The 288,358-nt window shown below is 45.2% G+C and overlaps 2 long non-coding RNA genes and 2 pseudogenes across 2 annotated transcripts; 3 read left to right on the top strand and 1 right to left on the bottom strand.

Moving 5' to 3' along the window:
* The first annotated feature begins 21,934 nt into the window (after positions 1–21,934).
* LOC144140867 (uncharacterized) lies at positions 21,935–48,972 on the top strand. The gene is made up of 5 exons (XR_013316372.1): positions 21,935–22,194; positions 41,484–41,626; positions 41,710–41,795; positions 44,161–44,271; positions 48,693–48,972. It is a non-coding gene; the product is annotated as an uncharacterized LOC144140867 (long non-coding RNA).
* A 24,608-nt stretch (positions 48,973–73,580) lies between these two features.
* On the bottom strand, positions 73,581–217,923 carry LOC144140876 (uncharacterized). The gene is made up of 5 exons (XR_013316378.1): positions 217,795–217,923; positions 202,558–202,697; positions 202,390–202,478; positions 121,958–122,074; positions 73,581–73,794 (listed from the first exon to the last, which is right to left on the bottom strand). It is a non-coding gene; the product is annotated as an uncharacterized LOC144140876 (long non-coding RNA).
* On the top strand, positions 114,838–116,498 carry LOC144140879 (uncharacterized; annotated as a pseudogene).
* Positions 217,924–284,051: 66,128 nt separating the features above from the next.
* On the top strand, positions 284,052–285,023 carry LOC144140869 (uncharacterized; annotated as a pseudogene).
* The last annotated feature ends 3,335 nt before the right edge of the window (positions 285,024–288,358 follow it).

The following is a 288,358-nucleotide window of genomic DNA, read 5'->3' as shown; positions in this document are numbered from 1 at the left end:
ACTCCCTCACCAGAGCAGGATTGGTCACCCTGGTGTAGTAACGGCCACAAACTCCCATGAATATGCCAATTAACTCTCGGCCCTCAGTCCCCAGCGGCTGCGAAGCAACTGACCATGGCGGCGGTCAGACCTGTGACGCAGCAGAGGGTGCTAAGAATCCCTGGATCCGGACAGGCCGCCAATGGAATCTGAACCTGGCAACGTTTAAAGTGCGAACCTTATCTAGCGAAGCGAGTGTAGAGGTGCTGTTCGAGTAATTAGAGGGCATTAAATGGGATGTAATAGGGCTTAGCGAGGTTAGAAGGGCAGGCGAAGCCTTTACGGTGCTGAAAAATGGATAGGTCCTATGTCACCGGGGCCTAGAGGACAGAAGAGAACTGGGAGTGGGATTTCTAGTCAATAAAAGCATAGCTGGCAACATTGAAGAATACTATAGCAATAACGAAAGGGCAGCAGGTCTTGTATTTAAGCTCAATAAGAGGTACAAGCTCAAGGTGGTGCAGGGCTACGCGCCCACATCCAGCCACGACGACCAAGTACTGGAACGCTATGAAGATGTGGAATCGGCAATGGGTAAAGTAAAAACACAGTATACCGTAGTTATGGGGGACTTCAATGCTAAAGTAGACAAAAATCAGGCTGGAGACACGGCAGTTGGGAACTATGGTCTGGACTGTAGAAATAGCAGGGGGGACCTACTAGTTGAGTTTGCAGAACGGAATAACCTACGCATAATGAATACTTTCTTCTGTAAACGGGAGAGTCGGAAGTGGACCTGGAGGAGCCCGAATAGGGAGCATAAAAATGAAATAGACCTCATATTATGTGATAACCCTGGCGTCGTGCAAGATGTGGAAGTGCTCGGAAGGGTAAGGTGTAGTGACCACCGTATGATAAGATCTCGAATTAGGCTAGATTTGAGGAGGGACCGCAACAAGCTAGTACAAAAGAAGCCGACAAATGAGCTAACAGTAAGACGTAAAGCAGAAGAATTCAGGATCGCGCTGCAGAACCGATATTCAGCTCTTAACGATGAGGCCGTGCTTACGACACAGGAAGCCAGCGACAACCTTACACTCATTATCACGGAGTGTGCAGTAGAAGTCGGGGGAACTATGGCTAGACAGGATACTGGTAAACCTTCACAGGAGACGAAAGATCTAATTAGGAAACGGCAAACGATGACAACCTCTACCGCAGCTGACAGAATAGAACTAGTGGAGCTTTCGAAGTTAATCAATAAGCGTAAGACAGCTGACATACGAAGTATAACATGGAGAGGGTCAAATACGCTGTAAACAACGGAGGTAGCCTGAGAGCAGTAAAGAGGCGTCTTGGCGCGGGGAAAAATCAGACCTATGCACTTAAAGATAAGCAAGTCAATGTCATCACAAAAAGGAATAAAATACTCACAGTGGCCGAGGAGTTCTATAGGGACCTGTACAGTAGCCGTGACACCCGGGATAATGCCGAACGTGACAGTATTTCAGACGAGATGGACATCCCACCAGTAACGACCGAAGAAGTGAGGAAGGCTTTGAAAGAAAGGAAAGGGGGCAAAGCACCTGGTGAGGAACAGATAACAGTAGACCTCTTGAAGGATGGCGGTGAAATTGTAATTGAAAAACTGGCAAACCTGTATACGCAATGCCTAATGACCGCAAGTGTACCGGAATCTTGGAAGAACGCGAACATCATCCTAATCCATAAGAAAGGCGACCTGAAGCACTTGAAAAACTACAGGCCGATCAGCTTACTGTCAGTCGTCTACAAGATACTTACCAAGGTAATCGCTAACAGAATTTCTGCAACCTTAGATTTCAGTCAACCTAAAGAACAAGCAGGGTTCCATAAAGGTTATTCAACAATGGACCATATTCTCACTATCAATCAGGTGATAGAGACGTGCGCTGAGTATGCTGAACCCCTATATATAGCCTTCATAGATTATAAGAAAGCGTTTCACTCGGTCGAAACCCTAGCAGTCATTCAGGCATTACGGAACCAGGGGGCAGATGAGCATTATGTAAGAACACTTGAGGATATCTACAATGGGTCCACAGCTACCATCATCCTCCATAAGGAGAGCAGTAAAATACCTATAAGGAAGGGTGTCAGACAAGGAGACACAATCTCTCTAATGTAATTCACAGCATGTTTACAAGAAGTATTCAGAACATTGGATTGGGAACAGGTGGGAGTAAGGGTTAATGGAGAATACCTCCGTAACCTCGGATTTGCTGATGACGTTCCCTTGCTAAGTAACTCGGGGGACGAATTGCAAAGCATGCTTTCCGCACTGGACGAACAGAGTAGAACCGTGGGCCTGAAACTTAATATGCAGAAAACTATAGTAATGATCAATAACTTCGGGACAGCACAGCTGTTTGAGATAGGTGGCGAGGCAGTGGAAGTGGTAAGCGAATATATCTACTTAGGCCAAGTTGTGACCCCAGATCCCAACCATGAGGCAGAGATAATTAGAAGGATCAGAATGGGGTGGGGTGAATTAGGCAGACATTCTCAGATAATGAATAGCAACCTACCCTTGTCGCTGAAGAAAAAAGTGTATGACAGCTGCACCTTACCGGTACTCAAAAACGGGGCAGAAACCTGGAGGCTCACTAAGAGGGTGCAACTTAAATTGAGAACGACTCAGCGTGCAATGGAGTGGAAACTAATAGGTGTAACATTAAGCGACAAGAAGAGAGCGGAGTGGGTCAGGGAACAAACACGTGTTAAGGACATATTAGTAGAGATTAAGAAAACGAAATGGACGTGGGCAGGGTATGAAACGCGAAGGCAAGATAACCGCTGGTCATTAAGGGTAACAGAGTGGATCCCTAGAAAAGGCAAGCGTTGCAGGGGGCGGCAGAAAGTTAGATTGGCAGATGAGATCAAGAAGTTTGCGGGGATAAATTGGTCACAGTTGGCACAGGACCGAGGTATTTGTAGAATAATGGGATAGGCCTTTGCCCTGCAGTGGGCGTAGATAGGCTGCTGCTGCTGATGATGATGATGAGTCTTGGATGCAAAGAGAACTTCAAACATCCAAGCACAGCCTGAGTTCAGGATAGATGAGAAGAATAATCGCCGATGGCAGAAGCAGTTGAAATAACTTTTCAACTGCGCTGCCAAGCGAGTTGCTTTCACAAGGCCTTAGAAAGGTTGACACAATGGGGTGGAGAGGATGTCGTTGACTTTATCCGGCAGCAAGAGAAGGTGGAATGCCTGTGACCAGGGAGATAATACAGGTGAAGAGAATGGAGATGGAAAACATTCGATGTGTCGCATGGACTGAGCTCAAGGCCAGCAAGGGCCAGGTCACTTGTTTTTATGACGCAGGTTGGGTCAGCCTGTGATGGCGGACGTCTGCGGGACAAAACCTAGCCCCTAACATTAAGGAAAGGCTAGTCACATTCCAACCCTTCGTTGTCAAGAAGCAGCTGAAAAAAGAGTTGGACAGATCACTAACCCCGATCAGACCCCCGTGTATTTTGGCATGACTCTGGCCTTCACAGCGAATGAGAAGGACGCTAACAAGTGAAATTGATAACTGCGGGCTACGATTAGCCGCGCACCACCATGACGTCATAATTCACAGCTGATAGGTCAAAGCTGCCGTACACATCGTTTTTAAGGGGAAGCCTTCCAACTGGGAACATTCATTCTAAAAACGCTGTCGAACGAGATCGTGAGGATGGGTGGATGAGTGGTGCCCTTATGAAGGACTGGGGAAGACTAGCAATGCTGAGGGCTCTGCTATTCAGAGAGTCACTCCTGCGACTCCTAGAGTTCAATCCTACCGTGGTTACCTGATATATCTTAAGTCCATGCTTTCAGAAGGTGGTACAGGCATTGCGGTAATACCCAGCAGTATGGTGAGCCAACTACAACCACTCGAGGCGGCCATCAATGAGCCAATTATGGACAGGCTGCGGAAGAGTTACAATGGCTGGCTGACGCTGGAAAACCACCAACTCACACCTACCAGGACATCAAGAGTGCTTCACTTAGACAAGTAATAAATTAGGGTCACTGCAGAATGGGGTGAGATTCCGGCCGAAGTAGTTGTGCGGGCTTTCATAACTTGGCGTCTCAAATGCGCTGGATGGAAGTGAGGACAGTGCGCTGTGGGAAGAGCATAGCAACAAAAACAAAAGCGACGTCGACAAAGCTGACGACGAGGGAGCATTTAACATGCTAAGACGAGGGCCGAAAGCGCAATAAAGTGCATGATTTAGTGCCAAGTCCAGTGCTTTTCATTCTCCTTACATTCAAGGCTACCATGCTTTATTGACCTTCCAAATTTCCTGGGTCTGTTTACAGTCGAGGCCGGCCTAAATTAGAGTACATGCGGTAGCTACTTTTCTTTTAATAAATTCACCGCTAAAAGCAGTAAAGAAAATAAAGAGAAACAGTTGAAATGGAATTGCTAGTTGAACAGGAACTGCAAAGTGGTCCAGTTCTGTAAACACTCCAAGTTTACAGGAAGTAAGTTTTCACAATGCCAGTTTCCATAAAACTATTCGGAAACCAATCTGCGGGATTGCTTTCACATCCGGATCATGAGAAAAAGTTTGCAGAAACATTAGAAACATTTTAAGATGCACTCCTCACAAGACCACTCCAACTTGATAAGAGAAGCTTACCTTGAATGTAAGCCGAATGAAAAAAAGGTGTTGGATTGGGACTAGAACATGCTGGTTGTACACCTTCAATGCTCACTCGCCGTCGTTGTTTTCGTCGACATCACTGTCCTCTTCCCTCAGCAATGTCCTCACTTCCGTCTAGCGCATTCGAGACACGACAGTTATGGAAAGCCCGCACCATTAGCTCTGCCAAAATTTCGTCCCACTCTGCGGTGACCTTAGTTTGCTACTAAGTTGAGTGAAGCGCGCTTGATGCGCCCGGAAGTTGTCAGTAGTTGGTCGTGCAGCGTAAACCAATCATTTTAATGCTTCCGCACCGTGTTCCTAAATGGCTTGTTGATGGCCACGTCAAGCGGTTGTTGCTGGCTCACCATACTGCCGGGTATTACTGCAATGTCTGTACCAACTTCTGAAAGCACGGACTTAGCTACGGTAGAAGTGACGAGGAGTTACACCTTAAACTGCAGAGCACACGGCGTTGCTAAGCAGTGTTCCGTGAGGGCACCCAGAATTCCGTGAGGGCACCACTCATCCATGCATTCTCACGCGATGGTACGACGTTTTTAGGGAAAACTTTCTCTGCTGGAAGAGTCTACCGCTTAAAAATAATTTAGGCGGTAACGTTCGGCTATCGGCCCTGCCACCTTGATGTCCCTTCTGCACCTCTCTCAAGCCCGCCAATCTCCAGCGCCTAATTTGGCACTGCCTGAAGTTAACGTGTTACAAAACCTTCAACCCTCCTCCAAAAAGTAATCGTGATATCACCAAGACCGGGGGGCTCCCGATACTGCCGATTTTCTTCTCTTTGAGCCGCACGCAACCGGCGGTGATCTCGGTGGTCCCCCCGTCAAAAACTCCTTGATGCACGCATGTGTTCTGTTGCCCATGTTTCACCGCGACACCTGGGGCAAGGTTGAAGAGTGCCGCGATTTATTAAAAGTTATCTGCCGGCACAAAACTAAAATGACTCGGTTGTCTTTCGTGTTGCTAGTGTCATGTAGGATTTCATTTTTCAGTTGTATCATGGCGTTCTGAGTTTCGAGCTTGTTTCTGAACCAGATGACGGTGTTGCTCGCTTGCGATAATACCTCTCCATTCATTCAAATGCTTGAGTTTCTTATTTGCAGTTTTCTGTAGCGGGCGCATTGGCCCTCCTTACGCCTGATTCGTGGCCATTCCCCCATGTGGGTTCCCGCCATGTTACAAAGAACAGAACAAGACGCACGCTCGCGTTCTCTGGGAATTTACTTGGTATTTTTTCTGCGTATTAACGGCACAACGAAGAGCTTAATCAGATCTGCTTTTAAAATAACTATATTACACTCACGCTGAAAATAATTGTGGTGGAATGGGATGGCATGCAAAAAATGTCAATAATTTTGACAATGGTTTTGATTTTCTTCTTTGCCAACAACTTCTTGCAAAATTTGAAAAATACTCTATTTCTTTCAGGACAATACTACGCCCATGATGCCTGTGAGCTTCGCTATAGAGGAGACATGAATGGAGACCCACGACCCACACAGGAGTGCGAGGATGCATTTAGGAGAATTTGCGGCGACGAAGGCGAACAGCGAGTGCAACCGGGGAGTTGTGTGACGAACAGTAAAAAGGCCAAAACATAATACAACCGTTTTCACATGATGACTTTGTTGGAGCCTTAGGACTGCTTGAATACAAAACATTTGAGCTGGAAAAATCTCTATTTTAAAGATCTTGTAGAAAAACTGCTAAAATGTATTTTTACAATGTTGTGAAAATTGGTAAACAAAGTCATCAGGAGCGCAGTTCGTTGCTTCAAAACAGCTTCGTATCCTCTATGTTCTTTTTGGCGTTTATGAGTGATGGCGTAGGCAGGAAATGCTTGGATCTTGGCACGCTCCCACGCTTGGTAAGATTATCTATAACATACTCATCTGGTCTGATTTTGTTCCGATGCTTCGACAGTGGAAGAAGTTTTTACTTGAGATTTCGCTGCCTGTAGTCTAATTATATGGAGGGTGTTTTAGGGAAGCATCTGAGCAATTTTGAAAAATAGGATTTCGGACGTAAGATTTGTTTTCCCAAGCGAAGTGATCAGGGGGCGTGGCGGACGCAATAAAGCGAGTTCTAATTGCTGGTTACGGTAACAGTAAATAGCGCTTGCTATTTACCTTCCCAAATAACCAAGTTGGGTGTGTGTATCGTGAAAATTGTAGAGGATGATCAGTCAAACAGATATCCAACGTTATATTTGCCAGCACAACCTCCAACTCAGTATTGAGCCCTCTGAATGCGCGCTTCTTGAGATCTTTCGCTGCAAAGCGCCGCAAAGCCAGGCCTCCGTGTTCATGTCACGCGCCCAACATACTGCACAAGTGAACTGAGACGGGCTAGTTGGTGCATGATGCCACTTAGAAAAAACAGCGCAAAAAAACGATACGACAGGGAGTAAAGAGAAACACTGCGCTGAACTGCCAACAGAGGTTTATTTAGCAGAACAATGAGTATATACTAGAATCAAAAACAAGGAGGAGAGAAGGAAATCCATAACACAAATACACAAAAAACGGAAGTTGATTTTGGAAGTGAAGGCAGCCACGTGTAATGCGTTGATCATGATCCTAGGTATCTTATCTCCCTGTCGTACAACTCGATAGAGGGTGTGTTCACGCACCTATCTCCCAATGTGAGGATGACGAAAGCCTCGTGAATATCCCTCGTGAGCTGCTCGCGATACCGCTTCAGGATGACGGTGCGGTCAAATGCTGGTGAGGATATCTTGCAATGCTGGCACTTTGCACAGTGTGCAGCTAGATTGCTGCCAGTGCCTGTCCGCATCGTGTTTGCGTGCTCCCTGAGGCGGTCATTAATGCAGCGGCCAGTTTTCCCGACATAGATTTTGCCACACGAGAGCTCCATCTTGTACATCACACCTTCTATACACTCCCTGAAGCGATTGGCGTCTTTCTTGCTGCATTTTGTGCTGTTCACCGGCCCCGCATTCAGCCGGCCGCACATACCGCTAAGTTTTCTAGGCACCGAAAAAGTTGTATAGTTTTTTGGCGCTGTTTTTTCTAAGTGGCCAAACATACGCCGCGCTTTATCCAGGCCGGGCTAGAGCGGACCTGGCCCAGCGCGCGCCTCCGCTCTGATAAAGCGCGGCGTACGTTTGACGTGTCCAGTAAACATAGGGGCATTTTTTGCGGCCACCGATCTCAAGAAACACGCATTCGGAGGCTGAAGTACTCAGTCGATAGTTGTACAAGCAATTACATTTTTGCAAATTTAACGCTGGATATAGATTCGACTGACAATCCTCGGCCATTGTCACATTACAATCACATGTCTAATTGCATTAATTGGTAAGGGAATTAACAAGTACTAGTAATAATACCGTGAAAAGCAATTTGAACCTGTTTTATTGCGTGCGCAAGGACCTCTGATCATTTAGTGCAATAAAAAAAATTTTACCTCCCAAAGGCCACTTTTAAAATTTTTTAAAAATCTTTCCGGAAACACCCCGTATATACTCAGTGATTGCATTCATCTTTTGCCGCTGGCGCTAAAGCGAAATCACGGGAGGCGCAGCTGGTGCCTCTTCTAGACTGAGCGACCAAGTGCCTGCAACGCAGCCATTGACCCCTCGCCTAGTCACGGGGTACCACCGCGGCTTGGCTCCGAGCAAGCCTGCAGTGATGACTCTGCATAGTGGACCACATGGCATGAGATCACACCAGCAAACTGCTGCTCCGGAGGCTCAAGGTCATTCCGAAGAATGATAGAGCATTCGCTCTAAAAATGTCCGACCTTTTGCGCTCTATGAGCTGGCTTTCAAGATCGGCAGCAGCTTACAGGGGAGAGCTTGGCTTACACTGTTGGCGTCTTTTCGCGCAACGTTAGACCAGTAAGCGTCAAATTGGCCGGATCGGTTGGCTGACACGAAGCGATGACTACGCTAAGCGCTAAAACGGAGAGCCACTAGACAATAAATATTCCAGGCGGCGGCTCGTCTTTCGTCTGAACAGGACTAGAGATAAGTGTACCCTCCAATGTGGCTGCCGCAGCGGTGCACTGATAAGTGCTTGCTTGCCTTTTGTACATCTTTTTCACCTTAGAGGTGTGAGAGATATCGACGAAGTGCCCAAAGGGGTTTTGACGACCAAAGGGGTTTTGACGACCAAGGGGTTTTGACGACCAAAGACGTCGCCTTTGGTAGCTTACTTCGCTCTACTGTAGCCGCAAATGACGTATTTACGGCAAAGCAGTTAAAGCTCTTGGTTGCGCCATCAATACGTCAAAAAACATACAAAAAAACGGCGAGTGCACGGGGCAATGCTTCTTGTGAGGTTCCTTGTAATATAGCACGCACCTGCGTAGGGGACTGGCCAAGAATCGGGCGTTAGGAGGGATGGAAGACGGAATAAAACAAGGCTACAGCAAATGGTAAATTATAAACTTAAGCATCTGGATAAAAAAGAGCATAAATCACAAGCGACCCCTGGTTGCGCTGTCCAAGAACAGAAACGCACGCCAGCTGTCGCCTGCTCCCGACGCCACATGCCCCACTTACAACGGCGAGATCTCGCTAGTTTGTACCGCCGCCAAGCGGATCTCTCTGTTTAAAATGCGACCAGCTCGGCCTGCTTAGCTACGTGGGCTTCTCCTTCCTTCTGGTTCTTCTACGTGCAGCTTAGCTTTTAACCTTCAACAATGAAACGACTCTTTGAACCCCTGTTTTCGCTACCCTAACCCTCAGCGCAGACCCGTCAACAGTGGAGCGGCGACTTATAAGTACCTTCTTTCCCCACGCTTCCACCTCTTCCCCCGCTCCACTTCCAATTATTGATATTCGTCAGCCTGACCCTGACTTGGAGCTACCTTTTACAATGGCCGAGTTACGCATCGCAATCCGCCAGGGACGGCTTCATTCTGCGCCCGCTCATGACGGTGTCACGTGGCAGCACCTCCGAAACCTCCCGCCTGAGGCCTTTTATGTCTGATCAATGACCTCTGGGAGCACGGACAAGTGCCAGAACACCTTAAACTAACACTTATTTTTTCTATCCCCAAACCCAACAAGCATTCCAGTGAAATCAAGAACCTTAGGCCGATATCCCTCACGCCCGTTATTTGCAAATTGATTGAGCGCCTTATCAACAATCGGCTCACACATTATTTGGAATATGTCCAACCGCATTTTCACCCAGCCCAAACAGGTTTCTGGCCCAATGTTGGCACGCATGATAGCCTCTGGCTTCTGCATAGGGTAATTAACCGCCCTCATTACCATCGCGGCACTCCTGACCTGATCAATGCGGTTGATCTGCGAAAGGCGTTCGACAACGTTAGCCACCCGGTCATTCTAGAGGAACTTGCTCGTGCCTACCCCAGTGCCCGCACGCAAAATTGAATTGGAGCATTTCTCCAAAGCCGGCCTGTACGCCTTCACGGTTCGCACCCTGGATGGGAACCTACGACTTACTATCTCGACCGCGGTGTTCCCCAAGGGTCGATTTTAGGCCCTCTACATTTCAACCTGGCCATGACCAGAGTAGCTCGACAACTTGAAATTGACTCACGCGCCCGCTTCACCATATACGCCGATGATATCACGGTCTGGACTGAAGCGGCCGACTTTGGTTCTTTAGAGGGCCAGGTTGTTGAGCTACAGGCCGCGGCTAATAGCTTTGAGCTCACTCTGGCTCAGCTAGGTCTAGAACTCGCGCCTGAAAAAACCGAATTTTTGGCAGTATATGGTTGTAAGCCACCTGACCCGCCCCAAGAAATTGTAGTCAACCTAGTCAACTGCGATGTATCTGCTTCAACTGAGCCCATTACACTCCTAGGCCTTCCAATTGGAACAAAAAACAGTCCTGGCATTTGGCTCAAAAGATTAAAACAGAAATGGAATGCCATACTGCACTCCATTCGTCGATTGTCGAATAAATATGGTGGAGCATCGCAGAAAGCCATCTTGAATATGGCCAGGGCTGTCACTGTGAGCACCCTCACGTACGGTGCAACGGCTTACGACCTCAACAAGACCAACACCAAAACCATTCAGGTGCTACATCGGGCGACCCTAAGGACAGTCACTGGCTTACCAAAGCAAACACCCATTGATAAACTGGAGCAAGCTGTACCTTTTCCTCCTATTGAAGCCATCACTCAGGAGGCCAAAGCCCAGGCGGACTTCAAAAGACCCCTTACACACCAGGGACACGCCTTAGCAGCGTGGGACGCCAGAAGACCACCAGTACTTTCCTATTACCCAGTCCCCATAGCACCTTGGCAGCGACCAGCAATTGATACTTCTACGCATAGCAGACCTATAGAGCGTACTAATAGTCTATTGCGACAGCGACGTATCCGACGCTTCCAAAGGGATCGCCTTCAGAACGAACTGGACATTTTCACGGACGCAAGCGTAAACCAGTACGGTGCGGGCCTTGCTTGGACATGCCCTGAGGCACCGGTTCTCTCAGGGTACACTACCATACTTGGCAAAGAACTTTCCAGCCTCGATGCGGAGCTGTACGCTATTAACAACGCAGTGTCAGCTATCGCCTTTGACTGTGACCCACCTCTACCGCCCTCCATACGCATACTCACAGATTCGTACGAGGCCCTCACAGCTTTGCGATCATATGATTCGACCCACCCTGTCGTCCACGAAATTCTATTTCAAATTCAACTCCTCAAACGGAACAACACCAACATCCGCGTCGACTGGGTACCTGGCCACGAACCATTTTCTTCAGGCAACCAGGCGGCTCATATGGCCGCTCAGGAGAGTTCCCCCTCTTATCCTCCACTGGTGCCTGGGGTAAGGCCGTCGCGGTCCCCCTCTCCCTCCCCAGCGATGCGTATTCACCAGCACAAGAAGGACCGACGCACACGTCTAAAAGCCCTAACTCCAGCTGGCTACCTCAGCCGCCTACCTCCTATTCCCCGCTCAGGCGAAATTTTTATTAACAAATATATTGCAAATTCAGCGTACACACCTGAAACACTTCGCAAGTGGTACACCCCTCACCTGCCCCCTCGATGTCCTTACTGCCGTACCACCACTCCATCAGACCTCACACACCTAGTTTGGTGGTGCCCAGCTTTCGCCACGCACAGTACATTTAAATCTCCCCAAACTTATCCCGATCCACAACAAACTGGTGCACAACTATTATATGAAATAGCGGTTTATTCAATTAAAAGCGGTCTGGCACTGGTTGTTTGAGCGGGTCCTCCCCCGAAAATGTGCACAAACCCTATTGCGATCACCATGAACTGGCGCATGAATTGCAGGTTACAAGAACTGGCCCAGTTATTGAGTCTACTGAGAACGACCAGAATTTATTTGTTTATTTTCTCTTACCCTCCCTCCCCATTCCTTTCCCCCATCGTCACCAGTGGTCATCCTTTTCTATTAAAGGTTGTCTCTCTCTCTCTCTTTCTTGTTACAATCGGCGCCGACAGAAATCTCCGACGCTGTGCCGCGCAGATGAGAGATGGGGGCGACCGATGAAGATCCAGACGCCTGAAGAAGAGGCGAGTTATTAGGAAGAGCGCCAAGCTGAGCCGCGAGAATCTTTTCGACGGCGACGAGCTGAGTACCCAGAACGGGTGCGTGAATGTGTCCGTTTGAGCAAACAGGGTCGTTTAAAAGGCCCCGCCGACAGAGTCATAGAGAGCTTTGAGAGTCAGGTCCGTCGATCTCTGCGAGGAGAGAACGGCTGATTTCAGCGAGAATTAGTGGGCGTCGACTTTGCGCACAGCTACCACGTCTTCGACCAGATTTGGCTTGACGTGTACCTATCATGAGCTGCGTGCGCACGCTTTGTAGAAGGAGGCGTCATTGCAAGTTTCACGCGAAGCCTTCCCGTCCGTTGAGAATGAGGAAGGGAGGAAGGTGTGCAAGATGTGTCGGGATTTAGAAGCTTTGGTTTGCGTTTCCTGTGGTCATCTGCTGACGAGCGCATGCATATGAACCGGGTAAATGGCTATCAGTGACTTTTATGGCGCTCGTCTAGTTTCACGAAGTGTGATGAACCCAGCTCTGTTGTAACATCAAGTTTGCACCGTTGTGCAAGCTTACTTAGATTTATTTAACAGAAATAGCAGGGAATGCCCAAAAAAAACCTCAAACTTATCGCGGTCCACAGTGACGCAATAGTGGTAACTAAAACTGAGCTGTCAGTGTTTTTACTGGAAATTAACCTTCAAATCGTGCAAGCAAACGAAATTAGAGGTTGCGCTACAATCCAGAGTAATGTTCCTTAGCTAACGTTTTGGTTTTGGGCCACCGACAGTAACAACAAAGTCCTTATAAGTCAAAGAGAGCTTACCTTATATTGACTAGGCAGTTGATACTGTTCCCTGTGTTTTCCTTAATGTCCTAATCATTTGTTTGACGTTTGCGAAAGAGTGGTGTCAGTGTTATTAGGAAAGAGTTTTATTAGTGAACTATACCTGGATTTATTGACGGCAGGGCAAAACGCTCCCCCTTTCAAATAAGAGAGCCTATACGGCATTTAAAAAACGTGGTTGATCCCTCTTTCGCAGCAGTCGGTGTAACACGAAAGTTAAAGTTACCTTCACAGGAGCATTTGAATGTTTGAATGAAGCATGTATGAAGTAACTTATGCGAAATAAAATTCAAATCAGCTCTCTTGCCGTTGGTTTCCAGTTAAATAAATGTCACGGTTTGTCGTAACAAAAAGATAATATCCGTGAAATAAATTATCTCCGCACGTGCGCTCCCATTGCGCTTCCCACAAGGGTGTGGTCATCGAGTATTTTTTTCGCTCTGCTTATTTCCCGGAAAAACTGTTGGCATTATAAAAGGAAACTTTAAGTTTATTTTTCTTGCCTCGTGAACTATTTACTCAGAAGTGCGGGCATGAGGCATTTATTCCGTTGTGCGTGTTTATTTTAAGAGAATCTTCCTATGGGGTTTGTTTTATGGAAAATGGCGTCACTCTTGGTCTGCGTGAAAAGTTCGAGGTAACTCCCATGAAGGTAAAAAAAAAAGATCGTGGGTAGCATAAAACAGCATCGAACATTTAAGCAGGGGAGAAATATCAGGGGTGACCATGTATTTGTGAACGCAACAACAAACACATTATATTGTTTTTGTACTAAGATAGCGTCATCACTGACCGTTGAGGATGGTGTGAATGCTGACCGTTTCGTTTCAGCGCTGAGACGGCGCTAGCTCAAAAATAAATGTAAAATATCAGGCAAAAAGAGCATTGAATGGTTATTGAGGTGAAATATGACCATAATGTTTTTCAATGTGAGCATAATAAATCTCCATCAGGAGTAGACTCACAAGGCAGCACAATAATGTCGGTAGCCGGAAATATCAATAGTAAGGATGGATTAGTATAAAAAACATGATATTTACGCTTCCAATTCATTCTTGAAGAAAGAACTCCCGGTTTAGCAGGACACACGTTATGACATTTCGAGGTATCAATGAGCCTTTACTTATGACGAGATGTGTAGCAGAACGCACTTGACAGTGGGAATGTGGCTACTCAATTGTGTTTTTGTGAGTCGATGTGGTGTCCTTGTAACCTTCGGTAGGAATATAACCACAAACACTGGCTCGGTGTTGTGATTGCGAAAAGAGTGCAAAGGTTGCATTGTGGGGATTTTATTTAGAGAAGTGTGAGAGGAGTTGTTGCCACCGTAAGTGAATTAATAAATACGATCTTTTGCTTTTGGGTTGTACGTGCTAGAAACATTTATGTTTAGCTGAACACTTAGGTCGCTTTCATCTGACCCCGCGTTCTCGGAGGGCGTCATCCTGTTGCTTACTTGAACTTCAGTGTAGTGTCGTCAACGGGCACTTTTGGCTACTCCCGTCTTTAACCGCACGCTGTGGAAAAGTTCGCACTCTGGGAGACTTCAAGAAGACGTGGCCGAGGAGAAGTTTTTCTTCCTATACCCCGAAGCCGGCTATTTTACTCAGTAGTCCATTCACGGCTTTCGCCGAAAAAGCGACAAGCACGTAGGCTGCGTTTAGCTAGCCGTGTCAAAACATTCATTCGCTGTATGCGATAACCACTCACTTTAAGCTGTCATGATGAAACGGAAAGCGGCATAAAGGAAATATCATGTCAGAAATAATTGGGGTGTTTCGTTAGGTCAGTGGGTCGTATTGCTTAAAGCAGCTGTATGAAACTTGCATGTGTTTTAATAGAACGAGATGCAGGTTTTGGGTAAAGGTATGTGGAGAAATGAGGGCCAAAATTTCATATCCTGGGAATTGTCATTCAGTGCGGAGCATTCATAACTGAATCGTCTTCCTCTTGTTTTGCTCAGGGGACCGGGCAGACGTAACCGCCTCTCTGCAGCTTAAAATACCCGAGTGCTGCTGGGGCCACGAATTTGGTTTCTTGTTATTTATCACCCCACTCTATTAGCATGGTATATTTTTTTGTTGTTGTTTTAGGTTGTTGACACGAGGGCTTCGAAACTTGCATGAGTGGGCTCCACTCCTACGCTAGGCTTCTGTGAAATATGCTTCACGGCATTTTACGTGTGCATCGAGAAAACATTGCATAGCAGATATCATATCGCCTGAGGGGTATGCACGGCACGTTTCACGCGATGGGAGAATCAATCTAACGGAAACAACAACGGAACCCATAGGCGTCGCATCAACACAGGGGTTCCCCCGAGGGGAGGTGTTTCGTTTTTAAGTGCGAATGCACTTTATAAGCGACCCTGAATTCCGGCGACCGCCGTCCGTCCACATAGCAACAGCTGCGGGTGCGCGCGCTCCTCGTCTTCCTTGGCAACGGGGGGAGATGGGCGCGCGCTGCCTGGCCGCTGACATGGCACATACCCACGTGGGGGATTGGCCAGGAATCTCCTCGTCTTCCTTGGCAACGGGGGGAGATGGGCGCGCGCCGCCTGGCCGCTGACATGGCACATACCCACGTGGGGGATTGGCCAGGAATCGGGCGTGAGAAGGGCTAGAGTACTGATACGAAATTTCAAAGCTGAGATCCGCTCTAGCAATCAAGTACAACGACAACACAAATAGGTGTCTGTGAATAAATGCATCTTGCTTTCTTTGTAGTTGTGTGTGTGTGTGATCTCTCTTTCGCGAACATTACCGAACCGCGCAAATTCAACTTGTGCATTCGCACTTTCACATTCTTCCCCTCGGGGAAATGCGGGGAAATTTTTTCGTTTCCTTACCTCTGCATTCCTTAAAAATTATTTAAGAAACCATATTTGGATTTTTTTTCTTTTTATTACCTCAGATAAGTATATGTATAACCCTCCCAGTTTCATTTCGGTGAAGCCCCTTTACTCGGCGCCGCTCCCGCTTTCTTTTTTGCCACCGCCCGCCTCTTTTCCACCACTGTTATTTGGTGGAGTCTTTCACGTTTAGCCTCGCGCAAATAAGTAGTTGCGGTTTATGCGTGCACATGCAGGGATTGGATGGAGGTAAGGGGGTTGGGGGCGTCCTCGCGAAGCTATAAGTTTCATGCATTCTCTGTTTACGTGTCCGTTGCGCTGGCGGGAGCCTGATACGTGGGCGTCCACAAGCCGAATGGGACCTATCTGGGGTCTTCACTGGTCGAGCGTATTGCGTTGTGTGTTACACAGATCGTGAGATGCCTACGACGCAGGACGGAAACAGACAGCCCCATGTCTGTTCGCTAAAATAAAGCTCGAGTTCTTCCAAGTTTCGTTCAGCTATTTCAACAGGAAGTGCATAAACATGGTGTGTTTCATGAACTCCGTCGGCTTTGTCCACCTACGCAGGTCTTCCATCTTCACAGAGTGAAAGAGCACTAGCTCTAATTTATTTATTTTTTTTTACTCTCCTTCCAGTTTACGACTCTTACCGGAGTGGGAGGAGACAGTTCAGTATAGTTACAGGATAAGAAAAAGTAGATTTATGCGAATGCAAAGGGCAGTTCGAAAATGCAACATACAGGCAATTGTAACCCGCGATACAAACACAGGTGATGATGTTGAGATTTGGCCTAGTCATTGGGCTTGCAGGAATATGCTCTTTATTACTTTAACGAAGTCGTTTCTAGATTTTGTCTTAACTGTAGCGTCCGATATCAAACTTCATAGTTTTATTGCTCACGGAAAGGAGCTGTATATAAAGTAGTCATCGGGAGCAGTCGGATCGGGGATATACAAGCTGTTACGATGACGCGAATTGTCATCAGGTGATCTGCGAAAGTTGTCATCTTTGCCGTGATTAATACAACAAAATGAACTTCATTTGATCACACTCAGGCAGAAATAGACGGAAATAGGTGAAGTTCATAAAGTTTACATAATTAAAAGAGAAGCGGAGGCGTCTGGCAACGACGATATTTGTTAAAAATAAACCTTACAACAAGCAGTTTCACGTTATCCTGTTTATACTGATATCAATGACGTCGTGAAGTGTGCGGGTCCCACACAATTTTAGCGTATTCGATTATTTGTCGTATTAGGTTCATACGGTAAACATTTTTCTTCAGGTGTAGTATTACAAACGTTTTCTCTGAGGAGCCACAACGTTTTCTGGCCTTATATGCATAATCTACATGTTTAATACAATGCAGGTCCAAGGTAATTTTCGAACTTAAGTGTGTACATATTGATACTCCTTTTAACGTGACACCTTTGAAGCTATATATGTAATCAATAATGCAACGTTTCCTAGTCATAGACGTGCACACCATTTCTTCGGACTTCAACACCATTTGCCAGGTGCTGCAAGATTTTTTATTGGCAGATTAAAATTTATTTGATCTGATCGAAACGCGTTTCCATGCGGTTGCTTAACACGCAGCCAACTGCGAACTTCTGGGGGGAGCAGTTATGTATTGCGGCATGTCATTGACAAACAACAGAAATCATGGGGTACCCAATACACTTCCATTGAGCGTACCAGACTCTACATCGGGAAGAAAGATTGGTAGTCTTCCATACTACAAACTACCCTCTAGGATTAAGTTGGGACCAAAACAGTTTGAATGGGGAGGGGGGTAATAAATATAGTAAGTATTAATTTTATAGCAATTCATGGTGTATTATATTAACGAAAGCATCGGAAAGACGTAAGAACTTTACATATGTGTGGCCTGAACACTTTATTGGGCACGAAAGATCAAAAATAGTTCGATTACGTGAGGTACTGAAAAGAAGCACTCCCCGAACACATGTTGACATGTGTTTAGAATATGGTAATCGTGAACGTAAACTAATATTTGCTTAGTCAATATGTGTTGAAGTAATTCAAAACAAGTGCTAGGGAGGGAGATCGGACTAAAAGTTTTAATGTCTGGTTTTCTGCCACTTTTAGGAATTGCAATAAATTAAGTAGGCTTCTATGCTTGGGAAAAGAGCATAGGTTATATAAGCAGAAGATATTACATCCAGGATATTACAAACTCCCTCTGCATATCATCAGAAAAAATAATTAGGAATTTTGTCCGGGCACGTATTTCTTTAGTACTCATATCAAGGAAACGGGTAAATTCACACTGTTTGTCAATTTTTATAACTTCAAATGAGGGGCCTCACAGATTATTCGTTAAAGCCGGGAGAAAGCTGTTATCGCGCGTAAAGACTAACTTACACAATCTGCTAAAAGCATGTGCATTGTTCAGAGCGTTATCTTCGTTTTTATGCGAAGAGAAGGCAGCTGGGTGCGAGCGTATTCTCAAGTTTTATGGGGTCGTTTCCCCGAAATATTTTAGTGTCGTATTAGAAAACGTTTTTTTTATTCAATCGTTAGCTTTTAGACTCTCGAATCCTACTGCAAAGGCAGTTTTTATTACCGGTTCGGCAGTTCTTTGAATTAAGACACCATTCACATCGGTTTAGCTTTCGTTTTCGTAGAATATGGCTCTTGTTGCCAAGAGATTTTGTTTGCTTTTATTGTTCTGATTATTTCATGAACAAAGCATTTCACACAGTGATCGACTATGTCTGAGAAGATATTCCACAGGTCGCCTACGCTTGCACTAGGGTCTGGACGGCTTCGAAAGGTATCCAACGACACCTCAAGGTAATCTAACATAGCTACAATATCAGCCAAAGAAAAGTTCCAAAACCGGCCCTTTCGAATGATGGAGCAGTTCCCGCACAGACATGTTTAGAGAAGTCTCTCATTATATGATTGGACAAACCATCTTCGAAGTCACAGCTCATAAGAAAATTAAAACAAGATATAAAAGCGTCGAAGTTCCGGCATTTATGAGTCCGGTTATCGAATTTGAGTCCGGTTATAATTAAATGCAATACTTTATAACTGATCACAAGTCCGTGCTTCCGTCATTCCAGAAGAATTGGACAACAAATCCATTTCAGCCAAAACAAAATTCCTCACAAAGAATATGTTGTCATTTGGGCGCATGCACATGTTTATGGTAGCTTCTAAGTTTACTGAAACTTGTACGGGAGAATTGGGGAGCCTGTACAAGCCGCCGATTACCCTATCACGGTCGATTAAAAAAGCTGGGATCCATACAGTTCCGTAATCGCTTGGATCATCAAATGCCGTAAAAGAAATACCGTTTAATAACTATAGCTACGCCGCCACCTATAGAGCGCCAATCTTTTCGAAATATCGAATATCCGAGTTGCGTTAATTCAACATCAGACATATATTGATGCAGCCATGTTTCTGTTATTGCCAATGCGTTTGAATCGTGCTCTATTATAATGCTTTCTAAACTATCTATTTTATTTAGCAGGCTCTTCGCACTCAGGTTGGGTATTTTAAATATCCTGGTTTACTTTCATCAAGACAGTCGTTATCCGAACCGAAAGAAGCATTGCTGCAGAAACCAGGTACGCGTATCAGGAACTGTTTGCTTCATCCCAAGCATAGAGCCCCTTGTTAACCTTTGTATTGTCAAAAGCCCATTTCACCTTGGCTCGGGTTTTCCCTTCCTCTGCCCTCGAGTTCCACACGTTTTTCCGAGCAGTAGCCACTGATTCAGAAACATCTTCTTGAATGCTGAACGAGGTTGTCTTTAACTCCTGGCAGTTAATTAAGTACTGCGGATTCTTCCTCGAAGTCTGCTTATCACTGGCCCATTTGTTCCCGATATCTGTTACCTAGCCGATAACTTCTAACCAGGCAATTCAGTTTTGGGTTTCGAATGTTTCCAAACACGTCGTCATGAACATTTTATACGAGTACCTGAGTTTCTAGCGTTGCTTACCGAACCCTTACATGATAACGTTATTGCGTCTTGACCTATTTTTGAGCCTATCGATTTGTTTTGACGTTTGAATGACGTATTCATCAAACGTTCTCATTCAAACGTCAGCTTTAATAAATAGGCTGCTAGAGTCGTCTACAGCCCGCAACTTGCATTCTATCTTTTCCAGTATCCTCTGGACGAGCGATATTGCCGTCTCTGAGTCTAGCGTATTCCTTAACGTCAGCCAAACATTGTTTTTTTCGGGAACTGCAGTACCTGTTTAATGAGATGCTCAAGATACCCTGAATGACCTTCGATTGCCTGTGATAGTTTCAGTAGAAGACACGCTACAAAGAAAATTCAGTTACGTAAATTACCGAGTGTTCGCGCAAATCTCAGGAGTGTTGTATGAAATTATGAAGACCCTGGGGCTTTTTATTGTAGTTCCGAATCTGACGCAACGAGTGCTTATTAGAGGATTCACAGCCGATGAGTAGAAATATTTATGTTGTAGCTAAAAGGTGTTCCAAATTAAGAGACCACGTTGAAAAGTGGTTACCTTCACCCGAACAAACATTGCTCTAGTAGGAATTTGCAGTGTGAATTATGGCGCGCTCTGATGAGATGCTTAGCGTGTAACGTTCGCTTCTTTGAACTTATGCGTAGTTTCCAAATTTCTACGTATTAGTCGTACTGACGACGGGTAAATTTTTTTTTCAGATACGGGCCAACGTCGTATAGTTAACTGTATGAACGGAGGGCTAACACTGTTTGAACGGCAGCTTTAGCTGACTTCACCATGTGCGTTTCGAGGTTGCCGGTATGTGATGGCGCATTACTTCTATCGCTGTCCCTGAATATGTCGTCGCAGCGTTAAAAAAAACTTCTTTTCATCCCCATCCCTCTGTTACCATACTAAAATCGCATAATTATTTCCGATTTTATTGAACCGAAGCCTAATTCTGGTACAAAAGGCCCCACAGTTTCAGGAAATGTGGGAATGTTTCGAGCTTAAGTCTGAAAATCTAAGCAAATCGTAGGGGTTCTTAACATAAACATTCTACACACGACATGTTTCTGGCATTTGGTAAGAGTATGGGAACTAAGAGTCTTTAAAGCGAATCTGTCTAGGTCACACTGATGGCGGTGTTGCAACCGAAAGTACTGCAGAGAAGGCAACATTACACTGCGGGGGTGGGGGGAGGGGGGCGGGTACATGATGGTGATTATGATGAGTACAAAAAAGAAAACAATTCGCGTTGTCGGAATTCAAACTGGAGACTCCGGCGTTATGAAGACGACCTCCATCCGATTGTGCCATTCTGCGACAGTCGGGGATGGAAAAGGAGGAGGGGGGGAGAGGCTCAGACTTTTTGTGGGGGGATTTGTTTTAACTCGCAGGCAGTTTGAACTTTGATCATTGGGATAGGACTTCGACTCTCAGGCGTTTGCACTTTTACCGTTGACGCTTTAACTTTGACTCAGTGGGTTTAGTTTGGCATTCTCCATTTGATGTTGGCGCGCAAGAAAGCTCCGTGTTTCTGCCATCACCGTGGTTAGGGGCAGTGGATTTTACTTTTGATTGTTAACTACAAGTTTAATTCTCAATTGAATAAACAGCACCCGCTGCTCCAGGAAAATGCAGGCAGAGAGGGGAGAACCACGCGATAAATTACAGTGAACAATTTTCAACATTTCCTGTGGCGACCAGCGCGTATGAATGTTTATTTACATTTCCAGTTCGATGTCCTACATTTATACGGAAAAGGCATCCTGGTTTTTAACAGCATATGCAGTAACATTTGCTTATAGTTGATACTACTAGTTTTTCTGAAGTGAAGTATTGCGCCCAGTCAAACCTGTTGAACGTTCCCCGCTCTAGTTTGTCGTACAAAAATAGATTTCAAGTGTTCATCTGTTGATGTTGCCATTTGTCGCAAACTTTGCCAACACTAGAATGCAATAAAGGGCGCCCTCACCTTAAAATTGACTTGTTTGTCAAGTGTCACCGTATGCCGGACCATTGGTTTTATTTTAAAGTCGCAATTTGACCTCGATACTCATATTTTATTGTCTTTCCACAACAAATTAAAGATCAAATGTTCGAAAAGCACTTCACACGAAATACGTAGCTCTGCCCTCAAGAAGCTCGTGTGATGCTGCTTGCCTACAGGTCCATACATGCGCATCTCGCCAACTGGCATTCATAAAAACTCAATATAAATCGCCCGCCCTGAGCAAGAGTACAAGTAATTAGAATGCAACTGGCAAAGCGTTTAATACTGGTTTTCTCTCTGCGCATGACGTTGTGCACTGAGAAACCCGACAAACAACCTAAAGTACCTCCAGATTTTTTTCCTGTGCCAGACCTGAGACAGGTAAGTTTTCACCGCTGTTTATATTTAAAGACATTTTCGTACGTTATGGTGTGGATAAAGTTACTCCACCGAACTTAGTTTGCAACCTATCAGTCAGTTAAATGTTAGTAATTTTGGACAACGTTTTATTCCTTGTAGACGCGCCTTTAGTTTTAAGATTCATACGTGTCCAAGTTATTTTTTTTTACATTTAGCGAGAGTGTAAATGTGGCGCCTTCTTGTTTTCAGTACACGTTATATATAATCAGCATTCACTAAGCCACTAAGCTCTGTTTCTGAACGCTAGAGGCCGTTTCTTTGTCCCTTCACTGTACTGCATGACCACCTCATTGTTCTTTGAGAGAAAACACGCTGTTAAGTACGCGGAGGATAATCTTGCGACACGGGCACCGGCAAGACAGAATGTCATGTCATAGTGACGTAATAAACACAAGTTATAAACGTTTATATCAGGCTGCGTGCCTTGTGAAGGTACGACGATATATATTTGCATTCTTGATGGCGGTTTTGCGCTAATAAACTTGTACATTTATCAGTTGGGTTATTTGGTTCTTATAAAAGAGAGCACAGTTCTGTGACCACAAGATTTGTGCATCCAAACTAAAATGGTCTATACTGGAAATCGGTAGCCCTACCTCGTCCTCGGGCAACCCCTTAGAACAGAGCTGTTGAATTCGCCATCTATGCTTTATGAGAGCTGAAATATGGAGGATAAAGCGAGGGTATCAGTGACGGTTTGATAGGCAGTCTAGTGTACAGATGAGGCCCCTAAATAGGGCCTCCACACACAAGCTCTAATTCATCGTACAGTAATCACCCACTGCCCGACGCACCATGGCAACATCTTGCGCATACTGTGACGAAGTGCCGCTTTATAGGACAAGCCGGGAACAAAAATTGTTATAAACAGTATATGAGTTTGATATACATTCTGATTGTCTCGTTACGAAAACCGCCACTGACTTCTTGCGATGCTGGCCACTAAAACAAAACATAACCTTATCGCCGTTTTTTTTTATTTCCCCGTTAGCCAAAACGTCTTCTATTTGAGGGGAGGGAGGTGTTCCTTTCACAGGTAATACAAAGAACTGTTAATAACTCAAGCAAGGTTGTCGTGCTTAAGTAATTCGAATTTTATAAACAAATGCAGCGACAGCCACGCGATCTTACCTTCAGAATATTGCCTTGCCACCTGAACCCTGAGAAAGTGTATGTGCAGCGAAGCCGTTTGGAAACCGTTTTTTTTCAGGATGATAGGGAAATGAAATATTTTTTTACTTTACGGACATTCAATAAACTTTATGAAAACCGCGCGCCCGCTCATTTGACACACAACATTTTCTGAGGCTTCGTCAGAAATATATCTGTACCCAACTTTCTCAAGTCGTTTCTACAGCAATTTCCAGGGTACCGTCTGCTTCTGACAGGGCATTACTTGGAACACGAATATTGAACTATAACCGGAGTATATTTACAGTACAAGCACAATAAATCAGCCTGGGTGTTAAACACAAACATTTCAAGCGGTCATATCGAAATGTCCTGTGATCGTTGTGACCGCATTATCTTTAAGCAAGCGCCACAGAAGTATACCTTCTCACTGCCTCATCAACTGCATCATTCACGAACAGCGTCACAACCTGAAATTTAACCTCATTTTCTTTCGCTAACCTGAACTGAAAATTGCGTCGCGAGAGCTGTAGAGCGACATTCTTTCAAGACAAGAAACCGTCAACTTTAAAATAACCTTTTTATAACCCCAGAGCTATTGAAATTGATCTTTATACAATCACGTGACAGGGGGAGTGCATTGGATGTGTGAAAAACTTTGAATGTTAAACTTGTGGTCAAATGAAGCCACAAGTTTTTCGTAACATTTAGGGAGCTATTTCCGGAAAATGTTTTCTTGCTTCTCACTTCTGGAGATTTTAGTGTCACATATTCTCAAACACAAACAAAGAACTAGTCTATTTAGAGGCAATATGCCTTTCAATAAAGCGTCGTTACAATACCCGATTTTTAATTCTTGACGAAACTTTATACCTTAATGCATAATTTTGATCTCATACTTTGAATCTCTATTGAGTTTTATGTGGGTTTTTTAATAATGCATAACACAAATGTTTATCAACTAAAGTCTGCAACCTCCAGCTTTATCAGAAAACAGTCCAATGTTTTGATGACTTGCTCTGCAGCCGATACCAAATAGGCAACCTTAAGAACATATTTGAGAAAAGAATTCTAAAGACACGCGTTGCTCAGGGATCCGTGCTTCGTCCTTAATTATTAATAGCATACATCAATTACATCGGATCTAATATTGCCTCAGGAATACGTAGTCACCGACAGTTACGCAAGTTTTAACGAAATAAACGAGCCGGAAGACATTTACGCCTCAGACTTAGAATTGGCGAAATTATCGGTATGGTGCGGCTGGAGGTAATAGAAATTGAAGGTTAAAAAACTCAAACAGAGTAAATTTGATTTCGGTGCAGTTCATCTCCCTGATGCATACGTATAATAAAACCGTAATCGAGGCTGTTTTATCAATATCGGACTTTGGCATAATCTTTAAGGGGCTTTATCCTGGAACGGCCACGTCGAATACATTACGAACAAATCATTCAAGAACTCGGTCTTCTGGAAGGCTGCCTAAAGTGTGCAACCTCCCACACAAAAATTCCGGGGTATACAAGGGTGCTCTGGTTATTATTAGATGACGTATGTACAATTCGGCCCCCTCAGTCGGCAATACAGAGTGATATGCTTTAATAAGGGCAAAAATATTCAGCTAGATTTATCTAGTTCCGCTATTCTCACATTCAGAGCATATAATTACTAAAGCGTAATTTTAACCTTTCAACACTCTACACGCGTTGGAAGTTGTCCGACCAATACATTTATTACAATTTTGATAAGAGTGGCTCGCCATTATCTCGAAGCTTCCTCCACCCGGGTTTTAACGGTGAAGCTATGCTTTGTCGAGCCTTTCATTGGACGAATAACGCAGCCGGAGCGATGTAGAGAGGGCATAAGCTAGCGAGAAGGAGAACAAGCGCCAAGCACACATGCCACAAGGTGAAACAATGATTTTATATAGGCGAAGCTTTTCTAAAATACTAAATATCGTGGCACTGTTTATACATAATAACACTGTTGAACAAAAATAAAACATTACGCATATTTGAGTCAAGGCATAAAAAGTAAATTGTGTTCGCATTGTTCCTTTATTCAAAATATTTATACATTGGTGCTAACTTTTGAGACAGCTAATAAAAATAGTCATGAAAAAAGCAAAAAAGAGCTCCCGGCGCCGCGGGGCAGTACTGCAACTTCAAAAGTAACAAAAGGTTCCAGTAGATGGCTCGAGCAGCGGAACACGGCAAAAATGTATTGGCGCGAGCAGGAATCGAGTGTTGACTCTGATAAGTTCTATGAAACTTATCGTTGCGATCGGGGAACGTCAGGCAGTATCGCTATTAGCATGAGTGTTCGCGACGTTAGGTCAGTGTAGCTGGGATAATTTTTTTTATTGATGGTTACTCTCATTTTTACCTCGCCGCCACGTAAGGATATCGAATTTGAATCCGTAGGTACGACCTGATTTATGACATAAATGTAGCTATGCACTCGATATTGCAATCGAAGCGTACACTTTATATCGACGTTCCTTTTGGAAAGAAGTCTTCCAAAGAAATAAGTGTCCCATTCTGTTTCTGTGATTGAGCACTCTTCACTTCAACATTGTCGCGTTCAATTATTCATTTCGTTTCCAATCTACTTTACTTACTTGGAAGCAGAATATTTTCTTTAGCTACTCTCGACGTTTCAGGTGTACTGAGAAAGAGGTTTGTCTCTCTTTAAACTTATTACATGTTTGCGTTGACTGACTGCTTTGCTTTTAGTTAGTATTACTCCTTATGTACAGCCTTAGGAGCTCAGAGGAGTAAATAAATAAATAAATAAATAAATAAATAAATAAATAAATAAATAAATAAATAAATAAATAAAAATTGCGCCCACCTCCGCGCGAGGGGAACCCTGTGTATATGCGACGCATCGTGGGGTTCACTTGGTGTTTCCGTTGGATTGATTCTGAAATCGCGTGAAACGTGTCGGGAACACGTATGATTATTATGTTTTATGATAATTATTATGTTTTATTGGCCAATCTTGGTCAATTTCTCTAAGTGGTATGCTTGGGGCTTCGCTGTCGCAACGACCTTTACTCCATCACTGTTGCTGTAAGTGGGAGCTTCTTTTCTTTTATTGCAAGTGTTAATCATTGCCCCATCATGCGTTGTACCAGTAACTACTTGACGTAGTTTGAATGACTCAAGGATATCAGGCGCGTTCGTAGCATTTGACTCTGTGTCGGTTTTGTGGCGCAGTGGGAAGAGCAACATGTACCTCGCGTCCCGCCCAGAGGGTCGTGGGATCGAAACCGGGCGCCGCTAACTATTATTTTTTTATAGTGTAGAGGGAGGGGTGTGGACGAGAGAGGGGCATCGGACAGGAGAGTGGATGAGCGGCGGAGAGCGCAGCTCGCGCGGCGAGGAGAATGGGGAAGGGACGGACGACAACAACGCTGACGCTGCATGGACAAGGCGAGTGAATGAGATGCAGTCGCATCTAATAAGGAAAAATTAACTGAATGTCTAACACTTTGTACGGCTGGAAGCCAGAAAGGGCAGGCAAGTAGGAAACAGGCTTCACACCACAAAGCCACGAATTGGCAAAAACACAACTTAAAAAAACAATACGTTTGTGGAAGGCACACTCGGTAGGGTGAGAATCGGCCGCACAAACGCTACACACTTAAAACTCTCTAAATAGACACAGTGGCTAATGTGCGTGAGATGGGGATGATGCTTTCCGTCCCACACCTTATCGCTGACTTTGTAGAACATGGCCCACAAAGATACACTTGTACAGAACTATACAAACTCCACATACCACTTCAACCAGTACATTTCCATTCCTTCGGACTCATAACTGTCTAAGCCTGCCTTGTCGTCTATTTTCATTGTGTTTGTCTTGTACATACGGCTTCCCATGAGCCACAATTATGTTACACCTGTAGTAAAATAACCATTTTCACCTGACGAGATTAATTTGACTCTTTATGTAGGGGCCATATACATCCGCAAACCACGTTTAATCGCATCACATCGTTTCCATTGTTTTGTCCTCATACCGCATTGCTTCGTCCTATCATTATATCACAAGCGCCCGTCGGCCTTTGCTGCCCTCTTCCCACGACACAAAAATTGCTGTGGTTTAACTTCGGTTAAGCCTAGTTGATAGCGATAGCTGCATCGGCCCTGGCTAGGCCCATTGTGAAGGTGTGGTTGAGGCATAGTTCTGCAATGATATACAGACATGTTTGCAATAAATACACTGCTTATTAATCATCTGTTTTCGCCTCACGGAGTTGCAGAAGCATCGCCGCGGTACGAGCGAGCACAGCTGGATGTGGTGGCGACGCCAGGTGGCGACGCCGGTTCTACGCACGTCTCCTTCCCCTCTTCGCCTATTTCTCCCCTGCCATCCACCCTTCCCCGCCATCGGGCCGCCGCTCCGTGCATGGCGCTCCACCAGGTGGCGGCACGGGTCCTGCGGACGTATCCTTTCCCTCCTTGCCTATCTCTAGCCAGAAGGGTTGTAAGCTGGGCTAGCTGGAAACGCATATTCTTTGATGAAACCAGCGCGAACTTGGACAAAGACAAGTGAACTGGAACTTAACTTGTACCGACGTGTGTCTGAGAGAGCATGCATTGTCAATAAAGGGCCCCAATTATTCTTTTTTTCTTCACATTGTACTAAGGGCCGCGGATGTAAACGTAATTTTTCTGGTTCTGACCTTTTATTTAGGCATTGTGAAACAACGACCCCCCAAATTATCTAAGCGTTCCACAGAGCAGATGGACGAGGCAAATGTGTTAACCAAGCAATTGCGTGTCTTCATCCTATAGAGGTAGCATATCTGCGTGCGCCTTGACTGTAGCCGGTTTCTATCCAGTTGCTTTATTACCGTGGCCTTTGTAAACTTGTTTTGCTCATGCGCAGTGCGGTGTCTTTTATTACTTTGCGTTAAGTGTTTATGGCCACCTTTCTTGATATTAAACTTTTTTTTTTAGCCCAGCGGCTGTCCTTGCGTTTCACTTTCTTTGTTTTTGTTTAAGTTCGCACTCGTTTCATCCAATAAGCCTATCTTTCCCCTGACACCTATCCCTCCCCGCCATCGGGCCGCTGCTCCGTGCCGGGCGATTGCGGAAGGGAGTGTGGTTTGATCTGTTGCTCTCAAAGTCAAAACTGGCCACCCCGCGAAGAGCGCCCTACGTAGCGTGGTGTAGCTTTCCCTACAACGACACGCACAAAGACAGAGGTGAATGGACCGCACTTGGTATGTAGGCGGATGTGGGAGGGCGTCCACCACATTAAACGACAAAGACGGCCTTACGCTAAGAGTACGCCGTACAAACGAACCACACAGCCCGTTGTCCACCCGCGCAACACTCATGCAATACTTTGTCTTTTTGCCGTGGGCCTCCAAGTCTTTGCTATTTGGAAGACACGTGCGCCCATGCTTATGCGTAGAAACCATGGGATTAAATTTCCGGCAACATATAGCCTAGTGTTATATAACAGCGCGACATTACCGCTGAGAGTCAAACAGTCGGCCAAGAATATTCTCTCGCACGTGATATCAAAACGGCAGCACCCAGAACGCTTTGGTCGCTTATTGTTATCGCCATAGAGGTCGCAGTGTGCCCTTATCGGGACTTTTGCAAAGGGCACCAAAATATTTTGCGTATTCTGGTCGCGCTGTTTTTTAGTGGAATAACAACATTGGAGATCGACGAATTTTCCATCCACGGAAAAAGCCCTCCGTGGCCCCCGGCAATGGAGAAGACTAAATTTGTTAACATGAACCGTGAGAAGAAAGTATCATATTTTTTTCATATTTCTATGCGTTTCTGGGTCTTCCTTTGCGATATCACATGTTGGCATTCAGAGCACTCGAATATATCATGTGCGTACCGTAAACTCTTTACCGGCCTATAAATATATAATTCTTTTCTCGAATCGCATGTAGCGTTCACCGAAGCCCACTACTGTATACGATTTTAAAGTGATAAAACACTACCCGCTCCGCATTACGTGAGGCCACATTAAGTATGTAGCCTCACCAACAAAATGAATCATAATTGTCTTAACTCAACTCTTATGAGACGACGGTGCGTTTCTTTTCACGACCACATTCACAAGACACGTCGCCTCCCACAGGCAGCTATTCGTACCCAGCATCCATGGCGGTGTCGTCACGTAGCCCTGCTTACATGCCACGTCGGTAAGTTAAAGGCATGAAGGGAGCTAGTCTTATTGTAGCCTAATGAACCGCTCCGGGAATAGAAGGAAACTAATGAAGGTGATCACTGAAGCCTATGTACAGGCGGAGTTATTAAGGCCTTATTGGTCTCATGATATGTTTACCTCGAATGATCCCGGCGTCGGCCGTACTGGCCCAAAATTCAAATAATGCAGGAAGCGCAGAGAAGAACCAGAGCATGCCAGGAGTGTAGAAGAGATGAAAAACGACTACCAATGATTAAAATTGAATAATTAGGGCATTGAAGAACTACCGTGTGTAAGACAGGATTAATGATTATCAAACGAAAATTCAGCAGAATATACGAGAATTATCCACTAAGGCTTAGCTTTCTTATGCCGCTTTTCTTGAGTGGCTGTATTTACAGCCAAATGTTTTTTTTTATTTCAACATTCTGTCCGACCAACTATTTCCATTTACGCTATTATAATGACCATAAGTGGAACATTCGCTAAATCTGAATTATTGTGTAAATGCAGAGCGGTGCACGGTTTTCCGTTTTCCGGACTTTTTTAATATTTTTCGTATTTTCTAGTTCTTCAAACTTTTTCCGAGCACTTATCGCCATTTACATTATTATAGCGACTACATGTGAAACTTTCACGAAATTTGGTATATTGTAGAAATGCAGGGCATTATACGGATCGCCAATTCCCGTACGTAATTAGTTTATATTTTTCTTGTTTTTTTTAATATTAAAAATTTTGTTCGAGAAATAATCTTCATTTACGCTATTTTAACGATTACAGGTGAAACTGTCGCGAAATCTAAATTAGTGTGGAAATGCAAGGTGTTACACGGTTCGCCACTTTTAGTTTTATGTAGTTTTTATTTTTAGTTTTTCCAAACTTCCTGCGGCTGGTTATCTCCATTTACGCTATTAGAGCGATTACAGGTGGAATTCCCGCGATATGGGAATTTTTGTGCACATGCAGGGTGCTACACGGTTCTGGCTGGGGGGGTACTAAGCGAAAAATGCTATGCATTCAAATTGAATAATTAGCGCATTGAATATGTACCGTACATTCTACGATATAATTACGACAGAGAAAAATTGAATAATTGCCCGCAGTGCGTTGTGATTCAGTGAGGAAGCAGTGTTCGCGACTACAAGCATGGCACTAAATCTTGGTACACTTCGTACGCAGAATTCTACACGGATTGCTTCCATTCTGAAATTGTGGAAGTTTTGGCCGTCCCCACTGCTACCGCTACGTTGTTCATGCAACTTTTGATATGGTGACTAACGCTCTCCCAGCCGAATTCGCCTGTGTTTCGAGGGAGTTGGTAAATGTACCATAAGATATGAGAAAACGTTACGACGAAAAATGGAAGTCTGCTAAAGGAAAACCGCTTCTGAAAGCAGAAAACAAAGAGCTGGCTGAGCGCATGAGCGATGTGGAACGATACTCTGGTACCAAAAACGTAGAGTTACAAGGCCTACCATTTTCTGAAGGTGAAAGTTGCCGTTAACTTGTGCAAGACATTGGCAACAAAGGTGACTGCCCCGTCACGGCTGCGGGCATTGATGCCGTGCATCGTGCTCATGCGAAAAACGGTACGCAGAACATAATGGCGCGGTTTTGTTCAAGGACCAAAAAGATTCACATCTCCAGTGAAGTTAGGGAGGCCCGGCTAACAACTGGTGCCATCGGAATTCAATACGGGGCAGATAAACCCATCTACATTTACCAACATCTCAGGCCTCAGATAAAGCTACTATTCCCGCATGTGGTGACAATAGCGCTATCAAGGCAATGGAAACTGATGACATCTGGGTGTTCCGCATTTCTGGCGTGGAACGTCTGATATTGATGCCGTAGTCCCGTGCATGCAGCCTTGAGGATCATTGATTGATTGATTGTGGGGTCTAACGCGCCCACGCAACGCAGGCGATGAGGCGCGCCGTAGTGGAGGGCTCCGGATTAATTTTGACCACCTGGGGGATCTTTAACATGCGCCCAAATCTCGTACCCACGGGCGTTTTTTGCTTTTCGCCTCCATCAGAAAAGCGGCCGCCGCGGCCGGGAACCGAACACGTGACCTCGTGCTCAGCAGCGCAACGCCCTAGCCACTGAGCCACCGCGGCAGGTCTTGAGGATCATTTGTTCTGTTTCTTGCGGCCTCGGTGTATTCACATGCTAACAAGGCAAATCACTGTTTAATGAACAATCCCCGCATTGTCATTTATAGATAACATTCTTTTTTATGGTCACCGCACACTATTAATTGTATGTGTGTCTGAAACGTGGTTGTCGTTCAGGGATAGAAATTTGCACGCTCTCCCAAGGTACGCTTCAGAATAGCGTAACCGGGAAACCATCGTGCAGGAGGGCCTGTTATGCTAATTACATCGTCAATTTCATACAGGCGTGGTAATGAGATCTGATTTAGTAAAAGTTCCATTGCGAATCTGTATGGCCGGAATTTGAGCTCACCGAGTTTCCTGGGAATAATATACCCTATGCAAAATGCGCCCCGCCATCTCACGTCGACTCCGGTAACTAGGTCCGCCATTTTGGTACGGTCGTTTGAAACCGAAACCAATTAGCAAAACATACAAGGCGGGCATTGACCGCTTTTGGTGATGGACTACAATGCCGGAGCATTGCTTCGTGCCGCAGTGCACGCAATGAGGAAATACCGGTCCAAATGGAGAAAAGGTACGTGAAGTTCCACGCTTTTGAACGAACTTTCTGACGCGAACTATGCCGGCGCGAGCAACCTTTGTGACACGCTGGGCGCGGTGCGCTGGGAGCGAATATTTGTCGTTGGTTCGCTAAGCGCGGGATTCCGTAGTCGCTGTCCGGATGAAAAATACAGCTGCGTTGGAGTTCTGTGGTCCAACCTTTGTATTCTAAATGAAGCCTGAGCGTGCGCCACCTATTCATGCGACTGACAGCGGCACTCGACCGGGAAAACAGTACTACACGTTGCCAAAATTAGGCTGTTTCTTTACTCGTCCCTGTCACTCTGCGCCCGCTTCATTTCATTGTAAATGGTACCGCTTAGCCCCTACACGATCCTTTATCTTACCTAGGGCTGTAAACAAACTTTTCTTGCCGCACAACGCAGTCACGGCGCGGTTGAAAATTTCCTCTGTGGCGGGCGCGCACGGTATGGGAGTGTGTTGTTGGTTTCTTTTACGTTGCATTTAGCCGCGTGTCGTTGCAGAAGTGGCGTACACTGTTTTATGATGATCTAACGGTTAAAAATTCGAGCTTTTGCACTTGGTTCCCGATTTGCTGGGCTGAAAGGCTTGTTGTTACGTCAAGTTAACTTGGTGCCCATTGTCATTTCAGCCACGATGTATTTACTGTCGAATATTTTGCGACTAAAATACACACTCACTCCTCTAGTTTGTCACATGCTGCATGCATGCCTCCGACGTAATGATAGTGGCCATTGATGTAAGTAGCTGAGACAATTTTCAAGCTTTATTCAAAAAAAAAAAAAAGAAAACGGCCAGAGTTGCATCAGGCCGCCGTGCATCAGCTTGAGTGCTTTTGCATTTTTTGTATCCACAGTTAAAATCCCAGTAAATTAAACTACTTCGCTGATTTATAGCGCGTGCAGTACAGCAAACTGTGGATATAAATGGAACAAAGGGAAGCATTCGTGCACCCCTGCATGCCGCGGTCTAGTAAACACGACTTTGCCCAGCTTCTGCGTGCTCGCGAGATGACCACGGCCAAATGTCGCATGAATGCTTGCTGGTAGCTCATAGGTGACCCTTCAGGTGCCATGCCAGTCCTTGTTTCTGTCTCTGGGGAGGGGGGGGGGGGTGAGGCCAGCACAACTGGGACAAAAAACCCATTCCCCCCAAGGCTACCAAGTTTTCTCCCAAGCGCTTGCACGGCACTTTGTTGCTGCTCGCATTGCTCCTGTACTCGACGTGCATCGAACAGACGCATTGGCAAGGGAAGAAAGGGGCCATTTTCTCGTGGGCTTCTCCGGTCAATGTCTTGGACACTCGCTGACTTGATGCCCTGCTGTCTCGGACATCCCCACTGTTGTGGCAACTCAGTGCACGCAAGCTCCGGTGGCGCCTCTTAAAACCTTCCGCTTGCAAGAAAGCGAATAGGTGCACAGCAGCCAGGATGTGACTCCATGCTCCACTGCAACCCGCCGGGCACTCGCACGCTGCCTCCACAATCGCCCCACAGTCCGTCTCAAAGGTGAGGCACACAACGTAGGGCCGGCCACTTTTCTTCTGGGAGCGAAAGCAGCTGCTGAGCACATGGATGAGGCCCAACCTGCAAGAACAGAGAGAGTAACAGTAAATAGCACGCAGGGAAGAACATGACTGGTCCGCTGGTAAAGGGACAAAGCAGAAAGAAGTGGCCGCAAGGAACAGACTCAAAATGAGCAGATTTTGTGTCTTGCTTAACACTGTTGCAAGGGCAATAATCTACACCTCAAACAGCAATGATGTCAAAATTGTTTGTCAAGTTCGAGCGTGCAAGTATCTCTGCATGTTTTGTTAATGCATTTTCAAGAGAAGGAAGTTTAACATTTAAAAACCTCACCGTGGGTGATGATACCAGTACCCGCATAATCGTGTTCGTCATAACTTAAGCAAGCAATAATATGATTATCTGGAACTCACTTCCAGAACCTTTCGATATAAAGAGGTAAACATTCGGGCTATACCGATGACCATCGAATTAAAAAAAATGTTGTAGTTCAGTGAGTTCGAGCTAACGAGGTTTTACTGTATTATCTATTCGTGCACACCAAAAACATGCGCTTTAGAAACAAACACAACCACCCCACCGCCAAAAAAGAAGAAAGACACACAAACAGATTTTTGCGGCAGAACATGCGCAATAAATAATGAAAACACATACAAAAAAGAAAATTCAAGGCGTATGTGCGCTTTTGTAGTTGACTTCGCCACAAAGCGCGATTGCTTTGCGGCAAACGCGCGGGCGGACGACCGTCACGGAAAACGGCCGCAACATTTCCGTAAATATCTTCGCCAAAACTTATCCCGCAAATTCGATGTACAGCATTTGAAAATACCTAATCCACCCACTAGCGGTGCGGTCTGGCGATTGTAGCTTTCCTCTTTCAGGGTTACTGCAACAGAGTCGCCACTACGCATTTGTATGGTAAACAACGGCGAACAAAGTGCTATACAAATGCTCATACCGGTTAACTCACGTCAAGTAAAAAACAAAGAAGGATTTACTTACTACTGGTCGCACGTGTTTGTCCGCACCGATGAAGGCGAGCAATGCGCTTCGGTGGCTAGGCGGCATGCCCTGCTCCGCTGCCGCTCGGATGGGTCTTTGGCGCGGCACACCGAGTGGTTGAGTCTTCAGACACAGTCGGCCGCGCAGACAAGTCCTTCGTCCACAATCCGCGGTCGGGAGCCGGAAAACGCCGCCCAGTTTGGGCCATACCGCGTTACCATCACCTACTTTTCCACAGTAAACAATACGAGACTGCCCGATCGGCGCCCGTACCAATATGGCCGACGGTCTCGTTTGCGTCAGTGTTGCTAGATCACCAAGCAATTTCGCATAAGGTCTATTGCAGTACAATAATCGTGTCCATCTACCGTTCATCCTCTTTTTCATATTCAAAAATCCTCTTCACAGTTTTCAACAATTCTCTGCACTTTAATAAATGAACGTCAAATTATTATACTTTTGGGGAATATAAATATACATGCAATATTGATACCAATAGCGCGTCCTGCTCTGAATAGTGCATCCAAGTACAATGCGAATAGTACATATAATACAAATAGTGAATTGAATGCAACCTTGGCCATGCCATGACTTCTCTCATCAATTATCTTATCAGATGCGCTAAAAGTGGCTTATCATCTTTAATTGTCATATCATGTGTAATATAAACTGCAATTTTACTTTTGCTGTTATCGACTACTTATGCTCCGATCATTATGCAGTTTTTCTGTGCCGAGAAGCCCATGTCTCCCGTCCAAAATACCGTCTATACCAAGTCTGTATTTATGTCCACAAAATTTGTGGAACTTATATGTGATACTGACGGGGGTTTTGTGGCGTTAGAAAAGTGCGCGTGAAAAATTATGTTATTTTTGTACTAAACTAAGAGCGCGCGTTAGGCCATGTACATCTACAACCCACATCACAAAGTCGTATAGCTCCCCTCCAAACCCATGGATTACTCCTGGTTTGCTGCATTCCATGTTAGTAAAGAAAATCTCAGAAAAATAAAAGCCCCGCCTTTTATTATTTTTATAAAAAATTAGTTTAAGAAGTTCTCTAGCTTACAATCAATGTTGTTGAAGGGGGCCAAACGGGAATACTACAAAAAAAGAATTTGGAAAAAACGGCAACAACACCAGAAAGTAATGGCAATTATTCAACGAATTTTAAGCAGTGCTGGTCCGCCACATTTATCACATCTAATAGATCGTGATTGTTCTATTAGCGATTCCAGTGAAATTTAAGAGGGTTTCAGTGACAATTTTTGTAATTGTCATAGCTCCCACATTATTCATCCCTTCTCTGTTTTCTCACATCACCCTGAATGTTTTATGTACATTCTAATTCGGCAGTAGAGGTTTATAAATTTACTTCTCTTACAATAACCGGTCCTGGCCAAGGCGATATTATCCTTGTAAGATATAAACTTTTGTCTAAGAACTATCGCCCATTTCGCAGAAATCATAAGTTCTTTAAAGTTGGCTAATTTTCTGATTGTGTGAAAGTTGGTAAAATAATCCCTGCCTAGAAAAAAAGGTGACGTATGTGTATAAAAAACTACCGCCCGGTCTGCATTTTTCCGTTCTTTCGTAAAATAAATAAAACACATTTTCAGGCGAATAATGTCTTATTTTCTGAAATGTAACCTATTTTCTCCCCACCAATTTGGTTTCACAGCAGTCTTCTCTACGGAACAGGCACTTCTAAGTTTTGCTGACGAAATTCAAAACACCATAGACGAAAACGCATTCCTTGAGGCAGTTTCCGTGTGCCTAACTAAGGCCTTTGATAAAATAAACCACCACATTTTATTACATTACCTTAAGGTGCATGGAGCTTCCCTTAGAATTCCTTCGCAATTACTTAACGAACCGTTCGCAAAATGTTTCCATCGAAGGTGCACCTTCCTCTTCTAAAACAATCAACACTGGAGCTCCGCAAGGCGCCATCCTAGGTCCTCTACTGCTCTACTTAACCTTCCAACAGCCTCATATACTCTGATAATCAGCAAAGGTTCAATTCCGACCTGTTAAACGCTAGTGTTGGTGAATGATAAACACTCTCCCATAACACCCAACACAAATACGCTTATATTTTCTTCGCCCTGAATCCCTGTTTAGCGTGCTTTTTAGCTCTCGACAACCGTGTCATCCTCTTGTGCGAAACACCGAAGCTCCTCAGCGCCGTCATGAACAATGATTTCTTAAAAAGGTGCCTTTCGGATACCCTGCTAAAGCCTGGCGTATTTTAATCCACGCAATGTTCGGTCCTTACAGTATGCATATATTCATAGTCATCTTCCGCATAGCATTTCATAGTGGGGAAACACATGCGACGCGTCTAGAAACGCTTCAAATCATTAAAAATCAGACAATCCGACTCATTACCATTGCTCCTTTTCTGTCTCGTTCCTTGCCGCTCTATATTACCCAGACGTGCTTTCTGTAAAGGAATTATTCACTTTAGATCAGGCTTCATTTATGCATCAACTTGCCCATAAACACATATCCATCGAAGTGTTGTCACGAAAGGATCTCACGAACACCATTAACACCCGACTCTTGTCTCGAGACAAGTTCCTGGTGCCAAAAAGTGCGGATAAACTACAGCAAAAAGATCGCAATATTAGGCGGTGTGTCGACATTAAGCAATATACCCGAATATATATATTCAAGTTATAGATTGCTTTCCTTTCGTACACTATTTAAATTATATTTACGGAAAGAAGTACTTGTCCATACAACTGTTTATGTTTTTCCTCTGTATAATTGCTTTTTCGCCTTATCTCTGTGTCAATTCTTATTGAAGCGTCATTGCACGGTTCCTGATTGACGTTTTGTTCGTGCTTGATTGAATTATTATTTAGGGTGTACTAAAACCTACTTATATCCTTGCTGTTTTTCTAATAAAACTACGTTATGTAACGAGGTCCCCAGGAGAGTTCTCACCTTAGGGAACACTTTTGTTTATGTCCTTGTTTATGCCCTTCAAAAAATGGAATAGAATAAAAATTGAACAGTAGTGGTTAGAAAGTGGAATTATTGTGGAACAAATTGAATGACGGTGGATTAAGGTCAATTAGGCTGAATTAGGGTGGATCGAAATAAATGAGGCTGACGTGAATATTGACTAGTTATTGATACTTAGTATTAGCAAGGTGGGATTAGGTTGGGTTAGAATAAGCAAATAAAAAATTAGAGGCAGAAAAAAGGAGGAACAAGGAAGGTATTATTTTGATGAAGAGAGATTGAGGTGGGAGGGAAGCGAATTGAAAATGGGTAATACGGTTAAGGTGGAATTCCAGATTAAGGTGAATTAGAATGACGTAAGGTTGCTGAGAGCCAATTAGAACGGAATAAAGTGATTTAAATGGACGCTGAAAGCAACCAGCAAGTGGAGAAGACAAAAGTTCAATTGCCCCGTAGCCCTCTTAGCGTTTATTCGGCGGCGAAAGATGCTTCGATTGCCGAGAAATTACAAATTCAGAAGCACAGTTCATCCCTCGCGCCATTTCACGACATTTCGCGTGACGTGAAAGGAGGCCGGAAGCGAGGGAGGCAGCGGTGTGTTCTATCTGGAAAACTAAAACATACCGACCAAACCATCGTGAGCGAAGGAGCCACCCGTAGCGCTTTCGGGGCATACGACAAAAGAACCTTCCCGCCCTACAGGTCCGTATTCCTGCTGTTTTGTGAGCCTCAATCTTGGCGTCGCATGGGCTGTGATATGCTGCTTCAACAATGTGAATGCGCCGCGTGGCCCGTTACCTTGCCTTGAAAACATCTAGCGGACAGCGCAAGCACAGGAAGAACGACGTCTAGGGCACTCTTTTGATTTGCAGTTTGAGTCGCTTCGATGCACTCGGCTGGATACGTGGTGCCATCTGCCAGCCCCACTCGTATCCACGACCAATGCCTAGTGTGAAACGAGCCTAAGTACTCCGGTGTACGAGCACCTGAATGGCAGTACGTGAGCAGTTGCGTGCGATTACTATACAGGTTTGCGTGCGCACTTTCACCTCCCGGAAACCCCGAAAGGGCATTTAAATTTATGGCTCAATAGGTAGGCGCACGTAGTGTGGCCTGTTATACGTGCAATTTGAGGTTACAGAGATGGGACCATGCCGAAGGTGCAATAACTATCGCAACCTCAACCAGCGGCGCCGATTGGCAGCTTGCGAGAGGTGGCACGATTTGAATTATACCTGTTCATTTATAATAGCTTATGACTCAAGGAAGTTAACGTGCAAAGAAAGATTTTACATGTTTCTTTCAGAACGTGTGTGCGCGCTTCTCGTTGTGTTGTTCCTCACGGTACTCTTCGCACAGCCGCTCAGTCGCCCTTGACGTTATGGCTGCTGGCCGGCTGATAGCTTCATTTTTTGAATATTGCAAGATTGTGATGGTACTTTCTCAGAAACCTGCATATTCGTTTTGTTGGGACGCCAATCTACCTTTTTGACGAAATTCGGTTTCTGTCTTCATTGTCCCTCTAATATTTTTAACGTAGGGTATTGTGGGATTAAGGTGTATTGGGATAGAACAGGATGAGTTAGGGTAATTCAAGATGGAAAAATAGAATTATCTATATTAGGACAGATTAAAAGTGGGTAATTTAAATAAGAAAGGCAAAATAGCGTGACTGTTGTGTCAGCGTATAGAATTGTGTATAAAAAGTAGCCGCCACAAGAGTACGGCACTCTTTTTCCTTCAAACCCCGTCAGAAGTTTTACGAGACTCTTGCAGCTCTTTTGTTACTTGCAGTGTTGGGTGAATTACACCATGATTGCAATACGGCAACTTTTGTGCGACCTTATCACGCAATTTTCAGGTATATTATCCGTCATAGCAATCTTCGTTTCCATAATTTCACCCATGCAGCGTCGTCACCCCTTTCAACAATCGCTAGCGGCGGATAGGGCCAGTACGGCCGCCAAACAGCCGTGAAATATCTCCGCCGACCATTCCGGTCTGTCGGATGCCCCTAAGAAATAGGATGGACGCGATCCCCCAAACGAGATACGGGAAGCACATTTTAGCACCAAACTCTAACACCTTTACGAAATAACAAACCTTGCTTCTGCTGCTGTTCCCAATTAAGGCACAGAGACCGCACAGATTTCATCGCATGTATTTTTTCCCCATAGTCTTTTGTCGTATATCACAAGCATCTAATTCCAATCAACACGGCGATAATTAGAGTATCTGCCACATCTCCTCCGATGCAGTTGTAGAAATATGTTTTGTTGATTTACTATTGTGCAATGCCGCAAGCAAACACACGCCTTATACATCTCAGTAAAAGCGGCTTCAGAGCGTGCATCAGAGCGATGGTTTTTTTCGGTGATTGGGCTCAACTTTGTCAAGTTTGACAGAATTAACGCGATACATTATGGTAAGGCGTCAAATCTCGATTCTCCCCCGTGACAACGAAACTTAAGTGAGATCGATAACCTCGTCAGTCTTCTAAAAGTTATGATAAGTCAACGTCAGATTGTTGTCCGGCCATTTTAAGAGATAAATGGTGTTTTTCCAGCTTTTTCCCAATCGAATTGCGTAGTAATTGTAACTGCCTAGTGTCTGTAGCAAGTGCCCCAAATATCGCCTCGAATTCTGTGTTCTGCAGAGATAAAACGTCCGACTCAGTCGAGGAGGACTCCGGAATTTCATCACAATGCTTCAAACGCGAAGCAGGAGCGGTAGTAGATTCTATAAAATCCATCAGTCCGTAAGACGGCCGCTGCCCGGAGGCATTCTGTTGCGTCTGTGAATTGCGCGAATCTTAATCTATTACACAGACGGGAGTGTGTTGAAGGATTTTCTGTTGCTTTTCTCATGCATTTCTATACCTCTGTCACCATGCATGTAACCCTCTGCCTATTTTAAGTGCAGATCACTTCATGGGTTCGCCTTGTCATCTTATCCAGCCAACGGTTCCATGCGACTGTCGCAATCAGGCGGCGCAGCGAGATAACCCACCCAAGTAGGGCCTTCGATCCCGGGGTCAGGGAGTCACGCTGAGGCCTCGAAAACCACACGGTTATACAGTCATAGACGTTCAAACTTCGCAAACCGCTGGTGCTTGTCATACATCTCCCCGTTATTTAGCGGAAAGCAAACTCCAGTTACATTTAAGTCAAATTCTGTGTATATAACCGGCAGCCTCCGCGTTCCCTTAGTTAGGAACGCTCGTTGTGTTGGTTCGTACAATAGTAAAAAAAGGCGCCGCGCAAGAAAGAAATGGCGCGTTCGAAATGACTCAGAAAGGCTCCAGCCGCGCAAGAAAAAAATTACGTTTTCGAAATGACGGAAAAAAGCTCCAGCATACGGAATATAAAGCAAGCGCGAAAAGAACAGAACTTCCACTGGCGCAGTTTCAGACAGCGGGTGCGCGGGCACTGCGAAGGCGGGAAATTAGAAATGCAGCCGTGAGCGGATAACAGCGCTGCAGCCCATTATGGCGAATCGCTGCTCTGCACTGCGACAGCTTTCACATTAAGTAGAACGGGTTTAAGTTTTGCTCTTCCCCTTCTCTCGCACAGGTTAGCAGGCCAGAAGCTATAAAATCGGGCTGACCTAGCATTGTTTCTTTTAATTCAGTAAAATAACCCCTGTCTCTAATTATATCTCATTCTTTCTCTATCCATATATCCATTTTTATGACATATTTAAATAAATACTTCTCTTATTTTTCAGCTTTATAATACCACGAAACCTATTTGGACGGTTATTGGGCAATACAATGAATCGGAGTTCCCTAAGCATGACTGCAAATATGATGAAGCATTGTACGAAACTTATGGCGAGGTTGTTTACGTAAGAACCCAACATGTAAATGGGTGAGAAGTTTGAGAATTATTTACAAAGCAATAGCGCTGTTATTTTAATATTAATGAAATGTATGCTTATTTTTTTCCGCCAGACGACCAGTAACGAAGAACCTCAAAGGAGTATTCCTTGATCTTGAATGGCGGTACGAACCAACAGTAATGCAGGTTCATAATTCAAGTACGTAAGCATGATCTAGGTTTACGATCCAGTTGGAACCTCGCAAATCCCTGGGCTGCTATAATGAGAACCGCACAAACGGGGCTTATGATCGACACACTTTATTTGCTTAGGAAGCGCATGAGTAATGGATTTCTTGGTGCACGTTCAAGAAAATTCGGTGTCTTTCCACTCTCTGAAGAAGGATTACAAGGGGAGCTGGGTGAAGTCGAAAGAGCGCACGAACACAAAATCACGTTTTTCTGTAATTTGCGATTTGTCATACTTCCTACCTAATTAGCAGAATTAAACTTGCCAATACTCGACCTTTAATCTAACGGACAAAAATGCGGCTGTCCGTTGCCTTCCCGCGTCGTAGGCTCCTTACTGCGTACGTAACACAGAAACCCAAGCTACGCGACCAATAGGGACGTGAGGCCGCACGTGGCTGTGAGAGGACCCATTTGAAATCTCCAAGCATATTTAGGGCATGTTATCGTTAATGGAACGAAGCATGGCTGCTGCTGCATACCAGCCGCTCATTCTCCTCTTTGTACCTCCCGATCTCAAGCACGCACATTAGGATACCGGTGATGTCCTAGTGGTTAACAGCGAAAGGCACCGGCGAAAAGTTCGCTTCGAAGCCCTTTAAGCTGGACAATACAAAAACTAACAAAAGCGTCTTACCGGGAGCCCTGGGAAGGAAACACAAAAAACTAGCGTTTGAGTCCGACAAAGTTCCGGTCCACGCCGATTTATCCGCGCATCCTATATGAGAAGAGCGAGGCACGTACGTCTTCGCTGTCAGAAGAACGTTTTGCGGTCGTCAGCTCGCCGAAAAATAGCGGTTGCACAACATTAATCAGTGGGCGGCTGGGCAAACGAAAGTGAGGTAAAGGAGTGGTCTTCAAATCTTCCTTGAAAGAAAAGAAAGGAAAGAAACGATGAGAACTGCGTGAAGAGAATTAGTGTTTTCATGACTCATATTTATTGCTTTACATACGTAATTATGCAGCCAAGTGCCGAAGCCGACACACCACCCTTTAAATCTGTCAACAGAACCCGTTCTCAGCATTTGTGTGTATGCAAAAATTGCGCACGCTGAATGTATTAACTCGTTTGCGACAAACGTGCCCAATACGTTGTCCATCCCGGTTAACTCAAGCTGTTGAGCGTCTCACATATTCAGTGAGTAAAAGCGTACCCGCAGATGGCAAGTTAATGTAAAGTTCAAAGCGTGTACGCTGAATCACTGCGGAAATGTTTTCGTAATTGTGGTGAACGCCCGCTTGACATTCGAATTTCACGTTCTTACTACATACGAACAACACCGAGAAGTTTCCATGACCCCAAATTCCGTTGGGGCCAAGAGATTTACGGTGGCAGATCATAATATTTTTCCCTGCTCCGTGCGAGTACCCCTAACAAATACACTGGTGCGACACCCACTAATCATAATTCCTACTTCCCGCAATCTTGCTCTTTCTTATTCCAGAAACGTCATCTCTGCATGCAAGTTTCTAGTAAAAAAGCGCAGTAACATTCATTACCACAAAACATTACCCTTGGTGGTATTATAAGTGATCCTTTCTTCGTTAGACCAAAATAGAAAGTAACGAGAACCAACGCAGTCGCATTACCTGCAGAATTTTTATTTTCTGGGTCTGATTGCGACATTCGTTCTGAGAAATGTAAACATGTGAATTTCCCCTAAGAAGTTCAGATGCCAAATATTGATGCATAAGACAAGACATGCGGTGTAATTGAAAAGTTTGTACGTTTTTTAGCCTTACAAATACTGCTTTGAATTACTTAGTTCAACTTCTAAAATAGTCAAAAACTTGTAATGCACCACTTTGAGAAACGGTATAACCGGTGAACAACATGGCCAAAATTTGGCGGGGTCTCGCATTCCTCTTTCAACCATGATTCTGATTCACCTAATCTAGAACTCACCTTTCTTCATCAGCGTGTTTATATGTGTGGCTGGAGTTCTTGGGTAAGGACTTGGCCGGGTGAGCTTTGCCCTTGCTGAGCTTGCATTTAAAGTTGGGCCCTTTTGTAGGGATGTCAGAAAATACGTGTTTTTATATTCATGTGATGTATATTAAGCGGCAACGTATAGCTGCCATAAAACTACCTGTATATGCTCCGCTAATATTTGATTACACCACCAATTGAGAAAACGATGTTTGCTTCTGAAATCGACAAGAGAAAGTGTACGCAATATTCCGCGCATTGTCTAGATTAAGCTGTCGGCCTCTTGAAGCAAAATAACACGTTGTGAATTTTCGTTTGATGAAAAGAAACTGTACAATGATGTGACAAAGTTCCAACCAGGCTGCACTTCACAGACGTTTTCCTGAAGCTTATTGTATTTTTACAGTTAACAACGACGCGCACACTGAAAAAATTGTATATGCAGATGAAAAGAAAAAATGTGGCATAGTATTGACATCTACAAGACTAATACCCCAAGGGCAGAAATATTTTCACAGTAAGTACGCGTGTATTCTTCCAAAGAATATTTTTATTTAAGTGTTCTCGTGCGGTAGTGTGCTTTGCGAAGATGTGCTCCTGCAGTGGTTGGAGATGGTTTCTTCCTTCGTGGCAAATATTGAGAAACTGAAAAAGGAGCCTGCGGAAATGATGGGGGACAGCAAGCAGAGATGAAAAAATAACAAAAAAAGGAAGAAGGCGAAGACAGCAACACGTCGACTTAGGTTCGACAATTTTTCCGACCTCCTAAATCGTCATATCTTTCTACAGTGGTATTTAATTAGATAAGAACGTTTTTCAACCCCTGATCACTCTCCGATACATTGATGAGATATGTGCCCTGCAGGAAACAACCACTACTACGACAGACACTCAGGGCCTATTCTGCGGACCGGACAAGCGAATAAGGTTCAGCTTTATTCTGCAATCCAGGGAACAGGCTTATGTGGCGTTTTGAGCTGCTGCTTCGAGTGCTCCGCTCGTCGGCTTCCGTTGCGCAGTGATAGAGCCTTGGGCTTTTGAAGCTAACGCCCTTTGTTTGAGTTCCGGCAGTTATTTTATTCTTTCCGAGTTATTTCATTAATTTAACCAGGTCTGGTAGGTCAATTCTCCGCATTCTTTATATAAAGAACTGTGAATTGGTATCTTTTAGCCTGCTTTAGATGAATAAGGATCAACTATGCCGCGGTAGGGTCCACATAATAAGCCTGAACATTACCCTGTGGTATGGTCCGCAGAATGATGCTGCACTTTGTGCTGTGTTCGTTATCATCGTCCACAGGTACACATATTAGGCATTCCCGACAAATACATCAACACCAACTCCGACAACCACAAAAGCGATGACAGCAATGAGAAGAACGACAATGACGACGCCGACGACAGAGCAGACCACTCACAAGAAAAAGAAAATCTCCCTTTATCTTTTATCGTTATTCTTTCCCTAGGTGCTTCCGTCCTAGGCTATTGCCACAGAGATGTTGTGATCGCCTTTCACTCCGTTGTTGCAGCGACAGGCCGGATGCTCTGCTAGACAGCTATGTCTTCATTTGCAATTTTTTTTCCTGACTATCCTGTTCTGTCCAAAGATTTGCTTTTCCTTCTCTCAATATTTTTTTCGTACTTCACATTTTTTCTTCTCTCTCTCCCTAAATTAAACCGGGTCACAGCCTAATCATTACAGGCAGCTTCTTGGGATATATTGGGATTCTTTCTTAGAGATATTTGAGTTTATTTTTGTTCATACTGCACAAATTCCTTGCTCTCTGAGACACTGGCGATAACCATCTACTACCTGTTTTACTTAGGTGACTCAACAATGGTGCCATAGTTAGTTACAAGGGTCGAGCCACTTTGGTGTAATGGCAACAGTTGCAAGCACACCTTGCGTTGGTCTGCCAAGCATTCAACCGCCGACCGGTTGCTGAGATAACTTCATGGCGCAGGCGTGGCGCTGGCAGAATTAACGCAATTTTGCTTTTGTCTCGGGCGTTCTATTATTGTCTGTCACCCTTTCCTTAAGAGGGTGCACTGTCAAGCAGGTGTGGAGTTTGTACTCGAGCGAGGAGACAACCCCACCAAACCTACAGGTGGCCGACCTATGGTCGGCTTTCGCCGACAAGAGCAGAGAGAAGGAGCGAAAGCCTCGGACGAAAACAACAACCAAGAGTGACATATCTGAATAGGCAATGTACTGTAGAGTCACGAGGACCTAAATCATTAACGAGAGTTAACTAAAACGCTACTACAAACCTGAGAGTAGAACGTTTCAGATTTATTCAATCAAATAGATTTTACAACAACGGTTACAGAGTAGAATAGTTAAAAAGAAAACAATTCGATGCATATACAAGGAACGAAAATCCCACAATATTGAGCGACCGGGCCAGATCATCCACCGTTGTCAAATGCTATTCGGCTACCTATGAAGCGTTGCTTCGGTGTACGCCTTATCTTCCTATGAGGATCACGGGGATTCATGACCCCAAAGCACACCAGAATATTCCGAGACGCTGGTCGCCGATGACGATGCACGTCCGGGCAGAAGTCATCCTTACATCACGACATTACAACGCCATTGGTTGCCTGTGTGCGGTCACCGCTTTTATACCCACGCTAACGGGGCCAAAAAGAACAAAACACAAAGTGCCTAGCGCTGTTGACTGGCATATTCCCCTTCTCGAAGCGGTTGGATGCTGTTAACATTACGCGGCTTCCACGCCAATCTCAAATCTCCTTATGGTCACGAAGGGGTGGATGTTTGTTAGCCCTTTAGGGGCGCGGCTTTTTGTCGTAGCTCGTCCGCGGTCACGCTTGCTAGCCTCTGCAGTCACGCGGCGTAAAGCACCAAAGCAGAGTCCGGCGCAGTCACACACCCAAACATAGGCTCGGAAAAGCTACCCACTTGTCCCTCGAAGTGGCCATCAAACAAAAAGTTAAAAGGACAGCTGAAACGGAGGGTTCATACATTGAGGAACTGTATAAACTTCCAAAATCGCTGGGAATAGTCATACATGTCCATATTATTTAGCGCAAAACATTTGCTGGTACATTTCGAGCGTGACGTGGCTAACAGGCTTAAGGAGGGCAGAGCAACGCCATTCTCATCCAACGTCATCCTGTGGGTGACGGCTGTGGATGTTCACCTTGCAACATCATGTTGGGCCTATTTTTGTCGTGCTGTAGCACGGCTGCGTCACCTGGTTCCTCTGCTGCACATCAACCTTTAGCTGAGAGGGCGTCACTAACGGAGAGGGCGTCCGCAAGCTTCGCCAATAAGCGTTTTACTTTTGCTAAACTTCACGAACAATATTCATCATCTTCAGAGAAATTGGCTTTCCTGGGTGGCGTATTCGCGTTACAGACGCCATCAGTGAGAACACTAAGGCTTCGCTCTAAAAAGGTCGTTAACTTTTATCATTTAGCAAAGATTCTGGACGCTTCCAGCAAGTTAAGCGCAGCTAGAGCTGATGAAAGCATGGCTAACTTAGGGTTATGACAGAGGAAAGACCAAAATTAAGGAGGATGACAAAGCCAAACAGAGGAATAAAACTGAACCAAAAAAATTAAATTGAATTAAACGAAATAAATCAATTAAAGTGAATGAAAGTAAATTAGGAATGAAATTAAGATGAAAGGGGCTACTGGGAATTGCAAGAAAAGAAAGTGAACTTAGAGGAAGTAAGTGATAGAGAGGGAACAACAGAGTGAAATAAGGTATACCAAAGGAAATTACGAGGAGTAAGAAGAAGTAGTGTGCAATAAAGTTGGCGACTTGGGAAATTCGGGAAATCAAAAAATCGAAATAGCACAAAAGGCAGGAATTATGGGAATCAATGTGATTAAAAATTTAGGATGAATGAGTAAATGATTGAAGTGGATGGCTCGGTGATATAAGGGAATGACTTAGCAAATTATTCGGAGGGGTAAGTTTATTGTTTCAATTGATTAGGTCAACTATTTCTCTGGCAGTTAATTACGTAGATAATTAGGGGAGCTCATTCAAATGTCAAAATGTGCATGAGAGAGCAAATTTGTCTGGACGCCACTTCGAGCGTTGCAGGCAAAGTGGAAGAAGCGTAGGTCTGCACAGGACTTGCGCAAGGAAACCAGACGACGTCAAACCAGTTGAATGATGTGTCGGACTGTCGTGAAATGCGAGTGAGGCTCCTGCTGCGCAGTCGTCTCGACATTAGATACCGTCTAATTTTTTTTCAGGAATGAATAAAGCCCTCGTGTGGGTTTCCTTGTGTTAATAAATTCTAATATAATTTATTCCGTTTCCACTCTGATCTTCGGCTTTGCCTCTTCATTTTAGGATCACGTTTAACAGTTTAGCTGAAACAACTTGTCTCTATTGGTTAACGGTCACGGTTTTACCATAAAAGCCAGAAATCTTTCCGGAATTCAAACTTATCGGCAATTATGCATCAGGTAATCCGCGAAATTGCCATCTGATATTCAGCAGAAGTAACTACAACGACTTTCAGTGCCCGCGCCAAATTTGAAAAATTGTATGTACAAGATTTCAATACACATGCTTTGCTTAGCCTATTAACCGCCATTAATAAACAGTAATTATCTATGCTCTACTTCTAGTTCGCTGTGGAAGCATACACAGCGTAAAGAAGGGCGACGTTGAAAGTTCAGGATTAAAACCAGGCAGTGTTTTACCAAACCCATATCATTATCCCGACGGGACAATTTAATTCATTCACCGCTGCTCAGTGTGGTATATGTACTTGAGGCTATTTCACGTATGAACGTGTTCACAATAAATCTTAAAAGGACGAACGACTGCACACTAAATGAAACGAATGAGCAGCCACATTGTGTATCCCTGCTGCTCTAATACATGAACATCTAATGAATCGCAATCCGCGTGCAATTAACGATAGTGATATATTTCTCTTTTTCCAGATAGACAATATCCATACAGTGCCTGTGAACTGCGTTTAAGAGGAAACAAAAAAGGGCCTATAGACACAAACAACTGCTTGAATGCTTTTCACAAAATTTGTGTTCGTGGTCCGCAAGAACAAGTCTTCAATGACAGGATTTGCGCAACTTGAAATCGTTTCAGTTTACGAACTAATTAATAGACGTAACGAAGCGACAGCTATGGTTACGCTACTGAAAGCGAAACCATTAAAATCACGTATTATTTTCAAACGAAATAATAAACAATAATTGTTCTGCGTTTCTAGTCCTTTATTCATGAATATAGTTTGCAAGTGTTGATAAAATTTATGGCTTTAAGAATTAGAGCTCCGGTGTGTTAAGAGAATATCCATTGAAATAAATTGTACGTACGATGTAAGTTTAGTCAGTATATATTATTGTTTTGAGTCGAGGAGCTGGTGTCAGAAAACCCCCTCAATTGGATTGCGCTTTGTGCGCGAAGCTTAGGATCAGTTCCTTTCAGAAAATGCGTGCAGCACTGTAGAGGCTACCTTGTTATCAACAGTCTGCCCACTTAATTCACCACGAAGAGGGCCTTGAAAGGACATTTCCGCCTCCACTCTTGGGAAATGGAAGATGAAGGACCGAGCGCATATCTTCACTTTCCTTCAGCGTGAGTTAGTTGCCCTCTGTGGGTGGACTGTTTAAAACGCAGCCTCTGCAGGGCTGCACGCAGCTTCTGAAATGAACTATAGATGGGCATCCATGCACTTCGTGTTCGTTGGTCAGAGAGGACGGGCTGGTCAGCAGCTCCACACGCTGCTCAGAGGAAGTATTGGAATATAAGGTAAGGAATTGGGATTTTCGTCACATCCATACGGGAAGGCAAAATTAGCCTGGTTTGGGCAGATTTTTTACGGAGTGGGAAAGATTTTTGGGTTCGCATTACGGGATCAGACCATCACTGGAGGGCTGCCCATTAATTTTAACCACCTGGGCAACATAAACGTCGCTGTTACCTCAACATCCCGGTGTTTTAGCTTTTCCCCTCCATCAACTTACAGCGGCCAGAACTGAACCTGTGTCCTTAAGCTCAGCAGCAAAACGACTTCCCATGGTTACAGTGTCATAAAATATGGGCAGCGTGTCGGCTGCGCCGCGGAGCAATGGTGAGGCGAGGCCGCCGCAGCGTTGCCTTCCACCCGGTGCACCCAGGGGGCGCTACACGCACTAGAAGTGCCTAACGGCTCTACGTTTCGGACGCACAGCGCGCTTAGCCAGTGTCCTGTGGTCGTCCCCGTGTGCAGTTCTGGTCATGGAAAAAGGAAAGCTTCATGCGTTCTTGTGTGGTGCGCTGCTTTTTCTTCTGTTCTTCCTGCCCATAAAGCCCATAAAAGCTGTGCTATCGGTATATTTAAACAGGTGTAATGTTAGTGATGCAAATGCATGTAAGCAAGGCCACCAGTTTCGTGCCGGGATTCAACTCTGGTTATCGGTCCTACACGGATATACGCTTCCTTTCTGGCGTTCTGCCCAAACCCAGTCGCCGAGAGAAATAGTCATGCAAAGTAAAGAGACACGATATTGTGACGTGGCAATGAAGGCACTGCTCGTAATAAGATGTATTAACAGTCAAATACAAGCCGGTGGGCGAAGCAGCTCGAATGTCCCAGGAACAGCGCGCACGTCCGCAAGGCTAGCAGCGTCGTCGCCGTCTCCCAAGGCTGTGTACCAGCTTGGTAGCGGCGCATATCCCTGAAGGAGAGGTTGGCCATAGCCTAACACTTGGATTGCCAATCTGCCAAAGCCTGTGACAACCTCCGGCGGCGAGAGCACCGACCCGGTGCAAACAACGGAACAAGGTTAGAGGCAGCTTGGATCGCGGGAGTGGTACGGCTTCAGACGGGAGACGTGCACGAGTTGCGACGTTGAATGAGAGGACGGCGAAGGCGTGATGGGTCCAATGTCGTTGGTCACTGGAGTTACCATGCGCAGGATGCGGTAAGGGCCCGTGAAACAACAAAGCAGGACAGGCCGACGTGGCGCGATGGGGTCCACAGGAATACCAAAGTTCCAAGGGCGAAGTACACATCGCGATTATGCTGGTCATAGCGGTCTTTCTGGGCTGTTTGTGCAGTCAATATCCTGGCGCGGGCAACCTGTCGGGCCAAATCAGCGTGCGTTACCGCGTCACGTGCGTATTCGGTTGTGAATGTCCCTGAGTTAGGCAACACGGTGTCCAATGGTAAGGCAGGCTCTCGCCGAAAAAGAAGAAAGAAAGGGGACTAGCCAGCAGCGTCGAGGCGAGAAGAATTATAAGCAAACGTAACGTAGGGTAGTGGTACGACCCAGTCGCGGTGGTCGGCGGACACGTACATGGCCAGCATATCCGTGAGCGTCTTGTTGAAGCGTTGAGTAAGCCCGTTTGTTTGCGGATGATAGGCGGTTGTAAGATTGTGCTTCGTACGGCAGGAACGGGGGAGGTCATCAATAACTTGGGACCAGAAGTACCGTCCACGATCCGTAAGAAGTTGACGAGGGGCCCCGTGCTGCAAGATTACACCATGTAGGAGGAAGTTAGCTACGTCTGTGGCACAGCTGGTGAGAGGGCACGCGTGATAGCGTAACGCATACCATAATCCGTGGCGACAGCAATCCACTTGTTGCCCGACCGGGACAAGGGGAAAGGGCCGAGAAGGTCCACTCCTACACGGAAGAATGGTTCTGTGGGAGCATCAATTGAATTGGTTGAAGGGTGCTGGCTGGAAGCAAACGAGGCGTTTTTCTGCGTTGGCATAGACCACAAGCGGTGACGTATCGCCTCACGGACCGGTATAGGCCCGGCCAGTAAAAGCGCCGACGCACGCGGTCGTACGTTCGAGCCACGCCAAGGTGACCAGCTGTTGGCGCGTCGTAAAGCTCGCGGAGGACGTCAGAGCGGAGATGGTGAGGCAGTGCAAGTAGCTCGTCAGGCCCGTCCTCGCGAAAGTTTCGGCGGAACCAGATGTCATCACGAAGCATAAATTCACGCGTAGAAGGTTCGGCCAGCTCAAAGCTAAGGCGTTGGATGATCTTGTAAAGCGACGGATCACGGCGCTAATGGTCAGGAATGTTGAGCAAGTCCGACAGAGCGAATACGCCGGGGTCGTCGTCATTCTCTCGAGGGTCAGGGGGGTCAACAGGGTGACGAGACAGGAAGCGTCCACTACATGTCCCAAAATCTTAAGTTGCTGGCCGCCGAAATGGCATTTGAACGCGTTGAGCTGGAGCCCGGCACGGCGGAAAACCGCAAGGATGTCCGACAGACGTTGAAGATGTGTCTCGAATGTTGGGGCAAACACGATGACGTCATCCAAGTAGCAGATGCACGTCGACCACTTGAAACCGCGCAAAAGTGAGTCGATCATCCTTTCGAAGGTCGCAGGTGCATTACAAAGACCGAACGGCATGACCTTGAATTGGTACAAGCCGTCCGGCGTAACGAAAGCGGTCTTTCGCGATCCATGGCGTCAACAGCAATCTGTCAATAGCCAGATCGTAGGTCGACCGACGAGAAATAGGACGCACCGTGAAGGCAATCGAGGGCATCATCTATTCGAGGGAGCGGGTAAACGTCCTTCGTAGTGATTTTATTCAAATGCCGGTAGTCAACGCAGAAGCGCCATGAACCATCTTTCTTTTTCACCAAGACGACTGGTGATGCCAACGGATTTGAAGAAGGTTCAATGACGTCCTTGTTCAGCATTTTCGCTACCTCGGTTTGGATGATTGCCCGTTCCGTTTGAGACACCCGATATGGCCGCCGGTGTATAGGGGCCGCATCGCCGGTGTTGATGCGATGCGTTACCCCCGAAGTCTGGCCAAACGGACGGTCGTCCAAATCAAAGATATCCCGGTAGGATGTCAGTAGCTCGTGCAGTTGGCGAGCTTGTGAGGCGGAAAGGTCTGACGACATCATCTTTGTTAAGTCATCGGAGGTCGGTGGATGATCTTTCGGACCACCGGGAGGCCTTGCAGGGACATCAGGGGCACAGAAGAGAACAGTGGCCAGTGACATTCCCTGTGGAAGCACTTGGTAGGAACGACCAATATTCAAGAACGGCAAACTTATTTGATTTTGTGCGACCGTGACGACTGTATGAGGAAGCGCCACGTTGTGCTGTAGGAGAACGTCAGTAAGAGGGGAAAACATGTACTCGCCGTCCGGGACAGGTGGGCACGGTGACAAAGGAACGTAGGTTATGGCTTTTGGAGCTAATGGTAGGTGTTCGGCAGAGCATTGACGGTGATAAGGTTCAGTGTCGGCAACAGGACCAATCGGCAGGTCAAGACGGAGGATGCCGGAGGCGCAGTCTATGAGGGTGGCGTGGTCAGTAAGAAAGTCGATCCCAAGAATAAGGTCATGAGGGCCTGCGTCCAACACGGTGAATTGAACAGGTATTTTGTGATCACTGAAGCCTATGTACAGGTGGAGTTACTAAGGTGGAAGCCATATTGGTCTCATGATATGTTTACCTTGAATGATCCCGGCGTCGGCTGTACCGGCCCAAAATTCAAATAATGCCAGGAAGCGCACAGAAGAACCAGAGCATGCCAGGAGTGTATAAGAGACGAAAAATTACTAGCAATGATAAAAATTGAATAATCAGGGCATTGAAGAACTACCGTGTGTAAGACACGATTAATGATTATCAAACAAAAATTTAGCAGAATATACGAGAATTATCCACTAACGCGTAGAATTCTTATGCCGCTTTTCTTGAGTGGCTGTATTTACAGCCAAATTTTTTATTTCAAGTTTCTGTCCGGCAAACTATATCCATTTACGTTAATGTTGTCCGACATACTATCTCAATTTACGCTAATATGACGATAGAAGTGGAACATTTGCGAAATCTGAATTATTGTGTAAATGCAGGGCGGTACACGGTTTGTCCTTTTCCGGAAGTTTTTAGTATTTGTCGTATTTTCTTGTTCTTCAAACTTTTTTCCGACCAGTTATCTCCAATTACATTATTATAACGATTACATGTGGAACTTTCACGAAATTTGCATCATTGTAGAAATGCAGGGCATTATACGGATCGTCAATTCCCGTACGTAATTTTTGTATATTTTTCTAGTTTTTTTTTCAGATTTCAAAATTTCGTTCGACAAGTTATCTCCATTTACGCTATTTTAACGATTGCAGGTGAAAGTGTCGCGAAATCTAAATTATTGTGGAAATGCAAGCCGTTACACGGTTCACCATTTTAAGTTTTTTCTATTTTTATTTTTAGTTTTTCCAAACTTCCTGCTGCTAGTTATCTCCATTTACACCATTACAGTGATTACAGGCGGAATTTCTGCGATATGGGAATTTTCAAGAATATGCAGGGCTTTACATGGTCCTGGCTGTGGGGATACTCGGCAAAGAAGGCTATGCATGAAAATTGAATAAGTAGTGCATTTATTATTTATTGTACATTTTATGATATAATTACCAAAGAGTAAAATTGAACAATTTGCTGCAGTGCGTTGTTTCAGTGAGGCAGGAGTGTGCGCGGCTACAAGCATTGCACTCAATCTTGCTACACTTGGTACGCAGGATTCTACACGGATTGCTTCCCGTCTGAAATTGTGGAAGTTCTGGCCGTCCCCACGGCTACCGCTACGTTGTTGATACGACTTTTGATTTGGTGACGAACGCTTTCCCAGCCGAATTCGCCGTATTGCGAGGGAGTTTGGAAAGGTACGATGAGATATGAGAAAACGATAGGACAAAAAATGAAAGTCTGCTAAATGAAACCGTTTCTGAAAGCAGAAAACAAAGAGCTGGCTGAGCGCATGAGCGATGTGGAACGATACTCACGCACCAACAACGTAGAGGTACAAGGCCTACCATTTTCTGAAAGTGAAAGTTGCCGTGAAGTTGTGCTAGACATTAGCAACAAAGGTGACTGCCCCGTCACGGCTGCGGGCATTGATGCCGTGCATCGTGCTCCAGCGAAAAACGGTACGCAGAACATAATGGCGCAGTTTTGTTCAAGGACCATAAAGATTCACATCTCCACCGAAGCTAGGAAGGCCCGGCTAACAACTGGTGCCATCGGAATTCAATACGGGGCAGATAAACCCATCTACGTTAACCAACATCTCCGGCCTCAGATAAAGCTACTATTCCCGCAGGTGGTGACAATGGCGCTATCAAGGCAATGAAAACTGATTAAATCTGGGTGTTTCGCATTTCTGGCGTGGAACATCTGACATTGATACCGTAGGCGTGTGCATACACGCTTGAGGATCATTTGTTCTGTTTCTTGCGGCCTCGGTGTATTCCCATGCCAACGAGGCAAAGCACTATTCAATGAACAATCCCCGCATTATCACTTATAGATGCAATATTTTTTATTGTGACCGCTCATTTTCACTTGCATGTGTTTGTGAAACGTGGTTGTCCTCAGATATGGAGATTTGCACGATCTGCCAAAGTACGCTTCAGAATAGCGTAACCGGACAACCATCGTTCCGGAGGGCCTGCTATGCTACCCTCGTAAGGAGATCTCATTTAGTAATAGTTCCATTGCGAATCTGTATGGCCCGAATTCGAGCTCACCGTGTTTCCAGTGAATAGATGCAGTACAATAATAGTGTCCATCTACCGTTCACCCTCTTCTTCATATTCAAGGTTCTGCTTCACAGTTTTCAACAATTCTCTACACTTTAACAAATGAACGTCAAAGTATTATAATTTTTTGGGATATAAATATATACAATATTGATACGAATAGCGAATACTGAATCCAATGCAACCTTGGCCATGCCATGACTTCTCTCATCAATTATCCTATCAGATGCAATAAAAGTGGCTTATGATCTTTATTTGGGATACCATATGAAATATAAACTGCAATTTTAATTTCGGTGTTATCGACTACTCATGCTTCGATCATAATACAGTTTTTCTGTGCCGAGAAACACATACCCCCATCTGAAATAGCGTCTATACGAAGTCTGTATTTAGGTCCACAAAATGTGTGGAACTGACACGTGATACGGACCGGGGTTTTTTGGCGTTAGAAAAATGGGCGTGAAAAATTATGTTCTTTTTACACTAAAATAAGAGCGCGCGTTAGGCAGTGTACGTCTACAACCCACATTACGAAGTCGTATTGCTCCCCTCCAAACCCATGGATTACTCCTGGATTACTGCATTTAATATTAGTAAAGAAAAGCTCAGACAAATAAAAGCACCGAATTCGAGGTATCGAGGTATCACTTATACAGTCGAGGTATCACTTATACAGTCATCCGCTCTCTCCCTGATATAAAACGCTTCTGATATTTTCCTCGCAGCCCCGTTCTTTCTTTTGTTCAGTATTCTTATTTCTTCGAACCGTGGCTCACAACCGGAGCCACGAGCGCCGGTGGGCAAATGTGCTCCATTATCTTTCCCAAGGGCGTGAGCCACGGTTCGAAGAGATAAGAATACTGAACAAAAGCAAGAACAGGGCTGCGAGGGAATTAGCCGAAGCGTTTTATATCAGGGAGAGAGCGGATGACTATAAGTGATACCTTGATTGCTCTGTGCAGTAGCGAAATGGTTTTTCTGAAAAAAGTGCTGTAAACATATCTGGTTTTGTTATAATCTGTGTATGTGTACGCTCCTTCTTTCTCGCCGTCACTTTTCCTAGACATATAAGCGCATGTGTCGCCGAATAAAATAGTTGGAAGTTAGCGCCTGTCTCGTCTGCTCTGTTGTTCGTCCGTGTGCTTTTGTTGCGCTTCAAATAATGGCACCAAATGACTTTACAATCATTTAGCCCTGCCACCCCCGCAAGCGCCCTGCCACACCAGCCCTGCCACACCATAAAAACGGTACAAAGTTTCTGTTTGGTGCGTCGCTACAGCAGGGGTTTTTCAGCTAACTCAGTTACGTCAGACACCTCTATCGAAGCACCGAATAATAAGCTAAGATGGAGCCCGACCTAACTGACAGTCACCATACCGCGTCTCTTCACACGATTGGGAAGCCATCCGGACTCAAGCCGAACACGTGCTCAGCGACGACATTATAGAGCCATCGAAAAGCCCCTGGGTGGCCCCGGTCGTAGTCGTGAAGGAAAAAAAGACGGCACATCGAGTTTCTCCGTTGAGTACCGGCGACGGAACAAAATCATCAAAAAGGACGTGTACCCCCTGCCACGAATGGACGACGCCCTCGACCATCTCTCTGACGGGAATCACTTCTCACCGATGGCTCCGAAGACCGGTTTCTTGCAAATTGAAGTGGGTGAGAGAGACCGAGGGAAGACTGAATTCATAACCCTGTACGGCAAATACGAGTTCAAAGTGATGCCGTATGGGCTCTGCATGACGCCAGCAACGTTTGAAAGAGTCATGGACACTGTGCTAGCTGGCCTGAAGTGGCACACCAGCCTCGTACAACTCGACGACGTTGTGGTATTCGCCCGGACTTTCGACGAACACCTTGTTAGGTTGGAGTCTGTACCCGAGGCCATTCGTACGTCGGCGTTAACGCTGAAGCCAGAACAGTGCCGCTTCGTGTAAGAAGAACTAAAGTTTTTGGTCCACGCCCTCAACGGCGCAGGAGCCCTGCCTGACCTGGTGAAAATTTCAGCCATAGCGAACATCCCAAGACCGAAGACAAGACGGCCGTGCGAAGAATATCTCGGACTGTGCGCGTACTTACTGTGCTTCGTCGGAAACTCCACACGCAATGCAGGGGCACTCACGTGCTTGAAAAATGATAGCACCCCTGACCCCTTTTAGCTGGGAAAAGTCCCAAAAGGAAGCATTTTTCCAGCTGCCGCAACAATTTCCTTCAAAGCCCCCTCCCCCCCCCCCCATTCTCGTTCATTCAGACGAAAACGCGAAACGGAAATGCACACGGACGCCAGTGATACAGGCTTGGGCTCCGTTCTCGTCCGAAACAAAAAGGTTGGGAAAAAGTAATCGCCTATGTCAGCCGTGGTCTTTGGAAGCAAGAGGAAAACTACTAAACATCTGGTTAAGGATGCCTCGCTATTATAACGGCCATTTCCAAATTTAGCCCATACGTGTATGGTATACCGTTAGAAGTTATGACTGAACACCATGCGCTGTGTTGGGTGACCAATTTGAAGGACCCCTCTGCCCGTGTTGGGCGGTGGAACTTGCGCCTACGAGATTTCGACGTTACAACAGCTTATAAATCCGTCAGGACATGCTCCGACGCCGATTGTTTGTCTCGCGCTCCCGTCGACTCACCACCACAAGACTCCCATAAAGACAGCGCGTTGTTCAGAATCATGATGGAGAGCGATCCAGTCGCCCAGCAGCGTGCCGATCCCCAGTTACGCCTCATGCTCGACTACCTCAAATGAGGCAGCGTCGCCGTGTCTCGGGCTTTCAAACGCAACTTACCAGCATTCAGCCTCAAAAGTCCGTCATCGTGGAGAAAAATGTCAACCCAGGAAGGGGGACGAATTATCTTCTTGTCACCAATGCAGACGTTCGTGACTAAATTTTGGAAGCGTGCCACGACGACCCGTCTTCTGGACATCAAGGCACCACCCGCCTTATTTAAAAACAAAGAGAAGCTTCTACTTATCCCGCCTCAGAACCGATAGGTCCCACTACGCCCGCAACCTCCGTGACTGCCAGCTACGAAAAACACCACCGACGAGTTACGCCGGGATACTGCAGCCCAGTGTCGTCCCAGCCCTTCCAACAGATAGGAATGTACGTTTTCGGCCCGTTTTCTTCGTCTCGATCCGAGAACAAGTGTAGTGTCGTTCCGATAGACTACGTGATGCGCTACGCAGAGACCACAGCTATTCCAAGGGAGACTGCACAGTAAGACACAAAGTTTTTTAAAAACCAAGTTATGCTGTGGCCTGCAGCCCCCGTGGTGCTAATCACGAACCATGAAACGGCCTCTACTGCGGAGCTTATTCAAGGAATCTGACGCCACAGCAACACGGATCACCGAACAACGACGGCGTTCAACCACCAAACAAACGGACTAACAGAACGCCAGAACGAGACAATAGCGGATATACTATGTAGTACGTCGACGTTGAACACCAGTCTTGCGACGAAGTGCTGCCGTATGTCACGTTTGCGTGGGACACTCGGCTATCTAGGAAACTGATGATGATGATGGTTGGAGTTTTTTGGCGCAAGGCCACCTGGGGCAAAGAGCGCCAAACAAAAGTATCTAAAAGAAAATAGTGGCTACTAAATCCAGAATAACAATAGAATCAATTAACAGCAATGGTGATGGCTGGTGTAGAGGGCCAGATTTGATTATGCGTGATAGGAAATGAGGTTTAAAAACTTGACGTCTGACAAGTACTCAAACACACGTTTCACGGAAAACATCGCATCGTCACCCAGAAACAGCGATGAATGTAGGGGAATATGTTGTCTGTAGAGTTCTCTGAAGTGTTTGTGTCTTGTTGCGTGAAGTGCCTTGCATGTGATTAGTATGTGTACTACGATTAGGGCCTCACCGCACATGCTGCACTGGGGTCTAGAAGATCCCGTCAGCAGATACGAGTGCGCTGCATGGGTGTGCCCTATCCGCAGCCTACCCAAGGCGACTTCTGTGTGTCTGTTGCGTGAGTCAATGGTGTATGGTCCCAAGCGTGGTTTTACAACTTGTAACTTGTTATCTGTCTGTTGACTCCAGTGTGTTTCCCATGTTCTACGCAAGTGTTATCTTATGTGTGGCTTGAGATCTGTATATGGTACGGTTGTTATGTCTACAGTGTTCCTCAGTGCAGCAGCAGCGGCCCTCTCGTCTGCCAACTCGTTCCCAGCGATCCCAACGTGTCCTGGGACCCAGCAGAGGAGCAGCTGATGCTTCTGCGCATACACAGACATGATAGTGTTAAATACAAGATTAACTATGTGGTTTTTGGGGGGTGTATGCGATGACAGTGCGCGAACAACACCCAAGTAATCTCTGTAGATGATAGCGGTGTAGAGGCTCTGTAGAGGCTCTGTAGCGGTGTAGAGGCTCTGTAGCGGTGTAGAGGCTGGTTGGGCTGCCCGGGGCAACCCAGGGGGGGAGGCGAGGGCGGGTCCAAATCCGACTCGCGGTACTGGGTTCCCACCGAAACAAGACGCCGCTCCGCCCCCCGGCGAACTGCGTCGGCGTACCTCCCCAGAGGGAAAGAGGCGAACCTCTTCCGCTCCTCTGGGAAGGTGATGTTTTCGTTGACTTTCAAGGCAATTATCTGTTTTTCCTGTTTGAACTTTTCACAGCTCCTAGAATATGCAGCGTGTGGTCCCTGACAGTTCGCACAGGTGAAGTTCTCGGATTTACAATTGTCTGTTAGATGATCATGTGCTGCACATTTTGCGCATGTCAATTTACCACGACAAGAGGTTGTGCCGTGCCCAAACCGTTGACACTTGAAACAGCGGCGTGGGTTCGGAACGTAGGGTCGCATTGGACATCTCAAGAAACCTGCGTTGACCGACTCAGGAAGGTTAGAGCGGTCAAGTGTCAAGATTATGTGCTTGGTTGGAATTATTTTATCATTTCGGCGTATGGTGATTCGCCTCACTGCTGTCACGCCCTGATCTCGGAGGCCCTCGAGGAGATCTGCTTCAGTCTCATTCATTAGATCCCGATCAGAGATCACGCCCTGGCAGCTATTGAGGCTGCGATGGGGCGTGATCTTGATGTCAACATCTACCATGCGTGTTTGCTTGAGGAGGTAAGAGGATTGTTGTTTGTTTTCTATTTCTATCAAAACTTCTCCCGTTGTGTGTTTCTTAGCCTTGTACGACTTTCCGATAAGGTTTTCAAGAAACTTGGAGATTAGAAACACAGACTGGGAAGTGATGGGCTTTTTCTTGTCAACAGATTCCATGATCAAAAACCGCGAGAAATTATCAGGCTTTGGGAGAGAGATCGATTGCAGAGGAGGAAAAGAAACTTCGGTTCGGCCCCTTTTCGCGGGCCGATCACGTTTGGGGGGGGGGGGGGGGGGGGGGTTTGGAAAATGCCATATGATACATTGGAAAGCATAGAGACGGGGGTACTTTCTCCTTTGACCTTACCCTGGTAGTCAAACAGGTCCCGGAGCTCCCTGCCTGGTAGACAGGCAGGGAGCCCATCGGCCGGAGCTTGACCAAGGCTCCGACGGCCACCGTTCACGGCTTCTAACCCTTCACCTTTCAACTCCTAGCCACGGTAGGTGACAGCTTAAGTATGGGGGGCTCGGGGTACGCGGTGTCGCCACTCACCGTCACCAAGATTACTCAAGGTGCCCCGTGCGGGGCTATCTAGGAAACTACGCAGATGTCACCGTTCGAACTTGTCTAATGAAGACAGCCGACTACGATGCTTAACGGCATCCTTCTGCATGTAGTCATACTTTCGCATGCAGCAGACAGCGACCTCAACGCCAACGTGCAAGGATACTTTTAACATGCGGAGGAGACCCGCCAGCTCACCCGAGTTTGTACTACGGACCAACAGCTGGTGCGCGCCAGACTCTACAACCTTCGACAACGAGTAACACCCAGGAAATGGTGTGTGGATTGGAATCCCATTCGACGTCGCCGGCTCAGTGAGAAGTTTCTGCGACGGTATTACGGATCCTACCGAATTCTGCGATGTGTTGGCCAGCTTTCTATAAGAGGTGACCCCCACGGTGATTTCAGAACATCAGAACAACACACGCGGCGCGAAGTGTTCCGCATGGTTCGCTTGAAAGGGTACTAGGCGATATGACGGACTTTTGTTTTTTGTTCGAGCTGTCGTTTTATTTGTTATCGGGTCGATGCACTCTTGAAAGGGGGGGGGGTAAAGCGGCTAAGCATGCGTTTGGTTTGTTTATGTTTTGTGCTACCCGGCTGCGCCAGGCTGTGTTATCTGTGGGCCACGTGAAGCGCGTGCTCCATTCTTTATTGTTTATGCCATACATGTTATCTACTTTGAGAGGGAGAGTGTTTCCAAATAAATTCACTAGCAAAGAATAATATTCTTTGATCCACACTGTTCTGGAAGTAGTTCCATGGTTCGAAGAATCCTTGCTCCCGAAGATAAATGCCCGCAGAGAAGACGCCGCACTATTCGCTTTGCCAACAGCAGTGGGGCTCTTCGATTTACCGTCTCGGACTCACCGCGGACTCCCCGAGAAGCAATCCGGCATTCGATTTTCCCATGTATCCCTATGGCTTCGGGGAATCCTCGGCCTACCCGCGGAGTATTCGCGGTGAGTCCGAGACTGTAAATCGAAGAGCCCTAGTATGCGCACGTCACTTTGTTCTGTAAGTTGTTAGGTGAGCAAATGCTGGCTCCAATAAAGCTGCTATTCCCTCAAGACAGCTGTACTGTTCTTGGCTAAGTGACAATATCACTTTGTGAGTTCAAACAGCGCTATTCAACCACCACTTTTTCAATGACTAGTTAATTGCGTGCATGTACCGTTACCGTTTAACGAACTACCATGCTCTCGTAACCAATGTTCCGACGTCCGCCCGTCTGGCCTTCATAAACGTGGCCGGAAGCCCGTAGCATACATTACAACACACAGACAACACTATGTACGAACTGTTTCCTCGGTTTTTATATTCGGTTGTGCTTTTGTGTACGAGGGTCTTCTGAAACCTTCCACTCAATAGCCGCCCACATTTTCGTAGGCTCACATCTGGCAGGGAAAGCAACTCGTGCATCATATTTGGTGTCATACTCTTTTGTTTACGTGAAAATCTGTGAAAATAGTCTTCCAGTGGTCTTCCACACTATCCGCCTTTTGCGTCCTGGCCTTGTTTGCCATTTTTGACAATTGAGACGGTTTTCGTGCAGTGGATGCAGAAATAGGCTCCGCAAAAGCTTAATGGCTAAGTAGCCTATTAGGAATGGCATACAAAACTATGTCTTTATACCGCGTTTTCTGTGGAAGGAAGTGTGGTTCATAACGGGCTTTGATGAGATAGGCGAGTGCGCCGAACACACGTGCAGCTGCTCAAACCTTAGGCTTGTGCACGAGATCACTGGGGAATTTTTTAACAAGCAAGCACCCATTCCTTGCATCAACCGTGTCAGTCGCGCTCTTAGAGGGCGACTGACACTATTGCATATTTTTCGCGATACTTAGGATGTAGCTGTTATTTTTAATTTCCGGTGGAAGTGTCTGTCAATTCTGTCACCCTTGAGCGTGCCATTCATACGTTGCCAACAGTAGTCGCCTTGCAGAGGACAAGCCTAATCGCAGTTTGTGGCTTTCAATGTGGGCCTTAATAAGTTCTTCGGCCATGTTGTGAAGGCCGACACTGAGAAGACGGGCCATGGAGGTTCTCATGGGTAATCCTGAGGCCTGGTTGCAGGTTTTTCGGATGACTACGTTGACTTTTACAAGTTCTGTGTTGGACAGGACTGTGTAATGGGTTGCGTACGTTACGGAGGAGATGACAAATGCTTCCACGTGTCGTATGGTGTGCTGCTCGTTCATGCTGCCCTGTCTGTTGGAGATTCTACGAATCATCTGCGTTACTTGTTCCGCTGAGTGTTTCAGGTGCTTTACAAGGATAGTGTTCCTGGTATCCGCGTAGATTATCAGCCAGAGAATTTTGAGGCGTTTTCTAGGGTGTATAGTGTAGCCACCCAGTTTATTAATATTGTCGGTGGAGTTCTCGCCGGTGCCCTTTTTTCTGACTAGTAGCAGCTCTGATTTTTTGCGGGGTGCAGCAAAAGCCGCATTACTGTGCATATTTGCTAACTATATCGGATGCCTGTTGAAGGCTGTCCTGAAGGCCACGCAGCGAACGAGAGCCATCCCAAATTTAGATGTCATCTGCGTACAAGCCGTGTTTTGTATTGGGAACCTCGTTGAGTCGCCTTGGAAGATCGGGCAGTGCTAGGAGTAAAACGAGGGGGAGAACACTGACCCTTCAGGGGTGCCCTGTCCCCGAAGTGAATAAGGTCTGAGGAGACATCTCCAACTATGAGTACTGCCAAGCGGGTCTAGAGGAAGTCCGCAATGTAGTCATATATTCATTGTCCACATCCCGTTACGGTCCAGTGCTGTAGGATCGTACTATGTGCCACGTTGTAAAGTGCCCCCTTGAGGTTCATGGCGAGGATGGCTGTTGCTGAGTGGCGGGAGGCTGGAACTTGTATGTCTTCCTTTAGCTAAATCCGTAGGCCTTGTGTTCCAAGGTGCTTTCGGAACGCGCACCTTGTGTTTGACATCTGTCCTGTATGGTCCTAGTGTTGTTGAAGGCTCAAGATTGTGATGCGTTATAGAATTTTCCCCACGCACGAAGTGAAAAATATCGGCGTCATGTTGTCGATGGGGGGAGATTTTCCCGGTTTGGGGATGATTCTGTCTTACACGGTTTTCCAGACGATAGGGAGTTTGTCAGAGCGCCATGAGGAGTTAAAGTGGTCTCTGAGAATTTGCATGGCGCTGTCGTGGGGGTTTGCCAGGAGTTTGTAGGTGATTTTATCTTTCCCAAGAGTGCCCAGGAGTGGGGAACGCCTGCAGCTATTCTTATCTGCTACTATTGTCTTATCACGCCCGACCATCCTGGCCCTATACACGAGTCACCTGAATTGTATTTTGTTTCGTTCCAGTTTTCATTTTTTATATACATCATCAATTCTAGGCTGCAGCCAGGAGGCCACCTAGCTAACTAAGTGTTTGAGGTACTGTGCTGCATAGTCCCAGTGATCAGGTTTAACAGCAGCCGCTGCGAACTTGTTGGTGTTGGAAACGAAAAGCGAAAACATTCGTTGGCGGAGAATTCCGCTCGCGTTACTGAGCCCCCGTTGGACAAAACGTTTCAACAGCCGTCTAACATAGTGCGCCAGAGAGCCCAGGTCTAGCTGCGGTGCGTTAAACGCACAGCGTTAACCGTTTGAATCACAGCAGCGATGGAAACTGTTCGCAACCATCGACTGCTGTACACCGACGTGCATGTACAATCTACATTGGATTATTGTTTGTGGGATAATCTGGGTATGAGAAACTTCGGCGCCCAAGGCCGTGTATATACTAAACAAAAACTAGCCTCGACCGAGTGAATTCACAGGTTGGGAAAAGAAAAAATAAATAAAAACAGTTCAGTTATTCCCCCAGTCGTGTGCTTCCCAGATAAGATGCGGGTATGGAACAACCAGTCAACCGATTTCGCGCAACTTTAACATAAACGAAGACTTGTGTAAGCCGGCACTTGAAATCCTCAATAAACATTCGAATTAATAAGAAGAAGCAAGTAAGTTTGTTTAGGGTATATTGTTGTTTGATAAGCTCCCAGTTGATAAAACCATGTAGAATTGGAACGACGACACGAACGAACGAAGAAAGTTGCAGGTTGATCTGAATAAAACAGCTGCATGAACTTGTGAAACGGAACAGACTGCTTTTATAGGCATAATGGAATTTCCAGAAGCCTGGTTAATGACTGCGATGCTTTGGAATTGGCCGTTCTTGACCATGACCCAGACACCTTCGTGATTACGGAAACATGGCTACACGCGGATGTAAGTGTTGCGGAAATATCAACTCCTGGGCGCACAGTAGTAAGAAAATATTGTAAAAAGGGGTGGTGATGTCGCCCTTATGATTAAAAGTAATATGCCACAGATGATTCCACCAGTTTAAATTGCTATTGATTGAGTGTAGTAAAAATAAATTATTCAGTCCTACAGTCTTCATAGGTGGCGTTTACCAGCCCGTTGGTTGCCCCATCGACGGATTGTTGGAACCTAAGAATTTCATGAACTCGCACTGCACCAAGATGATATCGTTCTACTACTAGGGGACTTAAATTTGCCGGCTATCGAATGGCTGTTTCATTCCCCTGGCTCGATGGAAGCCGCCAGTTGTGCATAGCTACTAGTCTTGTCTTTTGTTATAGCCTAACACAAGTTGTGACAGATTGTACCGTGAATTGAGAACTTCTTCGAATATTGATTTGGTCTTTCTTTCTCCCCGATTATTGTCCTCTCAAGAAGATATTGTTAGAGCAAAGACACATTTTAGAGTACTACGCTTAAGAAATTTTTTACAGAAGAGCACGAAGATTGTGGCGTTATGTTAATCTCAACGAAAAGCGACAGCACTAAATGGAGGGTGGGAATATTGGCAACCACGTCGACAGTTTCAGTGCCTTTTTTCGTCCTGTTTTACGCGAGAGAATGGTACAGTTCTGCGCTTTGTATATATCTCCAATAGGGAACCAATAGAGAAAAGGGAAAATTGGTGAAGAACAGATTCGTGACTTGCTCCTCAACATTGATATTATAAAATCACCCGCACGAGACGAAACACTTAACTTGTTGTACAGGTATGCGGAGTGGGTTCCCAACTTTCCTGCCATATTATTTCAGTTATCGGTAATGACCGGCATTTTTCGCATTCCCTGGAAGCCCGGCATAATCGTTCCCATACACAAATGTGGGCCACGAGCAGACGCCAGTCACTACCGTGTTCAAAATTACTGCAACCGAAAGTACCGAAACATTCAAATAAACATCTACAGCATCACAGAATGTTACCATACGTTTAGCATGGATTCCGAAGAAAACTTTCCACGACATCACAACTTACCAAATTGTACATGACCTGTTCAACCATATTTATTTATTTATTTTATTTCTTTTAAATACTGCCAATCTCTTGTCGGTACTTTCGCAGGAGGGGCATCGGAAAAAGACACAGTAAAAGCACACAATAAAAACATCCGTAAGTTATGCATCTCTTGGGATACGCGTTACATGGATGCCTTACATCGACGCGTTACATGGAAGTTCTCACAATTTCAAACCAAATGAAAACAACTTCTAGCCAAGTTCTAACAACAAAGTTCTAACAATAATTGTACTACATCCAAATGTTTACAGTGTGAAAGAGTCAAAATACCACATTCTAAAACAATCTATTTTAGCAAAGATGACTACCAGAGTGCCATGTGGGTTCCGAACGCAAATATTCTTCAACAATAGATGACAATTTATTAAAAGTACTGCTGCTAGTATCCATGGCTGCTAAGCAGTTCCATTACCTTATTGTTGCTGGGAAGAATGAGTATTTGAAACATTCCTTGCGGAATGCGTATTCTTCTAGTATTTCGGGGTGCACTTTACGCGTGGGTGTTGACTGTTTAACTGTAATGTATTTGGAGGCATCTATGTTGGTTTGCTTAAACTGTAGCTGGTACATGAATCGATGAATCGTAGGCGTGCTAGTCTTGCTCATTTTTGCAGCATTAGTATGTCTGCTTCTTCAAGCATTTGCTTTGGTGATTCCGTTTGTCTAAACTTGTTATAAATGAATCAGACGGCTTTTCTTTGAACGCTTTCTAGCTTCGCAATAACTTTTGTGTACGGGAACAAAACAATGTTCGCGTATTCAAGAACAGATCTCAGGTACGTATTGTAATCTAACAGTTTAATTTCGGATGAATATAGCCGAAGGCATCGTCTCAGAAAACGTAGTCGTTTGAACGCGGTTGCTGTAACGTTATAAACGTAGGAATCCCACCTGGGATCGCTAGTAAAGGTGAAGCCAAGGTACTTATGATGACTTGTTCCAGGAGGTGGGCTGCTATTGATGGTAAACGATAACTCGGACCATTCACGTTTTGTTGTTACTCTCATTATAGCTGTTTTGTTTACATTCACTACCATTTGCCAATCTGAACACCAGTTTGATACTATTTCTAGGACTTTGTTTAGGCCAAGATGATCTTCTGGAAAGTATATTTCATGATAAATTATACAATCATCCGCAAAAAGTATGACGTGGACGGGAATTCGACAGGGCAGGTGATTTATCAAAATTAGGAATAAGGTCGCGGCAAGAACACAACCTTGGGGAACGCCGGATGTGACGGGAACTGCTGTGGATACTTGGCCATTGAAATTACCAAATGTGTGCGACCAGTAAGGCAGTTTTGAATTCATTTCGTAACGGAGCCATTGCCTAACGTACATTATAATTTTTCTACCTGTTTTTTATGCGAAACCTTATCGAAGGCTATATTTATTTATTTATTTATTTATCTGATACCAAGAAAAGCCTGATATAGAAAAGTCTAATTGGATAAGGTCGACCTGTTTTTGGTTGTTCAGACTTAAGGATAAATCATGGGTTAGTTCTGTTAGTGGCGTGACAGTATAACGCCCCTACGGAAACCATGTTGAGAAGTTGACATGATTCATTTGTGTTCAATATATACTCGCGTGCCCAAACTTATATAGTGTTGCTAGACCTTGAAAGGGCATTTGATAACGCTTTTTATCCGTAGTTATTGCATAAAATACTAGCCATATCAAAATCCCCTAATTACAAGATGGTTCATGTCTTACCTTAACAGAAAGACCTGCGTGGTAAAATCCGAAAGTTGCACCTGTACTGTCTGTAGTACCACAGTGTAAGGCACTTGGACCAATATTATTTCTCTTACTTATCAACGATATGCCTACCAACATCCCTGTACCACTGCTCTTGTTTACCGACGAATGTGTCATTTACATCAAAGTTTACTCAAGCAAAGAACAACAGGAACTTTACTTGAACCAACAAAAAATTAAAAAGTGGTGGAATGATTGGCAAATGGTTAAAAACCCTGAAAAATCTGTCTGCATGTCTATTTCGGGAAAAAACCATAACCTTAGGTACTAGCACTACATCGATGTCGGAAAGCTTGATAACGTCCAAACGCAGTAATACTTGGGTTTAACTTTCCTATGAGATCTACGCTGGCGCGCGCACACAGAAAATGAATGCAATAAATCACTGAAAGACCGGTTGACGTAGAGGCGGATCCTAATCCGGGAAAGTTCTGAACTAAAAAGACTTGCGCTCAGAACTGTAACTAAACCAGTTATTGAATACGCCAAAATTGTTTGGAATCCATGCATCAAAACAGACTGTTCTAAACTTGAACGAACACAGAGGCATTCTGCCAGGTTTTCATTTAATAAATATCGTCGCATTCACTCCCCAACAGGCTTATGTCGATTAGCTGATCTGCGGCCACTCAATCTCAGAACTAAATGCGAACGTTTAAAGTTCCTGTTTGCAGTTACCCATAATCAAGTAGATATTTAGAAAGACGACTACTTTGAGTTTCTCATAAACACGCCAAAAAGGCTCTGCCACAGTATGCATTTTTCCCTCCCCTTCGCCCTAATGATTGCTTCAAATTTATTTTCTTTCCCAGGACAATATTAAAATGGAATTCACTGCCTGACTATCTTGTAACCTTGATGTTATCAACTGCTTTTATGAAGGGTCCTAAAGCTACTTGTTGTATTAAACCTACGTGAATTGTTTAATATGTGTATTTACGTTTGTGTGTGCGCATATATATGTATAATATATATGCTGAGTCTCTATTGTGTCTATGGTGGCGTAGAATGAATTTGCGAGTTCATCCTCTGTTACTTTCGCATCTATAATTCATCGTTGTATGGCTTTCTGATTTAGGGCTCGTATAAAACTTAATTGCATCTCTATTTTCTAGTTATTTTTTTCTTCTCCTCTGAAATCCCAAACAGGGCTGACAGTATGAATAAATGAATAAATGAATAAAAGGCCACTAACTCTCAGATGCGTGATTTCAGCGCTCGCATTACATTCACACGCTGTTCATTGGTCACCTTCACATCATATCCTTCCCTGTGACTGCCTAGGAGTTCTCGGAGTCAGGTGCTAGCGAGTCCCAGGAATCGAGTTTGGGGTGCGTGTTTACGCAGCAGAAAAAGTCGCTAAGAGAAAGACGGGAAAGAGGCGGTAGTGGTACAGGTTATTGGTTACCACAAAAGCCCACGGTCCAATGGTTGGTACTGTTGATGTAAATAGGTTGTAAATAGCATATGGGACACAATATACCAGCACTAAACGCGTTATACCGGAGCTTTTTTTATAATTATGGTGCCAGCAAAAAGAAACAGCTTGTCTTTGATCCAACGTTGGCAGCACTCGACCGTTACTCCGGCAGCAAGGCGGACGAGAGGATGAAAGAGTCTAACTGGCGCACTCAACACAATGCAGCCCACGGCCCGGTTTACATCATTGAGAACACAAGTCAATATACCAATCGCATGTATGTCAAGGCCGGTGTGGTATTTTGCTTTAGTTGTCTGAAGAAATGCCGCTCGTGAGTCTTCAATCCACGCAACGGGGATCTTGGGTTTGATCGCCTGAATCAAATGCTAAGGTGCAGCTAAAACACTGATATCTCTGTTTCAGCTACAACTAATGCGTCACTGATGACCGAAATATTTCTAGGCTTTTTCGTCTTGCTTGTTTTTTTGTTAAAATCGTAAGTCATGACGAGAACGCAGCTATGGGGGCTTCGGAACACGAGATTTATTAAACACAACAAGATTGTATTTTATCCCCATGACCATTTTAAGAACTTAGGTAAGGTTTACAAGCATCAAGTTGATGTTTACAAGCCCTAATGTGCAAAAATACGTACAAAATGTAAGCCAAGATACCCTAAGCGGGCTGTTGCCACGTCCGCAGCGCTAACAAAGGCTCTACTAATTTCTAGTCCTATTCCGATGAAAAGTCGGGCCGCCGTATGGGGTATTTATTGTCCTGGGGTTACAAGTTTTAGCGCCTTGCTTAGACTCCTTTGCGTTTTAACCCGCCAATTCGGATGTTCACTCCCTGCTTTCTGTTTCCCTGCACGCAAAAGACGCAGGTAGTGTTAGCCGAGCTCTCCACTGAGTACTGCTGCCAATTAGCAAACCATGTCAAAAAGCACGAATGGTCCTTACATCTTAGAGCGAAAGCTCTACTCCACCGTGTCTTGCAAGTTTGGATGATAAACCTTCCAGCAGAAACCGACCACGCCACCCCTGCTTCTCGCCATGTCCGTAAGGAATTCAGGGATTGCAAGAAATATTTATAATGACCTAAGAAGTCAACAATATTTTCGGGTGTGTCTAGTTTCGGGCGTATATGCGAAATTCTGGCTCTGATAAGCCTTCTTTGTCTCGCCCTGTTCTTGCAGGCGTGGCCAGTTATGCTAGTACTACAAGTTATGTAGCCAAAGCTCAATTATTTGAATTTAAAAAAAATACCCCCGATCCCCGATCCTCCCTACGCCAACTACGCTAGCACGAATAAAATAAAATGCTCCGTAACAATCCTGGCTGTGCTAACGCTTCTTTGCACCGCGGAGATCTTTTAGAGCAGCCATATCATCCGAATAATACAAGCGATGTAGTTCGACCTTTTTTAAGTTATCTAAAGCTATGGCAGACATCTGATCTTCCCAATAGACGCAAAGCTGGTTACAAATGAAATCGGTGCTTCGGCACAGAAATAGACGTCTATTTCGTCTTGAGGTATCCGACCGCCGCAAAAAAAAAAAAAAAAAGAAAATGTATTTTTTTCTGAAGTACGAAATGACCCCAGATACCCAGATGGCAATGAAATCCGGAAGCTGCCCCCTGCCTTCCGATGCTTCACGACGCTACGTCGACACCCATATCTCACGAGCATAAACATCGCTGTTCTTACATCGGTGTCCCTACAAACCTATAAAAAAACAGATTTGTTGCAAGTAACACCTTTTTTTTCTAATCGCATAAATGGATATATTTGGTGGTACGGAGTATAAAATAAATCATTCACTTCAAATTGTTGATCAACTCGCCCTTTCGCTACAAACGACTAGCCTCGTGGTTTGCAAAGTTGGTAGACCGGCTGCTCAAGTAAGCGGTGGTACGAGGTTCGAGTCCTGGACTAGGACAAATTTTAGGGGAGGAGTAGCTTGGGACCGCACGATCTCCATCCACGTCCGTGCGCATAGCAAAAAATCACATAGGCACCGGTAGGAATTCGAGCCTGTGAATGGTAGACCAGACAGAGTTAGTGTGAGTCGTTTTACCCATTGGACTACGACCATGAGTTAGTACCCAAAAGTCAAACGGCTTACTCCCTCGCCTGTAACGGTGAGGAATACTTTAGAAATTTCCAATGTCCGTCCGCATTATCCGTGCGCACACGAGCATCAAGCGAAAATCAAGCGAAATTCTATTTGAGCCGTGATTGGCAGTTTCATTTAGGGAATAATCAAGGTACCACGCACGGCTCAAAAGAAATGATGGTCGGGGCGCAAATCGGATGTCACTCGGGGCGTAACTTGGTGGTCATTTCGAGTCCCCATGCTCAGCATTCTAGCCATTATCCATGGAGTGGAGATTCTGCCATTTTCCTTGAACTGGAAGTTTCTGAAAAAGCCGTGTAGCTTCCATTTGTAGCCGTAGGGCTGCATTAAAACACCTTAGGCATTTCCCTAAATCTCATCGAGAAAAAACACAATTTCAGAAAATTATCTTACAAAAATAAAAATATGCGTTTTATATATCTCCCCATCAAGTAAAAATATTGTATAAAGACAGCAAAAGAACTTTCAGAATATGATTTAAAAATAGCGTGAAGGATCAAACCGTGTAACCATCAGCATTTTCACAAGAATACAGATTCAGGAGAAGTAACACGTTTAACGGATATATTAGAGTAAATAAAGGAAGAAAATAAACATTACTTTCGAAAACTAAAAATAATAATAAAAAATAAACTCTTCATAAAAATGATTTTACAAGATAAAAAATACGCACCTTTTGCATATCACGGAAATTCTGAAGACTAAACGAAAAACTGCATTGAAAAACAGGAAACAAGATTTGCGAAAACAATTTGCGAAGGAGCGAAGCGTGTACCGCTCTCCACTTCCACAAAAGCAAATTTGGCTGAAGTCACATCGCTAGCAGGTATGATAACGTAAACGGAGATAATTCGTTAAAGAAAATTCGAGAAACAAAAAATACAAAATACGACATTTCAGCGAAAGGACAAAACAAAATCAAGAACATGCACCTTTTGCATCTCGCCCTAAAAGGAAGCGTAAACAAATGATTCCCGCAAAAGAGCTTAAAACTTAGGAAAAGACTAGCGCAATTCAGCGAACCTTGTAACTAGCTGAATTTCCAGAAGAGTGCGGATGTTGCATAAGTAACACCTGTAGTTGTTGTAGTAGCGTAAATAGAGGTAACGAGTCCTGCAGAATTTTTAAAAATAAGAAACGCTAAAAAAATAACAAAAATTTTACAAAAATGATTTGACAAAGTTGACAAAATTTATCTTCGCACCTCCCTGCAAATCGAAGAATAAAAAGAATAGTACGTGAAAGAACTTTCAAAATACGTATAAAATTGCCAAATAGGCGAACTGAGTAACATCCTGAATTGCAAAAAAATGCAGATTGGGTGTGACGAGAACCTTAATTTGTTATAAAAGGAGAAGTAGAGCTGGAGCAGAACTTTAGAGAAACAAGGAAATAATTACAAAAAAATTCACAAAATATTTTTACATGACTAAATGTGCATTTTATATATCTTTCCCCAAAATCAAGAAATAAACGAGAATAGTCCGGAAAAGAACGCTGTAGATACAAATAAAAAGAGCAAATACGCCCGAACCCTAGACTATGCCGCGAATTTTTGAAAAATACATCATTTGCGATGTAAAGGCACTTCATCGCTATAGTGATATTTAGTTTCATCATTAGCGAAAAGAACTAAAAAATTTAAACGGAATTGAATACTCCCAAACCGTTCGCTAGTCATAGCGACATTTGGCTGCAAAAAATCACACTCAATACAAGCGGTATGAAAATACAGTTCTCTTTATTTTTGTAGCTTTTTTTTGTAGCTTTCATATTTAGCTTTTTCAAAGAAAGGGGCCTACCGAAAAAAAGAAAGTGATGGCTAGTGAAAAGCACTGGTCCTGTGTTTCACACTGTCTGCATCTCAATTGTCACGACGGGTATATTTTTTTCTAGATCTTTAAATGCAAATGTTTACCTTGGCATTATACATTTGCTAACCAGTTGTCGGGCTGCAAGAACGACACCATTTACAGAGAAAAACTTATGTCCAATTTTTGCTGATAATTTCTTTATTTTATTTTTTATTCTTTTTAAGTTGATTTTTTGTCTTCAATACAAGAGAGGACGTGCACTTTGTGCTCGCCTGCGTCGCCACATATTCTTTTAAATGCCTCCTCGCAATCATCTTGGGTTTCTGGTGATGCACCTTTTTTCGCTCTGTAGCGGACCTCACAATACTGGTGGCTAAATAATTGATCTGAAAGAAACAGAGAGCATTATCTGAAAATCTTGTCAGTACTAGCTACCGAAATATCAAACTGAAAAAGAATTGAATAACATCTTTCGGGGGGAGTACTTTCATTTAATCATCGAATTTTACTTTTAGCATGAGTGCCACCGAAATATATTCAGATAAAAAACAATAAATTTGATGTGGCCAACCATTATCTATAACGCTTCGGCCGAACGAAGCACAATAATTACGGAGGTGTTCCTCTCGTTTTGCATAAGAAAAATCAACAACGGGGCCTGATTTGTACATTTACACAGACAGCAGAAACAGCGCACCGTAGGGGACAAGGACGGACTCCGCAACGATCCGCTGAATAGCAACAAAAGGTTTTACTTCCGGGAACAGCTCATAAAGGCAAAAATAAGGGTGCGAAAAAAAAGAATTGGCGAAGTTTCCACTATGCCGCGCAACGCTTGAACCATTACGATGCAAGAAGATTTATTTCTGATAAAATACTAAAGGACAGAACACCATGCATTACGTTAGTTTTGAAATTGTCTATAACACGCTCCGCCGTGGGTTTTCAGTGTGGCTATAGTAGTCATCGTCGTATTTATCTATATTTTCGTATTGCTTATGCATGAATGGCGGGCCCTGAACGTTTTATCTGCAGGTTTTCACATCTCTGCCAAAGTGTAATGCGTTACACGGTCTGCAACCGGCGACAAACAGCTTCGCGAACTGGGCGTCATTAGCACTAGCTGTCTTATGCTGCTCCCTTGAGGTGCGGACGCATGTGACCTGTTTTCTTGGTATTTTTCCAAGCTAAAAATAAAATAAATGAATTAAAATTGAATAATTACCTCTTTAGTGGCAGCAGCAAGCAGGCATGTTTGTATTCAAAAGTAGAACGAAATCGTGTTTCTTGGAAGTTTTATTTGGCAGAATACTTCTAGCGCATCCGTACCCCGAGATATGGAGCTGCGAAATTTAATTACCGTTCGCATTATTACCCATGCCAGACAGTAACGACCAGCCCAATGCTCCTCCATTTTGGTTCTTGCTTCCATAGCGGTTCAGAGTACAGTAGATTGGGATAACGTCAGCCAATACTGAAAGGGTGCCAGTTACGAGTTGTGGTGTATTTCTGTCCGGTTGTCAAACCATACACCGTAAACACCCCCCACGTCACAAAAAGAGGAGCTTCGCACCGGTCTTCATCGTCTAGCGTGCGTAATCCTGCGAGCGGCAATTATGCTTCCCAGTTCGATATCTCATTATCTGCCATTCGTTATCTCCGAGTTGAAGTTATCGATCTCTTGTATTGCAATGCGCTAGAAGAATTCGGCCAAATGAAACTGCGTAAAACCATAATTGCGTCCAACATTTCAACACAAGCATCCCTGCTTAAAGCAGCCACTAAAATGTTAATTATTCACTTTTAGTTAATTAGGCCACCGACAACAATAATTGCCACCTTATTCTGTGTCCCTTTGGCGCATAACGTCACTTTAGACGTGCGTTTGACGTAAATCTAAGCGCATAACTTAAAAGAAAACGTGTCGATTTTTGTCTCATCACCCTGCATAAATAACAAAAAGAAAGCAATGAGTAAATATGCGCAGGGGTAAGTGGTTAAATATACCTAAGCTACAAATACACGCATCCTATGCAAGACTATCACGCTGTGATAAAAGAGTTCTATTAAGGCACTAAAACCTGGAAAAATACCGTGCCGTATTCACTAACGTGCAACCTGGGGAGGGTCTAAGAATGAAGTGTATCAGTGTATTCTTGACGCCTTGGCATTTAACCCAACGCAGATGAAACCATTGGCGGCTAGAGGTATACAGCTTTGCTGTAAAAGTTTCTTGCATTGGAAGCACGCAGATCTCTACCGCGAGACGTGAACGAGTGCCCCGGTGTTTTTTAGTACGCGTTACTTTCTAACGCGAGGCGTAAACGAGTTTCCCCGGTATTTTAGTATCGTGACTACATAAACTACGGTTACCACGACGCCGACGGCAGTAGGCGCAAACAGCCCCAGCCTGGCTTCGCCCCTAAAATAAAAATTTGAAGGCTTGCGTTTCGCAAATTAAGGTGTTAAGAACCTCGGCTGCTGATGTCGGGTATGTTTTGTTTACGTAGGGGATAAATAAAGTGAAGGGTGAATTGCAGGTTTATGGTTTCACAAGAAACTCAAGGCGTCTAAGCGGGGTTGCCTTTTTTTCTAGATTGAAGTATAGGAATGTTTCTGGCCTTATTTCTTCGGAGGGAGAGCCCATGCCAAGTAATTTGGAAAAGGGTAAGCGAACCCCTTCCCTCTCGAGTCTTTCTCCAGAGGGAAGGGGTTCGTGTGGGCATCCCAGGCTATGTTTGCATATTCTAATTTTAGTCTTGAGTAGGATTCGTAACAGAGAAATTTTACATTTGGTGGTGAGTCACGAAGCTTGTGCCTCAAGAAACCCAACTCAACTTTGCATAACTTTGTATAAATGCTGTGAGCGTGTGAATTCTAGCACGCGTTAGTAGTGAAAGTTACACCTATATATTTGCAGCTATTAAGCTGTATAACATTTGAAGAGCCTGGGGAGTAAGTATACAGAAAATGAGATTTATCTGAGATACACTGATAAGGTGATTGCCTTTTTGGGATCAAAATTAAACTAAGGAAGAAGGAGAAAGAAAAGATACCAATAAAATCTAACATCAGCGAAACACAAGCAGGGGCCGCAAAGCCATGCAGCCGCTATTATCGTAATACACTGCCGGTTGTGTTTTATTGAAGTCTTTTTCGTGATGACCACAACTGCGTATGACAACTGCGTATGCTAACGGGCTTGCGTCGCAAAAAAACATGTGACTTTAATTCTGCTGGTACGGCGAAGGTTCCACTAACACACCTAGGAACGGTGACAATGTTGATTTTCAGTAATTGTCGCACCCATTCGTCCCATTCACATCGCAGCTGTTGTGTTAAGTCTTCGCCCCAAGCGATACCGCGCGACCAAAGCTCCTGAAAGAGTATCCTTGCCGCTATGGTGAAAGGGCCAACAAATCGGAGTGGGTCAAAAACACGCGAGGCCGCCTGAAGGGCACAGCGTTTTGTGTTTGCTCTTGATTTCAGGACGTCCATCAGGTTAGTCAGAACAAAACTGAACGTATCCTTAAAGGGAAGCTGAAGCGCTTTCCAAAACAATTGAGTTAAAGGAACGTTTATATAGTTTCTTGCGCACTGATTCCGATTATCTCATTGAATTTTATCGTACATGAGTCCAACCGGCTTTTATCTTGCAATACGCGCGGTCCCGTTTGAAAGACGTGCGCTTTTCGTCTTTTCACGCCCCTGATTGGTTGCGCCCGTCATGACGTCAAAGGAGGACAACCCTTCGGCCGCGAGGGTTGTCGGAAGCATTGGGAACGATCGCACGGTTGTCTTTTCGGCAATTTAGCTTGCAGTTTAATGTTCGCACATGACTGGAAAGTTATTTGATAACTTCCCGTGCGGTTGGTTCAATTATCTTGAAGCCTAAATTTGCTTTACACGACGGAGAACCCCAAAGCAGTGACAGTGGCGTCGGCTAGAGGGTTCGGTCAAAATATTGCTGAATTAGGCAACCAGCATAAGGGTTTCTATACCATATGTTAATATTAGGTACTGCCTGAACTGTTTCTAACTAAATAAAAAACCATTTATGCGGAGATTAGGCGGCGTTTTATAAACAATCTACCAGCGAAAAGCACGTACGTGCACTGCGGAAAAGAATAGCGTTCATGCGCTGTAAACGTATATGCGTGACACACATAGCCAGTACACGCATAAACCGACAAGCGGACTCTGCTTCCGCATTTCCTTTGTTAGTTGTCGCCCACCCCAGCCCCGTTACTCATCCCCATACACAAACCCACACTCGCGCGCGCGGACCATTTGGGCAGCAGCGCTCAGGTGCCTCCCCGATTGCTAGCTGCACTCCGATGAGTGGCGCCTTACTGCTTGACATGCATTTATTCCGAGAACACTGTAGCATACTGATGCCTGCTCAGCATTATCGGCTCTAGTAGTGCTTGATTTTCGCTTGTGCGTTGCGCATTCTGCTACAATATTACGGCCACCTCGTTATAATTAACAGACAAGGCAGTTACGTTGTAGTTACGTTACTTTAGATAACAATCACCAAACGTTTGTGATAATGAATCGTTGGCCTGTTTCAGCATTTCCAGATTTAAGCATTTACCACGCTAGTCGGACAGAGGCCGTATATTTACTCTTCGGTCCTAATTTTTTTAGTCTCATCGTTTTATATATCACCGACTATCACCGAAGCACAGTTGAGGTTCAGCGACAAGAAGTGCTTGCCAGGTTATAATATGCAGGCATGCGGAATCCTGGGCAAAAAATTAGGCCCCCACTGTCAACACGAATTAGGGCATGGTGGTGGTTTGGAGTGGTGTTTTTTTATTTCCGAACAAACAGCACCTTGTCGTGGCATGTATACTTGCAAGATAAGTAATGTGGTGGTCTTGGTTATGTTACTTTAGAGAAATACATTTTACCGCTTAGCCGGGAGAGAACTTCCATCAGGATTGGCCCCTTGTTTTAGTTTCGCCAAAAATAGTTTCTTTGAACACTGTTCTGAGCCGATAGGGAACGAATTGTGACGCGTTTAACGAAACAGGTATTTCCTGAACAAGTGTGACTTTGTTTCTGGAACGGAACGAAATATTCACGGCCAAAGTACAGCAGTATTCCCCATCCTTCCTAAATTTAGAATCTAATGTGAACATTCACGTCCCTCACATAAAAAAAACTCATTGGAGCGGTTTACAAAGTATTTACGTAGTGAAGTATATTCTCTGCCATCAAACACAGCCACCTCGGCTGTCGCTTCCGTGTGTTATCAAGCATCCCGGCGTGACATTATTCTGCTCTTAGGAATACGGCATGATAACGTATGCCTTGTTTGGCGTTCGTGCATACTTTTTGGACATGAAAATTGTACAAATAAGTGCTATCAACCACAACAACAACACGCATAATTCACAAGAAAACACGGCGAAAAGAGCATGGCAGAGGCGGCCGATCCGGCCGGATGTCTATGTATGACGTTTTTCAGCCGGTTTTCGCCCGCGCTCTTCGGTCTCCCGGCATCGCGCGGCGAGATGGGGGCAGGGCATCGCGCCACATTTGATTGCGCATTGCGCCGCTTCGATTGCATCTATTGCGAAATTTTTTCGTACACGGGAACTACTCCATGTGTACTTGCTGCTAGTCAACTTTTCTTTAAATTTTAAAACCGCTTCACCTTCCCTTTAAGGGGATCCGAAGTGATGCTTAGGACCTTTACCATGGATTCTTGAAGGCCAACCATTTCCTTGCTCGCCGCCCTTTGTTCTTGCTGTAGAAACTCCCTGACTTGGTCGGAGTTTGTCGTCCACTTTCTCAGTGTCATTCTTTGCGCATCCATAATTTCTTGCGCTTCATTGCAAACCTTGATGACATCCTGTTCTGTGGCGGCAGCAGCGACCAGGTCATCGACGTAGAATGACTCGGTGAGCAATTTGGCAGTTTCAGCTTTATCTCCAAATGCGCTCTTTGAGTGGTGAAGGATTGTTGCGGTAAGCAGGAATGGGCTGCATGTTGCTCCGAACGGAACTCTCGTCATTCGCCATTCCTGGAGCTCATCCTCAACGTACTGTAGCTACTTCCTTTTATAAACCAGAGAAATCGAAACGCATCCCTGGCATCTTCTTTGACAGATATCTGAAGGAGGGCTTTTTCTGTGTCCCCCATGATGGCGATGGGGTGAGTACGCAACCGGCGAAGACCTTTTCCCGTATCTTGGTACAAGCTGTCAACTGTTTCGAGTCATTTATTGAGTCACTCACACCCTCTGGCCTGTGACGACACGTCGAACACGACCCTAACTTTTGTGGTAAGAGCCTGCTCTCTAATCACTACTCGGCGAGGCATGTAGTAGAGTTTCTCTGGGTTTGACGGAGTGGTTTCTACTACTTCAGTATGTCCTGATTCGGGGTACTCTCTGATTGTCTTGTCATAAATTTTCAGGAGTCCCTCATTCTTGGACAGCCTGCATAAGAGTCGTTGCAATTTTGTGGTTGCAATTTGCTTGTTGTTAGAGAGCTTGGAGCTGTCCTTCCAGGGTAGAGAAACCTCGTACCGCTCATCTAGGAAACGAATGGTCTTTTCAAAGCACTGAATGATTGTGTTTTGCTGGAAACATTCGTCTATCGATGCCGATATACCCAAGCTCTCAATCTCTCAAAATAAGCGGTCAATCTCGTCTGACTCGACTGCATGTGTTCTTAGCACGTACACCATCATGCGCGAGGTTTTTCTGGTTGTTGCTAAAATGGCTGCGCTACCTTGGAAGGTCCATCCCAACTTGGAATTCATTTCGGTTAGGCTTTTGTTTTCTTCAAATCTCGACACTTCTCCGGTTAGCATTGTCCACATCTGGTCTGAACCTTTTCGCGCGCTTATGCCACCTGTAGTTACGACGGTCGGCTGCGTCAGTTCATCGGCAATGTTTTTCCCGGACCTTTTACAGATCGCCACGAAGGATTATGCCATGCAAATCGCTTCAATGTTGTGGCAGATGTGGGGCATCACAATTGTCCGCAACACAACTTCACTGTCCGTGAACTGGCTACGTAGCCAGATTTCCACGACCCGACGTTTTGTAAGTGGTTGGGTTCTCACGTTGGCGAACATATCTAGCGCGAATCGTGGTGAAACCAATGCTGCTCAGCCAAAGATGCGCACATAGTTCCTCCGTCCCACAGATGCACTGGTTGCGGCCGTCAAAAACTTCACTGAGGCATCTGCAGGCATCGTCACTCACTGCCCTACTCTAAATGTTTGAAGAAGAACAGAGCTCCGCTGTTCATCGACCACTCGTTTGCGACCTTGAAAGGACGGGCACACCGTCGTACTTGCATCGGGTCCCTCGGTATCCCGTCGTGCTTGTGAACGGCTTCAGTCGGGACCACACATTCTCGAAACATCACGACCGGTGCGCTTGCCACATGACACTTTCCGACGACAGTCTCGGGCTCTGTGCCCTTTCAATGTGCAGCGGAAGCATCTCATGCCCTTGGCCAGAAGTAACTTTTTTAGCTGCAAAGAAGTATCTGCCCTGCAGATTTCTGTCAGGTGTTGCGTCGACTTACAAAATGCACAGCTCTCGTCCGTCTTGTTGGAGTGGCCGTGCAATACGGACGATGCCGCTTTCTGGTCACGGGAATCGAAGCCCTTGCCTTCGATTAGACCTGGTATATGCTCCTGGCCCTTGGTGGTCTTAAAATTGATATTCTGGAGGCATTCGAGCTCCATACCAAGGAAAGTCAACAGGCGGTCCAGGTCAGCCTCTTCTTGAGAGGCACCTGTACGTTGTGTAGATGCTTGAGCGGCAGACGTGCGGTCGTTCTGGACGACAATGTCATGGGGTAGAGCCCGCAAAAGAATGTCGCAGAGCATCGATGAGAACGATGACTTCTTTACACCCAGAGTCTCGATGCCTCGTATATTGACGAGCACGTAATCGTAGAGCTTGCGAAGCCTCACTGTGTCCCTGTATGTCTTGACGGGGTTCAGCATGCGCAGTCTCACGAAGTACTCTAGCTCAAGACGCGTCTTGTCACCAAGGCGTTTTTTAGTATTACGATAGCATCCTTGTAGCAAAGTTCTGTCGTTGGTAAACCGCTGACAGCTGAGGCAGCCTCTCCCATTAAAAAGAGTCGAAGATAATTGAATTTCTCTAAGACAGTAAGTCCGCTGTTTTGGTTGATCATTTGATCAAACCGCTCCCAGAATTCGTTCCACTGGCACATATCCCCGTAGAAGGGAGCGATGGTCAGTTTCGGAAGGCTTTCTCCTTTTCTCCGTGGAGCGACTACTTAAAGATTCGGGTTCTCAGCGGTAGTTCAAATTACCGTCTCAGACTGGGACAACCAAGCACTTCTGCTTTGCAGTTTGGCAAGGATGCGTGTCGCGTGATCTTGATACTCAATAACGTTGTTGTGCTCAGCCTGGAACGCGTAATTGGCTAGGCAGCGCGCTTATAATGCACGAGTAGCAGAAGAAAACGCCTTCCTCAAGAAGGAGCTAGCTAATATGCGAGCCGAACTTCTCGCGCTTCGAAGCGAAATTCGTAAAACAGACAAAACACTCAACGAGGCAGACGCCGAATCCCCACCCCTCGTAAACCTTAAACGGAAAGAGAAAAAACCCGATACATCCCCAGACCCATCACATTAACAAGCAACCGTACCACCGAGCGACCACCGAGTGACCGGGCGAAGCTAAGAGAAGCCCGAGCAGAAACACACCAAAGCGAGGAAGACAATTCCTTGACCATCCAATAATGAATCGCACAGTTATTCCGGGATGTGAAGGCCCATACGAAAACATTACAAACTTACACCACCACTCCTTGCATCGCAGCCGTTCTCCTTTACCTATGGGAAGCCCGACGAAACCCGCCGCGGTGGCCCAGTGGCTAAGGCGTTGCGCTGCTGAGCACGAGGTCGTGGGTTGGATTCCCAGCCGCGGCAGCCGCTTTTCTGACGGAGGCGAATAGCAAAAACGCCCGTGTGTACGAGCTTTCGGCGCACGATAAAGATCCCCTGGTTGTCAAAATTAATCCAGAGCCCTCCACTACGGTGCGCCTCATCGCCTGCGTTGCGTCGGCGCGTTAAACCCTAAAATCATCATCATCAAGCCCGACGAAGCCTGTTGAACAGGTGGAAAAAGTAGCACATGAATCGGACACTCAAAAACCGCATTGCTCAACTCACTGCCAAGGTGGAAGAATACGGGAACAAGCTAGCGAAAGAAAATTGGACGATCCTTTGCGATGAGCTTCGAGGCACACTAAGCACCTCCAAAACTTGGAGACTGCTCCGGTATTTGATCAGTCCGACAGGCAGTGGGAAGGAATACCACCACAACATGACCAGAGGCACTCACCAATTCCCAGGCAGTGAAGTGAATCTCCTTTTGGCTCTCAAATCGAGGTACGTCCCTGCGCAAACGTCGGAGCCATTGCCACGATATACCAGCAGCAAAAACGATCTTATCGACGAGGATCTCCATCTTCACGAAGGTATCGCCGCCATTCAAAATCTGAGGCGCTACACGGCTCCAGGAACTGACCAAATTACTCACAAAGCATTCAATCTCGACGACCGTTCGCTGCTAGAACTTACCGCCCACCTCAACAAAATGTGGAAGGCTGGCACCCTACCCGAGCATTGCAAAAACGCGGAGGTCCGCCTCGTACCAAAAACAGACAAACGAGCAGCATTTAAAATCTTGAGACCTATCTGTATAACGTCGTGTGTGGGCAGCCTCCTAGAGCATGTGGTTCTCAACAGACTGCAACCGTATCTGGAAGACTCAGGTAAAATGCCGCCAACGATGGTGGGATTTCGTTCGCAACTGTCAACGTAGGTGATCTTACTTCAGCTTAAAGAGGAAGTGATGGCCCCGGCCACTCGTGGCTCCCCCACTGCCATCATCGCATTGTACCTCAAATGGGCGTTTTATAACGTCCAGCACACAGCAATTTTGCACAGGTTGAACGTACTGGGATGTGGAGTCAGGGTATACAACTACATCAGAGATTATCTCTCTTGAAGGAAAGCTGTGTTGAAAGTCGCGGAAAAGCTACGGACCCCTTCTTATTGGGTTGGCGCGGGACACCACAGGAGGCTGCATTGTCTTCTATACTTTTTAATATTGCCCGGCTAGGCCTGCCGCCAATCCTCGACAAAATCCTGAGGATCCTCCATGGCCTACACGCTGACGGCAAAACCATCTGGTCGTCCACAGGTTCGATCAGAGAGTTGAAGATTCGCCTACAAGAGTCAGAGGATGTGGCGGCTGGCTATACCAAGCTATGTGGTCTTAGCCGCCCCCCCCCCCCCCCCCCCCAGCCTGAGCTACTCCTGGTTTCACCGCGCAAGACACACCCTCCAGGTTCCCCCACTATCACCCTTGGCCTAGAGTGCCATATCATTGCGCCATCTCCAAGCCTGAAGATCCTGGGCATGACATTCCACACTGATCACTCAATGACCCTTCTGATAAGCAAGCTTAAAACCACAACAGACCAGATTAGTCATAGGATACGACGAGTCACGACCAAAACCAGGGGTATGGAGATATCGGGCACGCTCTGCCTTGTCCAGGCCTTCGTCGTGTTTAGGATTACGTACGCTATGTCTTACGCCCTGCTTAAAGCCACAGAGTTAGAGAAAATAGACATCCTGATCAGGAAGGCGTACAAACAAGCGATGGGTCTCCCGGCAAGCACCTCAACCGAACAACTACTCCGACTTGGCATCCACAACTCGGCCAAGGAGTTACTAAAGGCGCACCTGTCTAGACAAAGATTAAGATTAAGGTTAGAAGCAACCGAAACGGGAGGTTCATCTTCTAACGCCTGGCGCCGTCGCCCCCCTCTTCTTACTGGAAACGTACCCCACTCTATTAGAAAACACTGCAGAGTGCCCGCCTTACAACGCGATATGCACCCTGCGCATCACGAGGATCGCAGAAAAGCCTTAGCCCGGACAATGTTTAGGTTATACGAAGATGCACCATCTACCGCCTACACAGACGCAGCCTGTTCTCCGGAAGAGCGGCCATGGCAGCCACCATCGTTTTAAATAAGCAGCACAGGTGCAGCATCTCACACCCCGGACACAACCCTCTCCAAGAAGAGCAAGCGGCGGTAGTACATGCGCATAGCCAAAGCGATTTCCAAGTTATAATAGCATGCTCCCAGCACGCCTGCCGCAACGTTGCAAACGGTCGCTTGCACGTCAGAACACTTCGACTAATCAGAGACCACCAACGAGACCAGTGAGGATTGTATGGGCACCTGCACACAGCGGAATCCCTGGAAATTTGACCTGGAGAATCAGCGTTGCTGAAGCCGACGCCGAGCCCGAGCGCATGTAACTTCTTGTCACCTACCAGGAAATCGCGCCGCACTATAGGTTGTCCCATAAAACCAAATCTTCTCCGCCCAAATCGTTACCGAGGGATCAAAAAAAGATTATTGCGTGCGCTGCAGGGCAACACCTTCCCACAACTCACCAGACGTCACCTCTTTGACCGGACACACTTTTCTCCACTTCGCCGCGTATGTGGAGAGCCCCGGACTCTCAGACACATAGTGGGCGACTGCGACAAGTCCACCCTAGACCCCCTAACAGAGACCTTTCCATGGAGCTTCGGGAGAGAGCCTTGGCCAGCTCCGCTCCCGAAGATCAGCTGGGCCTGATCGAAAGGGCTGTGAACCCGGCCCGAGCTCAAGGCAATCTGGAATGAGCACGTCTCTCTGAAGCATTTCCTCGATATCATTAAAGTTTTTTCTATCTCTCTCTCTCTTGAACGATATTGTGAAAAACTAAGAAATCCGAGAAATATTAAGCAGTTACGGAAATAGAGAATCGTGTAAAGCCCTGCTTTTTCACAACATTTCAGATGCCGGGAAAGTTGCAACAGTAGCCGTTATGATAGCGTAGATGGCAACATTTGGTCCGAAAAAAACTAACAAAAATATGAAAAACTACAGAAAATGGCAAACCTCAAACCACCTGCATTTCCACAATGATTGCAGATTTTGCGGAAGTTCCACAAAAAATAGTTATATTGGCGTAAATCAGATAATTGGTAGAAAAAAATTTTGAAACAATAAAAACATATGACAAAAAATATGAAAAATTGGAAACTCGTGTAACACCCCGCAGTTCCTCAATAATGGAGATATCCGGAAAGTTTTAAATGTAATGGTTATAACAGCGTGAGCGGAGACAATGGGTCGAACGAAACTTTGAAAAACTGTGAAATAGGAAAAACATTAAGCTATTACGGAAAGTGGCAAACCGTATAACGGCTGCATTTCCACAATAATGTAGATTTCGCAAATCACTTTTAATCGCTATACTAGCGTATAAGAAGATAAATATTCGTACAGAAAAAAGCAAAAAAGGTGACTGTAACAATCCACGCTCAAGACATGCAGTATAAGAATGCTACGCATTTGTACATAGTTCCCTTAATTTCTGCAGAATTTTTTACGTGTAGGACCGTCTCGAACCGTCTAGTTACATCTAAAACACTGGAGATCAAATAGGATTATACGAGTCTAGTGACGAGAATGCGCAACAGTCATACCACACAAGATAACCTGTACGGCATAAAAAATATTACGAAACAATCGCTTCGCTTGGTACGCAGATAACAGCCGGTAGTAGCCGAACTGCAAAAGAAAACACAAGTAAAGAAACATAATGCAGCGTTCGCGGCAATATTCCGATTTGGAATAGTCTGATTGTGAAGTTTCTTTATGATAAACCTCTTTCGGAGAGTTTTATTCAATATCGTTATACACAATATTGTTCAATATTTTTATTCAATATTGTTATTTAAGCTTTGTTTGCAAATGCATCCGCAATCACATTCCCGACTTCTTTAGAGTGGCCTTTAACATAAATAAATGTCATGTTGTACTTGTTTCATTATTTTGCCATTAATTTATTTCGGTTAAGGAATAAACAGTTTGTCGCACAAGGGTTGTTGTGTCCTTGAAACTATAACATTTCACGGTATTCGGTAGAGTGAATACTGTCGCTGCAATTACATGCCGCGATGAGAATTGTCGGTATTGTAACAATCGGATTTGCCGCAAGTGTCTAATAAATAGGAAAGCCCACTAGGGGGCTAGGCCAATCATTCGCGCTTGAAAACGGCTCCGTATTTTACTTGCTTTAGGTGCGGTACGCCTTGACCGTCGACCTTGATGCTCGCCACAGAGTCACCGGAAGCACCCAGAAACCCCGGATAACAGTTTTTATGGTCATCTATTCGGACGGCTCGAAATTGAAAGCTTTGGAAGGCAGTACCATGGCGCTCGCACTTATAGGCCTAACCAGACCTAGCACCGCGACTGAACTCACCCCCAGCACGCCGGGCGGCCAGCTGCTCCCTGATGCTTGTCGCCCGCCCCGCCGCTATGGAAGACGAAGTTGTCGTGAAGTCATCACCCCGGAGAAACTGCTTCAACCGGGCTGGATAACCATACGAAGCAAGCAGCAAGCTCTCCATTGTAATGAGAGACAATCTCAACAGGCAAGTCTTCCAGAAATCTCTACAAGCTCTCTACGCAAAGGCTGAAAAAAGCCTCTGCGTCGAATAACTCCAGTCGAACCCCTTCCTGCGACTGACTTTATGATTATTTTGCGTCCGAGAGGTAGAATAGCCCTCGCCGAGCTGTCCCTTGCGGTTCTAGCGGATACAATCCAGTAGCACGCAAATGTTGAACCCAATGGTGAGGATCAGATCCGCATTCAAGCTAAATCTAACTTCATCGTAATAAGTACTCCCTCGGAGGGACGTGCAATGAGGTATGCTGGAATCTTCTTCCTGCTCATTGGAGAACATCTGTACGACGTGGCGGCTCACGTCCCGTCCCGGCAAATACATCCTTGGGCCTCATCTTCAGTATGCCAGAAACGGACACTCCTTAACAAATTGCTCACAGCATCATCAGTTACAACCCCCACTTGAAAATCCTCAATGTCCGCCGACTGAACAGCTCCAACACGCCCCTAGTACTTTTTGACGGACCTCACGTCCCGTATTGGGTTCGGTACCGGGCCGCCACCTATTGCTGCCGACCCTTCCGGCGCAAAACCGAAGCTTGCACCAGCTGTTAAAAAACGGGTCACCGCCAGAACGTGTGCCAAACCCCACAAACTGTACCCCGCTGTTGTCGCTGTGGCGCTGTCAACGCTCATGAAAGTCACCCTGCAACCCACTTTGCATTGTGTGTGAAGGAAGACCGCAAGTCCGCAACGCACTAGTCAATAGGCAGCAGGACTCCCTCTGATCCCCTGCGCGAACTCCTCAAGACATCGCCTTGCTCACAGTTCCAGCAGGTGAGCAGCTCAAGCGCCCCTCTCAGCTCCCAGCCCCAACACGCTTCCCAAAACCCCCCTGTAGGTACCTCTATAGCTTGCGTACTTAGAGAACTCCAGACTATCCCCGCAAAAATCACATCTCTCAGACAGGAAAATGCTGCTCCCAAGCGCGCGAACTTTTTGCTAAAAATCAATCTCACTCCGCTCCCCTTTCCCAGCAGGAAAACTCAACTTCCCCACCACAAATACGGAAAGCCTGCTCCGCCTCTAAAGATGAACTTCAGGAACAGCCTCCTCAGCAGGTAGAGGAACGTCTCGGGAGGCTAGATCATACCCTGGAAGAACAGAAAGCAGAGTACACTAATCTCCACCAATCCTTGCTTAGCAATCAGGCGGCCATGCAGGGTACCATAGAGGCAATAAGAGTGGAAATGCATAGCTACCTTCAGCGAATAATAATCACCATCAACGTTCCGGTAACCCAATATTAGATGTCCCTATCACAGATGCCCCCATCCCATAAAGAATACTTAGTCCGGCAGTGGAATTTTCGCGGCCTCAAATGGAAACGCGCCAACTTACAAATGCTCACAGGGTTTAAAGGCGCTTCGTTTGCCTTGGTTGTTATTTTCTCTTCTAGTGTCCGCGTTTTTTCTTGCGCCTTTAAACCCTGTTATCATGTCGTACCAACTCGCCCACATTAAGCTATTGCTAGTCCATATTACAAATGCTCACTGCCTCGTCCGACCTACCGCCCTCAATAATAGCCCTACAAGAACCTAGTCCTCACGCCAAACTAGGTGGCTACCAATCCTTCTAAGACCGCCGTAACCCGAACACTGGAATCTCAGTGCACCGTAACGTCCCAGCCATGAAGCACACCTGGTCTCTCCGCCGTCACCTCATCGATCCCCCAAAATCGAAAACTTCTCAGACCACCCGCGCGGCCCAGCTTGTCCACTCCTTCCCAGGTACCCCACAGCGATTCCTCTCCTCCCTACAAGACAACTACATCCCTACGGGCGACGGGAACCCCCTACCAGACTGCCAAGGAGCACCCAAGGTCCAAGCCAGTCTCCTCACTCTCAAAACAAGTGCGGCTCTTGGGAGAGATGGAGTAATTAATAAAATATTACGCAATTTTGATGACAACTCTATTACAACACTCACACATTTCTACAACAAACACTGCAAAGAAGGCACATTACTAGCGTCATGGACACATGCGAACATTTCACTCATTTCTAAGCACGGAAAATTGTTGAGCGTAAATCACCTCCGGCCAATTTCTCTCACCTCTTGCATCGGAAAAGTACTAGAACATATCATACATGCCAGACTCACCAAACACAAAGACCAAACCAACGCCCTGCCTCCCACCATGTTCGGTTTCCGGGCTGGACACTCGACAAATGATGTACGCTTCCAACTCTACCACATCATTTCTTCTTCCCAGCAGTCTGCCACAGCAGCAATTTTAGCACTAGACATCACAAAAGCCTTTGACCGGATCTCAAATCAGTCAATCCTCAATGGCCTTTCCTCTATGTCCCCTGGCTAACAAACTCACAATTATGTTAAACCATTCCTTTCCTCAGGTACCGCTACCCTCCCACCAGTCACCTTAGAATCAGGCAAGCTTCACTTACCCCCAGTAGGCTCTCAGCATAGAGCTGTGCTATCCTTTCTCCTTTTCAATGTAGCCCTCCTTCATATTCCAAAGGCGCTAGATTGCATTCTCAACCTTCAGTTTAGCCTGTATGCAGACGACATCACATTTTAGAGAAGCGGAGGTAGTGACGCACAAGTAGAGGAGACTGTCCAAGCAGCAGCAGCAGCAGCCGTGGTTGAGGAAGTCACTATAGCCGGCCTCCAATGCTCCCCATCTAAATCAGAGCTACTTCTCAATCCGAAGCGCGCAAACCGCAGAACTCCCAACATCCAAATCTACATAGATTCAAAGGCCGTGCCAGTCGTCCCACAAATCGAAATCCTCGCCCTTGTCATAAACTGTAATCGTTCAAACACCGACTACATCAAGCGCCTTTCTTCACATGTTTCCCAAACCATCAGACTCGTTCGCCGCATCGCTTCCAAAAAACATGGCATGAAGAAGCAGATTGGCTCCGACTCGTTCAAGCACTCGTTGTTAGCCGTATCACCTATGCTCTCCCATTCCTCCCCTTTAATTCAGAAGTGGCCAAAATCAATTGCCTTGTCCGCACAATATACAAAGCTGCTCTGCAACTCCCGACCGGCCCCTCCACTGCCAGACTACAAGGAACAGGGTTGCACCACATGGCCCAAGATTTGATAGAGGCGAACCGGATATGCCACCTAAGACGCTTAGCCAAAACTACCCCCAGCAAACACCTCCTCCAACGCCTACAGCTAAATGTGCCTATTATTACTTATCCAAAACTCCCCATACCTATTGAAACCCACGGCTGCATCAAACTACGACCCCTACCCCGCAATATGCTCCCTCAAATTAACCAGCTCCGCAGAGAGCAACGAGCCAAAGCCTTAGCAGAACGCTACCCTATACGGCCCGCCACGATGTACGTAGGTGCCGCCGAGTACCGGTACATGAACCCTTTCGCACTGACGATGATTAATTCCCCCTCCTCCCCCCAAAACAACTCCCTCACAATGCGTACCTCGGAACCTGCCACGACAGAAGAGGCGGCCATCGTACTGGCCCTGTCACACCGGCCAACCCCTGAATTCATATACTCTGATTCGAAAACGGCCATTAGAAATTATGCTCCGGGTACCATCTCACCCCATGCCCTAAAACTTCTTATGCAAAATCCACCCACCACACAAGTACAACTGATCTGGACTTCGGCCCACACTGGGCTTGGAGGCAATGAGGCGGCTCCTGCGACAGCCCGAGCACTCACCTCCCGCGCATACCCCAGCCCCATTGATACCCATGGAGCCAGGTCAGCTCGCGACAGCCTCTTGGGCTACCACGACATCACCATGTATTACCACCTCTCTCGCCTCCAATACCCCCGCCCACCCTTACCTCAGCTACACGGAAGGTCGCCAATGTCACTGAGCAGCCAAGGTCGCTGAGCAGCTGCGGCGGCTGTCCGGTCACCCTGCCTAACAGGTCCCGATTTAAATAAAGTGTTTCTCTCTCTCTCTCTCTCTGTCTCTCTCTCTTTAATAAATGGTGCTATACATTGGACTTGTCGGCTTTGAAATGTTTGTTAGTTCTGTTTTTGGCCTGCCCCTTTCTATCATTCAATAACAGTCCCAGATATGCCTAACCACAGCGTGATTAGCAATTCAGCTTGTTCTCCCGCCTAAATTAATGCACTCCCGTTAATATCCTCCGTCGTCGTCGCTCGTCACTGCCCATCGCTTGTGGGCTGCTTACAGCCGGCGAAGAGGCAGCGATGACGCCGGCCCGGTGGTTTTTGTGCACCGTTTTTCGATTGTCGCTGTTCCCAACACTGTTTGCAGTACCCATTGAGTTACAATTTTGACGTTGCTCATCGCTCTCGCTGCATTGGATACACCTTTAAACATGTACTGCTCCCAGCAGGCGCAACAAGGGAACATACATGGCGACTCCAAAAGCCGGGATGTTGTGCCATTTAAAGAATTTATGGAATTTCATGATGCCTTTCGAGCGTGCTTGAAGACCTACTTGCGGTAATAGCTATGCTCTATCTATAGGTTTATATCTGCTTGGACAAAACCAATGCAACGCGACGACGTAACTTTTGCATCTCTAGCTGTTGCATGTTTCGCTTTCCAAAGCACGTAGTAGCCGGTAATAATGTCGCACTGACAAGAAACAAGAAAAGAGTTGAGAAAACCTAAATAATTGATTTTGAGCTTTATGATTTATAATTTATGAATATATCCGTGACGGCCTGCTGTAACTTGAAGAGCGAGCCAAATGCGTGAAGGCTGCTTTGTCTCATTTATGTTTGAAGCGCACACCGACGATACACAAGAAGAGGACAACACGAACGCTTTGTATCAACTTTTAATTCAATTTATACTCAAGCGTTCATTTACAACACATGCGCAAAGAGCATGAAGATAGCTTCTGTTATCATGCATTACTATCCCTCATGACCCTCGATTGCTGCACCCAAAAATTGTACTACATTTTGCCGTACTGTTATCGATGGCTGGGCGGCACACGCGTCTTCTTCTTTTCGTATCTTGTACGCTTCAACGGTGAGGCGACACATCTCATCTTTGTGCTAATATTCTGCGATCGCCCTCCTGCATGCTGGTTGGCACTTTTTGCAGGCTTTGCAATGTAGTGCAAAATTCGAGTGCGGCGTTTCTTTCCTGGAATTCTTTCCCGCACTCTCACAATTAAGCAGCCACCTAGCAACGCTTCCACAGATTCTGCCAAGCATGTTCAGAGCCGTAAACACAACGTTGAAGCCATAGTCCACAGCGACCTCTTTCAGGCAATGCGAAAGGTTGTGTATGTAGGGCACCAAAGCCATCTTTCTTCAACCCTCCCTCTCCTCCCTGCTGGGCGGGCCCTGGCTCGATCGCTTCAATTTTACCAACAGTCACTCTGAAATTGAAGGAAGCAATGTCGTAGGAAAACCCGCTTGTGTCAGCCTCCGGACTTGCACTTTGAAACTTGCGTGCAGCATGTGCACACACGACTTGTTAATTGATGTCTTTAGGCACGACATGGCTAAGCCTTGTCTCACCAACTTTGAATGGTTAGAAGCGAAGCTCAGCAACGGCTTTTTAGATCTCGGCGCATATAACCAGCAAATGTGGTCTCGTTCGAACTTGGGCCGTTGGTCTACGAACTGAATCGCGCTATTCTCCGTTGTTTCCATTGTAAAGTTCAAGCCGTTTCCACTCCTTTTAAACAACCCCAGAACATGACTAGGGCGTATTTCTTTCCTTTCATCCACAATCACCAGATAGTCGTCGACAAAACGAAAGGCCCTATCTGCGATGCCTTTCATCGGCTCGTGCACGGTCCTATCAATCTTCGCTAGAAATATGTCGCTAAGGATTCGAGCCACTCTTGAACCGATGCATACACTCTTGAACACAACACACTTCGGGCTGAACTGAATACTCTGGCGACACCTATAGCGACATGGAGCGCGTTCCTATAATCACGTTAATGCTGGAGCCACTTTCTACTCTAAGTAAGTTAGTGAAAAACTCCATGCTTGAAGCGGCGATAAACTGCAGTGATATAGTAATGTTTATTGCGTGGTTTTTGTTTAATGCATGTGGGCGCTTCCGCTTTGCTATGACTTCTGTTATAAATATGGTGCTATAATTCGGCAGTTTGAACATATGATGCTGAGATATCATGTTGTTATAATCGAAGACTGTACAGGCTGCCCCTACTCGGTTTTCTGGTTTTTTCACTTCTGTAAAGATATGAAACAGGAGAGCGTTATTTCTTTTTGCGCAGTGTGATGTGCTCGTTTGGCCTTGTGGGTGTACGACGCGTACCAACGGTACTCAAGAGAGCAAGAGGGAAGAAAGTATATTAACAGTGCCATCAGGAAACGAGGCAGCGGAAAAGCGGTACGCTTGCGAAGCACGACCGTAAAAAAACAAGTCCAATACCCCGAACCAGCGTTCAATAGAGAGGGAAAAAAACATTCTCACAGACAACTCGACGGTCGATGTTCGGCGAAGTCGATGGCGGGTCCCCGCCAGTCCCGGTCGCGGTCGAGCGCTGACCGTCTCTCGCCAGCTCTGCCCGAGCGAGACGGCAGAAGATGCACCGCGTCCTATGTGGCGGGTGCAGCGGTGGTTCCGCCCTGGGCGGTGATCGCGAGCCTCGGCCAGTCTCACAATCACGCCCGAGTCGTCTGCGGGTCCCACACGCGTTGGCGAGTCCCGACTCACATGCCTCAAGCTACTCGAACTCAGAAGAAATCACATGAACTGTGGGTCCGCCCCCGGTCCTCGTCCGCTCGTCCGCTTCGAGTCTCCGCGGTGGTCGTGGCGGCCGCCGTAACCGTGTTCCCCCTCAAGCCCTTTTCTTCCTCCGTCACGTCTTTGTGTCCCAGCACGTGTTCCACTTTTCCCAACAATGATGGCCAATCCTCACAATCACCCGCCGCTTCAAGAGGCTGTTGCGGTCAAACAACCTGCTTAGACGGTTCGGATGTCGTCCGTGGGCCATGATGCGGAGCGTTCAGCGTCTTTCACAGCGCGCACACAAACACGCGTGAGGATAGTTCAAATTAACGGGTGCAAAAAACACACACACCCGTCTATAAAGCGAAGGCAGAGATCAATTTCAAGCAACAACCACCCATCACTCTAGCCACAACAAGTGAAAAGTTCATTGCAGCAGTGGAAAAAAAACAAGGAAAGTAAATCAATACAGTCAGGGTGCGGACAGTCGACTCATGTAATCGGCTCGAATGTTCTCCCTACCCTTGATGTATTCAACCACAAAATCGTATTCCATGAGAGCCAGGCTCCACCGTAACACACGAGTGTTGATGTGCTTTGCCGAGTTTAAATAAGCTAGGGCCTGGTGGTCCCTGTGCAGTATGAAGGGTTTGGCAATTGAATAGACGTGAAACTTCTTCACGTGCCATATGAGGGCAAGCCCTTCTCTTTCTATCGTGGAATACGCAGCCTCACGAGGTAGGAGACGTCGGCTCGCATACGCAACAGGGTGCGCAATTACGTCATGCTTCTGCAGGATTACTCCGCCGATGCTGGTCGAGGAAGCGTCGGTCTGAAGGATGAAGGATTCTGAAAAATCAGGAGCTTGGAGAATGGGCTCCTTGGAAAACATTTGCTACAGAGTGTTGATTGCCGCTTGCTCGGCGTCACTCCAGGCGACTTGATTCGGTGCTCGCTTTTTTGTAAGCTCCGTCAATGGATGGCAATCGAGGTACAAAATCTCTGTAGAACCCAGTCAGGCCTAAGAAAGAGCGCACCTGTTTCTTTGTTTTGGGGTGTTGTGCAGCCTGAATTTTTAAGTGCGAATGCACTTCTTAAGCGACCCTGCATCTGCGTCCACCGGCGATGTCCGCGCACGTGGAGATGGGCGCGCGCAGCCTGGCCGCTGACATGGCACATACCCACGTGGGGGATTGGCCAGTTATCTTTTCGTCTTCCTTGGCAACGGGGGGAGATGGGCGCGCGCTGCCTGGCCGCTGACATGGCACATACCCACGTGGGGGATTGGCCAGGAATCGGGCGTGAGAAGGGCTAATGCACCCGCTTAAAGGAGTACTGACACGAAATTTCAAAGCTGAGATCCGCTCTAGCAATCAAGTACAACGACAACACAAATAGGTGTCTGTGAATAAATGCATTTTTCTTTGTAGTTGTGTGTGTGTGTGTGTGTGTGTGTGTGTGTGTGTGTGTGTGTGATCTCTCTTTCGCGAACATTACCGAACCGCGCAAATTAAACTCGTGCATTCGCACTTTCACATTCTTCCCCTCGGAGAAATGCGGGGAATTTTTCAAGCGTATCTACCTGAGGCCGAAGGAGACCATGAACAACTATATGACCAAGGAAGTTTACCGAGGCGCACAAGATCTCTCTTTTGTTGGTCGAATGGTCAGGCCGGCTTGTCCGATCCGTCGGTAGAATGCCTGAAGACTGTCTAGATACTTCGGCCATGTTTTCTGTCGCGATGAGCACGTCATTAAAGTAATGGTAGACGTTTGGGAGGCCGTCGACCAGTTTGCGCATTAGCCCTGTGAATACTGCAGGGGCCGTCGTAATTTGAAAGGGCATGAACCAAAATTGGTACAGGCCACAGGTCCCCAACGCTGTCACCAAAATCACCAACGCTGTCATTGGTTTCGACTCCTCATCCATAGGCACCTGCCAATAACCTTTCGTAAAATAAATTAGAAAAATACTTCGCATTTGCCTAGTTTTGCGAACATCATGTCAACTTTTGGAATAGGCTCATTGTCGTAGACTAGGATCGAATTCAGCAGACGAAAGTCGACACAAAGCCTTATTGTGCCATCCCTTTTTTTCACCAGAGAGATGGGGACAGATCAGGGGACTCCGAAGGCTGGATGACACTACTCTAGCATCTGCGCCCCTCGTTGCTCACCAGTTCCTGAATGGCGAAAGGGATTGGGTACTGGCGCACCTGGATTGGTGTGTCCGATGTAAGACGCAACTTGCACTGGGCCAGATCGGTCCTGCCTCGGATATCGGAGAAAATCATTTTGTGCGTCTCTAGCAGGCCAGAAACTTGTTCCCGTTGTTCATTGCTGAAGTCCGCAGAAACCGCAACGTCGTGAAACGTTTCATGCTGGTTTACAGGCAGACACGGTGGTTCTTCCGCGTCCTCAGCCTCGAGTGCGACAGAGGCTTGTTGGCGTGTTTGTGCAGCTGTTCTCCGGGGTTCATACTTTTTCAACATATTTTAGTGGAACAAGTTTTTTCGAGTTCCCAGGTCGATGACGTAGTCGACATCATTTTTTCTTTCCAGCACAGTGAAGGGCCCCTTCCATGTCAGGATGAGCTTGTTCGTATCGGACGGGAGAAGCAATACTTGGTCTCAAGTGCTGAGTTGGCGCCTTTTCGCCCTTCTGTCGCATTAGCGTTTCTGCACTACCGCAGCTTGGCTAAGCTGTTCGTGTGCAATGTGACAGGTGTCATCCAGGTGCCTTCTCAGATCGACAACGTAGCCGTACGATGTCTTCGTGTCCTGATCAATCCCTTCTCCTGTCCATAACTCCTTTAAAATGGCTATAGGACCCCTGACGTAGCGGCCATAGATCAGGCCAAAGGGTGAGAAACCTAGGCTGGCTTGAGGCACTTCGCGGTAAGCGAATAGTAGCGGCGCCAGGTACCTATTCCAGTTTTTAGGGCTCTCCTGGCACATGCGGCTAACCATTTGCTTTAGCGTGCCCTTGAACCTCTCGACAAGCCCGTTGGCTATGGGATGATATGGTGTCTTGGGCTACTGTTCAAACGAGAGGAGCCTGCTCAGCTCCTTTATCAGGCCTGATGCAAATGACTTGCCTCGGTCGCTGACGATTTCTCGTGGGAAACCAACACGGCAAAAATTTCCATTAACCCTTTTGCCACCCCCTCCGTCTCCATACTCATTAGAGCAACTGCGTCTGGATAACGTGTTGTAAAGTCTCCCATAGTGAGGACTTACCGATTGCCCTTCTGGGAGATTGGGGACAGAGGACCGTTAATATCGATCGCTACACGCTGAAACGTGGTCTCGATGACTGGCATACTTCCAAGAGGTACGCGCCCCACCATATGTTTCGGTACGGTTCGCTGGCACACATCAAAGCATCTTACAAACCGCGTGGTAACGGATCGCACGCCTGGCCTATAAAACTCCTCCAGCTCCTTAGCCATTGTCCTTTTGATGCCTTGGTGGCCGGAGTGAATATCTTCGAGGGCCAATTTTAGAACAAACTCCCGGAGGTCTCTAGGAACGACTAGTTGTTCCATCTCCTTCTTCAATGGGAGCCGACACCAGCGGAAAAAAATTCCGTGCACAAGGACATAGACCGTTTCGGCTGTCTTCACGGTAGTTTTCTTGCCAACCGACTGGAAGCAGGACTGAAGCGTGCGGCCTTTTTTTGCATAGACGCGAGCTCCGCATGGCTTATCTTGAGTAGGCTGATCCCAGCTGCAGGTAGCTGGTCCACGCCTTTCGCCGCACTCTCACATTCCTCCGCCTCCTTGACGTACGGTGGTGACGGAAATTGGCTTGGCCTACGTGAACTGCCGTTGTGTTTGTTGGACTTCGACTTCCACTTGGAAGAGGGATGTCCTTTCGGAGAGATGCCAGGGTGTTCCTCACCCCTCCAGTTGACATCCGGCGCTGCAGAATCCCGAACGCCAGCGACATTTCCCACAATCACCTCGTAAAACGGGTTGTCCATGCAGGACGCTGTCACGTGGCATGAGAAGAATGGGCAGTCAACCTACACTTCGGCTTCAGGTAGGCACAGAGCACTGCGGTCAAAAAGGTTCACAGTGCTCGTTTCTCGTGTACGCTTGGAATCGGGAACCAAAGAGCGGTTCACGAATACAGTGTTATAGCCGGAGTGGCATAACACGGTTACTCGCCTTCCTTCCAGCCAACCGTTAACAGTAGGCATACGGGCATTAGAAGCCTGGGAAGTGTAGTGGCTGAGGGCCCCGTTCTCTTGGTCATAAAGGGTTGAAATCTTGTCCTCATCAACATCGCGACACTCCGTTGAGGAGCTCAGCAAACATGACATGAGTGCCGGTTTTGTGGCACTTGAAAGAGAAAATTCCCCGCATTTCCCCGAGGGGAAGAATGTGAAAGTGCGAATGCACGAGGTAAATTTGCGCGGTTCGGTAATGTTCGCGAAAGAGAGATCACACACACACACACAACTACAAAGAAAGAAAGATGCATTTATTCACAGACACCTATTTGTGTTGTCGTTGTAATTGATTGCTAGAGCGGATCTCAGCTTTGAAATTTCGTGTCAGTACTCCTTTAAGCAGGTGCATTAGCCCTTCTCACGCCCGATTCTTGGCCAATCCCCCACGAGGGTATGTGCCATGTCAGCGGCCAGGCAGCGCGCGCCCATCTCCCCCCCCCGTTGCCAAGGAAGACGAGGAGATTCCTGGCCAATCCCCCACGTGGGTATGTGCCATGTCAGCGGACAGGCTGCGCGCGCCCGTCTCCACGTGCGCGGACATCGCCGGTGGACGCAGGTTCAGGGTCGCTTAAGAAGTGCATTCGCACTTAAAACAGTCTCCTTGCTAGTGGATGGTCTTTGACCAACAGTCGGCTGGCCTGTGCCCTCGCCTGTTACAAAGGAAGCAGTGCGGCTTTTCTTCGACATCCTGGAGGTCAAGCAGGCTTGGAGGCACTGGCGGATTGCCACACCCTTTCTCCTCTCGGCGTTTACCTAGGCTTGCAAGACCTCGGGCCTCGAGGTAGTTGGCAGCATTCTCAGCTAACTTGTCTAGCGTTTGACAGCCTCTTTCCTTGAAGAAAATAACCAGCTTCTCGTGACATTTGCTCAAAAACTGCTCCGAGACTATTCTGCCACGGAGAGCTTCGTAGGTTCGGCTGGTCTTAGCCAGTTCCTGCCTGTTATCAAATTACCCTAACAAGCGACCAGCGAATTGGTGGCCTGTCTCAGAGTTCTCTGGCTTGGCTCCACGAAATGTGGTGCGGTACTCCTCTTCAGTATAGTGAAATCGCTGAAGCAGGCCTGCTTCAGCTTAGCATATTTCATCGCATCATCTGCAGCCATGCGTCCGACGACACTAAAAGCTTCGCCAGTGAGCCAAAGGTTCAATTAAAATGCCCCCTTGTCCTGCGGCCACTTCTGGCTAGTTGCCATGCGTTCGAAACGCTGGATGTAAGCGTCAAGTTAATCGCGCTCTTTATTGAACGTCGGGATCAGATTATGGGGGCTGTCGCACCCATCGCCGACGCTTGTAGCTGCAGACGTGCCTGACTCTGCGCTACCGTTGGGCTGCTGCTGTCGTACTTGTAACTGGAGTTCAAGGACCAACCGCTCTGTTTCTAAACGAGCCGCAGCTTCGCGATTCGCTTCCCGTTCTTCTGCGCGCTCTTCCCTGATTCTGCCACGCTCACTGTCAACAAATGCTTTCAACTCAGTACCAGAGAGGCCAAATTTCTCCCCTAAAATCACCAACTTCTCGAGCTCCATTTTTGTCCGTCACACACACGGTAACAAGGCGAGGCTCTTTGAGGTGGATTTAAGAGCAAAGTCCTGTCACGGACGCCAGATTGTGATGGACTCGTTTGGCCTTGTGGGTGTACGACGCGTACGAATGCTACTCGAGAGGGCAAGAGGGAAGAAAGTATATTAACAGCGCCACCAGAAAACGAGGCAGTGAAAAAGCGGTACCCTTGCGAAGAACAACAGCAAAAAACACGAATCCCATACCCCTAACCAGCGTTCAATAGAGGGGGAAAAAACGTTCCCACCAATGCCTCGCCAATCGATGTTCGGCGAAGTCGATGGCGGGTCACCGCCAGTCCCGGTCGCGGTCGAGCGCTGGCCGTCTCTCGCCAGCTCTGCCCGAGCGAGACGTCAGAAGATGCACCACGCCCTACGTGGCAGGTGCAGCGGTGGTTCCGCCCTGGGACGTGATCCCGAACCTCGGCCAGTCTCATGATCACGGCCCGGTCGTCTGCGGGTCGCACACGCGTTGGCGGGCCCCGACTAGCACGCCTCAAACTACTCAAACTCAGACGGGATCACAGGAACTGCGGGTCCACCCCCGGTCCTCGTCCGCTCGTCAGCTCAGAGTCTCCGGTGCCGCCGGAACGGTGTTCCACCTCCCGCCCTTTCCTCCTTCACGTTTTCGCGCGCCAGCGCATGGTCCACTTTTCCCAACAATGATGGCCAATCATCACATGCAGTATTCCTTTTATATCTGCGAGATGGGATTCCCATGAATTAGTTTCGGTTACCGTATCTTATCGGGTGAATTGGTAGTGCTACCGTTGAAAAGTTTTGCTATGATTATAAGTTCTCTTTTTTTCTGTTGTGTGTGTAGCTGGCATTAAATTTGTTACAATGTTTAAAGCTTATTGGAAATTGTCGTGATGAGTTTGCAGATACTAAGTAGTGGCATACGTCATACCACCCTCATTTGTCTTGCTTATGTGGATGTACGAGTACCGCCTCATGCCCGCAACGACCTTGCGCGATAGTGTACACTATGGCAATAGATCGTCGCTGTATTCCTTCGCCCCCCTCGCACCGACGTAATCATAGTGTCGTAATATGCTCTCTCCGAAAGTGGCCGTGCAGCCAGACTGAGCCTTGGCTAGTTCTCACATCTACGTCAACAGCATCACGGCTACCCGATCTTGGTGGCGGGGTATTTCGACGCGCCCCACACTACATGGGTCTATGTGACCTCCAGTGCGCGTGGTAAATGTGTGTATGACGCTTTTGTGGCCGCCTTGTGTGTGCTACCAAATGACGTTTCAGTGCCCACACGTTGGTGTAAGCGTCCACAAGGTACTCCTCGCTCGCCCGACTTGGCTTGGTGTTTAGCAATCGGCCGAGTGACCTCGATGTGACCTCGATGTGTGAAGCAGACTGCTGGGGCAACGATCCCCATCCTATTCATCTCCGCCTTCCTCCCGGTAGTAGGGACGCCCTTCGAAGAATATTTTGTGTGGCAGAATGGGACTTATATAGATCGGTGTCAGCTACAATGGTCTCGAGCCCCTCACTTAACCCGTGTCCCAGGCTCAATGCGGCTTTGGATGCAGTGACCCGCACTACTTGAGTGCAGTAATCCCGGCCTGTTCCACACTATGGGCCGCTGTGCGCTGCCCGCTTCTGTGGGCCGCCCGCCGCCAAGATGAACTTGCTTCAGTCAGAACCCCAACGTCAATCGACGCTCGGCTGAAGCTACAATGCGTCAGAGCAGCAGCACGCCGACATAAACGACGACTGACGCGCGGGCACTGGCTAGACTGGTGCGCTTCGCTTGGCCCTTCGTCATCGAATTCTTCAGTCTGGCGAACGATTCGAGCAATGGAACGATGTCCACCTCCTCCGCATCCGGCGGCTAGTGCACTGCAAGCACCTGGTCAAAACCCGTCTATTTTCACCCTATACAGCCGCAAGTAGCTTCTTTGCCGCCTTTGACGCCTCGTCAACTCCCTTTACTGTGCAAAACTGTTTGCCGAATGGAGACGCTTCGTTGCCTACAAGTGGAGACATAGCAGGGATTAAACCTCCTTTCAAACTGGCAGAACGCTTGGCAGCCATCGACCATGCTCAGCCCAGAACAGCACCGTGACCTGATGGCGTTCCTTACCAGCTGTTAAAACACGGAAGGTACCAGTCTCAATGTATTACCTGAGGCTATAAACACAGTATGGACTACAGCCATCATTTCGGATTCGTGGTGGCACGCGGACATTGTTGCAGTTCCGAAGCAAGAGAAGACCCCGGATCAAATTTTCAACCTTCGGCCAATATCTCTTAAATCCACGATATGCAAGCTGATGGAGCGCATGCTAGCGACACGTCTTTCGTGGTGGCTCGAGCGGTGTTTGTGCTACCACCCTGATCAAGTTGGATTCAGGCCAAAATTGGGTGTTGAAGACGGACGCCAGCATTTCTCCTATGTGGTCATTATAGGAGGTCGCTCTCGTCGGATTCGAACGGTCCTGGCGATGGATATTGAGAAAGCATACGACAACGTCAGCCGCACAACTACTGTTCCGATCCTTCAGTGGCTCAAACTTCCACGTGGTGTATGCACGCTTGTGAACGCGTTTTTTCGGAGCCGCACCTGCTCTGTTCGCTTAGCCGGAAAAGCTACAGGCCATTTCACCTTGTATCGGGGGGTTCGACACGGCTGAGTGCTGGGGCAAATATTATTTATTATCGCCTTGCTTACATTCGCGTCCCAGTTGGCGGGCATACCGGACGCAAAGTACATAATGTACTGCGATGACATTACTGTGTGGCCTGTGCACCCTGAAATCGATGTACAGGAAAGAGCTTTATAAACGCCATTAAAACCAACCAACTCTTGGTGTGCCAAGGTAGGGCTTGAACTTTCAAAAGAAAAAAACGGCATAAATGTTACTGGCTAATAACAACGGCCGCCGCCGACTTGGGAACCGTCCTGTCGGGTTTATTAGTCAGCAACCGCTACAACAAGTTTTACGTCTGCGGGTGCTTGGTATCGACGTTGCCTCGTCAGCATCTGCGGCTTCATGGGTGAACGGGGCAAAGGTGAGTGCTGCACGCAGAATCCACCTGATACGCCGAATAGCAGCGAAGGCTGGCGGGTCGTGAACTAGAATTGCTCGCTCCTTCTGCAGTCTGTCTTACAACCCCGACTCGTCTATCAGGCCCAATTGCTCCATCTCACAATGAGGGACTGGGATCGCCTAGGAGCCATCAACCTAGATGCCATGCGGGCTGTTACTGACCTGCCCGGAATGACCCCAGTACCAACTCTGCAGGCCGAGGCCGAACTCACCACTACCGATGAGCTTGTACATCAACGCCGTTTTGCCCACACCTGTAAGCTCTATAACTCGTTGCACCTGTTGCACTAGCCCACTATATGGGTGTCATGCGGGTTGTTGTGCGGATGAGGAGGTCAAGTTTAACTGATGGAGAAGAAGCGAGGGACGTGACTTCAGACAAAGACAGACTCTATTCACGGGACAGAATTAGAAGAATACACAAATTAAATAGGAGGTAATTTAATCAAATGACTAGATGTCCGACAAGACAATGTTCTTAACTCAAAAGAGTTCCCGCTCACGTCTGGCAGTACTTGGCGGTAAGGAGCTGTGGCGGTATACTTGATTGGTGTGGTGGCTGCAGGCGCTGTCTCCTTGACGCTGGCGCTGCCCGTCGCAAAGTCGGGTTCCGTGCACTAGGCTCGGGGCGCTGCCGCGGTGCCCTTGTCGATGCCGGTGCTGCGACTGATGAGGGACTTGGCCCGGGTGCTCCGTGGCCAGTCTCGGATGAGCTGCCTCGATGTCCGTGGGGAAGATGCGGCTCGCAACGTAGGTTTCCCGAACGTTCTCGGGCTCGTAACGGAGGTTCCCGAACGTTTTCGTCCGGCAGGTCGCTCCTCGAACCTCGTTCCTCCAGCCCTCGTGCCACGATCCTCCAGCTTCCTCATCCTTCTTCCCCACGTGATCCTAGTCGGCCACACTCGAGTGCTTCTTCTTCATCACTTCCAAGCGCTGCGACAAGCGCCTCCTCACCCGTGCCCCCATCAGGAGAAGTGTTTTTGGAAAAACACACTTCCGGTGAAGCATTCACTCGATGACAACGGTGGTTGATTGTCGCACTCAAATTGCACGCACGCACTGAACCGTCAATCACTAATGTCACCACCACAAGTTCACTGAAGCAGCACATACCAGCAGTCTATGGAATAATCAACTCAAAAAGCAAAAAAACCAAAACTAAATATACAACTGCTTAAGAATAGAAAAACTTGCTTACACGTTCAAACCGCGTCGTACACAAAATCAGACGGAAAACAAGCGCTAAATAAAAACACAGGACGAGGAGTGTGCGAGACTAGCGCTAACTTTCAACAAAACGTTGATTGCAGAACCAGCGCTTATAAACACGTCCGGCCAGCATGAACAGAGGAGAAAGGAAAGGAAAACATCAAAAACGGTGGGCGAAACAAGAAAAACAGTGACGTGCCGCCTATGACAAGAAATCAAATTCAAGTTTTGATAAAGCTACAGACGGCCTGCTGCCGTATTGATCACCCGACCTTGCTATCTCTGACGCTTCAACAATTTTTCTTGTCATGTCCGAGCCGTGAAAATACAAGACGTTTGTTTGGTCGTACAGAGGATGACACAGGTTTCCCGAAACACATTTATTACAGTGGGCAGCCAGCTGGCCGTCGGTGGCAACGCTCCTGACCTTGTTCTTGTGCTCTAGGAGGCGAACGTTTAAGCATCTGCCGGTCTGGCCGATATAGTGTCTGCCACACGACAGAGGAATTTTGTACACAACGCAACGTCGGTATTTCACAAAGGCGTCTCTGTGCTTGATGGCGCAGATTGGTTTCTGCGCGCATGTGGGACAGCTCAACCTGCTCAAAGCCAAAAGCTTGTTAGGCGCCTTGAGCACGACCTTGACCCCTGAACGTTGCCCAACTTTCTTGAGATTATGCGAGATTTAATGTAAGTATGAGATCACAGCTATCTTTTCGTTAGATCTTCTTTCTTTGTCCTTTCTCTGGTTTTCTGGCTTCTTCTCATCGCTCAAACGAGAGTCAATTTCGCTTTTGCGATGCAAGTCTTCTGAGACGGAAACAATAACCTGCCTGGGAAAACCCGCGGCTTCCAAATGTACCACTGCTTGCCGAGGCTTTCATCCACCGTGTGTTGGCATGGCCTGCTGAGAGGCTAGACAGTAAAGACAGAACAATACTCCTCTTGATCATCTTAGAGTGTGCCGAGCTGTACGGCAGGGGCGGCTTGTTGGCTCTAGGCTCGTACACCCAACACACGTGATCATGTTCAAAACGCAGCCGCAAATCCAAAAACTTGATGCTTTCATGCTCTGTCTTGCTCATGCTCTGCCACTGTAAAAAATGTGTCTCGGGAAACTGTGTCATCCTCTGTACGACCAAACAACCGTCTTGTATTTTCACCGCTCGGGCCTGACAAGAGCAATTGTGGAAGCGGCAGAGATAGCAAGGTCGGGGGATCGGGGGATCAATGCGTCAGCAGGCCTTCTGTAGCTTTATCAAAACTTGAGTTGGATATCTTGTCATAGGCGGCACGTCACTTTTTTAAGAGCGAATGCTCTTTATAAGCGACCCCAAACCATCCACCGCCGGCGTCGGCGGCGGCGTCCGCAGTGCTCTTTAAAGAAAAAACAGCATCCGGCGCCAGGTTTCGATCCGAGGACTTTGCGGGCCGCAGCGCGACGCGCTACCGACCAAGCCACAGACGCGACGGTGATATCAGTGTTAGACGCGCCTTATATCTTTAACGCATTCAAACTACGTCGTCAGCGGCGTGCGTTGGCGACTCAGCGGCGTTATAGCGGCTTGATAACTGCGTGGTGTACACGTGATACTACAACCCCGATGGAAGAGATGGAAGAGAAGGCGGCGAGGGGGTGGGCTGCGGGGGCCGAGCGCAAGCGCCGCAAGCGGGCCGACAACCGTGCATTCGCACTTTCACATTCTCCCCCTCGGGGAAAAGCGGGGGAATTTTTTCTTGTTTCGCCCACCGTTTTGAATGTTTCCCTTTCCTTTCCCCTCTCTTCATGCTGGCCAGACGTGTTTATAGGCACTGGTTCTGCAATAAACTTTTAAGTGCGAATGCACTTTATAAGCGACCCTGAATTCCGGTGACCGCCGTCCGTCCACATAGCAACAGCTGCGGGTGCGCGCGCTCCTCGTCTTCCTTGGCAACGGGGGGAGATGGGCGCGCGCTGCCTGGCCGCTGACATGGCACATACCCATGTGGGGGATTGGCCTGGAATCTCCTCGTCTTCCTTGGCAACGATGGGAGATGGGCGCGCGCTGCCTGGCCGCTGACATGGCACATACCCACGTGGGGGATTGGCCAGGAATCGGGCGTGAGAAGGGCTAATGCACCCGCTTAAAGGAGTACTGACACGAAATTTCAAAGCTGAGATCCGCTCTAGCAATCAAGTACAACGACAACACAAATAGGTGTCTGGGAATAAATGCATCTTTCTTTCTTTGTAGTTGTGTGTGTGCGTGTGTGATCTCTCTTTCGCGAACATTACCGAACCGCGCAAATTCAACTCCTGCATTCGCACTTTCACATTCTTCCCCTCGGGGAAATGCGGGGAAATTTTTTTTTCTTGAAAATTAGCGCTTTTCCCGTTCACTCCTCATCCCGTGTTTTCATTTAGCGCTTGTTTTCCGTGTGACGATGAGCCAACACGCCCAAACCTTTTCCCTTCTCACAAAAAAAAAAACTCACCCAATCATTACTAGAACGAAGATTGTGCTAAAAAACCAACTAACACACCTTTTAACTGTACCAAGCCAGAAAATTAACACTCTCTGGAAATATTCCACACTCTAAACGATTGGCGTTGGTTCAAGGTGTCTCAGGTGGCCCGCAAACATATGACAGAGTACAGCCCTTGAAAATATTACACAACAATCTGCCGCTTTCGTTTCCTAAAATAAACGATTTTGAAATCTGTCCTTTTTCCTTAGGCATACGATTTCTAGCGAAGTTGCCGCCGTGAGTTCATACCGGGTTCATCGTGAGTTCATCGTCGGCTTCATTTTTACTTTTTTGCGGCACTTTCATTGAGCACCTTTCACTGCGTTCTCCGCTTGGCTCTGTGCAACGGCTGTTTTCGCATCGCTCAAGCGCCTGATGCACGAAAGCGGGTCAATTTGTTTCGGTCGAAACCAATGCTTCACAATTTTGCAGGATACCTTGCTCTTGTGGGCAATTTTTCGGACCCATTTCTGAGCTCGCAAGCGGCGGGACACAGCAGGTAGTAGTTTTCCAGCCTGCACTTTTTGCGGCGGATAAGTATTGGTTGCATCCATTTGGAAACGTCTTCTGCACGTCTGTTTCTTTCTGTGCATTACTGTCTCGAGTTGTTCATTTGGCCTGTATCCAAATTCAGGTCGACTCTCACCTCTGTCAACAACACTAGGCTTTGACCATTTGCCCTCCCTCTTATTCGCAGGTTTACTAGATGGTGCATGTTTTAGCTCAAAATCGCCAGTTGAAGATTGACCGCCCTGGCCAGGCAAAAGCTTTTTGCCCAGGAACATGAACTCCTGCGGCACATCTCTGCCCGATTCTATTACTCGCTTTTCGTGGTAGGCCTAGAAGTGCTCCTTCTGAGAGCGCGTTCGAAACAGCTCAGACAGCTCGGCACACGGCTGCACAGCGCTGACCTCACTCGGTCCATTCGCATTAGGCGCGCCAGCACGCGGCTCGTGTGCCTGTGTGCTAAGCTCAGCACGCAAAACTCTTCGTGTCTCGAACACGTGTTTCACCTCCGCGGTTGGCTGCTGATGATGATGATGTCCTCAAATTTTTTGGCACGTACCCACAAGGGGGGATTGGCCAGGGCTAAACCGGTTAAAAACGTGGGGACTTCAAAATACTTATTTCCGGAAAGAGGCTCTAAAAAAAAACTTCGTTGCGGTCGGCTGTTTAAACTCCTTTTTTTGTCTTCTTCTTTGCGCGTGGGCTCGTCGCAGGCTGCGACCTGCGTTGCATTTCGCTCACGAGCCTGGAGGTCGATGCCCTCTTGTCTGCATCCGTTTTCTCTGAGGCGACTATCTGTGCCTAATATTTCAAGTTCTAACTCAACAATCGAGAGCTGCGATTCATTCTTCACAAGCTTATATTGCGGTCTAGCGCGGCCAGTTCAAGTTGAAGCCTTCGCACTTCTGCGTCTCTAGCGTGTGCCCTTCTTTCTGGAGCAGCGTTTGCCTGTCTGTCAAACAGTTTCCTCAGCTCAGCACCCGCCAGTCCTAGCCCTTTCCCGATCTTCAGCAAATATTCGAATTCTATCTCGGCTGCCCAATACTATCTTCTCCGCCAAAGTTACAACCTCCTCAACTGTCCGTAAAATATTCAGAGTCCTGCCGAGGACGCCATTTTTGTGATGCGGGTTGTTGAGTGGATGAGGAGGTCAAGTTTAACAGACGGAGAAGAAGCCAGGCACCTGACGTAAGACAAGGACAGACTCTATCCACGGGACAGAATTATAAAAATACAGAAATTAAGTAAGAGCTAATCTAATCAAATGACTAGATGTCCGACAAGACAATGTTCTTAACTCAAAAGAGTTCACGCTCACGTACGGCAGTACTCGGCGGTAAGGAGCTGTGGCGGTATACTTGATTGGTGTGATGGCTGCAGGCGCTGTCTCCTTGACGCTGGCGCTGCCCGCCGCAAAGTCGGGTTCCGTGCACTACGCTCGGGGCGCTGCCGTGGTGCCCTTGTCGATGCCGGTGCTGCGACTGATGACGGATTTGGCCCGGGTGCTCCGTGGCCAGTCTCGGATGAGCTGCCTCGATGTCCGTGGGAAGATGCGGCTTGCAGCGTAGGTTCCCCGAACGTTCTCGGGCTCGTAACGGAGGTTGCCCGAACGTTTTCGTCCGGCATGTCGCTCCTCGAACCTCGTGCCTCCAGCCGTCGTGCCACCATCCTCCAGCTTCCTCATCCTTCTTCCCCACGTGATCCTAGTCGGCCACACTCGAGTGCTTCTTCTTCATCACTTCCAAGCGCTGTGACAAGCGCGTCCTCACAATGGGCTTTGTTGTAGCAGATACAACCGTGAAAGAGTCGGACTTCTCTCCATGGCAGCGAGTACAGCTGACAGAAAATAAACCATTCGGTCATCTTCGTCGACCAGACCCTCGCAAGGCCACGACACAGGTCTGTGGTCTTCGTTGTTCAGACACCGACGCAGTCATTGCGTATGTTGATGCTAGTGATAAAATGGAATAGTACACGCCGCACTGGTTTTTCTTCAGCTACCGGAGGTTGACCAAACATGTTCATATGCTGCCAATCCCGTGCCACCCGTATATCTTACTGAATTAGCTGCAATACGTGCCGGACTGGTCTCGTTACTACCTTTTGTCAGGGCGAGGCCGAACTCCCGTTTAATCATCCGGGCAGACTCACAGCAAGCCATCTTGGCAAGGTAGAACATTTCGGACCGGTGTCAGATCATATAACTGAAAATCGCTCTTGAAGCTTCATTGGCAAAGTCCTCGGGGCATAAAGTAGCGGAAAACCAGGCATGAGTAGCCGGATTTCGGGGTCACCGTCCACTTTCTATCTCCAGGAATATTCTCAGAGAGAGGCATTCGAAGTCTTCGAGGGAAGCTGCGCGACTTCAACGCTTGTCATTTGGTTCCGAAACTAAACCCCGTGTACATAAGCTTGTTGTTCGGTTTGTGCGTAGAGAAAAACGCGATTGTGTACTTTCAAAGGCTATCAAAGAGAAGGTGATGCGTAAAAAACTTTATATTTTCTCTGAGCACCAAGGGTACGTTAATGAACACCAAACGCAAAAAAAACATCTATTCTCGACTTCCCCAAAAAATGGTTAATGGACGTTTCTGCGAACAACACACGACACGTTTCCTGCGCGAAATAACGAAACATCAACAATTTTCTTAACTGCGTACGAGGACGACCTCTACTAAACCCCTTCGCTGCAAAGAGTAGCCTTGAGTACGTGACTTCGCGGTAAGTGCAGCTGATGTTTCATAAATATTTCCGACGAAAATGATTCATATACTTGCAGAGTCTGAGAGACAATTTTATTGCGCTAAAGCATTGTTCTGCCCCAAAATATTATTATTATCATCATCATGAACAAAAATATCCGAATTAGGTCCACTCAAGGCCGACCGCCTCTTCCCTCGACCCCGAACCACTCCTTTACTGGACTGTTCTAGTCGTTTCGTTTGTTTCCGCACTTCCTCATTTCGTATCCAGTGAGCTAATAAACTTGGTCCTTCGAGCAAGCCATCGACGTCGTTGAAGACCATCTGCAAAGCACGGGCTTCCAGTGCTCCCCAGCCAAGTCAGAACTGCTCCTACTACTGCCACGCCACAAGTTCAGATCCGACAGCGCACCTGACATACAGCTCCATGCGGGTGACGGTACTACCATCCCAAGAGTAGCACCTTGCGTGTCCTGGGCCTCCACATCGAAGAGCTACGCTACAACGGCCACACCGTTAAGCTACTGGATTCCAAGGTCTGCAGAGCCATAAGCTTAATCAAGAAGATTTCAACCAAATACGTGGCATGAGAGAGCACAACCTGCTCAAACTCGTACAGTCTTTCGCCATGAGCCACCTGGCCTATGTCGCGGCCTTTCATGACTGGACCTACCTTGAGCGTAGAAATCTGGAGGCGCTCATACGCAAGGCACACGAAGCTGCACTTGGTCTTTACAACCACACTAATAACGAACGGCTTCTTGAGCTAGCCGTGTCGTAATACACCAGGCGAGATAGTCGAGGCGCAGCAAACCGCGCAGCTTACACGTCTCACGCAGACCCGAACGGGCAGGGCAATACTACAAAGGATAGGATATCAACCGAGGCTGCAGGAAGGTAGGGACTGGCTGCCGCTTCCGCGGGACCTACTGCGCAAGCTGCAGGTCGCCCCACTTCCCTGCCGCATGAATCCTGGGGAGAACCACGAAAGACGGCTCGCTCGAGCGCGGGCACTTACAACCAGTCACTCCAACGACCCCGGGGCCTTCTACGTGGAAGTGGCCAGGTACCCGGACCGCAAGAACACGAACGCCGCCGCCGTCGTCGCAGCCACCACCGGTGAGCTCTACACGGCCGGCAGCATCGTGGCATCATCCACTGAACAAGCGGAAGAGCTGGCCATCGCGCTGAATCATAATCACCCGTAAGGCTATTTGAGGCACAAAAGGCAGACGACGAGTGCACACAGCTCCCGCGGGGCTTAGCGGTGATTGAGTCTGACAATCACATGTTCACATTACGGCAGTACGACTGCTATGAGCAGGCAGGTGACGCTATTCTCCTACGCTACAAAGGGGGGGGGGACAGACTATGACAACGGCGAGTTGCCCTTCTGAGGGTTTGCCCCCAAAAAAGTTACGGCAGGTTTTTTAAAGTATTATCACGACACCGATGCAAAAATGCACAGTGTACACTGCGTAAGCAACGAATTTATAATGACAACATTATAGAAACGTCGTTCTCTTTGGCTGGGACAAATGCTGATGCAGATGAGTTCTGTGGCATGAGTAAAATTGAAATGATTAGTGAAGAAGAAACTTTCCGAGGAAAACTAAATTTGGGGTGGCTTCCTAGTCCGAAAGTACATGGACAATCCTCGCGCTCGCAGCTCGGTTAACCAGGATAATCTGGTCATCGAGGCTGGAGCTGGTGAACCTGCTCTCCCACTCCTCACGGGAAGGGTTGGGAATGGGGGAAGGTCGGGGTTTGGGTCGCACTCCCAGACGATATGATGAGGAGACGTCTCCAACTATAAGTACTGCCACGCGGGTCAAAAGGTAGTCTGCAATGTAGTCATATATTCGTTGTCCGCATCCCGTTGCGGCCACACGCTGCAGGATTGCACTATGTGCCACGTTGTCATATGACCCCTTAAGGTCCAGGGTGAAAATTGCTCTTGCTGAGTGGCGGGAGGTTGGAACTAGTATGTCTTCCCTTAGCTCGATCAGAAGGTCTTGTGTTCCAAGGTGCTTACGGAATGCGTACATAGTGTTTGCTATGTGTCCTGTATGGTCCGGGTGTTGTTGAAGGCTCACGAGTATGATGAGGTCTACAATGTTTTCCAAACACCAAGTGAGAAATACCAGCTTCAGGTTGTCGAAATGGGGTGATTTTACCGGTTTGGGCATTGCCCAGTCTCCCCCTACCTTCCAGACGATAGGGAGTTTGCAACAGCACCAGCAGCAGCTTAAGTGGTCTCTGAGGATTCGCATGGCTCTGTCGTCAAGATTTGCAGGAGTTTGAGGGTACTTTTATTGTTCGCAGGAGAGCCCAGGAAAGAGGACCACCGTTTCTAAACCTAACACTTGTGTTTCCCTTCCGCCGCCGAAGAACATATGGGTTCGTAAGTATAGCCACTGACGACTACATGAAGCCGTTTGCGTAGACATGTGCATAAAGATAAAAAAAATGTTGCAAGGAGCCACTACAGACAAGCGTGGCACGACCCTAAGATCATGCTAGCGAATCAAAAGCTTCTCCATCTGCCAGCGTGTCTCGTTGAAGTTCCACTTTACTTCGCAGTCCACTACAGTTCAAATAGCGCTCGCACAGACATCAGAGAGCTTGAGCGGTAGCGTGGACTCCACGTAGCGGTACACACTGAGGCGAAGCACCTCCCAGGCAGAACAGGACCGTTCGGCCTAACTCAAGCCGATGTACTTTGGCCAGTGATTTTCCATCCTGCCTTTTTCCGGCACACGCGTACGGCCTGTATCAAATGTGGGCCTTTTGTCTGTACAAGGTCGTACTCCCAAGGCTATCGAACGGCCAGACTTCGTCAGCCGGTCGACCGGCTTACGTTCATACGGCCAGATTCCCGCCATAGGGCTCCAGCCATTTGAAAGCCACCCGTGTGCGGCCGACGTACGGCCACAGGAGGTCAGCCGAGATAAGGTCGTCTGACTCCAGCCTCACTAAAGCTGCCTGATGTTCGGCCATGGTACGGGCATTGGAGTTCAGCCACAGTACGTTAACTGTACTGAGACCGGTGGACGACCGCTGCATCCAGCGCCAGCAGATGACTCAGTCGCACTGTCAACAGCACAAACCCGCCATTTTGGAAGAAATTGTTGTTAGGCGAGTTTGCTCATCTTGGTGAATAAACACAGACTTAGCGCGAAAAAATAACACATGCCCAAAGGACGGGACAAGCGCATACTCTCAGCTAACTTTTATTAGACAGAGCACACACATATAAGTGCACTTCTCTTCTGGTCGCTCATGGGCACTTTCTACAACCGTAGAAAGTGCCCATGAAATTGCCCAAGTGTCTTTCTACCAAATGTAGCTGAGCTCAGCATCACACACCGCAACTATTTAAAATCTACGCTCCGTCATTGACAAGGTTTTGTTGTTCTCGCGAATATAAGATAACATTTGTTTTACATAGCCAGTCATAAAATAAGATGGAAAAACAGTGCATGGCACGAAGTTGAGTCTCCGAATTCACAAGCTTAGCCTCTGAAATATCCGTTTTGAAAAACGTAATGCAACCCTGTTTTTTCACGCATTACTACTAAACGAATTGGCGGTAACTTCCGCTTTTGCGCCTCTTGCCTTTCTTTGGTGGGGAGTCTCTGATAGGGCGCCAGCTGAGCTCCTGCATGGTGGCCGCTTTCTCTACGCCCTTGTAGGTCAGTTACTTTCGGCGAACCAGGGCCACGTGGATTCAGACAACTATGCCCCGACGACGCCTCCAATGGTTTCCATTTGTCGAGGGGGTGAATACCGTCGAGCTGATGCGTCGACGAGGCCGGCGAGCGAGGTGGGGTAGCGCTGTGACTGGCGAGGAGTAGCTCACCTGTCTGTGCGGCACAGTCTTCTTTTGGCATTAAATGGTATTCGGATCGCCTTAAAGGTTAACTTGTAATCCCCAGTGAGTCCATGCAACCTGCCGGTTCACCTAGTACCACTCATTACTGCTTGACAAACGAAGTTCATTCATTTAAAGCGTAGAAAAACCAAGCGTATGAAAACCGCGTCTGCATCGGTCTCCTCCCTAACGGCTTTTTTAGAATGCAAGTTTCCAGAATTTAGTGCTTGGGTTCTCGGCGCCAAGACGCGTGCCGTTGTTCGGCTGTACACTGCATACCGAAGTAACGACGGATAACCTGAGACTTTACGTCGGCTGATCTCCAGCTGAGCACCAGTTGCCAAATATTCTGTGGCCGTTAGCTTGCCGTGATCCGGCCGAAGGCCGCTAACGAAATGACAAACCTACATTCTCGGGCCGTACGTAGGCCGGTCTCCTTTATTGTACCGGTCGCCCGATGAAAACGAATATTTTGCCGCTGGACGCTCGGTTCACCGTAGAGAGAGCGAATGCACGGCAGCAGCACTCAGGCCGGTTTTCTTCCGAACACCAACTGCCACACGAATACGAATATTCTGTGGCAGGTCGCTTGTCGCGCTTCGGCTGAACACCATTACCCGAAGGAAAAACGGATGCCCTACGGCCGTCCGTCGGCTGTTCTTCTTCTGAACGTCGGCCACCGAATGCAAACTGGATATCTGGCAGCCAAGTACCTGCTTCTGTGTGTCTTAACACGGGCGGCGGGAGAAATACCGAAGTGCTGGTAGCCAATATTGGCTGTTTAACGGTTTAACAATGGCTGCCAGAACCTGGATGCTGGCCGGACATGCCAGAAAGCGGCCATAGACGATCCGGTCGTGGAGCAGGCTTTCTGTGCTGTCTGGGCTGGCGCTTCTCGGGCGTGTCCTCGCTAAGTCTCTGCTCAGCATTTAAGAAGTGGGTATTGCCAAGGTTTGAAGCGCCGCGGACACCTCTTCTTGGCAAGCGCATCCCGGCAGTTTCACTTTGCGCGACGACTTATGACTGAGCTACTGGGTCTTTCCTTTATTACTCTTTCCTAGGAGTAGTCAGGTCGTCACAATGCTTTTCAGTTTTTAAGTTCTATTCGTAGAGCACAAGGCACATCTCGGTAATGGTTTCTTCCTGCCTAGGCGATTGGCTGTTTATAAATGCGGGTTCGTTATTCAGACTCTCCTCTACGTTTTAGCGCTCTTGGGATTCCAGCGCGTTCCGCAACAGGTCCTTATGAGCGCTGGTCAGCTGAAGAAGATTTAGTAGTAGTGTAGTGGCTAGTTGGTGGAAGCGATGACTGTTTATTGTAACGTTGCATAACACGCCTGGCCATAGCGATGACTGTGTAGCCCCAGATGTCCTTCAGTGCTGTCACGTCCCGCCAGCCGGTCCCACACTAGACACCCACTTGCGAAAAAGTGTTTCATGAATGACAAATTATTCCACAATCTTAATATTCCAGTTTTCTGTGCATACGGTGAGCCTGTGGGGAGCTCTCTGTACATTCTGTCAACTCTTCTGCTCCCAGGGGCACGGGAGCGTCATGACGGCCAGCACCGCTCACGCTAAGCGCTTTTATGTTACGCAGGCTTTCATGGCCTCGTCGTTCCTGCTGTTTGTGCTACCTGCCTAAGACCTTCCAGCAACACCACACGTGTGGCCACAGTTCGCTTGCAAAGACTACAATCAGCGCAGCTACCATGTGCGTCCACCAGAGCCAACCTTTCGTCTACGCATCTACAGTACGGAGTACGGCGCACCTACGTCATCAACCGCGACGTCACGACAAGGCTGGGGCCTAGAAGGCTGCGACTGCCGTCATCACTTCACTGGGCACGGGAGCGTCATGACGGCCAGCACCGCTCACGCTCTGCGCTTTTATGTTACGCAGGCTTTCATGGCCTCGTCGTTCCTGCTGTTTTCGCTGCCTGCCGAAGACCTTCCAGCAACACCACACGTGTGGCCACAGTTCGCGTGCAACGACTACGATCAGCGCAGCTACCATGTATGTCCACCACAGCCAATCTTTCGTCTACGCATCAACAGTATAGAGTACGGCGAACCTACGTCATCCACCGCGATATCACGCCAAGGCGGTGGCTTAAAAGGCTGCGATCAAATAATTTCATGGATGTTTGCACATTATTTTCATTAACGCAGCTCATACCCAAACCTACAAGAATCACGCAGTCGGTTTCTAACACTCTTGACCTGGTTCTTACATATCGCCCTGATCTTGTTTCCAACATAACATATCTTCCAGGACTGAGCGATCGTTTATTCCTTACATTTGACGTGAATCTGATACGTCCTAAAAAGCACGAAACACAAAATTTATTCTAAATAACAACAAAGCCAACTTCAAAGCAATCAACGTCGAACTGAGTAATTTTCTAGACATATGTATAACCAGCTTTGACAGCCGTAGCGTGCAAACCAACTGGGACATGTTCCTATCAAAAGTCAAGGATCTTACATCTAAGTAAATACCCGTTCATACTATCACAGTTAACCCAGAATCTCCGTGGCATAACGATCACTAAAACGTTTGTACAACAGAAAAAAGAGCCTGCACTGGTCTGCTAAACGATCTACAAATCCCGCCCGTTGGCACGATTACAAGAGAGCCTCCGAAGAACATATCGGAGCACCAAAAAGGGCCAAAGATAACTTTTTCCGCAACAACCTGCCAAACATACTCACAACTAATATCAAAACGTTTTAGCGCGTGATAAACGCCAACAGTGATACTGTCATATCGCTTGTTCATAGCAACGGGGATACTATTCCCGATCAAGAGTGTGCTTCCTTGCTTAATGGAGTCTTTTCACAAAACTTCACTTCCGTTGCACACTGCCCATCACCACAACTATAATGCTTTCATTACCCTGCAATGTGGCCTCTAAGAATTAATTATGAAGGTGAAAAAAATTGCTTTAACATCGTTAACTGTATCTTCAGCCCCAGGCTGTGATTTAATTATTCCCAATTTCTTGGTGGGCACACTTTGCTATTCTTCAGTCTTTCTATCCGTGATTTTTCAGCAGTCCCTCACCGAAGGTTCTCTAGCATCACACTGGAAGGTTGGGAAGGTAGTTCCATTTCATAAATCTGGCAACAAGCATTCCCCACTTAACTATCGTCCAATCTGGCTTACTGGTATTCCATGGAAGATTCTTGAATGCATTTGGTATTCCCATCTAGCCAACTTCCTCGACACGAATTCTTTTTTACACCATCCCAACATGGTTTCCGTAAATCATATTCATGCGAAACACAACTGGCGTCATTTACGCACAAATCAAACTTTATTCTCGATCGTTCATCATAGGCAGATTGCATGTTTTTAGGTTTCAGCAAAGCTTTCGATAAAGCATGTCACAAGCTTCTGTTGCTGAAACTCCGGTTTCTTAATCTGGAGTCACAACTCTTAACCTGGATTGAATGTTTTTTAACTAACCGTTCCCAATTCGTCAGCGCTAACGACAAAGAATCTGAGCTAAGTGCAGTGTGCTCTGGTGTGCCACAAGGCTAAGTTCTTGGTCCGCTCCTCTTTTTAATATGCATTAACGATCTACCATCCAATGCTACTAGCAGCATCCATCTCTTTGTTGACGACTGCGTGATCTTCGGAAAAATAACATGCGTTAACAACTTAGATATTCTTCAGTCAGATCTTAATGCGATTTAAGGATTGTGTAACAACTGGTCGATGGAATTAAACCAAATAAGTGTAAACTCATGCGTGCAACTAGGTTTTCTAGCACACCGCCTGGGTACTACCTATGTAATAACCCGTTAGAAAATGTACCCTCTCATAAGTACCTTGGTGTGCACATCACAACTAACCTAACCTAGAACGTTCATATCACCTATGTACTTAACAACGTCAACCGCATGCTTGGTTACCTACCCGCCGCGGTGGCTCAGTGGCTAAGGAGTTGCGCTGCTGAGCACGAGGTCGCGGGTTCGATTCCCGGCCGCGGCGGTCGCTTTTCTGATGGAGGCGAAAAGCAAAAACGCCCGTGTGTACGAGATTTCGGCGCACGTTAAAGATCCCCAGGCGGTCAAAATTAATCCGGAGCCCTCCACTGCGGCGCGCCTCATCGCCTGCGTTGCGTCGGCGCGTTAAACCCTACAATCAATCAATGCTTGGTTACCTACGCCGTGACTTTTCAAAAGCCCCTTCCACTCTAAAATTACCCCTATACAAAACACTAATTCGCGCAAAACTAGAATACGCAGCAGCGATATGGGATCCCTTTCACGTTAATTTATTGCAGTCACTAGAAATGGTTGAGAATAACTCGGCTCGTTTCATTACACGTAATTACAATCGCACCGCAAACATATCATCCATGAAAGCATACCTTAGTCTGCCATCCCTTGCATCACTCCGTAATGTTTCCCGCTTATGTCTTTTTCGCAAGCTCTACCATCATGCCTTCTTACGAAATGAATTCACAATCCGTCCACGTCACATTTCACAACGTTTGGATCACGCCTTCAAAGTAGGCCTTCCTTCCTGCAGAACTAACTTCTTTTCGCAGTATTTTATGCCACGCACATCAAGGAATAGAATGGCCTTCTAAACCCGACAGCAACCATTTGAGACTTCTACATTTTTAAGAACGCAATAGCTAGCACTGTATGATCAGAAACGTGCTGACTGTATCACTATTGTTCTCTTTTTGTTCTTTCGTTGTGTTGTTATTTTTACTGTTCCTCCCTACCCACTCTCCTCTGTAACGTATTTTGACCTTGAGGGTATAGAAATAAATAAATAAAAAATTCACTGTCGTGCAGTTTTCAGGACAGCCCGAAGTGTCTAAGGCGAAGCGGCCAAAGAATCAGGGCGTACAGGTTCCCTAAATATTTCCACTCCTCCAATCTTGCAGTGATTGTCACAAAGATAATTTCGGGCAGCTCTCAATGTCCTGGAATTGCTGCAAAACTTATGTAGTGAGTCGGACTATTTTATTAACGATCAGTGAGGCGTAATACACCCAATTTCCGCCTGGCTGCAGCATGCCGCACTTGTTCGTCGGTTAGAGTGAACCGAGTTTAATACTTCCGGCAAGCATGCGTTCTTCCTCAAGGCTGCAAGGGAGGTCCACTCGAACTCACATGGTAGAGGCTCTGCGTATTTTTTCGTGTGCTGGACTTTACGGTTTTCGTCACTGCTTGAAGTGAGCATCAGTCATCCTTGTCTTGGACTGGCGTATTCTTTTCTTATTCAAGCAGGCCGTCCTTTTTACCCTCGTGGCACTCCCGCGTAACTGGCATTTGCTGCTATGTCCTCGTGTTGTGCCCGGCCTTGGCATTTTGGAATGGTGAAGACGGGAATGTAACGATGATTTGTTCCTCTTCGTAGACTTCACAGGCATTGCTGGAGGAATTGACATGTTTGGTCTTTGCTTGTTTCTTTAGGAGCAGGAGCTATTCACGATAATGTACGACACGGTGGGTGGATTGTGGTCTTTCACAGTCATTGAACAGTAGTTGTAGACGATACGAGCTCTTTGCTTCACGTTACCACCTACCGAGGTTGTGAGCATCGGGGGGTGCGCGAAGCGTTCGAGCCTATATCTGACTTCGTTGCACCTCTGTCTGAATGTGAACTTCAACACATCTGCCGGTGGCGCCGGCGGAATATTGTTCGGCAGCAGGGAGCACGCTATACGGTTCGCATTGCTCACGATGTTTGCGATATGGGATATTTCCGTCTGGTCGCGGGTCGTCACCTCCAAATGATGCCCCAGCCCCCGCCATTTACGTGGCTCACAGTTAAAATTTGGTACTTGCGTTTTCCGAAGGACAACTGCCATGGTCGATGTGCGTGAGCCGCGTTTAACACACTAGTCTAGGTGGGCTGAAGTGCCATGGATCTAAAGTACTGCCATAAAATTGTCGTGTTTCTTTTTTTCACAGCTATGGGTCCTAGCAGCTCACCACTCATAGAAAGACACATTAGAAAGGTAGATCGCAGCATAAATATTTGCATCCTCGCGCACACGTTCAGCCGGTCTGGGCGCGCTACCGCGCGCTCAGACCGGCCGGATATTTTACAATCTCCACGCTCCCGGGTACCAAGACCTCAGTTCCGAAACCCTGACTTCAAACAAACGGCCGACCTCCGCGCGGCAACCGCAGCCAGGCCGTTGACCGCCTCGCCGGAAAGCTCACGTTAGCAATTTGGGGCCAGATGCAGATAAGCTCAGGATGATGCCGATGTTTATAGGCATCCTGTCTGAGCTCTGTCTTGCTGGCAAAAAAAAAAATGGATTTTAAATATGTTATGGTAAATTATTGCTATTCCAACTTGCTGGGAGATATCTTGATATCCATGTAAAGCAAGCGTTTTACATAGTTATCGCATCTGTAAAATTTTGCTTCAGTAAACCTTGATGTCTTATGCCGGGCGCCTTCGGCGATTTGACGCAAAACACAGCCAGTTGTAGGTATGGCATAAATTTCCCCGGTACACGGAAGTGTCGAGGTAATCGTTTTTAAATTTTCTCCTCTACATCGTGAAGTGCGGTGTCTGCGTGAAGTCTCGTGAAGTCTCGCCATCGAGACATCACTCAGACAACAATAGCGCCGTGGAGGATGCGCTGCTGCCGACGAAGCATATCCATCGCACACCTAACGTCGGTCTTCACTAAGCTGTAAAGACCACGCATACCACTGCCGGTTGATGGCGGGGCTGATCATGAATGTTTCGCCAGAGATGTCAGTGGTCTTCTTTGTGACGTGCTCTCATCTTTCTTAGTTAAACAGCAGCAAAATATAGCGCCTTAACCACGCAAAACCGACTGGGGACTTGGTTGCCCGGAACCGGGATGAGAGTTTTAATGATACGGAATCTTTATGACGACCATGGTGATGACTGCCACATACCGAGCGGCAATTCAGCATCCTTAGACAATGAATTTCCGTCACTTGTTATTAGTTGACCGTGCAGGCATACACATTAAGTGTGTCCAGCCTTCTATCAATACATTATATTCTATTAGAGGCGTGCAGTTAGAGGAAACACCTGAAAATTCTTGCGGAACTGTCTCAATACAAATTTTACAACGATTTAGCCCTCAAACAACTACTTGAAACAACCACTTAAGCGGAACTACTTAAACATCTACTTGCAATTTACTTCAGTTTAACAAAGCAAAACTTTGCTAAGCAAAGCGAGCAGAAAAACAGGGCGTAATGGGTGTAAGGAACCGAGAAGAGCAGTGTGTTCGTGGCAGAGATGGCTGAAGAATAATCTTGTGATAATATTTTCAGCCAAGCTGGTAGATACGCGGCCAATAAATTTCAGTTTTTCGGGTGTTTATAAACATATTGCGTAGTTTTCCATCTTCCAACAACACGAAAGTACTACATAAGGTTCGAGCCTGTTGCTTTTGCTGGCGCTGATATCCCGACTTAGCCGCTGTCACTTCGGCATAGGCTTAGTCTCAAGTATCCTGCTCATGCTTTTGCGCGTTTGATAGCACAGAATCTCGAAATCAATTTTTCTGCAATTCTGGAGGCAAAGTGTTTGACCATAATTTCATTGGTTATACAAACTTTCTGAACACTCATTGAGGAGTTCTTACTAACATGTAAGTTACCGTGTTTCGTAACAAGTGTTGCTTATAACAGGGGTTGGTTAGGCAAAATCATGTAAAGCAGTATTGAGAAATTTTATTGTGCTATGTATGACAAGAACCGGTTTGGTATATGAGAGGGCCCAGTAGTTATTAAAAATTCAAGAAAATGTGTTTTTACCCACTGCTGTATCTCCAATCGTATTTCTTTTACATCTAGCCATACAAACTATATGCAGCGTGCTCGGAATGCACTTCTTAACTTTAAAGTTTTTACTAACAGCTTATGATTTAGGCGTTAATTTCAAATCTTAGGCCTCCTCTAAACAATAAGGGAGAACGGAAATTGCAATTTAAAACAAATATTCTCGCCAATTTAGCGGCTACTTCGGGTAAAATTATTTCTATAGACGTAGTTGTATTAATAACTACTGTCTGCAAAACAAAATGCGAAGTGGAATCAGTTGTGCACATTAAAATTATCTGCAAAAGCCCCCTTTAGAGGCTGACATGCAGATTCGCTCCTTAAACGTTGTTGGAGAAACCCTAAAATTGCATTGAGAACTTTTACACACTACACATGTCAGAAGACGCCACTTTAGTATCTCAACGCACGAGTGAGATAATCTTCAATTATAGAAAATGCAATTACGCTGTTTTTCAGTAAAAGTGAAATTTTCAAACATCAAGTGCTTAGTTAGCCCCTACACGCGAATAGAAATATAGCCCCCAAAATTCACGGCTCAGCCGACCCTTCTGGACGCTGAAATATCAGCCAGTCTGCTGAACCCTTTGCTGCCTACTAACATTTTTTCGCATTTATTCGAAGCAACTATCTTCCACCGACAATTTTTATGAGCGCGACGGACGCAAGGTTCAGGAGAAATGCTGGGAATTCCAAGGATATGCCGCTGTTCTAACAAGACATGTTAGCATTGTGTAAATGATGGTCGAGGGATTTGATAGTTTTTTCGTTTGCTTGTTTTTGCAATGGTATATTGGTTTAGAGAACTGCGGCAATAAGACACAATTAGGAAATATTTATTGAATCACAGCTTAAATTGTACTTACGGTGAAAATATGCCTCCGCGAGTGGTCGTAAGTGAAGGTACGTTATTATTACTCCGCAAGTATTGTTCTTGCTGACATAGGCCATCCTTTCAGTGAATGCGTCAGAGTCCTTTTCAGCTAAATATTTTACATTACAGGAATCAGTCTTCTTTTTTAACCATATATGTTACATTTAAGTAATCAGTCTCCTTATAGCACAATTACCGTACGGTATAGGCGCGAAACAGACTTGTCTGAGCATAGAAAAAGCTTGACGCTTACTATATTTGTATCTGTTTATTAAAAGGATTAACAACATACCTTGGCAAATTGTTCTAACAATTCACCCTAACAAACTGCTAATATTGTCAAAAACCTCAGTCTAAGCACATATAGTAATTGTATTGCACCCTTTTACAATGCTAACGAAATAAAAAATGCTGTGGCGACGCGAATGCATAAACAAGCTTCACTTAAACAAATTTACAATTGCAGGGCAGCTTTCTTTTTGCGTACCGCAATTCAGATTTAAAAACACATTTTTATAACCATTACCAGTTTTCTTGAAAAGACTAATGTTTTATTGAGGCACAAGCCGGCTTCCCTTAGGAAATACAGTTCAACACTACTGCAACGAACGCTTCTACAACGAAATAGCCTGTACAACCGAGCATGACATCCGGACAGATACCTCTTCCCTATGCATTGTGAACGCAAGCAAACCAAAGACCACTACAGCGAAGCGGCCTGTTTAACGAAGAAATTCATGCAGTCGTAATCACAATTGTTTGACAACGAATACGTGTAGCCGCACACATCGTCACGCGCCATTGATAGGCTTGTCGACGACTGTGAGTCAACCCGCTTTAACACGGAACTTTAGAAATTCATAAACACGTGCTGTGCGTTATGCAATGCAGCACCGGTTGTGACGGCTGAAAACTAGGTCTCGGTGGACGACCCTGTCTTTATTTGCTTTCGCCTCACAACTGACGACATCGCGGAGGACATCTTAGAGAATAGGGTCGCCACATATGACCTGGTGAGCAAGGATAAAAAGCTTGAAGAAGAAGAATCAAGCGTAATGACTACTCGCCAAGCGGTAACGCTATTTGACGCGCAGCCGGTACATATGTCGTCACTGCCTTACCTCGAACCGCAGCGCGCCGTATACCTCAACAGCATAAGGTCGGCGGTGACTGCCCAATCAGTACGTCATACTACCGGGCAGGCAAAGTAGTATTATCTTTTCGCTATTGCCGTTTAAATGGGATCATTGTTTCTTCAGTATGCTTATCTGCTTTATAGAGGGTAGTGAATCACTCGATGCATATAACGTAGTGACCTGTATAACATACCGTTATCGCCGTCCCACACGCTTCACTGTACAGACGTTTTAGAGTACTAGCAATGACAATTTTAAATTTCTCAGATTCACTGCATTCCGCTTTTGAGAACAACAAAGTTTCGCGGCCTTTTTGTTGACGTAAGCAGAACTTGTAATTCCCCACAGCGGTTCTCTTGCTACAAAAACTTTATAATCCCGGCGTTCCGGGGTTATTTAGTTCATTGGTAGGGGCATGCTTCGACCCCAGCCCTCGGCTTGTTTATGTGGGGGCTGTTCAAATTCGAAATTACTGTAGCAAGTTGTCCCTCATCGAAATCGTGTTTCTTCGCCTATTTTTTTTCCCCTGCAAGAGATCTGCTCTTTATGGCGACACATTTTCGTGTATCTCAGTACCGTGATAACATTGGTTTCCTTTCGACACACCACATTTACTGTGAAGCAATTAGTGTTCGTAAATAAGGTGTGCGTTCTGCTATGAAAGACATTATCCGAGTTCTACCATGGGAAGTATAAAAAGTAAACTTGTGGGTTTGCGGGATCCGCACAAGCAACTATTCCTCGGTGCACCCCGCTTTGCGCAATTATGCTTGTCTTTGCTGCGATTGAAACGTTATCCAGTAATCCGGGAGTGTAAAATATTAGGGAAGTTTTTTGGGCATACTATGGCTTGGAATACCCATTTATTAGTAAACTCGTTTTGAAGTAAACCCACACAGTTGCGTTGCATTTTGTATACCTCCCACCTTACTATGACATTTGCGACTCGGTAGAGAAACCTTCACAAACTGCTTTGCGGTTCTTTAAGATATTCAATTACTGCTTAGAGAAAATGAAAACGGTAAATTGATAGTCATACATAAGTGAGCACACGCTGTGTTTAACTTGCTCTTCTGTACTCTTCTGGATATGATATACCTGACGTAGCCATTTCTTGTGTGCGCCACTTTGGCAGCAATTTTTGACCCCCCAGGGAGGCGAGACATGCTAGGTTATTAGCAGTATGCTTGGAGAAAGTACAGTTCTTTTCGAGAAGAAGCTTGATTTTGAAAGCCTCATACGTATGCAGCCTTCTGTCTTCTGGCCCTGACGGTGTTCGGGCAGCCATACTTAAACGTTTAAAGATATCCTCCTTTCTATTTCAACATCTATTTTCAATAACTGTTGTATCACCAACACTATTTCTGTTTTATGTAAAATATCTCGGATATATCCTATCTTTAGGTCACGCGACAAAACGGATTCAACCAGCTACTAGCCGGTTTCAATTCTTTTTGCCGTGTCCAAACTTTTTGAGTCCGCGTTACATACAGTATTGTCTTCTTCCTTGAAAAACGCGTTGATATCCAACCAGCATGGCTTCATAACTGGGCGGTCAACAACCACTAACCTTGTTTGTTTACAATGCATGCGTCCAAAGCAGTGTCACATAACACCGTCAGATTGATACAGTTTACTTTAATACGTCTGTGCATGTAAGTATTTCGACCTTGTCACTCACCCACTGTTGCTCAAAAAGCGGTTGGTCTGTGGTATTCACGCCCCTTCATTTGCCTTCTGAGGCAGCTATCTTATTATTAGACCCTCCTATATTAGTGTTAATGGCCAAACTGCCATTGAACAGTTCTCCCAGTGGAGTACCTCATGGGTTCATGTTGGGCCCTCTTCTGTTCTCTCGTTTTATTAACAACGTATCCACCGCTATTAAGAACTCATTTTCCCTCTTGTATGCTGACAATATAAAGGTTTACAGAATAGTTAATTGCCCTGAGGAGAGCCTTGTATTTCAAAATTCCACATGACATCTTATCTTTCGCATGCTGGTTTGCTGAGCGGGGCCTAACACTGAACCCACCACACACCAAACTTACCACCTACAGCCGGAAAACACGCTCCGTCCACTTTTCTCCTTCTCTTAATAAAACCCATCTCTCAAAAGTTTACATGATAAGAGACGTTCAAGTACTTTTGGACAGTTCACGCACTTTCACTCCCCACATCAGAAAAATGGTCAGTCGGGCACTCCACTCTCTGGGTGCGGTGTGCAGGCTTACCAGAGATTTCACCTCTTCGCTTCGTTTTATAAAGATTATTGACGAATTTGCTTGCCCCAATTAGAATACTCCATCGTCGTTTGGAATGGAACACTAAAGTGCAACAATCATGTGTCTTGAAAGAGTGCATAAAAAAATCCTATCCATATATGAACAACGGCTAGGATGTAGTTCTGATTATATATCCAGTCTACACCAGGTACCTAACTTCTTTTTTTTACTTTTCGGCGTGATCAAGCTGATCCTCTCTTTCTCAACAAACAACTTCACGGAATCATTTCCTGCCCGGAACTTCTGTCCTATCGTTTGCCCCGAGTTTCCCAGAAGTGCACACGGTCGCGCTATTCGTTCCATACTGGCGCTACTGGTACTCGTCACTCGCCTGTACACCGACTGCGAAGCCTGTACAATTTACAAGGTAAGAAATTGGATGTGTTCAATGATGCCACCAGACAATTTCGGGTAGGACTGTGCAGTCCTGTTTTCTCGCACTCTTTCTCGCACTTTCTCACAATTTCTCGCACTCTGCGCATATTACCGGAGCTTTGTCTGAAACTTTGCCCCCATTGCAGAGCCACTCACACCCTTGACGAAAGATAGCACCCCTTTCAGCTGGGAAAGTGCCCAAGAAGAAACATTCTGCGAGCTGCAAGAATGCCTGAACCCCCCCCCCCATGCTCCCTCATTTCGACGAAACCGCCGAAACGGAAATATACACCCACGCCGGGTATCTAGACTTGGGTGTCGTCCTCGTCCAAAAGCAAAGGGGTGGCGAAAAAGTAATTTCCCATGACAGCCATGGTCTGTCGGAGGAGAAAAACTACTCCGCCTCTGAGAAAGTGTGCCTGGCTATCATAAGGGCATTTTAAAATTTCGCCCACACGTGTACTGTAGACCTTTAAAGGTTGTGAAAGACCACAATCCGCTGTGTTGGCTTGCCAGTTTGAAGGACCCCTCTGGCCGTCCTTGGCGATTGAGCTTGCGCTTACAAGAATTCCACGTCACCATCGTCTACAAATCTGGCAGGAAACACTAATACGGGAACTGTGTGTTTCGCGCTCCATCGACCCAGCACCTAAGGGCTCCGAAGTAGACGCCGCGTTCTTCGGAGTTGTGTCGGAAAGGGACCTCACCGCTCAGCAGCGTGTCGACCCCAAGTTAAGGGCCATGATCGACTACCTCGAAGAACCCCGTTGCGCCCTGCCTTGGGCCATCAAACGCAACTTACGAGCAGTCAGCCTGAAAAACTTCTCCCTCGTGCAGCAAAATTTCAACCCGGGAACGAGAACGAATTCTCTGTTTGTAATCCCTGCAGACCTTCGCGACGAAAATTTGGAAGCATGCCACGACGACCCCTCGTGCGGACATCTTCGCACAGCACGCACTATTGGAAAAGTCAAGGCAAGGTACTACTGGCCCCGCCTTAAACTGATATGTCCCACTACGTCCGGAGCTGCGATGACTGCCAGGGACGAAGAAGCCATCGAAAAGACCCGCCGCACATATGCAGCCGATGGCCGTCCCATCGAGGCGCTGCAACAGCTTGGAATGGTTCTTTTGTGCCCGTTCCCTACGTCACGATCCGAGAACGACTGGATTGTCGTAGCGACAGACTATATGACGCACTTCGCAGAAACCGCCACCCTTCCGAGGGGAACTGCACAAGAAGGCGCGAAGTTCAACACAACCCAAATTGTCTTGCGACACAACCTGGGTTGTGTCGCGTTATTAGGCTTAAGTCTTAATCACGAGCCCCTGATATCCTAATCACGGACCGGGGAACGGCCTTCACTGCGGAGCTTATGCAAGAAAGATTACGCTATAGCAACACGGATCACCGAAGAACGATGGCGTACCACCCCAAAACGAACGCGCTAGCGGAACTTTTGAACACGACATTCGCAGATATGCTGTCCATGTACGTCCACGTTGACATAACACTTAGGATGAAGTGCTCCCATATGTCACGTTTGCATACAACACGGCTATGCAGAAAATTACGAATATGACACCGTTCAAGCTTGTCTACGGAAGACGGCCGACTACAATGCTTGACGCCATGCTTCCGCACGTAGAAGACGATGACCTCAACCCCGACGTCCAAGCATACATTCCGCGTGCGGAGGAGGCCGGCCAGCTCGCTGGAGTTCGTACAACGGACCAGCAGCTGGTGGATGCCGGGCCTGCCACCTCTGACGCCGAGACGCCGAGTACCACCAAGGGGATCGTGTGGATTTCGACTCCCATCCGACGGCGCGGACTCAGTGAGAAGCTTCTGTGATGATATTTCGGACTCTACCAGATCCTACGACGTGTTGGCGAACTTACCTACGAGGTGATCACCTGTGGTGATTCCGGAACATCACAATTCTCGCGGCCAGAAATCATCCACGTGGCTCCCCTGAAACCTTACTACGCAAGATGACAGACTTTTTTGTGGCTTGTAAGAACGGTCTTTTTTTTAGCATCGGGCCGATGCACTCTTAGAAGGGGGTAATGCCGCGAACCATGCCGTGGAGTTTTAATGCTGATTTTGGCAGCCGGCTGCGCCGGGCTGTGTTAACTGTGTTATCCTTGTGCCAGGTCAAACAATTGTTCAATTCATTTTGATTCCGCACGTGTTATCTCTTTTAATATTGAGAGCGTTTCGAACTATTGTCAACAGCCTATAATATTCTTCTTTGGTTTACAGTGTTCGCGATGAAATTGTCTGTTCGAGAAACACCCGCGCAAAAATATAAATTCCCGCAAAGCAGACGCCGCGGCATTCCGAATCCCCGACGCTCGCCTGGGCACGTCCCTTTGTTGACTGCTGCTTCGCCTTTAGTTGACCAACTCCCGCAGCCTTTCATACTGATGGGTTATTTTAATGCTCATCATCAACTCTGGGGTACTGCACGTGCCGATACAAGAGGACGACTTATAGAAATTTTTTGCTCTCCTCTGGCAACTGCTTATGTAACAAAAAACAGCCGACGTATTACCACACAACCCACAACAATTACTCCACGATCGATCTCGCAATAGGCTCCCCAACCCTCTTTCTATTAGTAGAGGGGAGTGTAACACCAAATCCCTACGGTAGTGACCATTTTCTTGTTGCATAAACCGCAATAGTTAGCCGCACACTTCCAACACACACACAACGACTTCGTGAAAAGGAAGCCGACTGGAAAAAATTCAGAGTGATGTCCCAACTGTAGTACGCCTCAAGACAAAAGTTAGATATTGATGAAGCGACAGAAATAATTGCTTCACACATAATAGAGGCAGCACAATCCTCAATATTCCAAACCTCTGGTAGAAACAACAAACGGAGTCCATGGTGGAACAAGACCTGCAAGACAGCTCGCAAACAACAAAATAAAGGCCTGGGCAGCCCTCAGAAGGTATCCAACTACCGAAAATCTCATTGCCTTCAAGCGCGCAAAGGCAAACGGCCGCCGAATAAGACCGGAGGCGAAAACTGACAGCTGGAAAACATTTCTATCCTCCATCAACTCTTACACTGATACTCACAAAGTGTGCAAAAGAATTAGTGCACTACGAGGAAGCAACACAAACACCCAACCACTCATAGCACAACTGGAGACACGCTTGAAGATTAAGCTAACGCCCTCGGGCAACACTTTGAGAGTGTCTCCAGCTCTACTCACCACACTACGGAATTCTTGGAACACAAAAAGTTAACGGAACAGCGGCCTCTCCGGAAAAAGAACGACCGCATGGGCTACAACTGCCCGTTCACCAAACATGAGTTTGCAGTTGCACTTTCAGCCTGCCGAGAAACTGCTTCAGGGACCGAGAAAATAACTTATGAAATGTTCAAACAAGTTCATGAAGACACTGAAGACGCTCATCAAGACATTAACACACCCTTATTTTGGCGCTGTTTGGCCTAGACGCCCTTCCGCCATTAAGCACAATCATCATTGCTTCGCCGCCTCTGTATTCTTTGAGTGCTTACGGGAGCACAAGTTTGCTGCGCCAATAAACAGTTTTCCTTAAAGAAACTGCGTCGCCTTTGGCTTCGTGGCAATATTATTTAAATTCTTGTTCGTATAAGCTTTCATGCTTACATCACGGTCATGTATTTGTTCGCGTGCCCACTTACCTAGTATATTGTTTGTGTAGCTATTCCGTATTTTGTGTGTCATGTCACTGTTCTTACCTTTTTGCCCTTGTATTAGTGCAGCGTATTTTAGTGTAGCGTTTTTTTTCGTGATCCGTGTTGCAAGTGTCATCTCATTGTATGTTTTTCTTATTTTCTTTGTTGTACCAGCACTAAGACGTCACTGCGGTTACTTGGCAATGGAAATAAATTTTTTATTGATAGATATATGTATTATTATTATATTAATATTTATTATTATTATTATTATTATTATTATTATTATTATTATTATTATTTCTAATGCTATACAATGCAATATGTATACCACAGTTAGAATATGCTTCTGTTGCCTGGAACGGCATCTCCAAATCTAGTAGTGAATTAATAGAACGTGTGCAGAAGAAGTTTTTATCCATATTTAAGCACCGTCATCACAATCACAGTTTCCATCCTCAATCTGACTTATCCATAGTCCCTTCCATCCCCTCCTTGAACTGCAGACGTATGCGTGCAGACATTACATTTCTTCACAAAATTGTTCATGGTGACCTTTCTTGCGCAGACCTGCTTAACTGTTTAGAGTTTAGTGTACCACAAAGGCCCACCAGGTCGCATCGCCCGTTCTTGACCGCTGCGCGCAACTCCAATCATTCTCCTGTGCGCAGAATACAGAATTGTTACAACCGCTTGTTTGAACGCCTTGACATCTTTCAGAAATCCTTTACAGTTTACCGTACAACGCTGTTGAATACAGTATGTTAAACACCTATGATATGTCTGTCGTTCTTTTTTTTCTGGAATTTGATTTCTCTGCGGTTGTGTCTATCCAACTGATAGTTGCCTATTTTTGAAACTGTTTACTGTCATTTGTTCGTTTTTTCATTTGTCTCTACACTCTTGCCATTGTTTTTGTTGTATTACTGTCAAACTTTGTTGCTCTGCCTGTCGTGTGGCCTTTACGACGGGCAGAGCAACATAGGCATCTTCTTTTTTTATTTTTTACCTGTACCCAGGCTCCGCCTGTGCTTTATTTCTGTCATTTTCACTACTTCAATTTGTATGTGTATTGTCGCTTGTTTGTTTCTTGCTATATGTTTCTTGTATTTTGTGTATTTTTTTTCATGTAACTACCCGTGCGCCAGCACTCAGGCCTCTGGCTGTTCCTGGGCACGTAAATAAACATGATTGATTGATTGATTGATTGATTATTATTCCCGTTTCGTCCGGTCAGCGCTCCTTCCGTCTCGTTTCGGCAAGATTTCCCGGACCGTCGCTATGCCTGCTCAGCCCGAGTGCGTGCGAGTGCTTTTGCTGCTGACCGCAGCTTAACGCACAGTGCCTGCCCCGCCCCCTGCTCGTCGTATAGGTCACTTGTGGCTGTTTTCTGCGAGGCGGCTCAGCTGTACAAGAATAGCGCGCCAGCGGCTCGAGCGGCACTACTGCGTCTATTCGTCGCCTTCGTTCGGTCAGCGCTCCTTCCGTCTCGTTTCGGCAAGATTTCCCGGACCGTCGCTATGCCTGCTCAGCCCGAGTGCGTGCGAGTGCTTTTGCTGCTGACCGCAGCTTAACGCACAGTGCCTGCTTCGCCCCCTGCTCGTCGTGGCAGCAGCCACTTGTGGCTGTTTTCTGCTAGGCGGCACAGCTGTACAAGAACGCGCGCCAGCGGCTCGAGCGGCTCTACTGCGGCTATTCGTCGCCTTCGTTCGGTGAGAGTACCCCCCCCCCCCACGTCTCGTTCGACAAAACTTCTCGCCCCATCAAGTTTCTGGGACGCTCTTGTGTGCCTAATTTGTTCCATGCTTATGCATTGCACATGTCATCAATATGTCAGATTCTAAACATTGCATTGAGTGCATTGCATGCCATGAGGCACTACCTGATGATGGGTGGTACTTGGACTGCTCGGAGTGTAAACTCGGCTACCATTTAGGTCAGGCATGTTCCGGTGTTAGCAGCAGTACTTTTTCTGCAATGGGCCAACCAAAGAAAGAAACCTGGATTTGTAAAACCTGCCGATCTGGAAAAAAACGCGGCCCGTCCCAGCCCGAAGGTGCTTCCGCAGGGAAAAACACTGATTTAGAACCGTTGTTGCTACGGGAAATCCGAGAGATCAAAACTAGCTTAGAATCGTTGCCGGTTCTGCACAAAAAAGTTGATTCTCTCTTGCTTCTTAGGGCAGAATTTACGAAGTTATCGGAGACTGTCAAGGATCTGGAAAAATCAGTTTCATTTTTGTCAAACCAGTATGACTCGGTGGTGGAACAGGCGAATACGGGTGCCGAGCTTGCAGCGGCACACGATGAGGGGATTGCCGCGTTGAATGCTACCATACAATCTCAAGCTGAGGAATTGCACTCTCTTCGGGAAGCCCAAAACGAAAATGAGCAATACAGCAGAAAATCTAATCTCGAGATTGAAGGGCTGCCGAAAGAAGAGAATGAGAACCTGAAGGCAACATTGTCTGAGCTTGCGAGGAAGGTTGAGATAAGCTTTTCGATTTCAGATGTTGAAGCAGTTCACCGGCTGCCTAGCAAAAAAGCAAACCCAACTGTTCTTGTTCGTTTCGCGACCGTGACTACTAAAGAAGTGCGGTGTGAGGCGCGAAAGAAACTGCGACATCTGCGTGAAGCCGACCCTGATTTTAACCTTTTCTTCAATGAAAATCTAAGATGAATCGTGACTTGTACTGGCGTGCGCGCGAGGCGACAAAACAAAAAGGGTACAAATTCTGCTGGGCCACAGGCGGAAAAATCAACGCAAAAAAAGATGACAAGGCCCCTCGCATTCGTGTCTCCCGGATATCCGGTATCAATAAGATTACTTAAGCATGGCTGCTAGTTTCGGTGAACTATCACTTTCTTTCCTTCAAGACAACCTTCGGATGCACGTCAGGTGGCGATTTTACTCTTGTAAACATAAACATTAGGAGCATACGTAAGCACGGTGAAGAATTAGAAGCAATAGCCAAATGTTTCAGGGATTTTGTAGATGCTTTCGTGGTCACAGAAATCAATGCGACAGAAGACGTTTTGCAATCATTTTCCTTAAAGGGGTACACTTCTCGTAACACAACACGATCGAACCGTAGAGGGGGTGGCATTGCTGTGTTTGTAAGTTCGAAATTCGATACTTCCCCAGTCGACGTCACTTTCGTTCATGCTGAGAACTTTTTCATTAAAATTAATTCTGAAAATTATGATTTCTTGTTGTTAGCTGTGTACCGACCTCCATGTTACAGTGCTGCTAGATTTTTATTGGAACTGGGCGATGTATTGAAGCGTTGGTCATCCGTTGATCAAGTCTTCCTGGCAGGAGATTTGAATATTAACATCCTATGTCCAACAAAGGCCACCGTATCAGATTACTTATCTATTTTGGCGTCGTGTGGTTTCGCATCAACGATTGTTGCCCCCACAAGAGAAGAAACTTTGAAGGGCCGTGTCGTGACATCATGTTTAGATCACATTGCGGTTAGAGCGCCTAATCATTCTTGTACTTCATGTGTTGTTACCCAGAAATTGTCTGAACATTATTTTGTTGTCTGCCGTGTAGCTTTAAAAACACAGTGTCCTGTTTCGCGACAATCAAATAAGGTTGGAACGGTGTCAGAAATACACGTCATGTTTGTAGATAAAAGAAGGCTAGATGGCCTCATTGCGAACTTTGCATGGTCTTCTCTGATGGCAGGTAGATTACCACACCAAGTTTACGATAGCTTTTGTGAACGATTGGCAGACTTCAAGCGATCCTGTACATTTACCAGGAATAAATAGCGCCAGAAAAACATTACTTGGATTAATTCGGATATTATGCAGGCTATAGCTAATAGAGATTGGCTTTGGAAGAAATGTAAACGTGCCCCTCAGAATGAACCCCTCCGCTTGGAATAAAAAATCGCAAGAAACAAGGTTGTCGCGCTTTTCCGTGCTGCAAAACGTCGTTTTTTTCGACAAGTTTAAGGAATCGTCCAAAAATGCTGGCAAAACCTGGTCCCTAGTGAACCACCTCAGGGGAAAATCTAACGAAGAAAACTCTGTGGCAGAACATTTCCCTGGAAGTGCTGTTGAAACAGTCAATTTGTTCAATCATTTCTTCAACCAGGCCTCAAAAGCGGCGTCCGCAAAGTCTCAACAAGACTTGACGCTGAGGGATTCATTGGCAGCATCCGCTTTTTTGCCTCGGCTTTCAAAATCGGACCTTCCACGGATCCTTTGTAGTTTTCAAATAAATAAACCACCAGGAATGGATGGAATATCCGTAGGCATAGACAAGAAATTTTGAGGCGCTAGCAGACGTTGTTCTTTTCATGCTGAATGGCTTCCTCGACACGGGAGGTATTCCTAAAAATCTAAAAACTGCTTTAGTTAGACCATTACACAAGGCAGGTAAAAATCAAATTTTGAGAACTACCGCCCCATCTAAATTCTGCCGGTATTATCCCAGGTTCTATAAAATTTTGCTTGAGGTGACGAATTCGTTTATTCATAAGTTCTCCATTATGTCTGACAGGCAATTTGGCTTTTTGCAAGGCCGGGCACAATTGCGCTTTTGGAAGAGTTTGCAGATGAGTTGTGTAAGTCTTTTGAACATAATCTCTTTTTCTGCGCCTTGTTTCTCGACGTATCCAAAGCCTTTGAAACAGTTTATCACGACATATTACTCCGCAAATTATACCTTATCGGCTTCAGGGGCCCCTTTCAAGCTGTACTTAAGAACTACCTTGCTGACAGGGCACAAATGGTTGTTATAGGTAATACATACTCCAGCACCAAACTGCCGCTTGATGCCGGTGTCCCACAGGGGTAAATTTTATCTCCTCTCCTCTTCAATTTTTTGTAAATGATTTTGTGTCAATAATCCCAAACGGGGTAGTGTTTCAGTACGCGGATGACATTGTCCTCCTTACAAAGCATGTTAAATATAAATCGGCAGTTGAGCAACTACAGCGATCAGTGTACAAAGCTATGTCTCGGTTCTCGAAAAACAACCTCACCGTCAATCATGGCAAGACTAAAGCCATGTGTTTCAAAAATCCCCTGAAACTTTGTGAGATGGACTTGCCGGTAATTCTGCATCACCATGACTGCACATCCTGTCAATGCTCTCCCGTGGAATACACAAATACAATTAAGTATCTCGGAATTCATTTCGACAGTGATTTGTCGTGGCAAAACAATAGTGCTTACGTCTGCTCAAAACTTAGATCCGTGGCGTGTTTACTCTTCAATGTAAGAAGCTTGGTGCCTTTCCCAATTAAAAAGATGATAGTTCATGCGCTTGCATATAGTGTTTTAAGATATGGAATAACGGTTTTTGGTTTCTGCTCCAGAGGTTGGCAAGACCGAATCGATAACCTGTTAAAAAATATATTAAAGAGTGTGGCTTACAATCGAACTTTATCTTTGGGCAAAGGCATTTTTTCCGAACTTGGTTTTCATTCATTTAAATCTTTATTCACTTCTACTGTTGTACTGCGTCATTACTGGACTGATGAATTTAAGCTCCCTCACATCGCCCCGCGTCAGCTGCGCAAAAAACACGGTTTGTTGTTCCGCGCTTTTCAACTAAATATGGAGCAGCGAGACGACGTGTGTACATCCCAAAGATTTTTAACAACTTGCCCGATGAATTTTTGTCTTTGAAATCGCGATCTGAATTGAAATTGTTATTGCTTCTGTCCCAAGAGTACAATTTACGTGTATAGTATCATTTTCTTGCATTGTGGTCTGTGTTCACTACTGTTTAGAGTATACGATTGCTCTGCTTCGATTCACTGTGAATGTAAGTTCTGTTTTCTCATCACTTTTCTCTTTGCAAGGTTGAAGTGTTTATTATTTCTACTTCAAGAGTCGCATGTAAATAAGTAATTCTGTCATTTTTTGTTTTCTGATGTTTTACTACTCCGTATGGAGTGTGTTGCTACTTTACTCCGATTTCCTGTAAATATATCCAATTTTACTAATTACTTTCTGTTTCAATGTTGAATATTGTATATTTATAAAGAAACCACATGTCTTCCACACGATGAAGGGCCACATCACACAAGCCGCTATTGGCTTAGATGGGCCAGATTTCCTGTAGCTTTTCTTTGGTGATTAATAAAGATTATTATTATTATTATTAGCCCTCGTTTTATTCTGGGCCAGATGGTATTCCTGCAGCAATTCTAAAAACGTATGCAAATATATTTGTTCCTGTGTTCACCTCAATATTTATTAACTGTCTCCGGTCTGGCACGTACCCTCGCTCATGGAAAATCTGTCGTGTATTCCCTGTTTTCAAGTCAGGCCCAAAAACCGACCCCATGAACTATAGGCCAGTGTCGCTTCTTTGTTCTGCCTCTAAAATATTCGAGTTATCTCTTCATACGGTCTTGTCTTTCTCACTTAAACACGTCCTCATTCCTAATCAACATGGCTTCATGCGTGGTCGCTCAACTTCCACAAACCTCGCATGCTTCATGGAGCAGGCTGTCCCAGCAGTCGTTGGTAGAAGCCAACTTGATGCGGTCTACTGTGACATGAGCAAGGCCTTTGATGTAGTCAACCACTCGTTATTGCTTGCCAAGCTCATTCTGTTAGATGTTCACGCTTCCTTAGTGGGTCTTATACGTTGCTATCTCCAGGAGCGATATTGCTATGTAAGTGTTAATGGTCAAACATCATTTAGGTACAAAGCAACCAGTGGTGTACCCCAGGGCTCCGTTCTGGGCCCCCTTCTTTTTTTTCCATTTTCATTAACGATGTTGCTTCTGCCATTACCCATTCTTCTTTTTTGTTGTATGCTGATGATATGAAAATCTTCAGATAAGTGCGTAATGTTCAGGACTGTAATTCTCTTCAGGCTGATATTGTGTCATTCCATCATTGGTGCACCAAAAACGACTTAATTTTGAACCCCTCAAAAACGAAAGTTGTTTCCTGTAGTAGGAAAACTCAACAGCTGCAATACTCCTATAAAATAGCAAGCACTGCACTGCCGAGGGTGACCGAAATTCGGGACTTGGGAGTACTATTTGATTCTTCTCTGACTTTCTCTTCCCACGTTACACAAATTACCGGACGCTCTCTTCGATGTCTGGGTGCTGTCTCCAGGTATTCTAGAGAGTTTAAAAGTCCTCTTCTTTTCTTAAAGTTGTATTCGGCTCTGTGCTTACCTCTTCTCGAATACGGTTCTGTTGTTTGGAATGTAACTTGCAAGTCCAAAAGTGACCGCATCGAAAGGGTTCAAAATAAGTTCCTTTCTATCTTTAGGCACCGTTTCCGTCATCTACAAGAAGACGCAAACGGCAGCATGTCTTGTCTCAAAAGTATTCCTTCCGTTTGGTGTCGACGAATGAGAGCTGACATTATCTTTCTTTATAAACTTCTTCATGGTGATATTTTGTGTGATGACTTGGTTGCACTTATCAATGTCAACTTGCCGAACAAACTTTTCCGAAGATTTGGAACTTTCAGAACAGATGCTTTAAGTAAACGACGCTCGTCCATCTGCAGAATACAATGTGCATATAATGAATATTCCGATCGTCTTGATATATTTCAGAGGTCTTTGTCTTTGTTCTCTAATGAATTGAAAACTGTTGTAGCTTAAGTGCCTTTATGTCATTTATGTGCCGTATTCTGTTCCGTATTTATTTTATGCAAATCATCATCTTGCTTGTTTGTTTTTCACTTTTCCTGATTTTGTGTTGCTTTAATTTCTGTCGGTTTAAGTGTCAGTGCTTGTAACGCTGAACATCGTTTTTCTATTTTGAAACTTCCTAAAATTTTGTTACAAAACCTTTGTTTTATGTGTATAATCTATCTCCGTCATGTGCATTGAGTATTTGCTTGTGTATTTTGAATTTTTCACGTGCCTTCAACGTTTTGCTGGCCGGGTGTCATGGCTTCTAACACTAGGCTTCCTTTTTTTTGCTGTTTTGCTGTTTTGCTTTCTGGGATCTCTGTAACTATTTTTACCTTATTGTTTCTTTCATATATATGGTTTTCTGTGTTGTGTTGTCTTGATTTTAGTTTGTTTTTATGAATGCTTGTATATGGTGTCCAGTACCAAGACCCTAGGGTTGTTGCTGGGCACCAAAAATAAAAGTTGATTGATTGATTGATTGATTGATTGATTACTATTATTATTATTATTATGGCGCCTAGCACGGACGTCTGTGTGCTGTGCTGCTATGTTTTTTACGGAAAGCAGAAGTTCTTTCCATGTGCATCATGCCAAAAACGTGCTCACATCAAGTGTATTCAGCTACCGGATGAGGAGCTACAATCTTTGTTGACCGGTGAGCAACCTTTCCAGTGTGGTCTGTGTTCGTGTTCGGCGTTGGATGCCGCGCGTAGGCCTAGCATCAACTCCGGCTAAGAGTGCCAACGATTGCCTCCCTCGTCGCAACCACTCCTTACACAGAAAAGCACCCCCTGTTTGGGTGACCTTGAAGACTCTGCCGGTCTCCAACGCATGCTTCTCAACGCCCTCGATGGGATCTCTTTCCTGCCGGACGAGGTGGCGAAGCTGCGAGAGGGGAACGAGCGCCTGTGCAGGGACAATGCCCGTGCTTTCGCCCAGCAGGCAAACGTAATTGCTTCGCTGCGAGCGGAGGTTCGCAGCCTGCGCGGAGAGCTGTCGCGACGTGCCGGTTCCTTTCGTCCTGTGCCTTCCCCCCCTTCGACGCCCATGCTGAATGGGACGGCGGTGGCAGCTTCTCTACGGCGTGAGCCTTCTTCAACGTTTGCCGGTGCTGTGGCGAATACGAACGGGGCGGTGGCGGACACTGCGCCCGACCAGCCGATGCCAGGGTCGACAACGTCTTCGCCTTCTCCCCTACTAGGTCCCCCATCCGGTGCGACTCCTCGCACCGACTCGGTGAAGTCCAACAAAAAGAATGGGAGAGCGGCGTGTGTAGGCGCAGAAGACACAACTCTAATCTCCCTTGTGCAGCGACCGAAGCACCCGAGGCGCATCTTCGTTTCGAAGCTATCTCCCTGCACCACCTCTGCGCAACTAACCGCGCACTAATCGTTCGTGGACGTCACACCTTTATCGTGCCAGCGGCTGAAGACAAAGTACAACTCCTATTCTTCCTTCTGCATGACTGTAAACGAGGACTCGTCTCAGCGTCTGGCAGATCCCTCCTTGTGGCCTAAGGATTGTCTTTTTAAACCGTTCCGAGGAAAGCTGCTTCCGGAGATGGTCCTTACTACCGATGTCGCGTAAGATGACAAAAGGGATAAATAGAATAGACGTCTATTATCAGAATGTTCGCGGTCTTCGCACCAAATCGTCTGAATTTTTCTCAAATTTAGTTTCTTCAACTATTCAGGTTATTGTTATTTCGGAAACCTGGCTCTGCGGTGATATTAGCTCTTCGAATTATTTTCCACCAAACTACCAAGTCTTCCGTAAAGATAGGGATTTTGGTGGGGTTAAGCAAAAGGGAGGGGAGGGGGGTGTTAGTTGCGGTTGACAGTACTTTTCAATGTGTGCGGCGTCATGAACTGGAGAGCGACCATGAGTCTGTCTGGCTAGATATACGACTAAATGGAGGTGAGATGCTTTTACTGGGGGCATTCTATATTCCTCCGGATATTGCTCCTTTATCGTTCAATCAGGTTCTTACATCTATAGAACAAGTATTCGCATCTCACCAAAAGCATCAGCATGTTATTCTTGGTGATTTCAATACACCTGGTGTGCAATGGAATAGCCTTACTCTTCCATTGCCTGGTGTGCAATGGAATAGCCTTACTATTACGTGCAACAGAAATCCAGCATGCTATTAGACTTCGTAGCCTTTACATCCATGATGCAACTTAATAATATCAAAAATATCTCCGACAACATCTTAGACCTCTGCTTTTCAAACATTCAGAATGCACGAGTATCGAGGTCTGGTATTTCTCTTGTTAAACCCGACAAGTTTCATCCTCCGTTTTTAGTTTCTACTCCAATCTCTTTTTAATGCCGTACTGTCTCGTCGAAGAATAACGAATTATCCTGCTACTGTTATGCTCGTGGGAAATACATTGGCTTGTATGACTTCTTTTGTACATTTGATTGGTCTGCAACTCAAGATCTTCCTAATTGTGATGCGCAGGTCGAGCGGTTCACTGAGGTTTTCAAAACCGGTATGGACAAGTTTATCCCCCAGTTCAAGCCCAGCCGCTCAAAGTACCCCTATTGTTTCTCCGCAGAATTTCGTACCGCGCGTAAATTAAAGGACCGCGCCCACAGAAAGTCAAAGAGCACTGGACTTGATAAATAGAAGGAGGAATTTCGCTCTAACCGAAAAATATGTAAACGTCTATATGAGCGTGACAACCGCTCCTATCTAGACTACTAGGAGAGGAGCATGAATTCCCAGCCTGCAAAATTTTGGAAGTATATCCGGTCTCGTCAAAACAACTCATGTGATCGCATCGGCCTGGTTAATTCCTCTGGGGAACAGGTGCATGACGTCACCAACTATTTTGCAAAGCAATTTAGAGCTATATATGGCCAGTGCGATGATACGGTAATGAACCTTTTGATAAACTATGTACAAGGCCCAAGCCTTATACTATTAGACGAAAAGCTGGTTCTTGAGAGTCTAAAGCGCATGAAACCATCTTTGTCCTGTGGCCCTGACGGAATCCATCCAGCCATTGTTAAAACCTATGGCAGTATTTTTGTACCTCTTCTAACTTATATATTCAATAATTGTCTAAAAACAAACGTCTTCCCCCGCACGAGGAAAATCTCTCGAGTGCGTCCAATTTTAAAGACAGGCTCGACGTCTGACGCTACAAATTATAGGGCTGTTTCTCTCCTTTGTGCCTCTTCCAAGCTGTTTGAGACAGCGCTTCACAAAATCTTATCAAGTTCTGTACAAAACGCCCTTATACCTAACCAGCATGGTTTTATATCGGGACAGTCGACAACAACAACCCTCGCCTGCTTCATGGAGTAGGCCTTCGCAGCAGTTTCAGAGAGGGGCCAGTTGGACGTTGTATACTGCGACCTGAGCAAGGCATTCGATGTTGTCTGCCACTCGTTGTTACTTAATAAGCTTTTACTGTCTGGCATTGATGCACCACTTGTGGCATTTTTGTGGAGTTATCTACACAATCGGTTTTGTTATGTGAGTGTTCACGGCAGGAAGTCCGCTATGTACAGGACAACAAGTGGTGTGCCCCAAGGCTCTGTGTTAGGCCCTCTGTTGTTTTCTATTTTTATAAACCATGTGTCAGCTGCAATCAAGAAGTCTTCGTTCCTAATCAATGCTGAAGACATCAAAATATTCAAACGTATTAAATCTGCTGAGGACTGTGTTTCCCTAAACAAAAATGTGTCCTCGTTCTCTAAATGGTGTTCAGAGAATAGATTAAATCTTAATCCAAAAAAAACAAAGGTCATCTCTTATAGCCGAAAAACAAACATCCTTTACTTTCCTTACACCATTGACGGCGGCCCCCTGTCTAGAGTTGATGGTACCAGAGACCTTGGAGTGCTCTTTTACAGTGCCTTAACTTTCTCGCCCATTGTCGATCAACTTACTCGGCGGGCTCTTCGCTCTCTTGGTGCTGTATGCAGATTTTCACGGGACTTTGGGTCTCCTAATTCATTCTTGAAACTATTCAAAACACTTTGTATTCCTCAACTAGAATATGCCTCTGTCGTGTGGAATGGAACCTGTCATTCTAACAGCAAACGTATAGAGCGTGTTCAGACCAAATTTCTATCAATATACAGACATCGTCTTTCCTCTGGGCCTCCCGAGACGGCCTTAGCAGTATCCAGATTCCCATTACCTGTCTCTCTGAGTTGTCGGCGAACCCGCCTAGATCTTCTTTTTCTATATAAACTGCTTCATGGTATTATCACATGCCAGGAACTACTTGCCCAAGTCAGCCTTCGCGTTTCGCAAAAAACAACAAGGTTTACCCCCCCTTTTCATAATGCTACAGCACTCAACACCTATTCCCCCCCCCCCAACCAAAGAGTGCAGCGTCTCTATAACTGTCACTCTGGGAAATTTGATATATTTCAACGTCCCCTTCGGGAGTTTTTGACTGGGTTGTTAGCTGTGATACAATAATTACTCTTCTTTTCGGCACAGTTTTTTTTAGTTTTTTATGTCCTTTTTATGTGTGCAATGTCGTCATAGTTCTTGTTTCTTGTATGTAAGTCCTATATATTCGTGACTTTGTGGCTGCAATTGCTTCATTGACTTGTCATATATTACGGTATGCTACTAGCCTTCCATCGCACCCGATTTATTGTGCCGCGAGGAGCCACAGTGATGTGTCTGGTACTTCCCGTCTTCTGTTGCTGTAACTTGATAAATTAGTTCCTGTTTTTGTTTCATACATTCATGTTTAATTGAAGCTTTGTGTTTTCGCCTATATCTGCGAGTATGTTTTTATGTTTGCTTGCTTCACCCAACTGCTTTGACCATTGTTCCACATACTTTTGCCATTGATCCACCATTAGAGTTTCTTAATCGTCTAATTTTGGTTAGAATACCTTTTTATTATCCTTAGGGTTTTACTGCTCTTTTTTTATTCGCTCATTCTTCTCGTTGACTGTTTATATTGTGAGTTTCTGCTGTATATTAGTGGCGCATTTAGTGCTGCTGTATATTAGTGCCGCAACCAAGGCCTCGGCTGTTCCTGGGCACTCTAATAAACATTGATTGATTGATTGATTGGTTAATTAATTGATTGATTGATTGATTGATTGATTGATTGATTGATTGATTGATTGATTGATTGATTGATTGATTGATTGATTGATTGATTGATTGATTGATTATAGAAGTGTGTTGCGTGGCCGGACGCTGAGCTGGAACTTCTGAGGTCCGGTGCCCGGCCGTTCAGGTGCAATCTGTGTGTGACGGCCGAGGCGGCGGCTAGGCCTAGCAGCAGAGCTTCGCTGGCGAGCAACGACACGGGCCCGTCCGCCACTCGGAGATCTTCCCCCTCTTCCCTCCGACGAAGGTCGCCGGCCGAAGAGGCCCCTGTTTCGCCGTCCCAACCGGTTGGCCTTGGGGCTGATGCTGGTGCCCTCCGTGGGCTCCTCACCGACGCATTGGGGGGCATTTCTTTTTCGAGTGACCAAATGGCCCGGCTGCGTGACGACTATGATCAGCTGCGCCGGGAGAATATGCAGTGTTTTGAAAGCCTTCGTCGGGAGACTGAGCGGGAGCGGGCCCACCACACTGCCATCGTCGTTTCCCTTCGGCAAGAGGTACGCACTCTACGAGAAGAGCTCGCCGCGCGGCAACCGGTTTCCCTGCCGGTCTCCCCCGAAGCCCTCTCTTCTCCCGGCGTGATGCTTTCAACCGCGGTGTCGGGTCTGGCTGGGTCTGGGTCACCTATAGCCCCCATGACATCGTCGTTCGCCGCTGCCGTTGCAGCCGCTCCTGCTGTTACTGTTGGTGGCGCGCCTAAACACGTTGTCCACCATCACTAGCCGGTGGCGGAACACGGACTGCAACATCTGCAACGGCAGCCTGCGTCACCCGGCTCCAGCCCGAATGCTGTCGTCACTGGTGCCGATGCGTGTTTCGCATCGCAACTGTCACCTGGAGGAGGAGGATCCGCCGTGGGCCACACCAGGATCGGTGATGTCAACGGGAAGGCTCGTCAACCCGCTTCCTTTGGAACCTCGGACTCGTCTGAGCTCATGGTGGTGCAGCGGCGGCGGCTGCCGAAGGCTCTGTTCGTCACGAAACTTTCACCCGAAACCACGGAAGCTCAGCTGTGCTAGTACCTGACTGCCAGAGATGCTGCTCCTCTTGCTTGCAAGCGGATAAAAACTAAGTACAACACCTATGCCTCCTTCTATGTTGCCGTAAGCAACGTGTGCTATGAATTACTGCAGGATCCGGCTCTGTGGCCAAATGAGTGTCTTTTTAAGCCCTTCCGGGGCGTACTGCGCGAGTCCATGCTGCACCTGTCTGAACTTTCCTCGCCCGCATGATCAGTGTTTGTTACCAAAATGTTCGTGGTTTGCGGACCAAATCTGCTGAGTTCTTTTTTCTATAGCTTCGTCCTCATATAATGTAATCGTCCTTACCAAAACTTGGCTATCCTCAGAAATTCCATCTAGCGATTATTTTACCGATAATTATGTTGTTTTTCGAAGTGACCGTACTGGCCCCACTTCTAAAATTTGCGGTGGTGGAGTGCTCATTGCGGTGGACAAGTCGTTGAACTGCCGCTGTCGCTCAGACCTTGAAACTGCTGCAGAATCAGTGTGTGTGGAGGTTCTCGGCGGTATCAAAAAAAGTATTCTAATTTCCAACTTTTATATACCTCCATCCATAAACTACGCCGAATTTGAGCGCTGTGTCACATCAATAGAGGATATTGTTAATGCCAACCCAGACACGAAATTTCTTATATGCGGGGACTTCAACGTTCCCGGTGTAGACTGGGATGATCGCACTGTCAGACACGATCATCATTACATTTCCCAGAAGGGCTACTGTCTGTTAGACTTTATTTCTTTCAGTGGTCTGGAACAAAGTAATAGGTGTAAACACATTTGTGGTAATGTTTTAAACCTTTGCTTTTCCAACCAGGCTGGCCTTACCATTTCTCTGTTGGATACCTTGCTGGTGCGTCCCGACAAATTTCATCCTGTCCTTCATATCTCACTGCCGTATGTGTTGGGGCAATCGAGATGCTCCGGCCATTCTGCACATCCGACGTACAATTATGCTGCTGGAGACTACGTTGATTTTTATAACTACTTCTGTAACACTGACTGCTCTCTCCTCGTCAAACTTCCCTCTGTTGATGACCAAGTCGAGAAACTTTCTACAATTATTCAGCAAGGAATGCAAATGTTTATACCAAGAACGTCCGGAAGGAAATCTAAACTTCCGAACTGGTTTTCTGCGGAACTGCGAAGGGCTTTAAAATGTAAAGCCCGTGCTCACAATAAAATTCGAGGGCTACAATCCGAAGCTTGGAAAAAGGAGTTTAAGTATTTCAGAGCCCTGTCTAAAGATCTGTATGATAGCGATCGGTCAGACTACATAGCCAAGGTAGAAATCAGCGCTACGCGCCACCAGAAAAGTTTCTGGCAGTATGTTCGCTCTCGATCTGCTGGCAAGGTTGCCGAAATCGTTAACCTTCTAGACGACAATGGAAACCCGATTGTAGACGTTGCTAATGCCTTTGCGGACCATTTCAGCTCAGTATTTCTAAAGGGTGAAGTTAACATTTTGTCCAACTCTTCCTCTGCGTCGTCTAATTTCTGTGTTCCCAGAATAAGTGAGAGCGACGTTCGGAAAGCCCTGAAGCGCCGCAAACCGTCATTTTCCTGTGGCCCTGACGGCATTCCTCCGAGAATATTAAAAACCTAAGGGGAGCTTCTTATTCCTATACTAACGGCTATATTTAATAATTCAATTCAATCTGCTACTTTTCCAGCAGCCTGGAAGTTGGCACGCTTGGTCCCTGTCTTCAAAACGGGTGCTAAACATAGTGCTAGAAACTATCGGCCTATTTCGCTTCTGTGTGCGGTGTCTAAGCTTTTGAGACTGTGTTGCACGATGTTTTATCTTCCAGTGTTAAGGGCATACTAATTTCCGAACAGCACGGGTTTATGTCCGGACGTTCCACAACCACTAACCTCGTTTCTTTCATGCAGCGAGCGTCCGAAGCGGTCCATCATAGGAGGCAGCTTGATACTGTGTACTTTGACCTGAGCAAGGCTTTTGATGTGGTCAGTCACCCATTGGTTATTTCTAAACTGTCACTCCTGAACATAGATAATTCGATTCTTGACCTCCTAATTAGTTACTTGCGTGGGCGGACCTGCTACGTAAATGTTAACGGCCAGCAATCCTATCGTTACTGCGTTTCAAGTGGTGTGCCAAAGGGGTCTGTTCTAGGCCCTCTTTTGTTTTCTTTATTTGTCAGTGATGTTTCAGGTGCTATAGGGCATTCTTCTTTTTTACTTTCAGCTGATGACATCAAGATTTTTAGGGAAGTTTCGTCTCTTAGCGACTGCGGGCATTTGCAAAGAGACGTGGATGCATTTACACTCTGGTTTAAAGAGAACTGACTGATAGTGAACGCCGCGAAATCCAAAGTTTTGTCATACACGCGTAAAACAGACTGCCTGCCTTATCACTGCTCAGTTCATGATTTTACTTTGCCTCGAATCTCTACGACAACTGATCTTGGCGTGCTCTTTGATAACCAGCTGACTTTTACACCGCACGTTCGATCCATCAAACAGCGAGCTCTCCGCCGCTTGGGCATGGTCTGCCGGATGTCTAAAGAATTCCGTAGTGCAAAGTCCTTCCTGAAACTGTACTCCACTGTCTGTCGTCCCGTGCTGGAATATGCCTCGGTTGTCTAGAATGGTACATGCAAATCTAACAGCAGGGGTATTGATAAAGTGCAGAATAAGCTGCTGTCCATACTTAGACATCGCTTCCCTCACGAGTATCACCGTCTTGACTCTGGACCATGGTACTTGCAAGTGTTGCCTGAGCTAAAGGCTAGGCGCGATACAGCTGACCTCTGATTTCTTGTTAAGCTCATACATGAACAAATAGGCAGTGTGGAACTGCTTTCGGAGCTTCAGCTAACAGTGCCTTTTAAAACCACAAGAAATTTTCACCCTTTTCGTACTCTCAGCTCCTGTAACCGACATTGCCCGCTGTTCAGGCTGGCTGCAGAGCACGTGTAACTTCTACTCTGCAGACGTAGATATTTTTAACAGCTCTCTCAATCAGTTCAGTTCAGACACTACCAGAATTCTCATTCGCTAAGATGCTCCCTCTTATTCTCCTACATGGAACTATATGGAATATTTGTTTGCTCCGTCATACTGAATGGATCTTGTTTTAGTTATACTAACTTCTTTTTACCTGCTTGCCTTACTGTATGGAGAGTATGCTGTTTATGTGACTCTTTTGTTGTTTTCCTTTTTATGGATCGCTGTTTTAAGGTTACACGATTATCTGTAGTGTGCAGATGTTCTGTTTCATCGGTACGATGTAATTACCAATTCTGTCGTATGCCGTCAGTTTTCTTTGAATTCATTGCATGTAGTGTATACGCTATCTGCGTTTTGTAGTGGTTTGTACGGTATACTTTGCAATATACATTCTAAAAGTTATTTTTTTTAACTCTTTTATCTGATACGCTGTCAAAGTGTTCTTTCCTTTCACTTTTTGTTTTCCTTTTTTTTCACCTGTATCCATCGGTGTACCAGCACCAAGGCCTAACGGCTGTTCCTGGGCACAATAAATATACATGATTGATTGATTGATTGATTATTATTATTATTATTATTATTATTACTATTATATTATTATTACTGCCTCTTTAAGGAGTTTCGAGGCATGTTTCGCGAAGGCATGCTTCACAGCTCTGAGCGCAACACATCAGAAAAAGAATAATGACTAGTTTAGATGTTTTTTATCAGAACGTGCGAGGTCTTCGAACTAAGGCGACTGAATTTTTTGGTAATGTTCTGGCTTCTTGCTTTCCGTTGATAGCTATATCTGAAACTTGGTTGTGCCCCGATATTCTATCCAATGACTATTTTCCTCAAAATTACCATGTATATCGTAATGATCGTGCCTTAACTGGATGCAAACAAAAGGGGGGCGGGGTACTTCTCGCAGTTAACAAATCTCTCCCGTGTGTGCTACGTAGCGATATTGAAAACGCAGGTGAGTCTTTATGGGTCGAAATTCATATCTCTAAAACTGAAAAACTTCTAGTTGGTGTTTTTTACGTTCCTCCTGATGTAGTTCCTGACGCGTTCAATAAGTTAGTCTCCTCCATTGAACAGATGCTCACTACTCATTGCGACCTCAAGGTCCTCCTCCTTGGAGATTTTAACGCTCCTGGCGTTCAGTGGAGCCACTTCACCTGTTCCCACTACAACCACCACTTTCAACAGAAGGGTAATAGGTTACTAGATTTTTCGTCTTTCACTTCCATGGCACAGCGTAATCACATAAAAAACTGCAGTGGAAACATTCTGGACCTGTGCTTTTCAAACTTCGATGGCGTTAATGTGTCGCGCTCTGATTGTGCTTTAGTAATACCCGACAAATATCATCCTCCTCTTTCTATTTCCTGTTGCCTTCCTACAATGCTCCACCGTTCTGTAATTTCAAGCAATGCGCAACCTCGCTACGCTTTCGCCCGGGGAGATTACGTTGGGCTGTATGGCCACTTTTCTGCTGCCCCTTGGTCAACAGTCATTGACCACTCTGATGCCAATGAACAAGTTGACCGTTTTACTGAGATTGTGCTTTTGGGTATGAAGAAATACATCCCGCAATATTTACCAAAGAAGTTCAAGTTCCCACACTGGTTTTCTTCTGAATTGCGGGATGCCCTGAAACTCAAAGAACGCGCGCACAGAAAGATGAAGCGCTCTGGTGCGAATCAGTTCGTTCAGGAGTTCCGGCGCCTACGTGCCCTATGCAAAATATTGCACAAACGTGATCATGCTTTGTACCTGGCGTCAGTTGAAGCTAAAGCAACTCATCAGCCGGGAGCCTTCTGGAAGTACATTCATTCTAGATCTAGTACAACGAAAGAATCTATTCGTCTACTGGATTCCAACGGCGATGAGGTTGCAGATGCGGCCGACTGCTTTGCTCGTCAGTTTTCTTCTTTGTTTGGGCTTAGCGGTGGTACTGATGACGGCAGCGTCTCTTGTCACCAGGACGGTTACTCCGCTTGTTTCCAATTGGATGAGAACATCGTGCGGGCCAGCATCAAGCGGCTAAAGCCCTGGTTTTCTTCTGGGCCAGATGGTATTCCTGCTGCAATTCTAAAAACGTATGCAAATATATTTGTTCCTGTGTTCACCTCAATATTTAATAACTGTCTCCGGTCTGGCACGTACCCTCGATCATGGAAAATCTGTCGTGTATTCCCTGTTTTCAAGTCAGGCCCAAAAACCGACCCCATGAACTATAGGCCAGTGTCGCTTCTTTGTTCTGCCTCTAAAATATTCGAGTTATCTCTTCATAAGGTCTTGTCTTTCTCACTTAAACACGTCCTCATTCCTAATGAACATGGCTTCATGCGTGGTCGCTCAACTTCCACAAACCTCGCATGCTTCATGGAGCAGGCTGTCCCAGCAGTCATTGGTAGAAGCCAGCTTGATGCGGTCTACTGTGACATGAGCAAGGCCTTTGATGTAGTCAACCACTCGTTATTGCTTGCCAAGCTCATTCTGTTAGATGTTCACGCTTCCTTAGTGGGTCTTATACGTTGCTATCTCCAGGAGCGATATTGCTATGTAAGTGTTAATGATCAAACATCATTTAGGTACAAAGCAACCAGTGGTGTACCCCAGGGCTCCGTTCTGGGCCCCCTTCTTTTTTCCATTTTCATTAACGATGTTGCTTCTGCCATTAAAAATTCTTCTGTTTTGTTGTATGCTGATGATGTGAAAATCTTCAGAGAAGTGCGTAATGTTCAGGACTGTAATTCTCTTCAGGCTGATATCGTGTCATTCCATCGTTGGTGCACCAAAAACGACTTAATTTTGAACCCCTCAAAAACGAAAGTTGTTTCCTATAGTAGGAAAACTCAACAGCTGCAATACTCCTATAAAATAGCAAGCACTGCACTGCCGAGGGTGACCGAAATTCGGGACTTGGGAGTACTATTTGATTCTTCACTGACTTTCTCTTCCCACGTTACACAAATTACCGGACGCTCTCTTCGATGTCTGGGTGCTGTCTGCAGGTATTCTAGAGAGTTTAACCCTTTCGGCCCTGGCGTCCTATATTTAGAACACGAACCAAAAAATTTCTAGAAATTTGAGAACAAAACCAAAACAGCTAGTTTTCTGGAAAATAGTTCTCCAAGGATGCATCGATTGATAGATATCACCATTGTTCGTTTTTTGCTAAAACTGAATGCTAGAAAAAGGAAGGCGTTGCAGGGAAGGCCAAACTGGCGTCCGTGCGACCCCAAGGACCGAAGTCCCAGTTTGATGACATAGCTGAAAATCTAAAACTACTTGCACCACCAGCCGTGTTTTTTATGTGTGGACTCACAGCTTTAGAACATTTAAGAAAATAAGCAAAAAAAACAGTTTTTGCTGAAAATTTAAATTTTAATTACCTGATCACCTAATTAGATGTCATGCCTGTAAATAGCTAAATACTTGCATTAGAAGCTCAATTTTCAGTTTGTAAGCTTGTGCCATCCAAATAATAAAGAAAACACACCGAAATTTGTTTTCCTATAGAAAGAAAAAATTCAGGGCTGAAAGGGTTAAAAGTCCTCTTCCTTTCTTAAAGTTGTATTCGGCTCTGTGCTTACCTCTTCTCGAATACGGTTCTGTTGTTTGGAATGGAACTTGCAAGTCCAATAGTGACCGCATCGAAAGGGTTCAAAATAAGTTCCTGTCTATCTTTAGGCACCGTTTCCGTCATGTACAATAAGACGCAAACGGCAGCACGTCTTGTCTCAAAAGTATTCCTTCCCTTTGGTGTCGACGAATGAGAGCTGACATTATCTTTCTTTATAAACTTCTTCATGGTGATATTTTGTGTGATGACTTGGTTGCACTTATCAATGTCAACTTGCCGAAGAAACTTTTCCGAAGATTTCGAACTTTCAGAACAGATGCTTTAAGTAAACGATGCTCGTCCATCTGCAGAATACAATGTGCATATAATCAATATTCCGATCGTCTTGATATATTCCAGAGCTCTTTGTCTTTGTTCTCTAATGAATTGAAAACTGTTGTAACTTAAGTGCATTTATGTCATTTATGTGCCGTATTTCTGTTCTGTATTTATTTTATGCAAATCATCATCTTGCTTGTTTGTTTTTCACTTTTCCTGATTTTGTGTTGCTTGAATTTCTGTCGGTTTAAGTGTCAGTGCTTGTAACGCTGAACTTCGTTTTTCCATTTTGAAACTTCCTGACATTTTGTTACAAAACCTTTGTTTTATGTGTATAATCTATCTCCGTCATGTGCATTGAGTATTTGCTTGTGTATTTTCAATTTTTCACGTGCCTTCAACGTTTTGCTGGCCGGGTGTCATGGCTTCTAACACTAGGCTTCCTTTTTTTTGCTGTTTTGCTGTTTTGCTTTCTGGGATCTCTGTAACTATTTTTATCTTATTGTTTCTTTCATATATACGGTTTTCTGTGTTGTGTTGTCTTGATTTTAGTTTGTTTTTATGAATGCTTGTATATGGTGTACCAGTACCAAGACCCTAGGGTTGTTCCTGGGCACCAAAAATAAAGGTTGATTGATTGATTGATTGATTGATTGATTGATTGATTGATTATTATTATTATTATTATTAACAAACACAGAGGGAGTGCAGTGTGTGTGGGTGCTTCAGATGCGTGTAGCACCTCTGTCGTTCGTCCATCTAAGCGTCCGAGACACATCTTCGTATCTAAACTGTCACCGTGCACCACTTCAGCCCAACTGACGGAGCATCTTTCGACGGTACATGTCATACCTCTGGCTTGTCAGCGGCTGAAGACTAAGTACAGTTCATATTCTTCCTTCTGCGTTACGGTCGATGAGGACTCCTTCGAGCGTTTGAGCGATCCTTTGTTCTGGCCGAAGGGCTGCCTTTTCAAACCTTTCCGCGGAAAGCTGCATGCCGAAATGTTCTGTTCCACTGATGTCCCACACGATGAAAAAAACTAACAATAGGGTGGACATTTACTATCAAAATGCGCGCGGCCTTAACACTAAAGCGTCCGAATTTTTTGCTAATGTACTTTCCTCAAATTTTCCAATTATTGTAATTTCTGAATCCTGGCTCTGTAGCGACATTAGCTCAAATGATTATTTCCCTCCAAATTACGAAGTTTTCCGCAAAGATAGGAATTTTACTGGGGCTAAACAAAAGGGAGGGGGCGTATTAGTTGCGGTCGATTGTGGTCTTCAGTGTAAGAGGCGACAAGACCTTGAGGGCGACAATGAGTGTGTCTGGCTGGACATCCGACTGACTGGGGGCGAGAGGCTCTTAATAGGGGCGTTTTATATTCCCCCCGATGTTCCTATTTTTTCGTTCAATGAGCTACTTACTTCTGTAGAAGAAGTTTGCGCTTCACACCAAAATCACCAGTTTATCATTCTGGGGGATTTCAATGCACCTGGTGTTCAATGGGACAGTCTAACTAACCAGCATTACAATTATTACGTACAGCAAAAATCTCGCATTGTTTTAGACTTCCTAGATTTCACATCCATGACACAACTGAATAACATCAAAAACTGCTCCGAAAATATCTTAGACCTCTGCTTCTCAAACATTCAGAACGCGCGAGTATCAATGGTGGATATCTCTCTTGTCAAACCCGACAAGCTTCATCCTCCAGTTTCAGTTTCGGCTCCCGTTTCGATTCGGCATTGTGGTACCTCCCTAAAGTATAATGGACTCCCTCCCTTCTGTTATGCACGTGGGGATTACATTGGCTTGTATAGCTTTTTTTCTTTGTTTGATTGGTCGGAAATTCAAGAACTCCCTGATTGCAATGCACAGGTCGAACGGTTCACCGAAATTGTCAAAAGCGGTATGGACCAATTTATTCCCAAGTATAAACCAAACCACTCCAAGCACCCACATTGGTTTTCGAAAGAACTTCGTACGACTCTTAAATTAAAAGACCGCTGCCACAGAAAGTATAAGAAAACCGGGAGTGACGAATGGAAACAGAACTTCTGCTCTTACCGTAAATTATGTAAAAACCTTTATGAGCGGGACCAGCGCTCCTATCTCGATTCTGTAGAGAGTAGTGCGAATTCTCAGCCTGAAACATTTTGGAGATACATCCGGTCCCGTAAGAACAACTCACATGATCTTATCAATCTTGTAGATTCCTCTGGGGAAGAAGTTCATAATGTCGCCAACCACTTTGCTCAGCACTTCAGTGCCACATGCGGCCAGCGTGACGTCTCTGAAATGAACATATTGTTAAATCGCGTGCAGGGCTCTAGCTTAGTGCTTTTGGACGAGCAGTTGGTTTTGGAGAGCCTAAAGCGCATGAAACCGTCATTGTCGTGCGGAGCTGACGGAATACCTCCAGCTATTCTCATAACATACGGCAGTATTTTTGTACCTGTTTTGACGGTGACATTTAACCAGTGTCTAAAAATAAACGTGTTTCCTCTCGCGTGGAAAATTTCTCCAGTGCGTCCTATTTTCAAGTCAGGCTCCAAATCGGATGCAACAAACTACAGAGCAATTTCTCTCCTTTGTGCTTGTTCCAAGCTGTTTGAGACAGCGCTGCACAAATTACTGTCAAGTTCTGTACAGAATCTTCTTGTAAGTAAACAGCACGGCTTTATATCAGGAAGGTCGACAACGACTAATCTCTCCTGCTTCATGGAGCAGGCCTCGGCAGCCATTTCTGAGAGGGGCCAGCTCGACGTTGTCTACTGTGATTTGAGCAAAGCATTTGACGTTGTTTGCCACACGCTGTTACTTAAAAAGCTTTTACAGGTAGGAATTGATACACCACTCGTGGCATTGTTGAGTAGTTATCTAGATAAGCGGTTCAGTTTCGTTAGCGTTAACGGGCAGACGTCTGCTCTGTACAGATCAACAAGCGGTGTGCCTCAAGGCTCCGTGTTGGCGCCTCTCTTGTTCTCCATTTTTGTTAATGATGTGTCAGCCACAATTAAGATGTCTTCTTTCCTTCTTTACGCTGACGACATTAAAATATTCAGACGGATTGAGTCCATTAATGACTGCATTGCCCGGGAGCAAGATATATCCTCATTTTCCAAGTGGTGCTCAGACAATAGATTGAATCTTAACTCTACGAAAACAAAGGTCATGTCTTATAGCAGGAAAATGAACCGCACTTTATTTTGCTACAGTATTAACGGTGGTTACTTGTCTAGAGTTGAAGAGATCAGAGACCTCGGCGTGCTTTTCGACAGTGCCTTAACTTTCTCACCTCATGTCACTCAACTTACTAGGCGGGCGCTACGCTCTCTTGGGGCTGTTTGCAGGTTTTCTCGAGAATTCCGGTTTCCTTCTTCATTCCTAAAACTATTCAGAACGCTTTGTATTCCGCAACTAGAATATGCTTCTGTCGTTTGGAATGGAACCTGTAATTCCAACTGTCAACGTATAGAGCGTGTACAAACCAAATTTTCATCAATATTTAGGCATCGTTTTCCTTCGGAGCCTATCCCTATAACGGTTTCTCTAAGTTCCCGGTGGACCCACTCAGACCTTCTTTTCATGTACAAATTGCTTCATGGTATTATTTTATGCCCGGAACTACTTGAATCAATCAGTTTTCGCGTTCCACAAAAAGCTACAAGGCTCGCCCACCCTTTTAAAGCAGCTGGAGCTCTCAGCACATGTTCTCCTCTTCAAAGGATGCAGCATCTGCATAATGTTCACTCCGAGAAGCTCGATATCTTTCAGCGTCCTCTTCGGGAGTTTTTGGCCGGGTTGTCAGCTCTGACACACTAGGTTCATCTTGGCAGTGCTCTTTTTCTTCACTTGTCGTCCTGACGTGTGCATTGACTTCACCGAGCTTGTTCTTGTTCCTGTTATTCGTGTATTGTGATGATACTGCGACTGTAATTATCGTAGAATTTTTCTTTTTCTGCCGCTTTTATCATTAAAAGTTGCTATATTCACTTCATGCGTCCATTTGAAACTGAAAATGTACGCTTCCCGAATCTTGTAAAAACTTTCTTCTTTTCACTCACCCTTCCGTATTGTTACGCTTATTGTAAGATGTCTTCTTGCAATGGACCAGACATTACAGTTTCCATTGATTGTGTAATGTTGCCTAAAATTACACTATGGTATTTTTATTCTTCTTTGAAGTTGTAGTTTCTTCATATTTTTTGCTCGCTCACTGTTCTTTTGCCAGCTGTTGATGCATTACATTGCTGTCTTATACTTTTTCTGTGCGCCAGCATGACTTGATTGTGTAAAGTCGGTTGGATTGCACTATTTTATTACTAATCTTCTTTGCCGTTTCTTGTAATTCTTTCTGTCTTTTTTTTTTGCTCACTGAGTGTTTATTAGCAAATTGTTGATGTACTACAGTGCTGCATTTTCCCCTCTGAGTGCTCCAGCACGAAGGCCTCCGCTGTTCCTGGGCACTATAATAAACATTGATTGATTGATTGATTGATTATTATTATTATGATGACCAAAGGGATAAATAGAATAGACGTGTATTATCAGAATGCTCGCGGTCTTCGCACCAAAGCGTCTGAATTTTTCTCAAATTTAGTTTCTGCAAGTATTCAGGTTATTGTTATTTCCGAAACCTGGCTCTGCGGTGATATTAGCTCTTGGGATTATTTTCCACCAAACTACCAAGTCTTTCGTAAAGATAGGGATTTTGGTGGGGTTAAGCAAAAGGGAGGGGGGGTGTTAGTTGCGGTTGACAGTACTTTTCAATGTGTGCGGCGTCATGAACTGGAGGGCGACCACGAGTCTGTCTGGCTAGATATACGACTAAATGGAGGTGAGATGCTTTACTCGGGGCACTCTATATTCCTCCGGATATTGCTCCTTCATCGTTCAATCAGGTTCTTACATCTATAGAACAAGTATTCGCATCTCACCAAAACCATCAGCATGTTATTCTGGGTGATTTCAATACACCTGGTGTGCAATGGGATAGCCTTACTCTTCAACACTACAACTATTATGTGCAACAGAAATCCAGCATGCTATTAGACTTCGTAGCCTTTACATCCATGATGCAACTTAATAACATCAAAAATAGCTCCGACAACATCTTAGACCTCTGCTTTTCAAACATTCAGAATGCACGAGTATCGAGGTCTGGTATTTCTCTTGTTAAACCCGACAAGTTTCATCCTCCGTTTTTAGTTTCTACTCCAATCTCTTTTCAACGCCGTACTGTCTCGTCGAAGAATAACGAATTATCTTGCTACTGCTATGCTCGTGGGGACTACATTGGCTTGTATGACTTCTTTTGTACATTTGATTGGTCTGCAATTCAAGATCTTCCTGATTGTGATGCGCAGGTCGAGCGGTTCACTGAGGTTGTCAAAAGCGGTATGGACAAGTTTATCCCCAAGTTCAAGCCCAGCCGCTCAAAGTACCCCTATTGGTTCTCCGCAGAACTTCGTACCGCGCTTAAATTAAAGGACCGCGCCCACAGAAAGTCAAAGAGCACTGGACTTGCTAAATGGAAGGAGGAATTTCGCTCTAACCGAAAAATATGTAAAAGTCTATGTGAGCGTGACCACCGCTCCTATCTAGATTCCGTGGAGAGCAGCATGAATTCCCAGCCTGCAAAATTTTGGAAGTATATCCGGTCTCGTCAAAACAACTCTTGTGATCGCATCAGCCTGGTTAATTCCTCTGGGGAACAGGTTCATGACGTCGCCAACTATTTTGCGCAGCAATTTAGCGCTACATATGGCCAGCGCGATGATACGGTAATGAACCTTTTGTTAAACCATATACAAGGCCCAAGCCTTATACTATTAGACAAAAAGCTGGTTCTTGAGAGCCTAAAGCGCATGAAACCATCTTTGTCCTGTGGCCCTGACGGAATCCCTCCGGCCATTGTTAAAACCTATGGCAGTATTTTTGTACCTGTTCTAACTTCTATATTCAATAATTGTCTAAAAACAAACGTCTTCCCGCGCACGTGGAAAATCTCTCGAGTGCGTCCAATTTTAAGAACAGGGCCGACGTCTGACGCAACAAATTATAGGGCTGTTTCTCTCCTTTGTTCCTGCTCCAAGCTGTTTGAGACAGCGCTTCACAAAGTCTTATCACGTTCTGTACAAAACGTCCTTATACCTAACCAGCATGGTTTTATATCGGGAAAATCGACAACAACAAACCTCACCTGCTTCATGGAGCAGGCCTCCGCAGCAGTTTCAGAGAGGGGCCAGTTGGACGTTGTATACTGTGACCTGAGCAAGGCATTCGATATTGTCTGCCACTCGTTGTTACTTAATAAGCTTTTACTGTCTGGCGTTGATGCACCACTCGTGGCATTCTTGTGGAGTTATCTACACAATCGGTTTTGTTATGTGAGTGTTAACGGCAAGAAGTCCGCTATGTACGGGAAAACAAGTGGTGTGCCCCAAGGCTCTGTGTTGGGCCCTCTGTTGTTTTCTATTTTTATAAACAATGTGTCAGCTGCAATCAAGAAGTCTTCGTTCCTAATCTATGCTGACGACATCAAAATATTCAAACGTATTAAGTCTGCTGAGGACTGTGTTTCCCTAAACAAAGATGTGTCCTTGTTCTCTAAATGGTGTTCAGAGAATAGATTAACTCTTAATCCAAAGAAAACAAAGGTCATCTCTTATAGCCGAAAAACAAACATCATTTACTTTTCTTACACCATTGACGGCGGCCCCCTGTCTAGAGTGTATGGTATCAGAGACCTTGGAGTGCTCTTTGACAGCGCCTTAACTTTCTCGCCCCATGTCGATCAACTTACTCGGCGGGCTCTTCGCTCTCTTGGTGCTGTATGCAGATTTTCACGGGACTTTGGGTCTCCTAATTCATTCCTGAAACTATTCAAAACACTTTGTATTCCTCAACTAGAATATGCCTCTGTCGCGTGGAATGGAACCTGTCATTCTAACAGCAAACGTATAGAGCGTGTTCAGACTAAATTTCTAGCAATATACAGGCAACGTTTTTCCTCTGGGCCTCCCGAGACTGCCTTAGCAGTATCCAGATTCCCATTGCCAGTCTCTCTGAGTTGTCGGCGAACCCGCCTAGATCTTCTTTTTCTATATAAACTGCTTCATGGTATTATCACATGCCAGGAACTACTTGCCCAAGTCAGCCTTCGAGTTTCGCAAAAAACAACAAGGTTTACCCCCCCTTTCCATAATGCTACAGCACTCAACACCCATTCCCCCCTCCAAAGAGTGCAGCGTCTCTATAACTGTCACTCTGGGAAACTTGATATATTTCAACGTCCCCTTCGGGAGTTTTTGACTGGTTTGTTAGCTGTGATACAGTAATTACTCTTCTTTTCGGCATTTTTTCTTAGTTTTTTATATGGTTTTTATGTATGCAATGTCTCCATAGTTCTTGTTTCTGGTTTGTAAGTCCAATATATTCGGGACTTTGTGGCTGTAACTGCTTCATTGACTTGTCATATATTACGGTATGCTACTCGCCTTCCATTGCATTTGATTTATGTGATGTGTCTGGTACTTTACATCTTCTGTTGCTGTAATTTCATAAATCAGTTCCTGTATTTTGTTTCATACATTCATGTTTAATTGAAGCTTTGTGTTTTCGCCTATATCTGCGAATATGTTTTTATGTCTGCTTGCTTCACCCAACTGCAGTGACCATTGTTCCATATACTTTTGCCATTGATCCACCATTAGAGTTTCTTAATCGTCTAATTGTGGCTGGAATACCTTTTTATTATCCTTAGGGTTTTACTGCTCTTTTTTTTTTCTTTGCTCGTTCTTCTCGTTGACTGTTTTTATTGTGAGTTGCTCCTGTATATTAGTGCCGCATTTTGTCTTCCTCAGTGCGCCAGAACCAAGGCCTCGGCTGTTCCTGGGCCCTCTTATAAACATTGATTGATTGATTGATTGATTATTATTAATATTATTATTATTATTATTATTATTATTATTCGTCAATGATGTTGACTTGTTCGTCAATGATGTTGACGAACAGGTTCGACGTTTTACCGAAATTGTCAGGAGTGGCATGGAAAAGTACATCCCTTGTTATATGCCTGTTCATTCCAAATTTCCCCATTGGTTCTCTAAAGAACTTCGAAGTTCGCTTAAACTTAAGGACAGCGCCCACAAAAAGGCCAAGCGTTCTGGGCTCGACAAGTGGAAAGCGGAGTTTAGTCGGTATCGCTCACTTTGTAAAAGCCTCTACCGTCGTGACCACCAGCTCTATATAGAGTCGTTAGAGGCTTCTGCGTCTCAGAAACCGGCTGACTTCTGGAGGTATGTACGCGGCCGTTCTAAGGAGTCTGAAGAACACATTAGCCTGCTTAATTCCGATGGGGAACAGGTTGAGGATGTCGCCACTAGCTTTGCTCAGTACTTTCATTCTGTCTTTCAACTGCCAGATGGTCACGACGAACGCCTATCGTTTAATAATATGTCTAATTTTAGTACACTTATGTTCGATGAAAAACTTGTCAATGATAGCCTTAAACGGATGAAACCGTCATTTTCCTGTGGTGCAGACGGAATTCCAGCAGCCCTCATGAAGGTTTACGGCAACATTTTTGTGCCTGTCTTAACTTCCATTTATAATAACTGTTTACTTTAAGGCAAATTTCCTCGTGCATGGAAGATTGCTCGAATTTTTCCAATATTTAAGTCTAGTGATAAGTCAGCCGTTACCAACTATCGCCCAATCTCACTCCTTTGTGTCGCCTCAAAACTCTTTGAGTCAGCTCTGCACAACGTTCTTGCTGCCTGCGTCAAGAACGTTCTGATACCAAATCAGCACGGCTTTTTCTCGGGTCGATCGACGGTTACAAATCTTGCAAGCTTCATGACTCAGGCTTCGGCTGCAGTTTGTGAAAACGGCCAGTTGGATGTTATCTATTTTGACCTCAGTAAGGCGTTTGATGTAGTGAACCATAAATTATTAATTAACAAGCTTACTATGTCCGGTGTTGATGCAAGCCTTGTTGCCTTGTTGTCCAACTATCTCCTTGACCGGTCCTTTTACGTAGATGTAAACTTCAAAAGGTCTAGTGTTTACACTGCAACGAGTGGTGTACCTCAGGGTTCTGTGCTGGGTCCACTATTGTTTTCTATCTTTAAGTGCCTTTCTAACTTAAGTGCCTTCTAACTTTAAGTGCCTTCTAACTTAAGTGCCTTTATGTCATTTATGTGCCGTATTTCTGTTCCATATTTATTTTATGCAAATCATCATCTTGCTTGTTTGTTTTTCACTTTTCCTGATTTTGTGTTGCTTGAATTTCTGTCGGTTTAAGTGTCAGTACTTGTAACGCTGAACTTCGTTTTTCCATTTTGAAACTTCCTGACATTTTGTTACAAATCCTTTGTTTTATGTGTATAATCTATCTCCGTCATGTGCATTGAGTATTTGCTTGTGTATTTTCAATTTTTCACGTGCCTTCAACGTTTTGCTGGCCGGGTGTCATGGCTTCTAACACTAGGCTTCCTTTTTTTTTGCTGTTTTGCTGTTTTGCTTTCTGGGATCTCTGTAACTATTTTTATCTTATTGTTTCTTTCATATATACGGTTTTCTGTGTTGTGTTGTCTTGATTTTAGTTTGTTTTTATGAATGCTTGTATATGGTGTACCAGTACCAAGACCCTAGGGTTGTTCCTGGGCACCAAAAATAAAGGTTGATTGATTGATTGATTGATTATTATTAATAATAATAATAAACGGCAGGCAGGCGTTTTTTCGATGTTCTGCGTGTAAACGCCGTGCGCACGGTAAGTGCATTGTTCTTCCGGACGAGGAACTGCAGCGTTTGATCTGCGGTGAGCAGCCGTTCGTCTGCAATCTGTGTGTGGCCGCGGCGTCACCCGCTAGGCCTAGCGACCCCGGTGACCAAACCAGCGAAGACGGTGAGCCAGCGAACATCCCGGCCAAACGAGTGGCGTCCCCTGTCGGAGCAAGCTTCAACCCTTCGGCGGACCTACGCGCAGAGGTAGCGGCTTTGAAGAATCTCCGGTCCGAAGCCTGCGACAGCCTCTCCTTTCTTGGGGATGTTGTCACCGAGCTGCGCGAGGAGAACCGGCTTCTGCGAAGGGACCATGTGGCTGGGCTTGCCCATCAGGCTGCAATCGTCGCGTCCCTGCGTGAGGAGGTTCGCTGCCTGCGAGGGGAGCTCGCCCGTCCGCCGCCTTCCCCGCCTGCTTCCCCGAAGCCTGCTAGCCGTTCCACGCTACCGGTGACGTCACCGCACTCCGGTCTCCCCATGAGGTCGTCGTTCGCCGCAGCTGCCGCCGGTGCAGCGGGCGAAGGCGGCCCCCTCCTGTCCTCGACGAACGCTTCGGCATTCTTAGAACGCTCCAGCGGTCAACCAGGTGCGGTGTTGAGTGATTTGAGTTCCCCATCGGACTGCCCTTTGCCTCCGCCTCTACGGTCCGACACTGCGAGTAATGGCCCGCCGGTGAACTTAGTGAAGAAAAGAAGCCCTCCTCGCGTTGGTGCATCGGAAGCTTCTGAGTTGGTTGTGGTGCGCCGACCGCCGAGCTCCAGGGCCATCTTTGTTACGAAGTTGTCGGCTAACACTACATCTGGGCAACTGTTGGCCCACTTGTCGAATATGCAAGTCACGCCATTGTCATGCAAACGCCTTAAAACCAAGCATGACTCCTATTCTTCTTTTTGTGTAACTGTTGACGCAGAGTGTTTCAGGCGCCTGTGCGACCCGTCTATGTGGCCAAAGGGCTGCCTCTTCAAGCCGTTCCAAGGCAAGCTCCACCCTGGCATGGTGCACAGCTGTGAAACTTCTGAGAATGACCAGTAAGAACGACACTCTCGACATCTATTATCAAAATGCTCGGGGTCTACGTACTAAGTCCTCCGAATTTCTTAGAAATGTTGTGTGCTCCAAATTTTCTACTGTTGTTATTACTGAAACTTGGCTTTGCGATGATATCTCATCTTCCGACTATTTTCCTCCGACCTATGAAATTTTTAGAAGTGACAGAAAGTTAACTGGGCCCAAGCAAAAGGGTGGCGGTGTTCTCATTGCCATCGATCGCTCAGTGCAATGCGTGCGGCGTGCAGACCTCGAGACTGAGGAATCAGTCTGGCTTGAGGTAGGCCTCAAGAGGGGCGAGAAGCTGCTCATCGGTGCATTCTATATAACCCCGGATATTTTACCTGCTTAATATAATCTAAAGCTCACATCTATTGAAAATGTTTCCAATTCACACTCCAACCATAAGCTAATTATACTTGGTGACTTCAACACCCCAGGTATTCACTGGAACAGTCTTTCATTTCAGCATAAAAACCATTATGCAGCGCAGAAATGCACCATGTTATTAGATTTTCAATCATTCACCTCCTTGCAGCAGTTCTGCCACATAGAAAACTTCTGTGGTAATGTCCTAGATGTGTGCTTCTCGAACTTGAAAAACGTAGAAGTGTGTGCCTCCGAAATATCTCTTGTACACCCCGACAAGTTTCACCCCCCTCTTATTGTCTCTGTCTCTGTCGCTGCCCAGCATTGCTATGGTGGTGTTGACGATTGTGCAGTCCCGCGATATGCTTTCAAGCGTGGAGATTATGTTGGGCTCTATCACTTTTATTCATCTGCTGAATGGTCTAGTGTTTTTGATGTCAATGATGTTGACGAACAGGTTCGACGTTTCACCGAAATTGTCAGGAGTGGCATGGAAAAGTACATCCCTTGTTATATGCCTGTTCATTCCAAATTTCCCCATTGGTTCTCTAAAGAACTTCGAAGTTCGCTTAAACTTAAGGACAGCGCCCACAAAAAGGCCAAGCGTTCTGGGCTCGACAAGTGGAAAGCGGAGTTTAGTCGGTATCGCTCACTTTGTAAAAGCCTCTACCGTCGTGACCACCAGCTCTATATAGAGTCGTTAGAGGCTTCTGCGTCTCAGAAACCGGCTGACTTCTGGAGGTATGTACGCGGCCGTTCTAAGGAGTCTAAAGAACACATTAGCCTGCTTAATTCCGGTGGGGAACAGGTTGAGGATGTCGCCACTAGCTTTGCTCAGTACTTTCATTCTGTCTTTCAACTGCCAGATGGTCACGACGAACGCCTATCGTTTAATAATATGTCTAATTTTAGTACACTTATGTTCGATGAAAAACTTGTCAATGATAGCCTTAAACGGATGAAACCGTCATTTTCCTGTGGTGCAGACGGAATTCCAGCAGCCCTCATGAAGGTTTACGGCAACATTTTTGTGCCTGTCTTAACTTCCATTTATAATAACTGTTTACTTTTCGGCAAATTTTCTCGTGCATGGAAGATTGCTAGAATTTTTCCAATATTTAAGTCTGGTGATAAGTCAGCCGTTACCAACTATCGCCCAATCTCACTCCTTTGTGTCGCCTCAAAACTCTTTGAGTCAGCTCTGCACAACGTTCTTGCTGCCTGCGTCAAGAACGTTCTGATACCAAATCAGCACGGCTTTTTCTCGGGTCGATCGACGGTTACAAATCTTGCAAGCTTCATGACTCAGGCTTCGGCTGCAGTTTGTGAAAACGGCCAGTTGGAGGTTATCTATTTTGACCTCAGTAAGGCGTTTGATGTAGTGAACCATAAATTATTAATTAACAAGCTTACTATGTCCGGTGTTGATGCAAGCCTTGTTGCCTTGTTGTCCAACTATCTCCTTGACCGGTCCTTTTACGTAGATGTAAACTTCAAAAGGTCTAGTCTTTACACTGCAACGAGTGGTGTACCTCAGGGTTCTGTGCTGGGTCCACTATTGTTTTCTATCTTTATCAATGATGTGTCAACAGTGTTAACAAAATCTTCATTTCTTCTCTATGCTGATGATGTAAAACTATTTAGGCACATTAGCAGTTTTCAGGACTGCTGTGCCTTGCAGAGGGATGTGTCGGAATTATCGGTCTGGTGCAGCAAAAACTGTCTAATTTTAAATCCAGCTAAAAGAAAGGTTGTCACGTACAGCCGGAAAACCCATCGTCTACTGTTTTCCTACAGTATAGAGGGAGCTCCTTTGCAAAGGGTTGAGGAGATAAGGGACCTCGGAGTTCTTTTCGACAGTACCCTCTCTTTTTCTTCTCATATTAGGCTCATCACCCGGCGAGCGCTCCGAAGTCTTGGAAATGTGTGTCGGATTACAAAGGAATTCTCTTCTCCAGATTCAATTCTAATGCTATACAATGCAATATGTATCCCCCAGTTAGAATATGCTTCTGTTGCCTGGAACGGCATCTCCAAATCTGGTAGTGAATTAATAGAACGTGTGCAGAAGAAGTTTTTATCCATATTTAAGCACCGTCATCACAATCACAGTCCGGGTCCTGATTCTGACTTACCCATAGTTCCTTCCATTCCTTCGTTGACCTGCAGACGTATGCGTGCAGACCTTACATTTCTTCACAAAGTTGTTCATGGTGACCTTTCTTGCGCGGACCTGCTTAACTGTTTAGAGTTTAGTGTTCCACAGAGGCCCACCAGGTCGCATCGCCCTTTCTTGACCGCTGCGCGCAACTCCAATCATTCTCCAGTGCGCAGAATACAGAATTGCTACAACCGCTTCTCTGAACGCCTTGACATCTTTCAAAGCTCCTTTACAATTTACCGTACTGCGCTGTTGAACACAGTATGTTAAACATCTATGATATCTCTGTCGTTCGTTTTTCTTTTTTTTTATTGCTGAAATTTGGTTTCTCTGCGGTTCTGTTTAACCAATATAGTTGCCTGTTTTTGAAACTGTTTACTTATCATGCTTTTCTTATCATTTGTCTCCATACTCTTGTCATTGTTTTTGTCGTCTTACTGTCAAACTTTGTTCTCTGCTTGTTGTGTATTCATTACAATAAGCTGAGCCACAAAGGCATCTTCTTTTTCTTTTTTACCTGTACCCAGGCTCCGCCTGTGCTTTATTTTTGTAATTTTCGCTACTTCAATATGTGTGTGTCTTGTCGCTTGTTTGTTTCTTGCAATATGTTTCTTGTATTTTGTTTTCATATAACTATCCGTGCGCCAGCACTCAGGCCTCTGGCTGTTCCTAGGCACGTAAATAAACATGATTGATTGATTGATTGATTGATTATTAATATTATTATTATTAATATTATTATATTATTATTATTATTATTATTAATATTATTATTATTATACTTCGTACCCGTAAGACATGCAATAGACACTGCCCATTGTACCGCCTTCAAGAAACATACAATCTCTACTCCCATAATATTGACCTGTTTCATACACCCCTTCGGTCTTACATGTGCGACCTTCTGACTTCTGTCTCTCACCGACTTGGTTCCGACAAGTTTTAATTCTATTTTCATTGCCCTATTTTCGTTTATGTTGCTCGCCTTTGTTGCTGTTCCTACTCATATATATCTATATCTGCCCGTCTGTATTGTCAAATTTTTATGACACTGTGTTTTATCGTTTCGCGATTGTTCAAACTTTAGTGTGCCGAAATCATTGATTTTGTTAAATGACCTTTATTCTTCATTATAGTTTTTTTCTTCGCTTGTATTTTGTTGTTCTTCTCACGCGTGGATGTATTTGTGTCGTCGTCTGTCTTTTTCTTAAGTGCGCCAGCACAAAGGCTACGGCTGTACCTGGGCACTATAATAAAGAGATTGATTGATTGATTGATTGATTTATTGATTGATTGATTGATTGATTGATTGATTGATTGATTGATTGATTGATTGATTGATTGATTGATTGATTGATTGATTGATTGATTGATTGATTGATTGATTGATTATTGCGCAGGTGGTTGCCTCCTTGCGAGCGGAAGAGTGCTCCTTGCGTGCCCAACTACTTCGCCACCCCGCCGTGTTGCCGGAAGGAGTGCGTCACAGCTCAGGGCAGCGTTCTTTTGCCCAAACTGTAAATAAGGAAGTGTTGCCTTCGGCTACGTCTGCTCCGCTGCAGTCGGTGTCTTCGGCTTCCCCTGCACTGCCTCCTACTCCGTCCCAACTTTCCCCGGTGCATTCTGCGCCTGTGCTTGACTGTCTCCCTCCTACTGTTGAGAAGAAGCGTCGAAGCCGGGCATGTGTAGGTGCATCGGACACATGTGGATTGGTCGTCGTTCCGCAGCCGAAGCGCCCCAAAGCAATGTTCGTTTCAAAGCTTTCTCCGTCTACGACCTGTGCTAGTCTTAATGCCCATCTGTTAACCTTAGGTGTCTCACCCTTGAACTGCCGACGACTGAAAACTAAATTTGAAACGTACGCATCCTTTTATATTTCCGTCAGTGAAGAGTTTTTCGAGCGCTTGAATGACCCCGCTGCTTGGCCGAAAGACTGCCTCTTTAAGGAGTTTCGAGGCATGTTTTGCGAAGGCATGCTTCACAGCTCTGAGCGCAACACATCAAAAAAAGAATAATGACTAGTTTAGATGTTTTTTATCAGAATGTGCGACGTCTTCGAACTAAGGCAACTGAATTTTTTGGTAATGTTCTGGCCTCTTGCTTTCCGTTAATAGCGATATCTGAAATTTGGTTGTGCCCTGATAGTATATCGTAATGATCGTGCCTTAACGGGATGCAAACAAAAGGAGGGCGGGGTACTTCTCGCAGATAACAAATCTCTCCCGTGTGTGCTACGTAGCGATATTGAAAACGCAGGTGAGTCTCTATGGGTCGAAATTCATATCTCTAAAACTGAAAAACTTCTAGTTGGTGTTTTTTACGTTGCTCCTGATGTAGTTCCTGACGCGTTCAATAAGTTAGTCTCCTCCATTGAACAGGTGCTCACTAATTGCGACCTTAAGGTCCTTCTCCTTGGAGATTTTAACGCCCCTGGCGTTCAGTGGAGCCACCTCACCTGTTCCCACTACAACCACCACTTTCAACAGAAGGGTAATAGGTTACTAGATTTTTCGTCTTTCACCTCCATGGCACAGCGTAATCACATAAAAAACTGCAGTGGAAACATTCTGGACCTGTGCTTTTCAAACGTCGATGGCGTTAATGTGTCGCGCTCTGATTGTGCTTTAGTAATACCCGACAAATATCATCCTCCTCTTTCTATTTCCTGTTGCCTTCCTACAATGCTCCACCGTTCTGTAATTTCAAGCAATGCGCAACCTCGCTACGCTTTCGCCCGGGGAGATTACGTTGGGCTGTATGGCTACTTTTCTGCTGCCCCTTGGTCAACAGTCATTGACCACTCTGATGTCAATGAACAAGTTGACAGTTTTACTGAGATTGTGCTTTTGGGTATGAAGAAATACATCCCGCAATATTTACCAAAGAAGTTCAAGTTCCCACACTGGTTTTCTTCTGAATGGCGGGATGCCCTGAAACTCAAACAACGTGCGCACAGAAAGATGAAGCGCTCTGGTGCGAATCAGTTCGCTCAGGAGTTCCGGCGCCTACGTGCCCTATGCAAAATATTGCACAAGCGTGATCATGCTTTGTACCTGGCGTCAGTTGAAGCTAAAGCAACTCATCAGCCGGGAGCCTTCTGGAAGTACATTCATTCTAGATCTAGTACAACAAAAGAATCTATTCGTCTACTGGATTCCAACGGCGATGAGGTTGCAGATGCGGCCGACTGCTTTGCTCTTCAGTTTTCTTCTTTGTTTGGGCTTAGCGGTGGTAGTGATGACGGCAGCGTCTCTTGTCACCAGGACGGTAACTCCGCTTGTTTCCAATTGGATGAGAACATCGTGCGGACCAGCATCAAGCGGCTAAAGCCCTCGTTTTCTTCTGGGCCAGATTGCATTCCTGCTGCAATTCTAAAAACGTATGCAAATATATTTGTTCATGTGTTCACCTCAATATTTAATAACTGTCTCCGGTCTGGCACGTACCCTCGCTCATGGAAAATCTGTCGTGTATTCCCTGTTTTCAAGTCAGGCCCCAAAACCGACCCCATGAACTATAGGCAAGTGTCGCTTCTTTGTTCTGCCTCTAAAATATTCGAGTTATCTCTTCATACGGTCTTGTCTTTCTCACTTAGACACGTCCTCATTCCTAATCAACATGGCTTCATGCGTGGTCGCTCAACTTCCACACACCTCGCATGCTTCATGGAGCAGGCTGTCCCAGCAGTCGTAGGTAGAAGCCAGCTTGATGCGGTCTACTGTGACATGAGCAAGGCCTTTGATGTAGTCAACCACTCGTTATTGCTTGCCAAGCTCATTCTGTTAGATGTTCACGCTTCTTTAGTGGGTCTTACACGTTGCTATCTCCAGGAGCGATATTGCTATGTAAGTGTTAATGGTCAAACATCATTTAAGTACAAAGCAACCAGTGGTGTACCCAAGGGCTCCGTTCTGGGCCCCCTTCTTTTTTCCATTTTCATTAACAATGTTGCTTCTGCCATTCAAAATTCTTCTTTTTTGTTGTATGCTGATGATATGAAAATCTTCAGAGAAGTGCGCAATATTCAGGACTGTAATTCTCTTCAGGCTGATATCGTGTCATTCCATCGTTGGTGCACCATAAACGACTTAATTTTGAACCCCTCAAAAACGAAAGTTGTTTCCTATAGTAGGAAACCTCAACAGCTGCAATACTCCTATAAAATAGCAAGCACTGCACTGCCGAGGGTGACCGAAATTCGGGACTTGGGAGTACTATTTGACTCTTCTCTGACTTTCTCTTCCCACGTCACACAAATTACCGGACGCTCTCTTCGATGTCTGGGTGCTGTTTGCAGGTATTCTAGAGAGTTTAAAAGTCCTCTTCCTTTCTTAAAGTTGTATTCAGCTCTCTGCTTAATCTTCTTGAATACGGTTCTGTTGTTTGGAATGTAACTTGCAAGTCCAATAGTGACCGCATCGAAAGGGTTCAAAATAAGTTCCTTTCTATCTTTAGGCACCGTTTCCGTCATGTACAAGAAGACGCAAACGGCAGCATGTGTTGTCTGAAAAGTATTCCTTCCCTTTGGTGTCGACGAATGAGAGCTGACATTATCTTTCTTTATAAACTTCTTCATGGTGATATTTTGTGTGATGACTTGGTTGCACTTATCGATGTCAACTAGCCGAACAAGCTTTTCCGAAGATTTGGAACTTTCAGAACAGATGCTTTAAGTAGACGACGCTCGTCCATCTGCAGAATTCAATGTTCATATAATGAATATTCCGATCGTCTTGATATATTCCAGAGCTCTTTGTCTTTGTTCTCTAATGAATTGAAAACTGTTGTAGATTAGGTGCCTTTATGTCATTTATGTGCCGTAATTCTGTTCCGTATTTATTTTATGCAAATCATCATCTTGCTTGTTTGTTTTTAACTTTTCCCTGATTTTGTGTTGCTTGAATTTCTGTCGGTTTAAGTGTCAGTGCTTGTAATGCTGAACTTCGTTTTTTCATTTTGAAACTTTCGAACATTTTGTTACAAAACCTTTGTTTTATGTGTATATTCTATCTCCGTCATGTTCATTGAAAATTTGCTTGTGTATTTTCAATTTTTCACGTGCCTTCAATGTTTTGGCTGGCCGGGTGTCATGGCTTCTAACACTAGGCTTCCTTTTTTTTGCTGTTTTGCATTCTGGGATCTCTAACTATTTTTACCTTATTGTTTCTTTCATATATATGGTTTTCTGTGTTGTGTTGTCTTGATTTTAGGTTGTTTTTATGAATGCTTGTATATGGTGTACCAGTACCAAGACCCTAGGTTTGTTCCTGGGCACCAAAAATAAAGGTTGATTGATTGATTGATTGATTGAATATTATTGGACCTAAACAAAAAGGGGGCGGGGTTCTCGTTGCCGTTGATCAATCAGTGCAGTGCATGCGGCGTGCTGACCTCGAGACCCTAGACGAATCAGTCTGGCTTGAGGTAGGCCTCACGAAGGGCGAGAAGCTACTCATCGGTGCATTCTATATATCCCCGGACGTATTACCCTCTGAATTTAATCGAACACTCACATCCATAGAAAATGTCTCAAATGCACACTCCAACTATAAGCTCATCATACTTGGAGACTTCAACACCCCAGGTATTCGCTGGAACAGTCTTTCCTTTGAGCACAAAAACCATTATGCAGCGCAGAAATGCAGCATGCTATTAGATTTCCAGTCGTTCACCTGTATGCAGCAGTTTTGCCGCATAAAAAACTCTTGTGGTAATGTTCTAGATGTGTGCTTCTCAAACTTAAAAAACGTACAAGTGTGTGCCTCCGAAATATCCCTTGTGCACCCCGACAAGTTTCACCCCCCTCTTATTGTCTCTGTCTCGGTCGCGACCCAGCATCACTCTGGCGGTGTTGACAATTGTTCAGTCCCGCGATATGCTTTCAAGCGTGGAGATTATGCTGGGCTGTATCACTTTTATTCATCTGCTGAATGGTCTAGTGTTTTGGATGTCAATGATGTTGACGAACAGGTTCGACATTTTACCGAAATAGTCAGAAGTGGCATGGAAAAGTATATTCCTTGTTATAAGCCTGTTCCTTCCAAATTTACCCACTGGTTTTCTAAAGAACTTCGAAGTTCGCTTAAACTTAAGGATAGCGCCCACAAAAAAGCCAAGCGTTCTGGGCTTGACAAGTGGAAAGCGGAGTTTAGTCGGTATCGCTCACTTTGTAAAATCCTCTACCGGCGTGACCACCAGCTCTATATAGAATCGTTAGAGGCTGCTGCATCTCAGAAACCGACTGAATTCTGGAGATATGTACGCGGCCGTTCTAAGGCGTCTAAAGAACACGTTAGCCTGCTTAATTCCGATGGTGAAGAGGTTGAGGATGTTGCCACCAGTTTTGCTCAGTACTTTCATTCTGTCTTTCAACTGCCAGATGGCAACGACGAACGCCTATCGTTTAATAACTCTAATTTTAACACACTTAGGTTCGATGAAAAAATTGTCAATGATAGCCTTCAACGGATGAAACCATCATTTTCCTGTGGTGCAGATGGAATTCCAGCAGCCCTCATGAAGGCTTACGGGAACATTTTTGTGCCTGTCTTAACTTCCATTTATAATAACTGCTTACTTTTAGGTAAATTTCCTGGTGCATGGAAGATCGCTCGAATTTTTCCAATATTTAAGTCTGGTGATAAGTCAGCCGTTTCTAACTATCGCCCGATCTCACTCCTTTGTGTCGCCTCAAAACTCTTTGAGTCAGCTCTGCACAAAGTTCTTGCTGCCTGCGTCAAGAACGTTGTGCTACCAAATCAGCGCGGCTTCTTCTCGGGTCGATCGATGGTCACAAATCTTGCAAGCTTTATGACACAGGCTTCGGCTGCAGTTTGTGAAAACGGCCAGTTGGACGTTATTTATTTTGACCTCAGTAAGGCGTTTGATGTGGTGAACCATCAGTTATTAATTAACAAGCTTGCTAAGTCCGGTGTAGACGCAAGCCTTGTTGCTTTGTTGTCCAACTATCTCCTTGACCGGGCCTTTTATGTAGATGTTAACTACAAAAAGTCTAGTGTTTACCCTGCAACAAGTGGTGTACCCCAGGGTTCCATGCTGGGTCCATTATTGTTTTCTGTCTTTATCAATGATGTTTCAACAGTGTTAACAAATTCTTCTTTTCTTCTCTATGCTGATGATGTCAAACTATTTAGGCACATTAGCGGTGTTCAGGACTGCTGTGCCTTGCAGAGGGATGTGTCGGAATTATCGGTCTGGTGCAGGAAAAACTGCCTAATTTTAAACCCCACTAAAACAAAGGTTGTCACCTACAGCCGGAAAACCCACCGTCTGCTGTTTTCCTACAGTATTGAGGGAGCTCCTCTGCAAAGGGTTGAGGAGATTAGGGACCTAGGGGTGCTTTTCGACAGTACCCTCTCTTTTTCTCCTCATATTAGGCTCATCACCCGGCGAGCACTCCGAAGCCTTGGAAATGTGTGTCGGATTACAAAGGAATTCTCTTCTCCAGATCCATTTCTAATGCTATACAATGCAATATGTATACCACAGTTAGAATATGCTTCTGTTGCCTGGAACGGCATCTCCAAATCTAGTAGTGAATTAATAGAACGTGTGCAGAAGAAGTTTTTATCCATATTTAAGCACCGTCATCACAATCACAGTTTTCATCCTGATTCTGACTTATCCATAGTCCCTTCCATCCTTTCCTTGAACTACAGACGTATGCGTGCAGACCTTACATTTCTTCACAAAATTGTTCATGGTGACCTTTCTTGCGCAGACCTGCTTAACTGTTTAGAGTTTAGTGTACCAGAAAGGCCCACCAGGTCGCATCGCCCGTTCTTGACCGCTGCGCGCAACTCCAATCATTCTCCTGTGCGCAGAATACAGAATTGTTACAACCGCTTTTTTGAACGCCTTGACATCTTTCAGAAATCCTTTACAGTTTACCGTACAACGCTGTGGAATACAGTATGCTAAACACCTATGATATGTCTGTCGTTCTTTTTTTTTCTGGAATTTGATTTCTCTGCGGTTGTGTCTATCCAACTGATAGTTGCCTATTTTTGAAATTGTTTACTGTCATTTGTTCGTTTTTTCATTTGTCTCTACACTCTTGCTGTTGTTTTTGTTGTATTACTGTCAAACTTTGTTGCTCTGCCTGTCGTGTGGCCTTTAGGACGGGCAGAGCAACATAGGCATGTTCTTTTTTTATTTTTTTACCTGCACCCAGGCTCCGCCTGTGCTTTATTTCTGTCATTTTCACTACTTCAATTTGTGTGTGTCTTGTCGCTTGTTTGTTTCTTGCTATATGTTTCTTGTATTTTGTTTTCATGTAACTACCCGTGCGCCAGCACTCAGGCCTGTGGCTGTTCCTGGGCACGTAAATAAACATGATTGATTGATTGATTGATTGATTGATTGATTGATTGATTGATTATTATTATTATTATTTGTTGTATGCTGATGATATGAAAATCTTCAGAGAAGTGCGTAATCTTCAGGACTGTAATTCTCTTCAGGCTGATATCGTGTCATTCCATGGTTGGTGCACCAAAAACGACTTAATTTTGAACCCCTCAAAAACGAAAGTTGTTTGCTATAGTAGGAAAACTCAACAGCTGCAATACTCCTATAAAATAGCAAGCTCTGCATTGCCGAGGGTGTCCGAAATTCGGGACTTGGGAGTACTTTTTGATTCTTCTCTGACTTTCTCTTCCCACGTTACACAAATTACCGGACGCTCTCTTCGATGTCTGGGTGCTGTCTGCAGGTATTCTAGAGAGTTTAAAAGTCCTCTTCCTTTCTTAAAGTTGTATTCGGCTCTGTGCTTGCCTCTTCTTGAATACGGTTCTGTTGTTTGGAATGGAACTTGCAAGTCCAATAGTGAGCGCATCGAAAGGGTTCAAAATAAGTTCCTTTCTATCTTTAGGCACCGTTTCCGTCATGTACAAGAAGACGCAAACGGGAGCATGTCTTGTCTCAAAAGTATTCCTTCCCTTTGGTGTCGACGAATGAGAGCTGACATTATCTTTCTTTATAAACTTCTTCATGGTGATATTTCGTGTGATGACTTGGTTGCACTTATCAATGTCAACTTGCCGAACAAACTTTTCCGAAGATTTCGAACGTTCAGAACAGACGCTTTAAGTAAACGACGCTCGTCCATCTGCAGAATACAATGTGCATATAATGAATATTCCGATCGTCTTGATATATTCCAGAGCTCTTTGTCTTTGTTCTCTAATGAATTGAAAACTGTTGTAGCTTAAGTGCCTTTATGTTATTTATGTGCCGTATTTCAGTTCTGTATTTATTTTATGCAAATCATCATCTTGCTTGTTTGTTTTTCTCTTTTCCTTATTTTGTGTTGCTTGAATTTGTGTCGGTTGAAGTGTCAGTGCTTGTAACGCTGAACTTCGTTTTTCCATTCTGAAACTTCCTAACATTTTGTTACAAAACCTTTGTTTTATGTGTATAATCTATCTCGGTCATGTGCATTGAGTATTTGCTTGTGTATTTTCAATTTTTCACGTGCCTTCAACGTTTTGCTGGCCGGGTGTCATGGCTTCTAACACTAGGCTTCCTTTTTTTTGCTGTTTTGCTGTTTTGCTTTCTGGGATCTCTGTAACTATTTTTACCTTATTGTTTCTTTCATATATATGGTTTTTGGTGTTGTGTTGTCTTGATTTTAGTTTGTTTTTATGAATGCTTGTATATGGTGTACCCGTACCAAGACCCTAGGGTTGTTCCTGGGCACCAAAAATAAAGGTTGATTGATTGATTGATTGATTGATTGATTATTAGTATTATTATTAATATTGGCGCCCAGCAAGGATTGCTGTATTCTATGCTCTTGTGTTTTTTACGGTAAGCAGAAGTTTTTCCGCTGCCTGTCCTGTAGGAAACGCGTGCACGCGAAGTGTGTTGTGTGGCCGGACGCAGAGCTTCAACTCCTGAGTTCTGGCGCTCGGCCGTTCAAGTGCAACATCTGTGAAACGGCTGAGGCGGCGGCTAGGCCTAGCGGAGCTGGCGACGACATCCGCACGTCCGCAAGCGGGGCTCCTTCCCCCTGCTCCCTTCGACGAGACTCGCCACCCGTGGTTGAGAAGGCCCCGGCCCCGCCCTCCCCGCCGGTTGTCCTTGACGCCGAAGCTGCCGGTCTTCGCGCACTCCTCACGACGCGCTGGACGGAATTTCTTTCCTCAGCGACCAAGTTGCCCGGCTGCGGGAGGACAACGACCTCATGCGCCGGGAAAACGCGCACTCTTTCGACCGTCTCCGTCAAGAGAGGGAGGGAGACCGCGCCCGTTATACGAAGGTGGTTAGTTCCCTACGTGCGGAGGTGTGCTCCTTGCATGCCGAATTGCTTCGCCGCCCCCCTGCCTTGCAGGATGAAGTCCGTCGCAGCTCAGAAAAGCCTTCTTTCACGCAAGTTCTCTGCAAAGAAGTGTCGCAGTCGGCTACGTCGGCTCCGCTACAGTCGGTGTCTTCGGCTTTTCCGACACTGCCTCCCACTCCGTCCCCACTTTCCCCGGTGCAATCTGTGTCTGTGCTTGACTGTAACCCTCCTACTATTGAGAAGAAGCGCCGAAGCCGGGCATGTGTAGGTGCACCGGACACATATGGACTCGTCGTCGTTCCGCAGCCGAAGCGCCCCAAAGCTATTTTCGTCTCAAAGCTTTCCCCATCCACCACCTCTGCTAGCCTTAATGCCCATCTGTCAACCTTAGGTGTCTCGTCCTTGAGCTGCCGACGACTGAAGACTAAGTTTGACACGTACGCATTCTTTTATATATCCGTCAGTGAAGAGTTTTTCGAGCGCTTGAATGACCCCGCTGTTTGGCCGAAAGACTGCCTCTTTAAGGAGTTTCGAGGCCTGTTTCGCGAAGGCATGCTTCACAGCTCTGAGCGCATCACATAAAAGCAATGATGACTAGTACTTTGGATGTGTTTTATGAGAATATGCGCGTTCTCGTACCAAGGCAACTGACTTCTTTGGTGATGTTCTGGCTTCTTGCTTTCCGTTAATAGCTATATCTGAAATTTGGTTGTGCCCTGATATCCTGTCCAGTGATTATTTCCCTCAAAATTACCATGTATATCGTAGTGATCGTGCCTTGACGGGAAGAAAACAAAAAGGGGGTGGGGTCCTTCTTGCCGTCGACAAATCTCTCCCCAGTGTGCTTTGTAGTGATATTCAGAATGCAGATGAGTCTGTATGAGTTGAAATTCCTATCTCTAAAACTGAAAAACTTCTTGTTGGGGTTTTTTACATTCCCCCTGATGTAGCTCCTGGCGCATTCAATCAGTTAGTCTCCACCATTGAACAGGAGCTTATTACTCATTGCAACCGCAAGGTCCTCCTTGTTGGAGACTTTAACGCTCCTGGCGTTCAGTGGAGCCATCTATCCTGTTCCCACCATAACCACCACATTGAACAGAAGGGTAATAGAATACTAGATTTTTCGTCTTTCACTTCAATGGCACAGCATAATCACATAGAAAACTGCAGTGGAAACATTTTGGACCTGTGTTTTTCGAATTTTGATGATGTTAGTGTGTCACACTCTGATTGTCCTTTAGTTAGACCTGACAGATTTTATCTTCCTCTTTCTATTTCCTGTTCCCTTCCCACAATGCTCCACCATTCCGTAAGTTCCTGCAACACGCAACCTCGCTAAGCTTTCGCCCGAGGAGATTACGTTGGGCTGTATGATTACTTTTCTGCTGCCCCTTGGTCGACAGTCATTAACGAAACTGATGTCAATGAACAAGTTGACCGTTTTACTGAGATTGTACTTTTGGGTATGAAGAAATACATCCCACAATATTTACCACAGAAGTTCAAATTCCCACACTGGTTTTCTTGTGAATTGCGGGATGCCCTTAAACTCAAAGAGCGTGCGCACAGAAAGATGAAGCGCTCTGGGACGAACCAGTTCGCTCAGGAATTTCGGCGCCTACGTGCCCTATGCAAAATATTGCACAAGCGTGATTACGCTTCGTACCTGGCGTCAGTAGAAGCTAAAGCAACCCATCAACCGGGAGCCTTCTGGAAGTACATTCATTCAAGATCTCGTAAAACTACAGAATCTATTCGTTTACTAGACTCCAACGGCAATGAGGTTGCGGAGGTGGCCGACTGCTTTGCTCGACAGTTTTCTTCTTTTTTTGGAATTAGCGGTGGCAGTGCTAACAGTAGCGCCCCTTGTCACCAGGGCGGTAACTCTGGTTGTTTCCAACTGGATGAAAACATCGTGCGGACCAGTATCAAGCGGCTAAAGCCCTCGCTTTCTTGTGGACCAGATGGTATTCCTGCCGCCATTCTAAAAACGTATGCAAACATATTCGTTCCTCTGTTCAATTCAATGTTTAATAACTGTCTCCGGTCTGGCACGTTTCCTCGCTCATGGAAAATCTCTCGCGTATACCCCGTATTCAAGTCAGGCCAGAAAACTGACGCCATAAACTATAGGCCAGTCTCGCTCCTTTGTTCTGCCTCTAAAATATTCGAGTTATCTCTTCATATGGTATTGTCTTTCTCACTTAAACACGTCCTCATTCCTAATCAACATGACTTTATGCGTGGTCGTTCAACTTCCACAAACCTCGCATGCTTCATGGAGCAGGCTGTGCAAGCAATCGTTGGTAGAAGCCAGCGTGATGTGGTCTACTGTGAAATGAGCAAGGCCTTTGATGTAGTCAACCGCTCGTTATTGCTTGCCAAGCTCATTCTGTTAGATGTCCACGCTTCTTTGGTGGGTCTTATACGTTGCTATCTCCACCAGCGATATTGCTATGTTAGTGTTAACGGTCAAACTTCATTTCGGTACAAAGCAACGAGTGGTGTACCCCAGGGATCTGTTCTGGGTCCCCTTCTTTTCTCCATTTTTATTAACGATGTTGCTTCTGTAATTCAAAATTCTTCATTTTGTTGTATGCTGATGATATGAAAATCTTTAGAGAAGTGCGTAGTATTCATGACTGTAATTATCTTCAGGCTGATATTGCGTCATTCCATCGTTGGTGCACCAAAAACGACCTAATTTTGAACCCCTCAAAAACGAAAGTTGTTTCCTATAGTAGAAAAACTCAACAGCTGCAATACTCTTATAAAATTGCAAGCACTGCATTGCCGAGGGTGACTGAAATTCGAGACTTGGCAGTACTATTTGATTCTTCTCTGACTTTCTCTTCCCACGTTACACAAATTACCCGTCGCTCTCTTCGATGTCTGGGTGCTGTTTGCAGGTATTCTAGAGAGTTTAAAGGTCCTCTTCCTTTCTTAAAGTTGTATTCGGCTCTCTGCTTACCTCTTCTCGAATACGGCTCTGTTGTTTGGAATGGAACTTTCAAGTCCAATAGTGACCGTATCGAAAGAGTTCAAAATAAGTTCCTCTTTATCTTTAAGCACCGCTTCTGTCATGTGCAAGAAGACGCTAACGGCAGTGTGTCTTTTCTGAAAAGTCTTCCTTCCCTTCGATGTCGACGAATGCGAGCTGATATTATCTTTCTTTATAAACTTCTTCATGGGGATATTTTGTGTGACGACTTGGTTACACTTATCAATGTCAACTTGCCGAACAAACTTTTCCGAACATTTCGAACTTTTAGAACAGATGCTTTAAGTAGAAGACGCTCGTCCATCTGCAGAATACAATGTGCATATAAAAATATTCTGATCGTCTTGATATATTCCAGAGCTCTTTTTCTTTGTTCTCAAACGACTTGAAAAATGTTGTAGCTTAAGCGCCTTTATGCCATTGCAAATTTATGTGCCGTATTTAGTTTAGGCAAATCATGTTCTTGTTTGTTTGTTTTTCACATTTCCTGGTTTTGCGTTGCTTGAATTTCTGTAGGCTTGAGTGCCAGTGCTTGTATTGCGGAACTCCTTTCAAAGTTGAAACTTCCGAATATTTTGTTATAAAACCTTTGTTTTATGCGTATAACTTATCTCTGTCATGTTCAGTGAGTCTTTCCTGTTTTTCACGTGCCTTGAACATATCGCTTGTCCGAGTGTCACGGCTTGCAACGCTAGGTCTCCTGTTTCTTTTCTTTTCTTTTTTTTTGCTGTTTTGCTTTCTGAGATTACTCTATCTTTACTTTATTGTTTTTTTCATGCATACGGTTTTGTGTGTTGTGTTGTTTTGATTTTAGTTTGTTTTTATGTATGTTTTGTATATGGTGTACCAGTACCAAGACCCTAGGGTTGTTCCTGGGCACCGAAAATAAAGGTTGATTGTTTGATTGATTTATGGATTATTATTATTATTATTAATATTATATTTATTATTATTATTATTATTAATAAATAATAATAATAATAATGGCAGGCGGCGGCGAAATTTTGCCCCGTTCTCGCCTTCTTCTTGACAGATTTCCGGGTGGCCTCGCCGTTCGACCGAGTTCCTGGCTTCTACCCCGCCGAACCTACTCCGGAAGGCGTGAATTTTCTTCGCAACTTCTGGATTTCCTGGATTTGCTGTCCGACCGAGTTTTGCCGTTTTCTGGGGCCTGCTGTACCTGCTGATGCAAAGAGACTCTTGATGCGCTTTTCTTCGACGAAGCTGCGCATCGCCTTTCATCTGGCTGCAGTTCTGCGCATCACCTGACCAGTCCCGGTTCGGCCTGGCTATATCAGCGGGTGTTTCCCATTACCCCTTCGCAGTCGGCGGCGAAATTTTGCCCCGTTCTCACGCCTTCTTCTTGACAGGTAATAATTGGTGCCTTCTACATCAGGCTTTAATTCATTTTTCTGTTTGCCGCCGACTGCACCCCTGCTGTGTGATTTTTGACTCGTTTGTTCGCAGTGGCAGGAGATGAAATGTGTATTGCGTGCCAGAATGCTCTGCCGGACGACGGCAGATTCATGAAATGCTCGGACTGTAATTACTTCTATCACCTTGGTCAGAACTGCTCGGGCATTGCACCAAACACGTTCACTACGATGGATCAAGGAAAAAGGGACGTGTGGGTTTGCAAGACCTGTAGAGCAAGTAAGAAACGCCAGGTTCCCACCTCCCAGTCGGATGGGGTTACCGAGGTTGAGCGGCCTGAGTCAGAGTCCGCGGTGCTTTCAGAGCTGCGGAGCATAAGAAAGAGCCTAGAAATGTTACCAGCACTCCATGAGAAAGTTGATTCCTTGTTGCTTCTTAAAGGGGAATTCGCTGGTTTATCTGCGCAAGTCCACGACTTGGAATGTTCAGTCTCTTTCATGTCTTCGCAATATGACACTGTCCTTGCTCAGAGTAAGGGCTGTCATGAACAAGTCTCCCGGTGTTCTAAGGAGGTCGATGACTTGAAAACTGTTGTCCATGAACAAGCAGCCCAGATAGAACGTCTGCGCGATCAACTGAACGACACTGAACAATACAGTCGGAGGGCAAACCTGGAGATCCATGGGATGCCGGTTGAGCAGGAAGAGGACTTGCAGCAGAAACTCGCTCATCTCGCTGAAAAACTGAACTTATCACATTTTTCCGCTTCTGATGTGCTCAGCGTGCACAGGCTTTCCAGCAAACGTGACACAACACCTTCCATTCTTGTTCGGTTTGCGTCCGTCCGCTGCAAGGAAATGTGGTTGGGAGCACGCGGCCAACTACGCGTGTTACATCATTGATTGATTGTAGGGTTTAACGCGCCGACGCAACGCAGGCGATGAGGCGCGCCGTAGTGGAGGGCTCCGGATTAATTTTGACCACCTGGGGATCTTTATCGTGCGCCGAAATCTCGCACACACGGGCGTTTTTGCTTTTCGCCTCCATCAGAAAAGCGGCCGCCGCGGCCGGGAATCGAACCCGCGACCTCGTGCTCAGCAGCGCAACGCCTTAGCCACTGAGCCACCGCGACGGGTAGCGTGTTACATCAGTCAAGCGCGTTGCCGAAACTGTTCTTCAATGAAAACTTGACCAAGCGGAACCGTGACTTGTTCTGGCACGCCAGAACGGCAGCTACAGCTAACGACTACAATTTCTGTTGGGTCGAGAGCGGCAAAATCTACGCAAAAAAAAAAAAACCGAGAACGCGCCCCTCCTTCGAATTGTCAAAATCGCTGACATTGCTAAAATTGCCTAACGGACATGTCAGTTCACTTCCTTGAATTTTTCCGACTTCAACGCATTTCGGCACTCCTTAAGTAATGGGTCTGAGCAGGATCTAATAATTGTTAACATTAATATTCGCAGTCTTCGAAAATACTGGGACGAATTCAGCAGTCTTGCAGAATCCGCAGCTGATTTCGTTGATATTTTTGTTCTTACGGAAATAAATATCAACACACCTACTGGTTTTTTTAATTGCAGGGTTTCAGCTCGCATTTTTTCACTCGTTCATTTCGTCGAGGGGGCGGCATTGCCATTTTTATTCAACAGCACTTTGTAGTGACACCTCTGGGTGCAACTTTGGCACATGCAGAATTATTAGCCGTTAAGGTAGCTTACGGTAGTATTTCAATGGTGCTATTAGCAATTTATCGCCCTCCCTCTAATAGTATTGCCAGATTTTTAATTGAATCCGATACCTTACTTAAATGTTTTCGTGCAGTTGATCAATTGTGCTTAACGGGGGATTTGAATATAAATTTACTACAGCCCGCCCAATCTACAGTGGCAGATTATTTGGGAGTGCTTTGTTCGTCTGGCCTTGAAAGTTTAGTCAATTTCGTCACTCGCGAAGAGGTTGTCCGCGGAAAACTGGTTCAATCTTGTTTAGATCATATCGCTTTAAGGGTCGAAAATTGCTCTTTTTCGTCTTGTTTCATCGCTCAAAGGTTGGCGGACCATTACATTGTGGCATGTCGAATATCTGATAGTTCTTCTGCTCCTACTTATCAGGAAGACAGGGTACCGGTTTGTCAAGATATCAGTTTTTCTTTCGTAAATAAAAATATGTTTGACCGCTTGATTTCTAATTTTGACTGGTCGTCTCTGACAGCGGATAAACCGTCTCCTGGAACCGTGTACGCAAGCTTATGCGAGCATCTCGAACGGTTCCAGGTTTCAAGTACTGTTTCCGTGATTAGGAAGCGGCGCAAAGATTACAGTTGGCTAACCGCGGGCGTCATGCAAGCTATTTCGTATAGGGATTGCCTATGGAAGTGTGTAAAGCGCGCACCTAAAGATGAGACTCTGCGCGCGCAATACAAAAGTGCTCGCAACAGAGTTGTGGCTCTTTTAAGATCTGCCAAGCGTGCACATTTCTTTCAGAAATTCAGCCAGTGCGCAAAAAATCCAGTGAAGACAAGGCATTTAATTAACAGCTTGCGTGGAAAGACTAGTAATCCTCCGGTCTTTAAAGCTTTTTCGGATGATGCGGAAACTGTGGCGCACGCTTTTAACCATGCATTCCGTATCACTCCTGATAATACTTCGCCTTTACTTGATTCTTTCTCGATGGATAAATCTGTTCCTTTTTCGGCGTTTCTGCCTTGCCTCTCTAAATCCGAGCTGAGGTCCATACTGTTCAGTTTCCGGACTAATAAGCCTTCCGGTTATGATGGAATAAGGGTAGAGACGCTTTGTAGGAACTTCGACGTTTTATCGGACGTTCTTCTTTTCATTCTTGATGGATTTATTAATGGCGCAGACATTCCTAACAATTTAAAAACTGCTATCGTTAAGCCTCTCTATAAAGGAGGTCCGAAGGATAAAGTCGACTCGTATAAGCCCATATCAATACTCCCCATTCTTTCTCAAATTCTGGAAAAATACCTGTTACAAATTATATCTTCTTTTCTGAAAAAATGTTCGGTTATGTCGCCTCGGCAGTATGGTTTTGTGTCTGGCCGTGGCACAATTGCTCTATTAGAAGAATTTGCTGATGACCTGTTCAATTCTGTTGATAATAATCTATTTGCATGTGCTTTATTTATTGATGTTTCTAAAGCTTTCGATTCTGTGTGTCATAATCTATTGCTAAGGAAACTCTACTTATTGGGATTCCGTGGCCCGTTTTCTTCTCTTCTGTATAAGTATCTCCCGGAGCGCTCTCAGGTTGTTGCTACTGATGATCATTTTCATTTCAGTAGACCACTATCTCTATTTGCTGGTGTTCCACAAGGTTCCATTTTGTCGCCCTTGCTTTTTAACATTTACATGAATGATTTTTCTATGTCAATTTCTAAATGTATAGTTTACCAGTACGCTGATGACACAGTCTTGGTTGCTAAACACGTGAATTATGAAAAGGCGATAAACATGCTTCAAAATGACATTTGTAATGCTGTGCATTGGTTCTCCGAAAATTGCCTTACAATCAATTTCCGTAAAACAAAACTAATCTGTTTCCGTAATCCGTTGAAAACTACTGTGATTAACGCTCCTGTTTATATTCATGATCACCAGTGCACCACCTGCGAGCGTGCAGTTGTAAATTATGTTGATTCTATTAAATATTTAGGCATTACTTTTGATTCCGCACTCTCTTGGCATGAACAATTAGCGTATATGTGTGGGAAGCTCCGAAGTGTGGCTTGTGTGCTTTACAACATTAAATCGTTCGTTCCCTTTCACGTCAAGAAAAGTATTGCGCATGCCCTCGCCTATAGTGTACTAAGGTATGGGATAACCATTTTTTTATTTTTGTTCATCCCGTTGGAAAGCTCGCGTGAACAGCCTATTGAAAAATATATTGATGTCTATCACTTATGGATTGCCGTTGACAGATGTACAGGATATATTCAAAACTTTTAATTTGCCGTCATTTGATGCTTTATTTATTGAAACAGTGGTTGTTAAACATTTTTGGTTGCCTGATTTCAAGCATGAAGTCAAGTCTGCCCGACCTGTAAGAAATCAGCCCCGCTTTTCAGTCCCCCCTCCCGTACATCGTATGGTACGGCACGTAGAAGTGTTTATGTCCCAAAATTATTTAATGATTTACCCCAAGAAGTCCTTGCTGCACAATCAAAACAACAACTTAAAAAAGCCCTGTTGACCTTTTGTTCATTCATGTGCCTGACATTTTGTTTGACATATACAAGTGTTATATATGCGTCTTGTATTTATGGAAGTGTGTACTAATGTGATATATTTTCTGTGATGATTTTGTTATGTTCTGCTTGCGCTCTGTTTAGTCAATTGATTTCGTAAATATTGTTGTTCGCTTGTTGGTATTTCCATGTACTCTATTGCCTTCTTTTTTCGCTTCGCCGGCTTGCCAGGCCTAGTCACACAAGCCTATATTGGCTTCGACAGGCCTGCCATTTCACTTTGTAAAGAGAAGGACAATAAAGAATGTTATTATTATTAATATTAATATAATAATAATAATTATTATTATTATCATTATTATTATTATTATTATTATTAATGAGTTGAAAACTGTTGTAGCTTAAGTCCTTTATGTCATTCCAAATTTATGTATTTGTTATATGCAAACTGTATTCTTCCTTGTTTTTCAGTTTTCCTTGTTTTGTGTTGCTTGAATATATGTACGTTTTAGTGTCAGTATTGGTAACGCTGAAGCTTTTTCTCTCTCTTATTTTTTTTTTGTGGAACTTCCTAACATGTTGTTCGAAAACCTTGGATTTATACGTATACTCTATGTCATGTTCATCCATTATTTGGTTGTATAGTTCCTATTTTTCAACTCTATTGCACGTTTCGCTGGCCGAGTGTCATGGCTTGCAACGCCAAGCCTGTCTTTTCCTTTTTGACTTTCTGTTCTTTTTTTCTCTTTTTCCTTTTTTTGCTTTCTAAGATTTCTGTAACTATCTTTACTTTATTGTTTATGTCATACAGGTTGTTTTTGTGTGTTGTATCGACTTAATTTTAGTGTGTTTTTTTTTCGCTTTGTATGGTGTACCAGCACCAAGACCCTAGGGTTGTTCCTGGGCACCGAAAATAAAGGTTGATTGATTGATTGATTGATTGATTGATTGATTATTATTATTATTATTATTATTATTATTATTATTATTATGTGGACTCGTAGTCGTTCCGCAGCCGAAGCGCCCCAAAGCTATGTTCGTCTCAAAGCTTTCCCCATCCACCACCTCTGCTAGCCTTAATGCCCATCTGTCGACCTTAGGTGTCTCGTCCTTGAGCTGCCGACGACTGAAGACGAAGTTTGACACGTACGCATCCTTTTATATATCCGTCAGTGAAGAGTTTTTCGAGCGCTTGAATGACCCCGCTGTTTGGCCGAAAGACTGCCTCTTTAAGGAGTTTCGAGGCATGTTTCGCGAACGCATGCTTCACAGCTCTGAGCGCATCACATAAGAAACGCAATGATGACTAGTACTTTGGATGTGTTTTATCAGAATGTGCGCGGTCTTCGTACCAAGGCAACTGACTTCTTTGGTAATGTTCTGGCTTCGTGTTTTCCGTTAATAGCTATCTCTGAAACTTGGTTGTGCCCTGATATTCTGTCCAGTGATTATTTCCCTCAAAATTACCATGTATATCGTAGTGATCGTGCCTTGACGGGAAGCAAACAAAAAGGGGGTGGGGTCCTTCTTGCCGTCGACAAATCTCTCCCGAGTGTGCTATGTAGTGATATTCAGAATGCAGATGAGTCTGTATGGGTTGAAATTCTTATCTCTAAAACTGAAAAACTTCTTGTTGGGGTTTTTTACATTCCCCCTGATGTAGCTCCTGACGCATTCAATCAGTTAGTTTCCTCCATTGAACAAGAGCTTATTACTCAATGCAACCGCAAGGTCCTCCTTCTTGGAGACTTTAACGCTCCTGGCGTTCAGTGGAGCCATCTATCCTGTTCCCACCATAACCACCACATTGAACAGAAGGGTAATAGATTACTAGATTTTTCGTCTTTCACTTCCATGGCACAGCATAATCACATAGAAAACTGCAGTGGAAACATTTTGGACCTGTGTTTTTCGAATTTTGATGATGTTAGTGTGTCACACTCTGATTGTCCTTTAGTTAGACCTGACAGATTTCATCCTCCTCTTTCTATTTCCTGTTCCCTTCCCACAATGCTCCACCATTCCGTAAGTTCCTGCAACACGCAACCTCGCTACGCTTTCGCCCGGGGAGATTACGTTGGGCTGTATGATTACTTTTCTGCTGTCCCTTGGTCGACAGTCATTGACGAACCTGATGTCAATGAACAAGTTGACCGTTTTACTGAGATTGTACTTTTGGGTATGAAGAAATACATCCCGCAATATTTACCAAAGAAGTTCAAATTCCCACACTGGTTTTCTTCTGAATTGCGGGATGCCCTTAAACTCAAAGAACGTGCGCATAGAAAGATGAAGCGCTCTGGTGCGAACCAGTTCACTCAGGAGTTTCGGCGCCTACGTGCCTTATGCAAAATATTGCACAAGCGTGATCATGCTTCGTACATGGCATCAGTAGAAGCTAAAGCAACCCATCAACCGGGAGCCTTCTGGAAGTACATTCATTCAAGATCTAGTAAAACTAAAGAATCTATTCGTTTACTAGACTCCAACGGCAATGAGGTTGCGGAGGTGGCCGACTGCTTTGCTCGTCAGTTTTCTTCTTTTTTTGGAATTAGCGGTGGCAGTGATAACAGTAGCGCCCCTTGTCACCAGGGCGGTAACTCTGGTTGTTTCCAACTGGATGAGAACATCGTGCGGACCAGTATCAAGCGGCTAAAGCCCTCGCTTTCTTGTGGACCAGATGGTATTCCTGGCGCCATTCTAAAAACGTATGCAAACATATTCGTTCCAGTGTTCACTTCAATGTTTAATAACTGTCTCCGGTCTGGCACGTTCCCTCGCTCATGGAAAATCTCTCGCGTATTCCCTGTATTCAAGTCAGGCCCAAAAACTGACGCCATAAACTATAGGCCAGTCTCGCTCCTTTGTTCTGCCTCTAAACTATTCGAGTTATCTCTTCATATGGTGTTGTCTTTCTCACTTAAACACGTCCTCATTCCTAATCAACATGGCTTTATGCGTGGTCGTTCAACTTCCACAAACCTCGCGTGCTTCATGGAGCAGGCTGTCCCAGCAATCGTTGGTAGAAGCCAGCTTGATGTGGTCTACTGTGACATGAGCAAGGCCTTTGATGTAGTCAACCACTCGTTATTGCTTGCCAAGCTCATTCTGTTAGATGTCCACGCTTCTTTGGTGGGTCTTATACGTTGCTATCTCCAGCAGCGATATTGCTATGTAAGTGTTAACGGTCAAACTTCATTTAGGTACAAAGCAACAAGTGGTGTACCCCAGGGATCTGTTCTGGGTCCCCTTCTTTTCTCCATTTTCATTAACGATGTTGCTTCTGTAATTCAAAATTCTTCTTTTTTGTTGTATGCTGATGATATGAAAATCTTTAGAGAAGTGCGCAATATTCATGACTGTAATTATCTTCAGGCTGATATTGCGTCATTCCATCGTTGGTGCACCAAAAACGACCTAATTTTGAACCCCTCAAAAACGAAAGTTGTCTCCTATAGTAGAAAAACTCAACAGCTGCAATACTCTTATAAAATTGCAAGCACTGCATTGCCGAGGGTGACTGAAATTCGAGACTTGGGAGTACTATTTGATTCTTCTCTGACTTTCTCTTCCCACGTTACGCAAATTACCCGTCGCTCTCTTCGATGTCTGGGTGCTGTTTGCAGGTATTCTAGAGAGTTTAAAGGTCCTCTTCCTTTTTTAAAGTTGTATTCGGCTCTCTGCCTACCTCTTCTCGAATACGGCTCTGTTGTTTGGAATGGAACTTGCAAGTCCAATAGTGACCGTATCGAAAGAGTTCAAAATAAGTTCCTCTTTATCTTTAAGCACCGCTTCCGTCATGTGCTAGAAGACGCTAACGGCAGTGTGCCTTTTCTGAAAAGTCTTCCTTCCCTTCGGTGTCGACGAATGCGAGCTGATATTATCTTTCTTTATAAACTTCTTCATGGGGATATTTTGTGTGACGACTTGGTTACACTTATCAATGTCAACTTGCCGAACAAACTTTTCCGAACATTTCGAACTTTTAGAACAGATGCTTTAAGTAGAAGACGCTCGTCCATCTGCAGAATACAATGTGCATATAATGAATATTCTGATCGTCTTGATATATTTCAGAGCTCTTTTTCTTTGTTCTCAAACGACTTGAAAACTGTTGTAGCTTAAGTGCCTTTAGTCATTGCAAATTTATGTGCTGTATTTATTTTAGGCCAATCATGTTCTTGTTTGTTTGTTTTTCACATTTCCTGGTTTTGCGTTGCTTGAATTTCTGTAGGTTTGAGTGCCAGTGCTTGTAATGCTGAACTTCTTTCAAAGTTGAAACTTCCGAACATTTTGTTATAAAACCTTCGTGTTATGCGTATAACTTATCGCTGTCATGTTCAGTGAGTATTTCCTGTTTTTCACGTGCCTTGAACATTTCGCTGTCCGAGTGTCATGGCTTGCAACGCTAGGTCTCCTGTTTCTTTTCTTTTCTTTTCTTTTTTTTGCTGTTTTGCTTTCTGAGATTACTGTAACTATCTTTACTTTATTGTTTCTTTCATGCATACAGTTTTGTGTGTTGTGTTGTCTTGATTTTAGTTTGTTTTTATGTACGATTTGTATATGGTGTACCAGTACCAAGACCCTAGGGTTGTTCCTGGGCACCGAAAATAAAGGTTGATTGATTGATTGATTGATTGATTATTATTATTATTATTATTATTATTATTATTATTATTATTATTATTATTATTGCACAAAGATGGCGCCTAGCAAGGATTGCTGTGTACTGTGCTCCTGTGTTTTTTACGGTAGGCAAGAGTTTTTCCGCGGCCTTTCCTGCGTTTCCTGCAAAAAACGCGTTAATGCGAAGTGTGTTGTATGGCTGGACGCTGAGCTTCAGCTCCTGAGCTCTGGTGCTCGGCCGTTCAAGTGCTATAGGCTCCGTGCGCTGGTATGGTGGCGACACCAGCGCCTGAACAACTAGGGCCATTTACCGCCACTGGAGGCACTTATCGGATGTTGTCATCGCTTGCACCCTTCCCAGTTCTTCCCGTTCTACGCTGCGATAACGGCTCAAACCAGCGCACTCGTTTTAACGGTTTTAGAGAAATGGGATATATTGGCTAGTTTTCTTTTTCATATAAGAAAACCTCAAAACGTGGTCGCCAGCTACACGCCGCAAACGATGTTTACTGCATCTGGGAGGACCTAGCGAACGCAACGGAGCCGTCCGATGTTTCCAGCAATGGCGTTGGGCACATGACAGACGTGACCCTGGGCTGCGACTTTTACTTAGAGGCAGCTACAGTGAATGGTTGTGAGTTGTGCTGTAAACACGCGGCTCACGCATCTCTGCACTTTATTTGGAGTCTGTGAGTCTAAGCGAGGTGGGCGGGAGAAGCTGCACGTGCAAGGCCGGGTGCCACGGCTCTCGTAAACGTGCCGATGCAGTTGCTATGTTCATCAACTCATAACTGTGAGCACCGGGCAGCTACTGCCCAATTTTAGCGCCGGTATCAAAGCCGGTGTTCCAGGTCTGTCCGAATCAACGAAATGTTAGTCGTATGGAGTTGGCCGCGATATCTGCGTCAAAGCAGCCGCCGAAGCCGCACGGGCACAACCTCCGCGCGTACACCTATATAGGAAAGGGCACGCAGCAATGGGCACCATAATACAGAAGAGGAATAACCGATACAGATTGGGTAAAGCATAAGCAATACGTAATGCTGAAATGCCGGGGATGCATAAGCTCAGCGACAAAAAGAAAACTACCGACACCATCACTGCTTCAAGGTGATTGACGCGCATATTAATGGCCCATTCGTTTACCTGTGGTGGTTGCCTGTTGGATCACTGCAGTTTCGTGTCAACCGTTACTGTGCGTCATATTGCGTAGCACTCAGGTGAGATGCTGGCGCGCTGTTTTTGTTCCCGACAGTTAAATGTAGATAGACGGATTGTTGGTAATTCCGTTGTTCTTGAATTGGCGCCCCCTCGACGATCCGAGAACCGGTGGTGCAGTCGAAGACAACGAAGCCTTTTCCAGTGGCAGTAGACTTTATTGTACGGTGAGTCAGGGATGTAAACAGTGCGTGAGACGACGGCGTTCACCCCGGCGTGCACCAACACAAACGTCCCTCGTGTCGTCCCACCGCCGTCTCCCCCTAAAATCCCCCGATCAACATCAAACACAGCATACACAAATCACAACTTCATATGCTGTCCAATCACAGCCACGAACACAGGTACTCTCCATTCGCCCCGACTATTCCTACTCGCCATTGGTCCTGCCTGAATCCCGTCACCTCCTCACCCTACTGCCCCTTTAGGTGGAGGAAAGACGTTCTCACGGGAAAGGAAGAGTCTACGCCCTGACAGCCACTGAACATTACCGCGACGCCATCCCCGGCGCCTGGCTTACTGAGGCTAAGTACTGCTAGACAAGGCCGGCTCCTCAGATCATCCTCCACAAACGCGCGCCGCGTCCGCTGTCAAACGGCGTCGAGCATAGATCAACACGGCGACGTCTCGTCCCGCTAACGACGGAAGCACTCGGTGTGCCTCGCCGCCCCGCGCCCCCCGTACCGTGCTCAGCCGACAACAACAACAGTCAGGGAACCAGCAAAGCATTGCGCCGGCGCCGCCGCCGCCGGCTTTAGGCGCCGGGCACAACTCCTGTGCAATTTTTCTCTCATGCAGCCCCCGTCCGAGTGAAAGCGGTGGGAGGCGAACAATGCACACTGCTGGTCGCGTTGCAAAGCGGCTCGGGACACAGGAAGGACGCACGCTGACCCCTACTGCACCACAACAAGGTAACATACATCAATGACATACACCAACTTAACTTCGACGAAGCTCGCGTTGCCGATGCAAGTTTCGCCGGCTGTCGCATGAAGTTGATGACGGGTGTGCACAGGAGCAAGGTCCCCCCAGAGCGTAAACCACATTCACACAAAACAGCAAAACGAACGCTTATGGCCAGAAGTCGATCGGCGTAGTTTACATTGCCCGTCGCACTGCGCGGGTTCATCGCTGTCGCCTTTGTGCTTTATTTCAAGGGAACCGAGATAAACTATTTTTTCGTCAGCCTCCTCGCGACCTTTTAAATATGTTGCGGAGCCGTAGACCCTGCAATACGTACAGAAATGCGCACTATTAGCTCGACTTTTTCACAACGGCTGCGGAATCTCCGCCCGGTAAGCCCCTCTTTCGGAGTAACCAAGATAAGATTTTCGACGGCGCCGCTGTTCGGCGGCGCTGCGGTCGCGCTCGAAACAACTGAGGGGGTGGCTAGGCCTAGCGTAGCCAGCGACGACATCGGCCAGTCTGCGAGCAGTGCTTCTTCCCCCTGCTCCCTTCGACGAGACTCGCCGGCAGTTGTCGAGAAAGCCCCGGCGCCGCCGTACCAACCGGTTGACCATGGCGCGGAAGCTGCCCGTCTTCGCGCACTCCTCGTCGAGGCGCTGGACGGCATTTCTTTCCTCAGCACCCAAGTGGTCCGTCTGTGGGAGGACAACGGCTTCCTACGCCGAGAAAACGCGCAGGCTTTCGACCGTCTCAGTCATAGGACGGCGGGTGACCGCGCACATTATGCGCAGGTGGTTGCCTCTTTGCGAGCGGAGGTGTGCTCCTTACGTGCCCAACTACTTCACCATCCCGCCGTCTTGCCGGAAGGAGTGTGTCACAGCTCGGGGAAGCCTTGTTTGCGCAAGGTGTAAACAAGGAAGTGCCGCTTTCGGCTACGTCTGCTCCACTGCAGTCAGTGTGTTTGGCTTCTCCTGCAATGCCGACTTCGTCCCCACTTTCCCCGTTTCCTTCTGTGCCTGTGCTTGACTGTAACCCTCCTACTGCCATGAAGAAGCGCCGAAGTCGGGCATGTGTAGGTGCATCGGACACGTGGGCTGGTTGTCGCTCCGTAGCCGAAGCGCCCCAAAGCAATGTTCGTTTCAAACCTTTCTCCGTCCACGACTTCTGCTAGTCTTAATGCCCATCTGTCAACCTTAGGTGTCTGGGCATTGAACTGCCGGCGACTGAAGACTAAATATGACACGTACGGATCCTTCTATATTTCCGTCTGTTAAGAGTTTTTCGAGCGCTTGAATGACCCCCCCTGTTTGGCCGAAAGACTGCCTCTATAAGGAGTTTCGCGGCATGTTTTGCGACGGCATGCTTCACAGCTCTGAGCGCATCACATTAGAAAAAAAATCATGACTTGTTTAGATGTTTCTTATCAAAATGTGCGAGGTCTTCGAACTAAGGCGACTGAATTTTTTGGTAAAGTTCTGGCTTCTTGCTTTCCCCTAATGGCTATATCTGAAACTTGGTGTTGCCCTGATATCCTATCCAGTGATTATTTTCCTCAAAATTGCCTTGTATATCGTAATGAGCGTGCCTTAACGGGATGCAAACAAAAAGAGGGCGGGGTCCTTTTCGCCGTTAACAAATCTCTCCCGTGTGTGCTACGTAGCAATATTGAAAACGCAGATGAGTCTTTATGAGTCGAAATTCATCTCTCTAAAACTCAAAAACTTCTAGTTGGTGTTTTTTACATTCCTTCTGATATAGTTCCTGACGCGTTCAATAGGTTAGTCTCCTCCGTTGAACAGGTGCTCACTACTCATTGCGACCTCAAGTTCCTCCTCCTTGGAGACTTTAACACTCCTGGCGTTCAGTGGAGCCACCTCACCTTTTCCCACTACCACCACCACTTTCAACAGAAGGGTAATAGGTTAATAGATTTTTCGTCTTTCACTTCAATAGAACAGTGTAATACATAAAAAACTGCAGTGCAAACATTCTGGACCTGTGCTTTTCAAACTTCGATGGCGTTAGTGTTTCGCGCTCTGATTATTCTTTAGTAATACCCGACAAATATCATCCTCCCCTTTCCATTTCCTGTTGCCTTCCTACAATGCTCCACCGTTCATTATGTTAAGGCAATGCAAAACCTCGCTACGCTTTCGCCCAGGGAGATTACGTTGGGCTGTGTGGCTACTTTTCTGCTGCCCTTTGGTCAACAGTCATTGATCACTATGATGTCAATGAACAAGTTGACTGTTCTACTGAGATTGTGCTCTTGGGTATGAAGAAATGCATCCCGCGATATTTAACAAAGAAGTTCAAGTTCTCACACTGGTTTTCTTCTGAATTGCGGGATGCCCTGCAACTCAAAGAACGTGCGCACAGAAAGATGAAGCCCTCAGGTGCGAATCAGTTGGCTCGGGAGTTCCGGCGCCTACGTGCCCTATGCAAAATATTGCACAAGCGTGATCATGCTTTGTACCTGACGTCAGTAGAAGCTAACGCAATTCATCAGCCGGGAGCCTCCTTCAAAGTAAATTCATTCTCCATCTAGTACAACGAATCTATTCGTCTGCTGGATTCCAACGGCGATGAGGTTGCAGATGCGGCCGACTGCTTTGCTCGTCCGTTTTCTTCTTTTGGGGGGGCTTAGCGGTGGTAGTGACGACGGCAGCGTGTCTTGTCGCCAGGATGGTAACTCCGGTTGTTTCCAATTGGATGAGAACATCGTGCGGACCAGCATCAAGCGGCTAAAGCCCTCGTTTTCTTCTGGGCCAGATTGTATTCCTGCTGCAATTCTAAAAACGTATGCAAATATATTCGTTCCTTTGTTCACCTCAATATTTATTAACTGTCTCCGGTCCGGCACGTACCCTTGCTAATGGAGGATCTCTCGTGTATTCCCTGTTTTCAAGTCAAGCCCAAAAACCTGATCCCATGAACTATAGGCCAGTGTCATTCCTTTGTTCTGCCTCTAAAATATTCGAGTTATCTCTTCATACGGTCTTGTCTTTCTCACTTAAACACGTCCTCACTCCTAATGAACATGGCTTCATGCGTGGTCGCTCAACTTCCACAAACCTCGTATGCTTCATGGAGCAGGCTGTCCCAGCAGTCGTTAGTAGAAGCCAGCTTGATGCTGTCTACTGTGACATGAGCAAGGCCTTTGATGTAGTCAACCACTCATTATTGCTTGCCAAGCTCATTCTGTTACAGGTTCACCCTTCTTTGGTGGGTCTTATACGTTGCTATCTCCAGGAGCGATATTGCTAAGTAAGTGTTAACGGTCAAACATCAGTGAGGTACAAAGCAACTAGTGGTGTACCCAAGGGCTCCGTTCTGGGCCCCCCTCTTTTTAAGTGCGAATGCACTTCTTAAGCGAGCCTGAATCGTCCGCCGCCGTAGTCCGCATAGCAACAGCTGCGGGTGCGCGCGCTCCTTGTCTTCCCTAGCAACGGGGGGAGATGGGCGCGCGCTGCCTGGCCGCTGACATGGCACATACCCACGTGGGGGATTGGCCAGGAATCGGGCGTGAGAAGGGCTAATGAACCCGCTTAAAGGAGTACTGACACGAAATTTCAACGCTGAGATCCGCTCTAGCAATCAAGTACAACGACAACACAAATAGGTGTCTGTGAATAAATGCATCTTTCTTTCTTTGTAGTTGTGTGTGTGTGTGTGATCTCTCTTTCGCGAGCATTACCGAACCGCGCAAATTCAACTCGTGCATTCGCACTTTCACATTCTTCCCCTCGGGGAAATGCGGGGAATTTTTTTTCCATTTTCTTTAACGATGTTGCTCCTGCCATTCAAAATTCTTTTTTGTTGTTGTATGCTGATGATATGAAAATCTTTAGAGAAGTGCGTAATGTTCAGGACTGTAATTCTCTTCAGGCTGATATTGTGTCATTCCATCATTGGTGCTCCAAAAATGTCTTAATTGTGAACCCCTCAAAAACGAAAATTGTCTCCTATAGTGGAAAAACTCAACTCCAATACTCCTATATAATAGCAAGCACGGCCCTGCCGTTGTTGACCGAAATTCGGGACTTTCTTTTCCCACGTTACACAAATTACCGGACGTTCTCTTCGATGTCTGGGTGCTGTTTGCAGGTATGCTAGAGAGTTTAAATGTCCTCTTCCTTTCTTAAAGTTGTATTCGGCTCTGTGCTTACCTTTTCTCGAATACGGTTCTGTTGTTTGGAATGGAACTTGCAAGTCCAATAGTGACCTTATCGAAATGGTTCAAAATAAGTTCCTTTCTATCTTTAGGCACCGTTTCCGTCATGTACAAGAAGATGCAAACGGCAGTATGTCTTGTCTCAACAGTATTCCTTCCCGTTGGTGTCGACGACTGCGAGCTGATATTATCTTTCTTTATAAACTTCTTCATGGTGATAATATCTTTCTTTATAAACTTCTTCATGGTGATATTTTGTGTGATGACTTGGTTGCACTTATCAATGTCAACTTGCCGAACAAACTTTTCCGAACATTTCGAACTTTCGGAACAGATGCTCTAAGTAGATGACGCTCGTCCATCTGCAGAATACAATGTGCATATCATGAATATTCCGATCGTGTTAATATATTCCAGAGCTCTTTGTCTTTGTTCTCTAATGAATTGAACACTGTTGTAGCTTAGGTGCCTTTATGTCAATTAGGTGCCGTATTTATATGCCGTATTTATTTTATGCAAATCATCTTCTTGCTTGTTTGTTTTTCACTTTTCCTGGTTTTGTGTTGCTTGAATTTCTGTAGGTTTGAGTGTCAGTGCTTGTAACGCTGAACCTCGTTTTTACATTTTGAAACTTCCTAACATTTTGTTCCAAAACCTTCGTTTAATGTGTATCATCTATGTCAGTCATGTTCATTGAGTATTTGCTTGTGTATTTTCAATTTTTCACGTGCCTTCAACGTTTGGCTGGCCGCGTGTCGTGGCTTCTAACACTAGGCTTCCTTTTTTTTGCTGTTTTGCTTTCTGGGATCTCTGTACCTATTTTTACTTTATTGTTTCTGTCATACATAAGGTTTTATGTGTTGTCTTGTCTTGATTTTAGTTTGTGTTTATGAATGTTTGTATAAGGTGTATTAGTACCAATACCCTAGGGTTGTTTCTGGGCACCGAAAATGAAGGTTGATTGATTGATTATTCTACTTCCGCATCCTTACTGGGTGCCATCTTTTCTCAAAGATGGCGCTCAGTAAGGATGCTGCATTGTTGGCTCCTGCCTTTTCTATGGCAAACGGATGTTTCTACGTTGTGGTGAGTGCAACAAGCGCGCTCACGCTAAATGTGTAACGTTGTCTAATAAAGAACTCCAGTTAATTTAGTCGGGCGCGCAGCCTTCACCTGCAATGCCTGCAAGTCTGATAACGACGACCTAACGACGACCTCGACTTCTCCTTGGATGCAACGGCTTTTGTCGACCCCTACCCCCGTAGCCACCGCGACTCCACCCGTTGACCTTGGCGCCGATGAAGGGCACCGAAGTTAGCTGAAGCGCACCGACCTGCGCGCCATTCTCATCGACGCCCTTGAGGGGATTTCCGTTCTCTCCGACCAGGTCGACAAGTTGGAGGAGGAACGAGCAGCTGCGACAGGAAGACGCAACAAAGGCTGAGGCTTAAGCTGATGTAAGCACCATGCGGCAAGAGGTGCGTTCGCTGATTCCCAATATGTCTCGGATGCAGGGGGCGCCTCCCTCTCTTTCCCTGATAGCTGAATTCCCACCGTTACCAACCGCGGCTGCCGCGGAAACCAAACCCTCTTGGTCGTTGACGCCGAGCTCTGCGCCTGCCGTTCCCCGATTCCCTTGGTTGCCTCCACAAGGTCGAAGCTGTGGCCGTCGACATCTCAGGCTTGTGCAGATATGTCTACCCCCTTCCGAAAACGGGCTTCGGATCTGACGCGATCTTCGCCACGTCTGTTGGTGGTGGGCGCCTCTGATGAAACTGGACCGCTGGCGTTCGACCATACCAAGACAAAAAATTACTGTTTGTGACTAAAGGTAAGTCGTCGCTTGCGGCGCCGCGTGCGAAAAAACGCGCGCTGCAAAACGCCCGTTTTCGCCAAGATTCTTCTGCCGCGCAAGAATGGGTGTGAAATCTATGGTTGGACGGAAGCCCGTCTGGTCGGGATGGGTCATGATACAATACGGAATAAAAACACGAACCAAAAAAAAATTTTGCAAAATGAATGACGTTTCGGCTTCCACACGAGAGCCTTGTTCACAATGGCAATAAATTTTTACTGGGTGTTTTTATTCCACTTTGAATCAAAAATGGGTGTGCGACCCATTTTTGCGGCAAGGAGCTTTGCGACAAACTCAAGGAGCCAATCAGCGCCCGGTTCACGTGTGGTGCGAGGTCAGTGCTCTCTCCGGGAAGCTTGCCGGCGAGGACCGCGCAGACCCGTTCAACCCCTGCTGCCCTATCGGAGAGGGCTTAGGACCGGTTCTAGGGGCCGCTGCCGGTTTTGCGCGTGAGCGCTCCCAGTAATGCGGCGTTCAAAAAGCGGCGGCGTTTCTGAGCGCGCGGCGTGGCGTAAGATTACTGCCGAAGGTGAGGACGTACCTTAACTTGATCTGAAGACCACTTCCACCCACGTTTATGCGCACGTGGCGGCTGCGGGAGTTGTGCCGCTTCGGTGCAAATGGCTGAAAACTCGACACGACTCGTATGCCTATTTTTATGTTGCCGTCGACCACGCTGGTTTCGAGCGGCTGAGCGACCCTGCGCTCTGGCCTAGGCACTGTTCATTCAAACCGGTTCGTGGAGAGTTGCATGCCAAAATGATTCATACAGAGAAGCTTCCTGATGGCAAGTAATTCGACTGATTTTTTTACCAAAATATCCTTTGGCTTCGCAATAAATTAGCTGAGTTTTTTCTAACATTGTGTCACCATGTTTTCCTGTTATAATTGTTACAGAGACTTGACTGTCGCCTTACATTAGTTGGGCTCCCCTTTTCCTTCCAAATTATCAAGTTTTCCGGCGTGATCGTGATCCTTCACACAGGAAACAAAAGGGTGGTGGTGTGCTTATTGCCCTTCATGGTTCGATAAAGTGCAAGCGCCGCATCAACCTTGATGAATACGTTCAGTCAATTTCGTTAGAGGTACTATGTTCTCCGGGCGAATGCCTCTTGGTATGTACGTATTACATATCACCTGAGATTCATCCGTCTCACTTTAAACAAACCCTAAATTTTCTTGTAAATATTGTTACATCTAATAGTAATCACAAATTTCTGATCACTGGGGATTTCAACGTCCCCGAGATTTCATGGGACACTCAGGTAATTAACCAGTCCTACCTTCCCATACGTCAGAAGTGTGAACCCATACTTGATTTTGTTTCCTTTACCTCATTGCAGCAGTGCAACTACATTAAAATTCATGTGGTAATGTTTTATACTTGTGTCTCACTAACTTAGAAGCCGACGATCCTTCACGCAGCACAACTGCACTGGTTAAGCATCCTAAATTATATCCTACAATATTTATTTCTGTGTGTAACGTATCTCTCCTTCATCACAGTCCTCCTGTTCCCACACCACTAAACAGGGGTTAGAACTTCGCTCATGGGGACTACATTGGTGGTTTTATTTTCTCAGTGAAACTGACTGGTCGCCAGTAGCCAACCTAAATGACGCTGAGGAGAAGGCAAATTTTTTTACTCAAGTTTTTTACGACGGCTTCAGCAGATTTGTGCCTAAAGTAACAGAAAAGAAGGACAATTTTCCATACTGGTTTTCAGCCGAAGTAAAAAGGGCCCTTGGAAGGAAAGATCGAGCTCACAGAGGGGCTAAGACTACGGAGAAGGAAAAGTGGAAGTGTGATTTTCGTCACCTCAGGGCTCACTGTAAATGTGTACTTAAACGTGATAGCTCTAATTACACTTCTGCAGTTGAAGCTGATGCACCATGGAAGGTAACGCTTTTTGGTGCCACGTTCATTCACAAACATCTAAAAATTCTTTAGGAAATAGTAATCTCCTCGATGATAGGCGAGAGAGCATGTCTGATGTTTGTAATGCCTTTGCGGAACAATTCCGTTCGCATGTGGAAAGAAAGGTGTAGCTGGTCCCCCTCAGGTATCTGCGGAACTCTATAAATGCACAGGAATGGCACTCTCATATAGTCTTGTCTTGATAGCTCTGAAGTGAATGAAGGCCTTAGTCTTGTGCGGCCCTGACGGCATTCCCTCAGCAGTACTTCAAGCTTTTGGTGATCTCCTTATACCTGTGTTGACGTGTATATTTCAAACCTCTCACAAAACTGGCCGATTTCCCTCTCGCTGGAAGACTGCGCCAGTTGTTAAAGTTTTTATGCCAGGGTCAAAATTCTGCTCCACGAACTACCAGCTAATCTCTATTATATGCGCTTCTTCCAAGCTCCTTGAGGCAGTATGACATATGCTACTCACGTTCAGTATAAAACACATATTAATACCTAAGCAACATGGCCTTTTAAATGCCCGATCGACCACCTCCAATCTTACCAATTTTATGGTGCACGACTTGGCAGCTGTGAAGGGGACAGGCCAAGTTGATGTCGTTTACTTTGATTTAAGTAAGGCTTTTGATGTCGTCAGCCACCATCTGTTATTTGAAAAAATGTCTCAAATCCATATTACGCCCATCCCTCAGTTGCATCTTACGCAATTATTTATGTGAAAGGTCATGCTTTGTGAGTGTAAATGGGCAGTCCTCACTTTGCTTTGAGGCCACCAGTGGTGTCCCTCAGGGCACTGTTGTCTGGCCACTTCTCTTTTCAATATTTAAAAATGCTGTTTCGCAGGATTTGAAGAAATACAATTTCCTCGGGCATGCAGACGACATCAAACTGTTTAAAATAATTTCGAGTACAGCAAGCTGGTCTGCTCTCGAGAGAGCAATGTCGTCATTTTCGCACCAGTGCACCTGAAACAAGCTTCTTATCAATTCATCTAAAACTAAGACATCTAAACTAAACATATAAAACTAAAACTCAAAATAAAAGAACATACACAAGAAAAACTGACATCTTGTTCCCCTATGAAATTATTGGTGACGTGCTACCTCGTGTGGTAGAGGTTAACGACGTTGGTGCAAATTTTGACATCAAGGTAAGCTTCTCCACGCATATCCGGTTAATTACTCGTAGGGCTTTTCGATCCCTTGCTGTTGTGTGCCGGATATCGAAGGAGTTCAAACAACCAAATTCTCTTCTCGAGCTCTACACTACTATTTGTTCCCGCAGCTTAAGTATGCTTGTGTTGTTTGGAACAGCACGTGTAAAACAAACTTTTTGCTCATTGACAGGGCCAAAAAATGTTTACATCTATTTTTATCCATGCCTTCGTCTGTAATATTGACTCTGGATCATATTCTGCATCGACTCTACCAAGATTATTCTCCAAGCTTTATAAGGCAGATCTTCTTTATTTATTCCAAATTATTCACCGCTTAGCGTCTTGTGTAGTGCTGCTACAACATGTTCCACTCTATGTGCCGCGAAAATTGACCAGGAAACAGTATGTTTATTATAGTCCAAACTGTCAGCTGGGCTTGTGCCCTCTGATCCGAATGCAGTGTTTGTACAGCTGATACTTTGAATACATAGATATACTTAGTCGTTCCCCGACCCTTTTTCGCAAGCATGTCATTGAGCTTGTCATGCAATAACTTTGCGCGTTTTCGTTCTTGTCCTCATAATGTGAGTTGACTTCGATGCTTTTGTTTTGGCGTGAAGCGCTAGAAACGCAAACCGTTATCTTCTTTCTTGTTGCTTTTTATCGTCTCTTATCTTTCCATATATACATTACTTTTATGCTGTTTATCTCGAGTGGAAGCCATCTAAGATCACTCTGTTTTTATACGGCTTACACTAATAAATCTGCTTATTTCTCTGGCCTGGATGTGTGCATGAACAACAACCATTCGGGTGCATTGCCTATTTCTCTAGACACTACCATTTGTGTATATACATTTGTGTGTGTGTATGTTGTTCAAAGAATGTAATTGTTGTTCTGCGTAACAAATGATATTTTCTTTTTTCTTTGTGTGAGATGTACATATTTTGTGTCGTCTGTTTTCTTTTTTTTGTGCTCCAGCAGAAAGGCCCTTGGCTGGTCCTGGGCACACTAATGAGCCTTGATTGATTGATGAATTGATTGATTGAATATTAGAGTGAGTTTATTTCGTTAGAGGCGCTTTGTACTCCAGACGAACGCCTTTTAGTGCGTACCTACTACATTTTACCCGATACACACGCCCCTGAGTCTCAAAATATCCTAAAAACAATCGAAACTACTTTAATATCTCACAGTGATCAGTACCTCCAGGTAACTGAGGACCTCCATGCACCGGGAATTTTACAGAATTTGTCCCTAAATGATGCCTATAGCGATAGATATAACTGTAGTTTTATTTTAGTGGAGCTACTCACTACAAAAAAAGAAAAAGCTCCGGTGAAGTAGAAATTACGACACTTAGGCTGAAAAAAATGCCGGTCAAAGTTTTATTCTGAACCCTGTAAATCTGTGAATAGAAGCACTACGAAAATGAATTTTCGTTTGTAGGTTCATGTAGTCATACCGTTTAGTAAAATGTGCAAAAATGATGTCATCGCTCCTCATAAAAGTTTTAATTGGGGATGTCTTAATCATTTGCCTCAATAAAAATTTGTTATTGCTTTTAATAATAACTCTATTTTTCGTTTGCGGGCTTATGCGACCCTCAAATTTAGAAAAGTCCGCAGAAAAAACTGTTTTTCTTAAAATAAAAAAATCACGGCCGAAAGGGTTAGGCTCTACACAACTACATGTCGCCATCAGCTTGAGTATGCATCTGTAGTCCAGAATACCACGTGGAAAACCAATCGTATGCGTATCGAAAGGGCCCAAAATAAGTTTATATCGATCGTCCGCCATCGCTTCAGTGGTACTAGTAATTTTAACCCTGGATCACCCGCTTCATTAAAGCTATCCTGCTCTGTGCCTTGAGTTGTTGGAAATTTGGAGGCGGCATGACGAAGTGCTTGTTGTTTGTGCCAACGGCCTGCGGCGTGAGCTGCTTGATTTCCTTTTACTGCAGCATGTTCCGGCCTTGAGACGGCTTTGGTGTCTTGTAGCCGCGGGGCGCTGCTCTAATCCCTTTTTTACAGTTGCGCCATTGTGTTGTGAGCCTCTGCTCTAATAGTACATATTGAGGGCGCAGCTCTAACCCCTTTTTATGTTCTGCCATGGTGGTGTGAGGCTCTCACTATTGTCACAGAACCGGTTGCAGCAGTCCATGCTATTGCTGTTGCCTTAAACTCCCCTGCCATGCAGTGACGGGTGCGGGCGGATGCCAACCGTGACCACTTCACGGGGGGCGTTATTCACATGAAGGACGAAGTTGTTACCTTCTGAATATTTTTCCGCATCAGTGTAAAGTACGTCCCTGGTGAGTCTTGTCGTTAGTTGATGCTGTAAATGCGCGTCTCTTCTTTGCGTTATTTGCCAAATTTCGGATGCACGTTGCCTGGGATGTTGGATACGTAAACTTTTTTTTCTTTTGCACGGCGAGAGCGGTCGCTGTTGGTGTAAAGCATCTTGTAGGATTAGCTGGCTCTCTGTTTTATACAATTGTTGTAATTGGCGTTCTGTGCTTCAGCTATCTCTTCCATGGCGTTGTGAATTCCAAATTTAAGAAGCATGCCAGTTCATGTGGTTGTGGGAACTCATTGAGCCCATTTGTACGCCTTGCGGAAAAGTATATTTATTTAATTATTTCTGGATTTGTGAAACGTAATAGGGCCGCCGTACTTAAAGCGATTGTAAATCAGCGACTGTATAAAGTTTGCAGAGTTTTGTTTCTTGAGAACCCGCCAGCGGTTCCTGATTCTTGGAATATGATGTATAACTTCATTGACAACATTTGTAGGTGAAGTAGTTCAGGTCTTCCTGCTTCGTCTTTGGGAATCAGCAAGCCAAGAATTCGTATTTTGGGTACCATGGGTACCGTTGAACTGAAGACCCTCGCCTGAAGATCATGGTCGTAAGGCGATAAGCGCCCACGGTTCTTTTTGCATCATTAATCTACCAAATTTTTCTGTGGTGCATATTAAGCCACGGGGTGGAAGGTTGGCCCCTACTGTGTCTACTGTGTCATTTTTAGCTTGAAGTGTGTCTTTCTGCTTGCTTGTTGAATCATCGGTTATTTATATTGTAATATCCTGTACGTTAAACGCATAATATGTCAGTTATGTCGGCTGGTGCTCCTGGCGGAACTGCCCATGCTGAGGTTAAAGAGTGCTGTTGAAATTACTTATCCTTGTAAAGGCCATGCGGTAATTAATTGCCCGTAGACGATCGTAGGTCTCCGATACCGATGGTAGCACTTATTTCGTAGATGAACTCCTAGACGTAATCGAAACGACTCAAGCCGAGGTGCTATTTCTTTTTATGTTCGAGTATGCGTTTATGTCTCATATTGCAGAAAGCTTCTTTGATATCAATAGCAAGAATTTCTTTACTCTTTCTTATTTGTACGCTGTCGAGGACATCGTGCTTTATCTGAAGTATATCTTCAGGGCTCAAACCCAGCCGGAAACGGAGCACTGTTCCTGGCAGTTTCTTGTGTTCTTCCTAGTATGACCTGAAGCAGTTCACCACCTCCGGTCGACAAGCTTGCCGGTACCTTAGATGTACAAACTTTCCTGCTCATGTTGCTAGCGATGTCACCCTCAGGTTTAGAATGCTGATTGGTGTGTTGACGCTAGGTTTAGCGGACCTGTGCGCAATTCCATATTTCTGTAATATTGCCTGTAGCCTATAAATCATTTATGTATCGAAGTAGTCCATCGATGTTTGTCTCTGGGACACTGTGGCGGCCTATATTTTTTTCTGTGTTCAAAGCTTGTTTTTTTGCTTGCACCACGATCTATTCACCAGTGATTTACCCGCCGTGGTGGCTGAGTGGCTAACGCGTTGTGTTGCTGAGCATGAGGAGGCGGGTTCGATTCCCGGCCGTGGTGGGCGCGTTTTTATGGAGGCGGAAAGCTAAAACGCCCGTGTGCACAAAATTTCGGCGCACGCTCAAAAAACTCGAGGTGGCAAAAATTATTCTGGATGACTCCTCTCGCCTATTACTTCATTCTATAAATTAGATACAACCTGTTCAACTAGACAATCGTATTTTATCTGTGATACTGCGAATTAAAATTGCATTTTTGTCCGTCACAAACACAATGATGTCGCTGCAAGTAGTCCACTGTTTATTAATTATTTCTGTTTAACACTGCTTTCCTAAGTAGCTGAGAAAAAAATAAAGAAAAACGTACCAGAGAAGCTTATTTGCATTGTCGTTGGTTGATACCGCAATTGCTGGTCAAGAAATATTCCTCTCATCGTCAGTTTCTTGGGTATGTTACTTCAAAAAAAATGAGAAAAGGGTTCATGCATTTTGTAGCAATTTGGAAAGAGTACAAGTAAACGCAGAGAAATCTTACCCTGAAAGACCATGCGATCTCGTGAACGCTACGTCTCTCCAGCCATTGTATTTCACATCATCAACTTTGCACACATTTTTGGCGTTTTGTGTATCGTACATACCTAGGTATGTCCATATGCGTTGCGTGGTGTTATAAAACTGAAACAAGATATGCGTGTTCAAAAACCGTTCTTAAGACAACTGTTATAAATATCTTTATAAGTTATCTAAAAATACAATGGTAACTCAAGTACAATTGCAGGCATTTATGACTCTAACGGAACCCGAAAATTTATTTTTGAAACTGTGAAGGCGCCATCACATCGCGGTGCCTTCGACTGTTAAGTCAAATTATTGCGTTCAAATTCAAATTACATTTTTCGCGACCTAAATAGAGCATGTATGCGTTGGTACAAAAAAAGTACCGATAGCCAGCCGCCGTTAAGTTGCCTAAAATGTTGTCAAGAAAAATATATGCAGCCATTGTCAATTTCAGTGAATCCCGTTGAAAAATACACATCAGCCAACAGAAAAAGCAATGTATGCATTTTCTCTCTGTTTTAGTCTATGCTTTTTACTCTATTGTTCTGCTGATTGCCTTTCTTAATCCAGTTGCACGTTATACGCAAATGGCCCTACAAGTTGTAACTCCGATCCTTAACTGAAAGACTAAATTCTGACCTGTCACAACTCACTCGGGGGTGCAGAAATGCTATGTTTCAATTTAACACGTCTAAGGCAAAATTTGTGGTCTTCCCTTTGTCCCCAAAGCATTTAGCTTCTATTCCTCCCGTTAAAATTGCTCTCAATAACATCCCTGTAAGCGGTTCTCCAGATTCGTTGGCGCTGAACTCGATAGTAACTTGAAATGCCACCGATATAATGCATCTATTAGGGAACATGCATTGATGTATGGCATAAGAATGCTGGCTAAATCACGCCTTTGTTTCCGTCCCTTAACACTAAGGTCACTGTATTTTTCTTTTGTTTTTTTATTTATGTCGTATTGCGTTATTTCGTGGGATGACACATACACCACTTTTGTTGCTTCAGTTCAGACAATTCAGTACCAACCCACAAGGTGCGCGGTGCCTAGCCCATTTCTTACTAACGCTACGTCATTACTTCACGAAAACAATATAACACTGTTACCGAACTTGATAAATATAGCCTCGGTATTTACATGTACAGGATTACAAACAATCAACTTCTGCACTCAACTTCTATTCGTTCAAATAGCAATGTCACGACATTTGCGCCAAAGAATAATTTTCTATTGCCACTATTTTCTTTTCGCACTAATTAGGGCAAGCAGACGGTTCATTTTGCTTGAATTTCTTTTTGTAATAGCTTGCCTCTTGACCTTAAAGCCTCCCGTTCCCCGAATGTAATTAAAACGAAGGGAAAAGATCACTGCATCTCAACTAGCTAGCCTGTTTATCTGTTTCTTAGTTCTTTAGTGCTTATTATAAATGGCTATCTGTAATGAATTGTTTTTGTAATGAGTGTGTTTTTCTTGGTTTTCATTTTTTTCTGTTACAATATAAGCGTATACACGCACTTCATGTACCTCAATTGCAATTTACTGAAGTTGTGTTTTTCTGCTATGAGCAATGAAACTATTCGCACTTCTACATTGCACAGGAGGTCCCCTTACAGTCACGGACTTTGCGACCTCTTTCTGTATATCTTGCACATATTATGTGTACTTTGCACGAAGAAAACTTTTCAAATTTCTGATTTTCTTATTTGTGATTGCCAGTTAAGATAATTGATACACGCTTTTTGTTTTTAACACAGACATTGGGGGAAAAGTACGGAACCATATGCCTTTATTTGCCGTTTTTTTGTAACAAAAAATGGCCAGCCTCGCGTTTAATTCCCTGTTTCTCAGCATTCTTTATTTAACAGTAAAGAATTAAATAGAGTAATATTTTCACTGTGCTTTCAATTGGTTAACATGGGTAATCCCGCGAACAGAACCATCACCGTCAATGCTTATTTTATAGGGCTGTGCGTACGAGTCTAACGCTTCCCTTACACTCCTTAGTAGTAACCAGGTGTCTTGAGAGAATTTCAATAACGGTATTATTACCCAAGACAATGCTCATTCATTAGCGCATGATATTTCATTCGTAGCTACCCTGATTTTCATTTGCGAGAATAAGGATGTGTTATATCTTTGTATAGTTTAAGATAGCTAGCTACATTGCTTGAGATTGGGTCTTATTTGAAGATTGGTGCGTAAAACACAAACTATGAGTGCAAGAATTGCTATCCTGCAACAAAAAGGTAACAAGGCTGACAATACTTGTTCACGACCAGACTTAGTACGCTCCATTATTGCAACTGCGTAGTTGGCTTAGTTAGTTCAGTTCTTTGAAAGTCGGCTCTTGTTTCGAAGCTCATTAGGTTAAACATAATGGTGGTGTTTGCTTTGCGCTGACAGTATGATGTCAGTTTTTAAACAGGAAATGTATCTGATCTTAGCTTTATTTTAACCCCACGTGATTTCTATTGCTAATCCGGAGGTTATTTTTAGAACTTCTTCATGCACAAGATAACACATGAAACACAAGTTTTTACCTGTTATGGCGCGTAATCCCTCCATTTACATTGCTTTGTCTATGTATGTTCAAGCCAGTATTTGCTTCGACGCGTGTTGCTCGGCGTGCATCTAGGTGTATGGACCTCAATGCAAAACAGAGGCTGCGCCGAAACCCCCTGCACCATGGAGAATGCACCACTCCACTGGTTTTTCCTCAACGATAGCTATTACCATCGCGTAAACCGCCATCTGGCCGACGAGCTAACGGAATCGTGCACATTGGTTGGCTCGATTAGTTTTAGTTGCCTTGCACTCCGAATTATCTTTTTGGCGAAGTGATACCACCGATAATAATATGGTAACTAATCAGTCATCTTTTCGTGCTATACATGTGTATTTAACATGGAAGGGGTGCCCAGTATTAAGGCCCAACCACACACACGCGTAAAACCGACGTACTCGCGCAACGACGCAAAACCGGCGTAAGCGCGTAAGGAACCGGCGTACTCCGGCGTACGCGAAATGCATTGGAACGCGCTTGTTACGCCCAAGTCACAGCGCGCCAGACATCGACGCAAACTTTCGGACGTACGGTGTTGACGTACACGTCTGGCGGTGATGTTATCGGCGATCAGGTGGCATAACAAGACAGAGAATTGATAAATAAGCTAACTTCACTATTCATTATGCAACAGAACAAGTAATTTGTAAAATACGGTGACCAAACAACCAGACAAAACACGCGAAGCAGAGAGCATCTATGGGAGCAAGGCAGTTTTACGCCAAATGTAGCCGAATGGTTTTGTGCATGCCAAGTATGCATACTAATCCTTAACGTTTTTTAATGTCCCAAGAACTGTTTTAGTTGTTTCTGTATTAAACATACGTATTTTTTCAGAATAGGCATTATTTGCTTTATTTGAGTTAAAATGTAGTTGAACTGGTCGCCACAAAGCTGAGTCCGAAGTAGTCGAGCCACACTTCGCGGCGCATTGGTTTACGCGCGCGCTGCGGTCTATTCGTTTCACCTGCACCACGTGAACCAGTTCAGGCGGTGCGGCACTTCGCCGTTCGTTTCAGTGGTGCAGCTCGCAGCACCTGAACCGCGCCGTTCGATTTACCGGTGGTGCCGACGGGTGCAGGACGAGTTCATGGCTTTGCCTGCACTCCCTGCCGAGGAGGTGCAGAAGCAGACGAAAAAAGTGCAGGGCTGGTTCCGCCGATGGCGGAACCCACTTTGCACCGCTGTGAACTGGTTCAAGAGGTACAGGCTGAATCGAATAGACCCGTGGTTACTCGCCCTCTCCGACGTCGTCGGCCGGCGTAGGCCCAACCACATGCACGCGTAAAATCGACGTACCCGCGCAACGACGTACGCCTGTGGCGGCATACGCCGCTGCCTTTACGCCGGCCGACGACGTCGGAGAGGGCGAGTAACCACATATCGCCGCAACGCGCGCGTAAACCAATGCGCCGCGCAGTGTGGCTCGACTACTTCGGACTCAGCTTTGTGGCGACCAGTTCAACTACATTTTAACTCAAATAAAGCAAATAATGCCTATTCTCACAAACATACGTATATTTATTACAGAAACAACTAAAACAGTTCTCGGGACATTAAAAAACGTTAAGGATTAGTATGCATACTTGGCAGGCACAAAACTAACGAATCCCTTCCGCTACATTTGGCGTAAAACTGCCTTGCTCCCATAGTTGCTCGTTGCTTCGCGTGTTTTGTCCGGTTGTTTGGTCACCGTATTTTACAAATTACTTCGTTTTATCGCATAATAAATAGTGAAGTTAGCTTATTTATCAATTCACTGTCTTGTGATGCGACCTGACTGCCTATAACATCACCGCCAGAGGTCTACGTCAACACCGTACGCCCGAAAGTTTGCGTCGATATCTGGCGCGCTCTGACTTGGGCGTAACAAGCGCGTACCAATGCATTCGGCGTACGCCGGAGTACGCCGGTTCCTTACGCGCTTACGCCGGTTTACGTCGTTGCGCGAGTACGCCGGTTTTACGCGTGCATGTGGTTGGGCCGTGTATGCCGCCACAGGCGTACGTCGTTGCGAGAGTACGTCGGTTTTACGCTTGCATGTGGCTGGGCCTTTAAGGTACGTCCTTACTTGTGGCGCCACGTGCGCAGCGCTGCGCGCGTAAAAATGCGCGCCGCAAAACGCCCTTTCGCAGCAAGATTCCTCTGCCGCACACGGAGAGTGCTGGGACCCATTGCGGGAGGGCGCTTTGCGCCGAACTCAACGAGCCGATCAGCGCCCGGGTCACCGGAGTGAGGCCACGTGAGCGAGGTCAGTGTTCTCTTCGGGTAGCTGGGCCGGCGAAGACACCCGGCGAGCGCGCAGAAACGTTCTTCCGTTCTACACCGTCGGAGAGGGCAAGGCCCGGTTTGAGCCGCCGCCGCCGCCGCCGCCTTTGCGCGCGCGCGCTCTCAGTAGTTTGGCCTCCAAAAAGAGGCAAACTTTGAACTCAAGACACTCTGCTCCGAATATACGAGGATGTCCATAAGGACCCTAGCTTAGCCCAACTTAAAGCAATTCCTGCCATCGACCTCAAAAAAACATTCGATAATGTTCATCACGACGCCATGCTTGAAGAATTAAAACATACAGGTTGTGGCCACCACCTATACCGGTATGTCGCAGATTTTCTGCGTGGAAGACAACTTACCATTGGTGTCGGCGAGTACAGATCAGGTCCTATTTCTCATCCCCAGAGAGGTATTCCTCAAGGATCTGTCCTGTTGCCAACACTCTTCAACTTCGCAATGCTAAAAATTCATAGAGCCCTCGCCGCAATTCCCGATATTAAATATTCTTTGTACGCCGACGATATCACAATCTGGACCAATTCAGGCAACGTGGGACACAGGACAACCTTCAAAACACATACATGCGGTGGAGAACTCCGCGAAGAGGATCGGACTTGAATGCTCCGCCGAAAAGACAGAACTTCTCCCCGTACACAACCCGCGGTGGAAGCCGCCCACTGTGCGGCTCACACATCAAGGCAAACCAATCGAACCGCAATCCAGCATCAAAATCCTTGGACTTCATATACAGGCAGACGGAGGTGGACACAAAGCAGTCAACCACATACTCAAGCAAGGGGAGCAAACCCTCCACATGATGAGAAGGGTCACTAACAAAAATCGGGGCTTGAAGAAAGTAGGCCTTCTCAAACTACGGGATGCACTCATCACCAGTAGAATTCGATACCAAATACCCTATGTTACTCTTACAAAAACTCTTGAAAATAGACTTGATGCGCTAATCAGGAAAGCCACGAAGTTAGCATTAGGCCTTCCCATCAGCACTAAAAATTAAAGCCTGGATGCTACGTGAACAGTTTACAAGGTTGAAGAAGTCATCGCAGTGCACAGATATAATCAGTTACGCCGACTCGAATCCACCCAAGCAGGCCGCCTCATCATGACTGAATTGGGATATAACCCAAGCCGGAGGAACCGATGCGATGCAATCCCTATTCCGAAAAACGTTCTGCAGCACCTACACGTAGCCCCAATCCCACGGCATATGGATGTAGAAAAAACCCCACCCGCAGAAAAATTAGAGCCAGCTACTTTTGCAAAAAGATCGCAAGAGATCCGAACCATACCCATGGCTTCACCGACGCGGCCAAGAGAGGCAACATGTGTGCGATTGCCTACGTGACCACCAAAGGAGAAACGAACACTGATCTCCGCAACTGCCACACAGTGGAGGAGGCGGAAATTCTCGCCATAGCCCTTCCAGCAGCTCACCAAACCGAACCTAGTAGAATCACCAATATTTACACCGATTCGAAAAATGCATGCATTCTTTTGGGTCAAAACACTAGCCATCCAAATGCGTTACCCTTTTTTTCTGCCGTCAAAGGACCAGTTAGGGTGTACTGGACCCCTGGGCACACTGGCATGTCGTGGAATGAAGGAGCTGACCTGCTCGCCCGCGAAACCCTTCTCCGGGCTCGCGACATCAGTGACAAAGTCCAGAACCCTAGTCCTCTTACCCTCACACTAAAGACCTACCTACCCGATAAGAGACGTCTGCCGTCACCTCATCCCAGACTGACCCGGCAGGAACAGGTTGCCCTTCATCAAGCCCAGACAAACACGCTTCTCACACCAGCTCTCCTTCAACTGTACAGAAACCAAGCCCACACACCCCTCCAAAACTGTGCATGCTGTAAGGTACCGCATGATCAAACCCACATCCTGTGGGTCTGCGCAGACACCAAGCCAATTAGGGCACATCACACTAGATAGTGGCTTACTACTGCAACCAAGTTGGAGGAGCAGAGGAGCCTGGCGGACTTCATCTTGAAGGCCGCCAGAAGCTGCCTGGAACGAGGCGGCTCTTAGCCTCCCCGCCACCCGCGTTTCCCCTTCCCTTTTGAAATGAAATAAAGTATTACCTCCCTCTCTCTCCCCAAAAAGCGGCGGCGTTTCTGCGCCCGCGGCGCTGCGCCGCTAGTAAGGACGTACCTTTAGAGGTCTTGTCGTCGGATGGCCCCATAGCTTTGTGGCACTGACTGATTTTGAGCGCCCTTCTTTGAGCGTAAATCTTTGAGCCCTCTTCAATCTTAGGTATGGCGCGTGCGAGCATTGTGATATTTCAAGTCCTTTTTATGAGAAAATGGGATCGTTCTTCTTTGAAGGGTAAACGTTATCGTTCTGGTAGCCGATCGTCAGTACGCGCGGTCAAAAAATTGAACACCAGTATACAGCTCCAGGTTCTAATCGCGAAAATTCCTACTGTTTTCTGAGGGGTCGCTCTTTCAGTGCAATCGCATAACACTATTCCTTCGCGTCATTTTTGGACCCGGAGCAGAGTGGTACCCTTTGGCTAGCTTTCAGCCGAGGCACATAACACCCTTCCATGCACTGCAGACACTCCCATGATTGAACAACACTAAGGTAAATGCACTGCTGCAAAGAAGGCGCCCTGTGTTTCCATTGAGAGTACTGACTTCACGTAAGCACGATCCGCATGAACGGTGAATGTTTGAACTTTCTGGTCTCTCAAAACAGGTGTAGGTCTTGCATGTGTCTCAGTAATACGAAAAACGTGCATTGAACTCGAAGTTGCATGCACGTGAAAACTACACCCATGTCATGCGTCTGGTACCGTGGTAGAAGCAAGGCTTGCCGGGTATCGCGGGCATTCAAGTATGCAATAATCCCCTGCCAGACATTTACTTTAGGTAATATTTGCGTTGAGTCACTATTTTGTGGGTGAGAGTACCCTGCACAAGAAAAGTGATTCAAAATGTGAGTCTCATGTGTAGTATTTTAGGAAAATTACCTCAAGCCATGCACCATTTAGGCCGACGCTCTCTTTCGAGTTGCTTGTGGACTAGCTTGCAAAAAAAGCCCCGGTTGTCAAACACACCACTTCAGGGGGGAATGAACTGCTACAGAATGGATCTAGAAGTCTTTTTCAGATGTGCAGTTGCTCTGCCACACTGGAGCTGTTTTTTACCACATGAAATCTTCTTCCTCATTACAATTATTTTTTTAATAAACTGGCTATGTCCGCCTGCATTATTCTCATATTTCTTCTTTGCAGACAATGACAAAGTGTCCATAATTGTTGAATACCATTGGAATGCCTCCGATACATGTTACTGAGTTAATAATCTAATGTTTGGTGCCCTACGATTCCCTAAGACAGCACGGCCCTCATGGGGACCAATTTAGGTGCAGGTATTAAAAAAAGACAAACGTGCTTGTGATGACATTGCTAGCGGAACTGTAAGATACGAACTCGCACATGAAAGTGAGTTGAACGTGGATCAACCGGTGATTGCTCAAAACACTTCGCCGAAGCTAAAGGCCGCTTCTCTTAAATTTTGGTTCAGAAGTAAATCAGATAGCTTAGGAAGGTCCTTCAGCATGAAGGTTGTCATGGCAAAGTTGTGATTTATATATACATCTATAAGTTGTTCCTGGATAAGTGAGCTGATATTTACCTGTAGTAGTAATTAGCGACCTCGTCTTAACAAATGTTTTATATCAATCCTTATTCCCACTAGAAAATGAAGGAGAGTTTATTGCCGTGCCCCAGCAACGTGCGATTGTAATGTTTTTTACCTGAAGTTTGGCAATCTGTCTTCTTACTTACGGGAAGCTTGTTTTTGCAGGCGATAAAAATTTAGGGTTACTTGTCTATTACAGAACTTGCTTTATTGGTCAAAGGTATATTTTGGCGTATCACAAAAAATATGCAGCACAGCTGGAGAAAAGCCCGAATGTTACGACACAGATGAGGGCTCATATCATTCTTTGGCAGCTTTCTGCTGCATAGTTCTTTTGTTGCACAACATACCTTGCCGAGTACCACCTAAGCCACGGCTGTTTGACACGCTTCATTTCCACAAAAAGTCACATTTGGCAGAAATGACATATTTTTAATATAATACCATCATTAGAGAAAAATTGTTGTATAGAATTTTGAAAAACCAAAAAATTAAGAAAAATTGCAAAAAAAACAATTTGCAGAGAAACCATTTCATAAATTTGAAAATGTGCGTGTTTGCATCTTTGGTTCTGTGCATCGTTGACCTGGGAAACACCAACGTTACTTCGGGTAATAAAAAGTGAGATACTACAGATGTTAGGAATTACAGACCCATCAGCCCCTCTGAGTTGTTTATAAACTGTTCACCAAAGTTATAGTTCGCCGCGTAGGAGACCTCCTGGTTTTTCAACAACTCAGAGAGCATGCTGAATTTAGGAAAAGGTAGTACACCATTTATGTAATCAACGTTGTCAATCAAGTGATAGAAAAATCCGCAAAATACACTTAACCCCCTTTGTATGGCATTTATAGATACAGAGAAAGCGCTTGACGCAGTCACAGTGCACCATGCTAAAAGCATTAAGAGACCGAGCAAGAAAGGAGACCTACATAATACTTCTAGATGACATACATATAAGACTTCAGGATAACACTTCTCAAGCAAAGCGACAAATTCCTGATCCAAAAAGAAGTAAGACAGAGAGATACTATTTCGCCAAACCCTTTCACAGGATGTCTGGAGTGGGTGTACAGAACCTTGACTGGGGAAACGCAGGATTACGGGAACATGGAAAATATTTGACCAATTTGACCCTTGCAGACGGCATATTCTGACCGACTGAGCCTGCAAACAATTTTTGATGAACTTCAGTCGGAAAGCTTTTCCATAGCGCTCAAAATATATATGAATAAATCTAATGTAATGAGAAATAAGCATGCCGAAAGCGCTCTTTTCAGCTAAGAAAACGAAACTCTAGAAGAAGAAAAAAAATATAACTACCTCGAACAGATGTTTAGTGCTGACCATCACCACGAGAAAGAAATCTGGTGTAAAATATGTATGGTCTGGGGAGCACCTGAAAAGCACTCCGAAATACTGAAAACGAAGCTGCCTCAATCACTCAAAAGGAAAATATACAACCAGTGCATACTGCTGGTGGTGGCATATGGAGCTGAAACTTGGTGTAATTTTAGACTTCAACCTTCATCAGTCCATCACATATCCTACTAAGGGTGGCGACACCGTAGATCTTCTTCTCACATCATGCCCAGATGACATCTCCAATGTGACTGCTCACCCAGGTCTCAGTGACCACAACCTACTTCACATTTACTTAGCTTCACCTGTGACCAAAAAATATCATAAGAAGCAGTTAATTACACACTACAAAAGGGCTAATGTCGAAGCGATAAACTCCAGGCTTGCTCACTTCCTTGAGAACTTTCAAGCATCTACTTAACCCACTCTGTCAACGCTACCTGGGAGCTCTTCAAGACTATGCTGATTAACCTTAAAAATAGGTACATACCCTCCATACTCATTACCACAGATTCCAACAACCGATGGTATAACAAACACCTCAAAGCCCTGCTTAACCGGAACAAACGTCTTTAGAGGTGAGCCAAGTCTAACAACAACCCTGAGGCATAGGATGAATACTACATTAGTTCCAAAGAGCACCTCAACGAAGTGGCTGCTGCTAAGCGCGACTTTTTTCCACAGACCTGCTCTCAATGCTCCAAAACAAATCCCAACTAATTTAGACCTACCCTCTCCTCAAAAGTTCAACCCACCAAATCAAACTAGTCAATTCAGATGGTAATCCTGTAAGTCCAGACCAGTGTAACTCAACATTTATAACTATTACGCGTCTGTTTTGGAGGACCATCCTACCACTCCAACCTTACCAGTCTTGCATCCTTCGCCCCAGCCAATGCCTGAAGTACAAATCTCTCCTGAGTGCATGTCGAAATTGATTAACCCTCTTAAGCTCTCCTCCTCCACCGTTTGTGACCTTATCAATAGAAAACTTCTTAAAGGTACCATAGTATTGTCTAGCGAGATCCTCTGCAGAAATTTCAATCAATCATTAAAAACAGGTGACATACCACACGACTGGAAAAAAGACCAAATTATTCCTACCTGCAAGACGGGTGATCGTGCAATTCCCTCAAATTATCGTCCGATTTTGCTGACACGCATTCCATGCAAGCTACTTGAGCATACCATAGCCACTAGTATAATGACTCACCTAGACTCTATTAACTTCTTTTACTCGCATCAACATGGCTTCCTCAAACTACTATCTTGCTAAACCCAGCTAGCATAGTTCACCCATGACGTTCTCCACGAAATGGATAACAACCTCCAAGTGGATGCCATCCTTCTGCACTTCGCCAAAGCATTTGACCGTGTTCCACATGATCTACTACTAGCTAAGCTATCCGTCGGGGGTCTCCCCCTTAACCTTATCTCTTGGATCAAAAATGTCGGGTGTCTCCCAGGGTGCCTGTCTACCCCCTCTCCTCTTTCTTATCTACATCAATGACCTTCCACGTAACATAACAAAATTAAGGCTGTTGCCGAAGAGTGCGTTGTTTAGTCGGTCATCCACAGACCGGAGGAGTTCGAAAACCTCGAGCAAGACCTTAATACGATTTCATCTTGGTGCGAATGCTCACTTATGCCTTTAAATCTAGCTAAATACAGGCTATTTTTATTCACACGCAAAAAGAGCCATTCTTCTTACCCTTGCAAAATTAATTCTGTCCCTGTCGACCGGACCTCAACTTACAAATATCTAGGTGTTCACATGACCTTCTCTCTGTCCTAGACTAAACATGTGGAAACAATCTGCGCAGACGCTTCACGGGCTCTCGGCTACTTACGTAGGAACCTAAAATCGGCATCTCCGGATATAAAAAACTAGCTTAACTTACATTCATCAGACCCAAACTCCAATACGCTCCTTCCATTTGGAACCCTTCACAAGCCAACCTTACAAACAAATTAGGAGCTGTCCAGAACCGAGCTGCCCGCTTTATATGCAATCCATATTCTAACAAAATTAGCCTGGTTGCTGTTAAACACTCATTATAACACCCTTCGCTAGCTTCTCGTCGAACCATCTCCCGTCTTTGCTTACTTCATTGCTTCTTTTATTACCGACGATTGAGGCGCCCTTTGCTAACCTCCACCGAGAACGGCATCCCGCCTAAACCACAGCCACCCAATAGCGCGCATCGCTGGTCGCACTTAAACTATGAGTAACTCCTTTTTCCCACATTCTTTCATACGTTGGAACACGTTGCCTAACAAAATCGCTCCCTGTTCAAACCGCTCAACCTTTCGCGATGAACTTAATCGCTACATACAGTAATTCCTTTCTTTATTTTATCGCTCACCAATCACCTCCACTCCGCCCTCGTAAATTATGTACTCCGTAAATTATCCTTCTGTTGCTCCATCTAGTAAACGAATGCATGTATGTCTGTACCAGGATTTATTGCATGTACCAGGATTTATTGCATGTACCAGGATTTACTGCATGTACCAGGATTTATTCCTATTAATTAAACGTTATTTCCCAAAGCAAACCTTTAATTTATAATCCTACACGCCTAAGGAACGTTTTTTGAATTCCAACCTTATTTATGACTCACCATGTCTAAGTCATGATTATTATTGGAGAGGATTTTTTATCCCTCGTTATTTGCCTCATAGAGACCTTGAATTTGTTGCCGTCCATGCCCTAGAGGCACGCTACTTCGAATTTTACCTCAATCAATGACTTACAATGACGGTGTCATGATTACAACCAGGAAGCATATTTTGAGTGACTGATTTTAGGGTTTAACGGGCCGACGCAACGCAGGCGTTGTGGCGCGCCGTAGTTGAGGGCTCCGGATTAATTTCGACCACATGGGGATGTTTAACGTGCACCCAAGTCTCCTACGCAGGGGCGTTTTTGCTTTTCGCCTCCACTAGAAAAGCGGCCGCCGCGGCCAGGAACCGAACTCGCGACCTCGTGCTCAGCAGCGCAACGCCTTAGCCACTGAGCCACCGCGCCGGGTAGGAAGCACATTTTATGTCCCACGTGAATCCCCTCACCGAGACCTTCAATTCTATACCCCACACGACCTAGCGGCAACACTATGAATTTAAAACGAATTTATGACTCACCATGCCTGTGTCAGGATTATGATCAGGATGCCTTTCTTATTTTTTCGACGTTATTTCCCTAATAGAAACCTTTAATTTGATAGCACACACGCCTAAGCAGCGTCAAAATAACTTTCAACCCTGTTGATTACTCACCATGACTGTGCCATGATTAAAACTATGAAGCATTTTCTTAATGATCCTACGTCATTTGTTTTATCGAGACATTCAATTTGATACCCCAAATTCCCACGCGGCACATCACTAAATTTTAACCCAATCTGTGTCTCCCGCACTACATTGTCCGCCATTTTCCATAAAGTTTTCTTTTTCTTTTATAAGTTTTTTATATTTCGTTTTATCTATCATCTCTATTTATGCTCTTATAACCATTACAGGTAGAACTTTCGCGATATCTGCGTTTTGTGGGAATTCCGGCCGTACCACTGTCCTAGATGTGGGGTACTCGGCAAAGAAAGCTACGCATTAAAGAAACAAAGGTTATCCATAAACACCTCGGGCTTCAGACTAGCGGGAGCAGTTCGTTTTCACACAAGGCGTTTTTTCAGGATGCAAGACAAGCATTCACGGGACCCTAAGCAGATCAGCGTAACAGCTATTCAGCTATTTAACTGCATAAACAGCACATAAACATGCGTTGCATAAACAGCGATGTAAATGAACTGAGCAGTGCGCCCACGTTCCCTTGCCCAATGTTGTTTGTTTCTCCCCACGGCCCCAAGCCCCAGCCCACCATCGGGACTGCAGTCTCTCTGTCATGAACATGAACACGCAGCCTATACCAGTAGATGAGTATCTTATATGATTACGACTATTACAATTGCTTGCAATATGATTATTAGAATTGCTTGCAAGGAGCTCTAATCTTCATGGTCTATCAAGTATATCTGTACGAATCGCCAACGTAAATTTTTTCCTAACTCAGAGGATATAAGAGATCACGTCGAACTGAATGCTGGAATTTCAGCACACGAAATTGCCTCCGCATGACTTGTTAGCATGCGTGCATTTTAAAAACGCTAACGCTAATGAGTTATGAGCCCATCTGAGCCCGAGTAAATTCGGACCACAAGTGAGTTCTCAGTCTACTGCTACTTGTGAGCCGGAGTGAACTCTGTGTCCGTTTTAGTTCTAGGTTCATTTTCAGTTTTGAATTCTGTTTGAGTTTTGAGTCCATGTTGCGCTTTATTGTGTGCATTTTGAGTTCTGAGTAAATTTGGATTATGAGCTCATATTGAGTTTGGAGTACATTTTAAGTATTGAGTCCATTTTGACGAGAGACTTCATTTTGAGTTCTGAATACATCTTGAATTCTGGGCAGATTTTGAGTTCTGTGTATAATTTGACTTCCGAGTATATTGTGATTGTTGAGTTCATTTTGAGTACTGAGTACATTTGTGCGCTTATATTTCTTTGCGGTTTGAGTCCATTTGAGTTCATTCTGGGTACATTTGAATTTTGTGTACATTTGAGTTCTGAGTTCATTTTGAGCTCTGAGCCCGAGTGAGTTCTGAGTTTTGCGGCCGCTGTGAGTTTGCGTTTGAGTGAGATGTGTTGCTAAGCAATGAATCTGAGTTTGAGTGAATGGTGAATCCCCAATTAGTTCGAGGTAGTTTGAGCGAGCCGGGCCAACTTTGTCGAGGTATGAGGTACCCCTACAAACAGCAACTTGTACATTGCTTGACGGTCCAAGCATGCGCTTCCGCTACATTTATAGTGGCCGAACCGAACCATTTTACAATTTCTCAAGTTTGTTTCCCGGCAGTGCTTTTTAGTAATCTTGATCGTTAAATATTCCTGCCTACATACATTTGGTGAGCGAGGGTGGAGCATATTTTGTTATGAGTTCAGCCCACCCACATGCAAGCACGTGGGTGAGCCTGAAAGCCACTCGGGTGAGCCCAGTTGATTTCGACTACTTCCGTTTGGTGAAGAACGTGTATAAGCAGTCAGGCTGCGTCGAAAACTCATAAGCAGTTGGGCAACTCGCGTAGCACCCTTTGGGCTTGCTCCCAGCCTTACTGAGCAACTGCAGGCACAATAACCTTATCACAAATAATTATCACTTGTTTATACCTTATCCATTATTCGTGTCTGCTCATCTTTCACCAATCAATTGTCCGATAAACGGGTAAACTTTTTATAATGCGCGCTCTAGATCATTTTCTCCCATTGTTTGCCCCCGCAATAGATGAACCATACCTCTCTGAGGTCGACTTGAGGAAAAGCAGTGGGGTCTTCTGCAGGTTGTATGCCAACATGTGTTACCATCTGTCCCAGAATAGGTATTAGAATATGCCATAAGGCTAGGATTTGAAAAACGACAAAGGAGTGCATCATGAATGCAATACCTTTGGATCCTTCAACCTTATATATAGGTTCTGCAAAGTTCAAAGCGAACGACCTTTATTTGGTTTACTTATTTTACTGCTGCTCGCGACAAACAGACTGCCAAATACCCACAAAAAATCGAAAACTGAGAGGTGTTGACAAAAGGCATGCATGTTTTTAAATGTGAGTATTTTCTTATTATCATTTGAAGAGTTTCTACGCAAAACGTGGTAATAATGGCAATCCAAGAAATGTGAAATCTCGTTTTGTTTCGTCATCGCTCCTATGTCTGTAAAAACAAGAATTAAATTGACATTGGAGTGATTTGTAAACATAGTGGGATTAATAGCGCAAATTGTCGTCTGGAGTCCCTAGGCTATGTTCGGACTTGTCTCGCGGCGTTTACGCGACATTATTCAGTACAAAAAATGATTCGAAACTGGTATCTTCCTCTCTGTATTCTACTAGCCAATTTGCCATGACACTTTGTGTGACGCTCAAGCAAGAAGGCTCCGCTTGACTGCGCTACTGCGCGGCTCGCCGAGCTTCCGACAGAACCAGTCGGCCCATTTTTGAATCAGCCAGGTCGCCGGCATATCCTCGTAATTCCTTCGATCAGTTTAAGCTAAGCCACACGTTTGTGCCTGGAAGAATGTGTCTTTGTTTTGTTAGTTTGTATACTGTATCCACCTTTAGGCCCAGAATAAACTTCTTATTGCCGAAAAAACTTTTGCAGTGGTGTCGTCATTTCAGTACCACATACGTGGGGCCAGCTGCGAAAGCTCGTTCCACCAACCGAAGCTGGACATCCGGACTGGAACTGGACAGCATGGTCTCCCAATGCTCATAAGAAGGGCGAGGAATTCTCTGTAACTTGGAGTGTTACTGTTACCCCCACACCGTATGGTAGAGCATGTCAGGTTCGCTCCAAATTGACACAAAGTGTGTACCGGATGGCATACATAAGGTGTGATTTCGTCCAGGGAAGAAATGCACTTATTTGAAGCAGCCTAAGTGGCCTCTCCTGGGTTTGGGTTAAGGATTTGTTGGCTGTGACGGGGGGCGGGGGGTAAACCCTGCATTCGAGACTGTGATGATGAGGGATTTAGGGGTAGGTGAGCAGCTCGCTTGTAGTCTTTACCCTCATGGTGCCCGGTGGATTAGCTACCGGGCAGTATTAGTGGGGGTGTTATTGCCCTGGAGAATGGGCTGGGGTCCAGGATATTTTGGCTCGTTGGTGAAGCGGACGCTCAAGCGGAACACGCCTTTTACAATACAGGAAGGAGCCGGTCGAGCTGCAAAGTTTGGAGAAAAGCGCACTGAATTTGAACGCTCGGGGATCTTGGTGGCATATATGCACTGCTTACACCTCGTCTAGTGGTCGTAACGATTCCAAACCGCGCTGCCGGGCTATTTGTCTGACGCATACTGCACTTCTGCATGGCAGAAGTGCAGTATGCCGATTACTGAGATATCAAAAATTACAATCCAACGATAGCGTCGGATTCCAAGCATGTTGTTTTACAGACCCGAAAGCGAAACTGGTTTGAATTTTAAAATTGGACATCGGAGAATCAAAATAGCAAGTCGTATGGACAACACTGCTTTAGTTAGTGATGCATTGACTAAACGGCTCGACGCGCAGACGCAACGCAGTCGTGCCCTAGTGGAGGGCTTCGGATTAATTTTGACTAACTGGGAATCTTTAACGTGCGCCGAAATCTCTTGCACATGGGCGCTTTTGCTTTTTGCTTCCGCCAGAAAAGTGGCCGCCATGGCCAGAGATACAACGTTTCAGTTAGTGCGACAGCCGCAATCCCCTTCAGTTATTGCGGCCGCCGCAAACCACTTCAGTTAGTGAGGCCATTGTTTTTTTTTCTCTCGAGCTTCTTACAACAAATGGCGCCTTATTGACAGCATAAACGATGAAAACTGTGGTGTGTGATTTAGTGTACGCAATAAAAGGAAAAACAGGAGCTTGACAAATTCACTTGATGTCCTTTTATGTGACAGCACCGGACAATCGGATTTTGTATTTCGGACGCATTGTGCACTTAAAATAATTGGTCTGGGAAACAATTGAGACCGATGTGCACATAAAAGATCAGTTTGCAAAACATTAGTGGTATCAACTAGAATATCCTTTAATTCAGCGTTTAAAGGAATGTAAATTACGTCTTACAAAAATGCAGGTTCAGTTTGGAACAAACATTGTCAGCCACAATACATTGCACCACATTAACGGAAAAATGACCGCCTAGTGCATAATTGTTCACGCATAGCAGCTTTAGGCACAATCATACTGCATCATTGTGTCCAATGCTCAACATCAATGTTATGGATGATCCTCTTTTTAACGGTGATTCTGTTGCTTCTCTACCTATACTCTACTTTACCTTTAGTGCTGTTCTCAGTATATTCCAAGAATTCGTGTCCCCACTTGCGGTTCTTCACTGGCGGCAAGAAAATTTTGTTACTGCATGATAACAGCTCTTCCGGCTTTTAATAAACAACAAACCCCGAGATACTTGTTGAAATATTGTGACCCTTGTTTATCGCAATGCAGGAGGGGGTTACCAAGAATACTCTGCGGCAGAAGTGCGGAAACCAATACTCGCGCTCCGTGTTAGTCTGCGCATTATCATCAGCACCAGCTCATGCGGCAGTGTTCTTTCTTCATCGCGCTGCAGATCATCGTGTGTTGGCATCCTTGCCGCAACGGCGCTGCAAGAAGCCCAGCACAGGTCCCCGGTCACTCAAAAATAATGACTATAGGTGACGATTTGCACATGGTTAGGAGCCGGTAAAACTGTGGGAAGTTGTAATATAGAAGAAGTATGACGAAAATCATGCAGAAATTTGTGTAACGACGACGATGGTTGAACGCGAAAGCTTTGTCGTGGAGGGACCATTAGTTCGTCAATCCCACACCGCGAGCATGTGTTACTCAGGAGGTACGCACCGCTTTTCTAGATATCCACAGAAACTCTCGGTTGGGTATTCTCTAGGCCTAACGTATGGTTGCTGTTTAAAACCAGGAAGCAGGCGCAGGTTAGGGGACTCCGCTTTATTGACAACTTTCGAGTCGCTAGCGTTATTCGATTGCTGAGGAAGATGCCAGGAGCCTCGCCCCGCAAGCGGTGGGCGCTCTTCGTTTCGGCGTCGCCGTACTTCAACCAATCATATCACATTTTGTAACAGGCTCGGTCGCTATCTGGTTGTCTTCAGATGGCTGATATCTTGAACCTGGAAGTGACAAGGCCATTGAATGGTGTGTCCGAGTTCGAGAAGAACTGGAGGCTTCCTTGGAGTCGTGTGCGCTGGGCGCAGCGCGTGTAGATATTTATTTTGCCGCCCCAATTTCTATGGGCTGTCCCGAAGGCGACCTCCATGCTTCCAGTGTCTACAAAGTGTGTCTACCGTTGAAGCTACAGGCGTCGAAGTAGAAAATAAACATTCGGCGGTTTCTTTTCTATAGGCTTTTCGTCGGTTTCGGGGAGTACGTTTAAGACCCGTTGACGTTTTTCGGAAGATTCTTTCTTGTCGGTACCTCGTGGTTCAACCACCTCCAGAGAGGCTTTTTTCTTCTCAAACAGTCGTCCTTGAGTTGATGCGTGCGAGCTTGGTACTGCTTCTGATTCTATGATTTGTGAGGTACGTTTCGCGTCTCCAGGCACTGTGTCCCCCAAATACCGTTCTTTGGTGCTTCTATTCAGGCGTCCATGTGGACACAGTCGCTCTTTTTTCTGGTGTTGGTCGTTTCTATTCGGGATCGCACAAACAAGTGATGTGAATCCTTTCCAATTCCGACATGAGAGTCTTCTAGAACTCGTTTGGGCGGTGGAAGGGCCTGGCGCAGCGAAAGAAACAACCCTGTTTCTGCAATTTTGCTTTCTTTTTATCTAATGTAAATTGGGCCCGGCAGCCTTCTATGAGGTGGCCGTTGGATTCATAGAGAAGGCAAGAATGAGGGATATTGTTACCGTTAGCGTCGAAGAACCTTGCATGTTGTCCTTGACTTGGTTCCCGTGTCGTTCTGTTGAGCTAGGCATGTATGTCTGAGGCAATATTGAAGTTATCTGCCGACTTCGCACTTCCACGTTTAGAAGTTCAAGTAACATCCATATTTCATCGGGCCGTTTTCCTCCCACTCCTTTTGGCGTTAACCTTAACTCGTTAAACTTGAGCACGAGCATATAGGGTAGCTTCTACAATAGCGCAGTCTTGTACATAACTCCGTAGGACTCGATGTGTTCTCCGCGGTTTTTAACTGATCTAACGTTGGTGTGTACATGTTGATGGGGGGTCTGAAAGGTCGTTCAAGTTTCCCCAGCGTGTTTAGATGTTTGGGAGGTTTAGAAATTTTCTCATGTGGCCACCGATTATAAGCATTTTTTTCTGGAACGTTGATGCAACAGCTCGATACCTATGGGGTAGCTGTCGTTAGTTGATAGTAATCCGCTGATGAAGCCTCATGCTTTACCCTTCAGATAACTACGCAGGTGCTTGAATTTGGCAACATCTGTCAGCCATTGATTCTTACGTACCGTCGACTCGAACTGCTCCCAAAATGCAGGCCAGCGTATGAATTCTCCGTCGCTGTCAATTTGCGAACATCAAGTACAGCTCGGTGTTAAGGAACTTGCTGCCTGGGTAGACCTTACGGGTTTAAATTAAACCCGGGCAAACGAACTTGTGTGGTGTTCTCCCTCAAGAGCGGGATGATTGCGGACCCCCACATTATTCTTAATCGTGCATCTATTTCTGTAAAAAGGGAGCACAAGTTTTTAGGTGTCTTATTTGATGAAAAACTCACCTCCGTCCCACGCATCAACCAACTTAAACATCAATGTCTCAAAACACTGAATATTCTCAAGGTCCTCTCCCACCAGTCCTGTGGTGCACAGAACTACTTCTCCGGGTCTTTACCGACTTAGTCGGGTCTCTATTAGACTACGGCAGTGCCGTGTATGGGTCGGCATCAAAAACAGCACTAAAAATGCTTGATCCATTTCTCCACTTCGGCCTTCGACTTGCGTCTGGTGCGTTCCACACTAGCCCGGCCCAGAGTCTGTACGTTCAATGTACCAAATGGCGCCTAGAAACACCAACGAATTTACATAGATTTATTATGTGCTTTTAAGGTGTAATTATTGAGTAAGCATCCTTTTAAACCTGTCCGCAATGATACATCCACAACCCAGCTCTTCTCAAATCGTCCATCTGTTTCCTTTACCTTTTCACTGAGGGTGAGAGAGGAAAATCATCATTTACTGACATTTTGCCACCATGGCAACTTCAGCCGGTATCATGTGATTTGTCTTTTATGAAAATAGACAAATACAGGGTACCGATAGTTGCTATTCTGCAGCATTTCTGGTCACCCGCCGCGGTGGCTCAGTGGCTAAGGCGTTGCGCTGCTGAGCACGAGGTCGCGGGTTCGATTCCCGGCCGCGGCGGCCGCTTTTCTGATGGAGGCGAAAAGCAAAAACGCCCGTGTGTACGAGATTTCGGCGCACGTTAAATATCGCCAGGTGGTCAAAATAATCCGGAGCCCTCCACTACGGCGCGCCTCATCGCCTGCGCTGCGTCGGCGCGTTAAAACCCTACAATCAAATCAAAGCATTTCTGGTCCCTTCAGGATAAATATAAAGGTGCCGAATTTTACAACGTTGCCTCGAAAACTTCAACTACGGTTTCGTGCGCCGCTCATGATCCTATTTTTAATTATTCCAAAACCATGAGTGTACACATCACTATCTTCTACGACGAAGCAAATGGCATTTTACTCATCGTCCAGCACATTCTTTAAAAACAAATTCCTAAGTCCGTCATCTTTACTGACTCTTTGAGTGTTGTGCGTGCATTGTCTTCACACGGACCCAGAAAAAACCACATTGTACATCTTGTCTTTATTGCCATAATATCTATATGTGCTAAAAATTTTCAACTAATCCTGTGCTGGGTTCCAGGCAAGCTGGAATCGCGGGGAATGAGACCGCGGAACAAATGGCCGCCGCTGCTGCACATGCAAACACCGTAGACAACAACAGTACCCCACACTGACTTCAAGCAACACATCAAACAACACCTTCGCAAAACATGGCAGGCCGACTGGTGTATGCTGACAGACAAGTTACACATAATAAAACCACTCTTGGGATGATACCCTAGTAACTCACACAACCGATTCATCGAAGTTGCCCTAGCTAGGTTACGGGTAGGCCACACACACGTGACACCCTCCCATCTGCTCACTGTTATCTCCAAGATCCCTGTGGAGCAGGTGTGGCGAGGGCCCATCCGTACTTTACATCCTCAGTACATCCAAAGCACTCCACACAACAAAACGCAAGCACTTCCCTCAACTCTACAGACAGCACATCCCACTGCAGCCAGCACTTTCTCTAGCAGATGATCCAATGATTACTTTACAGCGTACCTTTAAGTTTCTTAACGACATCAAGATTTTACACCTCATTTCTTGTCACCCGTAGTTTTTAATTCATACCACGCACCATCACAACCCGTCCTTTTACACTATACATCCTCATTGTCGTTTACTAATTTTACTTTCGTTTTGTTGAACGATTTCATACCTTAAGTTTACATCGTTCATACCTAACCACTGTTTTGGCCCTCTTTCCCTTGTTGCCCTTGCGCCATACACACCCAACCATCATCATCATGAATTCTTCATCAAAGGTTGGATCTTCAGTTTGGGCAAGTTAACTTGAGCTCGTTCTTGAGGGGAAGCTATGGCCGGTACCACAGTGGTTCTCGTTGGAGGGAATGCGGCTGGAGATGTCTTTGATCACGGAAGGTCATGAATGCGATAGAATCCCGGAAATGTTCTACAGTTCTTAGTTCATTGTCTAGTTCTTCATCGAAGACGAGGTAGTATACCTCTTTGTCTATTTCGGTTATTTCAGCATCTTTCCGCTTTATCATATTAGGCTCATCAGCCAGCTCTCCAATCGGTAGTGGGCTCACCTCCATCGTGGCCTTAATCTCGCTGATGATTATTCTAATCGAGGCGCGGAGTACACCATGTTCCCCGGTCAGACGGTCCAAAATGGGGATCGGTACGCAGAGATTCCGTTCTGGTGGCTCGTGATGTGATGAGTCATTCTTGGCTGGTGGGTGCTCTTCAATGGCCTTGCTTCATCGGTAGGGGTATTCAATGGTGTAATCCTTCAATCTTGGTCAGGGAGCCAAGTTGTTCAAAATCAGGAAGCAGGCGCCGGTTAGAGAACAGCGCTTTGCTGACGACTTTGGAGCGGCTAGCGTTATTCGATTGCTGAGAAAGATTTCACGAGCCTCGCCGCTCGTGTGGTGGCTGCTCGTCTTTGCTTCGGTGTCGTCTTCTTCCAATCAACCAGGTCACATTTTGTAACCGTTAAAACAGCTCAGGGAGAGGACAATAGGAAGATCACACAAACACGGCGTGTCAGTTATATACCAACTGGCCCGCTTACAATCCGAGTTGCTAACGTTTATGTTTGGGGTACACGGCACGAATCGGTACGCTTTCCTTGGCGTTCAGTGAGCAGATTTTTAAAGCAAAGCTTTACTAATCTATCCAGTTGTTTCGACGTTGTGGGGGATTTGACATTCATTTGACAACTACTGCGCCGCATGTGTATCGCAGGCCGACGTACGCCATCAGCGGCGTTCGCTAGGCCCTCGGCGTCACCGCCAGTACAGGCTTGGCGCATGCGCTTTTCACAGCTTGTTGCTTTCGCGACATGGCCACGTGATTCTCAGCGTGCGTGCAGCGGCGCCGGATGGTCTTCTAAAGCAGCAGAGGCCATTGGAGCGCTTGACCAAGAGTACCGCCTAGGCTGACCCCGTCAGCAACTGTAGCACGCGGCACAAGACACCGCTGTAGAGTCGCCCAACCACTCGAAAAATATATATGTATGATTTCGATGCTCCTCTTCCTGTATGAGCATTGCGCGCTAGCTGTAGGTTTTGAGGCATCGGTGGAAGGCGGCGTCTGATCAGCCTTTAGATATCGCCGGGCCAGCGTATTCACTGGAACCATGCCAAGCGCACAAAGCTATCGTCAGAGGGGTAGGAAGAGTCGGAAAATGCAGGAAGCGAGCCCACAACAATAGGCAAAATAATTCTTGGGGCGATTAGTACAATATTTACAGCTAAATGAAATGTTAAACAAGCGAAATCAAGACTTAACCAAGCTAATTGCGGAGCTTTCGCTTTGTATATCCACAGTTAGCTGAGCTACGTAGCAGCCATTTTTTGAGTGGGCCCGGTTTGAGATGCTAAACGTCTATACTTAGCGTTAGGCCTAACGTCCTAATCTTGAGAATGGAGGTTAGGCCTAAAGTGTCACTTTGTCTTGCGTTCCTCTGAGTGAGTTGTGGCACGCAGGGGAACGCCATTCTTTTCGCGACGGATTCTTTCCTTGTCTTTCAGTTTTCTTAATCCCTTGGACCATGTCGAGAAGGAGTAATTGCGCAGACACCGGCTTCATAACGCGAAAGATCCAAGTTCCATTTCTTTCGCTTCAGCCACGATCACTCATCATCATCGTTAGAGAAAGTTGTTTTTCTTGCAGGGTGCATTGGCGTACAACGGCATCAGTGAGGGCCGTAGAGCCTCGCTTTAAAACTTAGTGAAAATATGAACGCAAATGTCGTAGGTCAGTCAGGTTGATCTGCTGGTGTTTATCGCTAATACTGTGTAAATTTTTCACTGTTTGTCAATACATCTGTAGAGACCGGATTTCAGGCAAATCTTTATTCTATTCTTTTCGCCCCTATCGCGTCATATTCATATATGGCCAGGAATTAGAGGTTAAGAAGGACTTTTATGGTGGTTGTACAGAGCCTTTAAATGTTTATTCTGAAATTTGAGCTAAAAGGCTCTAACTGCTTGTAAATCCCTAGTTAAGTGCCTATTTTAAATATCGCCCCTATATGAATTTTATTCAGCCTCACGTTTCGCTTTTGGTGGCAGTTTGAGACCGTTGTTCACGTTACCGACAGCTTTGACTGTGCAACACCAAATAGTGTTCAACATATAGTCCTCTAGTTCAACCAACTCCCGAAAAACAACCACTGGTACTAGTAGAATAGGACGATCATTCCCAGTGACAAGAGGCACAATTTTGAATAAAGGAATATGAATATCGTGGTAATTTGCTATTGTTTCCCCAATTTCTACACTGATGCTTAGACTGCGTTCCGCGTGCTTTCCAAACACAGTTGTTCGAATATGAGCATTCGCATCCTGGTTCCTAGACGCGTACTGTAATTTCAACTCCGACTGTAATTTCAAGGCAGCGGTTGAGAGCGGACACGTTTTTGCTAGCATATCACTCATATTGAGAAGCCAACTGCGAAACATTACTGCGCAAATGAATTTCCTCTCGTTTTAAAGTTCGCAGTGCTGATGGGCTCAAAACACGCTTTTCCATTAAAAATCAGTTCGGCGGCCAAACAACCTTTAGAAATGTTCTTGAAGTGTCGGTAAATGGATTTGGCAGTGTTGGACGTTGTGATTGTTCAGTTCGAATACCAAAGTATATGAAACAAAAATGCTAGTTTTGCCTAACAGCCTTCGTTTAAGAGCGTTATACTGTTGTGACAAATCGTAGTCCCTCTTGCTTTTATAATTTCTGCCTGTTTCTATTCCATCAAAATTAAACTACTTCAAATCGACATCAAATTAACTACGGTAAAACTTAGGAACGAAACGGACGTTTCTACAGCGCCTCATCACCGAAGCCGGCTGTTTCTCCCCGCGGCAGAAAGCCCGCCTTACTGCGAGTATTTTGAACGTGGAGTGAGTCGGTTCATTGTTTTTCAGACTTAGATTGTAAATAACTACACGCCGGCAGGCAAACTAACTACCTGAGAAGCAACAGGCGATGGGATGCATTTGGCGCAATAAAATGCGGCCCGGGCTGACATCGGAGCCGTCGCTACGGCGGACTGGTTCACTGCATGAGCTGTTGTATTTCTTACGTTGCACCCAGGTACAGCCCGTTTTTAATCAGTATCCCCAGCTGTCAGGCATTTTTATTGCCTGTTTGACTGCATGCGATGCTCGAGCAAGCGACAGGTGCCATTCAGCTGAGCAGTGTCTATAGCTTAGCTGTTTAAGGTCTCTGTTGAGCCGTTAAACTACGGCTAGTAGTTTAACGAATGTGTTCAAATGTTGACGCCTTTGTTTGCCGGAAGCCTATGTTTCCGGCATTGGAAGCATAGAAGGATGTTAGCCTGCCTGGTTTTGGCGCCTACAACGCACTGTTTTAATGCGTAAAAATCAGACCACTATATATCACGCTCGCAAAAAAAGAGGCAGGCTCAACACGTCCCGACACTAATTAATAGATTAAGTACTCTTGTTCGCTGTTTTCCAGTTAATGGTAGGCGGGCCTATTATAAAAATATTGTGTTGCATCCTTTAAAAATCAAGACTCCAACTGGCACTGCCAGATACCTTTAAATATACAATTTGGAGGTAATGCTTCAGGCAGATTTGTAAAAGCCGGAAACAATTCTGCCAAACATGTTAACCGGTTGCCGAGCGGTTTCGCTACAAATAGTAGTACAAAGAATGTAAGCCATGGCCATACCAGTTTTCATAGCCTGTGTTTTTTCCACATGATAAAACAGAACCTCGAGTGAGTGGTGCTTTTAAATTTTGAGCACTGCACTCAACATGTTCTTTTATATATGTTCTATTCTGCCTATATGTTCTGCCTATATGTTCTGCCTAATAGTCTACTCGTCACCAGTCTTTTTTCATTTTTCATACGCATCTTGTGAAGTCAGCAAATACGTGGCCATTTCTTTTTTCATACTTTTCTCCAGTCGATGTTCAGTTCTACTGAAGGTCCATTGGCCGTAATATCGGGGTCGTCAATGAGCTGACCACCGCCGCACACAGTAATATAAGGCACTGCCTTGAAAAGCACATGTACAGGGTGATCAAAATTAAGTCGACAGGTATTTTTAAAATTAGACGCTTAGATGTAGATGAAGACCACCGCTACAGTGAGATTATGCGCCAAGAGGGACACACAACGATGTGGTAACTATTGGTACGGGTGCCTTAATTAACTAAAATTGATTAATTGTCTTTTAGCGGCTGCAGTAAGCAGGCATGTTTCAATTGAAAAGTTAGAGGCAACCGTGTTTTCATGCAGTTTCATTTGGCAGAGATCATCTAGCGCATCTGCACTCCGAGTTATCGAAATGCGAAGTTTAATTGCCGTTGGCATGATTCGCATGCAAAACCATGAAGACCAGCGCAAAGCTCCTCCCTTTTGTGACGCGCCTGTTGTGTGCGGTGTTTATTTCGACAACGGGGCGGAAGCACAAGAAAAAGTGATAACTTTCACCCTTTCAGCCTCGGCCGGCGTTTTTGCAATCTGAAGTACTCGGAACCGCTATCGAAACTGAACAAAGGGGAGGAGCTTTGCGCTGGTCGTCACTCTCTAGCATGCGTAATCATTCTAACGGCAATTAAACATTACATTTCGATATCTCGGAGTACGAATGCGCTAGAAGAATTCTGCCAAATGTAGCTGCATGGAAACACGGTTGCCTCTAACTTCGCATTATAAACATGCCTGCTCACTGCAGTCATTAAAAAGTTATTTATTCAATTTTAGCTAATTAAACCACCGACATTATAATCAGCACCTCATTCTGTGTCCCCTGGGCGCATAACCTCACTATAGAGGTGGGCTTCACGTAAAATTAAATGCCCAATTTTCAAAAAAACCTGTCGACTTATCTTTGATCACCCTGTATACATTCCATTCCCTAACTTACCCCAGGCGGAGAACACTTGATATTTGTTACAGATGCAGCACCGGTACTCCGCTCCGAGGTAACCTACGTAGAAGAATCCGCTCGTGAAGAGAAAGATAAAACTGCCAAATTTGTCTTTCCCAATTTGATATCGTGGAGGGCTGGGGGGGGGGGGGGGGTTCTGACAACACACATTCATCCTTGCACTCTCCTGCAATCAGTCGTAACTGTTGCAGACTGTTCCTTGACTGAGTATTCAGCATTATTCTGGTGGATGGAGTTGTACATGTCAGTACAAGCTCCTCTTAGCGTTTTTTTAGTAGTTATGTACTGGCGACTAGACTTTCTTTGGCGCCTTGGTTTCTCTAGAAACATATGCCACCACTAGTGCTAGATATAGGGCCACAGCCTCCAGAATACGATCTCTTCGCATGGCGCCACTAATGCGTGTCACGCTGAGACCATCCACTGGCCGAATTAGGACATGGATGCCGTTTCTATGTGGTATCACACAACAGAGGCGTTGAAATAATCAATTTTTGGGTTGCGTTTTTGGCTCGTGGTTAGTTCCGTACTAACGGTTGCACTTAATTTATACGGTGGAGGTACATTCGGTGCCCACATCTGATGAAGTGGTGTGGTGTCGTCATGCTTGCCCCTGCAGCATTCGAGCCGGCCAGTGCTGTTTTCATATTCTTCATTCGAGATAAATTGAGCCTTGGTCGGGTTCACGTGACTTTAACCTGCTCTAATTACTTCCTATGACCTAGTACCCAAGCACGTCGCGCCCGTTTCCGATACGGACGTGGTCGCTCCGCTGCTGTGGCTCCGGATGCTGCTAGCCCAGCTTCACTCCGCTTGGATTAGGCATAGTGATTCCGGGTTTTAAATGCGAATCATCTCTTGCGGGCGATGCCCCGCGTCCATGCCCTGTCCGCTGCGCCTCTGATGATGATTACGGCAGGATGCCCCTAGGGATTGACCAACCAAAGAATCCATCACGAGATAGTTTCGTGTTCAACCACCGTCGTCATCTTCCAGTAGGGGAACCGCTGAAGAAGAAGAATAAGAAGACAAAGCTGCGAAGAGCAGGGCGTGTACGTTGCTCTCACCCCATCCGCAGCGCCTCTGATGATGATTGCGGCAGGAGGACCCTAGGGATTGACCAACCGAAGAATCCATCACGAGATAGCTTAGCGTTCAACCACCGTCGTCATCTTCCCGTAGGGGAACCGCTGAAGAAGAAAAGAACCAGAAGACAAAGCGACGGAGACGAGGGCGTGCAGCCGGTGCACCAACGTCAACAACCTTTAAGTCACCAATGCTGACGGAGACTACCGATTCTACCACTGAGACGACAAAATCGACGAGAACATGACGAACGAGTTTCCGCGGCTCGAGCGCCACCGCGTACTCACCGTAACACAGCAGTACGTGCGTGCCTTTGCAGCCGGTGTGGACTCGGACGCGGAATTCCCTCTGGCGCTACTAAACACCAGATCCCTCAACATAACGACAACACAAGCAACCACAAGGAACCCCCATGATGCTTCGCACCCTCATCAGGGTTCCCTATGGGAAGATAGTGTAATTTTGTTACCCTAAATTGCGTTGTTGACAAAATGAATCGGTGGAATTCAGTTGCATGCAATTGGCCTCATCTAGTACCTTGCCACGTGAGTAAAGTAATTCTGCGGTAAGTGATATCGTTGGGCAGTATTTAGTGCTAGGACCCAAAAACTCGAAGCGTTGACGATGTGACGTCTGCCTGCTCCGCGAGGCTCCTACTGGCAAATGACGTTAACACCAAAGCCTGCATGTCACTCAATGGCCTATTTAACGCTGAGGAGAGCAGGGTTTTACAACTGAAACAACGGATGACAGATATAGATATGTCTGATACCACCAGCGCAGTTGAACAGGTATTCATAAGCGTAGGATACTCCACGCAGGTAGCCATTTTTTGTCTGCCGAAGCCATTGCGCATTTCGTTAACAGAAGGGAAACTTAGATACTGTAGCATACAGAAAGGCGTTCCAGCACCGGACTGCGTCCCCTCAGTCATGCGGGTAGTAGCCTGGTGATGAGTGGCCAGTAAATATTGCTGCCTTGAAGGTGACGACCAGAAACCGAAGGCAAAATTAACTGGTTTACTGAATCGCAAGAGATGAGCCGAAGGCAGACAGCAACAATGATCTGAAGGGCCAGGTCACAGTGCAGTACTCGAGCAGACTGACAACATTAATTGGCTGCTCAAAATTAAAAAGCTCCTGCTCTTGCGGTGCGCCGTATTTATATACAAAGTGCTAATGGTCAAACCAGTTTCCCCCTGCTGTTTGCACACGGCGCAACATGATTCAGACACACACAACTCTATTTCGTGACTTCGTGAGGGGTCAGTAGCAGCGGCACAGGCCGAGGCCGAGAGAGCGGAGCGAGGACTGCTCTGCAATGGCGTCGGCGTCCTTAGACGAAGTCTGTGCGTGCCGCGTCTGCCGCTGCCGAAGTTAGCATCACACAGACGGAGAGGCGCCCGGCATCCGGCCTTTCCCAGGCACGTTTCGGCATGTTGGGATCCGTTGGCTGTCGCTGCACGCTTCCCATGCGGAGGGAGCACTTATCTGCCACAAAGGACAAGAGCGCTGCGCGGAGGTTGCGCACAGCGCCGCAACTACTGACTGAGCACCAAGGGCGTTTCATTTCTCATCCTAAAAAATCAAAAGGAAGCCAGTGACGCCAATAAAACAATTAAGGCAGATATTGCAGCTCTAAATGCTAAGACCGACAAACTTACACAATCTCTTGGGCTAATTCAAGAAATGAATGTACGGATTGAATACCTTGAGTCTGTCGTGCAGTGGCAGGCAGAACAACTTGTTGAAAATGGAAACCGAAGTCGAAGAAATAACCTCTTGGTTTTCGGCATCCCTGAGCAAAAATCTGAAACTGAGGCGGACTTAAAGGGACACTGAAGTGAATTTGTCAAGCTCCCGTTTTTGCTTGCACTGCGTAGACTGGCTCAAATTAGCACACTTTTCATCGTTTATCCGGTTGACAAATCGGTAATTATTTTACAAAGCGCGAAAGAAGAAAAACTACCATGCGCCGTTTGCGGCGGCCGCACCAACTAAGGCTGTGACGTTGAGAGGAGGGGCGCCGTGATTGGACGATGCCCAAGGTTAGCAATCACACAAGTTTCGGTTTCGGTTTCGGTTCTGTAAAACATAACCAATGGCTTTGTTGGATGGGCATTCTCAATATCTCAGTAATCATCGTACCGCGCTTCTGACATGTTGTCGGCTGTAAAATGCACAAGATAAGCCTCCCAGGACGGCTTGTAGTCGTAGCATTCCCTAGCCGAGACCTACGCAGTGCATGAACGCCCTCCGCGTACCCGCAGACGCCCAAATGTCATGCGCTTTTCCCCCATATTTGGAGCTTGCCTCCCTCATGCCTGTATCGTAAAAAGCGTGTTCGCACCAGGCCAAGGGTCTGTTCATTCTGGCCTGTGCCCACTGCCTGCAAGCAGTCGGTGCTTATGGCAACAGCACGCCAACGAGAACTCGCTAGCGCGCCATGCATGTGCCAGCCTGCGCGCGTTTTGTGAACTAGTTCGTGTAGCCATGAACGTTGCGGCCCAAAAAAAGGTGAACTCAATATAGAAAACATCGGCGGAAAACAAAAAAGTTAACTTACAAAAAAAAAAGCACGTACCCGCGGGGATTCGAACCCGTGACTCGCAAAAATTTGCGGTGAAATCCAAGCGCCCCAGACCGTTAGGCCACAGAGCGGGACGGGAATGCCTTCCTAATATAGGGTATATATTGTACAACCGGTTTACACTTTTATTTAATTTTGGCATTTCAAGCCGCTTAGGTGACTATTTGTTGTACTCGATCGTGCAGTAAGCGTCGCCCGAGTTTCCACAGTAGCTCACGTCTAGCAATTGCATTTCGTAGACGGAAAAGCGTTCGCAGATGCGTAGTCGTGCTGCTGATCGCTGTGCTTGTTCGCCCAGCGCAAAAAAGTGCTTCCCGCGCCCTAGTTTTACGCTGTACGGTAAAAATATCAGTTGATTTTATTTGCTTAGTACCTATATTGACTTCGCTGACTCTTCTCTCACCTTCAAGAGGCCCTATATTTTCCTACTGGCGTACCAGTCAGCGAAGCGTCGCATGTGCAGCGCTTGTGTGAAGCGACCTTGACTTGGAGCTAGATACAGTGTACAAACAAACCAAGTAAAGAAAGGCACATTCTTCCATTCACAAACGTGTCCTGGCTTCGTTTCAACTAAGCGAACGAATTGCGACCAAGCAATTTTTTTTTAACCTCCTTGATTGCGACCCGTCGGCGGCCGGCGGACGAAACGCTGGGCCGACTGACTCTGTCGGCCGGGGAGCCGTGGGAGCCGTGCAGTAGCGCAGCCCCTCCTGACGTCACACGAAAACGCCACAGAAAATGGGCGAGCGTAAAGAGAGGAGGACAGCGTTTTCGAATTAGTTTTTCTACTAAATAAAATCACGCAAACGCACCTAGAGTGGTCGAAACATGGCCTGGGGACTCCGGACTACTATTTGCGCTAGTAATCCCGCAATGTTTACATATCACTTCAGTGTCCCTTTAATGGCGTCTGTTGTAGAAAACGTGTTGCACAAAATACTCGGAGTCCACGCCACAACAATAGAGAGAATCAATCGAATTGGCAGAGAACAATCGGGAAAAATTAGGCCGGTCATAATGAAATTTTATGATTTCAAAGAGAAGGATTGCGTAATGAAGAACTGCGGCAAACTGAAAGGCACTTCAATTAGCGTGAGCAACGATTATGCCCAAGAAACCGTACAAGTACGGAAGAAACTGTGGGATAGTGCGGCAGCAAATAGGGCTCAGGGGAAAAAAACAATGCTGGTTCACGATAAACTTAAAGTAGATGGGTGACTTTATGGCTGGGACCATAAACTGCAAAAACGTTTACCTTTGCAGAACAAGCGGGGAAAGGGTGATCGAGATAACGCACTAGAGGCATCAAATGAATCTTACGCCTCCCACAGTCCTCCTGGTGTAACCCCGTTATCATCAAAGCTAACTGTCATCCTAATAAATGCTCGTAGCATTGCAAACAAAGTAACTGATCTAGAGTGTCTGATATTATCACGGTCTGCTCACGTTTTAATCATAACAGAAACATGGCTCAGCATCCCTGTATCAAGCGACTGCATTGTTCCGGTGGGATACATCATGTTCACGTGGGATCGAGATTCCCGAGGGGGTGGCGTTGCGATTGTTGTGAAATCTTCAATTCGTTCAGCACTAATTGATTCCAAGATACAGGAGTCCGTATGGTGTAAGATAACTCACGAAAACCTGGTATACTTAATTGGAGCTGTTTATAGACCCCCGCTACATCGCCTGAATTTTTAGATGAACTAAATACTTTTCTTTGCAACAATATAAACGATAGCACACGGTTGATAATGGCTGGTGATTTTAACCTTCCCTATATTAACTGGGAAACCTCAACGCCAGATAATATCGAAATTGCAAGCGGAGATAAATTATTAAAGATATTGTTTTCACACAATCTTACGCAAATTATTGAAGGAAGCCACTAGAATAACTACTGAAACCAAGTCAATACTCGACCTTGTGTTCTTATCAAGCCAGTTGGAAGACTGCATGGTGTCAGTGGAAGAGGGCATATCTGACCACCGGCTAGTTGTTATCAACATTACCACAGATAAAAGTGCTCGCCCAAAGTCTGTTTCCCATGTAAAAGTTCAAACATTTTGCGGAAGTGGATGACAATTCTATTTTAGATTTCTTAGAAGTCGCCTTCGACGAATTTCAGTCCGCCTCAGAATAAGAGTCCGTTGAGACATCGTGGAATCGATTTAAGGCAATCGTGGAAACCTGTATACATAGATTCATCCCGTCTCGTCTTAAAAAGGTAAAACAACGCAGCCCATGGATAACCAGGAATATATTTCACATAAAAGGAAAATTAAAAGACTACGGAAAAAATGCAGGAACACTACTGAATGATCTCAAGCTCGTAAAGCCCTAAAAGAGGCCTTGTCCGAATCAAAGAGTAAGTTTTTCAAACGTACCCTTGCGGAATTTCTTAACAGTGCGCCTCAAAAGTTCTGGCTTTATATGAGCGGCCGAAAAGTAATAATTGAACAGATCACTGCCGGATCGAGAACAGTGACACAAAAGATTGAGATAGCGCCGAGTTCAACAGGTTTTTCCATTCGGTGTTCACTATGCCGTCAGATGTGCGCGGTGATAGCAACGTGCATTATTCATGCGCATGTCCTATGGAACCCTTGTTATTTGATTTGATTTGATTGATTGTGGGGTTTAACGCGCCGACGCAACGCAGGCGATGAGGCGCGCCGTAGTGGAGGGCTCCGGATTAATTTTGACCACCTGGGGATCTTTAACGTGCGCCGAAAGCTCGTACACACGGGCGTTTTCGCTTTTCGCCTCCACCAGAAAAGCGGCCGCCGACCCTTGTTATTTGATCAAGAAGGTGTATTTTCTCGGTTGCTAAATCTGGATGCGAAGAAGGCTAGCGGCCCGGACGAAATACCAACTGCCTTTCTTGAAAGATACGCAAATGGGTATCGTTCTTCCTTGTTATTATCTTCAAAAAATCTTTAGAAACTCACTCTATTTCACAGGACTGGCTCTGCGCAATTATCATACCTTTGTTTAAAGCCGGCAACCGAAAGAGTATTAGCAACTATCGTCCTGTGTCACTGACGTCTGTGTGCTGCAAAGTTATAAAGCATATTATAGCAAAGCATATCATGGTTCACTTGGAGGTCAATCAATTACTTAATGACTGTCAGCATGGATTTAGAAGTTACAAGTCCACAGTGACGCCATTGATTCAAACAATTCATGATTTCCGCTCGGTTATAGACGATCGCCAACAGGTTGATGTAATTTGTATTGGTTTTGCTAAACTTTTGATGTTGTCAACCACACCAAACTGCTTTTTAAACTGCGAAAAATGTGATTCATGGATGAAATTTTAAATTGGATTGGTGCCTACCTGAGTAACCGCAAGCAAGCGGTGGGGATTGATGGTTCTTTTTCAGCTACGCTAGATGTGTTTTCTGGTGTACCTCAAGGGTCCGTGATTGGCCCGCTGTTGTTTTTATTGTACATAAACGATATAAGTACTATTGTAAAACCACCTATTAAGATGAAACTTTATGCTGATGATTGTTTGATTTATATGCCTGTAAGCTGTACTGATAATCAGCTCGAGTTGAACAAGTGTCTTGAAGATTAGGAATTGTGGTGTTGCGAATGGGATATGCAAATTAACTTAAAAAAACAACCTTTGTACACATCACCAATAAGAAAAATGTTCTCAATTTTCAGCACAACATCGGAGCAACAACCTCTGTAAAACGTCCTATTTTAAATACTTAGGGGTGACAATTACGAACAACTTAACTTGGCACCGTCACATTGAATCAGTTTGTTTTGAGTCATTTAAAAAAAACGTTGTTATCTACGAGCGAAGTTGCCTAAAACACCGAAACACGTTAAGCTGCTTGCATACCAAACATATATTAGACCTAGACGGGAGTGCGCCTCCGTGGTTTGGAGCTCTGACCAGAAACACTTGGTCACCAAGTTAGAACGTATTCAGAGGCGTGCAGTACGGTTTGTGTGCTCTAGATATAGAAGGCGGGATTCAGTAACTGATATGCTCAATTCATGCAATTTAGAACCACTGGAAATTAGAAGACAGAAACAAAAACTTAAAACGTTATTTCGTATAATGCAAGGGATATTAAAAATACCTAAAGACGAGTACGTACGCCTTCCCGGAAAACGTAGCGCCAGATTGAATCATGATGCCCCCATAAAATCTTTCAACACTTGCACTGATATCTTTCGGTGGTGAATTTTCCCGGATGCTATAGAACAATGGAATTGTTTACCCCACCATGTTAATAGTACCGATGTGCAAACTTTTGACAGAGAAATTGATGCTTATTTTGGTCATGGTCGAACTACTGCCAATTTTGTTTTCCTGTGTGCATTGCTTTGTGAGTGCCCGTTGTTGTCTTTTGGTTTTCTGTTGGTACTTACTATCGCACTCCCTCCCTGTTACGACCCTCAAGCGAGGGTTGACAGTAATTATAAATAAAATTAAAAAAATCGTGGTCTGATGTGAATATGGTGCTTGGCATATGCAACTGTGTGAAATTTACACTTGTTTCTGTGTATGAGAAGTGGTGTCCTTAGTGAAGGGAACGCACAATCGATTACAACGTCTCGACAGCTGAAAATGCAATGCTGATTTTGAATTTGATGTTGATTACAATTCAAATATTAAAATGGCGTGCATCAGGCACATCGTCTTATCCAAACCCCCCTCCTCCCAGTTTTCATTCCGGTGAAGACGAGTTACTCGGCACCACTCCAGCGTCCTCCTCGCCACAACAGAGCCTTCCTTCACAGATGTTAACCCGCTCGCCACCACCAAGGCCTCTTGCACACTATGCGCAATCGGCTGTCAACCAACGGTAAGCGCCGTTATCAGATCATTGCGGAAAGTCAACCTCAGAGTTTTATGCTAATACATACTAGAGGGAAATCTGGAGCGACTCTCTTGGGAAGCCGCGCTTGAGCGAGCGTTCTGTCACGTATCGGCCATGCACGTTCCACTTATGCTTGGCATAGCTCATCAACAGGTTGAAAAGTTGGCTCTGGCTGCAAAAAAGCAACAATATTACTCTTTGTAGCTATAAAATTGAACCTCCAAAAATAATTATTTGTCAGTAATTATTTAGAACCTTGATGTACAATGAAGAAGAAATAAATGTTACCCTTTCATTTTTATTTTGGCTTCGAGACAAAAAGGAAGCAATATGGCTATCTAACTAAGCCAAATAGGCTAGGAACGTCGATAGCGGCAATGGCGCCGCCCACGGCGGCCCGCGACTGGAGCATGAGATTTTCCTCTAGTATAATTAGTGTGAAACTCTGAGCAATCAGCAGAGCACGAAAGGGCGTAGAAACCACCGAAATCCGCCGCCACTCAACATGTAGCTGGAGCCGTTGAACCCGTTGCTCCTAAAATTCCAACTCGCAGAGTAGCTGTGCATCCCTTCAGGTTAAGGAACAACTTTTTCGTTTGGAACGCCGGCATGAGCTTATTATAGAGGCAGCCCTTTGGCGGTCGTCTCTGGGCTGCGAATAAGGCCATTAAAATAGGGCTCGTGTCCTTCGAACCATTATTCAGCTAATTGGCTAGGAAGTATGCTCAAGCACAAGGTAGAAACAAGCGCACCTTGTTTCGGGCCCTACGTAGACAGCGACTTGTTTCGCAGGTTATCTTTTACAGAGTGGAAGGGCATTAAGTTTCACGTCTCTATGTACAGCACAGAAGATATCAACCTCTTCCTGCCTTACAGTTAGAGAAACATACATGGCTTTGTGAGTATGTTGGCCCCCCTCCACCAATAAACTTTACGGGTTTCTTAGTGGAATCCAGCACGCCAGCTATATAAAAAAACGCCGCTAAAAATTAACTTTTCGTGAGAAGGCTAGGCAAAGCTTTCATTTGGGTGACGAGGTAGGAAATGAGGAGGGGGGGGGAGCGGCTGAGGTGGAGTGGGATACCCAATAAGCATATTGAAATTATTTTGGAATATTCATATTTGGCGGTATTTTTCACTCGACACAAACGGCTCTAGCGTAGGAACTGTATTAGAAAGTTATTATATCGATTTCATAGTTACATTTTAATAGTCATGGTCAGATATGAAGTATCTGAAGGATTTAATTTTTCCCGCCAGGTCAGAAAAACATTCATCGGCATGAAATAGGACACGAAATTGTTCTATCGTCCAGGCAACAGCTTTTCACGTCTACGGAAACGGAAAATAAGGCTACCCACCGCATTTAGGCGTTGCGAAAGACACGTAATCTCCTAAAAGAAGAAATACGCCCTGATGAAGGACAGGTGCGAAACTTAGCGACCAAACGTTAGACCCTAAACGTAACTGCGGCCAACAGAAAAACCTAACGGCACGCTTGCTCTCGGGACGTTGCTGTTTCGCCCTTTCGCGGCGGCCCGAAGATTTGTTTTTACTTGTTTAGCCAACACGGCTTTGGTTCTGCCGCCAGTGGCGTCTGACATGCGGAAGGTAAGGCCAAGGGGGGGACGAGGGGAAGGGGGAGGCGGGGGCTCTTTCCCACTGGACTTCTTTTTTTCGAAGTGTGTTATCTTGGACCTTACCGCCAGAGTGTCATTATTTTATTAAAACCACCGTCATCCTGTTCGCTGTAGCCTACTGCGAAAGACGACCTACTTTTATATGTGTTAGGGTCAACATTTACTCAATTTTTTCTTAACCTTAAGACATTGGAAAAGCATTTGTATTCACTCGCGGCACAATCGCTAAATAACCGCCCGTACAGGACCAGCTTACAAGAGGGAAGTAACCGCTAGCTTTCTAATTCAAAATTTTAAAATTAAAAAATTAGTGGCTATAAAACTCACAACACGTGTCTAACACGTGGTTGATACGGTTGAAAGGCTCCAAATTTCTCTTAAAACGCGTAAAGACTAAAACTACTCAACCGTGTTGTTACGATTCAAGAATTACACAGATACATACCAAATTTTAAATCAACTCAAAAGTGATAGTTTACACAAAAATCTTGAAAGCAAGCGGGTAAAGAGGGAATCTGCAAAAATGGTTGAGCAGGAAACAACTAGTTGTACCCACGTAACCGCAACCACGTGCATAATTAAACTGGGCATAACGGTTGAAATCTTATACAAACAAGCTGAATAAGGCGTTCCTTTTTTATATTTTTCGCAACCCCATCTCGAAGTCTCCCGGACCACAATACAAAAGCAAAATGTAGTTTTTCCTTGCACACGAGGTTTGCCGGAATAAAAACCACCCTAAAAGAATCGAAGTATTAGTCTGCACCCAAGTGCTGTTTCTTTTGTCGCGGAATCACGGAATACAATATTGTTCAATTTGAATACGAGAACGTTGAAGGGGTGTTCAACACAATTCGAGATCCTAGCAGGGCTACTAGCTGACTCAGGAAACGCACACGACCAAAAATAACAGCCCCTGACTGGTAAGCACTAAGATCCGCATCCAGTGATACCAAAGTATAAAAGAAAATATTGGAAAGTAACCAAACACTTTGGGAAATCAACGCTAGCAAGACGCTGTATGAGCCGGAGCGCAAACTCCAATTGGAGGGTGAATATCGCAAAAACCTACTTCACTATTATAACAACGGCAGCATGTACGGAATAAAAAATGACGATTAGTAAAACAAGTTATACGTTGAGAAGACTTGGCAGTGCATAATTTTGGAACTAAAAGCGCTTGTTGCAATATCACACGCACACATAAAAATATTTTTTTTTTCGCACACCCAAGCACTCAGCGCATGTAAGCTGCCTTCATTTCATTACTGAAACAGTTTCTCTTGTTTTCTTATTGTTGATCGTAGTCATACAATTCTGTTGTTGCCCTGCTGCTGATAGGCAGCGTCTGTTTCCTCGCATGTATTATGAAAAAAAAGGCGAGACCATTTTTTCTGCTACGTATGCCTCTCAGTATGATAGAGACCCTACATGGGAATAACGAGGTATCTGAATAGCGCCACTGTTAAGTGCGAACCTGCTACAGTGGTTCAATCCGCTGTGTTATCGAGCATTTAGGCTCCAAGTGCTATTACAGGTTTGAGTGGGGGATTTTGTGCTGGTGTATAAAAACAACAATGCCTGTTTTGTTTTGGAGATTCATTTGTTGTTAACGACCATGCACCTGCGTCTTAATTTCTAACCCAGTATTGAGTACACTTTGCACCAAATGTTTTGCCTGGACTAGATACCCTTTATTTAGTTTTTGTCTTTTTTCTTTTCGGGGTGCTTCAGCCGGCTGCGTGGACTCTTGCTACTGCTGGAGACGGTGATCTTGTATGTTGTGAGTCGCACAATGAAATACTTCGTTTTCAGATTCCTTCAAAGAGCAGGGGAGCGAAAGTTTGTAAGCCCGCAACGTTCTAAATATTCCTTCTGCAAGCTGAGAATATTACTACGCAAGCGAAAAGCAAAACAATACTACGAAAAGCAATACCTGTCGTAGGTAGTATTGCTTTTTTTCTTTTCTCTGCATTTTCAAACCCGTGTTTAAGGGATTTTTTTCCACAACACGAATTCGTGAGCTTTGAGTGTTTATCTTTGTGCCATTAGGTCCCTGCATACATAAGCTGTCTTCGAGTGTCCCCTAACACTTTCCCAATTTCTTTTTACATAAATGTGACATGTGCCCTTTGCGACAGCAATATATAGGTCACGTGTTTCCTCTAAACGGACAAGCACCTCGTGTAAGACGATCACGCTTGCGACAAGGGCAGCAGCCATGTGGCCCCTCTGAAAACTTGGCATAGCCTAATACCTGGCGCGTTACACTGCCGTTACAACTTGCGGCCAACAGACCTTGGAATTAGGGATTTTCCAATATTCAGGGTGGAGTACGGTTTACTTCTGTTCTGTATTTTGCCTGCACAAGGCTGCTAAAAAGCTTGAGAGTGACATTTGTGATGTCTTGTATATTTTAGGTGGCCAATAGTTATTGTTCTTGGTCTCTTATGCTTATTTTGCATTCGCAAGGCTCGGTATATTTGAACAGCCGTTACTCCCCATGGAATACTTGCACGGAACAGCGTTTCATATTTTAGTATGAACGGTAAATCGAGTGGGCAGCATTTGCGATGACCAACGTTTAATATTAGGATAGCATCAATTGTTCCACAGGACGTAATGCGAAATATTAACGATTGATCCTCCGAAGAACAACAGATGGTCTCCAGTGGTGGATAAACAGTTGATCCAAGGAGGGGCTAACTGTAGAGGGACGAACATTTGTACTCTTGCCGAAAGTACAAAGAAGGACTAATGCTTGTCGCAACATATTTAATCATCAAAAGGACTAATAGTGATACCCTGTTAGTCTGTTTTGGCTTAGAGTGTAGAAGGCGATGTACAAGAATTGGGAGACAAAGCTACAATGAAGATTTGTATCACGTAAGTCAAATAACCCCTCCACCCGTGCAAGAAAAAATAGTTTTTTAGGGCATAATAGTCACAGGTCAGATTTGATGGTATTTGGCGTTACCGACACACCTGTAGACTTGTAAGCAGACCTCTGTACCATCGTTATAAAGAACTGCTTCAAAATAAATAGGGTTAACCAGCTTATCGGTCACGCGAATTTATAGGATAGGCCAAAGATTCTTTTTTTTATTTTCAAGGTAACATGGAAAAGAAAACTCTTTCGTGCAACGCAAGCAAACAATAGAAGCTTGAATTTTTATTGAGAATGACTGATGCACAGATACACTCAAATGGTGCAAGCTTCACGGACACAGTGACAAGGCCGGCACCTGAGCCGGAAGGAAGGCTTCTTAAGCACGTGACAGGCTTTAGATTGGCTTCGGCTCGAGTTTCTGGGCGGCGGCGGGGGGGCTCTTCGTGTAGAATGAAGTCTCACAAGAACGCAAAGCAGACGCAAAATAGCGTGGTGTAAGCAGCAATCGGCCACCGGCTGTCTCTAACCAGTGACTACAGCCTTGCTAGCTGCGCTGGTGACTTTTCGTTGCATTTCATTTATTGCATCTTTAAAGGCCCAAGGGCATTACATAAGGGGTTGGGGACAAATACTCTGTGAGGGTGTACAATTCAATGTGAGCAGGTTCTATGAATTACCGTAATAACCACGCATAAGGTAGTTTGGGCAACAATGACAACAAAACAAACAAACAGCAAAAACAAAGCTTCAACTGGAAATCTGAGGTGGAAGAACACTAAACAACTTGGAAAAAAATATGCGTACAGAATGCTGGTAGACTATATCTACAGTCACGGTTATTGAATGGAATGAAAGTGGGATTCCAGGTTTACGCGGAATGATGTTCTGTCAGGTGTGGCTAAAACGGTGTCGGGGAGGGGGTTCCACATATTAATTGCATGGGGCAAAAAAGAGTCGTTCATCGCGGATGTACGGCCGTTGTTTCGTGCAATGGGTTGTTAGATTGATTATTGCGCGAAGAGGTTGTGTTAGGGGCCTTTTAAAGTTCGCGTCTTGATTGTGGGCGGAAAACGAAACTGTGCAGGAGGCATAGGCGTGAGATGAGGCGGTGTGTCGCGAGAGATAGCAGTTCGATTAATTCTTTTAAAGCGGTGGCGCGGATTTCTCTTGAGAACTGTGATGTTATAAAGCGAGCTGCGGGGTTTTGCACTGATTCTAGTTCGTTAGCGAGATATGGCTGGGATGGGTTACAAATTGACGATGGGTATTCCAGATTTAGGCGTACATATGTCATGTATGCTAACTTTTTAGATTAGATTTCGGCACAGGAATTTAAGTGTGCGCAGAGCGTCTGAGCAGATGGACCATACGTGCGGCGCAAATGAAAGGAATGGGTACATGTGCACTCCGAGATTCCTGTATGACGTAGCCGTGTCGAGAGGAAGCGAATTGATAAAGTAGGTACGATAAACAGTAGCGTGCTTACGGGAAAATTACATCGATTTGCATTTGGTTAGGAGTAATAGCATTGATGAGTGTTGGCACCAAGTGCAACTGGGTTGAGGTCTTGCTACAGTTTAGCCCTGCTTCCAATGTTTTGAATGGCAGAATATATGACACGGGCACCTGCAAAAAGTCCAAGTTTATGTTTGTTGGCAGGGCGTTTATGAATATTAAAAATAGAAAAGGTGATAAGCCTGCTCCCTGAGGAACACCTGATGATACGTTAGTTAAAGAAGAGCCATGATAATTAGCAGTGTTGAAGTTCTTACGGTTGGTGAGGAAATGTTCAACCCAGGAGACAATATTCGGTGCAATACAATGTGAATAAAGGTTTCAAAGTAATTGATTATGAGGTATGCGATCGAAAGCTTGGAAACCCTAAGCATATGGCATCAACCTGAAGGTTATCATCCATGCCTAGTACTAGGTGGTGGGTAAATTCATTTAATTGTGCCTCGCATGAAAAGTGCTTTCGGAAACAGTGCTGTTAAGTATAGAAGAAATTTATTAGGTGCGAAGCAGCTTATGGTGGCGCCTGTTCCCTCCGCCGTTGTGTGGGCGCCGCTGTGCGGTGTCCACACCCCCACTGCGCATGCCTGGCCAGGCACCGCTAATGATGATTGTAGCAGGATGCCCGTAGGGATTATACAACCAAAGAATCCGTCACGAGATAGCTTCGCGCTCAACCACCGTCGTCATCTTCCCGTAGGGGAACCTCCTCCCGCAACGCCGCAATGAGTGCCATGAGCAACGCCGCCGGCAACGCAACATGCCACACCAGCGTACACGCCAGTGTCAGCTCCGCGGACAGCGGCGCGAAGAGGGCACAACAAGATGAACAAGAAGAAGAAGAAGGAGCAGCGCCTGATCCTTCCGTGGTCGTCCACCCGGAACAGGAAGACGCCTACTTCATCCCGAGCCAAGACTTGGTGCGCCTGATCAAACAGGCGAGTCCGTGCGCGGCAGTGCGCAAGCGCCAGGACATCATGAATCGGGACGAATACTGCAACTGGATGAGGATGACAAACGCGGAGCAACATGAGCTACTGCGCGAGATCATTCACAGGTAGACGACGGTGTCCGCCCCTCCGTTACTATTCTTCTTTACCGGACCGGCCGGTTGCGGCAAGACGTTTGTCCTCTGGCTTGCCATGGACCTCTACAACCGGTACACCAACACCATCAACAACACCGCCTACAACGCGTTCGTCATCTGCGGGAGCACCGGAAAGGCGGCTTTGGCAATGGGAGGAACCACGGTGCACGCGGCTTCCGAGCTCTCTCGGAAGACCACCGGCCCCAACAATAACGGAGGCCTCAGCGCCAGCGAGTTGAACGCATTCCGCGTGGCTTTCCGCAACGTGAAATGCGTAATCATAGACGAGGTGAGCATGATGACTGCGGACGACCTAAACGCAGTCGACTTGAGTCGACCCATGGCTTCTTCACATACTACTCAGGGTTCCCCTACCGGAACATGATCAAATTTTTTTATTCAACGTGAATCGCGATATGAGAAGATATAATACGGTCCAGTAAATTGGAGGGAATGATAGTCCGGGAAATATGGCGGTACTTTGCTGGATTGGTTCGTTCACCGGTTTTGAAGATCACTGCTATTCGGCCTATCTTCCAAAAGTCTGGAACTTCACCCGTTGCAATGAACTGCATGAAGATGAGGCAAGGAATCTAACTACTGTGACGGTGTCTGCGAGAACTTTAGGGGTTTATTTGGTCACCCGCTGGCGCTGAAGATATTTTCAGGGCATTGATTAGTATAGCCGTTCCGTCAGAATGAAATGCTATTTCGGAGGTTACACCAGCGGTGGTGGGGGGTAGGTTGTCGTGTTGACTGGGTAATGCTAGAGTTAGAGAAGACAAGAAAAGTACTCATTTAAAGTGTCTGCTACGTGTTTTGTGTCTATTGGTTAGCCGTTTGGGTCTAGAAGTTCTAGGTTGTTACTTTGATTCTTGTGAGTGAGCATGCGCCAGAATTTATTTGGATTTGAGCGGAGGATAGATAGTAGGTCACAGAAAAAATATTCATCTTTGGCGTTTTGTAGTTGCTTAATATATCTCTTCATAAATGTTTTTCCCCAATTACAAGGTTATTGCTTGGACTGGCTGTTTTGTAAAGGTGTTTTGTTTGATTTAGGAGACTTTTCAGTTGTTTGTTGTACCAGTGATGATTGGAATCTGATTTCACGCTAATCGTTGTAATATACTGTTTCTATAAGTTGAGTATTCGGTTTTTGAATATCGGCAGTTGGAATTTACTGCACGGGTTTGAGATTATTCGCGAAAACTGTCAAGAAAAGAACCAAGTTTGTCTTTGATAGCGTCAAATATTAATCGTTTGTAATCACTTATGTATTTTTCTATTGGTGGCCATGTAATCAGAAGTAGAGATATGCAGTTGTGGATAAGGTTATAGTAGCTGAACCCGCGAAGTACTGTCGTGCGCTTTATGTCATCGGGCGTTGATGTTAGAAGATCTAAAGTGTTATTGCTTCTTGTAGGGTAGGGTATGGCTTGGTGTAGGTTGAAATCTAGCGTCAGATCGAGGAATTGTTTGGATTCGTTGGACGGGGATGCACTAGGGGCTGAGAGTAAAGACCAGTTTATTTGAGGAAAATTAGAGTCACCGAAAATAAAACTAGGGGCTTCCGAGAAGTTCTCATTAATCCGGAAGAGTGAATTCTAAAGGAGGTTGCAAAAGCGAGGCTCACAGTGAGGCGGCCGGTAACAGATGCCAAAAATTGCCGTTAGGGCAACGTTTGAGAATCGCACCAAGGTTAGTCCTAATTTGTCGTCAGGAATGATAAGCGAGGATGATATAGTGATTTTAATGTTGATGAGAAGACCTCCACCCCGACGATTAGTGCGATCATGGCGATATAAATTGAAGTTCATGTTCGACAAGGACATTTCTTGGTCGAGTATGCCTTCATGTAGCCATGTTTCAGTTTGTACTACAATGTAGGCTTCTACATCTTCCATAAAATTATGCATTTGGTGGCGTTTAGGCAGCATGCTTCGTATATTCGTTAAGAAAACATTTATATTTAGCGCTGATTAGCGGCTATATTGTTGATAAAGGATACAATCGATAGCGGGGCGTCATTCGACTGTTTTGCTGATCAGACCTGATGATTCACCAACTATTGCATGCATAGCCTTTGTTGATTTCTACAATTTTATTGTAGGGGTGATCCTACATGTTGCAGCTTTTATCCACACGAAGCTTGTCAAGTCTTTGTTTAAATGCGTATTTTTGGGGGCGGATGAACTGCCACTGTTTTGACCTCGCACTGCGGGTTGCAGCTGCGAAATCCGGTCTAATTGCAAAATATGTGTCCTTTACCATGCTTCGGCATCCCAGGATGCGTTCTTTCATTTTATAATGGCGAGTTTAACAATTTCCGAAAAAGTTCTAATTCGGTGCGCGCGTTCTGTGGCACCCGGTTCAAGAGTACGTTTAAGCTTGAAGGCACAAAACGCGGATACCTTTTGTTCCGACTCGTCCTATGTTTCTTTATGTGGTTTTTATGCCAAGAAAGAGGATATAGTTGCGCCGTAGACGGTGGCCGGCGTCGATAGCGGCGGCTTTTAGCAAAGAAATTTCGTGGCTTATAAGGGATAGCTCATTTTCGCTAGGGTTGCTGGTTTGGGGCTTTGGTGTTTCTAGGTTGTAAAATCGGTTGATTATTAACGAACCTTGTTTTTCTTGGTCAGCTTGAGCAGTTTTCAGGCCGTCTATCTGATCAGATGGTTTGTAGGTAGTCCTAGATGCATTTGTTAGAATCTAAGACAGCAACTATATCACTGTTTTTTCGTGGGCCGGGATTACGTTCTACGTTGCCAGAGAGGAACACTATTAGCTGAGAACACATACCGAAAGCAATCGCACCAATGCACAAGTCCAACATACTGTGCAATAAAATGTCGTCGGGGAACGACACAGCAATCAGAAAACGATGACTGCTTCGACATGACTTACACTTGTTTAGGTAACTAACCTGCAAAGTCAGATACGGGTTTTGCGTGGTGTGGCTTGCGGTGTCGTGCCCCAAGCTGATGGCATCGGCGTATCTGTTAAGTAGTGTCAATATCGGGATTGTGACCGGTGACGTTAATGAGGGGATTTATTGCCAGCCGTAGGGAGGCCAGTGGACTGGTTTTAGTGGAGCAGCGGGATCCCGTGCGTCAAGGGGCGGGCCAGGTGCCCAGGCCAGGTTTCTGGGCACAGGTGGATGGGATGTTCCAGGCTTGCCTTGAAGTGTAGGCACACAAGGGTGGAGGTGAAGCACACCAGCATGGGCAAAACCTGAAATGAGTTGTGCATGATATGGCGTGCGGTGTCGTGCCCCGCAATGTTGTCAGTAAACTGTATATTGCGTCATATGTATAGCAACAGAACTGTTTAGGACGACAAAAATACGTCCGTCGCACCGGGGCCTCAAGAAAAAAAAGGCACCGCATTTGCTCCTTTCGTTGCCGACGAAAAACGATAGTCGACTGGTGCCCCTGCCATGTAAACACCTTCCTTCTTTTCGCCACTCAACTCTTATGCCATTCCTCTTCCTTCTCATCCCCCCCCCCCCCCCCCAGTTAACACGCTAGAGTTTCGTTCAAGTCAGTTTTAATTTACCGCGTTCTGCTGCTCCAGGCCAGGTGCCGCGATGCCAGCGCGGCCACATGGACGAGACGTGCGGAATTCTAGGTACCCTACTACAATGCTTATAGAACCAGGGCGCCCTGTTCCACTAGTATTCCAAGCGGAACGTGGAACGTATGTAGTAGAACCTTTCGTCAATGTTGCCGTTTGATTTCTTAAAATTTCGTCAGGAGCTATAGTGGCGCGGTCAGCAGCAGGCGACGATGTTCTCCAGTTGATGTAGTATTTCATTTGATATCAAAAAAATGAAGCATCCATCAATTTTTTGATAAAGGAACACTGCAAACATCACTAATGAATTTATTTCATGCGTCACATTTGCGTAATGTCTTTTTCTTGTTCAACCATGTTCAGAAGTATGAAGATTGCCACCGGGATTATGCGTTTCGGTTTGGCTGTGGATATATAAAACTATTGCGCAGCTTTTGTTTCACTTTGGCCGGGTGGTTAAATCGAGTCACAGGCAGAGAGACATACAGAGAGACAGACCAAAACTTCGGGGTTTAAGCAGCCCAAGAAATACTACCGTCTTTAAAAATGTGGTTAGGGAGGTCCAGGGAATTAGACCCGGCCCCTTTCCTCTGTGAAACTTGCAACCTAATCACCGGGTTACCTCAAAGAACCGATGGGTATGGGCCAGAAGTGGCGGGGAACAAAACACGTGCAGCGAATTGGAGAGATCAAAAACACTTCCCTTGCGCTGAATGGAATCTCGGGGCCTCACATTAGGAAACGGCGTCTATCAGATTGAGTTATCATCTGCTCGCACGAATACCAAATTTCGTTTGGGCTCGTGGCACGGGCGTTGGGTTTGGACTTGTTTCCGGGTTCTAGCGCGTGCTATAGCGCCCCACTTTGGGAAATATTTTAAAACCTGTTGACGAAACGATCCGGGCATGCCACTCATGGAGAACTTTCAGCCGCAAGTTTGGAAATAAATGTGGGGTGATGACATATGGAGCGGAAATTAGGCGCTTTACTAAACAACATGAAAGCAAACTTAGGGCGACTCATCGGGCCATGGAACGAATCATGATCAGAGGAACACGAAGAGAGTGGAAACGAGCTTCCCGAGTCAGTGTATAAACTAGACTAGAAGATATCAAAGTTGAAATAAAGAAAAAAATGGACTTAGGTGATACAATCTGTGGACTACCAGGGTGGCAGATTAGGCACCGAGAAACGGGTCTAGAAAAAGGGGTAGGCCAAATACTAAATGGAGGGGCGAAATGAGGAAATTCGGAGGCAAATTCTGGACGCGGGCGGCGCGGAAAAGAAGTGGTTGGAGGTAAATGGAAAAGGCCTTAGCCCGGCAGTAAACCTTTTGGGCTGCCGTTGCTGATATGGCGAAGGAAGAGGGGCCACAAGCACGCCTGTTTCTCCAGCCTGAGATTACAAGGGCAAGCTGCCCCAATTTTGTTTTCGTTCTGCCTTATCCCCAGGCTTTGGTCCTCTTCAAAACTTGGCTAGGCGAGTATATCTGTGACGACGAATTGGTTTTGCAGGCATACCAGTTGCAGAGAGGAGATAGCGACTCACGGGTTGAGTACGTAAGTGTGATTGCACGAAAGTGGGTCGACCTACAAGTTCCGGACAAAATATAAATGAAAGTCTGGTGTTTATACTTGCGCTTTACAGCGAAGTTTACTACTCCAGGTAATAATCATAAAAGGGCTAGTTGCTTGTAGCGTCATTCTCATCTTCCAGCTCAGTTAAGGCCAAGTCAGCACCTCGTGCGGTTGCTAAATGAAAGCGCCTAAACGCTTGTTCGTTCCAAGGGAGGGGTATGGAGACAGAGTAGGGGGGAAGTGTAAGGGCGGCTGCTATTAGAAAATACAAGGAGCTGCTGGATACATTCTCACCAACAGTGCCGACTGCGCCTCGCAGCAGTCTTGTTTATTCCTGCGGTAGCGCGCTCATTTCGCGCTCTCGCCGAGAAAACTGACCTTTCGCGCTCCACACGAGGTTTCACTGCCTTCAGAGACCGGTAATATATGCCCAAATTTTGTGGTACCACTGCCTCGTGTGCTAAAAAGCTTTAATGTTCATCCAACTTTACAGAGTGTAATGGTTGATGATTTGTGTATCACTCTCGTGGTTTTGGTTGTTTGCGGCCTCACAATAATGAGGACTTCTACCTTTGTGAATTCTACGATCAGGCGATGAAATAAGGAAAAAAATATTATAACAATAGTCAGTTATTTTAGTTTCGCCGTTATACACTGGCAGGGGCCTAATTATAGCTCCCCCCCCCCCCCCCCCAAGTGAAGCCATATTTGTTGTTATGCTTTATCTTAACTTCGAACAACATTGGAAGTAAATTCAAGCGTAACGGTCTTTTTGGTCGTTTGTGTTTTAGTGAATTTCCATAGGTGCGTAGAGCTTGTGAATTGGGAAGGGTATTTCAGATAAAAACGTAATTTTTAATGAAAAAAAGGGTACGCGTAAAGTGAAAATCACGTCTGTGATCACAGGGGTCAAATATTTTGGTCGAGGGCCTGACGTGTGAAGATTAATCTACTCGGTTGCTAACGCAGGTGGTCCCATAAGCAATGGAGAGTGATGGCATAATAGACTTCGTGAAGCTATTCAGCACATTATGGAAAACGTCGCGCATACGGTGCGATTGTTAGCCTAGTGTTAAATTCAACGCCTTCATGTTCGTGACGTGTAGGAGGGGGCTTGAGAATCCGGTGGCCGAGACTACCACCATTTTAGTGCAAACGAAACGGATGCCTGCTCTGAATATCGTAATTTAGACAGTTAAAGTAGAGCACCAAATCCGACTTCGTACTAGCGGAATTCGTCCACATAATGGGACATCTTCGTTAGTATTCTTAGTTTTGCTCGTTTTATGTCCTTTTCAAACAGCCTGGTGGAGCGAGCCAACAGGTTGCCCGCTGATATGTTTTCGACGTGTAAATTGAGTGCACAAAATGTAAAGCGCGTGCTTGTTGCAGTACCTTTAAAGGGGTCCTGAAATACACCCGGCCCATACATGGGTGACAACATTTTCACAGAAATAAATGTTCTAGTAATCACCTCCTCCCACAATTTTGCTGACGCCGTATAGCGGCAGTAGCCAAGGTATAGCAAATCAAGAGACTGCATTTCCGCCCGCTGCGCGTCTCCTCGCACAGCGCGAGCGTTCCGCTCGGGTATGTCCCATGATGCCCCGCTTCTTGGGGATGTCTCCAACCCCTTTCTGATGCGCGCGTCTGCTACTAGGTCGCTTTGGAACGGGATTCTCTGGCGTTCTTTCTTTCGTTTGCGCCCTTTTATTATTTCTCAGTCTGTTTATGAATTCAGCACTTCGCCCACAGCTGGGAAACCTCAGGGAAAGAATGGGGCGGAATTTTCACGCATTAACAAAGCCTGAAGATCGCTCAAATGCAGAACAACGCTGTCCGTCATTGCGCCGATGGCGGCTACATGCTTCAATACTTAAGGAAGATTAATATATCTGAGCGATTTGCTGAAAAAGTGCCTAAAATTTGTTATAGTGAGCATGACGTCTGTTTCAAACCGATGTCGCTTTATGTATTTCTTAATTCGCTGCTCGCCCGCGCCAATGTCGATTTTGGTCATGCTGTGGTATCACGTGGCACGTGCGTACGCAGGCAGTAGTAGTATTCCTTTTCGCCATTCCGATCCGTTCAGAACACTTATAACAGTAACAAAGCAAGCCAAAGGATTCCACAATATGGCGCAGAGTCTGTATTTACTGGCTTCGTGCTTCAATCCCTGCCGCCTCTTTTCCGGAAACTTCTACCCCACCCTACTTTTTGTCAGTCAGACAACTACACCGTAACAAATATCAGATATCACGAGCGGTCTCGGAAGAGTAGCATCAGTTTTTGGTCGCGCCCGCCCTTTTGTGTGGCTCGGCATATGATTGCCTAAAACAATCCTCCCGTCCACCCTCAGTCTTTCCCCTGATGGAGTACAGGCTTTTTTCTAACTGCAAAAGCTGTTCGTTCAATTCTTGTATGGTCATCTCGGTCAACCGCAATGTGTGGCGGGTTTAGTTCCCGATCCTGACCCTACATTCCCCCAAGCCAAGTTGTTGCTTGTATGAGCAGATCTATGTAAACTACGTTTATGCTAATCAGGAAATAAAAATTTTGATAAACGCTAAAGTATTCTTTCCTCTGAAAGTAAAGTTGAATTTTTACATACCAAGGACGCGTTAAAAACTGAGCAAATTTTCCAAATATTGAAGGAATGTATTAACTATTGAAATAGTATTTCCATAGTTCACTCAAAAAATTTGTTTCGGCCTTTATCTCCTCCTCCTTTGGAGGGGGTAAAATGTTCTATTTGCCGTATTGTGGAATGTTTTTACTATTTCCAATTTCTCTGAACACGCTAACATTTTTCTGGAATTCAAGCCTTGTTGTTTGAAGAACGGTGGATGAGACTGTCTTGTTTAATAATGGCACGAAGAAAGAATACAACCTTAATTTGATATAACGGCGGCTTTGGGTTTTCAGAAAAAAAAAATCAAAAACCTTCGCGCAAAATATTAGACCATTCGTAATTATTTGATAAAGATCCATTTTTAGAGCACGACGGCCGCAAAAAATGACGATCCAAGTTCGGACTTGAGGATAACCGTTAAGTTGTCGGCACCGCTTGCCGTTCTTACTTTTCGGCAAGAACTAAGAATAGCCACCGGTCTTGTAAGGAGCATTTTCTTCCCTCTTTCAAGAGCAGTACAAATTTTTAAACAAGCATCATCTGCCCTGATATAAAGATATAGAGATAATAACTATAAAGATAAAGATTTTGCAAACTTCCGCAGCTAAGAAATAAGTAAACTTGTTGAACACCTGTCGTTTTAAAGAGGTGGCACTGAGCAGTAGCCATTGTTTTCTCGCTGTGCGCTGAGGGTTTATGGTCTACCTATTTCTACCGCAACCGCTGAAAGGACATTTTTTATGCCGATAATATAAAATCGAAAAAAAATACACCCATCTCCCCGAAGGGAACCATGAGTAGGATGCGGAGCGTCATGGGGGTTCCGTTTGCGTTTCTATTATGCTTGTTAGCCGAATTTGGTGGAAATGTAGTGAACCCCGTTATGCTCATATATCCTACTCATGGTTTCCTTCGGAGAGATGGGTGTAATTTTCCTTATTGCATGCGATATACGCGAGTGAGACGAGATTGAAGTGGTATCTAAATCTAAAGGTCTATATTTAGGTTTGCATGTCTTCTTACTTTGAGTATGACGGCATTATCGTCGCTGAAGTGCACAGTCAATGAATCTCGTAGCAGCGGTTGTACGTAGTCGTCGCCGTTGCAGTTGGTAAAGACGAGATCGATACACGTTCCATGGATTGTAGTTGGGTGTAATTGCTGTTAGTGTTTGCGCTGATGCTCTCACTGAATTGCGTCAGCACAGTCACGGACGGGGCTGTTGCTTCCATCCTACTTCATCTGAAGAATCACGGAGTCAAGCGCAAGCACAACCGGAGTTGTTGTTGTTGTTCCTCTTATATTGAACGTACCAACGTGGGGGATTGGCCAAGACACGGTGTTGTGCGAACGCCGGACCACCGCCGACGCCGTGGGACATACCCCCGAGTATAAGATGTGGGGGATTGGCCAAGAAACGACGGTGTGCGGACGCCGGACCACCGCCGATGCCACGAGACATACCCCCGAGCATAAGACGCTCCGCATCTAAAAGCGCGCTTCCATCAGCGAGAAATATCTCGTAAAGTATCCTAGTGTCTATTAAACAACAACGCAAAGTAAAAGTTTGTTATAAGAGAAACGTACATGTTTGGTATCTTGAAGGCAGTGTTGTACGGAACGACGTTACAAGGAACGGCGTTCCTGGAACTAGTTCCTTTTTGGAGGAACGGAGGAACGCCACCGTTCCATTAAGGGTCGGTGGAACTGTAACGGTAACATGTTACGTTTTTGAAGGAACGGCAGTAACGGCGTTCCTTCCGTTACATCGCTAGGATTTGGCTATTTTTTTATGCCAAGGCTCGAGTGCAAAAATCCACAAGTCGCTACGGCGTTTCTCTTCCTCTAAGCTGGTCAATTTGCCCGCCCTTCAGCCGTAAGTGCGTCCTCAAAGGTCAAAGGCGGAAGAATAACCACGCAGTAGGCCGCAGCTTGTGCTTGCTTTCATGCTGGTTGAACTTACGCGGCGTTCGAGGGGTGAATTGCGTAGCCGCGAGAATGCTTTCACCTTTCATCGTTTGCCTGGGGAGGCCAGGACGCGTGTATGGCCGATAGAATTGGTCCCTGGCGGGGAAAGATTGTCTAATACGGGATCCGGAGATTTAGGTGTAGGACATTTAGGTGCAGGACGTTTCGGTGCGGACAATTCTGTGCACGAACATTTTGGTGCACGACGTCTTGGCCCGGACATTTTGAGTCGCGGGATGTACCAGGCATTCTTTGAACATTTTAGCCTTAATATTGGAATTTCGTGACTTGATATGACTTTGCGTTCGAGACTTGTGCTTGGGCCGCCGTGTGTGGAAACGAACGCTAAACCCTGGCGGAGCATGGCCACGTAAAACCCAAGTTTTTTAGTAGATGCTAAAAAGTAACTTTGTTAATTTGCATCCGTTCAACCTTTTTTTTTTGCATTTTAACATTCATGTGAACAACCCTACTATTTAAGTGTTTCCAAAGCGCTCTGTTTTAACTTCACCCAATGGTGCAAGACGCTGCTGCTTTTAGTCCATCCTGCCCCCCCCCCCCCCAGCAAAACATCCACAAAAAAAAACAACATCAGAAAACGAGGTAGATTAAGCGCGTGTGCATTCCGTTTTAATTATTTGCTCAATCAATCTCGTATTTGTTACATTCGGTATCGCTTTTACTTAAAACCAACCAAACAATGATCGCACTTACGGTGGCATTACTTAGGGGAGGAGAAGGCTGAGCCCCGCCGGCTACCCGCCCCCTTGGTAGAGAGAGAGGGGTGTCACTTGTGGTTCACCATTGCGTCAACTCGAATTCGAAAACTTGAAGACGGCTGTTGCCGCTCTTGTCACGCTAGACTATTCAATTTTTTGCTTCTTATAATGGGAGAAAGCAATGTGTGCCTGGGGTGTCCATTATATGCGCGACTTGAAGAGTTAATTCCCAATAGGTGACCGGTAGAAAGCGCAACGGCTCATGTGTGCATTGTTTTCTCCCGCGGAGAGCCGCCACTTCCGGTTCGGAAGCTGTCCTGGCCTACCGTACACCGTCGACTTTCACGCGCGTCTGTGCTTGTTGTTTATCTGTTTCCACCTGGAAAAAAAACGCCCATGCATTGGGAATTTCATAAATATTACCTATTGACCGTACTAGGGGTTTATGTGACAGGTAAGCACCCTGGGACAAATAAACAACACGCACACACGCGCCTGACAGCCGCCGGCGCACATGGGCGTACGAGAAGGCAGGAGAGATCTCGAACCGGAAGTGGCGGTAGCAGACGACGTACCCATGAGACTTTGAGCTTTTTACCGGGCACCTATGGGGAGACTGAAGGCGAAGAAAGAGCGATTCCTGGAGTGGGGGCTCCATCGGTGTGACCGCGACGCGTGGAAGGACGTAGCCAGCAAACGATAGTGGCCATTGTGTTTTCAACGGCTTTTTGAGTGGCTTTTGTAGCACAGTATAGAGGTTTCGTGAGCTCCAGCGGAATGTAAAGCTTTTTCCTGTATCACTGTGGTGAGGCTTCGGAGACCGTGAACTCTGCCACGCCTGTAGGGTTTTCAGGGGAAACCGAAATTAATATGACCGAAAAAGAAATCTGGTCGAGATTCGAGCGTGCAGGCGGGGAGGGGTGGGGGACAAAGAATTAAAATGTGGTGGATGTAGGCATGTAAACATGAAACGAAAGTTGGGTTTCCCGAACAGGATGAGTGCAATTTGTATGCACAACCCGTACGCGCTTAATCAACATTTAGGACATCAGAAGCTGCGGCTGTTTTAAAAAGGCCCGTTCTTCGTCCACGACAATATCCTAGACCAGTGTTCGCAAGTTCATTTTAGCAAGGCAGCCCAGCCTACGTAATACCCTTCATAAGGTTTTCTGCATTATGGGGGGCTAGCTAATGTTTGTTACGTTTCGGATATTGAAGGTGTGCATGTACTTTATGATATTTGGGGTTGTGTAATTAAAAAAAAAAGTTGTCGGACCAACGTAAACACCGTTAATTGTCTTAGCTAAAAAAGAGCGAATATAAATTAATAACCTGTCGTAAATGAAAACAAAAGACGTGTGATAAAGAATTTAATTGGCTGCATAACAGGTGTCCCCAGGAATAGGTCCTAAACAAAAATATATAAATGTATAATAAAAAAAATACATTCACTGCTCCAGATTGTTGTCCACAACCCAGGTTAAGCGGAAATAAAAATATAACAGCTGTCGCAAACAGGCGCGCGCCGGATAATATGGTCGCCGAGAAGTTTGCGCAGCGAAATGTCCGTACACCCAAATGTCCATGCCACGAAACGTCCGTACACCGAATTTTCCGCACTGAAACATCCTGCACCGAAATGTCCTAGAGCCGTCTGGAGTTTGTACGGTGCTCCCTGAAAAAATTCGCCTAGGAGATTTTCTTTTGATTATTTTTATCCCCAAATAATCTGCTGCCGGCGGTGTTATTATTCGTATAATATACGCAGTTCGATGTGAGTTTTAAATTTTAGGATTATCCGACACTATATTTTAAATTAAAAACCTAATTGTAACGTTAATGTAACGACACGTTCCAATTTTCGAAGTGGAACTGAAACGCGTTCCTTTCGCAATAAAGGAACTTGTAACGGGAACTCGTTTCAAAATTGGGAAGGAACGAGGAACGAGCTTTCGTTCCTATTTTAGAGGAACGTGTACAACACCGCTTGAAGGTAGGGCACTTAAGCACGGACACTAGCGAAAGAAACGACAAACCACAGCGCTAGTGTCCGTGCTTCTTTCGCTAGTGTCCGTGTTTAAGTGCGCTACCTTCAAGATGTCCCTTATGCATTACCAACTAGCACAGTTGTCACTTCTTCTACAGTATGTTTGGTATGTTATTATTTGAGCGTATGTAAATATATGGGTGTCTGCCTTTCAAACCTTGGAGGAAAACATGTGCTTCGAGCATTCTGAAGCATTTGTGTTAAGATATCATTTCACCTGTGATTGAGAGAATTTAATAAAGATCAAAATTAAACATGTGTTTCGGAGAATTGAAGAGTTACACGATATCTACTCCGACAAACAAATAAATTTCACTAAAAAATAACTCTGAAAAACACCCTCCAAATTTTCTCAAAATAAACTCCGAAAACAGCGAAAGGATACGTATAACGAATATTCGGTGACCTATTCATCTCTCACCACCACCAAAGGCATTTTCAAGCGGAAAAACACCCGAATTATTGAGAAGCTTCAAAATTTTTTGCTAATTGACGTCATTGACCATACAATAATTTAAACAGTACAATATGCCTATTTATTTAATACACACTGCGAACTTCAATTTGGTGCAAGAAGGACGCAATGTTGTACAGAAAGAACCATACTATCACACATACAAAACAAACCGAGGGAAGTTTCTGTTATTGCATTTCATTTTATTGTAGTACGCGTAAATAACAAAAAATTCGATGTGTATGCTCTCGTAAAGTCTGCAGTTAGTGCGAGCCGTCACTGATTTATGGTAGGTGAGTCATTATATGGGGGCAGAAAATCCAAATGGGAATGAATCAATAGCAAGGTTCCATTAAAGAAAAGAGACATAAAATCAAGTTACAATCAACTTCAAATGATACAGTAAACCAAAACTACAAGGCACCCGTTGAACTGTGGATTTATGTTTTTAGGCAGGTGCTTTTATCAGCAGCTGCCAATTGCACAAAGAACGTCCCCTGACAACATAAATAGGCTCGGCCAGAAAGTACCTGAAAGATTGCCAGTGCTTCATGATTTCTCCTTACTATCTAAAATATCAGGTTAAAGATTTCATTAAAATATATTTGGGCTGAATTGTCATTTGTTATAATTCAATTCGCTGGATTAATATTGTTATTGGGAATACCAGTCTCTTTATGATCGGCTTGTATTTTCTCTTTGGTCAATTTAAACCATACCATGCTCGCATCCCATATGCACATTTGCGGGCATATGCCTGTGCTGACATTCTTTTGCATACCAAGTTCGGAGGAGTTGAAAATGTGGTACTCTGGGAGATCTTGAAAGGGGGTGCTGAAGGCAACGGTGCCTGCTTAGCTTGTCATCCATATTTTCTAGAACCTGTGCCTTAACGCAGCATCCTTAAGGTATTCAGCCGGTAGCTGGAGTCTCTTGGTATTCATATCCCATGAGAGACACGCCATTAGGACACTTCAACTTGAAGTTACGTTCCTATTATGTTTCAAGAAAATTTACGATTTTATTTAGTAGGAATTTATTTATATATTGATATTTTTATTTTTTTAATTATTCGCCCTTTTCACGTTCCAATATTCCAGAGCAATAAAACGGCACCGGTGAAGCGCACTTATTCACCTGACCGAACCTGAACCGTACGCAATATGCAATCAACAATGTCCTTCAAATGGTAGCAATATTCCAACATCAACAATTTACCCACTGCCAGAAGACCTCAAAGTTCATGAGGATTAACACAAACATCTTACCATGTCAGAGTAGGTAAACGTATGCAATATTACACAAATGTGCACTCGCGGAGAGCTACATAAAAGCGCATTTCTAATTCACAGCAACTAACTAGCCAGCAATTAGCCAGCAAATAACACATCTAGTTTTACCAGAAATTCTGTAGCGTCATTTTAGTAACACCTGTATTTTTCATTAGATGCGGCTCTTCAAAGACATGTACTCATCAATTGTCTTTCGAAGAATCCGTCTAAAATTTCCTTCTCCGATTAGTGAAAGCTTCACTACACCACATGCAAAACCCAGAAAACGGCTCTTCCCTAGAAGCGTCAACTTGACCTACAAGAACAGCCCTTCTCTAGTTCCTACCTCGTTTGTTTCCGGAGTGGAAGCGTCTAATTGAGTGTTCATTGAATAGAAAGGGTACAGAGAGGGGATACTGGGGAATAGTAAGTTCGTGTGGAATAAGAAAATGATACAGGGGGGGACTACATGCATACAGTTCCCTACGCGTGCACGCCTACAGCACTACCTGTGCTGAGCAGTATTTGCGTTTGGCATGTCGTACCATTTCGTGTGTGCTGCAGTGTCCTATCGAAAACCGAGCCTTCGATATGACAAACATGGTTAAGCCGCGTTCAAGCAAGGCAAAATGTCCTTCTGTCACGTCTTGTAGGTCAGACCATATTATCATACTGCTATTACATTTTTTCCTGGTATTAGACTCATAGATTATTAAGAGAATCCACGCTGATTTTATATCATCTTTTCAAACCACTACTCCCATTTGTTTTCATGCATGCACACCGGTCAATAATGCAATAGCATTAATCTATAAGGACAACATTTCTCTGAACATCTGATGGTGGGGTAAGTCGAAAGTTGTCACAATCACTGCAAAAAACTCCAGCATTCACATAACCATGGCAGCACTTGCTAGGAACGAGAAAGACGCGTTGTAGCATAAGCCCTTCCGAGCTGATGTCCAATGAGTGTCGCTTTCAAACATTGAAGAAAGATCACAATCATAGCAACAACGTCGTTGCGTCTGCGAAGAAGAAAGAAATCGGCTGCAGTGGTCGACTTAAACCGTCGTGAGGCTCGTAAAGGTTGTGTACAGCTTCGCTACATTCAAGTCTTGCGCTTGAGGGTTTGCTTCATTTATTTTTCTTTGTACAACACGCCGCTACGACGATAGAATGTTGGCAGACCTCTAACAAACAACTTAAGCGGGCTGGTGGCGTTTCCTTGCAAGTCAATAGGTGGTAGCAGTTCTTTGTGTCTCTCCTGCTGGTCCTAAATTGTGGCCACACAGAGGACTCTAATGAATCGCCCGAAGTCTATTTTGCCAGCTGCGGGCGAATTACCTGCAGTCGCTTTCGATAGGAAATGTGCATCAGAATGTCGGTTGCTGGAATTGTAAACGACAATCATATCAAAACCTTGGAGTCTGAGACTCCCGCATGCCAAGCAGCCAGACGGGTTTCTCAGCTTCATAAGCCAACACAGACAGGGATGATCGCTTACGACTTTGAGCGTATGTTGATAAAGGTACGCTAGAAATTCTAGGACCACGGACACAACCGGTCGGCATTCCTTTTTGGTGCCCGAGTAATTATGTTCGGCCCGCCAGCGCTCGGCTTGCGTAAGCAATGGCTCTTTTGCGCCGTATTGCCATGAGACGAGAACAGTGCCCTGCACCTCATTTTGACATCACTGTGGACCATTGAGGCTGCCTCCTCATCGAAGTGGCCTAAAACAGGCGGTGTCTGCGGGCTACGCGGTAGCTTCTCGAAGTGTTATTATTATATTTGTTATTATTATAGTGTTATTATTATTACAGAGTTGCTGGGTGCCATAAATTTGGGAACCCCGACAGGCAACACCAGGGCACCTAGACCGTTTCATGTCTCTGCCCGTGTCAAGAGTCCCGTGGGACGCATTCAGCACCTATACAATATGCACGCAGAAAGTTTGGACGTATTCCATCGTCCCTTTCCAGCTTTTTGTAAGGAACTGCGTAGCTTGACAAACCAGGAGTAGTTTGCTTGCCCAAGTATGTAACGTCCATTCACACACTTTATGCTGCCGGGGTCGGTTAACTATGTATGTATGCTAATTGTTTCGATATTCACTTGTGTATCTAAGTTTTATGCATTCATTGTGGCGTGATCTTTAGCTAATATCTTTTTCCGGTCTACATGTTTCAGTGTACAGAGTTTTAATCATGCCTTGTTGTATTACACTTGTAGTCTCCATGGCAGTCAGCAGTTTCTTATTGCTATGCATTGATTGCAATGCCTTGATTGCATATGTGCTCGGGTCATGTGCGTGTGTCGGCGTGTGTGTATCTCAAAGTGTCTCATTCTCGTTCAGACTATACAATGCTATTTTCTACATTTCTCTGAGATATGCACTTTTCTTTCTTTCCGCACCAGCACATCGTTCCATGACACACTAATAAAGCAATAATTGTTGTTTCATTCATAATTTTTATTATCTCTGCGATTTGTTGGTCTGATCATTTGTGTCGATACTCCTGCCATTGTTTTTTTCGCTATTGTTCTGTCAAACTTGTTGCTCTGTTTGCTGTGTGTCTCGACAAGATGGGACATCGCAAAGGCGTCGCTCGTTTTAGGGTAATACTTTATTGCAGTGTGACTTTTCAAAAATCAAAACTCTCGTTTTATATGTACACTCTGTCTCCATCATGTGCACTCTGTATTTTGTTGTATATTTTCTTTTTCAAGTGCCTTGAAAGTTTCGCTGGCCGAGTGCCATAGCTTGCAACGCAGTTTTTTTTTTGCTTTTCTGTCATATCGAGGTTATTGTGTGTTGTGCCGTGCTGTCTTACGTTTCTTTTAATAATGTATTGTATATGGTGTGCCAGCACCAAGACCTTAGGGTTGTTCCTGGGCACTGAAAATAAAGGTTGATTGATTGATGGATTGATTGATTGATTGATTGATTATTATTATTGTAATAATATTATAATTATTATTATTATTAGGCTTTATGACACAGGTTTCGGCTGCAGTTTGTGAAAACGGCCAGTTGGACGTTATTTATTTTGACCTCAGTAAGGCGTTTGATGTGGTGAATCATCAGTTATTAATTAACAAGCTTGCTAAGTCCGGTGTAGACGCAAGCCATGTTGCCTTGTTGTCTAACTATCTCCTTGACCGGTCCTTTTATGTCGATGTTAACTACAAAAAGTCTAGTGTTCACCCTGCAACAAGTGGTGTACCCCAGGGTTCCGTGCTGGGTCCATTATTGTTTTCTGTCTTTATCAATGATGTTTCAACAGTCTTAACAAACTCTTCTTTTCTTCTCTATGCTGATGATGTCAAACTATTTAGGCACATTAGCGGTGTTCAGGACTGCTGTGCCTTGCAGAGGGATGTGTCGGAATTATCGGTCTGGTGCAGGAAAAACTGCCTAATTTTAAACCCCACTAAAACAAAGATTGTCACCTACAGCCGGAAAACCCACCGTCTGCTGTTTTCCTACAGTATTGAGAGAGCTCCTCTGCAATGGGTTGAGGAGATCAGGGACCTAGGGGTGCTTTTCGACAGTACCCTCTCTTTTTCTCCTCATATTAGGCTCATCACCCGGCGAGCATTCCAAAGCCTTGGAAATGTGTGTCGGATTACAAAGGAATTCTCTTCTCCAGATCCATTTCTAATGCTATACAATGCAATATGTATACCGCAGTTAGAATATGCTTCTGTTGCCTGGAACGGCATCTCCAAATCTAGTAGTGAATAAATAGAACGTGTGCAGAAGAAGTTTTTACCCATATTTAAGCACCGTCATCACAATCACAGTTCTCATCCTGATTCTGACTTACCCATAGTCCCTTCCATCCCTTCCTTGAACTGCAGACGTATGCGTGCAGACCTTACATTTCTTCACAAAATTGTTCATGGTGACCTTTCTTGCGCAGACCTGCTTAACTGTTTAGAGTTTAGTGTACCACAAAGGCCCACCAGGTCGCACCGCCCGTTCTTGACCGCTGCGCGCAACTCCAATCATTCTCCTGTGCGCAGAATACAGAATTGTTAGAACCGCTTCTTTAAACGCCTTGACATTTTTCAGAAATCCTTTACAATTTACCGTACAGCGCTGTTGAATACAGTATGTTAAACATCTACGATGTGTCTGTCATTCTTTTTTTTCTGGAATTTGGTTTCTCTGTGGTTGTGTCAAGCCAACTGATAGTTGCCTATTTTTTAAACTGTTTACTGTCATTTGTTCGTCTTATCTTTGTCTCTATACTCTTGCCGTTGTTTTTGTTGTATTACTGTCAAACTTTGTTACTCTGCCTGTCGTGTGGTCTTTACGACAGGCAGAGCAACATAGGCATCTTCTTTTTTTATTTTTTACCTGTACCCAGGCTCCGCCTGTGCTTTATTTCTGTCATTTTCACTACTTCAACTTGTGTGTGTCTTGTCGCTTGTTTGTTTCTTGCTATATGTTTCTTGTATTTTGTTTTCATGTAACTATCCGTGCGCCAGCACTCAGGCCTCTGGCTGTTCCTGGGCACGTAAATAAACATGATTGATTGATTGATTGATTGATTATTATTATTATTATTACTGTCAAACTTTGTTGCTTTGCCTGTCGTGTGGCCTTTACGACAGGCAGAGCAACTAAGGCATCTTCTTTTTTATTTTTTACCTGTACCCAGGCTCCGCCTGTGCTTTATTTCTGTCATTTTCACTACTTCAATTTGTGTGTCTTGTCGCTTGTTTGTTTCTACCTATATGTTTCTTGTATTTTGTTTTCATGTAACTACCCGTGCGCCAGCACTCAGGCCTCTGGCTGTTCCTGGGCACGTAAATAAACATGATTGATTGATTGATTGATATTATTATCATTATACAACTTCAGCTCAAGTTTTCGAGCACCTGTCCGGTGTGGGGGCCGCCCCGATTGTGTGCAAACGTTTAAAGACGAGGCATGACTCTTACGCCTCTTTCTACGTCGCTGTTGACGACGCGTGTTTTGAGCGGCTCAAAGACCCTGCGCTGTGGCCTCGGCACTGTCTTTTCAAGCCCTTCCGTGGTGAATTGCATGAAAAAATGATTCATGCAGAGCAGCAACGACTTGATGATGATGGCAGGTAATAGTAGCTTTGATTGCTTTTATCAGAACGTCCGTGGACTTCGCACAAAGTCAGCTGAATTCTTCTCAAATGTCGTTTCTTCTTGCTGGCCTATAATTATTCTAACAGAAACTTGGTTGTGCCCGGACATAAGTTCCGATACCTTGTTCCCTCCGCATTACCAAGTTTTCCGGCATGACCGTGACCCGTTGCACGATAAACAACGGGGCGGTGGTGTGCTTATTGCCCTACATGACTCCATCAAGTGTAAACGCCGCCTTGACCTTGAATTAGAGAGTGAGTGTATTTGGTTAGAGGTGTTTTGTGATCGGGGTGAACGGCTCTTAGTGTGTACATACTACATTTCCCCCGAGACACATGCCAGTGAGTTCAGAAATATCCTTAACACAATTGAAACTACAGTAATATCTCACAGTGATCACCATTTCCTTGTCACTGGGGACTTTAACGCACCGGGGATTTCTTGGGAGACTCAGCGGGTCAGTCAGGCGTCTCACCCAATATCTCCGAAGTGTGACTTTCTATTTGATTTTATTTCCTTTACTTCCTTGCAGCAGTGCAACCTCATTAGGAATTCATGTGGGAACGTCTTAGATTTGTGTCTGACTAGCTTGGAAGCTGTCGACGTCTCGCGCAGTCATACTAACCTTGTAAAACCGGACAAGTTTCATCCGTCATTACATATTTCATTGAATAACGTATCTCTCCTCCATTACAGTCCCCCTGTTTGCACACCAGGAAGTAGTAGTTACGACTTTGCTCGTGGTGACTACATTGGTTTATTTCACTTTCTTAGTAACACTGATTGGTCACCAATAGCTAACCTCAACGACGTTGATGAACAGACCGATTTTTTTACTGAAGTTGTTCACGATGGCTTGAGGAGCTTTGTTCCCCGTAAATGTGAAAAGAAAGGCAATTTTCCGCGTTGGTTTTCTGCTGAACTTAAACGAGCATTGGGGAGGAAAAATCGAGCGCACAAGCAAGCTAAGAAAACGGGGCAGGAAAGGTGGCAGAAGGAGTTTCGTCAACTCAGATCTCTTTGTAAATGTCTGGTTAGGCGCGATAGGTCGAATTACATTGCCGCGGTTGAGGCTGATGCAACACGCAATGCAAAAGCTTTCTGGGGCCACGTCCGTTCTCAAACATGTAAAAATTCACCTGGGAACATTAACCTCATCGATGAACGAGGAGAGAGCATATCGGACGTTGCCAATGCCTTTGCGCGACAATTCCGTTCCACATATGGCAACAACAGTGCAGCTTGCCCCCCTCCACAATCTCTAGGTTACTGTAAAAACTCAGAAGTGCTGGTTTCGAAAAGTCTCGTTTTGAAAGCTCTGAAACAATTGAAATCGTCATTTTCATGCGGCCCTGACGGCATTCCTTCTGCCGTACTGAAAGCGTTTGGTGATATCCTAGTTCCAGTATTGACGTGTATATTTCAAACTTCTCTCAAGTCTGGCAAGTTCCCCGCTCGTTGGAAGAATGCAAGGGTTGTTCCTGTATTTAAGACAGGTTCTAAATTGGACCCCACGAACTACCGACCGATATCTATTCTATGTGCTGCTTCTAAATTGTTTGAGTCAATACTGCATAAACTACTCACATTGAGTATAAATACCACATTAATACCTGAACAGCATGGTTTTTTCGCGGGCCGATCGACCACTACCAATCTCGTCAACTTCATGCTGCATGCTTCGGAAGCTGTGCAAGGGATAGGTCAACTTGATGTAGTCTACTTTGATTTAAGCAAGGCTTTTGATGTCGTCTGCCACGAGCTCTTAGCCAAAAAACTATCTGAGCTTGATATACAACCATCCCTGATATCTCTTATATGCAATTATCTATGTGATAGGTCATGTTTCGTGCATGTAAATGGACAGTCGTCTCTCTCCTATGAGGTCACCAGTGGTGTCCCTCAGGGCTCAGTTCTCGGGCCACTTCTCTTCTCAATCTTTATAAACGATGTCGCGACAATATTTAATGATTGTAATTTTCTTTTATATGCCGATGATGTAAAAATATTTAAATCTGTTTCCAACTCTGCCAGCTGTTCCGCTCTCCAGAGAGCAATCTCGTCCTTCTCACATTGGTGCTCATGCACCAAACTCCTCATTAATACATCTAAAACTAAGGTAATGACATACACAAGAAAGACTGACAACATCTTGTTTCCCTATAACATCAACGGTGAATTACTCCCACGTGTGGTAGAGGTTAATGACCTAGGCGTCACTTTCGACAGTAAACTGAGCTTCTCTCCACATATTCAGGTAATTACTCGTAGAGCTCTTCGATCGCTTGGCGTTGTCTGTCGCGTGTCCAAGGAGTTCAAGGAGCCGATTTCTCTTCTCAAGCTCTACACAACTATATGTCGTCCTCAGCTTGAATATGCATCTGTTGTCTGGAACAGCACGAGCAAAACAAACCGTAAGCTTGTAGAAAGGGTCCAAAATAAGTTCATATCTATCTTCAACCATCGCTTTGGCGATAGTAGTAATTATAACCCTGGATCGCCCTCTTCATTGACGCTATCATGCTTAACTTCCAGGCGGAACAAGGCTGATATTCTCTTCCTCTTTAAAATTATGCATGGCATAGTGTCTTGTGGTGAGCTGCTACAGCATGTTCGTCTTTATGTGCCCCAAAAGTGGACCAGGAAACATGATACCTTTTGCAACCCCAATTGTCTGCGTGTCTTGTGCCCTGTGTGCCGACTGCAATGCACGTACAATCGGTACTCGGATTACCTTGATATATTTAATGATTGCCCTACTCTGTTTCGCAAACATGTCTGTGAGTTTGTATTGGCGTAACTGCCAACTTTTCTTATTCTGCATTTGGCTTTTATCCTTGAGTTCATGCACTTAAATGACTTTCATTCCGTAACTTCAACATAAGCTATCCTTTCGTTTTGTTTTGTATTTTGTATTTTATTTTGTATTTGAAAGATGTGTACATTATGTTTCGTGTGTTTCTGTTTCCGTGCGCCAGCACAAAGGCCGACCCCGGCTGTTCCTGGGCACGCAAATAAATGATTGATTGATTGATTGATTGATTGATTGATTGATTGATTGATTATTATTATTACTGCTCAATAGTATTAATTTTCGGATTCCGCGGAAGCAAACAAGAGAGAGCAGGCCGTTTCTTGTAACTACCCGCCTCTCTCAGCACTCAACCCTCAACAGGATACAAAGTCTTTATAATTTTTATTTTCTTGACCTTGATGTTTTTGATGGGTCACAGTCATCGTTTTCCTCCAAGGTTTCTACCGTTATAAGATAACAGCACATGTGCAATTTGCTCTATCCTTCTCTTTTAGTTTATCTGGCGCATTGTTGTATGTATCTATGTATGTATGTATGTATATTATCTGACTTTTCGTCATTATCATTAGCTATTTCTCATACTGTGTTAATCTACTTTTGTCCTGTCATCCTAATATTTCTGTGCGCATTGTATCTCTGATAGTTTTCTTCTGAACAGTCATCTTGTTCTATTGTGTTATTCTTAGTTTTTTTTTTCTTTTTTTTGTGCGCCAGCATCAAGACCTCTCGGTTGTTCCTGGGCACGTTAAATAAATGATTGATTGATTGATTATTATTATTATTATTATTATTATTATTATTATTATTATTATTATTATTATTATTATTATTATTATTCTGTTACTTAAAAAGCTTTTACAGGTAGGAATTGATACACCACTCGTGGCATTGTTGGGTAGTTATCTAGATAACCGGTTCAGTTTCGTTAGCGTTAACGGGCAGACGTCTGCTCTGTACAGATCAACAAGCGGTGTGCCTCAAGGCTCCGTGTTGGGGCCTCTCTTGTTCTCCATTTTTGTTAATGATGTGTCAGCCGCAATTAAGATGTCTTCTTTCCTTCTTTACGCTGACGACATTAAAATATTCAGACGGATTGAGTCTATTAATGACTGCATTGCCCTGGAGCAAGATATATCCTCATTTTCCAAGTGGTGCTCAGACAATAGATTAAATCTTAACTCTACAAAAACAAAGGTCATGTCTTATAGCAGAAAAACGAACCGCACTTTATTTTGCTACAGTATTAACGGCGGTTACTTGTCTAGAGTTGAAGAGATCAGAGACCTCGGCGTGCTTTTCGACAGTGCCTTAACTTTCTCACCTCATGTCACTCAACTTACTAGGCGGGCGCTACGCTCTCTTGGGGCTGTTTGCAGGTTTTCTCGAGAATTCCGGTTTCCTTCTTCATTCCTAAAACTATTCAGAACGCTTTGTATTCCGCTACTAGAATATGCTTCTGTCGTTTGGAATGGAACCTGTAGTTCCAACTGTCAACGTATAGAGCGTGTACAAACCAAATTTTCATCAATATTTAGGCATCGTTTTCCTTCGGAGCCTATCCCTATAACGGTTTCTCTAAGTTCCCGGCGGACCCACTCAGACCTTCTTTTCATGTACAAATTGCTTCATGGTATTATTTTATGCCCGGAACTACTTGAATCAATCAGTTTTCGCGTTCCACAAAAAGCTACAAGGCTCGCCCACCCTTTTAAAGCAGCTGGAGCTCTCAGTACACGTTCTCCTCTTCAAAAGATGCAGCATCTGCATAATGTTCACTCCGAGAAGCTCGATATCTTTCAGCGTCCTCTTCGGGAGTTTTTGGCCGGGTTGTCAGCTCTGACACACTAGGTTCATCTTGGCAGTGCTCTTTTTCTTCACTTATCGTCCTGACGTGTGCATTGACTTCACCGTGCTTGTTCTTGTTCCTGTTATTCGTGTATTGTGCTGATACTGCGACTGTAATTATCGTAGAATTTTTCTTTTTCTGCCACTTTTATCATTAAAAGTTGCCATATTCACTTCATGCGTCCATTTGAAACTGAACATGTACGCTTCCCGAATCTTGTAAAAACTTTCTTCTTTTCACTTACGTATAGTTACGCTTATTGTAAGATGTCTTCTTGCAATTGACCAGACATTACAGTTTCTATTGATTGTGTAATGTTGCCTAAAATTACACTATGGTATTTTTATTCTTCTTTGAAGTTGTAGCTTCTTCATATTTTTTGCTCGCTCACTGTTCTTTTGCCAGCTGTTGATGCATTTCATTGCTGTCTTATACCTTTTCTGTGCGCCAGCATGACTTGATTGTGTAAAGTCGGTTGGATTGCACTATTTTATTACTAATCTTCTTTGCCGTTTTTTTGTAAGTCGTTCTGTCTTTTTTTCTCTCTCTCTTTTTTTTTTTTTTTTGCTCACTGAGTGTTTATTAGCAAATTGTTGATGTACTACAGTGCTGCATTTTCCCCTCTGAGTGCTCCAGCATGAAGGCATCCGCTGTTCCTGGGCACTATAATAAACATTGATTGATTGATTGATTGATTGATTGATTGATTGATTATTATGCTTCACAGCTCTAGCGCAACACATCAGAAAAAGAATAGTGACTAGTTTAGATGTTTTTTAGCAGAATGTGCGAGGTCTTCGAACTAAGGCGACTGAATTTTTTGGTAATGTTCTGGCTTCTTGCTTTCCGTTAATAGCTATATCTGAAACTTGGTTGTGCCCTGATATTCTATCCAATGACTATTTTCCTCAAAATTACCATGTATATCGTAATGATCTTGCCTTAACTGGATGCAAACGAAAGGGGGGCGGGGTACTTCTCGCAGTTAACAAATCTCTCCCGTGTGTGCTACGTAGCGGTATTGAAAACGCAGGTGAGTCTTTATGGGTCGAAATTCATATCTCTAAAACTGAAAAACTTCTAGTTGGTGTTTGTTACGTTCCTCCTGATGTAGTTCCTGACACGTTCAATAAGTTAGTCTCCTCCATTGAACAGGTGCTCACTACTCATTGCGACCTCAAGGTCCTCCTCCTTGAAGATTTTAACGCTCCTGGCGTTCAGTGGAGCCACCTCATCTGTTCCCACTACAACCACCACTTTCAACAGAAGGGTAATAGGTTACTAGATTTTTCGTCTTTCACTTCCATGGCACGGCGTAATCACATAAAAAACTGCAGTGGAAACATTCTGGACCTGTGCTTTTCAAACTTCGATGGCGTTAATGTGTCGCGCTCTGATTGTGCTTTAGTAATACCCGACAAATATCATCCTCCTCTTTCTATTTCCTGTTGCCTTCCTACAATGCTCCACCGTTCTGTAATTTCAAGCAATGCGCAACCTCGCTACGCTTTCGCCCGGGGAGATTACGTTGGGCTGTATGGCTACTTTTCTGCTGCCCCTTGGTCAACAGTCATTGACCACTCTGATGTCAATGAACAAGTTGACCGTTTTACTGAGATTGTGCTTTTGGGTATGAAGAAATACATCCCGCAATATTTACCAAAGAAGTTCAAGTTCCCACACTGGTTTTCTTCTGAATTGCGGGATGCCCTGAAACTCAAAGAACGCGCGCACAGAAAGATGAAGCGCTCTGGTGCGAATCAGTTCGCTCAGGAGTTCCGGCGCCTACGTGCCCTATGCAAAATATTGCACAAGCGTGATCATGCTTTGTACCTGGCGTCAGTTGAAGCTAAAGCAACTCATCAGCCGGGAGCCTTCTGGAAGTACATTCATTCTAGATCTAGTACAACGAAAGAATCTATTCGTCTACTGCATTCCAACGGCGATGAGGTTGCAGATGCGGCCGACTGCTTTGCTCGTCAGTTTTCTTCTTTGTTTGGGCTTAGCGGTGGTAGTGATGACGGCAGCGTCTCTTGTCACCAGGACGGTAACTCCGCTTGTTTCCAATTGGATGAGAACAACGTGCGGACCAGCGTCAAGCGGCTAAAGCCCTCGTTTTCTTCTGGGCCAGATTGTATTCCTGCTGCAATTCTAAAAACGTATGCAAATATATTTGTTCCTGTGTTCACCTCAATATTTAATAACTGTCTCCGGTCTGGCACGTACCCTCGATCATGGAAAATCTGTCGTGTATTCCCTGTTTTCAAGTCAGGCCCAAAAACCGACCCCATGAACTATAGGCCAGTGTCGCTTCTTTGTTCTGCCTCTAAAATATTCGAGTTATCTCTTCATAGGGTCTTGTCTTTCTCACTTAAACACGTCCTCATTCCTAATTAACATGGCTTCATGCGTGGTCGCTCAACTTCCACAAACCTCGCATGCTTCATGGAGCAGGCTGTCCCAGCAGTCATTGGTAGAAGCCAGCTTGATGCGGTCTACTGTGACATGAGCAAGACCTTTGATGTAGTCAACCACTCGTTATTGCTTGCCAAGCTCATTCTGTTAGATGTTCACGCTTCCTTAGTGGGTCTTATACGTTGCTATCTCCAGGAGCGATATTGCTATGTAAGTGTTAATGGTCAAACATCATTTAGGTACAAAGCAACCAGTGGTGTACCCCAGGGCTCCGTTCTGGGCCCCCTTCTTTTTTCCATTTTTTTAACGATGTTGCTTCTGCCATTAAAAATTCATCTTTTTTGTTGTATGCTGATGATATGAAAATCTTCAGAGAAGTGCGTAATGTTCAGGACTGTAATTCTCTTCAGGCGGATATCGGGTCATTCCATCGTTGGTGCACCAAAAACGACTTAATTTTGAACCCCTCAAAAACGAAAGTTGTTTCCTATAGTAGGAAAACTCAACAGCTGCAATACTCTTATAAAATAGCAAGCACTGCACTGCCGAGGGTGACCGAAATTCGGGACTTGGGAGTACTATTTGATTCTTCTCTGACTTTCTCTTCCCACGTTACACAAATTACCGGACGCTCTCTTCGATGTCTGGGTGCTGTCTGCAGGTATTCTAGAGAGTTTAAAAGTCCTCTTCCTTTCTTAAAGTTGTATTCGGCTCTGTGCTTACCTCTTCTCGAATACGGTTCTGTTGTTTGGAATGGAACTTGCAAGTCCAATAGTGACCGCATCGAAAGGGTTCAAAATAAGTTCCTTTCTATCTTTAGGCACCGTTTCCGTCATGTACAAGAAGACGCAAACGGCAGCATGTCTTGTCTCAAAAGTATTCCTTCCCTTTGGTGTCGACGAATGAGAGCTGACATTATCTTTCATTTTAAACTTCTTCATGGTGATATTTTGTGTGATGACTTGGTTGCACTTATCAATGTCAACTTGCCGAACAAACTTTTCCGAAGATTTCGAACTTTCAGAACAGATGCTTTAAGTAAACGATGCTCGTCCATCTGCAGAATACAATGTGCATATAATGAATATTCCGATCGTGTTGATATATTCCAGATCTCTTTGTCTTTGTTCTCTAATGAATTGAAAACTGTTGTAGCTTAAGTGCCTTTATGTCATTTATGTGCCGTATTTCTGTTCCGTATTTATTTTATGCAACTCATCATCTTGCTTGTTTGTTTTTCACTTTTCCTGATTTTGTGTTGCTTGAATTTCTGTCGGTTTAAGTGTCAGTGCTTGTAACATTGAACTCCGTTTTTCCATTTTGAAACTTCCTAACATTTTGTTACAAAACCTTTGTTTTATGTGTATAATCTATCTCCGTCATGTGCATTGAGTATTTGCTTGTGTATTTTCAATTTTTCACGTGCCTTCAACGTTTTGCTGGCCGGGTGTCATGGCTTCTAACACTAGGCTTCCTTTTTTTTGCTGTTTTGCTGTTTTGCTTTCTGGGATCTCTTTAACTATTTTTATCTTATTGTTTCTTTCTTATATATGGTTTTCTGTGTTGTGTTGTCTTGATTTTAGTTTGTTTTTATGAATGCTTGTATATGGTGTACCAGTACCAAGACCCTAGGGTTGTTCCTGGGCACCAAAAATAAAGGTTGATTGATTGATTCATTGATTGATTATTATCGCTTGTATTTTGTTGTTCTTCTCACGCGTGGATGTATTTGTGTCGTCGTCTGTCTTTTTCTTAAGTGCGCCAGCACAAAGGCTACGGCTGTACCTGGGCACTATAATAAAGAGATTGATTGATTGATTGATTGATTGATTGATTATTATTATTATCTATGCCTCATTTTATGTTGCAGTAGACGACGAAACATTTCAGAAGCTGCAGGACCCGGGCCTATTGCCGACAAACTGCCTCTTTAAACCTTTCCAGGGAATTCTTCATGATCGTCACCTGCACGCATCTGAGTTAGAAAATGAACAGGTCACTCATGAATAGGTCTCTTAACGTTTTGTATCAAAATGTCCGTGGTCTAAGGACTAAAGCTAACGAGTTTTTTTGTAATGTATCTTCCTCAATTTTTTCTGTGATTGTTCTTAAGGAGACCTGGCTCTTACCCAGTATCTCGTCTAAAGATTATTTTCCGCCTTATTACAACGTGTTCCGCAGTGACCGTGCCACACGCACGGGAGGGGGAGCTTTGATAGCCGTCAATAGCTCATTTAGATGCGTGAGGCGCGCAGACCTTGAGACAGAGGATGAGTCTGTCTGGGTTGAATTGTGTTGCATCGGTGGCGAACGCGTCCTGCTTGGGGCATTTTACTTAGCTCCTAACATAGCTCCGGTTTCTTTTCAAACTTGTTTAACATCGATAGAAAATGTAATTTCCTCTCATCCTAGACGCCGTATCATGATTCTCGGTGACTTTAACTCGCCGGGAATAGAATAGGGTGACCTTATTATTTCTCAATACAATACCTACGTTCATCAAAAGGCCTCAGCCTTACTGGACTTTATTTCATTTACTGGTCTTGAACAGTGCAACCACGTTGTGAACTCTGCTGGGAGCTTACTTGACCTTTGTTTTTCAAACATCGAAAACATGAGTGTCAACATAAGCCCTACTGTTTTGGTTATCCCGGACAATTACCATCCACCCTTATCTATAGTACTACCTATTCATAGTGATGTGCAAAAGGCCAAGCCACGTGTTTCCGAACTCCCCCGCTATAATTTTGCTGCAGGTGACTACATTAGTTTTTACCAGTACTTGTCGAATTTTGATTGGTCGGCAATCCTCGCGTCAAATGACCCAAATTTTCAGGCCAGCGAATTAACCAAAGTACTGCAAGAAGGTATGCGCAGATATATACCACTAAAAAAATCCAATTCTTCGAAGTATCCTTTCTGGTTCTCGAGTGAACTCCGGTCGGCGCTAAAAGGCAGAGCGTGCCCACAGGAAAGCTCAAAAGAATGGGGTGACAAAATGGAAGTTAGAATTTAAAGAATACCGGTCACTTTGTAAAAAACTGTATGATCGGGATCGGTCTGCATACATTACGTCCATAGAAAGCAATCTTAAAAGGAACCCCAAAGATTTATGGAAATATGTCCGCAGTAGATCACCCCAGAATAACACTGAATGCATTAATCTTCTGAACTCCGATGGAGTAATCATCGATGAAGTCCCTGCCGCGTTCGCTCAGCAGTTTAAAACGGTGTATAGGGATACCTGCGACGTTCCGTCAGCTCCGATGTCCAATTGTCGCGGTACGGCACCGAGCACGGCATTTGTGGGGGAGGAAATCGTGATGAAAAGCCTACGGGACGCGAAGCCCTTGCTAGCCTGTGGCCCAGATGGCATTCCCATGGCTCTACTCAAGGCTTTCAGTCCTATCCTTGCTCCAGTGCTTGTATGTGTGTTTAACAACTGTATTAATACTGGCACGTTTCCTAACTGTTGAAAAATTGCTAAAGTTGTACCTGTACACAAATCCGGGTCAAAAACAGTTGCAAAAAATTATAGACCGATTTCCCTCCTGTGCAGTGCTTCTAAAATTTTTGAATCTATAATTCATTCCCTCATTACATCCAGAGTAAGATATGAAATTATTCCAAATCAACATGGTTTTATACGTGGCCGCTCGACCACTACAAACTTAGTTTCTTTTATGGAACATGCGTCAAAGGCAGTGGAAGACCGAGGCCAACTTGACGTGGTATACTGTGACCTTAGCAAGGCGTTCGATGTGGTTTCCCATTCATTGTTGTGTAGAAAACTTTCCCACCTTGACATTCCTGATCCGTTGCTGGATCTGCTTTGTGACTACCTTACCAGTCGTCACTGCTACGTTCACTGTAACGGGCAACACTCCGGAACGTACTCAGCCACCAGCGGGGTGCCTCAGGGCTCAGTCCTTGGTCCTATTTTGTTTTCACTGTTTGTCAACGATGTTTCGCCAGCAATTCAGTACTCATCGTTTTTGCTATACGCAGACGATATAAAAATATTCAAAGTTATTGGCAACATCTCAGACTGTGCACAACTGCAATGTGATATCGCCGCGTTTTCGGGCTGGTGCAACAGAAATAAGTTGATACTCAATAGTGCAAAAACCAAAGTGGTGTCGTATACCCGTAAAACAGATGATATCAATTTCACCTATCGCATAAGTGAAGAAGATCTGAATCGGGTATGCCAAATCAGAGACTTGGTAGTTTTGTTTGACTCTAAGCTCACATTTACAGCCCATACTAATGAGATTACCCGTCGTGCTTTGCGAACACTAGGTGCAACATGTCGTGTCTCCAGAGAATTCAACTATCCAGACACATTTCTTCAGCTCTATACCTCAATGTGTCGCCCTCTATTGGAATATGCATCCGTGGTCTGGAATGCAACGTGTCGGTCCAACGCGGCGGCCATTGAGAGAGTGCAAACTAAATTTCTCTCAATACTAAAGCATAGTTACGCTACTGCGAAGGCTAAAGATGATCCTGGTGTTGATGACGCCAGCTTGCTTGTAATGAACCCATTACACAGTCGGAGGGCCAAGGCTGACCTTTTATTCTTGTACAAACTGGTCCACAGCCTCATTGATTGTACAGAGTTGCTGGGTGCCATAAATTTGAGAACCCCGACAGGCAACACCAGGGCACCTAGACCGTTTCATGTCTCTGCCCGTGTCAAGAGTCCCGTGGGACGCAGTCGGCACCTATACAATATGCACGCAGAAAGTTTCGACGTATTCCATCGTCCCTTTCCGGCTTTTTGTAAGAAACTGCGTCGCTTGACAAACCAGGAGTAGTTTGCTTGCCCTAGTATGTAACGTCCATTCACACACTTTATGCTGCCGGGGTCGGTTAACTATGTATGTATGCTAATTGTTTCGATATTCACTTGTGTATCTAAGTTTTATGCCTTCATTGTGGCGTTATCTTTAGCTAATATCTTTTTCCGGTCTAAATGTTTCAGTGTACAGAGTTTTAATCATGCCTTGTTGCATTACACTTGTAGTCTCCATGGCAGTCAGCAGTGTCTTATTGCTATGCATTGATTGCAATGCCTTGTTTGCATATGTGCTCGGGTCATGTGCGTGTGTCGGCGTGTGTTTATCTCAAAGTGGCTCATTCTCGTTCAGACTATACAATTCTATTTTCTACATTTCTCTGAGATATACACTTTTCTTTCTTTCCGCACCAGCACATCGTTCCTTGACACACTAATGAACAATTAATTGGTTGTTTCATTCATCATTTTTATTATCTCTGCGATTTGTTGGTCTGATCATTTATGTCTATACTCCTGCCATTGTTTTTTTTTCGCTATTGTTCTGTCAAACTTGTTGCTCTGTTTGCTGTGTGTCTCGACAAGATGGGACATCGCAAAGACATCGCTCGTTTTAGGGTAATACTTTATTGCAGTGTGACTTTTCAAAAATCAAAACTTTCGTTTTATATGTACACTCTGTCTCCATCATGTGCACTGTGTATTTTGTTGTATATTTTCTTTTTCAAGTGCCTTGAAAGTTTCGCTGGCCGAGTGCCATAGCTTGCAACGCTGTTTTTTTTTGCTTTTCTGTCATATCGAGGTTATTGTGTGTTGTGCCGTGCTGTCTTACGTTTCTTTTAATAATGGATTGTATATGGTGTCCCAGCACCAAGACCTTAGGGTTGTTCCTGGCACTAAAAATAAAGGTTGATTGATTGATTGATTGATTGATTGATTGATTGATTGATTGATTATTAAACTAAGGTAATGACATACTCAAGAAAGACTGACAACATCTTTTTTCCCTATAACATCAATGGTGAATTACTCCCACGTGTGGTAGAGGTTAATGACCTAGGCGTCACTTTCGACAGTAAACTGAGCTTCTCTCCACATATTCAGGTAATTACTCGTAGAGCTCTTCGATCGCTTGGCGTTGTCTGTCGCGTGTCCAAGGAGTTCAAGGAGCCGCTTTCTCTTCTCAAGCTCTGCACAACTATATGTCGTCCTCAGCTTGAATATGCATCTGTTGTCTGGAACAGCACGAGCTAAACAAACCGTAAGCTTGTAGAAAGGGTCCAAAATAAGTTCATATCTATCTTTAACCATCGCTTTGGCGATAGTAGTAATTATAACCCTGGATCGCCCTCTTCATTGACGCTATCATGCTTAACTTCCAGGCGGAACAAGGCTGATATTCTCTTCCTCTTTAAAATTATGCACGGCGTAGTGTCTTGTGGTGAGCTGCTAGCACAAGTTCGTCTTTATGTGCCGCAAAAGTGGACCAGGAAACATACGTTTTGCAACCCCAATTGTCTGCGTGTCTTGTGTCCTGTGTTCCGACTGCAATGCACGTACAATCGGTACTCGGATTACCTTGATATATTTAATGGTTGCCCTACTCTGTTTCCCAAACATGTCTGTGAGTTTGTACTGGCGTAACTGCCAACCTCTCTTATTGTGCATTTGTCTTTTATCCTTGAGTTCATGCACTTAAATGACTTTCATTCCGTAACTTCAAAATAAGCTATCCTTTCGTTTTTTCTTTTTTTTGTATTGTGTATTTTATTTTGTATTTGAGAGATGTGTACATTATGTTTCGTGTGTTTCTGTTTCCGTGCGCCAGCACAAAGGCCTCCCCGGCTGTTCCTGGGCACGCAAATAAATGATTGATTGATTATTATTATTATTAAACATCATTTAGGTACAAAGCAACCAGTGGTGTACCCCAGGGCTCCGTTCTGGGCCCTCTTCTTTTTTCCATTTTCATTAACGATGTTGCTTCTGCCATTAAAAATTCTTCTTTTTTGTTGTATGCTGATGATGTGAAAATCTTCAGAGAAGTGCGTAATGTTCAGGACTGTAATTTTGTTCAGGCTGATATCGTGTCATTCCATCGTTGGTGCACCAAAAACGACTTAATTTTGAACCCCTCAAAAACGAAAGTTGTTTCCTATAGTAGGAAAACTCAACAGCTGCAATACTCCTATAAAATAGCAAGCACTGCACTGCCGAGGGTGACCGAAATTCGGGACTTGGGAGTACTATTTGATTCTTCTCTGACTTTCTCTTCCCACGTTACACAAATTACCGGACGCTCTCTTCGATGTCTGGGTGCTGTCTGCAGGTATTCTAGAGAGTTTAAAAGTCATCTTCCTTTCTTAAAGTTGTATTCGGCTCTGTACTCACCTCTTCTCGAATACGGTTCTGTTGTTTGGAATGGAACTTGCAAGTCCAATAGTGACCGCATCGAAAGGGTTCAAAATGAGTTCCTTTCTATCTTTAGGCACCGTTTCCGTCATGTACAAGAAGACGCAAACGGCAGCATGTCTTGTCTCAAAAGTATTCCTTCCCTTTGGTGTCGACGAATGAGAGCTGACATTATCTTTCTTTATAAACTTCTTCATGGTGATATTTTGTGTGATGACTTGGTTGCACTTATCAATGTCAACTTGCCGAACAAACTTTTCCGAAGATTTCGAACTTTCAGAACAGATGTTTTAAGTAAACGTTGCTCGTCCATCTGCAGAATACAATGTGCATATAATGAATATTCCGATCGTCTTGATATATTCCAGAGCTCTTTGTCTTTGTTCTCTAATGAATTGAAAACTGTTGTAGCTGAAGTGCCTTTATGTCATTTATGTGCCGTATTTCTGTTCCGTATTTATTTTATGCAAATCATCATCTTGCTTGTTTGTTTTTCACTTTTCCTGATTTTGTGTTGCTTGAATTTCTGTCGGTTTAAGAGTCAGTGCTTGTAACGCTGAACTTCGTTTTTCCATTTTGAAACTTCCTAACATTTTGTTACAAAACCTTTGTTTTATGTGTATAATCTATCTCCGTCATGGCATTGAGTATTTGCTTGTGTATTTTCAATTTTTCACGGGCCTTCAACGTTTTGCTGGCCGGGTGTCATGGCTTCTAACACTAGGCTTCCTTTTTTTTTGCTGTTTAGCTGTTTTGCTTTCTGGGATCTCTGTAACTATTTTTATCTTATTGTTTCTTTCATATATATGGTTTTCTGTGCTGTGTTGTCTTGATTTTAGTTTGTTTTTATGAATGCTTGTATATGGTGTACCAGTACCAAGACCCTAGGGTTGTTCCTGGGCACCAAAAATAAAGGTTGATTGATTGATTGATTGATTATTATTATTATTATTATTATTATTATTGCCAGTGCTTGTAATGCTGAACTTCTTTCAAAGTTGAAACTTCCGAACATTTTGTTATAAAACCTTCGTGTTATGCGTATAACTTATCGCTGTCATGTTCAGTGAGAATTTCCTGTTTTTCACGTGCCTTGAACATTTCGCTGTCCGAGCGTCATGGCTTGCAACGCTAGGTCTCCTGTTTCTTTTCTTTTCTTTTCTTTTTTTTTGCTGTTTTGCTTTCTGAGATTACTGTAACTATCTTTACTTTATTGTTTCTTTCATGCATACAGTTTTGTGTGTTGTGTTGTCTTGATTTTAGTTTGTTTTTATGTACGATTTGTATATGGTGTACCAGTACCAAGACCCTAGGGTTGTTCCTGGGCACCGAAAATAAAGGTTGATTGATTGATTGATTGATTGATTATTAGGGAGCTCCTCTGCAAAGGGTTGAGGAGATTAGGGACCTAGGGGTGCTTTTCGACAGTACCCTCTCTTTTTCTCCTCATATTAGGTTCATCACCCGGCGAGCACTCCGAAGCCTTGGAAATGTGTGTCGGATTACAAAGGAATTGTCTTGTCCAGATCCATTTCTAAAGCTATACGATGCAATATGTATACCACAGTTAGAATATGCTTCTGTTGCCTGGAACGGCATCTCTAAATCTAGTAGTGAATTAATAGAACGTGTGCAGAAGAAGTTTTTATCCATATTTAAGCACCGTCATCACAATCACAGTTTTCATCCTGATTCTGACTTATCCATAGTCCCTTCCATCCCTTCCTTGAACTGCAGACGTATGCGTGCAGACCTTACATTTCTTCACAAAATTGTTCATGGTGACCTTTCTTGCGCAGACCTGCTTAACTGTTTAGAGTTTAGTGTACCACAAAGGCCCACCAGGTCGCATCGCCCGTTCTTGACCGCTGCGCGAAACTCCAATCATTCTCCTGTGCGCAGAATACAGAATTGTTACAACCGCTTCTTTGAACGCCTTGACATCTTTCAGAAATCCTTTACAGTTTACCGTACAACGCTGTTGAATACAGTATGTTAAACACCTATGATATGTCTGTCGTTCTTTTTTTTTTTCTGGAATTTGATCTCTCTGCGGTTGTGTCTATCGAACTTATAGTTGCCTATTTTTGAAACTGTTTAGTGTCATTTGTTCGTTATATATTTGTCTCTACACTCTTGCCATTGTTTTTGTTGTATTACTGTCAAACTTTGTTGCTCTGCCTGTCGTGTGGCCTTTACGACGGGCAGAGCAACATAGGCATCTTCTTTTTTTATTTTTTACCTGTACCCAGGCTCCGCCTGTGCTTTATTTCTGTCATTTTCACTACTTCAATTTGTGTGTGTCTTGTCGCTTGTTTGTTTCTTGTATTTTGTTTTCATGTAACTACCCGTGCGCCAGCACTCAGGCCTCTGGCTGTTCCTGGGCACGTAAATAAACATGATTGATTGATTATTATTATTATTATTATTATTATTAATATTATTATTATTGTTATTATTATTATTATTAATATAATATTATTATTATTTTCACATACTGCAGCCCTTTAACGGCTATAGCAGGAGTGGTTGAAATTCAGAGCAGTGATTACAAATTTACCACTTTAGGAAAATAGATAATACAGTATACACACCTACATTCATGGCAATTCTATTCAGAACAAAATCCCCATCCTGTACACGACAATATACCCAGAAAAAGTAATGAGTCGGCACTGCAAGACGGGGCACACATACCAACACAACTAAGCAAGGAACTATTGAATAGACATGACTTCCAAGAAAAGGCAGAAATTGATTTATCGATGCGCTCCTAATCTCACCCGCCAGTAAATTGCACTGTTCTGTCGTTCTCGGAAAAAACTAAATTTGAATACATTGGTGTGTGCATGAAATGGGGCGAGGTTTAGGGCATGATTATTTCGAGTTATTTCGACTGAGTGGACGACGTCATTGAAGAATTTGAACGAATCAATATCGCGTCATGGTGTTCAGCGTACCCGACAAAAGTGACATGATCACGAGTACGGTGCGTGAGGGGAGCTTCAATGTGGGCGAACATCGCACTGAATCGCCGATAGTACGAAAAGGGCAGCGGGAAAAGCGGAACGTGTTTCTTGCCAGTAGTTGTTTCCAAGCGAGAAACTGCTGAAGGCTCTCGAGATCTGCACAAATGCCACCCCGGCTACCGACGTGGCCGAGAAAGTGCAGCTCCTTATAGAAGAAAGAACACTTCTCTGTCTTGAGCCCCGCACGGGCCACCTCGGCTAATCTTGGTGATGGTATTGGCGACACCACAGGCCCCGAACCCCCACACTCACGTTGTAACCAACCATGGTAATGAGTTTTAAGGTGAAGGGTAAAAACCTCAAACGGTGGCCCACCGGAGCCCAGGTCAAGCTCCGGCAGATGGGCTCCCTGTCTGTTTCACAGCAAGGAAGCTCCGGGGCAGCCATCAGGGTAAGGCTGACGAAGAAAGTACTCCCGCCTCCCTGCTTGATACTATGCTATATAGTATTTTTAACCCCCGCAAAAGGGGCCGCACCAGTGTTTTTTTTCCTGCTTTGCCTCGGATCTCGCTCCCAAAGCAAGGTAATACCCTCGTTTTTTGATCCTTGAATCTGTGGACAAATTAAAGCCGGTTACCTCCCAATACGCATTTCTCGTTTCGAAATGCTATGAAGGTATCATCGGCAAAACGTACGGCGCCAAAAAGCTCAGAACTGGTGCAGTGCTACTTGAAGTAAAAGCTCAGCAGCAATCCAAAATCCTCCTGAAACAAACCCGCATTGCAGATTTTGAGATCAGGGTCACAGCGCACGTTAGCCTCAACAGCTCTCAGGGTATGATCTCTGAGGCAGATCTGATTTCCGAAACCAATGCTGACCTTTTGGAAGGCTGAAGGGATCAGGGTGTCACGGCTTAAAAGCGCATATGCATACACCACGATGACAAACAGATACCAACTAAACACATTATCCTGACCTTCTATCGCTCCACCCTTCCAGAATCCATAAATGCCGGTTACATACATTGTTCTGTCCGCCCATACATCCCGAACCCACGGTGCTGCTTCAAGTGACAACTGTTCGGGCATGGCACAAACTCCTGTCGTGGCCGACTTACCTGCACTAAGTGCGGCCAGCATGACCATCCTTCAGAAAACTGTGAATCCGAAACATTCACCTGTGCCAACTGCCAGGGACCCCATGCAGCGTACTCACGAAAATGTGAAAAATTTAAGCAGGAGAAGAGGGTAATCAATGTTAAGATGACCGAGAACAGCACCTACACAGGGCTCGGAAGTGGTTCCCCTCTTTCCCCGTGGGGAGGTACGCCGACGCAGCTCGCCGGGTGGTGGAGCAGAGACTGATTTCGGCGGGGACCGAGTATCTAGAGTAGGAATCGGTCCCTCCAGCGTTCCCCACTTGGTTCCCTCATGCAGCTCGACCCGCCTCCTTACCGCTCTCTGAGCAAAAAGCGGCTGTCTAAAACAAGAAGCGGCTTGGCTAAATGAAGAAGAAAGCAAAGATGTTTGTTGAGGAAAAAATAGTTTGACTTGAGGAAAAGGGGCAAGCAGAAGTTGGCAGCTCTGTGTTGGAACCTGAAGACCAGGACCCCAGATGCGGCAGTTCCTTCCCTTGCCTCCTCCACCAGCTGGCGCCTATCTTGATAAAACGAGCTGGTAAAATCGCCCCCACCCTCCCATGCTTGGCAGCACCGCGTACGGACGGATGCTCATGATCTTCTATTTCTTCACCCAGATTGCCCTGCTGGGGGCGAATTCTCGTGGGGCGACCGGCTGACATTCCTTTACCGCAAGCAAGTTTCATCGCGTCTGCGCCGGAGTGTTCCTTCGATGGAGCGTCGTAGATGGAGCGGCAGGCTGCGCCTCGAGTGCTGTTTCGCCACCATCTCGCCACCAGTGTGACGTCAGTGGACACTTCCCGGATTTGGCATAAAACCCGGAGCCAGCTTCTGCAGCCTTTCAGTGGGCCTGGCAGCACCACGTACGGACGGATGCTCATGAACTTCTATTTCTTCACCCAGGTTGGTGAAAAATATTCTGTGTATTCAATTAGGGATGATTCACTTACCTTAACCGTGCTGCCAAGCCCACGTAGTCTGCTTGCTTCGTTGTGTGATTGCTTGCATGTTATAAAATTGCTGTTGTTAACATCTGGAGACGTAGAGCTAAACCCCGGACCGACCTCGGATTCGGAGTCTGAAGCTAGCGAAAATAGCAAAATTCTGAAGAAAATACTAAAAGAGCCAACAAAAACCAATAAGACGCTCACCGGGCTTTCTGCCAATCTAAAACAGGTTGAATAAACTATAGGTAATGTACAAGAAAGGATAACTTCGATGGAAAAGGAGCTTGCTCATTTAAACAAATGTGAGGATAAGCTGGCCGAGCACGAGGCACTCTGCAAGGGGACAAAGGAACAGGTAGAATAGCTGTCAGCTGAGATCGAGGACCTGGAAAATCATAGTTGAAGAAATAACGTTATAATTTATGGCTTAAGTGAAGAACCAAACGAAGACAACAAATCCCTATGAAACAGAGTTGAGCAAAAAGTATTTAAAGAGTTACTTGGCGCGGAAGTTAAATCAATTGAGCGGATTCACAGGTTAGGTTTCAAACATGCTGAGAAACACCAGCCGGTTATACTGCGGCTTTTTGATTTTTGTGAGAAAATGAAAATAATGGCATCATGCCCTAAGCTAAAAGGAACGGAGATTTCAGTATCAGAGGACTTCTCAAAAAGGCTGCGTGACTTGCGCGGTAAGCTGTGGCGTTCTGCAGCTGAGGAAAAGGCTAATGGGGTGAAGGTTTTACTATCTTTTGATAAATTGAAGGTAGACGACAAAGTTTACACTTGGAACCAGCTTCTAAACTGCCGGGTAGAAGTCACGTGGCCTGCTGCGCAGGAGCGGATTGAACCTGATTCAGCTGCGCCTGCCCGTGTGAACAAGCGAAGTCGCGATAAAAAATGACAGTCTGTAACCCAAGTGCTCAGAGTTGTTTCGCTCAATGCGCGCAGCATCGTGAATAAATATGGTTTAGTCGAAGACGTAATATCCTGTTATCATCCTCATGTCTTGGTAATTACAGAAACATGGTTGCATGCAGGTGTGCAGGATTCGGAAGTCGTACCCTCTACGTATAAACTTATTCGTAAAGGTAATGAATCACGGGGTGGGGGAGTAGCCATCGCCATTAAAAACAACATTGGTTTAACTATTTTGGGTGGCATTTGTGACCACGAAAATGTATGGTGTAAACTTAAATTTCTTGGCAAAACTATACTTCTGGGTGGCGTATACAGACCACCTAATGCTTCCCACGAATATTTAGAAGCCATGTACGACTATCTTGCAGAAAATACAAATTCGAGATCGAATATTATAGTTACAGGAGACTTCAACTTGCCGGGTGTAAACTGGTCTGACTTATCCCATGATGGCAAACAATACAAAAGTGCTGACTTACTGCTCACGACCGCGTTCAACTTTTCTTTACACCAACTAGTTTCCGACGCTACTAGGGTTGTTGACTCGTCCTCATCACTCCTTGATTTGGCCTTTGTTAGTAGCTCTCTTCAAGGCTCATCCGTTAGTGTTGAAAACAGGATTTCCGATCACAAGTTGCTTGCTTTGTCATGTCCTGTCTTGGGTACACGTTCTTTTACTCAGCCGTCAGAAATTCTTGTCAGAGACTACACTCATGCGGACGACAATGCTGTCTTAAAATATTTGGAATCGCGCTTCGTTAGTTTTAGCCTAATCACGGATGTTAAACAAATGTGTTAAGACTTTAAAGAAATTGTTTTCTTTTGTGAGCGAGAGTAGGTACCATTAAAAAGAAAACGCATTAGTAGAGAACACCCTTGGTTCTCGCGAGAATTGATTCATTTAAAACGAAAAATTAAGCGACGTCGCAAACGTGGTAACACAAGCGACCTACAAAGCCTTATTTCTAATCTGAAGGAAAAAACGCGATTGGCAAAAGAGCATTTCTTTTCCGTTACTCTGAAGTCATTCATGAACAACCAACCCCAAAAGTTTTGGCGCTATCTCTCAAAAGATAAACAGCGCATTTCGGAGATAAATGTCTCAGGCGAAAGTATTGTTGCGGCGACTACCATTTCTAACAAATTTAATGCCTTTTTCCAATCCGTGTTCACGCGGACAGCTTCGCACGCTGCGATGCCGTCATATGATTTTGATTGTCGTATGCCTGAAGTAGAAATAACAGAGGATGGTGTCCTCAGCCTTTTGCATAAACTAGACGTGAAGAAATCAGCTGGCCCCGATCAACTGTCGAATACTTTTTAAGTACGAATGTACTTTATAAGCGACCCCGAACCTTCCGCCGTCCGCAGTGCGCCTCCTCCTCTCCCCTAGCAACGGCGCGAGGAGCGGAGGGGAGCGTCTGTAGCAACGGCGCAGCGACGTCACACCCCACGTGACTGCGCGCGCTCCGCCCTCCCGCGCCGTGGCTGCGCGCGCCCCGCACCGGCTCCGCACCACTCCTCGCGCCGTGACGTCACACTCCACGTGACCGCGCGCTGGCGCCTTTGCCGTCTGCTCCCTCCTCCCCCTCGCGCCGTGACATCACGTGCTCTGCAGCTGGCGCGCCTCTCCCCCCGCTAGGTTTGCACTCATCCTCGGCGCGTGCCTCTCCCCCTCGCGTGACATCTCCCCCTCGCCGGTACTGCGCCTTCGCGCGCGTCTCTCCCGCCGTCCGCGCTCCCCCTCTCCCCTAGCAGCGGCGCGGAGGAGGAGAGAGAGCGTGCGTAGCAACGGTCTCGGCGTAGCAACGGTCTCCTGCTCGGCTTAGCTGCGGGCGGCGCGCCGCTGTGCCGGTTCGCTTCGCGTTCCGTCCGCGTGAGGGCGCTCGCTCGTCGGCTCCGCATTCCGACGCTCGAGGGCGCTTTCCCAAGCATTTCCCAAGTGAGAGGTACGTAACGTGCGAATGCCAAAGACTTTAACATAGCGCCCCTCCGGATCAAATCGGGTAACTTCGGGTAACTTCGGGCAAACTCGGGCATTCGTACTTTGCCATCTTCCCTCTTACTTGGGAAATGCTTGACTTTTTTAAGTAGATATGCTGCATGGGTAGCTAAGTATCTACATCAAATTTACGTTATGTGCTTACGCACTTCGACTATTCCCGATTACTGGCGCTCGGCAAAAATTATTCCCGTGCATAAATCTGGCTCTCCTCTAGAAATTAACAACTACAGGCCAGTTTCCTTAACGAGTACTTGTTGTAAACTATTTGAACATATTATCTATAAGGCCAACATTACTTACCTAGAATACAACGATTTCCTTTATTCTAAACAGCATGGTTTTAGATCTGGTTTATCAACCGTTACCCAACTATCGGAAATAACATATGATTTAATGAGTACACTTAATACAAATGGTCAAACCGACGCTATATTTCTAGATTTGTCAAAAGCGTTCGATGTCGTCCCCCATCCCGATCTGACTACAAAAGTACTCGCAATTGCATTGAATGAAAAGTAGTCGCATGGATAGAATGTTACTTCAGAAATACAACACAGTGTGTCGCCATTAATGAGTGTATCTCCGAAGAGTTGGACGTGTACTCTGGAGTTCCACAGGGCTCTGTACTGGGCCCTCTCCTTTTTTAGTATATATAAATGATATTTATTTTACTGTTGAACCCCCTATCCATATTAAATTATATGCGGACGACTGCGTGGTATACACAGCTGTTAATACTCGAGATGACCAAACTAAATTAAACAATGCTTTGCACTCAATTGAGACATGGTGTACAAAGTGGTGTTTAAGAATAAATGCTACTAAGACAACTTCTATTACATTCAGCAACAAAAAGAGGCCCCTCGGCTTTACTTATTTTTGAGGTAATGTTACCATCAACAAATCTGATAAGGTTAAATATCTAGGCGTCACACTTACAAGTAACCTTAGTTGGGAAACGCACATTGATAACGTTTGTCAGGGTGCACTCAAGAAATTGGCATTTTTGAAAAGAAAGTTGCGCAATACCCGTCCTGCTGTGAAATTAAACGCTTACAAAGCACTAGTACGACCTAAGTTGGAGTACGCAGATGTCATTTGCAGCCCTTACCAACAATACTTGATAAGTAAAATTGAAAGAGTTCAGAATTTAGCTTTGCGCTTCATTTATTCTGTTTATTCGCGTTACTCGAGCGTAACCACTTTACGTAATAGGGCAAACCTCCAAAAACTCGAGCAGCGTAGGGTCATATCTAGCTTAAAATTTCTTTATCAGCTTTAGTACGGTCACTTCAAATTGTCGCGGGAAAACT

Source organism: Haemaphysalis longicornis, unplaced genomic scaffold (genome assembly GCF_048455015.1).
Source record: "Haemaphysalis longicornis isolate Haplotype H1 unplaced genomic scaffold, Haemaphysalis longicornis Haplotype H1 scaffold_53, whole genome shotgun sequence".
In the NCBI taxonomy this organism is placed as follows: Eukaryota; Metazoa; Arthropoda; class Arachnida; order Ixodida; family Ixodidae; genus Haemaphysalis; species Haemaphysalis longicornis.
This window is presented reverse-complemented; position numbering and strand designations above follow the sequence as displayed.